The sequence below is a fragment of the Scardinius erythrophthalmus genome, assembly GCF_964197995.2.
Source record: "Scardinius erythrophthalmus genome assembly, chromosome: 8".
Lineage (NCBI taxonomy): Eukaryota > Metazoa > Chordata > Actinopteri > Cypriniformes > Leuciscidae > Scardinius > Scardinius erythrophthalmus.
In genome coordinates, this window is record NC_138228.1 from 44,711,268 (window position 1) to 44,967,833 (window position 256,566).

The window sequence follows — 256,566 nt, forward strand, 5'->3', positions numbered from 1 at the left end:
CACGTGGTGCAAGTCAGCGCTCTGGAAATTGTTTATGTTCATTATTATTGTAATGTTAATGAGGTAATTTAACGCCATCTCTCATTATGCTTTGCAGACTCTGCTGTGAGAGATCATGTGGTTTGGAGGAGGAGTGGCTTTGGAGACGCTCTGAAGGGAGGATGGGATCTAATGCTTTCAAAGCTAGCTTGCTATTGCTAGCCTCTGTGAAATTGCTTACCCTGCCCTTAAGAATGAAAAAAAAAAAAATACTTCTAAAGCATTTAGTGATATGTGACTTAATGTTAATTTCAACTTTTGATTTTAATTTCATTAATAAAATCAAAAATATTAATATCATTTAATGGACCCAAGTTAACTTGAGCTAAAAATGAACAGTTGTGATGCAGGCTGATTGATGCTATGTCCTGACTGGTGCACGGTACTTTAAAAAGCACGTCATCTCTTCCTCTTGTCTAGAGAGATCTTGTGTTCTGAGCAGAGAGTTTTAGATTATATAGTGCAGAGAGAGAGAGAGAGAGAGAGAGAGAGAGAGGGAGGGGGAGGGGGGGTTAGGAGAGTTTGAATGAGGTAATAGTGTTAGAGAATGAGTATTGCTTGTTTGAATTGAATATTGTTTGTATCTGAGGCACTTTTGTTTATTGTAAACTGGTTGATCTCTGTTTTTGGTTCGGGAGTAAGGTTTGTACATTGTATTTTTCTTTTCTTTTTTTGGCTTAGGGTTAAGGACAGAGGTTTTAAAATAAAGTTTTGATTGTTATTTCAGTTTCTGAATCAAGAGTCCCAAATTAAGACAATAAATTCATCATTGTTCCAAATTCATTCATGTTACACCCTTTTCCCTAGACCGGGTGTAACAGTTAACAAAGATTAATAAAGTACAGTAACAAATGTATTGCTCATTGTTAGTCGACTTTAATGCATTAAATAATGCTATTTAATGGGACCTTATTCTGAAGTGTTACCATTTTTCCTAAATAAATGAAACTTAAAATCAATTGTTTAAATTTAGTCATTACGAAAAATGGATATTAGTTTTGAGATTTGCTAAGAATAACATTAAACAGTGTTATTAAATTATTAGTGGTTTTGAAGATTAATTTAAGGTGAGTGTTAGACAACTGCTAATCTAAAATGTTAAAATAGACTAAAAATGAGCAAGTACAATTAAATATTCAATTTTGATTGAATGTTATTTTAGTGTCATTAGTATTTCTATAAGTATTTTGAAAGTTTTTTTTTTAATTGTAATATTAGTTTAATATTCAGTAATTGTGTTATTGTAACGGATTGACTCAGATGGAATATAATCAAGAAAGAGTTTATTGCAGTATAGCGAAATCAATGGAAACAGATGGGGGATGTCAATGGAGATAAACACTGAAGAGAATGGTTTGGGAACTTTACTGTATATGGCCGATGCAGAGTAGATGCAGGGTTCGAGACTACAGAGCGGGATGAGGAGCACACACCTCGCGAGGATCCCCGAAGAGGAGGCAGGTATAGGGGGAACACAGAGAAGTACACACGGGGCGAGGAGCGGTGAGACGAACACGGGATCGTAGAATATACAGAGAATAACGTTGCAGGAACGAGGAGTACAGGTAATCAGTCTTAACAACTAGGCTCGAGGTAGCGTGGTGATGATCTTGAGGTATATCAGGTGTGCGTGATTAATACTCCGGGGGTGGTGCGCTCTGTGATTGGCTGGTGACAGAGCCATATATATACACACACACACACACACACACACACATATTATATTTTTTACAAAGTTTTATGTTAGATGCAATTAATCGTGATTAAAGGCATACTATGCAGTTTCTGTTTTTGTCAAACAGTGACCCCTAGAGAGTCGCTGTGGAGTACTTAACGTAAGTGTTTAACGTTACTGTTGTAAATACCACTCACGTGGTTTCTTTTCCTTGACTCTTCCGACCACGCTTTCTTCGTTTTCATCGTACTCTGCCATGATTCAAGTCTGAAATGCATGCTAGTGTCTTCCATAGAGGCTGCTTCATATGTTGTTGATGTATGTGACGTCGTGTCGTAAAGCAAGTTGTGATTCTCGCGACATTTAGCGGGGCACCACCAGGGGGGCAGCGTTTCATATTATGTTGAAGCTTCCCCGGGCGCCGCCATTGGCTAGCAGACCATCACCTGCTGTTAGCATCCCATTGACTCCCATTCATTTTGGCTTCACTTTAACAGCGAATAACTTTACATCTGAGGCGTTTAAAGACTCCATTTGTCCATTATTTATTTCTAAAGAAACACGAAAATGTATAAAAGGCTCCATTACCTTGTATCTTACGTTATGGCCCCGTAGAAGCAATTTTTGTAAAAATAGGCTAACGATTGCGTCATAACCACGCGACTCTCTGTCGCACAGTAGAGAAATTACCGTATAGACGGGAGGAGAAGCTCGTGCGCAATCGGGGGGACGTGAAGGCAAAATGGCAAAGTAATTAATCAGAATACTTAGCAAAAGTTTCTCCTGCTCCAGCTCATGGACACCTCCTACTCACACTCTCCATTTCTGCAAGTTTCGGAAGGGAATGATTGAGATTTCTCTTGGCACAGCTACTAGAAGACAGACGGGTTGCTCACGTCACATCTACGTCGTCAAGCTCAGTTTGAGTCTGCGCAGAACGCTCAGCCATCAGGAAGTGAGTGCTTCTAATTGACTTCACTTTCCTCCGTTGAATCCAATGGGGTCGCTGTGTCCAGTTTATATACTGTCTATGGGCGCCACCTCTCAAACTTGCATTGCTGGTTTTGCCTTCCATCTAATGTTAATATTTCATTTCAGCTTCATTTCAATAAACAAAAATGTTGTTTAAATGCTCAGAGATTACAGCTACTGATGAATCAGAAACATCTCTAATATCAAACACATGTGGTTTGTTGAGGAGAGGTGTGCCATTACACTATATTTGTAATTGATCAGACTTGGTTGAGTGCACAGTTTCCACCTGATGGATGTGAAAAGAATCCCACACATTCCTAATGAAAGAGCAACCAAAGCCATATATCTTGAGGTCAGGCTCTTTTGACACCCGGAAAACACTAGTATCGCAATTGCAGCGCACTAGAAATGATCTTGGCAAGGATCCATTTCTCGTTTCTATCAGTAGCCTAAGCAACTTAATTATAAGTCCTCAGCAGAAATGCACAGAGCATCCAATATATTCCTCAAGCAATCTATCGTCCATTTTCATCTTTGCCCTTTCAACAGTTCAATTACAGTGAATGTCAATTATGAGAATCATACATGAGACCGAAGGACCTTTCCAAACAGCATCCACAAAAGGATGAGCTGTGAGCGTTTAGTGTTTTTATGGCACAGCGCTTCTCCTCTTCAACTGCTCCTCCTGCTGGTTACCATGGCAACAACCACACAGCCAGTCCCAAAGCTGTAGCTGGAGACACACTGTACCGCACTTACCATCTCAGCAAACTCAGAAACGCCCTTTTACTTCTAAAGGGTATTGAGAGATATTTTGAGAAATGTCTCAGTGTTGTTGTTTTTTTCAATGGTTAACAAAATTGGTCAATAACATTCTTCAAGATATTTTGAAGAATGTTATTGACCAATTGGATTGACATGAGGGTGAGTAAATAATGACGGAATTTTCTTTATTGGCTGAACTAACCCTTTAGAGGACTTGTTCACTTCAGAATTAAAATTTCCTGATAATTTACGCCCCACGTCATCCAAGATGTTCTTATCTTTCTTTCTTCGGTCGAAAAGAAATTAAGGTTTTTGAGGAAAACATTCCAGGATTTTTCTCCATATAGTGGAATTCAACGGGAACCAATGGGTTGAAGGTCCAAATTGCAGTTTCGGTGCAGCTCCAAAGGCTCTACACGATCCCAACCGAGGAATAAGGGTCTTATTTAGCCAAACGATCTGTCTTTTTCACAAAAAAGAAAAAAAAAGAAAAAACATTATTGCATCACAATAAGTGTATTGTGATTGTCAAAACATTTTAGTAACTAAACTGAATTTATTAGGTTTAGCGACAACATGTTACAATGTTTACATGGTTCAATTTCTGGTAAGCTGCGCTTTTTTATTATTTCAATTCAATTATTGTGATTTGATTTAATATTGACTCATTTGGATAAATATATAGGCTACACAAGCTAGGCATTCATTTTTCTCAAGAAAAAAACAACTCACCTAATGCTGTAAACATACAGAGAGCCCTATCAGCTGGCAGTATTATTTAAGGTAAAAAAATAACACAAATTAAATATAATGCGTTTTTTTATTATACATTTTTTTATATATTTTATATATTTATATAAAAATATAATAAATATGCAATATAGTACACATATTTAGCAAAATACTCTCTATAGCTTTTTTTCTAGCCAACTAACGTGCTATAGCCTATATTATTATGGTCATTAAATGGCTTTCCTGAGGTAAATGTTATGTGAGATAATTGTTCTCCAGCTGTTTTATTGACCCCTTTGTTTGATTGATTGGTCGATATTATGTATGAGGAATATACATTTCGGTAAGTTGTACTGTATCTTTCAACAGTGTTCATTTGTGTTTTAATGTTATTTACTATCAGCTAGAGATGATCGGATTCGGATCACGTGCCGCTAGGGATCTGTCGCGTCACATTTACAAGCGCCAAAACGGTATTTATTGTCTGAATTTCGTAATGAAAGTGACAGAATCTGAGAGCTGCGATTTTTTTAAATATCATAAGTAACCTGCTCTGTCTAGTCTGTCGGTCTCCGTGTCCTCTTTGCTTCGCGATTTTTCTGTGCGTGAGAAAATGGATGTGTGGCGTGAGAGCGTGTGAAAAGTGTCAATTGCGTGTGTCTCACGGTGAATGCGTGAGAGTTGGCAGCTATGTCACTGTATTGTGCATCAGGTGGAAACGGTGCAACCCATTGGTCCCCATTGAAGTCCACTATAGAGAAAAATCCTGTAATGTTTTCCTCAAAAACCTACCTTTCTTCTTTCCGACTGAAGAAAGGAAGACATGAACATCTTGGATGGCATGGGGGTGAGTAAATTATCAGGAAATTCCTTTAAAGCTAGGGTAGGCAATCCTGTAGAGCTAGCCAGATTTGAAAGTGGCACCTCTTCTAAGCTCCGCCCCCTCCTGTCAGTGCTCCGTCCAAAGCCACGCCCCCCCCACAAACATGAACGCGCATCCACATTTGGAGTCAGCTGCACTTCACAGGAAAGCCGAGTACTTCAGCACATTATGGGCATCAACCAAACTACGTCATGTCTCATTCACCTGTAAGTAAACTATATTATTATTAAAATGAATGCAAAAAAAAAACAAAAAAAAACATGGCTATTGTTAGTAATGTTACTCGCAGTTTTCAGGCTAACGTTACACGTTTGGTGTTGTATGAACTCGGAAATGTAGCTACGTCTCTTTGGATAAAAGCGTCTGCTAAAGTAAATGTAAAAATTTAACGTTTTGTTTTGTTACTATCACTGGCAAACGTGAATTTTATGTTTTTATAAATCTTCGTTATTTTGGTTGTTAGAGCTTCCACGACGAGGGCATTGGATCTGATTGGGCTAATACAAGCTACAACAGTAACTACGTTGCCTAACATAACATATATCATGGAAATAACAAATCCCCCCGAAGCAAAACAAATAATTACCTGTCCAGCAGAAAGACCGCAACCTCGGCATCGCTTTTTAGGCCCTTCAGCTTCCTTAGTTGTCTCCAGCGTGCAGTGGGGCGCGGGCACGAGACATGAAGGCATCTGATTGGTTCTTTACATTCGCACCGAATGGCAGTGATTGGTCAGAGTTTTTACTGACCTGCAGCTGCTACAGAGGTCAGATTTTTTTAATTCCTTTTTCTGAACACATAATGTATTGACTACTATCAGAATGGAAGGACCATTTCACCCAGTATAAAAAAATGCTTCTGAACAGGATCGCCTACCCTAGCTTTAAGACATGTATTTTAACTTCTGTGCTGATTAAGTAGGAGAAACATACAGACAACGGCGCCGCCTCCTGGTCACAGATAGCAGCACACCATGATTTGTTCCCATTCAGAGAACATTATAAAAGTACATCATCCACTCCTTCCAACTGAATAGAGAAATGACACACATGAGCCAAGAGAGAGTGATTTACATGCTTCTACAACAGGCTTTAGGCTATTTTGGGAGAGATTGTGACCGATGGAAAGACAGATGGCCTTCAGATGCAGCAATCAGCTGGTTCTTGTGCAGAATATTTTCTTAACATCAGGAAAATGAGGTAATTTGACATCACTAATCATCCAATTTCTGTGTCCACTCAAATTTTTTTCCAAATAACGGCTGAAATGCCAATTATAAATGGCAGAATATGACACGAACCCACATCAAAACACACAACCTCTTTCAACAGTATAAAAATATTTCAAGTGTTTTTACAAAACCTGTGAGTCACCTTATGTGGCGATACTGTGCATGCGAATGCATTTGTGTAATTTTGTTAAATGCGTTTCCACATGCCTATCATGATATTATCATGATCATATCATAAATGACTTCTAAAAAATGAGTTTTACTTGTGTGTGGACAGACATGACAAGTGAACTGTTTTCACCAGGGGGCGATCTAACCTCATCTTGGTCCAGTGACACTCAATCACATTAAATGAAAGTATAGTAGATCCTGCATCCAATACAGCAATAGTGCATAACAAAAATGAGAACAGAAATGATTTTTTTTCTTCATAGTTTTGCTTGCCTGTTTGGCTTTTAAAAAATACACTTTATTTGGCAAACTGAAACAGATATATATATATATATATATTATATATATATATTATTTTGATAGAAATGAATACCTTTATTCAGCTATTTCTATTTCAATTTCAAATGCTGTTTCTTTGAACTTTCTATTCCTAAAGAATCATGAAAAACAATGCATCACGATTTCCACAAAAACGTGAAGCAGCACAACTGTTTTCAATTGATAATAATTGATAATGTTGATAATAATGTTTTTTTGAGCAGCAAATCAGCTTATCAGAATGATTTCTGAAGGGTCATGTGACACTGAAGACTGCAGTAATGATGCTGAAAATTCAGCTTTACATCATTTGATAAATTAGCCTACATTTTAAAAATGTATTCAAATGGAAAACAGTTATTTGAAATTGTAATAACATTTCATAATATTAGTGCTTTTCCTGTATTTTTGATTATATAAACACAGCCCTAAAGCATAAGAGACACTTTCAAAAGCATTTAGAAAAATATCTTGCCAACCCCAAATGTTTGAACACTGGTTCAAGAAATACAGCAACAAAACCAGCAAGTGATTCTTCACATACCATTTATAATTCAACTAGAGATAAAGCTCCAGAAAAAATAAGTATTATCATAATTCATGCTAGTGAGTCATGGTAATAATTAGTAATCCCGGAAAAACGCAAGTATTTAGTCTGCTGAATCTGCAATGACGATCCTCAGCACTCTCGAAACTATGTCACGCCTGTTTATGTCGAAACTATTCCGGTTTAGTTCTGCTGCTATTTTTGTGTTGTGCTGAATATTAAAAAAGCTATCGTAAATGAAGTGGCACAGCATTTCTGATCAAAAGCAAAGTTACTGCTAATACATCTCTTTAGTCTAATATCTGTTTGGTTCGGGAACCAGGTTTAGTCTGGGGGTCTTAAATGCTACCAGGCCAGTTAAGAAGTGTTTGTTTCGGATTAGTGCGCACTGGCACTCATCTAATCAGTGTAAGTGTAGGGACAAATGCCTGATCTCAAGCTATATATATCTAACCCCTCGCAACCTAAATGCAACTTAATACCCAGAACAGTCCAGATTTTGGTGAGCTGGATATTTTCATGTGATAAAATCGCACAGAGTGAAATGCGTGTTTAAGAAAGCCAATTCTGAAGTTATAGACCGACATAAGATGCACACTAGCTAGTGAGTGCACACCTGGAGCGTGTGCCAGGCCGGATCATGCCCTTACGTCACCGGCCCCGCCATACTAATCGACACAGACACTAATCCAGCTCTTCTATAAAGCCTTTCTCCTCTGCTCAGGAGGAGAGAGAGAGAGAGAGAGAGAGGACAGGAGAGGAGTTTAGGATAAAGACAGTAAGGCAATCATAGAGGGACATGACTGCTTGATGTGCTGTGGCATTTCAGTGCTCGATTGGAGTATCAGCTTGCAGTCTTTCTCCTATTGTGCCTGCCATTAAGCCTAGGGTTGCAGGCCTTCATTGTGCAGTGCGCTCTCAGGCTTCGCGCTGGAAGGACAGTGCCCCCCGATGGGGCCTGTGGAGGGGCAGTGCTTTGGGACCTGCCCCTCTCTGCCCCCTATCATCATCCCAGGCCTGGGCAGCGTGGAGCTCTGCAGCGCCCAAGAGGACGACTGCCTTCCCACAGACGGGTAGGACACCATACGTATTCTGTGTGTGTGTTTGTGCAAGACTGAACAGATGGCTTGTGCTGGAAATATGCAATAGGGGACAAACATTTATGATGTTAATGCCTTTTAGGCCTTAGATACGCTGGATTTATAGCTTAATGGCATGTTTGTAAACAGACAATGCTTTAGCTTTTCACTGCAAATTATGTCAACAATTTTCAAGGGAAAAAAAGCCACATTTAATTTGTAATTAAAATGAATATACAACCACGTATACATTTTTATAGTAAAAATGTAACGTAAACAACTGTAAAAAAAAAAACATCCATTATATATAAATTGTGATATCTCCGTGATATATTAAAAGCTTAATATATAGTACAACCTAGTTTACCTGCATTCTATACAGGAAATATTGGCGTGATTGTTTATATCATTGCAAACTGTATTATGGCACAGCTCTATATATAAAGTTGGATCAAATTAAATCCAACTTTATTTGCATATACAGTACACTTACGTAAACCTATAGCAAATCTCTACTGCCTAATTTTTTATTTCATCACAAAAAGTTACTATATTATCGCACAGCTCTTTATATTAAGTTGATTATAGTTTATAGGTATGTCCAACTTTATTCGGTATACTCACATAAAGCAATATATATAGCAACTGTTGATTGCTTGTATCATCACAAAATGTAAACTATATTATCACCCAGCTCTAACCTGCTAAATACGACTATAAGGCATGAAGATATTAAAATATTATAAACATGAAAAATCATGGTTTTCAGTGAAGCTGCTGATAGGTGGGTTTGGAAAACATTCCTGGTTCCTACATGATCACATTTTACATAATTTTTTCCACTTTTATTACACAAAACAACTTCAAAGTGCTTACAGTGCTTTTGTATTCCCTGAATATCAAATTGAGCTACAGAAACTTATGATAATTTTGGGGTGACAGTATGATTGTAGTGCTATTTTCTCAGTTTAATCAACCTGTGTTTACCATATTATCGGTTATAGTCGTAAGACTCTATGTGCTAGTTGCTCCAAATGGCCACAAAATGATGAGTGATCGTGTATGTTATGGGCGTACAGGGGTGGTAAAATCCAGCTGCTGAATAAGAGACGTGTGTCCTGAATCTGTGAGCTAACCTGTCGAGAGCATGCGCAGCTGCTGCCTCGTGCCGGAGAGAAATCTGTTCCGTTAGCTTGTTAATGACTTACCACAGACAGCAGGAGCAGGCAGGATTACATCGCTAACTGCTAGCCAGCTGTCGTCACACAGACATTAGCAGATAAGTGACCTCCAAAGGTTTGTGTGAAAAAAAAACGGTTGTTTCACAAACACTGAAAGCAGTGATGAAGTTCCTCTTTTGCTGACTGAAAGAAGACAGAATATAAAAAAGTATTGTCAGGATAATGTTCAGTCAGCTTGTCATTATAACAGAATGAATCCCTTTTAGCTACATTATCCCTATGTCATGTGATCTACTTCTGGCCTAGAAAGAAAGATGAAAATGTTAAGTAAAGTTAAGAACATTAGGCGACGTTACATTCTGATACTTTATCATTTTGATAGAGAGAAGTATGAACTGTAAACAGGTTGTGGCTTTTCAGAGAGAGCTGACCTGCATTTTACTACACTTTTCAGTCTCTGATGGCTTAAACTGACACACACACACACACACACACACACACACACACACACACACACACACACACACACACACATTTATGATACAGGTCTTCAGGCTTCCTTAATCCCTGTCAAGCCCCTCAGGGAGAAAATAAACAGATTTGGAGCATGAAGGACAAAATTAATTTAAAAATAACCTATCCTTTAAAGACACACAAATCTCATTTCTGTGAAGGATTAATAAAATATCTATCTATCTATCTATCTATCTATCTATCTATCTATCTATCTATCTATCTATCTTAATTTTGATAAACCAATATCGATTTTTAAATCTCAAGATCTTTATGCTATAAGCTTTCGTGGTTTTGCAAGTTTTGCACTTCGTTCCTTTTTTAAATATGAAACTAAGTCTCAGCCTTCGGTGAAAGCAGTGATGAACAGAGTAATAAAAAGTGATTTAAACCCAGAATCATTCTTTTACTTCCAAATGAATAAAACACTCACTGAACTAAAAACTAAACAAAAATTCACTGACCATTGTTTGTAGCGGGCCTCCCATCCAATAATCGCAATAATTGTGGTACTTTATAATTTTTTATATGAAACAAAGTTTCAGCTTTCAAAATGTTGTCAGTTATATGAGTCATGCAAACAATAAATACCGTTTTGACAGATCGCTGTCAAATGGCACGTGAACCATCATCACTTCCGCTTCACTAGTTAAATCCAAATCCTATGGTTAAATCACGAAGTAAACATGAATGAACGTTATAAAGTAGGCCTGTGTTGATAGAAAAAGTACAACTTACTGAAATGTATCGTGTCTCATGTAATTGCCCAATCAGTGTTTGAGCAGCGGAAAGACGTCAATAAATCAGCTCATGTCAAAACGTAACGTTACCTCAGGAAAAACTCGTCAATTCAACTAGAAAAAAAAAGAAAGAAAGGATTTTGCTAAATATATGCACTATATTACATTTTAATTAGCCTATATATTTATTTAAATAATGAAAGCATCACTAACATGTTAATTTGAATAAATCCGTCATGAAAACGTTTTAATGACAGCCACCACTTAAATGTTTATATTTCAACAAAAAATTTGAGTATAGACACAATTATAATGGGCTATTAAATGTTATATATAACACAATTATAATAGGCAATTAAAAAGTTGAAATAAAACGTGCAATTTAAATGTTTTAAGTTTAAATGTTAAAAGTTTTTATTTGAGTGCTCATTACCCTTAAAATAGATAGCAACTGAGTTTAATAATTTGGACTCCTTTGTTAATTTTTATCCTTTAATATTATGTCCCAACTGACAGAGTTCCTTTTATAGTTTTAGTTTATAGTTGAGAGTTTGTTTTCCTTAAGAAAAATTGACATGTAGGCCTACTTTCGAACCGAGGTCAAATCAAGAGTTTGTGAAACTCTTCTGTGGTGGAAATGTCACTTGTGTAATTACACAGCTGTAATTTATAAATATTTTTTTCTCAAAATAAATATTTCCTGTGAAATGAAGCACACAACAGGTGGATCCTTCGTGGCCTTGCCTACCCCAGAATTCAGTGATGACAGGACTTTTTGTTTTTGAGAAATTGCCGAATTAGACTTTTAAGTGCAAGTATTGGGTTTCAGCTTACTCAAATAGGCTATCTAACGACACGAATGTAGTGTGTTCACACTTGTAGTTCGGTTCGCTTGGTTTGTGTGGTCTGGGCCAAAAAACAAACAAAAAAACATTTTTATCACTGAACCAAAAGACACCGAACCTGAAGGCATTGGGATACGTTCACAACCGGATTAGTCAGCTTTTATGACGTAGGCCTATTGCCTATTTTGAGACAAAACTTACCGAACATCCAAAGCAATGCTGTGTGCTGGGATAAACGTGCTTGTTGTATGTGCGTAGATATTATGGTATTTTGACAGGTATTTTGCAGCAGGAATCCCTCCGTCACACACAAATGAAGATCTGCTGCGAGGAGACGCTTTTCTGACACTTGTACTGAACTGTGATGGGCAACATCGGGACTATGATTAGCAAAATAAAATTTGCGTGAGCATTCTGTCCTTTGAACCGCACTAACATTCGCAGCAGGGTTCGTTTTAATCCAGCCAAACATGCCAAGTGTGAAAGTGATTCAAATGTTGACTTATATCTCACTAAGATGCGATTAATATATAGTTTATACTCTTTATTATATACAGAAATGGACCATGGTGAACATATTTATGAACCCTGTTTTGTTAACAACGCTCAGTCCGACCTTTCGCGGCCTTCGAAGGATGCAGCCTCTGAATTGGGACACAGCCCTAGTGATTGACTCCCGCACAACTCTTGAAATTCAATTAGGCCTACATCAAGCCTTTAATGTGATTGGTTAACTAGGCGCACGTGATCCCTGCTATCTCCAAATAATAGCACCATCTCTACTAGAAAGTGTGTTGGAGCTGGTTAGAGTTAAAGGGTTTTAGTTCACCCAAAAATGAAAATTCTGTCAGTAATTACTCACCCTCATGTTGTTCCAACCCCGTAAGACCTTCGTTCATCTTCGGAACACAAATTAAGATATTTTTGATTAAATCTGAAAGCTGGATCACTCCTCCATAGGCTTCTAAGACACTATAACTTGCTGGCCCAGAAAATGTATTAAAGACATCGTTAATATAGTCCAAGTGACTCCAGTGGCTCAATCTTAAGTTTATAAAGCGACGAGAATACTTTTTGTGCGCAAAAACAAACAAAGTCTTTTTAGCCTCGAGTCTTTTCACGTAGTGTTTAAGCGTAGCGCGTGTGTGATACGTGGTGACGTGCAACACAGACGCGCTACGCTTAAACACTATGTGAAAAGACTCGAGGTCCAGAGAGAAGGAAATGAAAAGTGGAATAAAGTCGTTATTTTTGTTTGTTTTTGCGCACAAAAAGTATTCTCGTCGCTTTATAAACTTAAGATTGAACCACTGTAGTCACTTGGACTATATTAACAATGTCTTTAATACATTTTCTGGGCCAGCAAGTTATAGTGTCTTAGAAGCCTATGGAGGAGTGAGCCAGCACTCAGATTTAATCAAAAATATCTTAATTTGTGTTACGAAGATGAACGAAGGTCTTACGGGGTTGGAACAACATGAGGGTGAGTAATTACTGACAGAATTTTCATTTTTGGGTGAACTAACCCTTTAAACTCTGCAGGATTCTGACCCTCCAGAACCAGGATTTCCAAATTTGGCCTGGTTCACACTGATGAGCATGTAGTGATTATATGATTTTTATAGTCTATCATTAAATGTCTGGATCAGGGACAGGGGTAAAACATTAAAGCTACACTGTGTGATTTTTACCCCCATCTAGCGGTGAAATTGTATATGACTACCCAGTGAATATTAGTTTCTGTTCCTCTCAATTCCGAGGGCGTTTTAACTCCTACGGTGGCCGTATTATTCCAAGATTAACATGGCTTCCAGTTATCGACTTAGTCCATGACAATAATAAACAATAAGTCTAAAATGAATAAAACTACAGGACAGATGTCAGGAGGTAAACGTCACCCTTGGAATTGGCTATCCCAGCATAATCAGATTAGGCTAACGTTACAATATGTACAAAGTAAAAGCAATACAATAAAAATAACTAAAATTTACAGTGTCCTTTTTTATATATAGCTTAAAAAATTGCACCTTTAAAACTATTCATTACCTGTGATCCATCGCAGCACAGATTTATGTTACAAGGTAAACAATACTTTTTCACCATTGACGCAAGGATGAAGTTATACTAGAGGTCGTTCTGGCGTTATGCACAACCATGCTATAGAGAGCCTAAGTCCCTCCCCTTCCGGTCGACCACCATGGGACCTTATTTCGGAGAAATATTGTATGGTAGTCAATGGCGAGAGACAACAAATATTTTGATCTCGTTTGAATTGTGCCCTGATTTACACATATGATGTTTGTCAATTTAAAAGATACATTTTAAAGTCAAGAAAGTCGCAGCTTGATGTAAAACTGCTGAGGTATAAGACTGTGAAAATACGTAATTACAAAGACTACAAACCCAGAAGGCGCACATGCGACGTCATACCTTTTCTCTCAATGAATGAAGCTAACTTTACTGAAGCTAACGTCTGTCATTTTATTCTATAGTCTCTTACATTATAATCGTAACGTTACGCCGTCATGCCTGAGTGTTTTGAGCCAGAATACACACATACGAGCAACGGATCTTGTGACGTACATAGTGCGAGACGAGAGATGTAGTTCATTGAGCGATTTTCACATAAAACTAAACGTTACTCTTCTGTTTTATGACAAACTGCGACTTTCTTGACTTTCATAATTACCTTTTAAATTGACAAACATCATATGTGTAGTTCAGGGCACAGTTCAGACGGAATAAAAAGATAAGTTATCTCTCGCCATTGACTTCCATACATATTTTTTCCGAAGTAAGGTCCCATGAGCCGGTGTAGCAGTCGATTCTGTTCCCTATCGGAATTCCTGTTCCCTTAATGCAATCATACTACAAATCATGCGTAGTTGCCGAGTTACCATGCGTACCATTAGAACTGAATACGAGCAAGAAGCACAACTGGATGTACGGGAAGCCAAAGGTTAAAAAAGGATTGTATTTTTTCCCGAAATGTAAGCGTTTTTTTATTGTTTTTATTTTTTATTAGAAGCGAGTTTTCCCCCATCTGTCAATTCAATCCAGATTATTTATTTTCAAATTTAAAACGTTATTACAGATTTCAATGTAATGTTTATTAAGGTTTATTAAGGCTTTGGCGCATGCGCTGTCAGCAGACACGGCTCGTTCAGGGGGAACAGGAATTCCGGTAGGGAACAGAATCGACTGCTACACCGGAAGCGGAGGGGCGGGACTTAGGCTCTATGGTTAGACAAGCAACTATAAAACTTCGAATTTACACAAATGAATTACCTGTCGAGAAGAAAGCAGGCAACCTCGGCGTCCGTTTTAAAATCTTTTCTCCTCATGAGCTCTTTCCATCTGGGAAAAGTTACTCCAATATTGACTATGGTCTTGCTGATTTGTCTGTCGCGTTGACTTTTTAATTCTCTCTTTCAAATGTGAGTACGCACGCGCGCGCACACACACACACACACACACACACACACACACACACACCACACTATCTTTCAAATCTGCCGGCACTCGCGAGCTCGCGAGTAATCTCCCCCTCGCATTCGTCTCCGTGTCACTGAGTGAAAAACGCAAAAGGCGAAGCTTGAATTTACAGGCATGTCCCTCTTTGGCTAATGTAGTTTCAAGATGGAGGGGCAACATGGCGACCGGCATTCGAACCCCTCACCCGTATGTACTTTCAATGGCAGATTATAAACTTAAGAGAATACTTTATTACTTGAAAGAAGTAAATATACATTAATGAGCACATATATTTTTGAAAGAACTAAGTGTTTTTTGCTAAGAATCAACTAAAAAAGTTACACAGTGTAGCTTTAACGTCTTTACATAAAAGGCCCTTTAAAATAGCAACAATAAATGATGAAGGTATGGAAAATCTTTAAAAGAAATGATCAAATGTGTTCATAAAAATCAACCCCATAGAGGTTATGACAAGTCCACCAAAGTTGAAGAAACACCGACACATTTACTTGCATAACTGTTTAGAGAAGTTCACCTCTGCATTGCAAAATAAACTACAGATAACATTCCAATAGTCACTGAAAAAGTCTCATTTATCACTTCCTTCCTACTAACTGTTTAGAATTTGGCTGTTTAGAATAGCATACTATGTATTTATGCATGACATAGGTTAGAAATTATCTGTATGCACTGAATGCCCTTGACAGGTTTCAGCATGGTCTAGTTAGTCCCATAACCTCAACATCTGGCTGCAAAAGCATTTTTTTTTTTTTTTTTTTTTATGCAGTGGAAGACTTTTTGGATAAAAGCATTTGCCAGTTTTGCCTATTCTGCACATCAGAGTGTATTGGAAAAACAATATTTCAGCATGCCATTCATTTTTGATTGTGATTTAATACTCACTTCACAGAATATATATCCCACAATGCAATGCTCTCAACTTGACATTCCATTTCTAGTGTGACAAATGAACCAGAATTAATAACAGCCGTGATCTTTTCTTCATTTGTTTGAAATGCAGCAAGACATTTTTACACAAAATTGAATTTAAAAGCAAAATAACGGTATTTATTTCCAAGATTATAACTGGATGCCACTCACCATCAACATGATTAGCAGCAATATCACTGTTCTGAGTTGGTTTACAAACTATAAAAAAAAGTATAGTGCATAATGCACACTGTTCTGTAAGTAGTTTTCATATCTGCAGTGGTGATGTCCCACAATGCAATGCTCTTATCCAATCTGCTGCTAATGAAAAATGACTATATGAGAACATAATCCATTTGAAATAAACGGTCACTGGCTGTCTGTTATAAGCATTGTAATCCGGGTCGTTCAGCAGGGGTTTGAGAGTGGAACGATTAGTCACAGGTCACCTGGGAGCAACTGCGATTAGCAAATCCTACATAGGCCACACCAACAGACCGCCTTGTTTCTTAGAATTATTTTTTAATTCACGTGCCTCGTAATCTTTAATCAAAATATCCTCCCCTCCCTCTCGCAGCATCTCTTCTCTGATGATGAGGGCGGGGAAACCTGTCACTCACATAAGATCCACCAATAGCAAACCACAACCAGCCAATCAATTCCCCATGGACAAAATCAAGTCCCGCCCTCTATTTTTTATCGCTTGAGAAGCCGTTTCACTCGAATATACGTCACAATAGGGAGAAAAGACTATCGCAATTCTGTTGCATGCAAATATAACACAAGCAAGGGTGTTGTTCCGCAGCAAACATATTCATACAATAGTTGACAAACAAGATGTTTTTACATTTTAGACACAATTTTGCCATTTATTTTGTGTATTTCTGCTCCACCAAATAATTCCAAACGAAGTCAAAGCCATAATTTATGGAAGCTTGTTTCCGCCACAGAATAAAACATTTTAAAAGATAATTGCGACTTTTTATCTCACAATTGCGAGTTTATATCTCGCAATTCTGATTTTATTTCTCAGAATTGCGAGATATAAAGTCAGAATTGCGTGAAATAAAGTCGCAATTGCGTGTTATAAAGTCAGAATTGCGCGATATTAAGCCAGAATTGCGTGAAATAAAGTCGCAATTGCGTCTTATAAACTCAGAATTCTGACTTTTTTTCTCGCAATTGCGACTTTATATCACGCAATTCTGACTTTATATCTCGCAATTCTGACTTTATAAGCAATTGCGAGATATAAAGTCAGAATTGCATGATATAAAGTCGCAATTGCGTGTTATAAAGTCAGAATTGTGAGATATAAACTATTCTAAGGTAAAAAAAGAAAAAAAAGTCCGTCTTTTTCCCCCCCTTAGAATTGGACGTTATATCTCACAATTCTGAGAAAAGATGTCAGAATTGTGAGATATAAACTCGCAATTATGTGTTATAAAGTCAGAATTGTGTGATATAAAGTCGCAATTGCGAGAAAAAAGGTCAGAATTCTGACTTTATAAGACGCAATTGCGACTTTATTTCACGCAATTCTGACTTAATATCGCGCAATTCTGACTTTATAACACGCAATTGCGACTTTATTTCACGCAATTCTGACATTATATCTCGCAATTCTGAAAAATAAAGTCAGAATTGCGAGATGTAAACTCGCAATTGTGAGATAAAAAGTCGCAATTATCTTTTAAAATGTTTTATTCTGTGGCGGAAACAAGCTTCCATAATAATTAAACACTGGATCTCCAAGCTAAACAGACAGTGCTGGTGTTTCGTTCCTGAATGAATCTGCTTTATTGAATGAATCAGTTCAGTAAATCATGCATTCTCACTCATAAAGACTGTGGCTGAATTCGGAATAGCATACTACTCATACTATTTACACCAAATAAAGCTTAAGATATAGTGCTAGCAACTGTAAGAATTGCATGTTAGTATGCTATTCTGAATTCAGGGACTTAATTTCGTTCTCGAATGAATCAGTGTTTTGAAAGTATCCGTTGAATCAATCAGTTATAAAGACAGTCAGTTGCCGCCACCTACTGGTGTAATGATATAACCTACAGAAAGAGTCCAAACTTGCATACTTTTGTAGCAGCTATTCTACATTAGCCCATCATTAATGCACAAGCAGAGTCATTCAGACAGTTACAGTCCTAGTGGGTATAGTATACTAAAGAGCAATGAGAAGGAGCTGTTTCTGTTTAATTGCTTTTCCAAACTTACATTTATTTTATTTTTCCATATTCCGGGATGTCACTGTAACAGAGGGATGGGGTACCCAGAGGCCCAGGCCATGGATGAGTTTCCATTGCAGAGAAAAGGGGACAGACTGCCTTTTCAGGTATCAAACCCATCTGTCATCCTTTTATCTTTTCTATGAAGTTTGAATGTATATATTCAAATAATATTTTATTACAGCCAACATTTAAAGTATTTAATATTATATTTAATATAATATATACATTTTTTATATTTAAAGGCACACATGTTAAACACTTTAGGCCACAAATCACATAAAAAAAAAAAAGCCACCAAAGGGTGCACAAACTCTGCTGGACGACAAGTTTGCATACTAAAGTCACCTAGTCCTGGAAAACATATTTACATTTGGTGACACAGCCTAGGATTTTGCAATCTCTTTTTTGCTCTTCTATTTTTTTTACTTAAGTCTATGATGTAGCTATTCTAACGCTGGTGTGTGTCTTAAAATTCAGTCGAAAGTTCAATGGTCACTTCCACATGTGAACTGTCCAGTGGCAAATGGATTAAGAAATCCAATGGGTCAATTATTTTTAAGCCTGGTACGCAGTGTATGATTTTGGCAGTGAATTGGCTGTCTGAGATTAATTTAGCTAATCCTAAAAGAACCCTCTGATCCAGGGGCAAAATCTGTAATCTTTGATTGCTAGTTCGACAGGTTCACCAACAGCCGATTGATGACCATTGTGATTAAATTTAACTAAATTGAACAGAAGTTTTGAGATGCAGTGTGGCTCCTGCAACAACCGTCAAATCAAAAACCAATAGGTTTTGACTTTTATTCATTCCCAGGATCTTGATATCAACAATGACTTCATCACTTGCAGAAATACAAATTACATTTCAAATGGTAAAAACTACATTTCTTGATATCTGTAATTGTTTTTTCACTACTTTCACTAGTCACCATAGGCTGCCATTCAAATTCAATTGTTGATATCAGGAATTGATTTCTTACTAGTTGAAATTTCAATTTCACTTATTAGAAATACAATGATTACTAGTAAAAATCATAATTTTTGATGTCATTAATTACGTGGTTAGCATTATCAACATTGGCTCAGCCAATGACTATTTTTCAGTTCCATTTGGTAACACTAGTTATTCACATCAGCTTTAAATCTCATTTGGGGACTTAAAAGCCACAAATGAACCAAAATTTCACAATGGTGTTGAACTTTCATCAGTCACTTTGAGCCACACATGACCGACCTGAAGCAACCTCAAACAGGAACCCCTGCTGTGCAAACACAATTCAAGACGAAAGATTTCTCCTTCTTATATTATCCCCTCTCTTTCTCCTTTATTTTGCAGATCTTCCCAGATCCAGTAGAAGTAGTTTTGAGCACTGAAGGCACTCTGACCTGCGTGCCCGAGGGGAAGGAGCGCCTGCCGTCCATCGTGGTGGAGCCCACAGATGTCAGTGAGGTGGAGAGCGGGGAGCTGCGCTGGCCCCCGGAAGACATGGACTTCGATGAAGATGAAGATCTGTTCTTGGAGCAGTGCATCCCACCGGCTAACATCGCCGACTGGGGGGAGGATGAAGAAGAGAGCTCTGTCATTGAAAACCCCCAGCAGACCACTTCTCTGTTAGGTACTTACAACAGCTTTCACAACCATTCAGAACAAGAACTAGGCCAACATAAAATGTTTGAACATGGTAAAACTTGTTAAATGGAGCTGAGAATAAATAGCCTAGTACTATATTTACTTCTATACTACTACTACTACTACATTTGTAGGCCAACCCGGGAGATAGCATCACCCTGGTTCCTACGACAAAAACCCTATAGGAATTTCCCATTACGTTGTGGATTATTGAAAAAAAAAAATCTACTTTTTCAACGCAAGTTACTTTGTTTTCCCATTTGACTGGGAAATGACTGACACCTAATGATGACAATGTTAAACAACAGAGCGTAGGAGGTGCCTGTGTAACCGGTCCTTCCTGACCCGCTCCTAGTGCTAACAATGACGCTAAAGACCGCAGCCGCTAGTGTTAGCAGCTAGCGTGAAAATGGGTGTTTTGATGCAACACCAAGAGTTTTTGACTTCCTCAAGAACAGCACAATCACAGAGGGTTACTCATTGTGTATACATTACTAGTGCAATGCCCATTTTCAGTTCCTTTTACATTAGATAATTTGCTTGTTTATATTTGTTTTATAATGTTTCATAATCTCCGTCTGTCTGTAGATCTTCAAACGGATGACTTTAGGGACGACACCCCGACTCTTCCTCCAGAGAGTGCTTCAGCTCTGAACTGACGGACCCGTCCTGTTCTCAGGGTCACGACATGTTGGACCTGTGCTGCCACGTCTCATGTACATGAGTGTAGGACGCTTTCCTGAGCAGCAGCTTACAGAGGAACTAAGTGGACCATGCGACTCTGATTGTGGTCGCACATTAACACAAGATTCAATTGACACTTTTAGTATAGCAAAGAGAGCGACGGCAACTTGTGAAGACTGTAGGCATCATGCAAATATATATTGTAAATTAAATAGTAGCTCATTAAGGTTAATTCACTGCTTATCAGTTCTTTTCCCCATTACTTTAGGAACGTGTCTCCACAGTTGTGTCTTTTTAAATGCAAAAATTAGTTTCGGTATGTTTAAACCAGTCAGCATTTTGACATTCCCCTTTATCACGCGGATCTGGAAAAATACTGTGAAAGAGGAAGGAACATTTTTGTGACGTTACACACTCATATCATCTGTGGCGGATGTTATGGAGAAGTTGAAAAATGTTGTAACGGAATGTTTAAATATTTATTTTGTACCGTGTCTGCCCCCCTCTTCTTTTCCCCATGTCAGTTTTTGTGTTGGTGTATTTCAGTCATGTCTGTACTGTATAAAGCGCTAAATAAAGGGGACTTAAATGTCCAAACTACATTTTAACCATCAAGTGCACCTCTGAATAGAAAAGAAAAACTTCAAACAGTGTTTTATACCAAACTGAAAACACAACAGTTTGACTTTGTGTAATGTTTTCCAAAGCAACTTTGTGAAGCATTTCTCTTAATATGTATACAATGTTTTTCCTCAAATGGTAATTTACCAGTATAAAGCAATAAAATACATCAGTGCCACTACTGAAAATAATTTTGTAGTTGTCTCTAACAATTCTGTCCAATCGCAATACAATAATAATAATGACACAAAAAAACAAACACAATCTGCAGATTCATGTGACGTGATTGACAGCATCCCTCTCAGTTCCAGTTCTAAATGATTCCTCTATTAAACTTGTTAACCTCCGACTGCTTTAAACATCATGTAAAAAGTGCTTACACAACACCGCTAAGGAAAAGGCTTGGTTCACAGCAGCTTGCAATCATTTCCTGGCTATAAGGGACGCAAGAGACAACCTGAATCACATTTGCTGTCGCAGATCTGCACGACTTCACAGGTATCTTTTTTATTCATTTTGATAGTTTTTTTGAACATGATTAGAGCTGTACTAATAGCAAAGTGTTTAACTTTTTTTTTTATACAAAAAATACATGGGTTGTTGTGTGTGTATATATATATATATATATATATATATATATATATATATATATATATATATATATATATATATATATATATGGGTTGTTTTAACCCAAAAAATATATCGGTTGTTTTAACCCAATTTTGGGTAAAATATGGACTTTAACCTAACTAGTTGGGTTAAAAATGCAATTTAAAAAATGGACAAATTGCATTTTGAACAAAATCAAAAATGGACAAAAATCTAATTTAAAAATAGACAAATTGCATTGGTTACATTAAAAATGTAACCCAGCGGCTGGGTTTGTCCATTTTTAAATTGCATTTTTAACCCAACGTTGGGTTAGTCCATATTTGACCCAAAATTGGGTTAAAACAACCCAGCAACCCAGCATTTGTTAGTATACTATTGTAAGGTCTTCTTTTGTCTATAGACAAAAGAAGACCTTACAATAGTATACTAACAAAGTAATATTGCAATGTTTGTCTCTTGAAAATTAGATAGATTAAATATAGCATGATATGACTCTCAAATAACCACTAGATTCTGTTTGAGGATTTTTGCCTACTTTGCACATTTTCAGTTATTTCAGTTATTGCTTTTGCAATAACTGTGGAACAGCCTTCCTCCTTCTATGAGGCTCCATCTATCTGTGCTTTTAAATCTCAGCTCAAGAATAATTTATTCACCTTGGCTTTTAACACTCTGTGGTTTGTCTTCCTGGATTTTTCTTTTATTCTATTGAGTGCTTTTTGGCTTGTCTGGTATTTATGTATGTATATTTGTTTTATTTTTGTGTCTCTTTTATTCCTTGTAAAGCACTTTGGTCAACTTCTGTTGTGTCTTAAATGTGCTCTATAAATAAATGATTGATTGATTGATTGATTGATTCTCTCTTTCTCATTTCACAGCTGAAATGATGGAATATTTGGACAATTATTCCTTTTTTGATAATGTAAGTTTCCTTTGCGAGGGCAATGAAAACTGCACCGATTTTGTGTTCCCCTCTGAAGTGCCACTGTTCCCCTCTGAAGTGTCCGAGATAGGTCCCCGGCACTGGTTCGCTCTGGTCTGCTACAGCATGGTGTTCCTGTTGGGCGTCCCTGGGAACGGTCTGGTGGTGTGGGTGACCGCGTTCAGAATGCCGAACTCTGTGAACGCGCAGTGGTTTTTAAATCTGGCCATCGCGGATCTGCTGTGCTGCTTGTCGTTGCCGCTCCTCATGGTCCCGCTCGCCCAGGACCAACACTGGCCTTTTGGCAATTTTGCTTGCAAATTACTCAACGGTCTGTTCTACATGATGATGTTCTGCAGCGTTCTGCTCCTGGTTGTGATCAGCTTGGACCGTTTCCTTCTGGTGACAAAACCGGTGTGGTGCCAGAACCACAGGCATCCGAGGCAGGCCCGTGGCGTCTGTTTCGTCGTCTGGATTCTCGCTCTCCTTGGAGGTTCTCCTCAATTTGCTCTTATGGAGGCATATGAAGCGAGCGAGACTAAAATATTGTGCGATGGCTTCTACAGTAGCTTAGCTCACGCATGGGCCATAGTCCTTACACGCAGTTTTCTGTCTTTTCTGCTACCTTTCCTGATCATCTGCGCCAGCCACTGGAAGGTTTACCACATGACGAGCTCCGGGAGACAAAGAGGCAGCGACAAGTCGGCCCGGACGCTGCGTGTCATCCTGGCGGTGGTGCTCAGCTTCTTCCTATGCTGGATTCCCCTACAGATCGTGGAGGTTCTGCGGTTGGTGATGTACGGACAGTCACAACGCACTGAAGCCAACCTGCGTCTGGCCCATGTTCTGGCGGTCTGTTTGGGTTACGTGAACAGCTGCCTGAACCCGCTGCTCTACGTGTGCCTCGGCCGCGGTTTCAAGGCCAATCTCATTAGCTCTCTGAGGAGTGTGCTCCACTTCGCATCCGAGGCTCCGACCAATCGAGCCAGCACGACTGCAATCAGTAGGTCAACCACAGACGGGACGCTCAGAGAGAAGCCCCTATGAAATCAAAAGTGCATCTATAAACCCTAGTCTTCAAATACTGCCCTCCGGAATCATTTCTAGATTTATAAAACGTATTTATTTATATTTGTGTCACTAGACATGCTACACAACAAAGATGTACAACATTAGTAACCAATATCGGTCTATTATGTTAAAAAATAGTACTTTTAAACTTTAGTTTTAGTACTTTATCGCACAATTATTGCGGACATCAATTCATAACCATTGAAATGTTTATATGCACTAATTTTCAATTAAATGTCAATATTCAGTTTCAAACATATTTCAGATTCTGAAAGTTCTGTTTATATAAACCGCAAACAAAGAAGTCTGATTCACATATTCACATGTGCATCACATGTATAGCGAACAAAACCTCTTTATGCTGAACCGGAGAAAGCCACTGCAATAATGCCACTGCAAGTATAATTTACGGTTTTGCCTTGATGCCATGGCTATCAAAAAAAAAAAAAAAAAAAAAAAAAAAAACATTTTACATACTGTATATAGCCTATCAGAAGAGGTATTTAGTAAATAAGTATCAGTTTGCAAGACAGAGATTTAAATATACATCTGCACATTCTAAGATGTAAAATAGTAGTCCAATAAAAAACAATATAATTTGGGTGCATTATAATTTTGGTTGATCTCCTGACATTTCGTTAATCATTTATATTAATGTTTTCTTTATTTTATGTCACTTATAATATGTCACTGATTGGTTAACACCTGGATGGCATTTCTGTCTTGTGATTAAAGTCGGAATGAAACAAAAGTTGCGATCGACTTTTCTTCCCTATTGTGACGTATATTCGAGTTAACCGGCTTCTGGAAAGGGTGGGGGTTTGCTATTGGTGGATCTCATGTGAGTGACAGGTTGCCCCACCCTCACGCCAGTAAACACGTCATTAGACAAGATGGCGCTGTAAAAGGGAGGGGAAGTTATTATGAGTTAAGATTAAGTGGTTCATGAATTAAATAAATATTATAGTTATATATTATTATATTGTATATATTATATAATTGTTACACTGTAATATTAGCCTGACTACGTCAGACTTCGTACTTCCGCTCAATTTCATTTCCGTTTTCCTCCGGCCTGAAAACAGCCGGGCCAATCAACGAACAGAAGGCGGGCTGAGAGCCGTGACGTAGACGCTGATTGTACCGTGGATGCGTAGATTTACTTCACATAATCTGCGTTCACAGCCATGTTCACTCCGGTATTTCGCTCGATGGTTTTGTTTTCACATCATACATGTGTTTACAGTGGAAGTTAGATGCGGCTGAGCATGCGCATAACACACGCCATAACCAAACGTCATGTGATTGGCTTACGGGTAACCAATGATTTTAAGCTTCAGACTAGCGCCCCCAGGCGGTAAAGAAAACGTTTTTCTATTACGGAACTACCAGGTATTACCAGGCTACTGTAATATTAGCCTAAAAAAAAAAAAAAAAAAAAGAATTTTTGATTTCTTGGTGACTCATTTAAAACTTTTATAATGCCCTTGCATTCATCAAAACTATACCATGTAGCATATAAAAAGCCGTTTCACCAGACACAACTGAAATGCGGTGCTTTGTGTTAAATAAAAATGCAATTATTGAAATAATTTTTGTGTGTAAAATTTGTGTTTACATTTTGTCTGCTTTTAAGTTGTGAGGTGGATGTACCGCACTGAAATAAATGTTAAAAACATATCAAAGGTAGCCTACACCCATAACTTTGTACTTGTTTTATATATTAGCACAAGAAGCTGAACTTGCCAGGAGTGTTTTGTCCTTCACAGTTGTAAAATGCCTGCTGTTCATGAGCTTGACTAACCAGTAGAGGCCAGTAAAGAGCGACTGTTTAAAACTGATACCCAACCATGATTACAAACATTAGAGATTTGTGGCTTTTGGTCTATGTGTTTTAGCTTTGAGGCCACATGTTAGTGTACTACTTTTTTTTTTTTTTTTTTTTTTTTTTTACTTCTAGAAAATATAGGACAAAAATGGCAAATTCATACTCAACAAGGTAAAGCATATCATTATCCTGGGTTTTATCTAATAAAATGGAAGTTAAAACATCAATGCTATTTAGTGATGTGGGTGTACTTCTGGCAAAAAAGGTAGGAAAATCCTGTGATTTGGTAAAAGTGATTCTGAAAGCCTTTGTTAAAACATTTCAGAACCGATATTTTTTGTTTGTATTTGTGTTAGCAACGTTTCCGTTTCTAACTGCATGACAAGGCATGCTAAATATAACAGCACTCCATGGCAACTGAGAACAATACTGAATGTTAAGCAATGAACAGAATTCATATTTCTTATAACCTCTCCTGCTCTCCTGTTTGTTGTGTATTGTTTGAGGTGTATTGCATTTTGTTTGAGTTTTGTGTGACTGTAGTATATGTACATATGTATGTGACTGATTATCAGAAGTCATTTGTAGCCTACATATAATCTACTTTTTGCATCTTGTTTAACCATGTCTGTATACATATTGAAAATATGACATAAAGATAAAGTTTTGAACACCCATCTAAAGATGATTTTTTTATTTCTTCTGGTATGCATTTGTACAACTAGGCAGGGCCCTATGACTCTTGAGATAATTCACCTATCAAGTCCTATGTAGCTGACGTAAAAATACTTTGAATCTATTATTTCAAATCATACCCATGGACGAATCTGAGACAATGGCTGATAACTAAATAAAAGTTTATTAACAACATGCAATGAGCAAGAACATTTTCAAAGACTACATGAAAATCTTGAAAATACACTGCAGGCTATGAGATCAATAATGCATGGTGAACTATTATGTTTAGGCAAGGCATACTTTAGTACACTCCACACTGGAGTGCATTTCCACTGTACAGCACAGGTAAAGGGAGTTTGGCTGTGTAGCAGCAAGAAAATGAAATATTCCAGTCCTCCAATGCACTAGGTGGCGCCAATAAAGAAGCTATGTGTTATCAAACTTCATAAAGTATAAATACTAATTAGTTACTATAAATGTCGAAAAATATGTATCAAGTAAACTTCATTCTCATGGTTAACATACTGTGCAAACTAGACACAACACCTGGGACATGGCAGGCAAAGTGGTACGCAGTACTGATAATGTTGCCTCCGTAACCCCAAGGCACATCATGTCATGTGTGTGAGATGGGCTGTGGAAATTGCCCTCTTTAAAATGCTAAGCTAATGAGAATCAGTTCCAGGTGAGGGAATATCTCTCTTCATCCTGCAGTTTGCTCTTTGAGTATTTAGTAATTCCTGTTTGCTTGTTAAAATATATCCAGGACAAATATTTCCATTCTGCATTACACAATGAAGAATGTGACATCATGATCAGCAATGCAGGTTCAAATGGCTTTAAGTCATAATTCTGGACTTCTGGCCCGTACTCTTCAGTTTGAGACTTCGATCCTGTTTAATTCTCTCATCTCACATGGTCACCTGCCTCTATTTCACTGTCTTGTCATTAATCAAGAACAAAATAACTTAAAATGGCTTATTAAGTGGTGGAGGAAAGCTAAAATATATAGCTATAGTAATGAAAGAAAGAGATTTAGGGGCATGCCAGACGACTTGAAGCTGAGGAAAGTGATTTTTAAAGGGATAGTTGACCACAACATTAAAATGATGTCATTATTTACTCTCTTGTCGAGAGTCTTGTCGACAAGATGCCTCTTGTCATTTCAAACCTGTATGACTGTCTTTCTCATGTGGAAGAAATATTTTGAAGAAGTCAAACATTGTCATGGTCACCAACATTCTTCAAAATATTTATTCCACATGAGAAAGAAAGTCATACAGGTTTGAACACAGTTGATACAGTTTTGTTGTCCATTCAATTCCATTATGTGGACAAAATACAATATGTTCTTTTTGTGTTCGACAGGAAAATGAAAGTCATACAGGTTTGGAATAACATGAGGGTGATTATGACAGAATTTGTTCCTTTAACACATCTGATATGATCCCTTAATGGGTTTGGTGTGCTTTGTGGGTTTGCTTTGTATCTTGTGGTTGCGTCTCATCAAATCTTTAATTTACCAGAAGAAAGATACAAGAATCCCAGAAGTGAAAATCAAAAAAACAAGACACAACAATAAACAAAGATGGGACGGACTTATAAACAAATCTGAATCCGGTTTAGTCTGGTGGCACGTCACAGCTTCTGAGCCCAAACGCTCTGTTGGATCTCAAAACCTTATCACCTTCTGAATCGTTCAAATATTGACACCATGAGCACCGTGCGTTTTTAAAAGTTTGAATGAAGAGTGCTCATAAACGTCTGTTGGGTCGGTATTCTCACTTGAAACCGAGTAGAAGCTTGGACCCGGAAACAGTATTCAATATGTCACGACTTAACAAGCAGATTAAGTGAAGATTTCAAATGAATTTACTGGAGAAATAGGTAGAGATGTTCATACAGTGGTCATTAGTTTGAGGGAGCCTGAACGAAAACGCATGATCTTCTTTTTGAGCGCATGTGAGGCTTTAATCTTGACCACATCATTGGAGGGATTCTGTGAGGACGAGGAGGAGGAAGGGGGCAAACGTGGAGGAAGTTGTTGAGGCCAGACCAGCCCTCCGCTCTCATCTGAGTCACTGGACACTGAACTGGTCCCTGGAGAGAAAGTCTCACTCAGACTGGAGTCGGAACCATTGGGCGGTGCAGGAGTGGCCTCTGACCGCTCTTGCAACCTCTTGTTCTGCTCCACAAACTGAACACTACTGTGTTTGACCGGTAAATGATTTCCGCTGAGTTCATGCACATCCTCTCTGAATATCCCCTCATCCTCTTCTTGACTGAGATCTGCAGTGGAGCACCAGAGTCGCTGATTGGATGGGTAAAATTCATCACTATGATGCTTGCCGATGTCCCGTCCCACAGTATGATATTTGGGCTCCGTTTGGGCGGCCCATCCTTGAGAGACGCAACTGTCCTCAGACCGAGAGCGGCAGGTCGACTTGGTTTGTCTCTCTCCTAGAGTTGTCCACCTTTCCTCTGGAACCCTTCTGGTTAGGGACCGAAGAAGAGCCCACTTTTGAGATGGAATGGGCTGGTGTTGTTCACGGGACGGTACGCAGGTGTGATTGCAGCAGGTGTGAATGTGTGGTTTCACGGTATCTGACATCGTGGGACGACGTTTGTTGTAAACCGGTTGATGACGAGGCGAGTCGTTGCTACTGTCGTAAACTTCTTTAACTCCATACTGATCAATTTCTAAGGAGGATTCTGGCTCATCACTGCTTAGGGAAGTTGGTCCAATCTGAGCATTGGAAAGGTTCATGTAATATCTGTCTTGGGTCTCGCCCTCATTCACTTCCTCTGAGAGCGGTGCCCATTCCTGCCATTCCGACTGGTCAAGTGAAAGCTGTGGGTAACCAGGAGGGTAATTGTGTAAGCCTTGCCACCGATCGGGCTCAGGGTCGAGTCCTGCTGTAGATCTGAAGTGTCGCCGCTGCAGGAGTCTCAGGATGTACGTCTCCACACGCATAGCCTGCTGGATGTCCTCTTCGGTTGGGCCGTCATCTATCTTCACTGTAGGATCAGCCTGAGCATCAGAAGTGAGGCTCATCTCAGCTGTAAGGCTTTCATTCCCATCAGCCATCTGATCTGTAACCCACTGAGGGCTTTCTTCATCTTCTTCTTCATCCTCTATTCCCTCTGCAATACCCTCCAATGGGGGGTATGGGGCAGAAAATGAGCGGGGAAGGCTGGCATGTACTGCGGGCTCCATATGACCCTCCCAGTCCAGCATGTAGGCATCTGTCAGCATGTGAAAAAATTAATGGTTTTATGAGAAATAAAACTAGTTCTAAACACCAGGGGTTTTCAAACTTTCTGATGCCAAGGACCTCAAGTATGATGATCCCCTTGCAAACGACTCCCTTCTTCAAAAGCAGCTAGGCCTAAGTTTTATTGTAGACACTTTTATACTGTGTGGGTAAAATGTAATAATTATATTATCAAGACCAAATTAAATATTAAGTTTTAATTTAATTTAATTTTGTTTTAATACGTTTCCCCCTAAATGCACCCACCTTGCAGGGTCTATGGGCATCAATTTGAAACCCCCTAGTTTAAATCACAAAATACTCATAGGTCCACGGGGTAATTCATAGTACTGAGAGTACAAATTAATGCTCTGATATAGAATAAGCAAAAACACGGGATTTAAAGAAACACTCACCCATAGATCTGGGCCTGTGACAGGAGGCAGTGAGTTTTGGAGAGGAGCAGGAACGCAGTGGAGGAGACAGACTTTCACTTTGCTCATAAAACCCTGAGGGGTCAAGATAAGTTGAAATCTTATTTTCAATGTTATCAGCTTTCATTCTATTATTCACAACATCTGAGTGTAAGTTTTTCACATGTGTAACCAATACGCCTCACTATTAAAAATGACTTTACATGGCAACACATTTCATAACACAAAACCAGCTCATTGCATACTGTAACTAGGTGTGCGCAATACTGTATATCTGTGACCATATCGGAAGTGGGAAATGGTTGGTGTCAGAATGGTTAGGTTGATGTTAGAAGCAGAAGCTTGGATTACTCTTTTTCTGTTTGAGGTTACACAAGTATTCAAGAAGTTCCAAGCTACAAACTATTCTACTGTTCTTCTTCTGAAATACAGTATGTAAACTCAAGATCAGAGCTTTAGGAACACAAAACAAAATATAGCAGCCTATATATTTAACATTGTCCATCTCATCTGTTATAACACCAACTATACCAAATATAGGGTTTTGACCAACATTTTTGTGCATCTGTACATAGTAAAATATATCCATAACAAGTGTGCAATTTTGCAGAACACTATCTGGAATAAATGATTCTTAGAGTCATGGAGTACCTGAGCTTGATGTGCTGGGACTGTCCAAATCCTCCTCTGTATTCTGCTCACATATGAGTCCTGTCTCCATCCTCAACTCACTGAGCTGCTGTTGCAGTGCCAGCATCAGCAGACTGGGGGCACCCTGGAGCCGGTTCTGCAGGGTACAACAGAAAGGTCAATAGTGAGGGCAAGTAAAAATGAATGCATTTGGCAGACACTTTTATTCAAAGTGACTTACACTGCATTCAAGCTTTATCTTTGATTAGTTCATGCATTTCCTTAGAATCAAACCCATAACCTTGACATTGGGAGCGCTCATGCGTTAACGTTTGAGCTACAGGAATGCAGTAACCCAATACAAACACAATAACAGACAGATGTTGCTTTTCCACTGTGTGGTAAGACTCGGGTCGGCACGAGTCGGCTCGGCTCGCTTTACTTTGGCTCGGTTTAGTACCCCTTCAAAGTGGATTATAGACTGATCATTATGGTTGCGCCACCACCTCGTCTACTGACCCCAATACAGTAATTTCTTTTTTCAAGTTGCATGTGACGGTCGTTTAAAGCAAGTAGTTTAAAAAAGTTGTGCGAACAAATGATACTGCGGTAGCTGTTGCTGACTATTCAAATCTAGAGGGTTTGGAGTCTCGTATCACAAATCCAATGACACTGGTAGTGACGATTCTCAGCGATCTGCAGTGTTTACACGTCACATTTTAGTATCGGTACGGCTCGCTTAGAACCTCAACCGAGGTGGTACTAAAAAAAGAACCAGGTACTAGGTACTGTACATAGTGGAAACCCCCCAAAAGTGAGTGGTACCGAGCCACACCATGCAGTGGAAAAGCGCCAATACAAGCACATAGCTGAGAGGACAGTTGTAGGGTGCAATGCATCAGCATAATATAGTTAATATATAGTTAATCTTTCCCCATATTAACCTAATGTATGCCCTAGATTGCCATTACTCGCCCTCACGCTCACTGCATAAAACACTGTTAAATCTTAAATCATTTAAAAGGTCCGTTATATTACAGCCCTAAAAACTGGTCTCTTGAATAAATGAAAATGGTAATGATGTATTGTGCATCTGCATTAGAATAATCTACGATTATTTGTGTGACAGATGGATGTAGGATGGTTTGGATAGAAAGCTTCAAGCATTCAAGCACAGGTGTGTGTGTGCATGTCACCAGTGTAGTGTGTGCACCACTGACAGCAGTATATGCATATGCACCAATCCCAGAACATCAATAATTTACCAAAGATAGGACAGATACTGTTGAGTATGCTATTTTTTAATCCCGTTCTGGTTTTGTTTCAGGACCTAGTTTCATTCTCCCGACAGCTAGATCAAAACACATTGTGGTTGGCACCACGTTGCAAGTGAACCTGTGTTTAATGCAGTCTGGGTCTGGGTTTTATTTAAGTTTTGTTCATGGTTTAGTTTGTCCAGATTTTGTCCATGCATCACAGTATGTTCCACACCTGGCCTGAATCACCGCTCAGTGAGTATTTTTGGTTTCTTGTTATATTTCGCTGGTCTATGACGCAAAGGTGGTTTAACTTGGGTCATTATTTTAACCACTTTCAGTTCAGTGTTCTCTCAGTTCTCTCCCCCCCATAATAAAGGGTATAATGATGACAACCAATGTTTGGGTGTAGAGATCCAAGACAGATGTGAGAAATAGACTGGAGAGATTTTTCAAAAGCTAATAAAACTAATTTTTCAGTGGACTTTCAACAATTTAGGTTGAGACAGGCTGATGCACAAGGTTAAGATATGTTTGGAATAACTTTGTTTTATATAACATGGAGGCTTGCCACAGTAATACCGGTTACACTCGTATGACGGACAATCACGGTATGAAATTTTATTTTAAAGAGGAGACATGAGAATGAGTGAAACCTAATTGACATCAGTCAATATCTTGATGTATAGAAGAGCCTGTTAGGCAAACACTTTTTGTTTTTCTGGTTAAAACTCTTATCACATCTCTTCACATTGCGCAAGTTACTTCACTTAAATAGTCCATGAATGAGTAAATGAAAACGAGTGAGTGAATTCGAACACCGATTGCACTGGAAGTGCTCACAGTGAATGGGTATTTTCTAGCACAAGACTGGTCAACTCTGGCTCTTCAAGATCCACTTTCCTGCAGCATTCAGCTCAAACCCTGATTAAAATTACATGTATCTTTCTATTAATCCTCAAGACATTGATTAGCTTGTTCAGGTCTGTTTGATGGAGTAAGAGCTAAACTCTGCAGGAAAGCCAGAGTTGCCCACACCTTCTCTAGCAGCGAGCCGTTGAGTGTACATCAGTGTACACTTGTTATTGAGGTGCATTATGGGACTGAATGAGTGTACTGTATGAGTGTTCAGCCAGCAGCTATCACCCTTACCCCTTTTCCACCAAGACAGTTTGAGTGCTGGTTCAGAGCCAGAGCCTAGTTTCAAACCGGTTCTTTGTCTTTTGACACCCAAAGCACCAGCTCTGAACCAGGAAAAGTGGTTTGTAATTAGCACCAATACATTGCTGGTCTAGAAGTAAGAATAGCTTGTGTCAGGGGCTGGGGGCGGGGTTACCGTGACCAACAAGACAAACAGAAACTTGTAACCCCCATTTTTTAAATAGCAGCTAATCGAGCTAATAGCAGCTCAACTGTATTCTCAGTCTATGCGAATCACGGCGAGCTGCACGAACGTGTTGGATTCGCCGCGTTTGGATGCCGATGTAGGTTCGCAAAGCCATGAGCATCAATAATAAAGCAACGACTGCCATTGTTGATGGAAGGCTTGTTTGAGATGCATTGCTGGGTAACATGAGATGTATACAGTGACCTAAGACCTGGATCTGTGGTGGCTCTCTGGCTTGTGGAAAGGCAAACTTGTTCTTAGAAGGCTCGTCAGTCGAACCAACTCCGAACCGACAATAGCTCTGGCTCTGAACTAGCACCCGGTTCATGCTGGTGGAAAAGGGTCAAGACTGGTTGCCCACTGAAGCTAAGGAGGGTTGAGTCTGGTTAGTACCTGGACTGCTGTTGGAGGAGGTGTTAGTGAGGCCAGCAGGGGGCGCTCATCCTGTGGTCTGGGTCTGTGTAGGTCCTAACGCCCCAGTAAAGTGACGGGGACACTCACCGTCCATCAGATGAGACGTTAAACCGAGGTCCTCACTCTCTGTGATCCTAAAAAATCCCAGGATGTCCTTCAAAAAAGTGTAGAGGTGTAACCCCGGCATCCTGGCAAAATTTGCCCATTGGCCTCTGTCTATCATGGCCTCCTAATCGTCCCCATATACTGATTGGCTTCATCAACCTGTCTCTAAATCAATAAGTTGGTGTGTGCTGGGCGTTCTGGCGCAAAATGGCTGCCGTCGAATCATCCAGGTGGATGCTGAACATTGGTGGTGGTTGAGGGAGATTCCCCTCTTCCATATGTAAAAGCGCTTTGAGTACCCAGAAAAGAGCTATATAAATCTAACAAATTATTACTCAATGTTGTTGACACCAAAACAAATGGCCGTCGAGTCAAATAGTATATAATGGTATTGGGGAGCGATTTAGGACACAGCATGCTAATGTCTCAGACACATGTGTCCTTAATCTTTGGTTCAACTAATCCTTTAATTGTGTAAATTAATCATTTATTTTCACTTTATTTTTTCAGCTTAATATTCTTTTTAGAAATACCAGTATAATCAGGACTGTGAAAATTATGATATCATGGCAAATTTTAATGTTTTATTCTCTACATTATCCAGTTTTTCATCTATTAGTAGGCCCATAAGGGAACCTACACACTGGAGAACGCAGAGAGTTTGGTGGCTGAGACTGCGTTAGATCCATTTTAAGGGTTTGGAAAGATATAATCAGTTTGAAATCAAGTGGAAATACAGCAAATTGGATTTCAAAAAGCACAACCAGACCTGCCTCTCTGAAATTCTCATTGGACAATTGCATCAGATAACTGCATCAGAGATAAGTTAAAATGTTCTGATATTTGAGTCAAATGATGGAACACTGCTTTCTTCTATGTTCTTGCAATACACCATTTCCATTGAAATCAGCAGGTTTGCATCACCGCTTGAATTCACCTGGCCATTCTACATGACAAAAATAAGACTTAAGAATGTGTTCTTAGAATTGAATCGCTCATAAAACCATGGCAACATGGTTTAGCGGTCGAGGTCAAAGCTCAAGCGCATGAGAGAAAATGACAAGTATAGAAAGGAAAAACAGAGGACAAAGAGAGAGAGAGAGAGAGAGAGAGAGAGAGAGAGAGAGAGAGAGAGAGAGAGAGAGAGAGAGAGAGAGAGAGAGAGAGAGAGAGAGAGGGGACCAGAAATACATTCAATACAATCAATGTGTCAGGGGGGTGTGTGCCCCCCCCCCCATACACACACACACCCCCCCTGAAAACAGTTTAGATGATTTCAGAGCTAAAATCAGCTATTCTCTCTGAAGTCTGACTCCACCTCGTCTTGTGTTCCCTTGGAGATCTTTGATTCTGCTTCATGATTAACTGTCGTGCGACGGATCAGCTGGTTCGGTGTCTCGCCCTCAGAGGCCTCACGCACAAAAGCATGCAGAAGGCAGCAGTCTATTTGATTATCACAGAAACAGACAGGACCTGAGGGAGATCAGGCTGCATGTGTATTCTCATTATCCGGATGCCGTGAGCGCCTTGCCTTTAATGTGCCAAAATGGGACACACAACCAGCATCCTACTTCTACACACACACACACACACACACACACACACACACACACACACACACACACACACACGCACACACACACACACACACACACACACACACACACACACACACACACACACATACCACCCTGCCCCCACTATATCAGCTTACACACACATCAACATAACAGTCCTGAAGTCCAAAATACATCACTGCACTAATCCACACATCCACAGCAACTACAGCAGGAAAACTTTGGCCTTGAATCGTGGTTGATGTGTGTTTAAACAGACGTTGTATGTACTGTACAAACTAGCTACTGTAATGCAAACACTGCTGGGTTCTCAACTACAAAGCTGAACTACAAATAAACTGGTTTATTCGTAAACTTTGTTTGTTAGCTGGTTTAAAGCGCCGAGATTAACATGAAAAAACTGGGATGAGTTATAAGAATTTTTCACAGTTACATTGCTAATTATATAATTAGAGGGTGCATGTGTAATTACATGTTACCCACAGGGCTGTGAGTGTGAGTGTGTGTGAGTGTGTGTGTGAGCACTCCATCCTCACTGTAGTTGCCTGAGGACTAGGAGATCAAATTGGATTCATTCTAATTGGTTAATTAACAGCTGAATTTTGAATCAGTCAGGAAAACAAAACAGATAGATAGATAGATAGATAGATAGATAGATAGATAGATAGATAGATAGATAGATAGATAGATAGATAGATAGATAGATAGATAGATAGATAGACTCTTGCTGACTGAACTGAAGGATGTTTCCGGTGGTCGCTGAAGCGGAGCGCGTGGCCGCTGACAGCTCATTTGGGTGATGCGTCTCGAGCGCACGCGCCCGTCCCGCGAGAATCTGCCTTATTAATATTCCGCTCCATGCGCCTTTTGTCTGAACCATCTATGGGGATGAACTCTGAGGAAAAGAGAGACCACAGCTAATTTGATTTCTCTCACCGCCTTATCACCGGCCTTTTATTGAAAACGGAGTTAGAGTGAGGTCCGAATCCCTGCAGGCAGACATTCTGATGGACAGGTAATGAAAGGACAGGAGGGACTATGCGCTCTGTTAGTTTATGAATATCACTTTGATAAACACTGCTTCCACTTATGTAGACGAAATACGGAGTTTAAAATAATAATAATTAAAATATAAATATTTACCCAAACTGTTTCGTCAACGAAATTTAAGACTTTATTTTTTTAAGTCATATAACTCTTAATGATAATTAGACAACAACATAACATTTAATATAATATATGTTTAAAACAAGAAATTCATAGCTTAATATTTCTAGGGGTAGAAACTGATAAATCCATACGAAACGAACAATGGATAGTTAAAGGACCACACGCCCCGCCCTCTTTCCATTTGCACATCAATCACAGCTGTCAAAAACATTCACGTGCTGTGAAAAGAAATTGTTTTTATTTATACAGCACAACTGCTGCTAAATGGTATCATAGCGGCATATTAGTGTTATAAAACCCACACACGGCAGTTTTCACGTGCCAATTACATAACACCAAAAAGTAGATATTTTAAACAAGCCTCTTGTTTTCTACACTCATACACACTAATAAAGGCCCTTTATTGGTAGGCTATCTATGGTTTCATTAAGAACCTTTAACATCCATGGATCCCTTTCATTCCACAAATGGTTCTTTAAATATTCTTTAGGCTACATTAATGAAAAACATGATTATTTTAAGAGCGAAAAGGATCCTTGGTGGACCAAAAATGCAACAAAAAAAGCAAAAAAAAAAAAAAAAGCAAAAAAAGAAACAACAACAATATATATATGTATATATATATATATATATATATATATATATATATATATATATTTTTTTTTTTTTTTTTTTTTTTTTTTAAGTGCACTTGGCTAGAATAATAATGGCAAGACTGCCTGGCACTATACATCAGCATCACTCGTCTTTTTAAAAAACTTTTCCCAATACTTTGCGAATATCCACATCTCCATAAAGCGCCAGTGACCCGCTGGAGGGAATTCCTGGTTTTCATCACCTACCAGCTGAAGTCTTAAAGTGAGCTGCTCCTGTTCTCTGCTGCTGCGAGCCGGACCCACATCACCCCAGACCGGGCATCCCGACACCGAGTCCCCGAGCGACAGGGCTCCGAGAACCAGACTCTCCTGCCGCTGCTTCAGGATCTCCAGTTCACACAGCCACGCGAAACTGGCCTCCAGACGCTGTTTAATCCTCCTGTGCTCTTCCATCATCTTCAGAGGAACCCCGAGGTCCACCAGGAGCCTCCTCGCTCTTCCCAGCAGAACAAAAGCAATCAATCTTTCAATATGATCTGCGTCAGCCTGCTTCTGCTACAATGTGCACGTTTATCACGTTACAAAGAGACACATATCCATTGGGTTTGAGTGTTTTACCCTAACACGAGCCTCGGTTGCTCATATCCCTGCCGTCGGACGGACAATATTTGGGAATATCAGTTTTGAATTTTTTCCTCTCACATTGCTGTACATTGAGGTGTTCCCTGCTCATTAGAATATTCCGCCCTTTCCGCTGTGATTGGTTGTAAGCTCTCTGACACCGCCCTCCTGAGGATCTCCCACACTCCTATTGGTCACTCCTCTGTAGATTCATTTGCATGCAGACCGTGGCGGTCTTCGTGAGCTCAAGCATGGGCGGGATGAATGGATGAACGAATGAATGAATGAATGGACGCCGAGAATATTAATTTGTCTGGTGCGTGTGATCGACCCCAGACGACAGGAAAATTCATGCGCTGACTTAATAAGGATAATTAATGAATACTAGGTTATTACATGGGATATTGTCATTTGCAGGGAACTGGAGCAAGCCGTCATTCATTTCGACCTGGATGATTTTAGATATTGGCATTTACTTCGATTAAATGAATGTTTATTTTTTGGAATTATAATATATGTGTGTATATATATACACATATACATACAAAAAAATAAACATTCGTTATAGCCTATATATTTAATATTTAAAAATATTTTATATATTTATATATATATATATATATATATATATATATATATATATATATATATATATATATATATATATATATATACATTTAAAAATATGTAGGCATATACGATTTATTTGAACAAAATAAAAATCTAGTAGGCTATGCGTCTGGCTATTACGTAATGAAAGGATTGGGTTATGTCTCCATCGCGTGGCTCTCTCTTGTGTGGGAAATAGTAAGTTTCCATTTTAATGAGGTGTTAAAAGCTTTGACTAAGCTTCAGGCACACTTCCAAAAGCATGATGCCATTTTGATATTAGCATACTTGTAACACTGCATTTGAGAAAACAAGTACAATTTAGTAGTAACATTTCTGTGGGGCATCTAACGTGAAGCATTCTAGAAACTTCAAGGGGAAAAGGGGCATTCAGAATAAAACTCGTAAGGTATTTTCCCAGTGTTGTTTTATTATTATTATTTGTTGCTCTCTGTCTACTTCACATAGATCAGAGAGCCACTGAATCAGAGCTTCTATTAGACAAAAGTTGTTGGAAGAATGGAAAACTGTGCACAGCACAGTTCTGCTTCCTATATCAGTGAACACTGCACGTATTGTCATATACATACAGTGCGTATGGAAACATGTACAAACCAGCCTGGTCTAGAGATAAAAATAGATCTAAAAAAAGGAACAAAAAAAAAATAAAAAATACAGCAAGTCATTGCTACAGCAGTTAAGTTATGGGATGCCACAGATGGACATCTACAGAAATCAATCAGAACACTTTCAAGAAAATAAAACAGTTGATTTGTAAGACAGTTTGTTGCCTGGACACAGTTGTCCTGTCATTCAAGGAACTACAGCAACGGTACAGTGGAAATGACATCAGTGGAACGGGTCTAATGCACCGAGTATGATATGAAAACTCTAAATATAATTTAGGACAATCTTTCTTTAGCCTAAATACTTCATCACAAATGCTCAATGTAATTTAATTCTCTAATAGTGACGACACATTTTTCAGTTGCAAAATGCGAACTCAAATCTTTGGTCAGATACATCATGAGAAGTCGCTGCATACGAGCAAAAAGATCAGGCTGAAAGTTAATCGTCGTGTTTTTGCTCTGGTGGAGTCAGTAATGTTTTACTCTTGGAGCTTTTAACAAAGTGAACGGGTGCTTCACAAAGAACTTCACACACACTTACACACATACAGTACAGTGAACTTGATTGTGACAGTCATTCATTTGATTTTCACTCAGTTCCAAAATACCAAACCATGCGCAAACAAACGATTCATCGTTTCTCTAAAAACGCAAGTAAAAAAAAGAGAAATCAGAACACACACCCAACAACCTATACAGATGCACTCTAATGCCAAAATAAAAGCTCTTAAGATTTATAACTGAGAGACGATTTTAACAGTAAATAAACCAGAAGGAGAAACTGTCCAAACTGTAATGATCTCAAACCGCAACAAGCGTACGCTCTGGAATAAGACGCCGCACAGAGCAACACTAAAGATGCACAGCAAACACTCGATCAGATCCCAAAGCGCTGGACTGTGGAGAACATGATTCAAATGCTTTTCTGGGAAAACAAAACCAGATCTTACATTCATTCATCAATACAATACCATGTAGCTGAAATATTATCATATGTCCCACCGGCAATGTGCCAGCAAACATATATTTACTGTATATCAGGCTTTCTGTCCCACAACGCGCCTTGACGTAAAGTGCCACATCTCTTCATGCCGTCTAAAATTTTTGTCTGCATAAAAAGGGAATTGTTGCATTTCATATTGTAATATATAAATAAATTCTACCATCTATAAATACTATATTTGGTTTAGGCCAGAGCACTTGTGCTCTATAAAAATAGCATAACCACCTCCCCATAACTTTTCTTTTATTTGACTGATTTAAAATGACAAAATATGGGCTACGGCGGGCTAAATGAATAACTGTGGTTTCCCGCGGTGCTTCCTGGTCCAGACTCTCACCTCACAGCAGGGAATATGTGGAGGTTTGGGGCTTTCTGAAGCCGGGCGGATGTGTAAACAGACGCCCAGTGGATTGAGCTGCTGGGCAAGAACAAGGCAGTCTGGCTTCATGTGCCGGGAGGAAGTGGAATGATTTCAAACGTCACACAAACACACTTACATTCACCAAAATAGACACCGATTCGAATTACGATACACGTCTCAAACGTGCTTGTGCGTGTTGCTGATGAAAACGCGGTTTAATAATTATAAACGCTTTCCGTCTAGAGCTTTGATAAGTGTCCTATGTACACAAGTGAACAATAAATATCTGCAATGACCTCTACGTATATTGAAATATATATTAAATCTGGAATAAAGTATATATTTCAAACATATATTTTTCCTACATCTTCAAATAAATCAGGAGATATCACAGTTTAGTAATCAAAAACTAACAACGTTTTATCCATCTTCCCGTCTGCGGTGTCCCTTTTCACAGTCTTTCTCTGGTGCAAATACACATTAGCATAATGGTTAACGCTTCACGGAAATGGAAGGTCTCCGTTTTTAGCGCAAATGGCCCTTTTTGCAGAAACTAAGCAGTGAATGAAACCTTCCAGCACAGGATCATCAAGGGAACCAGCCCTGATGTTATAGTACGAGTGAACTAGATTTCATAATGCTCAGTGATCTCGTTCATCACAGCTCTCACTAATGGAAAAGGGACAGGGCAGCTGTGGCGTTACTGGTCAAAATCAAGCTAAAAAGATCATTCTTGGTACCAATGAACCAATAAAAACACTTCAAAAGAAAGGAGGGCTAAAAATAAAAAGCATGCTCTTCATTTTCCTGACACCCTTCCTCGTGTCCATTCTGTTCCTCTGACAGGAGTGTAGAGTAACATCCTCAGAAAGAGAACCTGAAAGAAAGCTGGAACAGTGATGGGTCCGCTCGGACCGTAACCGTCCCACAATTCCATGGGACAGATACGGCCCCGCTTCCCGCGGGTTGACTTGGATCCACTTGGATCGTCCGATGGCATCGTCTGGTCCATCTCTTCTTCTTCTGGTATCTATCAAGTGTCTCTTTTGTTTGGTATGCATAGTCAGACACGCACAGATGGGCCCTTTGTTTTTTGCCTTTCGCTCTTATACGTGGCTCTACATTGCACAGCGCTCCCTGGTGGCCTGGAGGGTGACTGTCAGTGATATCGACTCCTCTTCTCGTCCGAGTCCGAGTTGTAATCTCGCAGTCCCACACCTTTCTGTAGGTTCAGTAAGGAATCCTTCATCTGTGTGGAGACACGTATGCATGCTATTATAATAATCACGTTCAATAAAATCACGTCAGCGTGTATGCAGACATATTACCTGATCCAATAACAGTACTGAAGATTTGATGATCTCTCTCCATTTCTGCAGCTCAGCATCATGGTACCTCTGCTGGGACTCCAGAAGCTGTGCCCATTCCATCTGTGTCTGCGGCAGTTTACTGCTAAAACACAAGATACACACACATGGTGACAAGAACACCACAGGCCCTATTTTAACAATCTGAAACGCAGGTAACTTTGTGGGCGGGTCTTGGGCGCTGTTGCTATTATACTGGCGGGATAAATGACTCTTGCGCCCGACGCAAATCTAAAATGGGTTGGTCTGAAGTAGCTTCATTACTCATAGGTGTGGTTTGGGCGTAACGTGAAATAAACCAATCAGAGCGTCATCTCACATTCCCTTTAAGAGCAGGGGCGCTTGTTCCATGGCGGATTGCTATTATAACGACGGATTTGCCAGGCGCACGCCAGGAGCGGTTCACAGCCGAGGAGAACGACGTTCTCGTCAGGGCCGTAAAACACAGAGAAGTGACATTGGGGATGGAGAAACCCACCCAAATTAGCTTCGGTTAAACAAGCGTATGATAATTTTGGTAAATGTGTAAGCTAGATTTATGCCTATTTATTCACATCTTCATGGACACCACAATGATTTCCCTCATGTGTTAATATCTTTCCCTGTCATAATGTAGCCTATGATTTGCAAAAATGGCAACTGCTGCATCTGTGTGTAGATGAGAGAAGCAAAGTGTATGCGCGTTGTGCACACGCTACATTGATTATGGCCAAGCATGCGCCCTTAAAATAGCCTCTGAATAACGCGCCACTGACTTTAGACGAGGTTTTTCCTTGTCAGTGGCGGAATTGTTTTCTAAACCTGCAAAATAGCACCAGGGAACATTTGCGCCGGAACACGCCTCCTCTTTCCGCTGAACCGCCCCCGGGAGCGCAAATTCATTCTCTAATTTACCGACGTGCGCCTGTGGAGGGAAAAGTGCGCTTTGCACGGGTGCAAAATAGGAATGAGACATGCGTCGGTGTGCAAAGTCAATTGCGCTGGGTGCAAGATAGGGCCCCACAACTCAGTGATCTTCATGGGTCTGTTGAGTGAGTTTAAAGGGATAGTTCACCCAAAAATGAGCATTACCCCATGATTTACTCACCCTGAAGCCACCCTAGGTGTATATGACATTCTTCTTTCAGACGAATACAATTGGGAGTTATATTAAAAAATGTCTTCTGAATTGAAGCGATTGCTTTCGTGTAAGAAAAATATCCATATTTAAAACTTCATCGACTAAAATAACTAGCTTTCGGTAGACGGCTTTACGCAAGTCAACTTGCGCCAAAAGAGTAACACTTGAACTTGACGCTAATTCAGAAATTATTCTTGAACAGCAAATCAGCATATTATAATGATTTCTGAAGGATCATGTGACACTGAAGACGAGTACAATTCAGCTTTGCATCAATCAGGAATAAATTACATTTTAAAATATATTCAAATAGAAAACAGTTAGTTTCAATTGTATTAATATTTGACAGTATTACTGTATTTTTATCAAATAATTTCGTAATCACAAGACACTTTCAAAAACATTACAAATAATTACTGACTGTAAACTTTTGAATTGTAGTGTAGAAATTGATAATAATGACTTTGCTGATGCAAAGCTCCATCAGAGTGAAGCAGTTTTGGTGTGTATGTGTGTGTGTGTGTGTGTGTGTTGTACCTCTCATGTAGGCGTAAGCCCTGCCAGCTGGTGAGGCTCTGTGCAGAATACTCCAGCATCCAGAGTTTATAGAACAGCATCACATTCAGAAACACCAGTAGCACCAGACTGCAGAGAGACAACAAACAACTGAGCACTCCTTCAAGAAGACCATGGACACATTCAGTGAGGAAAACAAAGACAAACGCTGGCGTGTGATAGTAAGAGTGGGGGAAGTCGAGGAAGTCTATGAAATGTGCCACATACGGCCATACATTTTTGCTGCATTCAATTCAAAGTCAAACGTGAGATATTCCTACTATTGTCCACAGAAACAAAATGGTAATGTTGTTAAATTGTCCATTGCTTTCTATGTTCTAAATTCTAAATTCTGACTTGTTGTGTTGACTTGAGCGCAGCATAAAACTGATAGAGGGGAACCAAGAAAATGGACTAGAATTATTGATATTATTGTGGGCGGAGTTATATTTTGTTATGGGTGGGGCTTAATTTAGTTGTGGGTGGGGCTCAATGTTGTTGAGGGTGGAGCTTAATTGTGTTGTGGGTGGTGCTCAATATTGCTGTGGGTGTATGTGATTTTTTTAACAGAAAGGATAAATATTTGACAACAGTAAGGGAATGTACCTTATACAGATCCTAAGGCCAACCACAAGAGGCAAAACCAAAAAATAAGAAAAGAAAAAAGTTTCACCAAGTCAGATTTATAAAAACAAACATAAAAATGAATAAACTCATGTCAGTACTAGTATTATGCAAAATTAGCACTACTTACACAAAGCTGATGATGAGTAATGGTTTGGAGAGGTTGCTGAAAATCCCGGCCCCTGGTGTGTGCTCAGGAGTGTGTCTTGTCTGAGTGGAACCTGTGGGCGGAGCCGATGCAAATGCAAATGTCATATAAATTTAAACCTAAAATATGTAGTGTTTGTGAATATTTGGATGTGCATGAGCTCACCTGCCACGTGTTTGATGCGGTGGATGACCTCCTCATCTGTTGGTGTGGTAACAGGGCTGAGAGTCTCATCTAGATGGGCTGTGCGGAGGTGAGCGAGACCCCTTTTTCTCCGCCTCAGGGTGGAGTTCTTCACTGCTTTAGGCGACAGTCTGTGGCTTTCCATTACAGCGTCCTCCATCTTTGCTAACTCCAGCTCTGACAAATCAACAGCACTTATTTACTGGTATTAATTACTGGTACAGATTTATTTTGGTATTAATTATTTATTTTTAGCCATGACAAACCACCATTAAAAAGTGGGACTTGATTTTATTGTGGGCGGAGTTCAATTTTGTTATGGGTGGAGCTTAATTTTGTTGTGGGTGGTGCTCAATATTGCTGTGGGTGGAGCTAAATGTTGCTGTGGGTGGTGCTCAATATTGCTGTGGGTGGAGCTAAATGTTGCTGTGGGTGGTGCTCAATATTGCTGTGGGTGGAGCTAAATGTTGCTGTGGGTGGGGCTCAATGTTGTTGAGGGTGGAGCATAATTTAGTTGTGGGTGGTGCTAAATATTGCTGTGGGTGGAGCTAAATGTTGCTGTGGGTGGAGCTCAATATTGCTGTGGGTGGAGCTAAATGTTGCTGTGGGTGGGGCTCAATGTTGTTGAGGGTGGAGCATAATTTAGTTATGGGTGGTGCTCAATATTGCTGTGGGTGGAGCTAAATGTTGCTGTGGATGGCGCTCAATATTGCTGTGGGTGGAGCTAAACGTTGCTGTGGGTGGGGCTCAATGTTGTTGAGGGTGGAGCTTAATTTTGTTGTGGTGGTGCTCAATATTGCTGTGGGTCAAGCTAAATGTTGCTGTGGGTGGCGCTCAATATTGCTGTGGGTGGATCTAAATGTTGCTGTGGGTGGAGCTCAATGTTGCTGAGGGTGGAGCTTAATTTTGTTGTGGGTGGTGCTCAATATTGCTGTGGGTGGAGCTAAATGTTGTGGGTGGTGCTCAATATTGCTGTGGGTGGAGCTAAATGTTGCTGTGGGTGGTGCTCAATATTGCTGTGGGTGGAGCTAAATGTTGCTGTGGGTGGTGCTTAATATTGCGGTGGGTGGAGCTAAATGTTGCTGTGGGTGGGGCTCAATGTTGTTGAGGGTGGAGCATAATTTAGTTATGGGTGGTGCTCAATGTTGTTGAGGGTGGAGCTTAAAATCGTGCTTGATATTGTAGTGGATTGGACAATGTTGTCAGGGTTCTAAATTAACACCCGCCAACCCGCCAAATGCGGGTTAAAATTCATTTTGGCGGGTGTTAATAAAAACTTACTAGCCAGTTTGGCCGGTGATGCATGAGGCGCTACATGCAGGGATGTAGTGGAGGCTAAACGCACGTAAACGCCGTTTATGCACCTCACAAAATTCGGAAATAGCGTTAACCCACCTCCTAAGTGTGTTTATCCACCTCTAAATTTCACGCTTTTCAAGTGCGTGATCGCCGATCGGTACATGATTCGAGCATTTGGGCCGTTAACGACAGAGCAGAACATTGAGCAGAGAGCGCAGCGCGCCGACACACACACACACACGGAAGAGAACGGCGCGGAAAAGACACGCTCGTGAAGTTACTAGCTGCGAGAGAATGAAACCTGGTCGCCGAACACGGAGGCGAGACGGAACATTTTTGGTTTTATTTTTTTATTTTTTGCAAAATCGTCTGTTAATGTAGGCAGCCATTACACTTGTGGAAACTACAGTGCAACTTATATTGTCTTTCTTCTGTTAATTACAGAAACTTTTTTCTGAGTTTTCTTTAGCCTAAAGTTTGCGAGAAACCATGGAAACGAATGGACACAGAAAACACAAGAAATAAGACAAACGGAGTTGGCTAGTAAAGTATTAAACGAAATGCGGCAGTGGTACTTGGGACAGACTTCTGGGGGCGAGAAGAGGAACGAGGCAGGGGATGAGGAGGATATCGACAGAGAAACTAAGAAAAGAAAATGCCAAATGGCTGACGGGTCGTGAATGGCTAGTGTTTGATCACAATAATGTCATCATGTATTGTCAGGATTGCCACATGTAGCCTACTCAAAAAAAAAAAAAAAAAAAAAAAAAAATTTGGCTAGTGGATATTCTGATTGGCTGGTAACTTTAGAAAGTTACCAGCCACATTGGCTGGTGATCAAAAAAGTTAATTTAGAACCCTGAATGTTGTGGGCAAAGTTTAATTTAGTTATAGCTGGAGCTCAATTTTGTTGATGATGGGACTCTATATTGTGGGTGGAGCTCAATGTTGTGCATTGGGGATTGATATTGTTTATTCTTTTAAAATAAATTAATATTTTTATTAAGCAAGGACACATTAAAATGATCAAACATGACATTTCAAATCATTTCAAATCAATCCTGTTCTTTTTTCTTCTAAACATTAAATTAATCAAAGAATCCTGGAAAAAAATATATCACTGTTTCCACAAATATATGAAGCAGCACAGCTGTTTTAACATCGATAATAATAAGAAATGTTGTAGAAGGAGCTCAAGTTTGTAATGGGTTGAGCACTTGGTTCACACACTTGTTGCGTGTGAAGTTCTATTGTTGTAGGTGGAGCTCAAGAAGGTTGTGGTTAGGGCTCAAGATAGTTGTAAGTGGAGATCATTATGGCTGTAGGAGGTTCATAATGGGTGAAATCGAGTCTTACCAAGGCTTTTAAAGTTCTCATCTAGCCCACTCCAGAAGTTCTTCTCGATGAAGCCCTTCACCAGCCCCCACGGCTGCTTCCTGTACCTCAGCTCTGTAGAAACCCTGAAGACAGATGAAGCACATTATTGTCATCACACACCTGTAGTAGTGACTTTTATAATCCCCATGGAGAAAATTTTGTTTCAGTAAGTTTCTACATGCATTCATACAGAAAATTAACAATGTAAATTGTTGGGGACATTACATTTAACATTTATTTTAATATTCAACAATAATATTGATCTGCCTGCATTGACACCATTATATGAGTACTGAACTGAGCAGGACGATGACATCACGGTTTTCTCCAAAGCAGCTATACATATATATTATATTACATATTAATTGTCATTTAAGTGAAATTACCGAACTTAAATATACAAGCTTGATAAAAATGATCATTCTAGAAGAAAATTTCAGATGGCACTTAGAGGCTTTTGCATCTGAACTCTTCATATATATAAATCAATGACAGCTTTAAGTTGTAAATGCTGTCTAAAGACCGTGGTATAAGGGGAATAATCTACGGCTAGCTGTGCATTAAGTAATGGATAATGTACATCCAGCTAGTTGTTATCTCAGAATAAACCCAGACAGGGTGATCAGGACTTGATCAGGTCTTTCATCAGCCTGAAGGGGTTTATTCTGAGATAACAACCGGCTGGATGTACATTATCCCGCTTATTAAACGACTACTTGCCACAAGTAAAACATTAGACACGAAATATTCATCTAAGACTAAATATTTTATTAGCTCTTTAAACAAGTTTACTGCCTGTGGCAAGAAGGATCCTTCTTCTTTTCTTTTTTTTTAACACTGGTATCCTAAATCTCCGAGCCGAAGGTAATAGCGATGATGCCTTTCTCTGTTTGACTTTGGCCATAAAACCACCATCCTGTTCATCCGTACCTCAGCCGACACTTGTTCTTGGCCACACGTGTTAGCATGTAGCGGTTTAGAGTGTAAAAGTAGTCATGGTACGGCACGTCATGAGTGATGACCTCCGCATCAATGATGTAGCACTCACTCTCCTGGCTGGCCTTATACAGGGTCTAATTCAGAGACAAGTTGCATTTCAAACATATTCAACAAAACACACAAATTGCTAAAACAAACAATCCAAAGAACAGAACTGAGGAGAAGTGCGGTCCAGATGAACGTCTCACCTGAGTCTCAGTGACGGTGGCTGTTTTAGGAGCCAGTGGGTTGGTCAGGGAGATTGTGTACATGATATCTCTCGTCTGATTTCCCGTATCCTCCTTCTTCCAAGGGTGATACACCACATCTATGAATGAATGTGTGAAAATTGAATGTAGAACCAATACAAGCATTTCGGAAGCAGGGTTATTTTAGTTACCTAATATATATATAAATATATATATATATATATATATATATATATATATATATATATATATATATATATATATTGCTCAAAAATCATATTCGACATTTGTTTGTTTATTAATATTCGAATATATTTGAATATTTATTATTAATATTTTGACCATTAAAATGCCTTCTGTAAGACCTATATTGGTATCAAACTTAAGTTGCATATGTTCTGTCCACCAGAGGGCAGTGTATCAGTCAATGTCAATAGGCAGGCAATGATGTTTTCAGAAGAAAAACACACCATCACGACTGTTTTTTTTTTTTTATAAAAAAATGGACTGTCCTTACTCGTGATTTCTTTGGTAACCCAAAGTAGCGCCACACGTTGCTTTTCAAATTGTCAGGAGTGTAGATTTCGAACTCCTGGTCACACGTGGTTGTTGTAGGCGTTGGCGCGGCTGTATGCAAAATAGGCGCTAACCAGGACGCTAACGTCACCTACAGGAGCCGCCTACATGTATATATATATATATTGATATTATGCTTTGTCACTTTTTCAACTTTAGTTAGTGTGTAATGTTGCTTTTTGAGCATAAAAATATCTCAAAGTTCACTCCAAAGGGAGATATTCTCTTTAACAGAAAACACTTTAAGAACTGCAACAAACGGCTTGTTTTTGACAACAATGCACTTCTTCCAGATTTGGTGTCACAATGTCACTCATTTAAATAATCCCTGGTGATGTCTGGTTGAGCTGCACTAGAGAGGAGATAGAAGGTCCTTCTGGATCGCTTTCTGAAACACCAATATGCTATTATTATGGATCCTATACCAGCTTTTCCCTCTAAAAGCAGAAGCAGCAGTCAGTGGTTTGACTGAGAAAATTCCAAACCTTCGTTTGTTGTTCTTATACTGTTTTCATTGGTTGTTTTTATTCATAAATGGATTTTGTTGTTTTCATGAAACTGGCTGATAATAAATGGCATTTTAAAGGGCTGGTTGATTATGAATTCAGTTTTCTAACTTTAGTTAGTGTGTAATGTTGCTGTTTGAGCATAAACAACATCTGCAAAGTTACAACGCTCAAAGTTCAAAGCAAAGGGAGATATTTTCTTTTAAAGAAGTTGCTTTTTAAGGACTACAACAAACGGCTGGTAGAGACTACACCACATTAGTTAGCACTGCCGGGTTAGTGACATCACTAACCCTAAAATTTACATAAACCACGCCCCCAGGAAAGCGATTTATAGATTATCAAGACAGAATATGCCAGAATATTGTCTGCATGTTGTCACTTCTTCTTGAGTCTCTCCATCTTTCTACCTTCGGTTTGAACATAAAAGGCTAAACGTTTTTACATACACACATACTCTATTCACACATACACAGATTTATTTTACATCTTGTGAAAAGGGCATTATACCACCCCTTTAACTAATCTTAATTGTCAAATTATTTTTATCCCATGCAGGCCTTTTGTAAAATGATGTAATTTAAGAGTAGGCATTGAGGTCCACTCACTGGCCTCGCCACTGATAAAAACTATAATAGTGTCTCAATGATGCTAATATAACACTGATCAGAATTATTCTAGACGTGTCGTTAAGTATTGAAACAGGAAATAAATAATACATTTATTAAATCTCAAACTCAAATATTTAATTATTTGGCAAGTAGCCAAGTAATAATCAGGATAATATACAGTGAGCCGGACTTTATTGATGAATAAACCTCCTCGTGGTCTTGATCGCTCTATCAGAGTTTATTTTGGATCATCTATCAGTTCAGTGAGATGAGATGTTTATGAGGGTTCTGACCTGTGAATCTCCTCTGGTCCATAAAGTCAGTCATGAACTGGGACTCTGTGAAGAGGATGCCGTACAGCTTATCAACACTGAATTTATACACCTCGTTAATGTAGTGACGGCCATTCAGATCCTCGTGGAACGCTTGAACCTCATCTCCTGAACACACATTCAAGAAACACATCAAGATGAACTGTACTGCACTGCTCAAGTATTGCCATCAAATTATGTGTAGAGTCTCACTCTGGTCGCAATTCAAATGGCATTTCCATAGTAAGACAGAATATGTATTTATGACTTCTGAATATGTATCTACATGTATTAATGAATTGATAAAATTAATACAAATTTACAACATTTTTGTGTTGCTTCCAAACTATGGAAACATTTTGATATTTGATTTGAAAATGTGAAAGAGTGCAGTTCATATTGTAATGTTTATATTTTAAATTTTTTTACATACATATATATACTAGAACATATTCACCCTCTATTCAAATATTATATATATATATATATATATATATATATATATATATTTTTTTTTTTTTTTTTTTTTAAAAGATTTTGTAAGCACGCTGTGTAGTTGTAAGCACATTGCTTGAAGTCAATTATTTTATGAAACATGCCAAATTGTGCAGGCATAATTTATGACTGTCATACAAAGTTTATGTCATGCAAAAACCAGATATAGCCAACAAAATACTAATAACAGTTTCTAATCAAATAGTAGCAGGCCCTGGTATTTCTGATTTCAGCTATTGACTGTATGTACTGCATTAACTGTGTGTCTGTGAGATGACAAACCTTACATTTTATTTTATTCACTTATTTATATTTACTTATTTATTCACGCTTTCACTCAAAGTGACTTACAAAAGAGGAACAGAACAAGCGATTCATCTTAAAGAGGCAGTAACTCACGAAGTGCTAGAAATATAGTTTCACACAAGCTAGAACAGGGAGGAATGTAAGAAAGCATTTTTTCCAACCTTCATCATGCGTCTCTGAGGAATCACTGAGATCAGTGGGTATATCCTCGTTGTCGTTGAAGTCGAGTGAAGGAGAAGGCACTGGGCCCAGAGGACTCGGCGGTTCGCTGTTCCTCTTCTCCGCCAGCAGAGGGAGTGTCAGCAGATCTCCATCAGCGAGGCAGTCTGTGTACTCCTCAGCTGCAATGTCAAACTGAGACCAGCAGAAGGCACACTTTAACTGTAGTGTCGTACCACGGCATCTGTGCAGTGCGCTGGAGCTGGTATACTCACAGACAGTGGTGTATCAGTGCTGCTGGGAGGTGTGGTGGAGGTGATGGTGGATTGAGTGATGGATCTCTTGTGTGTCAGAGGTGAACTGTTGTCTTGTTTGTTCTCACTGCTGCTCTTGGATGAGTTATCATTACTGACCTCGTTCTCCTCGGCTGGGATCTCCTCACAGTATCTGAACATGCGTAAAGAAGCACACACAGAAGGAATGTGGCTACCTATGTGCTATATTTGTCCAACATTCATGTCTGTTAAACACCAAATTTGAATAATGTGGGGTGCAAGTTGTGAAAGCTTGAGGGATGCCCCCTAATAGTCCACTAAACCCTACAAAGCACGCACGTTTAACTCACCCCATTGTGTTGAAATCATCATCAGGCGGCACGTAGTCTTCATCGTCGCTAGTGAGTCCCAGCTCATTGCCGTAGCACTGATGTACAAAGTGCCAGAGCTCTTTAGGGCAGAGTGGCTGAACACAGAGACAGCCGTCATTATGAGCTCAGATATAACAAATCGTATGTTGTCAATCCAGACATTTTGCCGTGTGTACTTGGCAGCATGAAAAAGCAAAGTGCGCTCTTCTAATAATTACTGAAGCCGTCAAACAATTCAGTTCAGCGCAAACTCACTGACTGCACTGCAAAATTTCACTCTCTGTGCTCTCTTGCAAAAAATCCCATTATAATAATAATAAAAAGCTGGCTACGCTGAACAATGAATCTCTTATTTACACCACATTTACATGTTGTTGGTTATAATTAAAGGAGTCGCAAGCGTGCAAAACTTGTGCTTAATAAAAACACATTTTGAGCGGTGTTAAGTGGATTAACTATTATTATTATTATACATTTTATTTATAGGTGCCTTACATGACACTCAAAGACACCTTACAAACACAATAAAACGATCACCATTAAACAGATAATCAACATTACAGTCTGGACAGACTGGATAAAAACATAAAAGCCTGCCTAGAAAGATGGGTTTTGAGGTGAGATTTAAAGGGATAGTTCACTTTGAAATTAAATTTTGGTATGTTTTAGCGTACCTCAAGGGCATCCAAGATGTATGTGTCTTTTTTTCCGCAGTAGTTTCAATTTTGATATTTTTAGGTCAAACCGTTCTTGTCTGACAGTCATATAATGCAGGTCTATGGTCACTGTCTCAAAGAGCATGCACAGAGTCCAAATTAAAACAATTCCCCATCGTCCAAATTAAACAATTCCCCATTGTAAGTACACATTGATGGCCTAAGACACGAAACGAGCGGTTTGTGTGAGAAAACGAACAGTATTTATATCGTTTTTACCTCTTATAACACAGCCACGTCCAAGTGATCTGAGGGCGCGAGCGCATCCTGGTGTGTGACGTGTACACAGACTGGTGCATAGACATATATACACTAGATGTCGCCTTGTCTACGGCAGTTCATTGGAACGAATGTCTTTAATGCGACATCTAGTGTGTATATATCTATGCACCAGTCTGCGCACACGTCACACACCAGGATGCGCTCGCGCCCACAGATCACTTGGACGTGGCTGTGTTATAAGAGGTAAAAACGATATAAATACTGTTCGTTTTCTCACACAAACCGCTCGTTTCGTGTCTTAGGCCGTCAATGTGTACTTACGATGGGGAATTGTTTAATTTGGACGATGGGGAATTGTTTTAATTTGGACTCTGTGCATGCTCTTTGAGACAGTGACCATAGACCTGCATTATATGACTGTCAGACAAGAACGGTTTGACCTAAAAATATAAAAATTGAAACTACTGCGGAAAAAAAGACACCTACATCTTGGATGCCCTTGAGGTACGCTAAAACATACCAAAATTTAATTTCAAAGTGAACTATCCCTTTAAAAACACCAAGACTTTCAATGTTTCATACATCCAGTACAACTAAGTTCCAAAAATAAGGAGCTGCACGACTAAAGGCTCGGAGTCGGGACCCCATAGAAGTTGTACGAGTTCGATGGAGAACAAGAGTGAGTGCGGAAGATGATCTTAAAGTACGAGTAGGAGTGTAAATATGATTATGAAGAAGGTCAGATACGTATGAAGGGGCAAGATTATTGAGTGCCAGGTTGGTTTTTGAGCCGACAAAAGAATTTCTGTTTTACAGCTATGAAGTTTAAGACGACTTGATGTAAACCACTCTTTAAACAATCTGAGAGGACAGATGGAGGAAAAGTAGAGGTAGGTTTGGAAGATAAAGGGTAAAGTTGCAATGGAATTTAATACCAAATTTCCTAAAAATATTACCAAGGGGTAAAAGATAAGTAATAAATAAGAGAGGACCCAAAACTGAGCCCTGCAGAACACCCGTATTGACGTACGAAGGCTCTGATCTAAACTGCTACAGCTGTACAAACTGAGTACGACCCGTAAAGTGGATACCAATGATTCCAATAGACTGTCTGTCTAACAGAATGCAGTGCGAGATAGTATCGAATGCTGCACTCAAATCGAGCAGAATAAGTATGGATAAAAGTCCCGAGTCAGCAGCTAACAGTGAGTCATTAGAGATCTTAACTAATGCACTCTCAACACTATGATAAGGACAGAAACTGGATTGAAATTGCTCGAACAAACTATTATCAGAAAGATGATCCCGGACCTGGGCTGCAACAATCCTTTCCAGTATTTTAGAAAGAAACGGTAGATTTGAAATGGGGCAAAAATGATCAGCCCTCGGTTTCTACTTATTCTGGCACAGATATTTCTGAGACTTTCCACTTCTCATTATATAATTTCACTAAACCCCCACGAGGCACGGGGTTTGCAGGTGTACAGTAAACATAGAATGATTGAGTTGAGAGAAGTCATTACTTTGTTGCCATGTCTTTAACCACTGATTGGACTTTTTTTTTCTTTTTTTTCTCACTATCAGTATTTACCGTGTTTATATTCTCACCTTGTCCAGCAGTGCGTTCTGCCAAAGTCTGAACATCATCATGTAAGTCCTGTCTCTCGCACCAAACGATGTGAAAAAGTGCTGAAGGGAAGATGGAGAACAACTTAACTGAATGTGTTAATGTGTGCAGTCGTATCTGAGTGCGGTTGTGTGTCTCTCACCTTGTCCGTGTCCGTGCACACCTGAATGGCATTGGGAATCAGACGCGCTGTTTTCTCTTTCGTCATGGAGCAGATGTCTTTCAGCCGTACTGTAAGCTGTTCACACATGCGACAGAACAATAAAACACAACATGACTCTTCCCGGATCTCTCAGGCTGTAGCTCCAAAAGTTTTAGTAAAAGTGCCCGTATTGTGCTATATTTTGATTTAGAGGTCTCCTACAATAGGTTTTCATGCATCCAAGGTCAAAAAACACTTGAATTTTCTCATAATATACATTGCAGCATCAGCTCTATTCTCACAGTGTCTGAAATGGTTCGATAAAGGCCTCCTTTCTGAGAGCCTTCTCTGCTCTGATTGGTCAAATGGCCCAGTGTGTTGTGATTGGTCAGAGACCAAACTCCATTACCATATCTGATCTTCCACAGCTCTTGATACACAGTGATACAAACAGTAACAATGGCGTCGGTTTTACCGTATCAATGCGAGTGCGAGTCCTCATTATTTGGAAGTACACACAAAATGGATTTGCTTTCACAGCGCAGACAAGAGTGTCTTCTCAACATGTCGACAACACAGACCAAACTCTTCCAGTCTCAGCTACAACTACAGTGTTTGAGGGTCGAAGTAGACGCTGTTCACGAGCGGCCGATGAAGACCATAGGCTGGCATTATGCAAACTTGTTACAAAGCAGGATGTAAGACGTGGACTCGTTCAGAATCGCTTCTTTCTTTTGGGAGACAATAACTCCATTTATCATTTACTTTGATCTGAGAAACTTTGCAGACCTTTTACATTCACAAACAGCTGTATTACACACTACAGGACTGGTATATCAAAAAAAAAGCATAATAGGGGAACTTTAAAGTATACCATACCAGTGTCTCCCAGCGAAAGATGTTGCTATAAAAACAGATCCAGTTTTCGGAGAGGTAGAGGCGGCCCTGCAGGAGGATGTCCCGCTGGAGAGCGCAGGAGTAGTCTGCCGATGAGAGGACAAGGTCATTCATCATTCAATTCTATATATTTTCCTCTTTTATTTCAGTTTTGTATCCATCAAGTTCCAAATAAAAGAATAAAATAATAAAATAAATTAAGAACCTTTAAACTGTAATTGAACCTTAAATTATAAATGAACTATTAATTATACATTTAATAGTTATAGTTTTATAATTAAATAATATTTATTATTAATTATAAATTGACACTCTTTAAAGTTAAATGGAATTTTTATCTAAAATTTGATCATTTTAATAAAACATTTTAATGAAAATATATTATTATTAAATATCTACTTGCACAGAAAAACAATTATACTTTGGATCAACTTAAAAAAATTACTTAAATTTGGATTTAATGTTAATCAAAAATATTTATTGTCCCAAAGACAAATACATTAATACAAAGTAGACCGTATACTTAATAAATATATTTTCTTTAAACATAAGCTAAATATATGTATTACGCAATGATTGTCAATGTGACATACAGTATATATTTACATGCACACACACACACACACACGCACGCACGCATACACGGCTTAATTTCACCACAAACAAAACTATTAGCTTTAATATTAAAGTAGAATTTTCACTTAAGATAAAAATAATAACATTTAGTAAGTCAATATTTAATTTAGTTTACTTACTATAAATAAAAAAGACCTTAATGTTTATTGTGATGTCTTTTAAAAATATGCATTTTATTTTCTGTACTAAAAAAACAAAAACAATCATAAAGCCATAAAGCCAGCCAGTGTGTGTTCGGCACATCGACACTCTGATGCCAAGAGAAAATATTATTTAAACAAAATTGTTTCTATTAATTTTTTTTCTATGTGGAGTTTTATTTGCTTTTAGACAAACTGAACAAAACTGAAATGATTTTGATGAAATGATGTAAATGCACTTAAATAAATGGCACTGCTTTTTCGCTATTTCCAGTGTATAATACAAAAATCAATTAGGTGAGCAAAACTTTTTAAATATTGTTCACAGTTATTTACTTTATCTCTCCCTTATCATGAATACTATGTCCAAATGCTAATTTGATTGCATATAAGCAAGTCTTTAATTTGTTAATGATCACACTCTTACCCACAATGAGACGCTCTGTGTCCGGCAACTGCTTGAAGAGCTTCCTGAAGTCTTCATTACGCTGCTTATATGTGGGACTGAGGACCTACAACACAGATAAAGCAGTAGATGAGGAACACACACACACACACTCTCAGTAAGAAACAGCCGTTCCGCTCTTTCACACAGCTGATCATCAGTCAAATGCTGGTTTAGTTTTGCCATGCAGCAGCGTGAGATGAACCACGATGAGTTCATTCCCACTGTGGCGCGACAGAAGACACGAGTAAACGACGACTTCTCGTTCACAATCTTCACTCCTGCTAATGAGCCGAAGTACACCGTGCATCATTAACAGCAGAGCAAAGATAGACAAATGCTCTAAGAAAAGACAAGACAATCACTTTAGATTTTGATAAAGAGTCTTGAAATCAACAGTGTAAAATGGTGATCCTCACACGCAATATTGAATGTGACACTCGGAAGTAAAAACAACAACAACAACAACAATAATCTTATGAGAAGTACCTTTAAAATATCAACAATACCTTTAGAATTAAACAGAAGTTAAGGCAACTGTATTTATATATTATTATTATATAGGAATAAGTCGTTTGGAGAATTAATGAATGGAAGTATGTACAGTACATGTATATATTATATTAATTTATTTGCTGAATTCTATTTCAAAAACATGAAATTAATATTAAATATATAGACAGTACTGACACTGTTAACATTTAATCCTTATTTTTAAATTGTAATTTCTCTATATTACAATAAGTAAACGAGTAAGTATATATATTTATTTATTCCTAAATGTATATTAACATATAGAGAGAACTGACACTTAAGTGCTAACATTTTAATTTAATGTTTTTCTACCTTATACCAAGTTAATGAGTAATTAATTAAAATATATTAAATATTTGTGTTATCGTTTTTTATTATTTTCATTTATATTATATAAATATTTATCTTATAAGAATACAAATGTAATTTATGTATGTACAATATTGTACAGGGCTCGATCAATCGGTCAAATCGGTCATTCACTTGTCCAAAAAAAAAACAGAATTTTGGTGGTGTAAATAAAAATTATTCTGAAGTATTATTCTCATCAGTGTTCTTTCAGCTTTTACATACTCAAATCTGCAGATTTTTTTATATTTACCCCAGGGTGTTTTTAAAGGCTTTAAAAAAAAAACAACCTTATCAAATGTATGCGTCATCTTTCATGTCAAATTCTTACATTTGATCAATAAATTCAATTATAATAAAAAATAATACACTATAGGGCTGTTACCAATCAAACATCAAACTGCAATAAGTTTAATGTTTCATTGAGTAACAAAACAGCGCTGTTGCTTTGAGAATGCGCAATAGTTCTGATGCAATCTTTGTGTGGAACTATTTTCGTTGGTGAAACAGAACAAAAAAAAAAAGTTAATATTGTGTCTAAAATATAAATGATAATATTAAATACTTGTTCATTGAACTATAAAATCAATACATCTGCAGTCGTTATAATATTCAGCAAAATAGCTCCCTTGGTCGAGTTGCAAAACTATATCATGTGTTAAAAAATAAAAAAAAATCTACTTTTTGAATCTTTACCACAGTTTGTTTCTTCTGTGAGTTTTTTATACTGTTACGCTCATTTGTTCTGATTTCTCAGTTGTCGTTTTACACGGAATGTAATAAAATTAGAATCATTCTCGCGTTCCGATGCTTCCCAAGTTTTTTGTCTGAAGTTTTAATCAGACTGCTTCTGCGCTCGGAGATTCTCTTTCAATTGCCCCTTCAAAAAAAAAAAAAAAAATTCACTTGTCCCAAGCGTTAATGTCAAGCCCTGCTGTATACACTGTACATATACAGTACACAATCCTTTTTATTATATATTTAAATAACTTTCATGTTGTACACTGCCCTATTACTATCAACAGCGGACCGTAAACTAGTCTTTTGTTGAATCTTTATGGAGACTCACGGCTGGTATTTCCTCGTCCTCGTACGGGTCGTCCCTCGGGCCCCAGTGCCGGTCCGGCTCCCAGTCTGAACCCTGAACTAACCATCCCGCCAAAGCCTCCTCCAGCTCCATTAGTGTCTCCCAGTCCTCCTGAGAGTCCAGTGATGAATCCATGTTTCTGTTTCCCTCTCGCACCACGGCCAACGGATCGATCAGTTCATCAATGACAAGATCCTGATAATATTTTGGATTCGGATGGGTCTGTAAATAAGTATCCCAGATTCAGTCACTCCTCCAAGGTTTGTCTATGCTATCGCAGATGTTCATCAGGGTGTAACGTTCTCTATCAGGGTGTGTGTGAGTGTCTGGCTCTTCTGACTAACGCCACATGATTCAATTGTGGCTCGCAAAAACACTCACACGCAAGTGGCCTTTAGTAACCTTGGCAGACAGATGCTTTATTATGCTGCCGTTTGTTCCAGTTTGCTGCTGGGAAAGCGCCTGTAAACATGTCCGTCTTGATTCTTCATCCTTTTTCGAGCTGTAAACGCTGTGACTAAAGGGTTGATAAAGGAGGAACATCAAATTACTTCCGCAAGCGATCATTAATCGTTACCTGAGTGTGCAATGGCTACTAATATCTCCATTGCAAATTGGTTGTTGGCTCTCAGAGAATGTTCTTCTTGGAGTTCAGTCCATCAGTCCTCAGAGTTTGCGCTTGTTTTTTGCATTCACCAGTTGTTGCTAGACTTCAAATGGTCTTCTACAGGTTTAAAAGAGACCACGGCGACAAATAAAGACCATCTGGAAACTCTCTGTGCCAATTCCTTGGGTTATCATGTCCTTTTTTTTTTATCATTTACGTGTTCTAATGTACAATTCACTCCTCCATCTCTCAACCCCAACCTCTACTCACTTGTGCATTCTCATTTGTGCTGTCAAAAACCTAAAGATAACCAAGAACAAAGACTGACACATGATCTGCCGCAGTCATGGAATTCTGCGTGTGTGAGCGACAACTTTAATCTCCGTCCCAAAAGTATTCTCTCTTCAGCGGTTATACATTAATAACCATAAAGGCGAATGGATAGTTTCTGCCAATGGAGAAGCAGATATCCAATAACACTCCGGTGGAGATCCAGAGCAGCAGAAGCCTCAGAAGATACTTTGGAGCACAACAGCGCTATCTGATTTATGTAGAGCTGGATGTGTCTGAGTGTGTTTACTCCTGGCGATGAGCATGTAAAGTTGGTTATATATTAACTGAAAGAGTAAATAATGAGAGCCGCCGGTGGCTGGTACCAAGACTGGGTGTGACGACTCCAATAATGTCATCAGGGGATCAGTTTGTTTTCTTACGTGTCCTTGGCACGTGAGACCATGTCTAGTGTGCAAACTTTCGGGGTGCGATCTATTATGGTTAGTCTTTCGCAGCTCAAATGGTCTTTTAATATCAACTTTAAAGGGGATAGCTCACCTAAAATGATGTCATCCTTTACTCACCAGACTTACTTTCTTCTGTGGAAGATACTTTAAAGAGTGTTGGTGACCAAAACATTTTGGTGACCATTGATTTTCATTGTATGAAAAAAGTTTTTTTGGTGAACTATCCCTTTAAAACACACTAAAGTGGTAATGTTATATACAGTATGTGTGATCTATATTTATAATAAAGCCATATATAATACCAGTACAGATGTTTTGTTAGTAACTAATTAATAATAATAACTGTTTTCTATGGTTGCCACCTCGTGTAAACACAACTTCAGTTCACACGCATCTATTAGACTTTCCGGTGAAAGTACTGAATGTATTCTGAGTAACTTTGAAATATTGAACTTTTGAAATGTTCCTTAAAACGTAGAATTATGGGCCAGATTTACTAACAGCTTAGGTCAGCGCAAACCCTCTTTTGGCGTTATAAAGCTACTGTCAGCATTTACCCAAGAGACGCGCTGAAAAGGCGTGGACAGGGTTATTTTTAACGGCTGACCTTATTATTAGCATTTGTAGGATTTCCATTTCAGGCGCAAAATTTATGCAAGGAGAGTATTTAAATGAAACATGCAAGGTGATTTATTATGTTTTGTGCTAGTCAGGTATTTGCGCCATTATTTAACGCTTATTAAAAAGCATGTCTTAAACCAGATGGTAATTTGCGCTGCTCTTGGTAGATTGCATTGGTCATTATGGAAATGATCCGGCTGCATATCTGTATTATTTAATTTGCATGTCGTCAGTAGATCACCCACAGCACTTTCCACTCCCATCTGCACTTTTTTTGGGATTGAGCTCTCTTTGCCCTTTGCTAATTTGCCCTGTTTAGTAAATCTGAAAAACTCTTTATCATGTGTACTATTTGTCTCATGTACGATTATTGTTTTAGCATACATATGAGATTCCCCAACCAAGACTTCCAATGCCGGAGTTCAAACCTTAAAGTTTGATTGATCAGACAAAAATGAACATTTTAAAGAATGTTGGTGACCAAACAGTGTTGGTGACCATTGACTTCCATTGAATACAGGAAAAAAAAAACACTTGAGACAATTCTCAAAATATCCTCTTATATGTTCCACAGAAGAAAGAATGTAATACAGATTTGGAACAACATGGAAATGTGTAAATAATAGATGTTTTCCGGGTGAACTATCCCTTTAAGGATAGAACTCCACCGAAGGAAGTCAATTCAAGGTTGAAGTTTTATACGTTAAAACAATACATTGCACAGTATAATGTATATAGTAAAATGTTTTCAACCTATATTCAAACTGTCCAAACATGTTACATAAAAACTACTGAAGGAATCGAGTTGATCTCAGCAGGAAATCTCTTTGAATCATTTAGATGCAGCGCAAACATGTGTGATGATCACAGCCATACAATGAAAAGGCCTTTGTGTGACGCGTCTGCTCTGGGATAATGTTACACAACCTCTTTCGATTCACACTCCCTGTTTATGACTTTCCCAATTCTACCTTGAAAGTAGCGAGAACAAACGTGTCATGAAACTGCCGCCTTAAAATAAACTACATACAACCTTTGCTTCTGTACAGTGTCAGATGGCATTGAGCTGTCTCTTATAAACCAAACATAATCTGCAATACAACAATGAAGTCGCCAACATTCACTTTGGTGGTCACTAGGGCTCAGAACTCACATGGAAACGGTTGAGATGTAATCACAGAGCTCTCAGGGCCATGGGAGATCATCACTGCCCATATGAACACACAGACGCACATACACACTCCACAGACAACGCATCAAAAATGTACAACACTCTTTAAATAAGACGCCAATGCCACCGCATGAGATCCTGCTGCTGAACTGGCCAGTGTGCATTTAGTATGCATCAAACAACACACATCCATGCATGTGCAGTGTTATCAACCAATCACATCACACCGCTGAGAACCAGAGCCAATCAGAGAGATGCACAGTCTATTTATTGCGACTCTCTAACGCTGCCACCATGCAGGTTCTTGTGAAAAAGAAGTGTGCTTAATCTGCTCTTGTAGTGTACTTTAAATCTTAAAAGCTTATTTTTAAAAGACTGTGCTTGCAGATAATATAATATTAATGAAAGAAAAGGCCATTTAAATACACTTAAAGAGAGTACACCTACATGATTGCTTCTTAACACACTTAAGTGCAAGTGTGTTTTGCATTAATGCCAAATTAAACGTTGTACTTTAAAGTACATTTTAAATCATTATGGTTTAATAATCTTTTGTCGTGCTTTAATGAAGTACACTTATTTTGATGTGTTACATGTTAAGTACTTCATTATAATTTTAACTGTATAAAACGTTTTAAAAGTGTGGTAAAGTGTACTTCTTTTTCACAAGAGGGTATTAATGCCGTGCGTTGTGTTTTAGCCTTTGGTTTAATAAAGTTCATAAAGGAAGATGCTATGATTAGGTCATTAAAGGAGCACACGCATGCCAAAGCCACTGTTAGAGAAGCCTTACAGACTCAGTTCAGTCCTCGGTGTGACAGGAAACAGGAAGTGGAGTGTAAAATCATGCTTACTCTGAGAATGTGCTGTCTCTCATGCTGAAGAGAAAAAGTCAACGAAAGAGAGAGAGAAGAGAGGAGCAGACGAAAAGAACCACAGACAGAAAAAGAAAGCAAAGATAAAGGATTGAAGAAAAAAGGAAGATATTGTGGAATGAAAAGTGATTGAAAGTTTATGATACAACTCCGCTCTCTTGTGGCTAATGGTCTAAAAAAATAAAATAACTTGATATTTGTATTATGCAGATCCCGGGATCATTTTAATTTTTTGTATACTGGCCACGAATTAAGGATTCGTCGTCTCGTTTTAGAAAATCATGGCTATAATTTCCTAATTTGTTCCCTAGTTTTCAGTAAACCATACACACAATATAATAATTTGTTCCCTGTGCTTTAGCTAAAACAAGGGAATGAATTAAAACAACATGGCCACAATTTAGTTAACCAAGAAAAAAATTATTATATCGTGCACACAGTTTAAAAGGGAACAAATTAGTAAAACGTGATGACGTATTAATAAGTCGTGGGAACGACATGCATGTTTTTCCCGCATGTCATGTGTGGGGATCCGTACTATAATGATAATTAATGATATGACATAAAAAGTATTCAAAGTTATTGTAATTGCTATAATAAGTACATAGTATGTACATGGACTGTAAAATAAGTGCTATAATTGTTCCTCGTAGTACCATGTAAATACTAAGGTGTGTTGCTGTGAATTTCTGACACACTACAGTATGTGTGATACACAACAATGTTGACCCAAAACTTGAAGAGGCGGATGGTTGTAATCAGTCACGTTGACACACAGATGTAAATAATGAGGAAATTGATAACAAGATCGTGAGTCCGATAATATTTGCAGCTGAACCGCTGAATGACAGAGGAAAGAGCAACACATCTGTAAATCATTATTAAAACAACACCATAATTCTTGTTTGATCACGTCAATCTTCATATCTGACACACGCAAAGTCAATTTGAAAATAATTCTCTTAAATAATCCCTATTATAAAACAATAATTAAATGATAAATAAAATAAAAGTAATTAAATTATCCTGCTCCCTTGCCCAAACAATGTCATGTTACTGTAACACAAAGAACGCACTGTATAGTAACATTTATGGCTGTTTATATTTCAAAGTAGGTGGACACACAATCAATAGTACAAGTATTACACACACACGCATGCACAAACGCACACACACAATTAATAGGAAGTGTGACTTACGTTGTACCAGCTCTGGCTTTTCTGAAAGAGAAGGAGAAGAATATTATTATTATATTACGGAGAGCAAAAGAGAGCTTTATTTGCAAACGCCCCCTCACACAGAGTGTGTGTGTTCACAGACTGAGGGTTGGCCGAGGGCCTGTCATGTGACAGCTGCTAAAGTCTGTTAGTCTGACATTTCCCTTCACTGCATAATTACACGTATTCATCATTTGGCCTTTCCACAAATAGAGAGATACAAAGATAGATGGCTAAATGAGCAGTTTCAAAGGTGAAATGTCATGGGAATAAGACAAATTCACACCCGGATGAACCAAAATAGAAACTTAAAGAGACTTTTCAGGGGGTGTTTGTGTACAGGCGTGACATCACTACCGCTCTATTTATAACTCAACACAGTCCAGCTCAGTAGATGATCCTGAGTGTTGTTTCACTCAGGCCAAAACATCTATTTAAATGTCTGTAGGTTCATATAGAAAAATTGGACCAAAAATCGAATAGCGACTTTATATTTCGCAATTGCAAATTTACATCTCATACTTTTGACTTCATATTTTGTAATTTGACTTTAAATTGCAATGACATTATGATATTTCTTGATTGTATCATTATTACTTTTTTTGTAATTATGACTTTATATCTTGCAAATTGACTTCATTAGTCGTAATTATGACTTTATGGGCCCTATCTTGCAGCCAGCGTAATTGACTTTGTACACCGACGCATGTATCATTCATATTTTGCACTCGACGCACAGCGGACTTTTCCCTCCACAGACGCACATCGGTAAATTAGGGAATGAACTTGCGCTCCCGGGGCGGTTCAGCGAAAAGAGGCGGCGTGTTCCGGCGCAAACGTTCCCTGGTGCTATTTTGCAGTTTCAGAAATCAATTCAGTCACTGACCAGGAGAAACCTAGTCTAAAGTCAGTGGCGCGTTATTCATATGCTATTTTAAGGGTGCATGCTTGGCCATAATGTAGCGTGTGCACAACGCGCATACACTTTGCTTCTCTCATCTACACAGACGCAGCAGTTTTCATTTTTGCAAATCATACATAATTACAAGGAAAAATATTACGACACAAGGGAATTAATTGACGTGGCCATGAAGATGTGAAAAAATAGGCATAAATCTAGCTTACACATTTACCCAAATTATTATACGCCTGTTTAACTGAAGCTAATTTGGCTGGGTTTCTCCATCCCCAATGTCACTTCTCTGTGTTTTACAGCCCTGACGAGAACGTCGGTCTCCTCGGCTGTGAACCGCTCCTGGCAAATCCGCCGTTATAATAGCAATCCGCCCTGGAACAAGCGCGCCTGCTCTTAAAGGGAAAGTGAGATATCGCTCTGATTGGTTTATTTCACATTACGCCCAAACCACACCTATGAGTAATGAAGCTACTTCAGACCAACACATTTTAGATTTGCGAGATCCGCCCACAAAGGTACTTGCGTTTCGCGATCGTTAAAAGATCGTTAAAACAAGGCCCTATATCTCACAATGTGACTATTTCTCATAATTATGACGTTACATCTCACAATTATGACATTGTCTCAAAATGTGACTATTTTTCGTAATTATGACTTTATATCTTGACTATTTCTTGTAATTATGCATGTGTCTCACAATGAGACTATTTATCATAATTTGATGTTATATCTCATAATGTGACTATTTCTTGTAATTTTGACATTATGTCTTGCAATGTGCCTTTTTTTGTAATTATGACTACATCTGGAAAAGTCCATTTATTAGTTGTAGTTATTACTTTGTATCTATTCACTACATTATTCACTTTTTGTAATTATGACATTATATATAACAATGTCACTTTTTTTCACATAATTGGCTATATCTTATAAAAGTGATCATTTCTCATAATTATTACATTGTATCTCAAAATGTGACTTTATTTCTCATAATTATATTATATCTTACATTATATTACAGAAATTGTCACGGAATGTGATCATTTCTTTTAATTATGAATTTACTCGCCAGGCTGTGACATTAACTAAAAGATCAAACCGTTTGATACATCCGACCCCAACTTGTTTCAAAAGGATCAACACAGGACATAAATTTGCACTCGTCAAAAACATTTCATGGGGTCTTTAAGGGCATGATTACCGGCCTAGCCAACAACTCATGGAAAAAATAAATGTTCTTGCCAACAGAAACGGTAGTATGACTTACATGTCTTTCCAAAAACAGTCTGAATTTTGGAGATAAACTAGCTTTACAGATCTTCTGAAGCTGAAGGGAAGCTGAAGATAAATTCTCACGCTTTATTAGTTTGAAAAGCTATGACACATAATGGGCTCACTTGTTTTATAGTCTTGGTTAAAGTGAGCAGACAAAACAACAAGAAGTGTGTGTCAGCCGATAAGCCATTCAATTAGCCTACTGCTCCAAAAAGAAGGACACCTGTGTGTGTGTGTGTGTGTGTTACTGTGAAAGATTAGCCTGACCTGCAACACACAGCTCAAGCTGTGTCTCATCCATGACCCTTTAAACCTATAGATAAACTCACACAGACCTGCTAACACACATGCTGGTCTATTCCGTCAAGGCTCAGGGATTGGCCGGTTTAATGTGGGCTAATCTGATCTAAACTCAAGAGAGGTGTGAGACGGGTCTTTCGTGTGTACATATGGACAGAGAGAGAGAGAGAGAGAGAGAGAGAGAGAGAGAGAGAGAGAGAGAGAGAGAGAGAGAGAGAGAGAGAGAGAGAGAGAGAGAGAGAGAGAGAGAGAGAGAGAGTGTGGAAGAATAGTTCAGGAGTGCTAACACGGATGAACTAACACTTAAGCTAGTGTTAGTTCAAGGGTCAATCGAAGAACAACATGAAATGCTTACTTTAATCAGGTTTAATCTGTCATACTGTAAAACAATGAAAACAGAATGAAAAAGAAAAACAGAGAAACTGGAAGCTCATTTTATGCATTCGGCACATGCCGTTATCCAAAGTGTGTTCCCTAGGAATCGAACCCATGACCTAGGCGTAGCTTGCGTCAGTCGGCTGACTACCTAACAGCATCATAGTAACACACTCACAAAATAAAAGACTCCAAAAGAGAGGACGGAGTAGCAATGTCTATTAAAATAATACCAAACAAATCTATAAAAGTACCATTACTAAATCCAACCTACATGCAATTTTATTTGTTTCTTGTCTTATTAATTAGATTATCGAGTCATTAACATAGCATCATACTAACTGTTGGAATCACATGTGCTTCACAAAGAAAGAAAGAAAGAAAGAAAGAAAGAAAGAAAGAAAGAAAGAAAGAAAGAAAGAAAGAAAGAAAGAAAGAAAGAAAGAAAGAAAGAAAGAAAGAAAGAAAGAAAAGAAAAAAGAAAGAAAGAAAGAAAGATAGATACTGTAGATAGGTAGATTTATGGTCTGTTTTACATGTGATTGATTAATAATTCAAAGATTTACACTCTTTTACTAAATGATCGATCAGAAAACAGTCAGGAAGTCCTGGGTCGGGAATTCCCTCAATCTACTACATAAATCATTACCTGTCTGAAAACACAGACACATACAGTAGAGCTGATTATTCAATGATTTCATCACACAGCATTCTGAAGTCATATAGATTAAAACTGCTCAAAGTTTCATGTCAAAGTTTTACCCACAATTTAAATGAATGCATAATCTCTGTGATATAGGCGTACATAAAGGCGGTCCTCTCATGATGAGATCACACAGTGTTTTCCTCAATCTTCCCAACATGGCAACCATGCACACATGCTTTCTCTGGGATGCAAAAAATGCACTGATGATCTGAAAACACAGGCAAACATGTACGTCGGAGTCTAGCAATCTCCAGTGCGATATTTTGCTCAAATGAGCGTGATCCAGCCAGTCTGTGTTTCTTCACGAGACGGCTTGTGCTGTTTACGAACAAATCTACAATCAAATATTCTCAGTGACGAACTGTAATAAATCAGCCTGGTCTCATTCTTAATACATGGGTATTAATACGTAACATTTACAGGTACAAAGCGTTCAAAGCACACAGATTTTTAATGCTGAAACGTACAATTTGGACGTATTAACAACAATCAAACATAAACATTATTATGTATTTACCACTAAAAAAACTAAAAATCATAAAGATATTTGTATAATTGCCCTTTTACCATTTTATAGATACATTTTTAGATCCCTTAAACCTACCCCTAAACAACAAAACAATTGTACAGATGATATAAAAATAATACATAAAACATAATATGAAGAAATAAAGAAATGTGTAGGAAAATTAAGATTTTAGTAACACTATATGTATATATAACAAGTATAGTCAGATTTGTTTTTTACACATTTTACTGGCTGTGTCTAAATCGCCCCCTATACTCTTAAATAGGGCAGTATTTGAGGGGACAGCCATTTGTAGTGGTGTCCGAAACCATAGTGGACGTTATCGAGTGCACTCATTCAATCCCACAATGCACCGCAATGACGAGTGTACAACCGATGTACGCTCAACGTCTAGAGAATACCCATAATGCACTGTGAGGGTCATGCCGAATGAATTCCTGTGTCTCGCCAGAAGATGGCGCCGAAACTGAATCATCCATCCATTCAAACCGCTGGTCCAATGTGGCTACAGCGTAATATCATACAGGTATAAATTCCTTTAATGTATTATTAAATAGTTTAATTAAGGTTTATACATGCTAGTTTCCACGACAGATAATAAACAGTTAATAAACAGCAAGCACATGGAAAGCTATGGAAAAGCGGCAGGACTTCCAGCGCGCTCAGTGTCCGCATTCACTCACTCGATTTCATTCACTCCCTCAAGTGAACTATATTAGTGGACTAATGTAGGGAATAGTGAATAAGGGGGCGATTTCGAACACAGCCATTGTGTTCTGTTCCTGTTTTGCCTTCCTGGTTAGTTTCCTTGGTTGTTAATTCGTCCCACGCACCTGTTTCTGTTCAGTTCATTATGTCTCCTTCTGTATTTAAGCTCTTAGTGTCTTCGTTGGGTCTCGTTCGTGAGATTTGTGCTCTCCTGAGTGCTATTAGTTTAAGTTTTAATAAAAGTTTTCTGTTTAATTCTCCTTCGCCGTGCGATCACTGCAGCCACTCGTGACACGCTATAGCATTATTTTAAGATGCTAATCCCAGTCTTATCTGTAAACCTACACATAACCATTTCTTTAAAAATATGTAGAGTTATAAAGAAAAACATAACAGGCAGACAAATGTAATCACAATTTATTTACTGCAAACATTTCAAAAGCGGTACCAAAAGTATTTCAGATGACGATGTGTTGGCGGGATATGATCATTTTGTGTGAGGAACAGAGCAGAATTGTAGATATTAAAGTCCGCGTGAACCGGAAGTTGCAAACGACTTTTCTCCAGTGTTGTGACGCATTTCCCAGTGAAACGGAATATTGAACAGAGGGCAGGGTTTTACTCTAGCGCTCCTCCTCTCCATCTCTGCTCATAGCAGACTAACGGTTTGAGGGGAGTGGTTAAGCGTTTCCCAAACCAAGCCGTCAAACCTACGTCATCAGGGAAGGTCCTCCAATGCAGAGGGGAGGGGCATTTTCAGATTTTGATTAAAGATTACGAAGCCAAAAATTGTTTTTGTGTGGATTGACTTGCATGGATGAATTGTTCACCACAAAACGATCAATTTAGGCAAACAAAGTAAATATGGTCAATTTTGATTTCATGTGGACTGAGAATGAGGGCGTTTTCACACCTGAGAGTCCGCACCAAGGTCCGAACCAAAGTTCATGTTTTGATAAATTGTATACATTCGGTTAGTTTTGGTTTGGTCTCTCATTGCAATTATGCGAGCGCACTAAAGACGTTACATGACATACTTGCGTCCTGTCGTCATCATCAATGTGGGCTGCATCTTAACATTGATTGGTTTGTAAACGGACGTGCGTCTGACGTCAGCGTGTTGTCAATTCGGTGGGTTACTTTGACAAGAATGAATGAACAGATGCATATCGTTGCCACTATACTTTTTTATGGCATTACTCCCTGCAGCGCCAACTATACCCGAGGCTAGTTCAAATTCGCCAAATGAACGTCCTTGTTGTGCGAACATTTTATCGTCGCTGACAGGATGCAGGATAAATGTGTGTGTGTGTGCGCGGGGTGTGAATCAGCTGGAAGAAACGCGGTGGGCAGGACTGACAGATCTGCACATAAATATTCTTCTTCAGTTGTTTAGGCTACACGGGAACCACCGGAACTTCCTGTAAATGGTCTGAAAGTCCGAACCATACAGAAAATGCTTTCACACTAGAAACGAACCAAACCTTTGTTCAGTTTGATCCGGACCGAGACTACCTCTTTTCGTCTGACCAAATTTCGTCTGTTTGGTCCGGACCGTTGTCCGGGGGAGGTTTCACACCTGTAATTTTGATTCGGATCAAACTGAAATGTCCGAAAATCCGGACCAAACAAGGTAGGTGTGAAAGGGCCTTTAATTGCACTCCGTGAAGCGAAACTCGGCATGTCACGATCTGTGACGAAGCACTGAGCATTTGATATCACTGATGGAAAACGTGTCGGAAAGCTTCTTGAGGCGCCAATTTTTGAATTGATTACGAATGCGGGATTTGATAGATCTGGTCACTGCTGAGAATGGAGATGAAGATCACTGAATAAAAGCTTGAATTTGGGTCTGTTCTTCACGATCACATGGATTCTAAAGATTTGGATTACAGCGCACAAATATAGTTGACTACTTTTGTCAATTTATGTAGCCTTTTTGGCATATTTTATGGTTCTGATGTCAGTCACACCTTAAGACAATAATGACAAAATGCCATCTGTGTTCCACAGCAAACTAAATAAATAATGGTTAAACGATTACAGAAATGTTATTCATTTAAATGTTTTAAAGTGTAGTCTTGTTTAACATTTTGTAATCCTTGTTGTGTCATTGATATGACAATTGAATACAATAAAATCAATATATTAATGTCACAATTTAAATTTTTATAAACAGGGATTTATACACATTTGTACATCTGTAAAGTTGTTCATACATATATAAATTACGTTTTAGTGCTGTCGATATGCCAATATTGTGCGTTTCATTGTCTATAGAAACGTAAGTAAATGTACCTATGAATACTAATGAGCTCACGTTGAATAAATCCATACATGAATCTTGATTATTTGTGACCCTGGACCACAAAACCAGTCACATGGGTCAATTTTTTTAAATTGAGATTTATACATCAACTGAAAGCTGAATAAATAAGCTTTCCATTGATATATAGTTTGTTAGTATAGGACAATACACTGAAAAAATAATTGGTTGAAATTTATATTTTTTTTTTATAGTAAGTGGTTGCATTCAATTGATTTTACCTACATTTAAACAAATGCATTAAGTTGAACTTAATCAATTTTAGTTCAACTTAATGCATTTGTTTAAATGTAGGTAAAATCAATTGAATGCAACCACTTACTATACATTTTTTATTAATTTCAATGAATCATTTTTTTTTTCAGTGTATTTGTCCAATATACAACTATTTGAAAATCTGGAAACTAAGGGTGCAAAAAAAATCTAAACATTGAGAAAATCGCCTTTAAAGTTCTACATTTATGTTCGCGATTGTGCTGCATTCACTCACAATTTTTTTTATATATATATTTACGGTAGGAAATTTACAAAATATCTTCATGGAACATGATTTTTACTTAATATCCTAATGATTTTTGGCATAAAAGAAAAATCTATATTTTTGACCCACACAATGTATTGTTGGCTATTGCCACAAATATACCCGTGCGACATGTGACTGGATTTGTGATCCAGGGTCACATTTTGTTTGAGACTGTGGTTGTGGAATGAATACACTTATGCAACATCTGTGCATTTTTGTTGTTTTATTAGAAAAATGTTAACATAATCTGGAATTATTGGAATTAATGTTAGGAATTTCACAGTTTCAGTGTTTTTTTGTGAGAACACTCTTAAGGGTTTACCAGTTTTCAAAACGTACATAATGTATTAATGTACATGATAAATAAACTAGATGAGGTGAAGTAAACCATGCGTATGATTTGGCGTTCTTTTGATTTGTGCTTATGTTAAATTGCATTAATTCTGATGAAATGTAAAATGAAATGGGAACACCAAATTTTAAGGTGACATAGTTACACATCTTACTTCCTATAGCAATAACAGTAAATGTTGCATAATTACAAGTAACTAACCCTAAACCAAACCCTGCACATGTACTTAATTAAAATTACACTGTAACAACGCCACCTTAAAATAAAGTGAAACCAAATACATTTATCAAATGAGAACAATTAAACAATAACAATATTTGAACCATTATTGTGCAGGCCTGAGTCAAATACTTTGTCTCTTAAACCGATTATCGAACTATAATGCAGAATAAAAGAATCACGGGTGACACATACGACTACCAACAGGAAAGCGGATGGTATTTGTTTAAACAAACACTTGGACACACACTTGCATTCACACAAACAAGCAGAGTCAGACAAGACAAATCAATAACAGAGAAACAGATCACTGGAGGAGGTATGCAGACACAGCGGGTGTAAACAAGGGCGAGAGACTGAGTGAATACAGAACAGAAGAGAGAAATGCTTACTTTGGAAAGTCGCTTGTGAGACTAGCATGCATCGAGGAGAAAAACAGAAATCAGAAAACGGAACACAAATCAGAACAACCACAAACAGCGAGAAGAACATGATAGTCAAGTTTAGATCTAAGACATTTTATATGACATCAGCAAAAGTATTGAACTCTAGAAAAAAGAAATAAAATGGCAGAGTGAGTGACAAAATCAAAGAAATCAGGAAGAACAAGCGACTGTAACAGCTGAAATGAGACAGAATGATGATGTGAGTTACTCTGCATTTTACAAATCATTTCACATAATCATCTCTCCATTCATGCATCCATTCATTCCCACATGTGAATGTGATTTTGGAGATGTTTTGCATAGGAACATAGACAGAAAGAGCTGGATAAACAAATCATCGGTTGTTTGGCCCAGTCTATTAGCGGTTCTTAAAAATATATTAACAAATATCTCCGGGTCATTCTCAGAAAAAGATGTCAATTGACAGTGTTGTGTGCGTCTCCATCAAGGAGGTTTATAATGTAAATCTATCCATAAGCTTTCAGGAAAGAAAACAGAACAGTTTGAGAAAGATGCTTTGTGGAAACATATGGTGTAGTTACACATATCCACCAGCAGGGGCATAACTAGAGAATGCTTGTTTAACTTAGTCACATTATTTGATAAGATTTTACAATATTTAATTTACATGCCAAATTATTTTTTTAATGTTTTTGTTTTTTTTTGTTTAGTATTTTCTATATAACAATAATGTAATATATATATTTTGAATATTTTTCAGTTGAGACACTTTGCTTTTATACATTTATTTATATATATATATATATATATATATATATATATATATATATATATATATATATATATATATATATATATATATAAAGAGAGATTAGTATTTGTATACAGCAAGGATGCATTAAAGTAATCAAAAGTGACAGTAAAGACATTTATAAAGTTACAAAAAATTTGTATTACAAATAAATGCAGTTGTTTTTAACTTTTTAATAATCAATGAGTCCTGAATTTTTTTAATTATTTTTTTATCATGGTTTGCAAAACAATATGAAGCTGCACAACTGATTTCAAAATAAAAAGAGATGTTTCTTGAGCAGCAAATTATCATATTAGAATGATTTCTGAAGGATCATGTGACACTGAAGACTGGAGTAATGATGCTGAAAATTCAGCTTTGATCACAGGAATACATTACATTTGAAAATATATTACAAAAGAAAACAGCTATTTTAAAAAGTAATAATATTTCACAATATTACTGTTTTTAATGACCAAATACATGCAGTCTTGGTGAGCAGAAGAGACTTCTTTCAAAAGTGTTTTTCAAAAGAAATGACAAAACATAATATTTTCCTGCTATTTTCTATTATAAATGGCACAGTTTCCTGAGAATGAGCCTTCGGATTGGGATTTGAGGTTCTGTATTTGTGTGCGTGGGTGATACTCGGTTTGGTGTTGATTGAACATGTTTTCATTTATACTTCACCCTTTCCTGACTTCATATGTTCACAGAACACAGGCGGAGTGCTTTCCTGTCTGAGATAGACTCGTTTAAACTAAAGTCACCTTTGAACACAACAATTGCAATGTGAAAATAAATATGTAAAATAATTTACAGCAATTCAGTATACCTGCATAGCACACTTTGTTGTAAAATTATGAAAAAAGTATGGGTTGGGTAATAAAAGACTGTAAGGCCGTGTGTCCACCAAAGCGTTTTTAGCCAGCTGAAAACACTAGTCTCTGCTATACTCTGTTACTAGTATCTCATTTCACACATATTTTGTTTCTGTGTTGATTCTATATTAAAATGCTGATACAATGTAACATATTTTCTCTGGCTCTTGTTTTAAATGATTTTGCTCCATTATTATGCTAGTTGTTGTCGTCTGTTGACGTTGTACAAGCAGAATGTGGCGGTTGGTCGGTGTGGTATTAGTCCCGCCCCTCCCCCACTCTGATTGGACGGTTGGGTTGACAGTGATGAGCGCTGCGTTTTACCCAAAGTTGAACATTCTTCAACTCTCGGCGACCTGTAAAAAACACTGAACACTCAGCGCTTCAGCGTGAAAAAGACGTTCACCGCCTCATTACGCTCATGGCGTCTTAAAAACGCGGCGCTCCCATTGAAAACAACTGTAAAAACACGCCAGCCGCGAGAAAAAACGCTTTGGTGGACACACGACCTAAAAGCAGTGGTGCTTTATCAATGGCCAAAAGATGCTTAGGAATAGAAAATCTGCCAAATCAGAGTCTATGCGCCTGACACATGCTATGATTGGACAGCAAGAGGTAATGTAGCGGGTGGGACCCCGCATCTCAGACAAGGCCGTTCAACATCTTCATAAGCGCCTCAGATTCACGATACAACAGGCTTCCACTGGAGGTGATGTTGTAGAGTGAGAAGGTCTTACCTTGGAGTTCTTGGTCCCGCTGCGAGTGGACTGTCCCGAGAGGGTGCGCGTGACCAGTTGCTCAGGGGTGGACGGGGACCTGGAGGTGTCGGACTGCTCAGAGCCTTTCTCCACCATGTTATCCGTCTCGATGTTCTGCAGAGTGGGAGAGCGGCAGCGCTTCCGCAGAACCGGAGAGCAAGCAGGGGAACTCCGGTTAGAGTTACTGGCAGTGCTGGAGAGAACGAGACACAGAACACCACAATGGACACTTTTCACAGACTGTCATGACACATTTACACAGTTATTAACAATGTAAATCTAGCTAGCAAGTCTATAAAAAAACAAACAAAAAAAAAACATTTATAATACTGTACTTTGTGTGGAATTTCCTAGGCATTAAATTATAGAAAACTACTTCAAGTCGGCATGAAATGGAAGTTGCGATAGACTTTTCTTCCCTATTGTGAAGAGTGAAATGGCTTCTCGAACAAGAAAAAAAGCAGGGCGGGACTACATTTCTTTGGGGATTGATTGGATGGTTGTGGATTGTCCCGCCAGAGAAGAGATGTGTCAGGGTTCTGTCACTTCTGTGTGGTTTACTCTTGTTTGTGTGCTTCTGTGTGGTTTACTCAGCGTTAGTGATCCAACGCTGGATACTCTTATAGGTTACTCCCGGGGATTACGGCTGAACGCGTCTTCTCAACACTCACTTACAAACATTTTTCACCTATCGTGCGTCTACTCTACACCCGTACCACTAGAAAGACGGATTATATTTAAGACGTTTGTCAGAAATTAGTATTAATTGATAGCATCACTAGTAGTGTCGTTGCTAACTTACTGTCCATCTGTTAAAATGGCGAATATATCAGATGTATGTAGTCTACCTTTTGGTGCAGGTGAGGACAAATTTGAGTTACACGCTTTGCAGTCTGAGCTGGAAGCTGTTGAGAAACAGATCCACGACCTTTTAGTGAGACAGGCCGAGCTGAGAGACCGGCGTTTGGCTCTTGAAACATCACGCGCCGATGCTCACAAATCAGAGATTAATGTTACTAACCGGCTGACTCCGACCTCGTCTACCGTGCGTTACTCGGCATCGGTCCCAAGCGCCAAGGTCGCGATCAGCCATGGTCTCGTTCACTCCGGCTCCAACACGTCACCACGAAGCCTGGATATTTCCGCAGCGGAAGACGCGAGTCAAGTCTAGACCAAGACCCTCTCCGACCCTCCCGGTTTTCGAGTTATCCACACAAAACTGCTTCTCCCCTCTTCGCGAAACAGAACGCGATGCTGTGATCATCGGTGATTCCATTGTTACATTGAACATTGCTAAGTTACGTAATATGCTATCAGTTTCTGATGCAGAAAAGTTAGTTCATGCATTCATGACCTCGAGACTAGATTACTGTAATGCGTTATTAGCTGGTTGTCCTGCATCCTCAATAAACAAGCTACAGTTAGTCCAAAATGCCGCCGCTAGAGTTCTTACTAGATCAAGAAAGTTTGACCATATAACACCAATTTTATCATCACTACATTACTTACCTATAAAGTCCCGTATTTATTACAAGGTATTGCTACTGACTTATAAAGCCCTAAACGGCTTAGCTCCAGTCTATTTAACGGATCTTCTATCGCCCTATAATCCATCGCGCTCTTTAAGGTCACTAAATTCAAGGCTTTTGGTCATACCTAGGATATCCAGATCCACCAAAGGAGGGAGAGCATTTTCACATTTAGCACCAAAACTCTGGAATAGCCTTCCTGATACTGTTCGTTGCTCAGACTCACTCTCCCAGTTTAAAACTAGATTAAAGACGCATCTCTTCAGCCAGGTATTCATATAATATTTTAATCTTACAGTTAAATCCGGTCTCTACTTCATAAACGCCAGAGGAGAACTGGCCCCCGACTGAGCCTGGGTTCTCCCAAGGTTTTTTTTTTTTCTCCATTAGGTCACCTGATGGAGTTTTTCGGTTCCTTGCCACTGTTGCCTTTGGCTTGCTCAGTTGGGGATACTTAATTTGATTAATCGATTCAACAGTGCTATTGATCAGCATTACCAAACGTGGATGTTTTACACCAGAAACAAACACTGATGTACTATTTTATTTAATACTGTGAAGCTGCTTTGATACAATCTGTATTGTGAAAAGCGCTATATAAATAAAGTTGACTTGACTTGTTTGGTGACAGAGCCCTGACACTCAGACTTTCTCGTCATTATGAGCGTGTGTGTTTACGAGTTTGCTCGGGCCGTACACTCTCCTGTTTTTTTTTTTGTGTGTGTGTGTGCAGGGCTCCAGACTGCGACCAATTGGTCGCATTTTGCGACCATTTTTTCTGCCGGTGCGACCAAATATTTATTTAGGTTGCGCTGGCGCGACCATAACGTTGACAAGCAGCGAATGCAAACAAAATGAAAGCAGAATGAAAATGCGCAACTTATTTATGCTTCACGGACCGTTTATAGTTCGGACCAACAACAGACAGAGCAGCGCAACACATTATGAATGATAATAATTAGAGTTAATTTCATCTACACCCTAAATTAAGCTTAGTGCTTTATTGTCAGCCCCAGTGCTACCAGATTTTTTTGTAGAGCTCAGTGGCTCCGGTGCCGCTGCCCTCAGATATTAGTCTGGAGCCCTGTGAACTTAAATGAAAACCGCATATTGTAATATCTGTACGTTAAGTCTATTTATTATTAAAGAATTTGATTTGAAGCTGATTTGAGGTGTGCCCCTAAATTTTCTGCTTGCGCTCGTAAAATTTTCAGTCAGGGGCTACAGTGCTCCTAGTAAAAAAAAGTTAGTCTGGAGCCCTGGTGTGTGTGTGTGTGTGTGTGTGTGTGTGTGTGTGTGTGTGTGTGTGTGTGTGTGTGTGTGTGTGTGTGTGTGTGTGTGTGTGTGTGTGTGTGTGTGTGTGGAGAATGGTGTTCAGATCCCGTCACTTCGGTCTAGTTTAGTTTCGGTTCTGTGTCGGGACTCAGGCATTCATGCTCTGTGTGTTTGAGCGAATGAGCATCGTTCTGGTCTCGTTGTGTGAGCGTGTGTTTTTAAGCTCGGGCCGCGTGGGTTGTTGTGTTCTGTGTAACACGCGGTTTGTGTTTTTCTTCGGTCACGTGTTTTGTCATGTTGTCATGTTTTGTTTCTATGCGCTCTCCTGTCTATTGTCTTAACCCCGCTCTTCTTGTTACCTGATTATACGTTCATTTGTCCTACTTGTCCTCCCTCGTTCCCTGCTTAGTTTGCTCTCCCTTTTCATTCTCTCAGTGTTTGCAGTCCTGGGGCGGATGGTTGTCGTATGTGCGTATCATGTTTACCTGCTCCCTGTTGTTTCCTGCCTTGTCCTGCCTAGTCCAGCCAGTCATGCTTTCCCCCATGCGGTAGTTTTTGTTTTATTTTTTTTATTTTTTTTTATTAATAAAAAGCCCATATCTGCATTCTTGAGTCCTCGCCTCATCCCTTCACCCATCCCTGACAAGATGTCGCTGCAAGAGGGAGGAGAAGTTATTTTGATTAAAGATTACGAGGCACATGAATAAAAAAATAAATAATGATGTGCACGGATAAATCATTTATAATAAATGCAATATTCCATAAAAAAATAAGAAGTGTTCATTTTATGAACATACGGCTGGGGAAAGACGGCATTTTTGACATTTTGTTTTTTCCTATTTTGGAAAGTCATGGAAACACTATGATGGATTTATTGTTATTTGAGCAAATGGCAGCACAATTATATCTGTTGTAGTTTCCGTTCAAGTTTCCAAGTTTACCCAACTATGATGAATCAACTATGAGAACACTGGAAATGAGAAAAGGAGCAAATATCAAGAACTTAAAGCTCTAGAAAGATTATGTTGTCACTTGATTTCTTGGAAAGACAACCTCCAAACGCCATCAAAAACACCAATGAAAACCACATGAACATTTTAGGCTTATCCTAGCATGTCACATGTCAAACATGCACTCTTTGGCTTGCTTGTGAAAAAGAAGCAGGATTATTGTAATTATTATGAGGTCATTTCTCTCCAAATAAAGATTATGTCCAGTGCACGGTTACAGTACAACATGACATTGACACCTTTACTGATCAGCAGGTTCAGTGTGCTTAGGGTTAGGGTTAGGGTTGGATGGAGGGGGGGTCTGGGGGGGGGGGCTTTAGGCATAGGGACAAGTCTCAATACGGCAACATCCATTTATAAATAAATGGAGCAAAAAAACAAACAATAAATATAACCATACACACTGAATATGTGATTGCTGCATACTGTTTTATAATTTACTACAATATACTCATGTGCATATAGTACACCACTATTGCACGAAGTATAAATAGCATCTAAGTACTGTTTACACTTTTTGCAAAGAAAATACTGCTTATTTTAGTAGCATTGATATACTGCTATGGTTTTGTTAATATTTTGAATTAGATTTTATTTTTCTATCTTCATTTTAGTTTGTTACTTTTTTTGTTGTTACTATTTATTTTTTAAATAAAAGTTGGTAACATTTTCATTTTTTTATATTTTTAAGTGTCTTCTGCTCACCAATGCTGCATTTATTCAACTAAAAATACAGTAAAAATAGTAATATTAGTACAATTTAAAATAAATGTTTTCTATTTTAATAAATGTAAAAATGTAATTTATTCCTGTTACATAAAGCTGCATTTTTAGCATCATTACTCCAGACTTCACTTTATTTATTTATTTTTTTCTTTAGTTTATCTATTTTGTACTTCAGTTTAAATTAAATAAAATGTTGCCTTGTCAACTAGCTGAAATTAAAGAAGTTTAAGTTCCCTTTCAAGGGAACTCGCGTTGCGTCGAGAATGACGCTATGGGGAACGATGACGTCTTGAAGCACATGTAAAATCAGTCCAATGGTGTGGCGGAACGTCAGAGGCGGGTGACGTCACATACCAGGAAACTATAAAAGCCGGCCCGAAACAGAAAACGAAAGCTTTCTGAGTCTTCAGTTGCGCTCTGTGTTGAAATCTGTCCTTGTTATTTGGTGTTGTCTGTCTATATATATATATATTCAGTTATGGCGAGCAAGCAGCAGTTTAGAGTGTGTGTCCATCCCTGCCCGCGTTATTTAACGGGAGGTGACACACACACTCTTTGTGTTGTTTGTTTGGGAGAGGAGCATGCCCAGTCAGCACTCGAGGGTGGTGACTGTGTGCATTGCTGTGCGCTTCCATTGCGGACGCTCCGATCCCGTTTGGCTCGGTTCAATCCCGACCACGTTCCCCAGGGCTCTGGTCCCGCTGTTGCCGAGGCACAGCGGCGATCTCAGACCTGGGGTTCGCAAATGGATCTATCAGTGGATGTTGAGACGGGCTCTGCCTTATCTCAGCAACCGTCTGATAGATCCAGTGCCTCTTATCAGGGTGTGGAAGCACACGCTGCGGTTTCTTCCCCCCCGATGGAGGCACCAATGCTGCAATTGTCCAGCTCTGAGGAGGTGGACGTTGTTAGTGTTGACGCTGGGTCTGAGGATTCGCCACCTCAGTCCCATGCATTTGAGGAACTGCTCGAAGTAGTTACAAGAGCGGTCGACAGATTATCTATTGAGTGGCCAGAAGATAGGCAGGACGTTCGCTCGAAAAGTAAGCTCGACGAACGCTTCCTGCCATCTCGTGCACAGCCTCAGCGCAGAAGCCTTCCGTTTTTCCCCGATCTCCACACCGAGGTGTCGAGATCGTGGGGGAAACCCATGTCATACAGAGTTTATAGTGCACAAACATCACACTATTCATCCATCTCAAACTATAAGCAGCATGGTTACGGGGAGATGCCGAAGGTGGAAGAGACGCTCGCGAGCTATCTCTCTCCAGCAACGGCATCCTCCCTGAAGGCATCTGTATTACCCACCAAACCAGTTAGAATGACTTCATCCCTGGTTAATAAAGCTTATTCCGCCGCTGGCCAAGCTGCAGCATGTTTACACACTATGTCCTTGATGCAAGCATACCAGGCAGAATTATTGGGTGATTTAGATGAGGGCGGGGGAATTGGTCCTGATACAGTCTCTGAACTGCGTAGAGCCACAGATTTGTCTCTCAGGGCCACCAAGGAGACGGCTAAATCCATCGGCCGCTCTATGGCAGCCCTGGTGGCCACTGAGAGGCATCTGTGGCTCAATTTGAGTGAAATTAAGGACAAAGAAAAACATTTTCTTCTTGATGCTCCGGTTTCTACATCAGGTCTATTTGGTGATGCTGTAAATAGTGCTGTTATTAAGTCACAAGAAGCTTCTAAGCAGGCAGCCACACTTCAAAAGCTTCTCCCCCGCCGTTCTTTCTATGAGGCTGCTGAGCGGGAGCAGCCTCACTCATCTAAAAAGAGTGCTGAACACCGTGCCACTCAAAAACAGAGTGTGTCCTCCCGTGCTCCCCCACAAAAATCACGGGGACACGGAGGGCGCGCTCAAACCCAGCAGTCTTCGAGGGGTAAGACGGATCTGCGGACCGTCATTATCGCCAAGAAGGCTGCTGGGAAAAAGTCCTGACGTCCGAGGGCTCAGGACAAATGAGGGTAGTCCCCCCCGAAGCAGAGCGGTTAACACCTCTTTTTACGGTGCCCGTCTCTCTTCGGTACCCTCAGGGGACCGTTCTGCCAACCCTGCCACCTCCGGTGTTACAGGGCGCAGCGGTCTCCGGCGAGCACATATCTCAAGGACCACCCGGAAACGTAGTGGCCTCGGGATGCCCGCCCCCTCTGAGGAGGGTGTTAGAGCAGTCTGTTCAGTCGTTCCCTGCCGGTGCGCCGTTACAGGGCGACGAATTGACTACTCAACAACAACAAAATCCAGAAACCAGTCTCGAGAGGCTGGTACCTCTAGTAGAATCTTTGACAGCGTGGAAGCTACTGTTAAATGTTTCTCGTTGGGTCCTGCAGACCGTAGAAAAAGGGTATCAGATTCAATTCAAAAGACGCCCACCTCGGTTTATGGGGGTCCTGCCCACAGTGGTGGGCCCCGAGCAGGTTCTGGTTATGGAACAGGAAGTGAACACTCTGTTAGGGAAAGGGGCCATAGAATATGTACCTCCCTCCAACAGGGAAACCGGGTTTTACAGCCGGTATTTCATAGTTCCGAAAAAGGACGGGGGATTGCGTCCCATTTTAGATCTTCGAGTTCTGAACGAATCAGTCATGCAGCTCAAGTTCAAAATGTTAACATTGAGACAGATCGTGCCACAGATCAGGTCCGAGGACTGGTTTGTCACGATAGACCTCAAGGACGCGTATTTCCATATTTCCATCCGTCCGTGTCATTGGAAGTTCCTGAGGTTTGCTTTCGGGGGCAAAGCATACCAATATCGTGTTCTTCCATTCGGCCTAGCTTTATCACCCCGCACTTTCACCAAATGCATGGATGCAGCTCTGGCGCCGCTGCGCCTCCAAGGTATTCGCATCATGAACTACATCGACGATTGGTTGATTTTAGCTCAGTCGCATCAGTTGGCGGTTCAACATCGAGATGTTGTTCTCGCCCACATGAAAGAGTTGGGGTTACGGCTGAACGCCAAGAAGAGTGTGCTTTCTCCACTCCAGAGGACCACTTTTTTAGGCGTAGTTTGGGATTCAGTGTCGATGCAGGCGCGCCTGTCACCGCCACGTATAGAGTCCATCCTTGCAGCTGTGAAAAGTGTAAAGCTAGGCCAGCTACTCACTGTCAAACAGTTCCAGAGACTGTTGGGTCTCATGGCAGCAGCTTCCAACGTGATACCTTTTGGACTGCTGCACATGAGGCCCCTGCAGTGGTGGCTCAGGACCAGGGGGTTTTCCCCGAGGGGCAACCCATTTCGCACAATCAGGGTCACGCGGCGATGCTTACGTGCCCTGGTTATGTGGAAGAAACCTTGGTTCCTGTCCCAGGGCCCAGTGTTGGGAGCTCCTTGTCGTCGCAAACTGCTAACGACGGATGCTTCCCTCACGGGTTGGGGAGCGATCCTGGAGGGTCGTTCAGCTCAAGGTCTGTGGGAAGACCATCATCGTTCCTGGCATATCAATCGCCTAGAGATGTTAGCTGTCTTCCGGGCTCTGAGGAGCTTTATCTCAGATCTCAGGGGACACCATGTGTTAGTACATACGGACAACACGTCGGTAGTCGCCTATATCAACCACCAAGGGGGTTTGCGCTCGCGCCCGTTATCCAACTTGGCACGCCATATCCTCTTGTGGTCCCAGGGGAAGTTGCTGTCACTCAGGGCAGCTTACATCCCCGGGGTCCAGAATATAGGAGCAGACACTCTGTCGAGACAGGGGCCGAGGCCCGGGGAATGGAGGCTCCACCCCGAGGTGGTGGAACTGATATGGAGGGAGTTCGGCCAAGCACAAGTGGATCTGTTTGCGTCTCGAGAGACTTCTCACTGTCCACTTTGGTTCTCCCTCACGCATCCAGCTCCTCTGGGAATGGATGCTATGGTTCAGACGTGGCCGAGGCTACGTCTGTACGCCTTTCCCCCAGTTGCTCTGCTCCCGGGAGTTCTGGAGAGAGTTCGCAGGGACCGGGTTTGCCTGCTTCTTATAGCCCCGCGTTGGCCGGGCAGAGTATGGTTTCCCGATCTGGTCTCCCTCCTCGACGGGCATCCTCTGGAGTTACCCGTCAGGAGAGACCTTCTGTCCCAGGCAGGGGGCTCAATATTTCACCCCCGCCCAGAACTGTGGAACCTGTGGGCTTGGCCTCTGAGGGGGCCCAGCTCATAGAGTCAGGTCTCTCAACTGAGGTTGTTGAGACCATTCTACAGTCCAGAGCTCCCTCCACGAGGAAACTTTATGCCCTGAAGTGGAGAGTCTTCACTTCTTGGTGTAGTGACCGTCGGTTGGACCCAGTTAACTGCCCAATTGGTACAGTGCTGGAGTTCCTGCAGGACCGGTTCACAGCAGGTCTAACCCCGTCCACTTTAAAGGTTTATGTGGCGGCCATTGGTGCTTACCACATTCCTTTGGGTGGAATGTCTGTGGGTAAAGACCCTTTAATATCCCGTTTCCTTCGTGGCACTTGGAGGCTGAGGCCTGCAGTTCGCTCTAGGGTTCCGCCATGGGACCTGTCCATTGCATTACAAGGCTTGTCCCTGGCCCCCTTTGAGCCCATTGAGGAGGTTCCTGAGAAGTTTTTAACGCTGAAAGCTCTTTTTCTTCTTGCTATTTCTTCTCTCAAGAGAATAGGGGATCTCCAAGCGTTGTCGGTGGCTCCGTCATGCTTGGAGTTTGCTCCGGGTATGGTTAAAGCGTTTCTTCATCCAAGACCGGGTTATATTCCCAAGGTCCCCACTAATGTGGCTAGACCTATTGTTCTGCAGGCCTTCTGTCCTCCTCCCTTTCAAAATGCTGACCAGGAGGCTAATAATTTGCTTTGCCCTGTGCGGGCGTTAGACGCGTATGTCCACAGAGCTGCCCTGTGGCGAAAAAGTGATCAATTGTTTGTGTGCTTTGGGTCCCCTAACAAGGGAGGTCCAGTGTCTAAGCAAAGGATGAGCAAGTGGGTGGTCGAGGCTATCTCACTTGCTTATGAGGCGGCCGGGCAGCCTTCTCCTTTGGTTGTCCGGTCACACTCTACTAGGAGTATGGCGGCCTCTAAGGCTCTTATATCAGGAGTGTCTTTACAGGACGTCTGTGATGCGGCAGGCTGGTCCTCACCGCACACTTTCGTCAGGTTTTACTCTCTGGATCTAGACTCTGCTCCAGGGTCTCATGTTTTGTCTTCCTAGTGCTGCTCTACAAGATTTCACACAGTACAGACATTTGTAGCTATGGAGGCGTTGGTATAGACGTTCGCCATAGCGTCATTCTCGACGCAACGCGAGTTCCCTTGAAAGGGAACGCCTCGGTTACGACTGTAACCTCGGTTCCCTGAAGAGGGAACGAGCGTTGCGTCGCCTTGCCATATCTCCTTCATGCCTGTCAGCTCGACTTCAGACTCTTACGAAGCTTTCGTTTTCTGTTTCGGGCCGGCTTTTATAGTTTCCTGGTATGTGACGTCACCCGCCTCTGACGTTCCGCCACACCATTGGACTGATTTTACATGTGCTTCAAGACGTCATCACGCAAAGCGTTCCCCATAGCGTCATTCTCGCCGCAACGCTCGTTCCCTCTTCAGGGAACCGAGGTTACAGTCGTAACCGAGGCGTTTTATATATTTTAGTTTATTTTATTTGTATTTATTTTTGTTTATTTTATTTCAAGTAATGGAAATGTTTTTATGGTTTTAGCTTTAGTTAACGATAATAACCCTAATTCAAATACAAACATACAGAGAAAAATACAATAATTACATATCTTAACTAAAACAGATTGATTTTTATTAAAAATAAATAAATAAATAATATTAAATAAATAAATAATGAATAAAATATTATACTATTAATACATGTATTATCATATATATTAACACATTATTTTAATACAGTATATTATATTGTTATATAATATTATAAAATATTATACATTGTATTTGACCAAAACAAGTCAAATGACAGACCAAAATGAGCCTACTTTAAACACCACTAAACTTAAAATCCCCACACAAATGCCACTGACCAACATAAGTCCACCTACAGTATAAACACCACAGACGTAAAAAAGTCACTACAGATGCACACACTTATCAAATGAACACAAACACAACTCCACATGCACACACACTAGTTCAAACCCTTATGTAAATATAGCACAAAACTTGCTGGCTTGTCTCTGTGGATGCTCGACTCTCTCCAGCCTCGAACGGGAGCAACCTGGTCACATTATAGGGTCTTATGCAACATCTGACGTCACTACTAGCCAATCACGATTGTAAAACGAGGTCACTACGCTATTCTACAGTTTCAGCGAGGCCTTGAGAGAGTGTGCGGAGTGTGCCTGTGTGTGTGTGTGATCACAGTGATCAGCAGAGATATCCGTCAGGTGCTCTCCTAAAGACACATGCTAATCCTAGCGTCAGTCTAGCAATCTAGTGTAACACAGCTAATCACTGCTTTCAATGATTTCTCATGCCAGGAACCGCCTAGAGAGGAATAACTAATCTCCAGACTTTTAAAATTAATATATGAGCACAAAGGTTTTTCTTTTACCTTCCTTGTCAAATTATTACATTTGCAAGACTTAAAGGGTTAGTTCACCCAAAAATGAAAATTATGTCATTATTTACTCACCCTCATGTCGTTCCAAACCCTCAAGATATTTTATTCATTTTTATAACACAAATGAAGATCTTTTAAGGCGAGACACTACAGGTGAATAGGGCAAAAATTTTAAATAATAGATATCACCATGAAACTTCCTCAGTTGATTACTTACACAAGTATATCAAAAAATATATATTACAAGTTTTTGAAATTTGTATGTTTAATTATGCAAATTAGGCATTATCTCATTAAATATGCATGATTTTGCATATATTTTCGGTAGATAGATCTGAACATATGATAAAGCCAGGTGCAAAATTATTTTTTCCTTTTGTTTACACACAAGATGAAAAAAAAATTCAGAGGAATATCAGGATATATGCTTTCATTACAAATATACTGTCCATAGCCTTAACAAAATTGATTTTCGCCATATTTTTTTGATTAAAATGTCACATAAATCAGGCCATGAATGATTTATTAACAAATCCCTCTGAAAATATCTTCAGAATACTGCTAAGTGTATAACATCGGTGCTACATAGGCTGAGATGTTTGTACTGGAGAGTGACAAAAAACTAATTTTGAGAAAACGGCATTTAAAGATTTAAATATCTCTAAATGAGATTTCGTCGTTAGCTTTAAATCCCCCTTTGGACATTCACGACTGGTGATAGAAAGGAAATATTTGGGTTACACAGCGTTGTGCAGGAGACTCTGAGCTTTACAGCGAAACCGGTCATGACAGACTTCAGTAAACAGATGGATCTCGGCGTGTTGCGTTGGAATGCAAACTTCTTGGAAAATTCGGGAGAAACTTACTGCCGCTAGTAAACAAAATCCATATGAATTGAGCGATTTAGTCAAAATTTTCTGAAGAGACTCAATCGCTTTATGATGAACAGATTTCATTTAGGCTTTTATTCACATATAAACATTGATCAGTGAACGTAAACAGAAGCTCGACCGTACTTGCTTTACGCGTGAGAACAAACTTCTTGCGGAAACTCAAACGTGCTGCGTAACACGAGAATGAACCTCATTGGTATATAGTATAACAATATCTCAACTAACATGACACCGACAGCTAGTTACAACTATGACCAATTGCTTAACTCTATAAGAAAACTTTCTGCATTTTTGCGATTAAAAAATAATAATAATAATACCGGTTCAAACTTCACACCTCCTCCTTTTCTTTCTTGCATCTATTCACCGATCAGATCATTTCACAGTGGTTCGTTCTATCCCACATTAAAAGCTAAATGCGTGAAGGAGGATGAATTTGTGTTTGTGTGAGACGCAGTCAAGCGGAGAGGGCAGACCCTCCTAAATAATGGGAATGACATGCACGCACACACTCACTCACAGCACCAGCGCTTTTCCTTCACTGTAGCCTGCCACAAGTGACTATGTTTCCATGGAAACAGTCAGCGCAGGACTGGCCAAGTTTGGAAGTGGTTGCACTCCACAGGGAAGGAGAGAGGGATGAGGAGAAAGAGAGAGATGGCGGAATGTTAGATAACAAACGCAGGCGTGCAGCGTGGAAATGTGCTTTGATGATGTTATCAAAGATGTCAGGTCCGTGTCCGCTGGAAACATCCAAAAACAATCGGATTCACAGTTGCACAACAGTGCAAAATGTGGCTTACGTGTTTGTGCGAGCATGACATGACAGTTCTGCTGTGTTAATGTTGCTATGGCAACAGGGGCGTTTTGCAATATTCAGAGTACGGTGCTAAATTTTACACCTCACATTATCGTCTTTCCTGATACAACTTAACACACTCTCCAACAAAACATATCAATTAATTAATTAATTTACAAATGTTTAGAAAGCTAATATCATGGTAATGGTAATATCTTATTAAATGGTAAGTATCTTTTTACTTTGAAGCAGCAGTAGGACAGTTTTGTACAACTAAATCAGGCTACTTTTGACCAATTAAATTGCCATGCTTTTTTCAGTCTTTCTTGATTACTGGATAAGACTGTACTTACACATTTTTTTTTCACTATATAACTAGGCTATATCAATCATGACAACTCTTGGAATAGAATTAAATGGCATTTTATTGATAAGAATGGAATGTACATAGGCTTTTTCTTGCTGGACTAGGTCTGCTACATGGCTGAGAGTAAATGCTACTGCCGAAACATGAATACAGTGAATGCACGGAAAGTAGGGAGAACCTCCTTAGCAGATCTAGGCAGGGGGTGCTGGGGAAGGTGGAGGGCTAGGGAACATTCCCATAGTGTCCTGCACTGGGTTGAGCTGGTTCAGGGTGGGAATGAATAGAACAAAAAGACTGACTGGCCAAAGCAGCCGAATTTATGGGAACCAATCAGCAGCTCAGAAGAGTTTCATGACTAGGGTTGAGTCTCGTTTTGCATTTTAGTGATTACGATTTTAATTCTGATTATACTGTGTATCTCTCTCTCTCTCTCTCTCTGTCTCTCTCTCTCTCTCTCTCTCTCTCTATATATATATATATATATATATATATATATATATATATTGCTGGAAATTATGATGACTTGTATATATATACAAGTTAACAAAAATAAAGAAAAAAAAATTGAAATCCCACACAAACCTTCTACGGACAAAACAGGCACTCCTGAAAATGAATAATCCCACTTTCACTTTACTGCCAAAGGACCCCAAAACATCCACAGCCCCTCTCTGAACTGCAACGGGTCTAAACAAGAATGGCCCTGTCCAGTTTGCCATGGGAAGGACTCTGGGCTGTTCCGGAAGGCTCTGTTTTCTCTGCAGTACTGGCTGAGCGTGAATAATGACCAACTGCCAGGACACACACACACACACACACACACACACACACACACACACACACACACACACACACACACACACAGGAAACAGGCTACACTTCACACAAGCATTAGCAAATTGTTTTTGTTTTTTTGTAAAGTCCAACAAAAGTTTAAAACAATACATAAAAAATATATATTTTTATGTCAATAGGGTACAAAAATGATTCAAAACTTCAAGTATTCTATATTTTTTTCATGTAAATGCATCTTGTTTTAAGGATGTTTACATATTTTAACTGGAAAACAAGTCAAAATGTGTGTGATTGTGAGTGAGCATGTGTGCTCTTACCCTCAAAAACACAAGCTCAGGTTTAACCAAGAGAAAGATCAGACCTCTGTCACTCCACCTGTCTCTCTCTCTCTCTCTGTCTCTCTCTCTGTCTGTCTCTCTGTCTGTCTGTTTATTCCTCAACATAGAACTGTAAACAACACCTGATGAACACAACTAAAGTTATAGACCAAACAACTATTGTTTGGTTCACCATAACCAACTAAAACCCCAGATAGACAGATAGATAGAAAGATAGATAGATAAACAGATGTGAGTGTGTGTGTGTGTGTGTGTGTGTGTGTGTGTTCACCCTCCACAGACATACACACAGCGTGGGTGTGACAGAGACCATGTGCCGCACCCAATTCCTGCTGCCGAATCAAAACACACAGTCACACACTCCTCCTCACATTAGAACGACACACCAGACAGAGAGAGAGAGAGAGAGAGAGAGAGAGAGAGAGAGAGAGACACAGGCGGACAAGTGTCGGAAAGAAACCAATCTGCATTAAGAGGCTTAAACGAGAGCAGCGGTATGAAGCCGTTAGGTGATTATAATCCTCAAACAAACACAACACAACCAATGCACAACCTCATAACCTGAACACAACGACACAAACGTCTGCAAAATTCACACACGTCTGTCAGGACTAACCTGGCTGCCATGTATCACAGCTCCTTTGCGCTCTGCACCACTTGGAGCGAAGGAGAGATGGAGGGATGGAGACACAGAAGATGGGGAGGACATTCCCAAACGGATGAAGGATGAGTGAACGGCACTACAGCTCTTCCCGCAATAGTGTCTCTCCCTCTCTCTTCATGCTTGCAGCAGCGCTCTCTCTCTCTCACGTCTAAAAGATCAGCGCTCGGGAGACGCTACGTCTCGCACACCGTTTGGAGGCAGTGTTGGAGAACAACGAGAGAGAGAGAGAGAGAGAGAGACTGAGAGACAAGCTAGAGGAAGGGTAGGTGAGAAAATGATAGAGACAAAACCTAGTGTGCATGAGAGCCAGAGAGAGAGAGAGAGAGAGAGAGATGCATTCTGGTGGCTTGGCGCTGCAAGCCGTTGGCTTGTTAATTATTCAGTCTTGATGAAAGAAACAGATCTGACATCATTCGCTTTCAGTTTACTTTTACAGACCTCTCTCTCTCTCTCTCTCACACACACACACACACACACACACACACACACACACACACACACACACACACACACACACACACACAAAACCACTAATTCACAAGCAAGCTTAAAAACACACCGTGAATATTTAGAATCTCTCTTGCACTTGTTTCATATGAAATTAGAATGTCTAAAAGACAAAGAAAAGAAATATCTACGTTTGTACTATTATCAACAAATATTTTGACAAATTTAAGTTGAATTAAATTCTTACTCTTAATAAATATGAGTACACATGTTCAAACTAATTTTTCAAGGTAAAACGTATTAAAGGTATCATTCATATATATTTGTCAGGGGTCAAGGGTTTTACCACTTGACACATGGAACTGACTTAACATTACTTCATAAAAATGTTTTTTCTTTTTGCACATAAAAATGTTTTTTCTTTTTCTTTTTGCAGTGTTGATGTCACATGACATCAAAATGGCTTCATGCATGTTGGTTGCACTACACTGGCTTTTTTTGGTCATATACCAATACTTTAAAATTAAAATACTTTTTCTTTTTAAGAAAAGCAAGCATATGAAAAATGGGTAACGATAATAATAATGATTTTTTTTTAAATTAGAACAGGCAAAATAATATAGAAAATAAATTATAATCACCATCTGCTAATCCCTTTCTAAACATCAGCGGTTAGATCTGGGGCCATTTATGTTGATGCTCTGGCATAGTATGGTCCAGATCAGTGTACGATGAGGGCTGAACCCAAATAAACAGACCTGCCAGAACCAGGGAAGGGATTCTCATACTACACAACATCAACAGTGCTCGATTATTCCTCAAACTGAATGCCTCATGTAACGGTATATGAAATACTTTGCACAGACATACTAAAGGCAGTTTTTCCCCCATTCATTTACTTAATTCAAACAGCATTTGGCCTCTTTTCCAAGCTGCTAACTACACTGCAAGCACACAACACTTGAGCAGAAAAACATAGTAATCCAAAAACAGAGTGTGTTTGTGGATTTTCTTACAGTAAGTGTGTTGAATCTGAAGCATGGAAACCACTGTTTTGTCGCCAGCTACCTTTGTTCTGTTTACAGCGTTGTCATGGCAAACCGGACTTGGCAGGACCCAGCTGGGTCGGAAGTTCCCGGTGACGGCTGTTATCATGGAAGAGCCGTATCCATGGTGACAGCGGCAGCCGGTCACATACAGGAGGAATGCTGGACTTAAGCTTGATGAGGTGTGACACAAACACCAACAACCTCTAACACAAATGCAAGCAGCCCACACATGGATGCAGGGCCCCACACAAACACTCTGCTGGTCTCAGACTGACATAAATGAAGCCTCCCACAGGGGGCGCTCTTCTGAAACATCACACTCCCTGGAGAAAAGCCTCATATCAAACATGAAGGGATTTAGGTACAGATTTAAGATGTGATCAAAAAAAAAATGCAGCTTATTAGAATGATTTCTGATGGATCATGTGACACTGAAGACTGGAGTAATGATGCAGAAAATTCAGCTTTGATCACAAATTACAATTTAAAATATAGTAAAATAGGAAACTTCACTATATTACTGTTTTTACTGTATTTTGATCAAATATTCAGTCTTGTGGAGAGTGACTTCTAAGAGACTTAAAATTAAAACGCATATAATTTGAACAATAGTGTTGGTGTGTGTGTGTGTGTGTGTGTGTGTGTACACTGAAAAAATGAAAACCTAAAATTTATTACATCAGAAAAAATAAATCCTCAACCATTTGAATAAGTGATAGAATCATTTCAGTGTGAGCAATGGCCAAGTTGCTGGAAAGATCAAACCATGGAGGTCAACCCACATCATTTTAATTAGGCTAACTGCCCTAATATAGTATAATTACCTGTCTAACATCTCATAAAACAAGAGAGAATCAGTGTGGTTCTGAGGAGTCAATGTGTGTGTCCATATGTCCAAACAGGGACATGCGCGGGATGTTTCAGAAGCCTTGTGCTACTGCCTTTTATGAGCAAGGTCACTTCCATGGGATACAATGGATACATCAGCAATGCCAAGAAAAGTGTGTCCTCCAATGGCAACATCATGCAATCTCATTGGCTGGAGCAACGGAGGAGTGATCTACCTCAGCACTGATGATGTCACACAATGCAATTCAATTCAATCAAATAGCGGCCAAATTAACGGCACAGAGGAAACCAAATCTATCTTTGTGACAACTTGGGGCCATTTTAGCTCATTGGAGCTGGCCAACTGGGTTCAGTTACTGGTACAACAGGAAACAAGTTCAGTAACTGGTGGAAAACAGCCTCTGTTCATTATACTAGAGTGCTGTACAGAACATATCTATCTATAGCACTGATTGAAAAGCATCTCTACCTTGTAAAAAAAAAAAGAAGTGTGCCTAATTGTATTGAATGTGCACTTGTAGTGTACTTCAAATCTTAAGATAATGATCACGTTTGTTCGGTTTAGTTCTGTTCTTAGTCATTGTCATTACCGGAGTCTAGTTTGTTTCAATGGTTTTTAATTAGTCCTCACCTGTTCCCAATCAGATAATCTTCTCCCTCTGTGTATTTATACCATCAGTTCTGTTTGATCGGTGTCCCGTGTCGTCTTTTTATGGTTATGTAACTCCCTATGATCTCAAGTGATTTTCTGTGTTGTATTAATGTAATAAAGACTTTCTTTGATTTCCTTGTCTAGGTGCTCTTACTATTGCAGTCATCGGTGACAGAACACAGAACCTAATCTGAAGATATTTCTGAAGAGTTTTTCTCCCTTTTTTTGCCCGCCGTCAGGAGGACCATGTAGGACCATACCCAGGACTTTATCGATCTGGCTTGCCTGACTCACTATCTGGACCGCTCACTCTGTGTCTTTTTCTAAATCAGCCTTAGCGAGCGGGCCAAGGCACGCCTTCCAGTGGACGGTCCAAGGGAAGATTTTGCAGCATTTTTTTGGAGTGTGTGCTGGTGAGCAATGGATTTTCCTTGCTTTACCCCGGAATTAAAGTAAAAATATGACTGTGAAAAAATTTGTTTTTAATTAAAAACATTTATGGTGAGATTACTACATTTTCAAGTCAATCTGTGTTCATTTTGACCACGAAACATGCGCTGTCACTTTAATTCAGCGTTTGCAGCACAGCAAAAATAGACTCGGTGCGGAAACGATCGCTGCACTGCTGTATACACACCGCAACTGGAACGGATCGATGGACTGCAACCGCGTGCAGTGTGAAAGCTCTAGCCTGTTAACATGGGTACGGAAAAAAATACGCACCGCATACGCACTGCAAACAGAGTATGTGTGAAACAGGCGTGAGCCTCGTGAAACGTCTGACCAGGTGCATGAGCCGGCTACATCATCTGTCCCTGTGGGGCTGCTTGTGGAGTTCGAGGGCATGGAGGGAACCCGGTGTCGATGTGTTGTGCCTGGCCACTGGGAACTATTTTGATTTGGAAGAGGATCATTTTCTTTTCTCTCCTTCCTGCTGGCCCCGTCCAAGCGTGCCGCACAAGCCCTGAAAAGTGAAGCCAAAGTGTCTCGATCGCCCCCCGGTGGCTGGTCCCAGTATAGGTTATAAACCCCGCCTCCCCATTAAGTCTAATGAACGGAAACTAAACAATCAAATTACACTTCAAATTAATTTTTTCCAAATATATTTTCTGTCATTTTAGGTAGGTTTTTTTTTTTACGCTGATGCAAATTTAAGTGTTCGTTTTTTAAAATAATTTTGGTCTTAGTTAGTTATTTGATGCAATAAAAATGGGAATATGACATCATAATTGACAGCTGTGATTGACAGCTTCTCTAAACGAAATAGTCACTGAGGCACCAACAGACTTTTTGGGGGATTTTCGTAAGGAGATTGGAGCTTCAGCTTTAATTTCTACATGTCCATAACCGTTCATTTCACACTGACATAGAGTTGTTCTGCAGTCAACTGTACTTTCTGCGAGAGTGAGGGCAGGACCTTGATATCGCGGCTTTACTTCCTGCTCACTACTGCACAAACTCGGGTCCCAAATCTGCGCAAGATGTCAGCGCCATATTAAGACTTTGGCGGCTTCAGTTTTCACCAATAGAAGAGAGTGAAGGGCCGTCGTCCATCTTTTTTTACAGTCTATGGTCCAGTCCAGCACAAACTCTCATTTCCCCCCTGTTAGTCCTGTCCAGCACAAAGTCTCCTTTTCCCCCTGTTAGTCCTGTCCAGCACAAACTCTCCTTTTCCCCCTGTTAGTCCTGTCCAGCACAAAGTCTCATGTGTCACCTGAGCTCCAACCCAGCTTCCCTCTACTGCCTCCTCTTCCTAACCGAGTCAGTCCATCAGCCCAGCCTCCACTGGTTCACTTCAGACCCTCGACTCCTCCTCTGACACCATTCGCCTAATTTGTCTCGAGTCCTCAGTTCTCCAGCGTCGCCCAGGCAAGTGGATCTTCTGGCTCTGCCTCCAGCCGCTGATCCAGTCCCTCCACCTCGGTCTGCAACCTGTCGGCCCTGCCTTGGCTCCTTTCTCACTCGGCTCCACCAGATACCACCTTCCTTTCGGCTCCACCAGGCTCCCTCATCCCTCTGGCTCTGCCTTGCTCCTCCCTCCCTCGGCTCCACCAGATACCATCGTCCTTACGGCTCCACCAGGCTCCCTCGTCCCTCTGGCTCTACCTTGCTCCTCCCTCCCTCGGCTCCACCAGATACCATCGTCCTTACGGCTCCACCAGGCTCCCTCGTCCCTCTGGCTCTGCCCTGGTCAGACGTCATCCTGCCTGCACCACAAACTTACGAATCATCCGCTGCGCTCCATCTCTGCACCCCTTTGGCTGCGTCTGGCTCTGCCTTTAGCTTCAGTCCAACCAGCTACACCTCAGTCTTCAGGCACCCTGGCTCCACCTCGGACACTCGTCACTGTGACTCTGCCTCAGCCTCCAGGACCATCAATGTTGCCCTTTCCCATCTGCTCTCCATCTGCACCCAGGGCTCCATCTCCATCGACTTCACCTACGTCAGTCAAACCCCGGGTGTCGACAACCAAAATTCCATCATGGCTCCTCCCTCCATCGACACCGTGGTCTTTTGTTCTGGCTGGACTCTGGGTCCCTGCCTGGCTACTCCTGCTTCTCCCTCCACCCACCCACTCCCCCACGGACTGTTCTGCCTGTCCATGACTGGTTATGTCCCTCTCCTGTTCTATGTCCTCCGGCTGAGCCCCAGTCCTCCCTCCTTAGTCGGACCTTTTACAGCTCTAGGCCACGCTCATTATTATGAATCTGAAAATGCTCCTCACAGGTTTAACAGTCCTGACTGTGACAAAGGCTTTTGTGATGATATTAGGTAAAACTATCAATACAATGCAGGCTTCATTCATAAAAAAAGCTCAATCTGTGCAGGTGAAAGGTTTTTTTTTTTTTTTTTTTGCATAAGCGCGAGTTATAAATAGCACCCTGAGTCAATGGAAACCATGACTCATCCTATAAAAATATGAACAAAAGGTGAAAAAAGCAAATATATTTGAACAATATTTTACGACACAACATAACATTTTCTTTTTAATTATTGTTTGGTACCTGGAATGGAAAAATAATAAAAAGAATGATCTGTTTGGACACAAAAAGAAGCATGCCACGTTTAAACTTCTGAACCCTGTAAATAAACACTCTAATGCTTTTACTAATGCTCACTCAAGAGAGACGGCATATGACAAAACAATGACCAAAAGAGGAAAAGAGTCAAAGAAAACATGAAAGAAAGGAGGTGACAGAGTAAGCAGCAACGCCAGGTCTTGTTCTGCATCACTATAGATATTGATATTACGGACTGATTCCTGATCGACCACATGGCAGTGCTGTAAACAACACAGTGACCTCATTAGTGCGCTAGAAGGCTTGTGTGATCTAACCTGTCCCATGGTGGAAGATTAGGAAGTGTTAAAGCATTTCCTGACACATTAATACCCCAAAAAACAACACAAGCACGCAATGGTTCAAAGTTCAGAACAGAATGCAAAAGTAAATACAAATTGAATCTTGACCATTTTGTATTTAGCATATTTATCATCTCAGTGCATTACTTTTTTTAATCTTGTAAAGGCCCATTAAACAGATCTGTCAACATTATCATTTTAATACAAACGTATGGCAAAGTTTTATATAATGGCACTTTTTTCATTTATTAATTTTTTTAACATCAAATGCATTAGGGGTTTAATGTTCGGTTCGATACAACACAGTGGTGTCATGTTTCGGTACATTTTCCAGACAGCAAAAAGAAAGTAATGCCAGAGAATTTTCAAAGATTAAAAAAAAATATTTTTGGTCGCATCGGCAGGAAAAATGGTCCAACGAATCATTCGGTTTGTAATGCGTACCAAACCGAAAGCCTCGTACCAAACGGTTCAATACGAATACGTGTATTGTTACTCTCCTAATAAACATATGTTTAACATAAATATTATATAGGTTGATTTCATTTGATATTCATTTTAGACTAACTCTGTTAACATTTGGGACATGTGATTTTGTTATTTTCTAGTACTAAAAAATAATAATAATTAAATAAACAAAAAGTATAAACATGATTTAACTCTTTTTGTTGTTGCATTTTTATTAATTTTCACTTCTTTAAAAAAAACTTATATTCTATCTTCATGCATTCTTTTTCTATCAACACTTGATACGCAGTGCTTTTGTTGCTTGTTTCTGCTTCTTCTTCGCCTGTGTTTTGATCCGGAGATTCTGTACTCTTTCAGAAGATGTGTAATAGCGCCCCCTAACACTTAACATTGAAAACATGGATAGCAGGAAAATTCTGCCAATGGCAGAGAAAGAGTTAATATTAAATTAATAAAAAAATAAATAAATTAGGCCAGCATGGATAACAAAGTTGCACATAACAGGGCTCCAAAAAGACAAAACAGCATACTATACATGCTAGGCTAGCCTGTTTATGACTAATTGTCAGTTTGTTAAAGTGAATATAAAGAGTTATCTACTCATCTACTTTACTAATAACAAATGGTTGTAGAATCTCTTTATCTACTTCATCAGTGATGCGGTATCATAGAAAACTAAAGTATGGTTTAAGATGCATGTTTGTGCGTTTACATAAAGTAAATTAGTCTTTAAGAATCCCTGTCCATCATTCTATAATAATTATAGAGCACACAGAGCTGTGTTTGTATCAGAATAGATCCTAACTCCACGGTGTGCTGCCCTATTTAAGAGCATGACTGAGCTGTCATTTACACAGGAAGAATAGGGAAGAGAGCAAGAGCATCCCTAGGGAAATCAGAGTGATATAAAAGTATTCCAGTGCAGGTGACAGAGAGAGAACAAGAGAAAGAGACTAATCACACGGCTTCAGTCAGAACCTGGGTTTTTGGAGTCACAAGTCTGTGTTGTTTCCTAAAGAGCAAGAGATCTTCGGACAGAACAGAACCCGATAGAGTTAACAAATTAGTTTCAGTCCATCATCCCAATTTTTTTGATGGGGATTGCCTGAGAAAACACCGAATATGCTCTACTTATTCCCACAAGGAGCTCTGGAGCTGACAAACGGCCATTTTCAAGTTTTCCTATAAATTAGCTTAAGATATGTTTCCAGTTCCTGTGTGAACGAGCAGCAGGTGCTCCGGTTAAATCTGACAGCTCCACTTGAGAAATCAGCCTTCCATCTCAGAGGACTCGTATAAAAAGCACACTATCACACACCTGACACACTTCTAACCCGCTGGACGGATGATAATCAAAGTAACACTGCAACCCTCTGCAAACTGAGCCGAAGTCAAATCAAGCCTTGAAGCAATGACAGAGTTTAGTGATGTGAGTGTTTTACTGTTCAGAGAGTGATTGTTCATAGCTCAGGAGAGGTAATGCGAGTTTTTAGGGAGTTTGTCTCAAAATCACGCAAGAGACACATCACTAGACATACAGTAAATGAGACAATTGTTGAGAAAGAGTATTGCGCTGTAAAATGAATGTGGATAACAATCCACGAGAGGCCGTCAGTTACAGTGATTTTATTATGGATAAAGTGTGTTTTTGACTAGTAAAATGTATTAACTCATAATTTATTTGTTAATAAAATGAGCATGTTATTAAACAATTTAATTCCATACACAATTATACAACTTGATATATTTATTAGACAAAGTGCACAGTTACATTTATCATTTAGAATGCATTTCTTATCAATTAATATACATTTACATTATAATAATTATTCTTAAATATTTTAATACTTTATTAATAATAATACATATCTGCTTTTTATAATAATTCTAACAAATATAACACACATAATATATAGTTAAATGTATTATTATTATTAATAATAATAATAATAAAACACATTTATTTAATAAAAACATTAATTATTAATTAATAAATACATTTCTCATGAGGTGTTTTAAAATAATACTAAAATATCTGAAAAAGTCACCCGGCAAGCAACATCTGTCTAACTGTAGGCTGTTTACGGTTGAATGCAACGTCACAACAATCTGCATTTTACAGTGGTTTCAATTGTAGCTCATTAAATCCAAATATCATATCAGAAGATGCACAACTCGCAATCTGATTTTGAATGAATCTTGTAAGAAACGTTGGAGATGATATTGCAATTTACGACTTCTGAATGCAGATTTTGGTAAACAGCGTGGGAAATAGTTGAGATGGAGACTAGGTTGTTTTTCTCACAATAAAACTCTGATGTTTTTGCCAATTTTAATTTGTTCTCAGTTTGATCTGATTAAATCCAAAAAGTAATCAAATAAGAAGTTTTACAACAGCTAATCTAGACTTGAAAGAATTTTATGAGAGATGTTTGTGGTGAAATTGTAATGCATGATACATTTTTTCTCAGGATCCAAATCTGATATTTTGCCTCTATGTTTCTCAATTTGCTCTCCATTCAATATCGCTGCTGTCTGGGAGAATCTGATAATGTGATATCTTTTCTTATGGGACAAAGAGTGGGGAAAAACAAAAGGGAATGAGCGAGAGAGAGAGGAAAACTGTGAAAAGCACATCCAGCAATGCGAGAGGAAGCTGGCTGCACGTTGCCGCTTGTTTCTCCTCAGCGCTTCACGCTGTGATTTGTGGCTAAAAATATCCGGCACATGACTGAGGCGCATTCACAAACACATGCACAGGACGGGAGGGGAGAGGGGAAAACAGACAGACGCAGAGAGGGAGTTTAGGAACAGGGGCACAGGTGCATAAAAGAACAAAAGATGGGGGGAAAAAGGAAAGGGAGTTTGGAGGAGCAGCGGAAGAATATAAAAAGGAGGGCGGCACTGCAGTTGTCCACGACACGTGACGGTGTCCACCGAGAGACGCAAGGAGACTTTATAAAATATCAGGCCCAGACGCACCGAGACACAAAGCATCATCCAGTGTTCCTCAGTCAGAAAACACAGTAGTTTCGAAGGATTGGTGCTTACCAGGCGAGTTTGAAGCCTCTCATTGGTGCGGTGCTGGTAGCGTGTTGGGTACGGCGTCAGGAGGCTGCATGATGAGCGTGTCCCGCTGTGCCGTCCCATTCAGAGAGATGATGGTCTACGTACTCACCTCAACTAACTCTAATACTAACGGGATGTCCAACCATCCAGATGGTCCCATATAAAGCTGCAGGACCGATCCTCTCGCGGTCACCAAACCTGTGCGGAAACAAACTCGCGCGGCGTCTTGAAGTTGCGGTGCGCGTGTGTGCGTGTATAAGCTCACTCGTGTGCTCTCTCTCTCTCTCTGCAGTTAAAAGCTGCAGTCGCTGAGCCGAGTGTTACTGAGCATGCTCATCGCTCTCCCTCCCTCGCTGGTCTGCTTCTCTCAGACGTACGTGGTTGTTTGGTTAGCTGTGACTGTCCCCTCTGGCGAGCGAGCGGAGGTCAGGTGATGTGGGTTTGGGTCGTTCACTGGGGTGTCTTCTGGTCTTGGTCTGGGAGATTATGAAGACTTGTTGCCCTCCCGTCAGCCACAATTAAGTCTTGAATAGTAGCTGGGATACTAATCTGCTAATGCACACATACTGTGGCTTTGTTCCAAAAGCTAGCAAGCTTTGTTTGTCTACTACCTACATATGCATCTTTTTCTCTCTGTTTTAGCCTTCCGTCCACATTAAGCTAAGATTTTTGAAGAAGCTCTCCCAAGTGGATACATTTGAAAACGCTCTTTTCACATTGTACACATAAAAATAATGGTTCCAAAAGGGGGTTCCACAAAAGCACTATTTTTGGTTCCCCAAAGAACCTTTCAGTGAACAGTTCTTCATTAGATCTGCGCCTTCCCTTCCTGTTTTAAATCCCGCCTGAAAAATTATTCGTATTCCTTTGCTTTTGGATGAACTGCATGTTGTGTATTTTAATGTGTGTGTTTTTTTCACACACACAAAGCTTCAGATCTCCAGTGATAGACTTGTGCGCGCTGTTATAATTAGGATAAATATATTTTAAGTCATTTGTTTCTCGCACTTCCCACGCACATATCAGTATCTCAGCAATTCAAAGCCTGTCCCGCGCCGCACTGTTATGTCAGGTCCCATGGATTGCAGACCTCTAGAACATTCCCTTAGTCACAGTCTAGAGGCCTGCATAAGTGACTTAAAGTGCCCCTATTATGAAAAGGCTTCTAATTGTGTTTTGGAGGTCTCCTACAACAGGTTTACATGCATTGAAGGTCAAAAAACACTTTCATTTTCTCATAATATACATTGCACATTTTTTAATGATTCTCAAACGACTCGATGGATGAATCAGGGGCCGTTCACATATCGCGTCTAAAGCCGTCCACATATCGCGTCTCCTTTCCAAAGCACTTGCGCTCCCGTGGCGCTTGTCGTGGAAAAAACGTGCGCGTGAGGACCTTCCATAATGAACGCACTTGTCGCACGCCTACATTTGAAATAACGAACTTGAGCGAGCAAAAGACACAATATGTGAATAGCCCCTCAGTCTCTTTAAACCCTCATTTCTGCGAGCTACTCTGCTCTGATTGGTCAGATGGCCCAGTCTGTTGTGATTGGTCTACTCTGCTCTGATTGGTCAGATGGCCCAGTCTGTTGTGATTGGTCTACTCTGCTCTGATTGGTCAGATGGCCCAGTCTGTTGTGATTGGTCTACTCTGCTCTGATTGGTCAGATGGCCCAGTCTGTTGTGATTGGTCTACTCTGCTCTGATTGGTCAGATGGCCCAGTTTGTTGTGATTAGTCTACTCTGCTCTTATTGGTCAGATGGCCCAGTCTGTTGTGATTGGTCTACTCTGCTCTGATTGGTCAGATGGCCCAGTTTGTTGTGATTGGTCTACTCAGCTCTGATTGGTCAGATGGCCCAGTCTGTTGTGATTGGTCTACTCAGCTCTGATTGGTCAGATGGCCCAGTCTGTTGTGATTGGTCTACTCAGCTCTGATTGGTCAGATGGCCCAGTCTGTTGTGATTGGTCTACTCAGCTCTGATTGGTCAGATGGCCCAGTCTGTTGTGATTGGTCTACTCAGCTCTGATTGGTCAGATGGCCCAGTCTGTTGTGATTGGTCTACTCTAGCAAGTGTATGTCCATCAACAAACCCATGTGTATATTTCTAAGTTATTGCGGTGGACATGAGGGAACTGTATCATTAACTGTATCAATAACGGTGCATACGTTAGCCGAACACTAACTTGAATGACTGATGTATCATTAAAGTTTGCAAAACAAAACTTGCTCCATTCTTTATCTTTACTCAAAGTAGTAAAAACGACAGACAATCTGCATTAATAGACACAGTTTTAGGTAATAGTGGCCCACAGCTGATTAGCAGAACTATTTCAGTAAGACAGTAATAAAGTGAGTTAGCCGGAAACTTAAACAATATAAAAAAAAAACTATGTATTTTGAACACCCAGTAGAAAATATATACATCAATAATTAGAGGAAGCGTTTTGCGAATCACGCGTTGAACTTGAGAAGCAGTCGTCAGTAAAATGACGTGTTTGTGGACGGGTCAAGGTATTCGCAGATGGACAACGTACAACATAGGTGGGCATTATGCAAATGTATTAACAGTGGGATTCGAAATACAAACGACTCGTTTAGGTGATTCAGAGTCGATTCTTTCTTTTGGGAGACAATAACTTCACTTATCGTCAGGGTTGGGGAGTAACGGAATACATGTAACGCCGTTATGTAATCAGGATACAAAAATCCAGTAACTGTAATCCGTTACAGTTACGTCAAAAACGTAGTAATCAGATTATAGTTACATTTTGAAAAAAGGGGGAATACTTTCAGGATTACAATGGTTTCGTTTAAAACTAAATAAATAAGTATTTTGGCATAATAACACTATATTAAGCGCTGCTGGACTATACAGTAGGCCTACGTCCTGGTTCTGTTGCCAGTAATGACTCACGTGTGCCACGCGCTGGTGCATGCGCAAATAACAGCTGTCTACAATCTCCTAAGACGCAGATTGAATCACTGCTGCTAGTAGAAACGACGCTGCCTGCGGGTAAAATCGCTTTTAATTCATGTAAATTGGGCTGCTATTTTGTAGAAATTAGGAGAGTAGCTTTTTTAGTACTCAAAATGTCCTTTCTTAATCTTTTCTCGCGTGACGGGATGTTCGCTGTCTAGTAGGGGAACTCCCACTGCCAACGCCCCAAGTTCAGTCAGGCAAATTAAGAAAGATCACGGCTTTAGTCAACATGTAGGCCTATTTTAAATAAACTAAATAAACTAATATGTAGATTGTGTAAAAATTTTAAATGTTGTGTTTTTATTTTTTAGTTAAAAATGAGTTACAAATAAAACAAAATAATCTGTAATACCATACATTAGCCACTAGATGTCTGTATAGCCCTTTACATAAATATATATTAAGGCCTGTGTGTATGTTTGGAAAATATTGTACACTGGACCAAATTCTTAATAAATAAAAGTTTTTATTTATTTAAAAAAAAAATTTCTTCTTGCTTGACTTTATTTATATACGTGACCTTGAAGTAATCCAAAAGTAATCAGTTACATTACTTTCATATTATAGTACTTGGATTACGTTACTGAATACTTTTTTAATGAAGTAATTTGTAACTGTAACGGAATACATTTTTAAAGTAACCCTCCCAAGCCTGCTTATCGTGCACTTTCAAATTTACAACTTTGCAGAACGTTTACAATCACAAACAGCTATATAACACACTGCAGCAAGAAAGGGAATATTAGAAAAAAAAAAAGAAAAAAAAACATAATAGGTGCATTTTAAGTCCACTCAGCCTTGTCTTTTATAGGTGAGAAATCTAATGCAAGAGCGCAAACAAAAGAGATGCGCATTACAGAGTTTGATAGAGACCCACACGACTGACACACACGCTCTGACCTATCACGCACACCGCAGCTGTTCATGCCCTGCGGTGCTTCTAGGGATATGCAAAAACACACATTTTCAAGATACACTAGTCATGATGTTGTCTGCACAACCAATTAGTCTTAAGAGAACGCTGTATAGTTAGGCTGTCATGTCCACCTGACAGTGATCAGACACATTTTTAAGAAACGTAATGACACTAAACGCAGTTCCACTGGCTAATGAGTGAATAAATCAACACAAAATAGGCTAAATAATATATAACATTAAACTGCACAAACTATCTTAGCCATCATAAGCATCAGACTAAGCTGTAAATATGGTTTACAGCAGCAATTTGAAGTCTGACAGTAATTGTCTTGGAATTTATTGTGGAAGACAGTGAATGTGTTGCTTTAATGGCTGTAGCGGCGATGCTATAAAGACAATGCATTTAGAGACTTAATCTTTGTAATGTTGCAAATATAACAAGATTTTGTTTTTCATGACATCTCCAGAGAAGGTTTTAGCACACTGAAGGCATTGAGCTAATAAAACTTATTTTAAGGAGCTGATGAAAAATATTTTAAGGAGCTAATACAACTTTATTAACTATTAATAATTTTATTAACAAAATAATATTTAAAATAACACTGGTTTACGTCAATGATATTCAGATATTTTCTGTGTGGAGTGTTTGTCAGATTCAGACTGTTGATGTTCAGATGCACAGCTTGAGAGTTCTGTTTGATACACACTTAGCACATAACGAAGAAGTCACACACTTTCCTGGAAAATACCCACAATTCTTGCACAAAACCCACACGCTCCCATAAACACACTTGGACACTAATAAACACACTTACAATGGCATATCATAGACACCAACAGTAACATGAGGCATCTGACATGCGTCACTGCAGTGTGGCTGCAACACCGATCCAAGCCAAAACTGAGAATTCTGGGAAACTGGGTGGCTCTGAGGAGAAACGTGGCTCTAAAGGTGCGTCCCAATTCACATACTCGTGCACTATTCTATGCCTATACAATTTAATATTCCAGTGCGAGTAGTGTGTTCACTTTATATATGAGTTTGGAGCAGGAATCCTTTCCTGGACAACTGGTCAGTCACCCATGTGAAAAAGACGTACTATTAAATGTATTACAAATGTACTTGAGTATGTTTTTAGTACAATACAAATATACTATAATGCATTTTTAATACATTTAACAGTACGTCTTTTGGCTCGCAAAATTTCTAATTCGCTGGTAGCCCTTCGGACAGGCACTGGTTTCAATCTTTTTGGGAAATCGCTTCTCAGAGATCTCAGATGCCTGAAATATTAGACTTTATTGTACAACAAAGCCGAGCATCTCCTGCAGGAGATCACTCCAGCTCAGTGGCCAGCTTCTCACATGTATACCTGCATACCTTCCAAAGATGGTAATACATCCTATAGATATTTTGAGAAATATTTTGTACCATGTGACATACTGAAACAGAATTCTTTGTTGCATCAGCATTCCAACCTTTCTTTAAGCCCCCAAAAGTCAAACCAAAGAGGAAATAATAGTGTACAAATATATAGCTAAAATACTTATTTTATAAATAATAAAATCTTCTACAGTAGCCCGAAATGAATTTTACTAGCACAAATAAAAAAAACAATTTTTAATGCAGAAAACTGGTTAGGAGTCAAGACATCAATAAAAAACTTTTTTCAAAACACAAATATCAACAAGTGGATTTAAAATAATCAAATTAGAATCATCTATACAAATATGCATCTGGTTCTAACTGAACTGAAATGTGTGTGTGATCAGTGCGGATCATGAGTCTTTGTCAGATTCTGAATCGGAGATATCAACTGAAGTGCGCAGCTCCGTTGTTTTAAAGTCTGACAGCGTTAAAAGTGTTAATTTTCTGATGGAATAATTCACATATTGAAGTGTAGCAAAAAATTATAATAATAACCATATCAGACGTTTTTTGAGGCAAATAAATGGTGCTGTAATTATTTTATGCTGTTTATATAGCAGAATATATGGTGGTCAAGTCACCTTTATTCATGTACTGTAGCGCTTGTTACCATACAGATTTGTTTGTTTCAAAGCAGCTTTACAGTGATAGTGTGTTAGCACATGGATTCAAACATTCTGACACGCAAAGTAAAGCATTCATGTGAAAGTGGAGCTTTCATTTTTATTGATCATTCATGTGTTTCTCCTAAAACAGGCACGCAGATTCATGAGAAATTGCGCTGCGGATAAATCAGCAAGATCAAAAACTTGCGCGGTCATATTTTTCATTAAAATAACTAGTCAATAATGTGAATAAAGGGAGGAATTTGATTACACTATTTCAGATAGCCGGTCATGCATTTTGGAAGCCTGACTGGAAAACACAATAGCCCCGGGACGTAGGGCTAGTGATTTTGCGAGCCCTGGTAGTGTTTAGGTGTGTATATTAGTGCCACTAAAATGAATCCCTACAGCCTTAAAGAGGCGAAAAACAGTCCAATCGGAAGACGACAGCACATCGCCGTCCTCAGTCACAGATGTGGAGATAATGTAATGTGTGGCTCACAGTGGAGTGGTGCTGACTGGACAGCTCCTCACAGCACACAGTAATACAGTGAATACACATCACAGCTTACACTGAGACTCACTGTATTATACGTGCGTGTGTATCAGAGATATAAGCAGTATAACAGGCCATATTTACTTCTTGTAGATAAAAAAAAAAAAAAAAAAAAATCCATGAAATGTTTGTATAACAAATGCTGTTTCAGAACCCAGTGAGCCGTCTATACAGCTGTTTGCCAAGGTGGCATCCTAACTGAAGTGGAGCCTTATAAGTGTCTGCATGCTACTCACTGTATATTATCTTAGAGATGCATAAAAATAGTGATAGACCAATTCATATTTTGCCGTTCATTGAATCAGTTCACAGTTGCTTTCACTGACATTATTGGCCACCAGATATCTATAATGGAATTGGCCATTGAAAAACTTACACTATCGTTCAAATGTTTAGGGTTAGTACGTTTTATTCAGCAAGGATGTATTAAATTGACCGAAAATAACAGTAAAGACATTCATAATGTTAAAAAGATTTTATTTTCAAATGCATGCTGTTCTTTTGAACTTTCTATTCATCAAAGAATGATCAAGCTTCCACTAAAATATCAAGCAGCATCTGTTTTCAACACTGATAATAATAATAAATGTTTTTTTTTGAGCAGTAAATTATCATATTAGAATGATTTCTGAAGGATCATGTGACACTGAAGACTGGAGTAATGATCACAGGAATAAATTACAGTTTAATACTGTATATATTACAGTAACAGCTTTTTAAACTGTAATAATAGTTCACAATATTCGTTTTTGCTGCACTCTTTTTGGTGAACATAAGGGACTTTCAATAACATATAAAATCTTACTGACTTCAAACTTTAAATACACAGCACACAAAAATTGGGTGAAATATTTCATTTTTAATTAGACTAAAATTAAATTTAAAAAAGTATTTGGCTGCGGTCTCCTCGTATTTAATTCAGTGCTGTGTTAATGCAGTTCCAGGTCATGCAGCTTAACGCCATTGACATATTGATTTGTTCACAACATGTTTCATGCATGTGACTCAGGTGATCAATAACTCAACATATGCTGCAGTCCAGGAGTGACCGCCTCCACTGTGATGTGGAACATCCAACAAAACAGTGGTCATTTTTTGAAAACATGTACATTTCTGCAACTTTGACTCCCTCCCTCTCTCTGTCTGGGTCTCTCGTCCCATCTCTCTCTCTCTCTTTTGGACACACCCTGCGTGAGGGACCATTGTGGATTATTTTTAGAGCTGCATAGGTTGATCAATGGCAGCCAATGGGAGGTGAGCATTCGCTGTCAGCTGACCGGGTGACTGTCACACCAGTTCAGTGTCATAGTGAGGATATGTGGTGGTATGCGGTAATCCCGCCTCCTATAACACACACACACACACACACACACACACACACACACACACTATTTCTCTCTCTCTCGCTCACTAATCCGTATGGAAAATCCCCATGTGGAAGTGTACACACAGCTGAGTGGGGTAAAGGTGAATTAAGAACGAGAATATTTATTATTCTGATAAACGGCCAATCAGTGGCAGCCCTCATTAGCATATTCTGACCACATAAGGCAAACTTGATGTCGAAGCTCAGAAACAGGTTTGTGAGAAAGCGATGGTAGGACGGATGAAAGTTTAGGCTTGTGAAGTTTCTCTGGCCTTTAAAGCAGCTGTAACTGGCATTTCCACATCTGTACGAGCTCCAGAGACACTACAACCAGATCTCAGTCGACACCTGAAGTCACTGTAGCTCAGACTGCTGTTAGTATTGCACATATTCAGGGTTTTGAACTTACACTTCATGAATGATGCCTCAAACTAAGTCGTTTTTGCCTGGCAGATGATAAAACAGCTGAAAGAATCCCACAGAAGACATAAGTACATCAGCTCTTATGACTTGCGCTAGCACAATATATTGGTATATCATACTGATCACATATTTGAACTACTGTTCAAAGGTTTGAGGTTTAAAGATGTTTTTTTAATAGAGTCTCTTATGCTCACCATTGGTGCATTCATTTTTCAGATCTCTTTGATGAGAGGAAAGTCCAAAACGGCATTTGAAATAGAAATCTATTATAACATTTATTTAGGGTGACTTTTGATCAATTTAAAGGGATAGTTCACTTTGAAATTAATTTTTGATATGTTTTAGCTTGCCTCAAGGGCATCCAAGATGCAGGTGTCTTTGTTTCCGCAGTAGTTTCAATTTTGATATTTTTAGGTCAAACCGTTCTTGTCTGACAGTCATATAATGCAGGTCGATGGTCACTGTATCAAAACACAAGCACAGAGTCCAAATTAAAACAATTCCCCATCGTCCAAATTAAACAATTCCCCATCATAAGTACACATTGATGGCCTAAGACACGAAACGAGCGGTTTGTGTGAGAAAACGAACAATATTTATATTGTTGTTATCTCTTGAAAACAGCACACGTCTAAATGATCTGACGGCCAGGGCGGGTATAGATGTATACATAGATGTCGCCTTGGCTACTGCAGTTCATTGGAACGAAACCGTAGCCAAGGCGACATCTATTTATACATCTATACCCGCCCGCGCCGTCAGATCACTTGGACGTGGCTGTGTTACAAGAGGTAAAAACGATATAAATACTGTTCATTTTCTCACACAAACCGCTCGTTTCGTGTCTTAGGCCATCAATGTGTACTTACGATGGGGAATTGTTTTAATTTGGACTCTGTGCTTGTGTTTTGATACAGTGACCATAGACCTGCATTATATGACTGACAGACAAGAACGGTTTGACCTAAAAATATCAAAATTGAAACTACTGCGGAAAAAAAGACACCTACATCTTGGATGCCCTTGAGGTAAGCTAAAACATATCAAAATTTATTTTCAAAGTGAACTATCCCTTTAATATGTCTTTGCTAAATAAAAGTACTTCTAAATAATATATATCATATATATATATATATATATATATATATATATATATATATATATATATATATGATATATATGATATATATACTGTATATCATACTGACCCAAACTCAAAACGAATCTCAAAATTACTGATTTTAGTTTTTAGTATTTTTATTATTATTTTTTTTTATCTTGATGAATCCCTATATAAAAGGAATTAAGTAACCGACTCTCATTGTTTCTTCCCAGCTTCATTTGCCATTTGTTTCTCGATATACTGCATTTTAAATCTCAGTGGCGTGTCATTGTGGCGTCTCCCCACGCTCAGTGTGTGAATCAGCCCTCCTCCTCTTCATCGCCTCCTCAGTGTCATTGTGCTTCCCTTCTCTCATCACTGTCTATGTAAAGGGTTGAATATGCTTACATTCACAAGGGTGTATAGAAACATGAACTTGTGAAAGAGGCAGTGCTGCGTCTAATACACAAACAGATGCTCTTTTACACACACACACACACACACACACACACACACACACACACGCACACACACACACACACACACACACACACACACACACACACACACACACACACACACACACACACACAATCCAATTACATCATCCACATCCAGTATAAAAGCTAGAAACTCATAAACCAAAATAACAACTCAATTAACACTCGTCTCTCAAAAATTGTAATAAAATAAATTGTAACATCTTTAAAAATCCCCAAATTATCCACAAGAAACCTTATTTTATCAGTAAGAATATCCCAAACGGATAAGGCATTCAAAAAAGTGACAGATGTGAATATGTTTCTTGACAAGATGGTCAGTTTCCATAGAGACTAATGGGCCCCGAAACACTGGAGCACGGTCCCATGACAGACACTTCAGGGCCGCATGCAGGGGCCGATTATACCGTGACAACAAGTGCCGGTGTGTGCTGACGGGTTATTCTGAGCTGATTTTTGTCACTCTCTCAACAGTGATAATGAACACACACACACACACAGAGAGAGAGAGAGAGAGAGAGAGAGAGAGAGAGAGAGAGAGAGAGAGAGAGAGAGAGAGAGAGAGAGAGAGAGAGAGAGAGAGAGAGAGAGAGAGAGAGAGAGAGAGAGAGAGAGACTGTGAGTGTGACGTTGTGTTTCCTGTGATCATTTAATATGCCACAGGTACACCATGTTCCCAGATCTGTGTACCACAAGTGTGTGTGTGTGTGTGTGTGTGTGTGTGTGTGTGTGTGGCCTGGTAATCCCTACATTATGCCAGAAAGATGGCAATATCCAAAATCCTCAACATTTTCGGTTCCCCATGAGGAGAACAGCTTATAACTTGTACTATGTGATGTTTTTTAAAATGTAAAAATGCAGAAAGTGACGGGGATAGAATATACAGTTTGTACAGTATAAAAACCATAATGTCTATGGAGATTCTCCACAAAGATAGTAAACCAGACGCGCGTGTGTATGTGTGTGTGTGTGTGTGTGTGTGTGTGTGTGTGTGTGTGTGTGTGTGTGTGTGTGTGTGTGTGTGTGTGTGTGTGAAATTGGCCGAACTGCACTGAATGTGAGAGGTGAAAAGGTGCAGATTGTGCCCTCTGGTGGCAAAAAACCCAAAACAAATACACAAACAGTTATGTGGGTTTTCAAAGCTTGAAACAGAACAGGATGGCTGATGGCTATTTCGTTTATATTTACTCTATTGTATATTTTCTTTAATAGCACCAGTTTGACCTACAGGAAACAGAGTTAACATTTAGACTTTAGCAAATACCCTTACAATACATTTATTATTAATGGTCCCTGTACAAATATAAAAAAGACATAAATAAATAAGATGAGATAAAAAAAAAAAAGAAGCACAAGTTTTTTAGAAGCACAAGTTGGGAACAATTAAAGTGGATAAACTGAAGTATACATTTTTTGGTGATTAAATAATTAGTTAATTTAATGATTTTATGTTTTATTCATTATTTTATTATGTATTAAATGTTTTATTTAAATATATATATATATATATATATATATATATATATATATATATATATATATATATATATATATATATATATTCTGAGTAATTTGTCCCTCCATATATTGTAAATTGTCCCTGAATAAATAAATAAATAAAATGAGACAAATTATACAGTGCTAAATTATTTAATATTAAATATTTAAATTACACTTTTTACGTATTCAATCAAAATTCACTCGAATTTTCAAAAGAGAAAATGTTATCTGACTGTCATAAAGGGGGAATCATGGAAATGCTATATATGAGGCCGATTGCAACATCAGGAGGAGGAGGTTTGAAACACATACAAGACCACATACGTGAACACATATCGTTCAGTCCACATATAATGTTCACAGGACTACGCCAGCACCACAATCCACACAGCGAATGAGCAATCACACGGAGGGAGAAACTGCAAAACTTCCTGCCATACGGGGGAAGATACTGAAGGAAAGACGTCTTTCCTTATCGCCCACCAATTCTGTCTGCCTCAGAGAATATTGCATATAGAGGTTTAATACACACAGGTAGACAAGGCATGGCAGTAACACACACTCACTGACCTCACTGACAATGAATCACAGGAACACAGCTACGGTAGCACCCACATGCCCCTCGAGGACATGCTCACATTCAGTGTCCTCTCTCTCCGTACACACACACACACACACACACACACACACACACACTCGCTCTGACTCATGGCACTGTACTGCTCTCAAGAGGCTTCCATCTTTTCCATTCACAACAGTGCTCTCGCTCCCTCTAATGCTGGCTGATCGGAGAGGGACTGAGTCAAGCTGCTTTCAGTGTGTGTACGAGCGAGCCCCTCATTCGGCTCTCAGCTTGAGGGGTTTGTGGAAGGGTCGAGATGTTCCTGCCTCAGACAAACTCTGCACAAAACTGATGGATAAATAACATGATGCAGTATTGCCGAGGGAAAGAGAGAGAGAGCTTGAATTTTTCTCTCTGATCCTTAAGATTTTGCGCTTGTAGGCAGCAAGTTTATAGTTTGAAAAACAGCCTCTAAACTGTAAAAAAAAGTCATGGCGACTCTTTAACTCATCAAAATAATTTAAAGGGGTGGTATAATGACCTTTTCACAAGATGTAAAATAAGTCTCTGATGTCCCCAGAGTGTGTATGTGAAGTTTCAGCTCAAAATACCCCACAGATATTTGTATATAGCATGTTAAAGTTGTCACTTTTTGAGGGTGAGCAAATAAGGACCGTTTTTGTGTCTGTCCCTTTAAATGAAAATGAGCCACTGCTCCCCGGCACAGGGGGCGGAGCTTCATCAGCCTGTTCTTTTACCTCACAAAGGCGTGCACTGAAAATTTCAAAAACTTTTAGCCTTTTATGTTCAAACCGAAGTCAGAAAGATGGAGAGACTCAAGAAGAAGTGACGACATGTAGACAACATTTCTGAATGGTTAGTTGGTGAATTTATGCAGATTATGTGTAGTTATCTTCTAGTCATTGATTAGCATATTCTGTCTTGATAATCTATAAATCGTGTTCAGGGGGCGGGGTTTATGTAAATTTTAAGGTTGGTGATGTCACTAACCCGGGAGGAATGTCGTGTAGTCTCTACCAGCCATTTGTTGAAGTCCTTAAAAAGCTATTTCTTTAAAAGAAAATATCTCCCTTTGCTTTGAACTTTGAGCGTCGTAACGTTGTGCAGATGTTGTTTATGCTCAAACAGCAACATTACACACTAACTAAAGTTAGAAAAGTGAAATCATGTTCAACCACCCCTTTAAGTAATTTCATCTTTTTTTATAAATTATAGGAGAATCAACTCAATTAATATTATTGAGCAATTGTCACAATTACTTTCAGTTTAGTCTGTCTAATGCCCCCTACAGAGCATTACAGATCTGTACGACATGGATCTAATACATTTGGGTACAACATGTATGTAGACTGTACGATGATGACACCCATTGAATCGAAGGCTATGATGCAAGATATATAAAACGTTGTTAGCGTGCGCTAGTAAACAAATAGAGCAAGATGAATCGCACTTTGGCAATTGTGTTTTTTGTGTGGGTTGAAAAAAAGATGAGGAAGCAAAGAATAAGCGGTCATGGCTAGTGAATAGATGCCAACTTGGCATGCCAATTTTGCAAATGGAGCTTGAGGTAATTAAGTTTTAGCGTCATGTTGTGTTAATCAATACACCATTTCATGTGGCATTTTTATTGGCTAGTCAGTAGACGTATAGCTCGTAGCAGCAAACACACTGTGAGACGATCATGCTGAATTTCCGAACCTGTCAGAACATTATCACAGACTGTCTTTAGTCTCAAGACTTTGAACCTCTCTCACTGTAAGACATATGACCACCGTTTAGGAGCCACAACCACAGAAATCGCCACGATTGGTCATCTTTCGTCTGGGACAGCCCAAAATCGTACAGTGTGTCTATCTACTGATCAATGTAAATGAGCTGCAAACACACCACCTATAAAGAAGCAGAAGCATCCCTTACATGACAAAGATATATGGGAATATACTGCAAAATATAATGTGATATATTACATAATACATTTCCATAGATGGAAAACTACTGCTTATATTTTTCAATATATTGCAAATGACCATGTAAGGCTATATATTGATCCATATAAAACTATTTAGAAATGAAGACAAATATAAGTCAAATGTAATACTCATAAAGTGTTAGACTTTATTGTGTACATATATTGCACATACATGTTCCCATATAAATGTGAATGTATTGTACACACATGTACAGGATTCACAGAATGAGTTCTGAGTAAATGTTAAAATTAAGTGTTATTTCTAGTGTTTTGCTCAATACTAATATAGGGGGAGATCTGTTAGTGTTTTAAGTTGTAGGCTATTATTTTGGAATAATTTTGGACAACATGGTAAATCATTTATAAACAAACTAAAAAGGACCTAAGACTGAGCCTTGAGGTAAGCCCATTTTGTTTCTCATAAACAATGATTTTCTATCCTCAATTTTAACACACTGATCTCTTAGATTTAAATATGAGGTAAACCACTCAATTGAACGTTTACTAAAATTAAATGCGCTTAATTAAGATAAAAGAATTGTGTGGTTAACTGTATCAACAGTATTTTTTAGTTCAATGAACACATGCTCCCATCACATGTCCCTGATCCAAAGAATGCTTAGCTTTTTCCAAGAAATAATAAATTGCCGTTTCTTGGGAATGCTGTGGTCTAAAACCAAATTGATGTTGGTGAAGGAGGTTATTACTCTCTAGATAGTTTATTAATTGTTCAGCTACAACCTTCTATAAAAACTTTGACATAACCGGCAATAAATTGTAATATATTTACACAATATATTATTCTGTATATATTCAAATACACCGTTAAAGCATTTAATATATTGATCATTCATTTATTAGGAAATATGTTTTTTTTTTGCGGGAGGGATGAACTCTCAAAGACAGTGAAACCAGTGGTGATTTTATACCAGTTACACAACCCTCTACTGTATTAATATTAGCTCTATTAGACATAATGATCCTCTGTGGGACCCTCAAATCACCGGTGTCAAATCCACTTACTTCAACTCTGAGTTCTGTTCCCTACTGAAATTGGATTTTATTACCAACACACAGCGTCTCAGACTGACGTGACAGAAATTGAGCTGTGATAATGGGCAAAAGTGCAGACCACAGCAAAACTGATTATGAAAATGAGAGGGTAAGATGTGTGCCTCATCAGAACACGGCTGACAAATAACATCATTCTATACGTTTTCATGATTTTAAAACCAAGGTTCGGATGGCAGCGTTCACACTTATTCAAATGAACCACACTAAAAGAATTGCATGTGTTAATCAAAGCAAACCTGCAGTGTGAACACACCCCTAAAGGCTTTTTACTTCCTTTTTACTTCCTAAAATTAAACTATCAATCAACAAAAGGCATGTAGTAGATAGTGAACAACAGGTTTTTCAAGTTTTGATAATGTTGATGATTTAAAGGCCTTAGGAACTCATGCATCATATATGATATAGTAGGCTTTATAGGGTTAAAAGTGGTATGAGTGGTTCATAAATCTCCCACAGTCCTCAGCTCTGAGCTACTGAAGGACATCACAGGGACTGTGAGTAATAGGCAGGGGCGAGCAACCTTCACCAGAGAGAGGGAGACCGACTTCAGCTCCAACAAATAACCCAATTGAAAACCACAAAGTCTTGGAAATCCCTCAATGACAGCAAACATAAATCTACCCAGAGAGAAGCACAGAACGCACACGCGCACACATGCATAACCACACACACACACACACACACACACACACACACACACACACACACACACACACACACACACACACACACACACACACACACACACACACACACACACACACACACACACACACACACACACACACACACACACACACACACACACACACACACACACACACACACACGTTGGATTTTAATATTTTACCTCAAATAATGTCCCCACAAGGGCAAGGATGTTGGACACACACACACACACACCTCTTCACAACACCTGTTGTATTGCTACAAAAACCTTTAATCCATGTCTGTTAGATTCAGATCATTTATGTACAAGTGTAAACCTAAATCATGACTACATAAAATGTATATGCATTTAACATGTACAGTCCTTCTGATCTGGGAAAACGAACCAAAGACATTTTTTTGGTACAATAAATTATACAACAACCTGCTACCAACTAGTAGGGATGCAAGTCAATCCATGGTTCGATGCCATTTCAATACACCAGGGAGAACACATAATCTAATAAACTATTTATTTTATAAGCATAAAAAAGTGACAATACAAAACTACAGAAAAATATATTTGCACATTGTATATGGGTACATCATTTAAAATAAGGCAGTATCCTAATAGTTAGCAGAGAGACATTAGCAGTACAATATCTATTTCAATGTGGCTCAAGCATTTTGAGCAGATGCCTAAATCTAGTGTTCTCTACAAATGAGAATGCTTGCATGCTGTATCTAGATTGAACAGTTTTACTTTAAAAAGTAAACAAAGGAAACAAACTGATGCTTCAAAGAGTAGAGCTTCCAGGTGTGTTCACACTTGTAGTTTGGTTTTCTTGGTTCTTTTGGTCCAAAAAAGAAAATTATACATTTAGTCTTGGTTCGCTTCGTGTTCACACTGTCATTTTTAATATCAAACCTAAAGAACTCTAGCCTAGAAATCTAGACGATGTGATTATGGGGCGTGTTTCAACCGAACCAGGAAAGAAAATGCCTCTGCACTCAATTAGATAGACCTACAACCAATCAGAGCAACGGAGTAAGAGACGTATGTTCTTCATTCATCTTTCAGATCGACAAATGCCTTGATCGCGGTTCTCTGTTCCTCTTTTAAAATTAATGTGCTGTTGATATCTTCTATAACAGACGTGATGGCGAAATCTATACATCTCAATTCTCCAGCGGCAGTCATCTTTGTTGTAAACAAATTCAACCCAAGCGCTCTTTGGTGACGTGGATGATTAAGTTACTGTTGATCATCTGTCCATCATCGTATAAAGCCCACCCTGACAATTTGATTGGTCCGAACAGCTCTGGTTCGATTATAGAGCTGGTAAGTCCCGCCCATCCGTAAAACCCCAACTGGACCTCTAGGTTGAAAAATCGTCAATGCAAGTGAATGGGAGAAAATAATTATTTTCTGGTCCCGTTTGAATTGTGCCATGAATGTGAACATATGTTGTCTGTGAATTTTTTGTATAATTTTTCATGTTACGAGCTTGACAGTATATTGTATGATTCTTCGGCTAGCAGTTGTGGAAAAGACATAACGAGAAAGACTACATGTTGCCTATGTGACGTCACCCCATAAAGTTGACTTACCCGTGGTTTTCGCCAACCTCAACGATTTTGTCCTCTCCCTGAAAGACGGCGGTGAAGTGCACCAAAGACACAGCCATGTTTAGCGGGATCCGTGAGCTAGTGTCCGTGTGCGAGTGGTGTTGACGTTTCAAACGCGTCGAAAGCAGCGAAGAGTTGTAGTCCACAAAGTGCTCTCACACAAAGTCTAACCGTATCAAACTTCTACCAGCTAAATTGTAGCATTCTTTACACGGAAAATTATATTAAAAATTCACAGACAACATATGTTCACATTCATGGCAAAATTCAAATAATTATTTTCTCCCATTCACTTGCATTGACGATTTTTCAACCTAGAGGTCCAGTGGGGTTAGCGGAAGGGGCGGGACTTACCAGCTCTATAGTTGCTCCACAACGGATCAAGTCCAGACCGAACTTCCCGACCTCAAATGTTGTGGGCGGGGCTAAGTTCGGCTCGCATCCAGGCTAGTGTCGTCTAGCAACTCTCCGTTGGCTTGCGAGCTGGAAAAACCAAACTCTAGTCAGGCCAATCACATCGTGTATAGAGTCGGTGGGCAGGCTTTACATAATGATGGCAGAGTTGTGACGGTTCCGCGAGAATTCCCTGCTACTTGAAAACAAAGAAGATGGGTCTTTCGAATCGCCTTTGCCGTGACTTGGAGTTGAGCTTTTCTTTGAGAAAAGAAGAAAGAAAGTCACTGAAGTCATTCTTAAAAAAGGAAGATGTGTTTTTTGCCGACCGGATAGGGCAAAAGTTTAATCTATCAACTAGCTCCGCTGGTGGGAAAACGCTCTGGTTGGTTGTAGCGCTATCCTATTGCGTGCAGAGGGAATTTGAAAGACAACTGTTTATCCCGCCCCTCAGATTGAGCCTTGCCAATGGTGTGTTCCCAGTCCCAACATCTTGATGTGGGTCTGGCTTGTCAGGCTAACCGAACTCATGAAGAGCTTAGAAAATGAGTAAAGTAGTCAGAAGAGTACTAGGATTTCCTCTGCACACAAGAAGATCTTATGCAAGGATACGGCCTGTACTGAACAGTGATGGGCAACATCAACCAAGTATGCTTAAGCAGTCTGTCCTTTTTAGGGTCACATCTTGTGACATCACTTCCTGTTTTTGGTTCGTTTAGATGTCTTTGGTCTGTGCAGCGTTCATATTTCAGTCAAACCCACTGGAAGCGGCCTGAGATCCATGTTCATTTGTTTGGTGCACACCAGGGTTCAGATGTCAGCGTTCACACTTATTCAAATGAACCGCACTAACAGAGCAATCACACCAGAGATTGTGTTAAAGAAACCAAACCTGACTAGTGTGAACACACTAGTTTTCCTCTGTTTTCAGATGAGATTAACGCGCTGATCTGAAGAACCTACAATCCATCTGAGTTCTTTGAGGTCGTTCTCCTCACATGTAGTAGGTTTACCATCATAAATAAATACATTTTGTTTCAAATTTATGCTCTCATAAAGAGAGGATCTCTCTCTGATATCTTAAAATAGTCTTGATAATTAACGACACATTATAATCTTTCCAAACACCAACCCAACAGTCAGCATAGGACGATCATGCAATGGAATCTACAGGACAGACCAAATTCAATGCAAACATTTACAAATGAAAGAAGAGCCTGTTTCTACCAACTATTTACTCACTACTTGTAAAATAAAGCATTAAAAAACAGGTCATTTTAACACAGAACCTTCAAGCTTCTAGATAGGAAGACTTATTTACTAAACCTGCAGAGAACCACTGAAGAATAGAATAGTATATCTCTCACCTTCTCTCTCTCTCAGGTTAGGATCCCCGTTCTTGTTATGTGAGGAAACTGAGTTTCTCTAGATCAACAGCCATGCTGTAGCGTGCTGGCTTCAGTTGTGAGGAGGAGGCATGGAGAGAGAGTGAGGGGACAGAGTTATGTAAATGGCAGAACCGCTGTGGCTGTGAGTAATCTGAGGCTAATTCTGGACACCATGATGGAGGGATCTGCACTCCTCCCTTCAGCTACAGAGGGAATGAGAGAGCCTGTGGCTGACGTCCTCATCCGGAGTCACACACTTCACCTGGACTGACCCTCCTCAGCTCACAACACACATATCCCTTCACACACAGATCACTGGACGCATACAATATTCATTTATCTTCAAGAGACAGAGCATTCTGCTCTCTGTCTGTATATACGGGACTACAGATGAAAATGAGCATTTATGCTATAGTCTGGCTCATTTACAATCTGTACAGAAGTGTAGATTGTTCATTAATGTGCAAAAAAATAAATACATAAAAAATAATATTATATGTGAGTGAACTCATGAATACACAAAAAAAATCAAGGTCGAGAACAGTCGCAACTCTGTCGTCAATATGTTAAGCCCGCCCCGCCTACTCTATACACGACGTGATTGGCCTGACCCAATTTAGGTTTTTACAGCTCCGAAAGTCAACAGAGAGTTGCTAGACTACCCTGGCTGCAAAATAAATTTTGCTGCCGCTAGGCTGCGTCTAGATTTCTAGGCTAGCGGTTGATGAATTCATTACACAAATGTTATTTGTGCTTCACAAAGAGAATCACACGGACTGCAAATACATTAGCAACCAAACAAAAATACATGAGTGTTTTTGTAAGTTGCTCTCTCGCTGATATACCTGATCATTTTTTAGTTAATTACTTAAAATGCAATTTATCATCATGTAAAAACAGAAATCATGTTTTTTTTTTAAATCAGGTGTGCATTACGACCCGCCGGGATCCGATGCGACTGTTAAAATGAAATCTCTTATTTTTCTGTGGGTGCTCGGTTCAGATATAAACACCAGTGTCTACGGTAGTGATTGAAATAGACCCTAACCCTAATAGACTAAATCACCTTTTTAAAGTAACTTGACGCTTTAAATAAAGATCGTATCGATTACATCGTTACACCAGTAGGTGGCGACAAGTGACTTTTTATTTGTCACAAAAATGTATTTGTCATCGAATCATTCATTCAAGAGAGGAATCCAAAATCACTGATTCATCCAGTAATGAAACAAGTGAAGTCTTCATGAGCGAGTCATTGAATCATTCATTCAAACCGAAAATATTAAATTATTTTAAAATCTTATTTATGCATTTTTTTTTTTTTTGGATTCTCCATGAAGAAAATAGCAATGCAAACTGAAGTGAGACTGAAATTCCAAACTCTCTTCTCTTCCACAGTAAATTCCAAGATGTCCGCAGCTTTTTGAAGTCAAGCTCTGAAGATCATTATCTGCTCCTGAAGAGCTCTCTGAACGCTCGGCTCTCACACGTCTTATGGGAGTGAGGTGAGGACACAGAGCTGTGAAACAGATATGTCTTTATCCAAATTAGCACTTTATCAGCCTGCATTGCAAGGCAAAAATAAAAGAAACACAAAACAGGGTTTGTTCTTTTAGAGCGATAGTTCACCCAAATTGTTTTATTCTGTCATCTTTAACTCGCCCTCCTGCTATTCTGTCTCTTCAGAAGACTTGGATTAAACAGCTAGATTAATATGGATCACTTTTACTGTGCATTTTTGTACTTTTTGAAGCATGAAACTTTTGGTTGTATGCACTTAATTTGTGTATTTGAGTATTGGAATTGAACTTCAACGGTTGATGATGACGTAATACGAGAACACAAGGACGCAAGATCGCTTAAGAGCACATATTGAGGAACAGCCATTATTTCAACCACATTTCAATGTTAAAGGGGTGGTATAATGCCCTTTTCACAAGATGTAAAATAAGTCTCTGATGTTCCCAGAGTGTGTATGTGAAGTTTTAGCTCAAAATACCCCACAGATATTTGTATATAGCATGTTAAAGTTGTCACTTTTTGAGGGTGAGCAAAAACGCACCATTTGTGTGTCCCTTTAAATGCAAATGAGCTGCTGCTCCCCGGCACAGAGGGCGGAGCTTCAACAGCTTGTGTCCTCTCACCTCACACAGACGTGCACTGAAAATTTAAACAACTTTTAGCCTTTTATGTTCAAACCGAAGTCAGAAAGATGGAGAGACTCAAGAAGAAGTGACAACATGAAGACAACATTTCTGAATGGTTAGTTGGTGAATTTATGTAGCCTATGTGTAGTTATCTTCTAGTCATTGATTAGCATATTCTGCCTTGATAATAAATCGTGTTCAGGGGGAGGGGTTTATGTAAATTTTAGGGTTGGTGATGTCACTAACCCGGGAGGAATGCCGTGTAGTCTCTACCAGCCGTTTGTTGTAGTCCTTAAAAAGCTATTTCTTTAAAAGAAAATATCTCCCTTTGCTTTGAACTTTGAGCGTCGTAATGTTGTGCAGATGTTGTTTATGCGCAAACAGCAACATTACACACTAACTAAAGTTAGAAAAGTGAAATCATATTCAACCACCCCTTTAAAGTCACCATGAAATCAAAATTGACAGCTTTTTTGATGGAATATTGCAGTATTATAAATTATTTATTCATGCACATTTTTATTTGTATTTTATTTTATTTTAATTCATGTGCCTCGTGATTTTTAATCAAAGCAAACCACAACCATCCAATCAGGACAAAATCAAGTCCCACCCAAATTCTTTTTTTCTTCCAGAAGCCGTTTCACTCAAATATACGTCACTATAAAAGGAAGAAAAGGCTAATTAATATCATTACGGTCTAGGTAAAACAATCGTGATATTAAAGAGATACAGTATGCTCTTTCTCTTTTACTATGGATCTACACTATATGTACAAAAAGAAGCCAAAAATGAGGAGGTCAGCACTTTTAAAAAAACAATGCGAGACACAAGAGAGCCGTCCTTTGCAGAGAGTTAAATCTTGTATTGACATGAGACAATGCGTTAAAGCCACACTTTTACACAGCTCCCATTGTGGTAGGTTGTATACGCTTTTCTAAATCCACGAGCAGCCAATGACATGAAACAAAAGAGATGGGCTGTGCCTCTTGCCACTGGTTAAACTGGCATGTGGTGGTGGTCAGACAACAGTCTTGACCACTCAGAACACAGCAACACATCAGGACCGATGATTTGACCTCCTAGTACAGATCGGTCACAGCACTAACCCAACACTGCGTTGTATCTCATGCTGTTGTTTTAAGCGGCCCGTCACGAGCGGTGCCTTTTCAAGAGCGTGTCAACCAAAAATAAAACTCTACAAAGAGCATCTAATGTGTACACCATAACCATTACTTCTTGATGGCTTTGACGTTGTGCCGTACAACTTGATGCATCACAGTCTTCCCAACTAACAAATATACATTCTAAGAACATTTTGCTAACGTTCACATTAGGTTATGAAAACGTCATTTCTGAACGTTCAAAAAGTCCAGTGTCTTACATGTTTTAAAAATGTTTTTTGGTTATGCGAACGTTAAAGGAACATTCCATTTTAGAATTTTGCAAACATTATGGGAATGTTCTTTGAACATTCTGAAACATTCCAACTAAAATATTTCAGAAAAAAACAACAAAAAAACACTTCATGAACGAAGAATAAATAACGTTTTAGTGCTAACGCTTTGAGAACGTTTTTAAAGACCTGATCACTCACGAACATTCTGTTAATGAAGAACGTTTGTTCACAACTTTGAGCAAACCTTTTCAAAACATTCTAATAATGTTCCCTGTGAGCTGAGTTATCACTGTGAAAGGGCCTTTAGAGCTGCTATAAGTTTCAAAGACTTCAGTTTAAGTCCTACTTTATTCCTCAGGCATGTTCTTCAAAAAAAGTTTTTTTTGAAGTACTTCTAATGCATCTTTATATGCAGCCGCAGAGAGATACATGAAAGCACACAGTGTCACGCAGCACTCCTCTACAGGAGTTCATGTGGAAAAACTTCAGTAAGAAAACTTTATTCGGAAACTATTTTAGAAGTGATTTACAGAGAGGATTTGAACTTGCACAAAACACACCATTAGCGCAACAGATGCAACTGTACTGATTTAAACACATCTCTGCTGACAGATTCATTACAAGACCTAATCTGTGCTTGGCCTTCACTTACCTTCTGTTCCTGGACAACTATGGATTGTTATCTCTTATCCCACAACTACAGGTCAGATGTCTGGCCTTCGATATATTTCTTATTCGCAGGTCAAATGCAGAAATCAAGAGAAAGCGGAACGGCTGAAGCCCCAGACAGCCCGGTTTGAGCACGGCAGTGTGTTTGTTCCCTGGCATTGTGATCGGAGCTGTTTGTCCAATAAAAAAGGCAAACAATGACATTCCGTAGCTTGCAACTGTATTCAGGGCTCAACTTCACAAAAGTACAGCGGGGCTCTGAGATATCTCACCTCAAACAAAACAGCTGTCGCACTGAGCTTTGCAGAGATATGTAGATCAAGATTGCTATATCTACCACACACATACACACACACACTCGTTCAAGAACAGAAGGATGTCTGGTACTGATGTGGTCTTGATTCTTACCTACACTTGTCTGCTCCACCGTCAGCCCTGTGAGAAAATCAACAGTGTTAGTCAGTTTAAGATGCATGTAAAGGCTGGAATACACAACACAACATGTGACCAGTTTCTGTCCCAAATTGCAGTCCACTAGTTAGTCAGTCTGCATACTGTCGAAGTTGAAAGATTTCCCAGAAAATCACATGATGCATGACGTCAAAAGACTCACAGACCCGCAGTTTTTTTTTTTTTTTTTTGCTTCAGACTATGATTCCATGTCAGGACCTCGGCCTGAGTGTATATAATGAAAGTTGTGAAATAATTGCCTAATATTAACTGTAATTTGATGCTGCAATGATTCGCCCATCGCCACGATAACTGACCCTCTCATCTGAACTCAGCACCGCTCGTCAATGTCAAAATGTTTGAGACCAATCAAAGCAAGCGGGATTTATGTTCACAGAAGCGCGAATCCCAACGCGACGCTTCAGTTAACGATCATACAGTGCGAGATAAGATGCAAGTCGCTAAACTAAACAGTTTTAAATGGCCGACAGAAATAATCAGTTTGATCAAAGACAGTGGAAACTATAAGCTCAATCTAACAACACAAGCACCCTATTAAGTATATTGCCATTATTATTGTATGAATGAAGAGTTCAGATGCAAAAGCCTCTAAGTGCCATTTGTAATTTTCTTCTAGAATGATCATTTTTATCAAGCTTGTATATTTAAGTTCAATAATTTCACTTAAATGGCACTATGATTAACAATAACAATGATTTATGATTAGAAAAATGATTTAGAAAAATTCTAGAAGAAAATTTCAGATGGCACTTAAAGGCTTTTGCATCTGAACTCTTCAAATATATTTGTATAACCTTACCTTGAATGTGTTTGAATATTTCCCCAGTTTCAGAACTGGGACTTTTTCACTGTCTGTATCACTCCGCTTGTCTGTGCTTGCACCATTAAGCCAGTAGGTGGCGACAAGTGACTGTCTTTATGAATGAGCAATTGAACCATTGATTAAATGAACAGATTAGTCATAAACATTCTGCATTTCCATTTTGTAGTGTGGATGATACTTCATGCTGCTGCCCACTAACATGCTTTTAAAAGCTACTGTTGTCCATTTTGGTCTTCAAAACACCTTAAAATGCACATGTCGAGATCAGGAAATTTCCTCCATTTTTGGGACTTTGGTATTTATAAGACCCTGCGTATGGCCCTGATTCAGTGTATGATGTCCAGTTTTTCTCTGTAACCATTTATATAGTTGGCAAGTGTACGATGAATGTTCAGGTTTTAAAAGTGTCCCCAAAAAGTATTTCTACACTTAAAAAGGCAAAAGCATATGTTTCAAATTTTTAAGGAAATTATTATTATTTACAATAAGGTTTGATTTGTTCCCATTAGATAATGCATTAGGAATCGTGAACTAAAAATGAATGAAAACTATGCTTTTATTATCATCAGATCAAGCCTGGCGGTTGAATCCATGTTTATGCCTTTCATGCTTGTTAAAGCCGCTGAGTTGAGCATCAGTGGAAAGCATTATGTAACAATTCCTCTTTGTCCCTGAGCTCTTGGGAGTTCTGATTGGCTGAGAACCTCCGCACAAATCAATTCATTTATTAAAACTGACCTTAATTATTGATGTTTCTGACATGCAGAGACACAGGACACGCGGTGCACGTACCTGTCCTCGCGGATGGAGGGAGTCAGGAATCGGCTGGAGTCGTCGTCATGGCTACTCTGCTGGCTGCTCTGCTGGCTGCTGGGAAAGAGTCATGTTGAGAAGTGTCAATCATCCTGCCGTGACCACATGAAACGTCTAACTACACCGTTCTACATTTTGCGTTTGAAAGAAGTCTCGTATGTTTACCAAGGCTGCATTTATTTGACAAATAATAATAAATACAATACAATACAAATTGAGAAATATTATTACAATTTAAAATAATTGTTTTCCTGTTTAATTTATTTTAAAATGTAATTGGTTCCTGTGTTAATAAAGATGAATTTTCAGCATCATTACTCCAGTCTTCAGTGTCACACAGGCCCGGGGTGGGTAATCGGAAGAATCCCCGGTGGGCCGCTTCACTTTTGGGCCGGTCGAGGATTTTTTTTTATTTATTTTTTTCCACATTTGTCACATTAGTTACATTAGGCTACACACGTTCCGCATTCTGACACCGCAGCGCGCAGCCTCTGCATGGGTTGTACCATGCGAGGGAGTTCTCCCCTCCCCTCCTATAGAGTTGGTTGGGTCCATAGTCCGTCTTTTCCAAAACGTTTTCTCAGGTAGGCTACCGTGGCACCGCCAGCGCCTACCGATAGCTGGGCCGGCCCTGCAGTAACGGTACGTGTCAGGGAGGATGGATGGGAGGAAGAGGCCAGGAGGTATGGAAGCTTTTTTTAAGCCACAGAATAAAACATTTTAAGAGATAATTGCGACTTTTTATCTCACAATTGCGAGTTTAATTCTGACTTTATTTCTCAGAATTGCGTGAAATAATGTCGTAATTGCGAGATATAAAGTCAGAATTGTGAGATATAAAGTCAGAATTGTGAGATATAAAGTCAGAATTGTGTGAAATTAAGTCACAATTGCTTCTTATAAAGTCTAAGTGAATTATTATTTAACCTTTACATTATTTGTTGAACCATGGTATTAATACAAACTACACAATAGTAAGAGCTGAACTGTTGCTTCATTTATCCAATTTGGAAAAAGTGCTAATTTGGAATTCCACCATTGAAAAAGTGGGCCGGTCTTGGGCCTGAAACTCCCGGGCTGAAAAGTGGCCCCACTCCGGCCCTGGTGTCACATGATCATTCAGTAAAAAAAAAATAAATAATAATATGCTGATTTGATGCTCAAGAAACATTTCTTATTATCAGTGTTGCTGCTTAATATTTTTGTGGAAACCATGATTCAATTATTATTTTTTTCTTTTTTTGGATTCTTTGATGAATAGAAAGTTTAAAAGAACAGCATTTAGCATATAACATTATAAATGTCTTGACTGTCACTTTTGATCAAGTCAATGTGTCCTTGCTGAATAATAATACAAAATCTTACTGACCCCAAACTTTAAATACTTTACAACAGCAAAAAAAAAAATAAAAAAAAAAAATAAATAAATAAATAAATCATGGCTAAACTTTCAAATAAAATTATAATAATTTGGAATATGTGCTATGAAATGACTTTAAAATGTAAGTTGACTGTTGTTTTATTGAGTAATGGTCAGTTGCATCGTGCATGTGGCATTTTCTCTTTGAATAATGTATGGTGTGATTTCACCACAAGAGGGAGCAGTCAGTCTCACTCAGACTCCATGTACAGCACAACATCTAAATGAACAGTTTCATGTGGAGTTTAACAAGTGTTGACTCACAGCCTTTATTATGCTTGGTCAAGGCTTCTGAAACTACTTAAACACTACAGAAAGGGGCATTTCATTTCAATTTCAAGCTATTTAGATTAAATATGTCCAGGCAATATTTGTAATAAATAATCATCCTCATTATCTGTGCTTTACTCATTCGCTAGAGAACACATCCGCTCACCTGTTCTTCAGTCATTATTTGCCAATATATTCATATTGTTCCCTCTTCTTTGATTTGAAATAAAAAAGACCACTTTACATTACCCATTTCCATTAAATGTAATTAAACCAGTATCAGTTCACATGGTTTTTCCATATCAATTCCAGAGCGAGTCCTTTGGAAATGCATGCAAAGTGGATTTGCAAAACAACGTCCTCTTAATATGTCGACATCACGAACCGAATGCTTCCAGTCTCAGCTACAACAGTGTTTGAGGGTCAAAGTAGATATTGTTCACGGACAGCCAATGAAGACCAAAGGCTGGCATTATGCAAATTTGTTACAAACCTATAGGTTCATGCTGGAAGTAAGACTGGAATAGGAATTACTGTCGACTCGTTTCAGTTAGTTCAGAATCAGTCTTTCCTTTAGGAGACTCTAACTCCATTTATCTGCACTTTAATTTTTTAAACTTCGCAGACCTTTTACATTCACAAACATATTACTCACTAAATGAAAGGTCACAAGTGGAAAAAAACAACAACTTTAATTTTAACTTGGATACATTGACTACTAAAGAAAACCTTGCATGTATAATATGTGGATATTGTGGTGGAATATCCAGTATAAAGCACACACAAAAAAAATCCCATTCGGCATGCTGGATCTCCTCATTCCATCAGCTCCAGGGATTTATCGCTGTGCGATACGCTCAGGTGCGTGCAGGTATTTGCCTGTGGTGACTACGGGCTACGCACACCGACAGGAAAGCTCATATCTGCAATTCAAACTATGCAGGCAAATCTCTCATTTATGGTCAGTTGTTCTGTCAGCTCCTCTTGTTTGCTTAACACACTTTTGCAGATTTAGCCAGAGTGCGAGTTTATGCACACATGCCTGAGGGTCCAGACTTTCCTCTGAATGAGCCCTCACGTACAACTGCTAAGTAGAGTGGATTGAAGCTCGACATGGCCTAGAACACTCCTGAATCATTCATGACAGCTGCCTGTCGGACTCTTTGTGTGTGTTTTAACTGCTGCTGAAACAAAACCCCAGCGCTTTCAGACTGACGTCAGACTAGCAACACGCTCGTTTAAACTGCCGGCCCTAGAACCAAATTCAGCCCGTTTGAAATCTGAAGTAGTCTGATGAAGAATATGTCATTTTTTATACATATAAACTTGCAAAAAATATATAAATCCTGCACACTTGAAGAGGCACTATGTCAATGAAAAGCTCCCGGGTCCAAAATGTTTGCGATTGGATTTGTCAGTCAGAAACACACTATATTTGGCATTCGTAGTGTAAACACCAATCGGTCCATTTGTGTCCTGGGAAAGATCAAAGCTTCGCCTATACTCCCGTCAATCATCCCCAGTTCAAAAACAAGAGTTTTAAGCTTTGCCGGAGCTTTAATAGAAAATATATACATTTTGGAGAAGAGCATATAAAAAAGAGCACATAACCCAAACTCACAAACCCTTACCCAGTAATGATGATGATGAATGCGTGTTACTGCAACTGGAAGTGAAATAGCCAAGACAGTGAATTTTTCTGTGATAACACAACAATGTGATTTCCTGTTAAATGGAAGCCGTCTCTCCATCACAGCTTCCCGTCAGCATTGCTGAATCAGTTACAGCAAACCTGCAGCAAACACACACTGGAGCTTTTTCCTTAATCACAAAGCCCTCCTTTAGAGACTTGCCAAAGCGAGTCTGCAATCACATAAAAATATGTACAAACACGCTCGCCTAATCACATGACCAACCGCAAGGATTTAGATTCATAAAAAAAAAAAAGTTTAATTCATTTATAGATATAAAGGAGTTATATAAATATATATAATTACTACATATTATGTAGTCAATAATGCTTTTGTTCAGCAAGGATGCATTGCATTGATCAAAAGTGACAGTAAAGATATTTATAATGTAATAGAAAGTTTAAAAGAACAGCATTAATTTGACAGAAATCTTCTATCATTAAAGAATCCTGAAAAAAAATCTGACTGCAGCACAATTGTTTTCAACATTGATAAGAAATATTTCTTGAGCAGCTTGTCATTTCTGAAGAATCATGTGACACTGAAGACTGGAGAAATTATGCTCATATGAAATTATGATTATTATAAAATCAAGGGAATAAATTACATTTTAAAATATTTTACAAAAGAAAACCTTTTGTTCTTTACTATATTTTGAACAAATAAATGCAGTCTTGGCGAGCACATGATTTCTTTCAAAAATAGTAAAAAATCGTATTGATCTCAAACTTTCTAAGTAAGTTCAAACTCCATCATCCAGATAATCTAATCAAATGACTGGTAAAAGAGTAGACCAAGCATGTTAGGGCTTTCCCCGTAGACTTTAAGCTTGCATTATGAGAACAACTTTACACCTACTGTGCTCCTCTACAGCTGAGAAAAAAACAACTCTTAAATCTGAAATATTAACAACATGGACAGAGTCTCTCAGCTGGAAAGTGCACACTTACAAGTTCCCCATGTCTTAAAATAGCAGCAGAAGCTCTTATCAGAGCAAGGCAGACTGGGAAAGCTCTGGATACATCTCAGCAGAGGGAGAAAACCCCACGAGAAGAGACATCGCAAACACAAGCCCAGATAAGAGACCTTCCTGAACCCAGACTCTCAGAGAGAATATCTACACTGAATGAGGAGAGCAAGTGAGATAAGAGAAGGAAAACCTTTCACTACTGCACCGATATTGGCTGTGAACTAAATTGAGCAATGAGCATGGATTCTCTCGAGACCGCAAATAATAAATGTATTGCAGAATCTCAATTTAAAAGGCTATATTTTGCAAAATGGATCTAAACTACCAAATACTAAACATCAAGCCTCAGTCACTAACAAACAAAATCTCAGGACACCTCAAAAACCCAAAATTCAGCTTTCGTTCCCACCTTTCTGCTGGATGGATTGAATAATTGCGGTCTTGTTTGGGATCGGGGCAGCTTCTGAGTTTCTTCACTGCTGACACTTCACAGGAAAGTGTCAGAATACACGGCTAACTGTTTAACTATTAATCTGCCTTCTGTGTTCAACATTAAGCTACATAATAAATTCACCACGTTCTGTTTTAAAAAGCAAAGGAATCTTGACACATGAGACATTTTGGGACTGTTAGGGAATTGCTTTATTCTGCTGCTGATTTATTCTCTATGCAAGTGTCAAAAATATAGATTTTTCAATATGTATTGATAATGAAATATCTGAAACGGTTCCAAACTTCCAATACTCACACCGATGCCTGCTGCAGTCGAATAGTGTTGGTGTTACAGGGCCTGAATTTCAGCATGATTTTACCCATTCCCGCAGGTTTCATGCGAACACCCAAAGTGAGCACCCATGTGAGTCGGAGTTCTGTTTTTGAGGCTAATTTCGGCCTATTAATGGTTAAAAAAGACACAAAATTATGTCAAAATGGCAAGAATTCACATAAACATAGTCGGTTATGTCTTAAAAAGGGCATAATAGGTCCCCTTTAATTGCTATGGCTAAACATCCAGAGAGAATTTACAGATGCTTTCAGCATGGCTGCATCAAACGAAGCAGACTGTACAAATATATACTGTATGCAGACCTGTAGCTTCACCGTGAAACATGGTGAGGGAAATGATGCATGCATGTACAAAAATGAAAATGCTGTGTTCAAATGCATGAGAGCAGATTTAATAAACACATGAAAATTAAACACTAATGCTGATCAAAAGAATTATGAATAATAGCATATTTGCTAAAAACAACAGCAGCCCACCATACGGACAGAGGAACAACTGACATAAACAGAACAGACCTGTTATATGAACTGTTATTTATATAACACTTTGTTGGAAGAGTGTGATTTTCTCAGATCATGTCAGAGGCAATGATCAATGACGAAGTGCGATTGCATTTTCATTATCTCTGTGCATTTGACAGGCACTTTATTCTGAAGAGGCACATTTGAGCACTTCATGCATTTCCTGGGACCTGCGTTGTGCTTCAGGAACACTCAATTCAACAAATACACTCAACCCATCAAATCAGTCTTAAAACCTCCTATATTATTAATATCTTTAATTTTGCTTGATTGATAATTGAGAGTAGATATTACAAATGAGCATGCATTATATGACTGTAGCCTACAGCTGTGCATCTGCCATTCAGTCCCTTTCAAATCACGTGTCTATGTACCATCTCTCAAAATGGAATAAAACATGATTCTGTTAAATAACTACTTCAAAGCTAAAGACTGAATCATCAAAGCATCTAAAGGATGTATTAACAATGGGTGCTGAAAAGTGCTGAATGTTTCGGTCATCTATCTATACTGTATCCTTTATACAGTAAATACAGTTTTGCCATATAAGCAAAACTAGCTGGCAGGATGCTGGGAAAAAATAATATATTTTTTTAGAAAAAAATAATCTGTTTAGTTTTGTTTCACAAGAAATAACACCATCAATTGCATTTTTAAATTAAAAAAATTTCAATAAAACAGTTTTACTGAACAAAAAATATTAAATTGGTATAAGAATAATGGTTTTATTGATGTAGTTTGCTTCTGGCTTTACGGTCTAAAGGTCAGTAAGCACAGTGCTGAGTCTTGTGTTTCCAGTTCGTTTCCACAATATTAACACGATCTGATCTGACATCATCTGGTTAATATGAAACTGTGAGGGTTTGTCTAGAGGTCTTGACTTGAACTTTGTACAAATCTGCTATAATGAACAAAGACAACACAACAAATGTACAGAACCAATAAACTAAATAAAACAGCAAATCATCATTGGCTGCCGAGTGGGTGACACTAAAATATACTAAATGAATATAGTCGGGGGTGCACAGAACTGGTCAAAATAAACGATGCCACCAGAAAACATTGAGTGAAGTGCTATTGAGTGCCAAAATTTTTGGGGACAGGGACACGTTTACTTACTGGAGTAGGACTTTTCTCCATCTCTGGTAAGACCGCAATCATGGCGATAAGTGTGTTCATTAATTATAAGGAGTGCAACGGATCGCAGTTGATCTGTACAGACCAGGCCCATGGTTCGGCACGCATGTGATTCGCGGATTAACTGCTAAGTTTAACCATCATCGAGTGAATGCTTATCATTTGGACGTGTTTTGTCTTGCCAATTTACACATTCAAAAGATTTTAAACGTGGAAGAAGATGCAAACATTGGGACTGTTATCTGTGTGCACAGCCACACACACACAGAGAGAGAGAGAGAGAGAGAGAGAGAGAGAGAGAGAGAGAGAGAGAGAGAGAGAGAGAGAGAGAGAGAGAGAGAGAGAGAGAGAGAGAGAGAGAGAGAGAGAGAGAGAGAGAGAGAGAGAGAGGCGTGTTTCAGATAGCGCTCGAACACTGAACTGATTCCTCTTTTGAGTTTACTTGCGCTTGAACAGACACATATGCATAAAGTTGTGTCAAAAAAAAAACAATTTCAATCCTCCTGATGTTCTCTTGTAGCCTATACTTTCTTTATGTGGGCTTCTAGGTCGCTAGCACCTTTATTCGACATTGACACGTACAGTACGTGCCAGCTTTGCAGTTCATGCATTCTGCTTTACACGGATTCCGACCGAAACGAAAACACAGTAATTTTCTCTGTAAATCGTCTGTGAATTTACATTTGGGCTTTTTTTACGCTGTTAGCAACTGTTGTAAACTCCGAATCGAAGACCAGGAGACTTTGGAAGAACTGTAGCCACATCAACTTGCATCTTATCTCACACTTGACCGTAAACTGAAGCGTCGAGTCACGCTGCTAAAATTCTGTGAACGTAAAGTCCGCCTACTTTGATTTGATTGGTCATTTCAAATATTCTGACATTGACGAGCAGTGACAGACCAATGAGGCTGAGATGAACACACACACACACCTCTGTACTCTGACGTGCTCTCTGCTTGCCGCTGCGTATTGAGGAACGCGCTGATTATAACAAGACGGGGCGAAGCCGAAGCCGGTTTCATATGTTTTGTGTGCAAAGGCAAGCGTGTATTTAAAGTACATGCTTAATGGCCCAATGACAAATAATGAAAACCAGGACATTTTCATCACTTTATAAAAAAAGCCAGGACGGCCAGGACAGGACGTGAACACAGAACATGTCCTGGGAAAACAGGACGTTTGGTCACCCTATCTGAATCATCATCCGACTGTGACACTGTAGACTCTGGCACTGGCACACTAGTCACAGGTCGGAAGAATGAGTCAATAGTTCGCTTGCTCATTGCTCAGACGCACATAGCAGGTTGTGATATTTGTCTCCGTCTCCTTCCCACAGACGTTTATGCGTGCTCGGTTATCTCTAGGACCCTCCCCTTTCACACATTAGCCACTTACAGAGGCCATTCCCTATTCTTCTCACACTCATTGGCCTGCCACACATTCCGGATTCATTGACGCGCCGATTCCACGTTTAAACGTGTAAAAAAAAAAAAAAAAAGGGGGGCAAATTTACTAGTCGCACACTCTCAAATTTTGGTCGCAAAATGCCATTTGGTCTCAGTCTGGAGCCCTGCTTAAGTTGAATTCTATATTAAATGCGCCAAGTTACACCGTACATACACTGCACGCATGACACACCAAAACGAAATTGCTCCTATTATAATCACCGAAGCTGTCTGCACTGAAATCAGCCATCTGCAACACACCTCGTCTCCTCTCTACACCACACCTTCTCTGGCTCTCTTCTGTCACATTTTCTCCTACACTCAAGAAAACCTGGTTTGAATGAAATCATATTAGCTTTAAAAGGGACATCTCCTTCACACAGGCAACACAGACTTTGTAATCCAATTTATTTTCCTCTCAATGTTTTAAATGAGCCACAAAATTACATTTCAAACCACTAAATTACATTATGGGCTCTTCTCTAAAGAAACATTTATTTGTTTCCGTTTAGCAGCCCTATTTAGTTCAAAGAAACCAGCACTGAGTGCCGGAGATCCCGGGATAGACGAGCATTGCTCAAGGATATACTTTCTGCCAAGGACTGAACCTACAATATTTAGCTCTGGCTGGAACCTGATGCAAAATTAGGCAAATCAACTGTGGCAAACAAAAATGTTTTTTAATATCACAGCCGAACGAGTTTTTGTGGCTTTTCAACCTCCTACTGCAAATTACTGTCAAATAGCAAGCAAGGCAGTGACTCTGCCAAGTCTTCCGTGTTTCTTTTCCCAGCTGATGAGTTACATATCTCTGTCAGTGAACCCTACCCAAGACTGTTAAAGATTGCTTCCCTGTACCTAGTGCTCAATCCTGCCTCCTTCTCCTCCAAATTAGACTGTCTCATTTGGGCAGGAATCATGGTTTATTAACTCATTTTTTTAGTAAGCAGCCATGTAATAAGAGGGATAATCTATTGTGAGTTGGTCATTGTCATCAATAAACCACAATAAGGTGATCTTGAACTGCCATTGGCCAAGATTTTATTGCATTCAGCAAGTTAAACTTTCAATTCTCTGTGCAGCAACTTAACAAGATTCAAGCCTAAACCATAAAACCACAAAGCTGCATGCTACAAACAGATTTATAATAAACTACACATGATAATGGTTTCTGGTTTAAACCAGTTTTGTTCAGTTTGTTATAAAGTATATAATAATACCCCTCATAGAAAAATGAAAATTATGTCATTAATTACTCACCCTTATGTCGTTCCAAACCCGTAAGACTTTCGTTCATCTTCGGAACACAAATTAAGATATTTTTGATGAAATCTGAGAGCTTTCTGTCCCTCCATATAGAATGCAACGTTATTACCACTTCCAAGGCCCAGAAAGTTTGTAAAGATATTGTTATAATAGTCCATGTGACTACAGTGATTCAGCCTTAATGTTATGAAGTGACGAGAATATTTATTGAGTGCAAAACAACCCCAAAAATATATATTTTCAACAATCTCTTCCATGTCAGTCTCCTAGGCGGATCACGTAGTAAACAGGTTCTACGTCAGAACGCAGGCTCATTATTGGCCGACGCGGTTCACGTGAGCTCACATATGTGATATGCTAGCCAATGATGAGTGAGCGTTCTGACGTAGAACCTGGAAGCGCTCCACTGGGTTTACTACGCATTTAGCGAACGAAGGTCTTAAGGTGATGATACACAGGGCAACTTTTTGAGCAATGTTGGTGGGCAATGTTGCCGTCAACGGGCAACCAGATGAGACACAGGGCCCAAGACCAATAAAAATTATCCAGATAGAAATGTATTGCCCATTTTCAATGGGAAAGTGCCCAAGTAACAATCTCTCCGCAAGATTGCACAGCAACATTGCTCAAAAAGTTGCCCTGTGTATCATCACCTTTACAGGTTTGGAACGACATGATGGTGAGCAATTAATGACAGAATTTTCATTTCTGAGTGAACTAACCCTTTAAGTTAAAAAAATATTTCTTGTGTTTTTAAAAATATATTGATTATGTATGGTGGCATTTATAATAAATAATCATTTTACTTTGTATGGTAGTTTTTGTTTTTGCAAAAAGAACCAAACCATAAATATAATTTGAGAAACACTAATAGAATTAGTGGAGGAACAAGAGTAACTCCTGCTATAAATCATCAACTGAGAGGTGTATGTTTATATCTCACAGTCACGTCTGAAACACCAACCTGCTCTCACTGCCTTGCTCCTTCTTCTCTCGCACCTTGAGCCACTTGCGCAGCAGGAAGCGTTTGCGCCGGGGCGAGGCGCTTGGGGTGGAGCTGTTGGACCAGGCCGCGTCCTCGTCGCTGGACGGTGTGATTTCGATGGAGGGCAGCTGAAGGTACTCTTTCGAGGCTGAGCGTGATCCTGGCTGCCACAGTAGCCCGTTCTCAAGACGTTCCCGCTCACTGGGCAGCTTTTTCATCCGTCTCATCTTAAACCGTCGGCGCCGTAGGGTGGGTGTGGACGAGCTGGACCAGACGAGGCTGTCATGGCCGCCTCCGCCCTCCTCCTCTCCAGTGCCGGGATCGTCCTGGGGGACGTGCACCTGGAGGGATGGCGGTCGAAGGGTGTCCGTCATGCTCCAAACTCACCACCCCTGCCGCTGTGATCACCGCTAAGATGCTAAATTGAGATGTAGCCCGATCCCGGGGAAGGCGAGAGGCTATCTGCCAAACCGACCGAGTTAAAGATTTAAGAGGAAGCGGAGGTGTTAAGTTGATCCTGAGCGTCTGTAAAGAGCCTGAGCACAAAATGTACTTTGGTCAAAAGTCAAACATCCAGTCCTGTGCTGAATTTCCTTACAGAATCCTTTCTTGATGATTGCTTGAGAATCCGGGGCTCTTTCCTTCTCGTTTTAGCTACACTTTGAACTGACAAAGGGCACCTGATGGTGTTTGGGTGGACGAACTGGTGGAGGTGGGTAAAACTGCTGGGAGTGGTTGAGGCCTACAGCTGGTGGATTGGACGTATTAGATGACAAAGGAAGGCTCTGTTCTCCTCCCAGCAAATGAAACATGCATAAGGGGTGGTTATTGGTGTAACAGTACTCCAGGACTCCCCACAGGTCCGAGACGGTATCACACACACAAACACGAGCATAAAAAGACTATTGAAATGATCTCAATTGCCTTTAACAGTTGTGTAAAAAGACTCTCTCCTCCTGAATTGTACACGCCGGTTGTCCAGCAAACGCCTGAAGACGGTTGGGAATGTCTGGAGTAGGAATTGTGGGTTGGTCACGTTCCTGAGGTTGCTGTTCCCACAATGCCCTGCATCTCAATCTTCCGACACATAAAGCGGCCACAGCCTAAAGATTAGAGTAAGGTGATAGGATGCCAGGTAACTAGGACGCCGGTGACTAAGTTTTTGGCACAAAGATATTGTTAAAAATACATACAAAGACACAAACAGTCACATGGATAAGATGCATCACCAAACACAGAGATAAATCAGCAAATCAAAAATGAAGAACAATAATTGTGAGAGCGCACATGCATACATACTCAGTACTCATACATACTCTGAAAGCACTACAGTTTGAATTTACTCTGTCTACTAGTTTCAATATTGTCTTGCAAAGCATGATAGGTTGGTTGAAAGAACTGCTCATTCAGGTTTGGAATGACTTGAGGGTGACAGTAATTGATGACAGAATTTTCATTGTGATTTGAAAAAGTACTTTTGGGAATAACCTCAAACTGAACAATAAAGTTCAAGTAACCAGATTTGAAGCACAGCACTGTGGTGTTACTATAAATCACACTACTATACTACTGGGGGGAGGGGGGTGTAGTGTTCAGTTGACTGAGAATAGAGACGAAAGTGATAAAGGACCAGATAGAGCAAACAAAAGCATGACTAGAGTAAACAGCCCAATGAGAGACGTTTAAAGAGCCCGCAGGCCAAACACCCCGACCGCTGACCCAGTACTGAGAAACACAAATACAATCCAGCTGACATCCAATATTTAAACAATCACTTCCACTGAACAGCTCAGGCCTACGGCACACAAATCACAACCAATATCAGCATCTGATTATTTTAAAATGAAGCAACTAGACCAATATGCAAATTGCAAATCAGAGGAGAAAATGTATAATGTTTAGCGATGCCGTTTCACGTTTCTCTGCGGAACAGCAGGACGGCGCCAAAGAGTATAGAAGTAACAAGAGGCGAAACTCAATAGAACGTTCCATTGCAACAAACTCACCCATGCGCAGAGCTGCAGCTCCGCCATCTTGGACTGAACGCAACACCGCTGTCATAGGATTGAACTATACCGGTTCAAATTCAAAAGCGGTTAAATTAACTAAAAAGTAGTTTCTAGTTTTTAATATCTCTAGAGCAGACATCCCATGTCTCCCGGAAGATCCGGGAGTCTCCTGCATATTTATAGCGGCTCCCTGATGCCCGCAAATTAGCTAAAATCACCCGGAATCTAGAGCGAGCGAGCAAGAGCGCGCAGCTCCAAACCGTGTAACGTTAGAGCACACGGCAGAAAGGGTGAGGGAGCGAGATATCAACATATCAACCTAAAATGTGGAACACAACTTGTTCAGATTTTTTGCTTTCATTTTCTTGCAGTTCTAGAGTAAAATATATTTTGTAATATATATATATATATATATATTTTTTTTTTTTATATAAAATATAAATAATTATATTTTAAAATTTGTACATTTTAATAAACTCAAACTTATATAACTTTTTTCTGTTTCACTTTCATAATTTATTTCACTTCAACAATAATCTGACAAATTAAAACAAGACCAACCATAGTATTAACGTTACAACCATACTAACGTTACAACCATTTAAGTTTGGATAGTGATTTTCATGTTTAAGCGAAAAAAAAGGTGACAGTTAAAGGGTTAATTTAGTGATAACAATGAATTAATAAAGCGGTCATTTGCCAGGTTAGGTGTTCATATATCTCTGAAAGTATGCGATTTAAAAAGCCCATTTCGAGTCTTGACAATTTCGACCAAATACATAACGTTAGCAAACTGTTACTGCGGTTATGGGATAGCTTACATTAACGTTACAGCACCTGTTATCGTTGACGTTAGCTCACTTTAAAGTTAATAAAACCTTTTCTACTTTACCTCTCTGGATCTTTGGGGAATCTATGAAATGCTAGTTGATTGGTTGTACACTGGTAGTTGTTGCAGTTGATGGCAGAACACTGTTTTCTTTGTTTGCAATTATTTTCAGACATAATGTTAATGCTGTACAGTAGTTGTGCTACCAGTAAAGCCGTTGGTTCAGTCCAAAATGGCGGCCGCGCTACCGAAGCGCCACCTAGTGGCTGTTGTCAAAACTGCAACGGAGTTTCGCCTCTTGTTACTTCTATACTCTTTGACGGCGCTGTCAGGTTGCGAGCGAACTGTTGACAGATTGTGACAGGATTGGGTTTCTTCGAGATGAGAGGCTGTGTCATTGTGTCAAGACAGACACTCAAGGCTATCGCTGCTACATAACCTCACTTCTCTTCCTCCCTCTCATTAACTGAATCACACGTGAAATTATTATTCTTACAATATGTGTAAACTAGGTGCGGGGGTGCTACCGGGAAAATGTATACTGGAAAATTTTAAAAATAAAATAAATAAATCACATATTATTAGCAACTATAACAGTATCTCAATGATACTAAAATAACACTGATTCGCATTCTTAATGAGCATTACAGAACATTCAACTGGGAAGAATAAATTACCCTTTCCTTTTGCCTAAAAAAGATGCAAATATGTTTGCTACAAGCAAAATGAATACGGGTGCTGGTAAGTGAACAAAATAGACATGCAAATGCAATCAGAAAATATGTTTGTGACAGTTGTCTCAAAATAATTCAGATCAATTACATCACAGACTTGAAGAACAGGTGTGGAACACTTTTTTTGTAACAAAACTTCTAAACCTACAAAACAAAATCCATAATTAAGGAAGTGCCTGGGTTAAATACAAGCTGAAGTGCACACAATTACTGTTTATTTTTGATCAAATAAATGCAGCTTAGGTGAGCATAAGAGACTTAAAAATTAAAGCATAAAAATCGGTCAGACCCTAAACTTTTTGAACGGGATTCTATATACACAAGCAGTCTAATGACCGACCAATCAGAATCAAGTATTCCAGAGAACTGTACAGTTTAGTCCATTTATAGAGTTTATTATACCATGTAGAACTGGATAAACCTGTGTAATTATCCAGATTTAAATGTGTTCTAAATGCATATTAAACAAATAGTTTAGCATGCTAATATGGAAGTTTAAAAAGTAACAGTTGAAGGACTTGTAAAGAGACCTACTGAAATTCTTTTAATTGAAACATCATATAAATAAATAATTTACTGTGAAAGAGGAGAAGACCCTCCTGCTGGGATCTGAGATATATCAAGAGTGCGGTTCATTACAATATGAAGACACCAACTCACATTACAGTCATCCTTCATCAAAATCTAATAACTTGGAACAACTTTATATAACCAAGGTCATGTGAATGAGGAAAAATAATATTAATTCCCCATTAATTAAATAGATAACCTGATGGATGAAGTTCTGCCCTATATTATATTAAGAATTCAGGAGCAAACGTTTAATGCAAAATCAGAAATGTTGCATTACATTAAATTAAATGCTTTGCAAATATGTTTTTGTTTTTTTTGTGGTGTAACAGTTCAACACATAATGCAGTTTCTGCCGCTACTTGCTATATTGTGATATATTTGACCCCTGTGATGTATTTTTCTCTGGCAGAAGAATTGATCTCATCAAGCCTTTGAATGTTGTACACAGATCAGCTGACAGTTCATTCTTCATTTTCATTATATCATGTACTAGATTCTAGTAATGATTAGAGTGTATTCAGATGAAATACCTGAAGCATTTAAGCTCTATTAATGCATTGGTCTAGATTGTGAAGGATTGGTCCGAGCACAGACGAGCTGTGTTTCATAAGCAGCGCGCGTGTCTCTGTGGAGACTCACAGCAGGAGTTTCCCTCTGATTGCTAAGGTCATGTGATGAAAGGCTGGGAGAGAAACCACATTCTGCTTGATGTACTGTAACCCCTAATCTAGATCCCAACACATCCACACGAGTGCTTGCGGATCCACCAGACCGAGTTACTGCAGAGGGCAACTGCTGTATAATGTCGAAGGCTAATCATCTTTACTAATTTGACAGGCTATAATTAGAGAGTATTTGATGTAAGATGAGAGATAAAGTACAAAGACACAAGGGACTTGTGCCAGAACCTGGAGGAGGCGAATATGAACCATGCAGAAAGTGTAAAACTAATAGAAAATGATTAAAGTAAAATCCAGACCAACCACTCGAGGATAAACTGTAAGCAGACGAGATGATGAAGAAACTGATAAAAGAGAGGAAATACTTACATAATCAATACCTCACTCATTGAGCCTTGGATTAACTGTTATATATCTGGAAATTACACTTTTGGGGGAATCTCACAAAATATGTCAAGATCATATACAGGTGTTTAAATGCAGTATGTCCTTAGAAAAAAACAACTATATTTAGCATTGTATAATCATTTTCATAACTCTTAATCACAATCTCATTACTGTAATGTAAAAAACGGTACTGTAATTATAATGCAAAAAAAATAATTTAATATAGTATAATATAGTAATATAATAGAATTTCTACATTATAATTTTGTAAGTGTAATGTAAAAAATGGGACTGTCATAACTGTAATGCAAAAATAATATAATATAATATAATATAATATAATATAATATAATATAATATAATATAATATAATATAATATAATATAATATAATATAATATAACATGGCTACCTACCAAATAAATCAATAATTTGACACAAAATATTGATTTAAAAAGGAGTTTATTGATTTAAAAACGATTGTATTGCTTCCGCTAAAGAAAATAGTCCGTTCCGTCTCTATGGTTAGAATCCTGCGTCCATAGCAACGCTCTGTTTTTCATTGCAACGGTGTGTTATACTTAGCAGCGGTCTGTTGTCAAGAAATAACGCATTCTACATTAGAATTCAACCAAGCCATGTAATAATATAATATAATATACTGACTCAGACAAAAATAATTAGCAAAGATTGCCTGTTAGATTTACCAAAGGTAAATTATGTTTAACCACGATGGAGCAATCAGAGCAAGTGGCAAGTGTCAGAAAGACATGCTGAGGTCAAGCTGTTCTCGCCAGGGTACATGAACGCTGACTCCCTGATGATCATCTTGATCTCACAACTCAGAAAACGTTGTAGCATCACATTTTTAAATATCTTTATGGATAAACGAAAGATTTGAGGTTTAAACAACTACATTCTCGTCTGAAAAACTCTAAAAACTACATTACGTGAAACAACAACAGTAGCATTTTGAAAATTATCGTGTGTTTTTTCCTCCATTGCCGCTTGCTGGGAGAAATGCTGCAGAGTCTAAAACATGCAGAGACAAACGGAGTGATCCTGTTCACGGTATGTCGTATTACCGTAAATAAAGCTCTCGCGGTACTTTGATGTAATACACCAATAGGTCTGTACAGCGCTGCTTCAAGTCAAACACATCTGCAGTGGTCAAAGTTGTAGCTCTCAGAAAATCACAAGTAGTAATTAAGTTCTAAAAGCACGTGAAGGCTTTTTATAGTTCAGAATCGTTATGGTAATTACAACATGGCATGATACAAACACGTCTTTATACAAATGGTGAACAGTCCCAGGCAAATACTGTAGGAATATCACACTCATGGAAGGCCTCTAAGCAAAATCAGATTCAAATATATATATATATATATATATTTGCATTGGCCAGTATATATAAATATACATTAGAACATTTCATTAAAGTACTTAACAAAAAAAGGCGTTTAAAAGGGCGTTTAAACTCAAGCTTTTGTTCATGTTCCCTTGTCAGATTTATATCGCTTGTTTCTCACAAGTCACATACTGTAGCCTATATCTTTTCTATAATGTCTACAGGAAATAGGTTACCAGATACAAAGGTTCATTCCTCCACACCCTCCACGCTAGTTTTATTCCTGTTTTTATGTAATGTTATGTAACTTGCCATGTGTAGAAATTTCAACAAGTTGGCCTGGAAAACATCCCAGCAGGACAGTCGCTGGGACGAACTGCAAAGACAACACAAGCCAGCGTTCCACTCGCTCCTCTTTCAGATCAGCATTGTGTGTGAGGTGTGAGCTTCCCACTGCCAGCGGATGTGCAGAACACACACTCCCTCTCTGCCCACCATACACACCAACCTCCAAAACTGAATCATCAGCAATCAAGATTTAAAATAAAAGATTCATTTGGCAACATGTTCCATGTAAAGTATTTAAATCCAGAATTCTGTACAGTTTATCATGAGTGGAAACTATTGTAATCATATTTTCCATTAATGTCTGTACAGTAATCCAGTGCATTAACACCCATGTGGTCTGTGCAGTTTCTTATGTTACATGTTCACTGTCACTTATAAACCAAGCCAGGCCACACTCTTAATGGATAGCACACCTCTTACCAACATACATTTTCCACTCTATACGGCAGTGCTGCGTGACCTTTGACCTTTGGCATGATAGTGAAGAGATCCTGTCAGCTAGAGAGATTGATTTCATCCTCTTACTCTCTTCAAAACAATAACCAAAACAATAGCATATTTATACACTGTACTGGTGCCTTCAAGTCCACCCGGGAAGCTCCTTTTTACAAGATAAGAAGCTGATATATTAAAGTATCATGTGTTTGATTCTAAATCTTTTCATTTCACTCATCTTTAAATACAGCTTCTGCTGGGTTTTGATTGACACACAAATCACTCCACAGAAATCACCTGTGGTTCCAACTGTAGAAAGACTGTATTAGAAAACAGATTGAATTAGGGCTGGACGATATGGCCAAAAAAAATATCACAATATTTTTTTTTTATATCAGTCGATATCGATAATTATCACGATAAAAGTCTAATCTTTATTTATTTTAAGTTTAAAGGCAGATTTCTGCTCCTAAGTGAAAGTTGTAGAAATCAGAGCGTTAACTGTGGTTTTAAACTACCCTTTATTGTCAGAACATATCATGACAAACACTTGCCAACCAGGTGAACATTTCACAAATCTGAGGTGGAACATTCAAACATTTGTCATTTTTCCTTAACAAAATAAATATATTTATTGGACAATTTCTTAGTTTCTGCATGTGCTAATTTTTTTTTTTTTTTTTTTTTTTTTTTTTTTTGGTAAAATGTAATATTCTGACTGTTTGAGTTTTATTCAACTTAACCATTGGTCATCCAGTATCATGCATTTAGATCATGACAACCACAGATGAAACCAGGCATACCCTGTAGCACCTCACTATCATGGCAAAATGTAACTTTATGGTTTATATGGTATTTGTATGAAAAACAGTAGCCTAAATACATTATTAAATACTGTAATTATATTCCATTAGTCCTTTAATACATTGTCTACATTAATAATATAATACAATTCAATATGTATATCCCACATTTCATGGTGCAGTTAATATTACTAGGCAAACGTTACAGTAAATCCATGGTAAATGATGGGAATTTGTAGACGGAAAAGCCTTCAGACTGTATCGTTGCGCACAGTGTTTCTCCTGTTAGTCAGCACTGTTTCATCTGCCTTTAAACTGGTTTAAATCACTACACTGAGACATTGCGTTCTTCGCTGAATTCAAGCGCTTCTCACTGGATTTCTGGACCGAGACCGATCAGAGTAAACGCATCGGCTCTAGAGAGCTCGCGCTGCGCTGCCGTTTGGACTTTGAGTCGAGCGGAAATCTTTATATTAGAATGGACACCTGTTCACACACAAACACATGCTTACTGACATTCACACACAGCTTTGCTCTTTAACTTTGAGTGAAACACACAGAGAGATTACCGTGAGCCAGTTGACAGCTGGGAAGAGCTAGTGTTACAAAAGCAACAATAGTCTGAGTGTGTGAGTGAGAGAAGAAGGCCGATATGAGATTGAGACATTCTGATACACAATCTCTGCCGTATTCCAAAAGCAAAATAAAATGTCTTCATCCACAACATGGATAATGAAATTCTCAGTAGAGAGCGGAGATGAGGGAACAAACACACACACAGAGAGAGAGAGAGATAGAGAGTGTGAGAGAGAAAGAGAGAGAGAGAGAGAGAGAAGGCCTCATTTCAGATATTTCTAACAGAAAATGCAATTTTGAGCAAAAGTAGGCTCTATACCGGCTCCTTAAACCTTCCAGTCTTAAACCAGAAAGCACTAACGTCAAAGTCTGGGTGCTGAAATAGGATGCTTTCACACTTGGTTCGATTGTCTGTTCCGAACCCGAGTTCGATTGCTCCCCCCTCCCCCTGCCCCCGATGGACTGTGTTCACATTATATTATTTGTATCCGAACCGCAGTACACTTGCGTTATCAAGCTGCAGCTGGCGCGTACTCGTGTTGCTTGGTAACCGCTATGAAAAGGCGTCAAAATGGATAGAATTGCTCATTTCACATTTGTTCTTCTTTTTTTGAACCTTTGGTTTTGTTTTCAAAGAAAAGATACAGAAACACACTTGCGTCTGTCTGCCACAAAAGTATTAAAACCATTCCAAAGACAGTGGGATGTCTGCCCGCCCGCCAAAGACAATTTTTGTGGAGGCAAGCAGAAATCATCTCTCTGCTTGCAGTGCGTCAATCCCGCTTTTCGTCAAGGTAAGTGTATATAGACCCTTTTACAATTGTTAAACACTCACGCACGCAGGCACGCACCACATTATATGTCATCAATAGCGGTTCACTTCCGCGATTTGGTACGATTGCGTTCATATCAGCAGCGAACCGTACCCGAGTTCACACGAACCGTACCCCAGACCACCTTTTTAAGCGGACTCGAGTACGGTTCGCGGGTGCGCACCCGAGTTCGGAAAACTGCGGTCACATCATCCAAACGAACCGAACTCTGACGTCATTCAAACCCGGGTGCACACCAAAAGTGCTAGTGTGAAAGCGCCCATAATGTCCACACCATGAAAAAGCTTCGAGAACAACACTGACAATCAGCCTGTGCTGAACAACACTGCTTCAAAACAAATCAGACTGCACAAAACGTAATCGGTTACCTAACGTAACCTCTGTTCTCTCTAGAAGAGGGAACGAGTTTTGCGTAAGTAGCTTACGCTGCGGAAAAGTAATCTTTTCTCGAGATATGAAGCCAAAAATTATCCTAAAATTATCTAATTTTTTATAATCTTGTCAACGCAGTGCGGCAGCCTGCAGACCTAGGGCAAGCTTACTAGCGCGCCCATTGGCTGCCCTGCGGCAACTGCAGCAGCCTATCGCTGAGCGTCACAGCCCGCGAAAGGGGGTGTGGCTTAGCGTATATAAGCAGGGCTCAGAGGCTGCTTTAGCTGGTTTCTGTCGCTGAAGCGAGTGAGCTCGTGGCGCGAGCACGGCAGGTTACGCAATACTCGTTCCCTCTTCTAGAGAGAACAGAGGTTACGTTAGGTAACCGATTACGTTCTCTTACGAGAGGTTCTCTCGTATTGCGTAAGTAGCCCAGCATCCGCTAAATGAGTCCCAGGGAAAGCCCGGGGAACGCGCTGAGTGGGAGCCGGGCGGCCAAAAGAAGGCTAGCGCAGTACACAAGCACACATTAGGGAGCTCAGAGCAGCACCGCCGGTCTGAACTGACAATCCCTGTATAGTGCAGCTCAACCAGCAGAGCTAAATCAACCACAGTAGCCCGCGCACAGATAGTGGGCCGGTCTACGCATGACTTAGACTGACAAAACCTTCGCCTGCTAGGCGGGAACTTCCAGGTTGTAAAACCTAACGAATGTCGAGGGGGAGGCCCAGGGACCACGCCCACGACGAGGCCATGCCTCTGGTGGAGTGAGCTCTAATGCCCAGAGGGCACTGCAGGTCTTTAGACGCATAAGCAGCCGCGATAGCGTCCACTATCCATTTGGATAGACTGTGTTTCGAGGCGGCGAGACCCTTGGTGCGCCCACCAAATGAAACAAACAGCTGCTCCGAGCGCCTGAAGGCGGTGGAGCGTGTGATATAGTTTCTCAGCGCTCTGACTGGGCAGAGGAGATTGCCATCGACCTCGCTGCCAGTAGTCGGCAGGGCTGAGAGAGAAATGACCTGCGCTCTGAAGGGAGTGCCCAATATCTTTGGGACATAACCATGCCTCGGTTTGAGAATGACTTGAGTCATTAGGTCCGAACTCAAGGCACGCGGCGTTAACATAACGCGTGAAGGTCTCCCACACGTTTGACTGAAGACAGAGCTATCAGAAAAACGGTTTTGAGTGTCCCCAACCTTGGTTGGAAGCGTCTGTCGAGACAACTTTCCAGTGCGAGAGCGCTCCCATCATCACTCCTGTGTGATACCATTCGGCTGCCAGCCAGGGCTGCAGGGCTGAGATGCAGCCCTGATTCACTCTGACTCGCAAGCCGCTGGCCGCCCAGGCTCGGTGGGGCACGCGCGCTTTCAGCCAGCGTTGAAGCGGGTGCATGCGCAGAAGGCCCAGCTGAAGCACTGCTGCAGCTGAGGCCATATGTCCCAGGATACGCTGGAATGCCCTCAGCGGAGCCTGGCTGCCCTCTTGGAAGGATGAGGCGAGATGGCGAATGCGGCGCGCGCGCTGCTCTGACAATCTGGCCGTCATAGCCACCGAGTCCAGTTCTATCCCCAGAAAGGAAATTGACTGGTGGGGCGATAATGAGCTCTTGGTCCAGTTGACCGAGAGACCCAGACCTTCCAGGTGGCTGAGAAGCGCTGTTCTGTGAGACACAAGCTCTGTCTCTGACCGCGCTAGAATCAGCCAATCGTCCAGATAGTTCAGTATCCGCATTCCCCGTCTTCTCAGGGGAGCGAGAGCCGTGTCCATGCACTTCGTAAATGTACGGGGTGCCAAAGACAGACCGAACGGCATTGTGTATTGTGTATTGATATACCCGACCGTCGAAGGCGAATCTCATTTGCGCGAGGATTTGTCTGGTTGTGATCATTTTGAACGGCCGTCTCATGAGGGCTTTGTTCAAATGTCTCAGATCTAAAATAGGTCTTAGCGCTCCGTCCTTCTTGGGTACGATGAAATAACGGCTGTAAAAGCCCGACTCGCTCAGAGAAGGATGAACCTGTTCTATAGCCCCCTTGCGCAGCAGCTTTGCTATTTCTGCTTGAAGCAGGTGCGCTACTTCTGAATTCACTTTCGTCTCCCTCTGCGGTAAAAAACGCGGGGGACGGCGAGCGAATTGAAGCGAATAGCCGTGTTTTATGGTATTCAGCACCCATTCTGACGCGCCCTGAATAGCTTCCCATGCTTTCGCACACATAGCTAGGTGTCGAATGGTCTCTGGGTTCAGATCGCCGCACTGCGCGGGATGGGGAACCTGTATCAGAGAAGATGGGGCGGCGCTCGAATACGGGGGCTGGCAGGCAGTAGTGACTGGCTGTACAGCATCGATCCCCATGGATGGAGCACATTTCGCTGTTAAAAACCCGTGGCGCGAAAGCGGCGCGGGGGGTAACGTGTTTGACAGTGAGCGCGCGTGCTCGAGAGCGGGCGCAGCGTTTACACTTATAACACGGCCAGTGTTTGGGAGCTTTAGAGGGTCTGTAACCCGAGGTAACTGTGTGGCTGAGCGGGCAGTGGGTAGGTGTGGGCACAGAGTTGTGGGCACATTCTCTACGCATAGCACTCGAGCGGCGCGTGCCCGCTTTATGAGAGTGCGCTCTGGGAGCGTTACCAGGGGGACCGTGTTTTTGTGTATCAGTGAGCACATGGGAGTGGGCACATTTTCTACACTTATGACACCTTCGGCGTGAGCCGGGAAACCCGAATTTACACTCTTTCTGAGATTTATCTGGGCCGCCGTAAAAACAGCGTTTGTGTGCAGGCGAGCGAGTTGCGTTACTGGCTCGTTGGCTGCGGTGTGAGCTGCTGCAGTAGCCTGCATTGAGGGGACTGACAGAGCTGGGCGCTTTGATGGCGGTCCGGCCGGGGCGGGACTCAGCCATCTCTTCCTCCTTACTGTTGCTAGGAGGATTTCGCAGGCTCTGGCTTCAGTGCTATCTTAGGTCGCGGTCCCCGGGGGCGAGGCGGCCTGTGGAGGCTGGTCGAGCGCGATCTAGGGCGGCCGCCCTGACGATGCTGCGAGGATGGTGGCCGAGACGATCGCTGTGTCGAGCTGCGTGCAGGAGGCTGATTTTGAGAGTGGCCTGCAGCTGGACTCGAGCGGCGGGGCAGGAAGAGGCTCATAGCCTGCGACGCCTTTTGCACTTCCGAGAAGCGATCCACAATCCCGCTGACCACAGGGCCGAAGAGGCCGGTGGGGCGAGAGTGGGGCATTGAGGAAGACAGCGCGCTCCGTATCGTTCATGTCCGCCAGCGTCAGCCATAGGTGTCTATCGTGACGGTGAGTGCGGCCATAGATCTCCCGATGGCTTGTGCAGCAGTTTTAGTCGCGCGGAGCGAGAGGTCCGTCGCGCTTCTCAGATCCGTGAGAACAGCTTGATCTGGGCCCTTCTCATCCAGTTCGCGGAGGAGATCGGCTTGCAGGATCTGAAGCACAGCCATCGAATGCAGGCCGGAAGCAGCCTGGCCGGAGGCAGCGAAAGCGCGGCCGGCGAGGGCTGAAGTGGTCCTGCAGGCTTTGGACGGCAAGGCAGACTTTGAGCGCCATCTGGCGGATGGCAGGCAAAGGTGCGTCGCCACAGCTTCCTCTACGGGCGGAATGCCGGCATACCCCTTCTCAGCGGCCCCGTCCACCTGGGAGAGGGTCGAGGAGGTCGAGGTGCGGAGTCTCGCGGAGAAAGGCGCGCCCCAAGACTTTGAAAGCTCCGCGTGGAGCTCAGGCAGGAAGGGTGCTGGCCTAGAGGCGGGCGCTTGGCGGCGGCTAGGCAGGAAGCACCCGTCGAGTCGGTTGGGCGCAGGCTCTTTCGGTGGGGACCATTCTAGTCCCAGGCGATCGACCGCTTTGGTGAGGAGGCGGAGGAGTTCCGCGTCGACACCAGTACGGGACCGGCCAGACTCAGGCGTAGAGGAGGCGGAGTGGTGAGAACCCGACCCCTCCTCGCTGTCCGAGGCCAGCAGAGAGCAGCTGTCGTTGACAGCGGCGTCATCTGCTTCATCCCCTGAGGCGACGGCAGTGCGGGCGGAAGCCGGCAGCTGCGCGTCGGTGAAAGGCGGGGGAGAAGGAGAGAGCGAGGCTCGCGGGAGGGGCTCCGGCGAGCGCTCAGCTGGTGTATTCGGCTCAGGCGGCCTTTGAGAGCGGCGTTTCTTCTTTCGCGGGCTGTGACGCATGAAGCACGCCAAGCGCGCTCATTGGACGTGACGTCACGCCAAGGGCTCAGCGATAGGCTGCTGCAGTTGCCGCAAGGCAGCCAATGGGCGCGCTAGTAAGCTTGCCCTAGGTCTGCAGGCTGCCGCACTGCGTTGACAAGATTATTAAAAATTAGGATAATTTTTGGCTTCATATCTCGAGAAAAGATGACTTTTCCGCAGCGTAAGCTACTTACGCAATACGAGAGAACCTCTTGTAAGAGAACTACAGTTAATCCACTTTAGGCCTAGTGAAAAAGAAGTGTGCTTAATTGTATTGAAGGTGCACTTGTAGTGTACTTAAAATCTTGAAGGGATGGTTTGGAGTAAAATCAACCTAGGGTCCTTTGCACCATGACCTCGAGCCGAACACCCCCACCCAGAAGCTTTTTTTCCCTTGGTTGAACATTATTAAAGTTAGAGCTTATTTAGAGATATCAGCCGAATGGCTTATTGCAGGCGCTAATGGATCCAAGGCTGTATCTCATAAATTACCCCACTAATAATGCCCAGAATGGCACCAAACATCTACAGTAGTACAGGTTCTGTACTCATAAAACGAGGCATTGGAAAGTTTGTAAGTACATCAGGAGTTTATTTAAATATCTCTAAATAAGCTCTAACTTTAATAATGTTCAACCGAGGGAAAAAAAGGCTTCTCGGGGGGCTTCTGTTTGGCTCGAAGTCATGGTGCAAAGGACCCTAGGACCCTAGGTTGATTTTACTCCGAACCATCCCTTTAAATATATATATATATATATATATATATATATATATATATAAACTGTCCTTGCAGATAATATAATATTAATTAAATAAATGGCCACTGAAATGTACTCAAAGAGAATAAACTTTTTTTGATTATGCAAACATTCCATTTAATTATGAAGACATTTTGGGATCATTTTTTTTTTTACTTTGCTCTGAACAAGCAGTAACATTTGAAAAATATTATTACCCAAACATCCAACTAAAATGTTTCAAAAAAACAAAATGTTTTGTGCTTAACATTTTGAGAACATTAGACCTGAACTCTGACCTGAAATCTGAATAGAATGTTCTATGATTGCTTGTAACTTTGTGATAACCATGGCAGAACATTACCCAAAGTTCTGAGAACATTCCTTGTTAGCTGGGGAAACTGTTGCCTTTGCTATGACGAGCAACAGTCATTATTCAGAAATATTTAACTGACGAATGACAGACCAATCAGAATAAAGTATTCCAGAGAACTGCCTAATGCACAACTGTATACAAATACAATTATTTCTTCTACAACCTTAATAATTTTTTTAGTTATGTTTGAATAACAACAATTAGGAAAAGAACATTACCAAGGGATTGATAAATTCAACACAAACACACACAATACAACAATTTGAGAACAGTTATAATATAATATAATATAATATAATATAATATAATATAATATAATATAATATAATATACAGTCTGCAGCCAGACTCTGGCCCCATCTAACTTTTGTTATCACTGTTACCATCCGTTTAATTCACTCCCGTGTAAACCATTGGTAACTGAAACTTTCACAGACACCAATATCTTATGAATTTCCACATATCATCACAGTAACTCGTTGCATCTAACATAGTTGTGTGTTTTAAATCTCGCGAACTCAAGTCAAGTGTGGACTAAGAGCTAGTGTATTCCTCCTAATAAACATCATGAAAAATGACAACAAAAAAATCTGCAAACCCGCAATATCATGAAGAAAATAAACTGCATCTAACTCACCGTCACCGGCCGCGATGTCCAGCGCGCGCACTTTCCACAAATTATGATTGACATCTCGCGTGGTAAAAGAAGTCGCAACATATTAAAACTCACTAAAAGTCCGTTTCTTCATGTCAAACCGACCTAGGCAGCAACCTAGGCAAAATTAAACTCTGCGGCTTCTATCTGCGCCCGTTTTAAAGCTTTTAGTGAAGTCCGCAACTTTATACACAACACCGCGCATTCATTTCATCACTGACTCCCGTTAGACCGTCACGGCGGCGGAGGAGGGGAGTCGGGAGGGCGAGCAATCACTGCTTCTCGGAGGAGGAGTTCGGTCGAGCCGGTCCTCTGGAAGTGGAGCAGACCACCACACACTGACCTATCAGTACCGAGCGCGTGCTGAGCACAACACCGCTGACGCTGCGCTCCGTTAACCCTTACCGATACCGAGAGAGACATGGTGTGTTCGAGTCATGTCGAAAAGATCGTAGCTGAACGCACATGAACGACACCACAAAGTCGTACAGTAAATAGTGGGAAGCTCGGAATTTTCTTTAAGCCCCATGTTTGCGAGATGGGGGCGCATGTCAGTCAGAAACGTGGCGGAATACCACAATATTTGTAGTAAAATTGCCAGGCTTTTTTATTTCCAACAAAATAAGCTAATTCCTAATAAAACAAATGGCATTGTAATATTACAATATAATAGCCTGCAATAAAGTTTAGAGTGACTTCATAAATTAATTAAAAACATTAGAAAGCAACACACACACACACACACACACACACACACACACACACACCTGATGCACATTCTTTTGAAATAGAGTTTAAAAACTTGCTGTATTTTTGTGTAGTTAATTAAGAGACGTACACCTTACTTATTTTAAATAGGTAATTACTTCACGACCGCTAAAAACTATGTTCTATATAGTATGAATGTGTGTAGTATGAATGAAATTCGGATGTTACATCGCCATGTTGACCTTATCATGTGACCTACGACGCTTCACTGTCATTCACAAATCTTCTCCTGTGGCTTCATGGGATAGTAAAGTGTCCATCATATAGGCTAGCCTACACACTTCAGAATCTCACTGAAAAAAAGTAGGTCATCTGGGTACTTTTTGCTTACTCTTTTATGAGTATTGTGAATTCAGACATCTTTTGTTACTGTTTTTCGCTATCCTAGTAGGCAAGTATGCAATTTCAGATGCAGCGTAACTTGAACGCACCTGACGTCGTAAACATGACTTCCCAACTCGTAAATGCGAACTTCTCATGAGGACTTGAACCCACTATAACATTAAACTGTCAGCTTGATGCTTTATGAGTTTAACCAACTTTATGAGAGCTGAAAATAAACCAGACCAAAAGTCAAAGTAAAGACGTTATATGATCTTTGAGGTTGTGAATTTGGTTTTGTTCCTATTTTTTCAAAAATGTTTTATTGCTTGAATCAAATGATTGCCCCATGCAGAAACCATGCAACCAACCTTTTGATATTTTATTTTAAAAAATGTGCAAAAATCTAACCTTTCATTGAAGTAAAATAATTGAATGTGGGGGAAAAATCACATTATGAAATAAATGTTGGGAACAATTGTTTGCCCCCTTTTATTAAATACTTTTTGCAACCTCTTTTTTCCAAGATAACAGCTCTGAGTTTTCTCCTATAATGCCTGATGAGTTTGGAGAACACCTGACAAGAGATCAGAGACCATTCCTCCATACAGAATCTCTCCATCCTGTTCTCCGTTATAGATGTCTAGAACAGGCTGTCAGGTTTAGATTTTTTATCGGTTGGTATTTGATCCAATCCGTGATGCCATGTATCTGAACAAGATGTCCAGGACCTCTGGCAGAAAATTAGGCCCACAACATTAAAGATACAGCAGAGTATTTCATTTTACACATGGGGTACTTTTTTTTTATCCCTGTGTGCACCAAACCCATCTTAAGTGTTTGCTGCCAAAAAAGCTAATGTTTTTGTTTCATCTGACCATATTATTTTTAAGTATACCTACCAAATACCCCAAATGCACATTTGATCATTTTTGTGCATTTTACACATTCCAGTTGGCTCTTGAAAAGTAAGCTGTCTTTAATTGTTGCCTGCTTTAATTAAAGTTTGATTTAATTGTTGTAACTTCATAAGCCTGACACCATTTGAAAAAAAAATTATGTGGTGAATTCTAGGCATGAATTTATGCAAATAATCAGCTATATGTTGGGTCTTTTGATTCATAGCTTAGCAATCACTGTACTTAATCACTGTAATTATCTACACATATTTAAAAAAAAAATCTGCTGCTTAGCAACAGGCATATAATACGTGTTTTGCCAGTACACTTGCTATTATAGGTTGTTTTTATGAAAAAGGCAAAAAGGCCAAGATTTAATTTCTTATTTGTTATTGTACATTAATGATAATGCCATATTGATTTATGTCCTAATTAGAACGAAAAAATATACTCATTATGCAAGGAAAATAGAGAAGAGTGATCAAATGTAAGATTTTGTGGAAATTATGGACATGTCCTTATAGAAAGTTTAAAAATGCACTTTTTTGGTTATCCAAACATTAATTTTAACTTCATAAATAACGTGTTAAGGACATACATTAATGCATTCACACATAGTAAAGTGTAGGAGATATATACACTCACCTAAAGGATTATTAGGAACACCATACTAATACTGTGTTTGACCCCCTTTCGCCTTCAGAACTGCCTTAATTCTACGTGGCATTGATTCAACAAGGTGCTGAAAGCATTCTTTAGAAATGTTGGCCCATATTGATAGGATAGCATCTTGCAGTTGATGGAGATTTGTGGGATGCACATCCAGGGCACGAAGCTCCCGTTCCACCACATCCCAAAGATGCTCTATTGGGTTGAGATCTGGTGACTGTGGGGGCCATTTTAGTACAGTGAACTCATTGTCATGTTTAAGAAACCAATTTGAAATGATTCGAGCTTTGTGACATGGTGCATTATCCTGCTGGAAGTAGCCATCAGAGGATGGGTACATGGTGGTCATAAAGGGATGGACATGGTCAGAAACAATGCTCAGGTAGGCCGTGGCATTTAAACAATGCCCAATTGGCACTAAGGGGCCTAAAGTGTGCCAAGAAAACATCCCCCACACCATTACACCACCACCACCAGCCTGCACAGTGGTAACAAGGCATGATGGATCCATGTTCTCATTCTGTCTACGCCAAATTCTGACTCTAACATCTGAATGTCTCAACAGAAATCGAGACTCATCAGACCAGGCAACATTTTTCCAGTCTTCAACTGTCCAATTTTGGTGAGCTCGTGCAAATTGTAGCCTCTTTTTCCTATTTGCAGTGGAGATGAGTTGTACCCGGTGGGGTCTTCTGCTGTTGTAGCCCATCCGCCTCAAGGTTGTGCGTGTTGTGGCTTCACAAATGCTTTGCTGCATACCTCGGTTGTAACGAGTGGTTATTTCAGTCAAAGTTGCTCTTCTATCAGCTTGAATCAGTCGGCCCATTCTCCTCTGACCTCTACCATCAACAAGGCATTTTCGCCCACAGGACTGCCGCATACTGGATGTTTTTCTCTTTTCACACCATTCTTTGTAAACCCTAGAAATGGTTGTGCGTGAAAATCCCAGTAACTGAGCAGATTGTGAAATACTCAGTCCGGCCCGTCTGGCACCAACAACCATGCCACGCTCAAAATTGCTTAAATCACCTTTCTTTCCCATTCTGACATTCAGTTTGGAGTTCAGGAGATTGTCTTGACCAGGACCACACCCCTAAATGCATTGAAGCAACTGCCATGTGATTGGTTGATTAGATAATTGCATTAATGAGAAATTGAACAGGTGTTCCTAATAATCCTTTAGGTGAGTGTATATAGGGTAGGGTAACTAAAGGCACCGGGGTGGCGGTGCCACCGGCTTGGGCCCGTCATCGCTGCTCACAGCCATATTATATAACTTATAACTTGTATAACGTATAACTTACAACGTATAACTTTTTGGTCCAACACATCCCACAGGACTGGATTGATATCTGGGGGAATTTGGAGGCCAGGGCTTAAACTCTTCATTATGAGGGTGTATTATCCTGCTGAAAGAGGTCACTGCACTCAGGGAACACCATTGTCATGAAGGGGTGGACCTGGTCTGCAGCAATGTTTAGGTAAGTGGCAAGTGTCAAATACATGAACGTGTCACATGAACAGCCGGATTCAGGGTTTCCCAGCAGAACATTATCAAACTCCCTACACCGGCTTGTCGTCCCACAGTGATCCTGGTGCATCACTTCTCCGGGTAAACAGCGCATACGGCCGTCCACTTTATGCAAAAGAAAATGAGACTGTGTGTGTTGTGACACATTCCTCCCATAACCATCATAAAAAAAATGTATGACTTGTGCCACAGTAGAGCTCAGACCAGACGGGATAGCCTTTGTTTCCCTCATGCATCGATGAGCTCTGGGAGCCCAACACCCTGTCACTGGTTTGTTGTTTGTCCCTCCTCAGACACTGTAAATCCTCACCACTGCTGACCGGGAGCAACACACAAGCCTTGCCGTTTCAGAGATAATCTGACCCAGTCGCCTTGCCATAACAATCTGGGCCTTGTCAAAGACACTCAGATCTTTATTCCTGAATTCAACACGTTGATTACGAGAACTGATTGTTTGTTCACCATCTAATCAACCCAGACATTAATATGTGGCCTTGTTATGAGATGATCAATGATATTCGCTTCACCTGTGACTGGCCATAATGTTTTTGCTCATCAGTGTATATTTACAATTCAATATTCCTACTATTTACTATCAATTAAGATTATTTTTATGCTCTTATATTCCTTGCTGTAGGTAAAAATAAAAATGGATTTTATTTTTAGCTTATTTCAGCTGCATGAAATAAACATTAGCAAATGCAACATTAATGTTAACCTTAAAAATAACAGAGTCTGACTGTACTGCACTATATGAGTGTCCTTAACACACTGTTCATCATTGATCTTCAGCTGCCTCCTCGTCTCCTCGCACCGATGTATTGATCACATTGACTGGTGCTGCAAAGGCTTTCTATTTAAAGCTTTCACAGACACCACAGCCAGTGACAGCCGCCGAACCCATGAAAAATGGGATTCAACTGAAGTTCAAACTTGTAATTGTTTAAAAAGGAACATCAATCTTTTTTAATCAGATATATTTAACCGGTAAGAGCCAATTAAAGTGGACTGATGCAAAGAGAAAAGATACATTTATATGAGCACAAAGATTTAAAGATTAGGCATTACATTCTGAAGAAAAGCCACATCTGGGACAATACACACAAATTAAACTTGAAGATCAGTCTTGTTGACATCTCTTGAAATGCCAGCAGAACCTTTAAAGGTTCAATATAAAATCTTTCTTCAAAGATTGCATAATAATCTTAGAATGCAGCTACCGTTCATATTCTTTCTTATTTGACTTACTGTAAATCAAAATATCAAGATGCTCATGAATTCTGTTTAGAGCTCATTTCTCATTTTAACATTTATTTCCTTGGTTCCTTCTAAATTTATTGATATACCAAATCTGTGAATATTAAGCAAGCATCTGTTTCTCTTGCCAAAAAGCTATTTTGCTGAGAGAAATAGATAAAACCATAATAACAGCCTAATCACACATTTCCTGTACATATCCAGATGAGCTGATTAACTGAAATGAATACAAGCGAACATGATTAAATTAAATAGTAATTATAAACAGATCAATGAGCCATCAAAACAGTCAAAGACTAATTATTGTCAATCAAAATGATTCAGTAGATTGGTTGGCTCTTATTAATTGACTGTCATGATTGTAATAGCAACATCAATTTTAAATACAAAGTATAACAAATCTCATAATTAATCCCAAATTAGACGTTGTTCATTCAAACAGATTTTTAAAGATAAATCAATTTCTCTTTGCAGTCCTGCTGCTGACAGCGTGATCTATGACTTGACTGTGATGAAAGTACGGCAAAAAATATTGTGCTGCCATAGCAACTAAATTCTCTCCAATAATCCACAACAAAACAGTCAACTTTTGTTGCACTGCATTAACAGGGTAAGAATTAACCTTAAAGTTACTATGAAATCAAAATGGACAATTCTTATTTTTATGGAAAATTAGTTTCTATTATTAATAATTTTATTTTAAATTCATATTCCTCGTAATATTTAATCAAAATAACTTCCCCTACCTAAAGCGACATCTCTTCTCTTCTCTGATGACGAGGGCGGGACAACCTGTCACTCACCTGAGATCCACCAATAGCAAACCACAACTATCCAATCAATTCCCCATGGACTAAATCAAGCCCCGCCCACATTTGTTCTTGTTTGAGAAGCCGTTTCACTCACATATACATCACAATAGGGAAGAAAAGACTATCACAACTACCATTTCATGCAGACTTTAAGATTGACTTTGCACATTATTTACAACAAAATTTTACAAAAGCACTAAAACAAATTTCATGTTAAATAAGAAAATATCATTCTAAGTAACCAGTCATGACTAATTATAATAGTGCTGCTAGTGGCAATAATGAGTAGGAGTGATTATTCTTCCATAAGTCTGAACATCAAACTCAGTATGATCAACAGCCTGGCATTGTCACAAAGTTTCCATTTATCTAAATTTCAATCAGATTATTTTTATGGATAAGATCCATAGACAAATTGATATTGATGGAGTGTCTCAGCTGTCATGTCGAGTGTTTTCACACATGGATATTAGACTGAGGTGAGAAGCATCATTCACCCAAATAAAGACTGTGATAGTGCTATTCACATAGTGATGGGAAAATTACGAGTGAATTCAATTTTGTCAAGCTATTGTACAGATTCAGAAAACTTATCACAAATGGACTACTTTAATTGTGCCACTTTTTAAAATTAAAAACAAATTTGTATATGACATAAAAGACTTGTATGCTGTTTTGTGCTCGACAGAAGACAGAAAATCATGAAATATTGTGATCCTTTAAAACGAGCTTAACAGCACCAGAATACATTTAACATGAAGGTAGACAAATGATAGAATAGACATAAGATGTGTCTTCAGAAGTCAGTATATTGTTTATCTTTTTGATTGTGATAATTATTAGGTACTGTTCTATATGTAAACACACATACAATACTTTTATTCAGCAAGCATTGTTGCAATACAGCACGCATTAAATTGATCAAAAGTGACAGTAAATACATTTATAATGTTACAAAAGATTTCAATTTCAAATAAATGCTGTTCTTTTGAACTGTCTATTCATTAAAGAACCTCCAAAAAGTATCACAAAAAATAAACAGCAAAACCGTTTTCAACATTGATAATAATCAGAAATGTTTCTTAAGCAGCAAATCAGCATACTATAATGATTTGTGAAGGATCATGCGACACTGAAGACTGGAGTAATTATGCAAAATTCAGCTTTGATCAGAGGAATAAAATACATTTTAAAATAGACAAGAGTTTAAATTTTAATATTTCGATTAAATGAATGCAGCGTTATTGAGCGTAAGAGACTAATGTAAAAAAAAAAAAAAAAAAAAAACTTACCAACCCAAACCTAGTAGTGTTCATCCATATTATATCTGTATATAATTAATGAACTAAATTAAGTTAATTTGACAGATCTATATTTTATTTATTATTTTACTAATGTGTATAATGAGATGTTTTCTCACACAGGCTCCAGTGACTGAATGACCTTGTTGTTGCTAAAGCTGGATGGTGTGCTTTCACAGGACGAACACAGAGCGTGGGTTCTGCTGTAACAGTAAAGCTGGGTAATTATAGCATGTGTCTTACACGCAGTCATATCGAGAGACGGCAGCGGGGGGTTCTCTGAATAGACTCTTTCACACTCTGCATGTTTGGAGGGTGACTCTGTGCTGAATAAATACACAAAACACGTGCGGGGAGGGAAACTGACAAGCCAACTCAGTTTCCAAGGAAACGACAGAAGTTCACAGCGCTCCGAGTACCAGATTCCTCTGAGTCTAAAGAGTCTATTTTAGGTCATTTCAGAACAACTAGCAATAGCAAGCTAGCTTTGAAAGCATGGGATCCCACCCTCCCTTCAGAGTTCCTCCAAAGCCACTCCTCCTCCAAAACACATGATCTCTCACAGCAGAGTCTGCAAAGCGTAATGAGAGACGGCGTTAAATTACATCACGTCTCAAAGCACATAACATCAGGGCCGGATTATCCATAGACGGTAGGGGTGTAACGATTCATCAACTACATCGATGTATCGATTTATATTCCTATGATCCAACTACATCGATCTGTGCTCGGCAAGTTGGCCTTCCGGACGACATATATCGATCTAACATCGCTTTAAAAGGTAATGAATCGATTGTATCGATACTAGGAAATAACGCATTGGATTTAAGCACGTCAGACTTTATATGGATGTTTTATCTTAGCACTTTTAATGATAAAGGCGTTAAACGTTACTCGATTCAGTCTGCCTATCTGTGACGTCATCGCCATGCGTGACGCCCCAACAGCAGCGCAAAGACAACAAGCAGCGCAAAGTCTCTCACCTCAGAAAAACTGACTTTCCTGTCCTCTCAGCCGCTGTACTGCAGGAGCGCGCACTCTTCAATTGCACGCGCAAATGCGGCGGAGCGCGCTGTAGGCCTATATCGCTTCACTATATATAAAGCCCAAAATAAACTACAAGCATGCAACGTCGTTATGTTTGTGTTGTCCAGATTCAGTATCTGTGGTCAGATGATGTTGTCAGGCTAAAAGTCCGTGTCATTATTCTATCATTATTTTCATAACTTGTAACAAAATAAAGTCTCTCACCTCAGAAAAACGAAATTTCATGTCCTGTCATCGTGCACTCTTTAATTGCACGTGCAAATGCGCCGGCGCGCGCTGTAACACTTCACTAAAGCGCAAAAGAAATACGAGTATGCAACGTCGTAAATTAGTAAGTTACGAAATAAAAGTAAAATACCAATAAATTACATTATTGGTACGTCATGTGTATTGCTATTTATCTTCTAAGTATTGTGTATCACCATGGTAGCCTAATTGTTGTTTGTTTCCATAACAAAATGCCACTTACTGGTTATTTTGTATATTTTTATATGACTGTGATGGCTCATACCAAGATTGTAATAACAAAAACTAGTTTGGGACTGCTATTTAATAGCTTAACCTCGCAGTGCCTACTGTTTATCAGTATTTGTCATATTCTTACAATTTTTTTTGTATGTTAAGTAAAGGGGGACAGAACTTGTGTGTCAACAATTTTTGTGAGTAAACAAATGTATTATAATAGGCCTATAAAATTCCAAAAAAGGTGGGTCGCGGCTTGATGACCATGGGGGAAATGTGGGTCCCATGACCAAACTTTTCAAATCATCATTCAATGTTGTGATAATCGTAATTAATAATCACAATTACAATTTCAAGGGAATAATCGACAATTATGATTTTTGTCATAATCGTGCAGCCCTACTTTATTCAAATAAAATGTGAATGCATTTAACATTAATTGTTGTTTACTTGTTTGTTTATATCCATAATTAATTGATACCTGATTCTCTTACAAGAATTTTTGGCTAAAAAGTCGCTGAAACGATTTCAAGTCACTGAATCGTTTCGGATCGTATCGTTCTAAATGAACCAATATCGTCCTTGAATCATATCGACAACCACGAATCGCGATACGAATCGAATCGTTGTTAAAACGAATCGTTACACCCCTAATAGACGGGATTGGGTGAGTGCCCTGGGGCACCAGCCAATGGGGGGCACCAAATTTAGAGAATGACTAAATCTTTAAAATAGTTGTTTTGTATATATATATTATTTTGCTGGAAGAGATGCAGATACAAAATGAACAGTTGATGATACAATATATACAGAGAGAATATAAAATATATGCATATAAAGAATTGTGATTGGGTCAGGTCACAGTGGATTTGCCCCCTCCCCCCAGTCAGAGTGGAGCCCGCCGAAGCGCCGATTTATAAATTAAATTCAAAATAGATGCAGCATCAGATTAGCGGTTGTGTGAAACGTAAATTAAAAAAGAAAAAATATCACGACCCATACCCACCCTTCAAAAAGAACCAGCAATATCAAGTTTTTTCTCCGAAATGAAGAAAAGACAGAGACATTGATCGGCATCACCAGCAGAAGGCAATAGCAGCAAAAAAAATGCCTCAAACAATACGACTGAAGCAGCAGCTAATGTTCTGCTAAAGGTAAGGATTATTTACCATTATTTCTGGGCAAATATGTGGCACTGTTGTCGATTTGAAATTTGTGGAATGGTTTTCTCTTTTAGTTTGCTTAGTTTGAGATGCTTATTACATGCTTTTGTTTCAATCGGACTGAATCCATTCCGATTGATGAATCTGAATGTAGTGTTTACATGAACACTAAACATGTGATCAGGTTGATGTGCGCGTTTATACGCAAGCTTAAAATCGGAATAGGTATACTGCACAAATATAAAGAGTTTCCTGCTGTTTGCGCATAATACCCATCTTCTACATTGGTTTTTATTTGTTTTAAACAGTAGGCTTAATATTTATCCATTTCTGGTCATAATTTGGGGACAGTGAGCATATGACCGTTGTTGTAGCCTGTTTTATCACGCAGTAAAAATGCCCCTCTCTCCTCGCGCCCAAAACCAGTCGTCTGTGGATGAGAATCCGAAACAAGGACTGGTGGGACATTGTCCTGCTCCACTTCACAGACACTGAGTGAAAGGGGAATTATAGAATGACGGGACACTCATTTATATGACACTTTATTCAGCAGGAATACTTACAATTAAGTATTAATTATTTATTCAGCGGGGCACTTACAATGTAGTCACCCTAGGGCACTACACTGTGTTAATCCGGGCCTGCATAACATTACAATTATAATTAAAGCTGCAAGCAGCGATGAAAGGGCCCTCGCACCCATGCCATCAACACTCGGTGGCTTTAGGAAGACAGAGCATGGTTGGGAAATGTACATTTAAGGAGGTATATATAGTAAGAGTATGTCAAAGTCAGTTACAAAATGTTTTGTATAATGGTGATAATAGCATGCTTCATGACTCAGCTAAGTGTTGCTAGCATGTTTAGTCTGTTTCTAGCATGCTTAGTACACTATTATTATGTGGTTAGTACTGCATTACTGTGTTAACCATGTCAGTTTCTGTTGCCAGTAGGTTGCGTTATGACTATAACTGAATATGAGCATGGATGTGTGTTCAGGACAGAACTCTTATCAAACGTGTGAAGTTTGGTGCAAATTGGACATTGCCTTCTTGAGTAACAACAAAGTCATGTTTCATTGAATTAGCATTCTTTAGCACGTACCTAAGCATTGTTAGCATGTTTTAACATGTTTCTAGCATGTTTAGAACTCAATGGCATTTTTAACATGTTGCTAGAACGGCATCAACGTGTTAAACATGTCACTTCCTGTTGCCAGTAGGTGGCGCTATTACTATAACTGAACATTCTCATGTAGATGTGTTCAGGCCATGACTCTTATCAAAAGTGTGAAGTTTGGGGCAGATTGGACATTCCATGCCTGAGTTACAGCAAATTCCTATTTAATTGCAATAATAGCATGCGTTAGCACTTAGCTAAGAGTTTGCTAGCATGTTTTAGCATGTTTCTAGTATGTTGTTAGCATGTTTAACACTTGCTGGCACTTTTTTATATGTTATTAGGAGTCCATAACAGTGTTAAACATGTCACTTCCTGTTGCCAGCAGGTGGCGCTATGACTGTAACTGAATATAAGCATGGTCATGTGTTCAGGACAGAACGCTTATCAAAAGTGTGAAGTTTGGGGCAGATTGGACATTCCATGCCTGAGTTACAGCAAATTCATATTTAATTGCAGTAATATCATTCTTTAGCACTTAGCTAAGTGTTTGCTAGTATGTTTCAGCATGTCTCTAGTATGTTGGTAGGATGTTTAGCACCTACTGGCATTTTTTTATATGTTATTAGGAGTCCAGAATAGTGTTAAACGTCACTTCCTGTTGCCAGCAGGCGGCGCTATGACTATATCTGAATATGAGCATGGACTTGTGTTCAGGAGATAACTATTATCAAACGTGTGAAGTTTGGGGTAGATTGGACATTGTATGCCTAAGTTACAACAACTTCCTTTAGCATTTCTAGCATGCTTTAGAACTTAGCTATGTGTTGCTAGCATGTTTCTTGCATGTTACATATTAAGTTTGGGGCAGATTGGACATTCCATGCCTGTGTTACAGCAAATTCATATTTAATTGCAGCAATAGCATGCTTTAGCACTTAGCTAAGTGTTTGCTAATATGTTTCTAGCATGTTGTTAGCATGTTTAGCACTTGCTGGCACTTTTTTATATGTTATCAGGAGTCCATAACAGTGTTAAACATGTCACTTCCTGTTGCCAGCAGGTGGCGCTATGACTGTAACTGAATATAAGCATGGTCATGTGTTCAGGACAGAACGCTTATCAAAAGTGTGAAGTTTGGTGCAGATTGGACATTGCCTTCTTGAGTAACAACAACATCCTGTTTCATTGAATTAGCATGCTTTAGCACTTAGCTAAGTATTGCTAGCATGTTTTAACATGTTTCTAGCATGTTTAGAAGTCAATGGCATTTTTAACATGTTGCTAGAATGGCATCAACGTGTTAAACATGACACTTCCTGTTACCAGTAGGTGGCGCTATTACTATAACTGAATATTCTCATGTAGATGTGTTCAGGACAGAACGCTTATCAAAAGTGTGAAGTTTGGGGCAGATTGGACATTCCATGCCTGAGTTACAGCAAATTCCTATTTAATTGCAATAATAGCATGCTTTAGCACTTAGCTAAGAGTTTGCTAGCATGTTTTAGCATGCTTCTAGTATGTTGTTAGCATGTTTAGCACTTGCTGGCACTTTTTTATATGTTATTAGGAGTCCATAACAGTGTTAAACATGTCACTTCCTGTTGCCAGCAGGTGGCGCTATGACTATAACTGAATATGAGCATGGTCATGTGTTCAGGACAGAACTCTTATCAAAAGTGTGAAGTTTGGGGCAGATTGGACATTCCATGCCTGAGTTACAGCAACTTCCTGTTTCATGGCGAAACATCGAAATTTGTCAGGCCGCCGAGGACCCGCACTTCGACGAAAACTCAAGATCTTCGCAATTTAACGTCGCAAAGGCCTGAAGATTACACTCACCAAATTTGAAGATGATCAGATTAAAACTGTAGGAGGAGTTCGTTAAAGTACGAGGCCTGAAAATGGCAAAAACTGCACAAAAATCTGAGAGGAAGTTCAAAATGGCTGACTTCCTGTTGTGTTTAGGGCTACGCTCCAAGAGACTTTTTTGTAGGTATTAGGTAATTACATGTATGTACCGAATTTCGTGCACGTACGTGGAACGATGCGGGAGGCGCACTCCGTTGAACTTTTATAGGTGGCGCTATCGAGCCATTTTGCCCCGTCCAATTCTGAAACCTATATCAGATGTAAATTTTCGCCAGTTCTGACGCGTGTGCAAAGTTTCGTGAGTTTTCGAGCATGTTTAGGCCCTCAAAAATGCAATTCAATGCGGAGAAGAATAATAATAATAATAATAATAATAAATATAGCTGCAAGCAGCAATTACCGGGGCCAAGCAGAATAAGACGACAAGACATGCCAACATGTCTGAAAGTGTCAGACCAACTGCAACAATGAGCAATTAAAGACATTTAAAGAGGATTTTAGGCGAAATGGCTGAAAAATCATGTAAAAAGTGATTCAAAATATGATTTAATGGATTGTCACTTTTGACCAAAAGGTGGCGCTGTTACGAAATTGATGTGGTGTGGTCAGAGTAAGGAGACAGTGACACATACAAAGTTTTGTGTCAATATGTCGAGGCATTGCAGATATAAAGCCTGAATAGTCATTTTGGCATCATGCCTCAACTTTGCTGCTGTGCTATACGAAAACGGTTTCATCAATCGACACGAAATCCATAACTTTTTGTCGGCACAGTCTGGAGATGATACGATTCGATTTTGGTGAAAATCGGACAAACGGTCTAGGAGGAGTTCGAAAAAGTAGGTTTTGAATGAAAATCAAGATGACGGACAGGAAGTTTGGCCAAATAAGGAAAACTTGGTATCTATGTTCTCGGCTTGACCCAAGGAATCTATTAAGACCCGTGGCATTTCAATAGCCAGATTTATTCAAAAGTTATTAGCCTTTTTGGAAATTTTGTTATAACTTTTGACCACTAGGTGGCGCTGTCTTGAAATATTTTGGTTGCCTTCAGGGGATGGTGCTGATGACACAATCTGAGTTTCGTAATATTACACCAATGCATTTGTTTAGTATAGCATTTTATTTCACAAAACTGTATTGAAGTCAATGGGAATTTCATATTTTGTTCAATTATAGCGCCACCAAGAGGCTCAGTCCCACAATTTTTTTTACGTGTCCTCAGAGTGAGCCCATACATATGTGTGTCAATTTTGGTGAAAATATCTCAATTCGCTTCGGAGTTATAGACATTTATATGAAAAAACACGAAAAAAATGACTGACACATGACTTTGATTGGAAATTAGTACCCCTAAACATCAATATTTTCGCATTTGGGCATTGGCGTATAGCTATCGACCTATGTTTCCAAACTTCTGACGGTGGTTTCGTCTCGATCGGACTAGCGGTTTCAAAGATATAGCCAAATGTTTTTTAAGCGCTAAATCACAACGTTACACAAACCGTAAGGCAAAACCTAGCATGTTTGGTATCGTAGGACTCGGCAACGATTCAGGAGTCTAAAAAGATGAGTTTCGTGAAAATATGTCGACCACACCCAAAGTTATAAGCATTTGAAAAAAAAAATTCACCACTAGGTGGCGCTGTTTCGAAACTTCTCAGGCTCATTCAGGGCATTGTGCTGATGACCCATACCACGTTTCGTAACAATCCGTTCATGCGTTCATAAAATACAGAATTTTAGCACAAAATTCAAAATGGCCGACAGCCAAAATGACCGATATGGTCAAATTGGATATCAGTCGACTCGGCATGTTGCCCTGAATCTAACGAGACCAATTGTATGATTTTTGGACAAACTGTTCAGAAGTTATAAGCAAAAATAGCCATTTTTCATATCTCCGGACCAGTAGGTGGCGCTGCGCCGAAACACAGCATGTAGCCTCAGGTCATGCTTGTGAGTACAAGTACCAAGTTTGGTCTGAATACGATAAACCGTTGCGGAGATACGGCCTTACGACTGTTTTTGCTAGCGCTACGTAAAATGTATTTGTGCGTTTATCGAAAACGGTTTGACGAATCCATTTGAATTCCATAACTTTTTGTCAGCACTACCTGAAGATGATCTAGTTCAATTTTCGTGCAAATCGGACAAACCGTCTAGGACGAGTTCGAAAAAGTAGCTTTTTTTGAAAATTCAAGATGGCGGCCATATTTTTATGACGGAAAATGACGTCATAGGGTGCAATCGAATCGCCATGAGCTCAGGAATCAGAGAAAAAAAGAATTTCGCTGATTGGCCTTACGGTTCAAAAGTTATTAGCAAAGTAAAAGTGAAACTTTGGACAGGTGGTGGCGCTAGAGGGAATGACTTAGAAACACCAAAATTGGTGTATTTAATGTTGAGACGGTCCTCTATCAGAATGTCAAACCAAAACAACTTTCCCGCAATCGGTTCTATGGGCTGCCATAGACTCCCATGGCGGAAGAATAATAATAATAATAATAATAATAATAATAATAAGAAACGGAACAGATACAATAGGTGCCTCCGCACCTTCGGTGCTTGGCCCCTAATAATAAACAGAGCAATTCCAAGAGGGTCCTCACACCATCGGTGCTCGGGCCCTAATGAACATAAACAACTTCCAGAGCGCTGACTTACACCACCTGACTGCTGCAGATTCATTTCAGCGTTGATAGTGCTGACATAGAAATGCATAAACTCATAATTACGGTTATGACATGGTATGAACGCAGTATATCCTTGTTGTTTTGGTTCAGGAGGAACTGTAAAAGTTGACTTCTGTTTGTTTGCAGCACTCAGTGACTGTCTGTCTACAACTCTGTATAGCCTCATTGAACCCGCTGATTTAAAATTGATTAATTTAATTTTTAATTTTTAATTTGATGCTGTTCCTAATGATTCGTGGGATTGTAGTTCTTTCCCTCAATAAGGCTGTCAAGTACACATTCTTGTACCTTTGTCTTTTTGTCAGATTTTCAAAAACTTCTTTGGTTCAAATCAAAGTTTGTAATAATGTGATTAATCTCGTAGATGATTGGCATGGTTCAAGGCTTGTAACTCTTCAACAAAGACTTTTTAAAAATCTCTATGGGAAAAATGAATGGAAAAAATACTTCCGGAACCAGCGCCGGTGAAAAAGGGCACTGTATAGGTAAGTTTAGGATTAGGAGTGGGGTTTGGATTAAGCAATCGGCCTCAACGAGGAGGGTAATAATGTGTCCAAGAGTCAAAAATGCAACACCTGCACAGTATTTGCTCTGCTGACGCGTCTCTGCTCTCCTCTTCGTGTCCATATTCAGCATGTCCCACCGCTAGCCTTTGTTAAAGTCCTGTTTACAGACTTTGTAATATTTCCACACAAATTACATTTTGCGAAGAGTCTGCAATGCAGTTTGTGTGGAAATCCAGAAGAGATATCGGCCAAAATAAAACAAGAAGCAAAAACCGTCCGGTTCCCGATTGATGGACAGTGGATCGATGCATTTCTAGTCAAGGACTGCCTCTATACAAGAGTTAGAGGAGTCAGAGGGATCAGACTGTAGCTGTTGAATGAAGTGTGCGCTCTGAAACCCAGTGTCATGCTGTAGTGTAGACAGAGCCAGTAAAGCCTGTCATGGATGTGGACAGGTTCATGGATTTGTAATTCTAGCAGTGTCTCCAGTGCTTAGATAATAGATTATCCTTTTAATTATGTTTTATTAACAAAGTTCGGAAGGAGCACGTTAAGATAATTAAACCTAATTAAACACATGTGGAGCACATTCAGATAATCAAACCTAATTAGACACGAGTGGAGCACTCTCTGTTAATCAACCCAATCAACGAGTTAAGAGGTGTATATATACAGCAAACTTGCCTCCGTTCGTTGACAGTTTAACAGCATCCCTCCACCACCCCATCTCCTCACTTCTAGTCCTAAATACTCTTACAACAACGGGGGGAGTACTCTGGGTTCGGGCAAAAATTCTGAGTTCGGAGCCCTCCCCCCGGACAGCACGCCAAATATGCAAAATCTTTACTCTGTTTAATTGATGTAAGTGTGAACTCGTGAAACTTCAGTGAACTTCCTCTGGAGCTTCAGAGGACACCGCGGATTTGCAGTTTATTCACACCGACCGGCAATGTCCGGCGTAGGCGTCGAGACCGTAAACAAAAGCGGGGAAAGCGTGGAGGGCTGCATGCTAAGCTAAGGTTCTGGCTGGAGGGTGCTGACTCCATACTTCAGCATCAATTTAGGCACACAGACTCTGGAGTACATCAACAGGTGTGTGGGCAAAGTAACCACACACAAAAAAATAGAAACTTTCCCCAATCAGAAGCCCTGGATGAACAGAGAGGTTCGCCTCCTATTCAAAGTAAGAGATGCAGCCATCAGGTCTGGAGACCGGGAGGCTTACAGCTCAGCCAGAACCAACCTGAGGAGGGGTATCTGCCATGCTAAATACACTTACAAACAGAGGATTGAAGAGCACTTCAACTCCTCTGACCCCCGGCGTATGTGGCAAGGCATACAGACCATAACAGATTATAAGCCATCCAGCACTGTGCCTCTATCCAGTTCTGGCTCCTTCCCTGACGAGCTTAACCCTTTTTTATGCTCGCTTTGACTGAGGTAACATGGAGGTCTCCCTTAAAGGAGATCTTCCACCTGGGAAACTGCCTCTCACACTCTCTATCTCAGATGTTAAATATGATGCTCAGATGCTCTCTACTCTGAGCAAGGTGAATGCATGGAAGGCAGCTGGTCCTGATGGAATACCGGGGCGTGTGCTTAGAGCCTGTGCGGAGCAGCTGGCCGTGGTCTTTACAAACATCTTCAATCTGTCTTTGGGCCAGGCAGCTGTCCCCAATAGTTTCAAGACCACCACTATTGTGCCAGCCCTTAATGACTTTTGTCCTGTCGCACTCACCCCCATCATTGCCAAGTGTTTCGAGAGATTGTTTCTCTCTCACCTCAAATCCACTCTGCCCTAACCCACCTGAACAGCCAAAACTCACATGTCAGAATGCTGTTCATTGATTGCAGTTCAGCATTTAACACTGTGATACCCCCCAAGCTGATTTCCAAGCTCAGAAAACTTAGAATAAGCACTTCCCTCTGTAACTGGATTCTGGATTATCTGACTAACAGACCGCAATCTGTTAAGTTAGATAACCTCTCCTCCTCCATTATTACTTTGAACACCGGCGTGCCACAGGGCTGCGTGCTGAGCCCTCTTTTGTGTTCCCTATTCACCCACGATTGCATTCCTGTTTATGGTTCCAACACCATAATCAAGTTCGCAGATGACATCACAGTGATAGGTCTGATCAAAGATGACGATGAGTCAGCCTACAGGGATGAAGTAGAGCACCTGGCAGTGTGGTGTGCCGCCAACAACCTGGAACTAAACACCCAGAAGACCAAGGAGATCATCGTAGACTTCAGGCGGGCTAGGAGCCATGCACACACCCCAATCTACATCAATGGAGCTGTGGTAGAGGGCATGGCTGGTATCAAATTCCTTGGCATCCACATTTCTGAAGATCTCACCTGGTCTCTGAACACCTCCAACCTTGTAAAAAAGGCGCAGGAGCACCTTTACTTCTGACGGAGCCTTAAGAAAGCTCACCTGTGTCCCAGGATCCTTGTGGACTTCTATCGCTGTACCATTGAGAGCATATTAACAAACTGTATCTCAGTGTGGTACGGCAACTGCTCCGTATCTGACCGTAAGGCACTCCAGCGGGTGGTGAAAACTGCCCAATGGATCACCGGCACTCAGTTATACTATTGAGATAATCTAGTACAAACGCTGTTTGGGAAGGGCAAGGAATATCAAGGATGCCTCCCACCCTAACTATGGACTTTTCACCCTCCTTCCATCGGGCAGGCGTTACAGGAGCCTTCGCTCTCGCACCAGTAGGCTTAGGAAGAGCTTCTTCCCAGCAGCTGTGATTCTACTGTTTTCCACACCACTTCTCTAATTGCACCTTGCACTCATACCGCACTGTTCATAGTACCTTTTTTGGACAAGAATTGCTGCTTGCACTTATACTGCACTGTTCACAGTACTGATGGACATGTTATTTTTTTACTATTTATATTTTGCACAGATTGAACATTGTTTAACTGCTCTGTAACAAATTATATTTTAACTGTAATACGTTGTTGCTGCTCATACTGTACATAACTTGTACATTCTGCCCATTTTCTTCTATACTATACGGTTTTAGTATATTCATATATTCTGTACATATTGTAAGCTATAGCTCCACTTACGCTGTGGACTTGTTTCTGCACTTATCTGTATATTAAACACTATATTTCTGCACTTCTAGTTAGATGCTAACTGCATTTCATTAGCTCTGTACTTGTACCTTGCATAAAGTTGAATCTAATCTAATCCAGTGCTGTGCACCAAACAGATCACCGCTGTAACAGCAAAGGTCCATTCCCTGCCTCACTTTCCTAAACAATCCACACACACACTCGCAGACTTAAAATGATAAAAAAAGAATATGAAATCTGACAACAACAATGTGATATCATGAAGATAATATCTAATCACTGATCTCTATGAGGGTAATGAACTGGGCCGGGATGACAAATTGGAGGTAAAATGCTCTCCACAATCTGCCATGATTACAGGTTACTAATCAGGTACTAATGTTACTAATGCTGGACAATTACATTGCTCAGATGTTGCTTTCTAATAATTCAGGAGACTCAGTGGAGTTATGTTTCTAAAATGCCTGGGGAGAAATAAAAATAAAGACAAGTGTTGACAGTTCATATTGAGATCACTGTGAATTTTATAGTCAATATATTTCGCCATCTAATGCGATCACATTCATAGTGTACAAAAAGCGATCATTTCTGCTTTCTACCATACTGTACACACATAAAGAGTGCATTGGCCACATTAACCCCGCTGGTTTGTCTCTGTTGTTGTCTGTGGAGCTAATCGCTCCTGACAGCTATCTGCACTCTATACAACACAACACAAACCCTGAGGGACCAGGAAAACACAACTACTGTACTGTACACTGTATACAACACAAAGCAATAGAGATTAGTTTAAAAATCGAAAAAGAAAAACTAAATGCTCCCATATGAATTTTCAATATTCATACTGCTCATTTACATCTACAAATCAAACATTTCCTAAATATTCCGTGCAAATAATTATTATTACTATTTTTTTTTTTACTAAATTAACTAAATTAAATCAAGGGAACAAATTAGTACAACATGGTCACATTTATTTAAAAAACAACTGAACAAATTAATAAAATGTGGTCACAAATCAGTCAGACTTTATATGCCCAGCACAGATAAAAAAAAATATATATATATATATATTATTGTTATTTATTTAATATACATCAATGGGGGGCATTTAAAATGCCACGTATAACATGGTCACGTTCTGTTAAAAGGAATGATTTTTTTCCCATGTGATAAAAGATGGCATTAAATTTCTGTATCATAAAGTATTAATTCCATAATTCATAATTGCAGTATTAATTCCAGTGTTAATTCCAATATTCCAGTAACAATACTACAAGTCTTCTGTTATGTTAAAGTGCCCCTATAATATATATATATATATATATATATATATATATATATATATTTTTTTTTTTTTTTTTTCAGATATTACCTTTAATGTAGTATGAAATATGGCTTTTTGTAAATGTGAAAGGTTTGCAACGTTTCAAAAATTAAAATAAGCAATAAATTGAGTTATTGTCTCCTAAAAGAAAGAACCGATTCTGAACATGCCTTGAACGAGTCGTCTCTAATTTCAGTCTTCCTGCATGAACCTGCGTAGATTTGTAACATATCTGCATAATGCCAGCCTATATATGGTCTTCATCGTCTGCTCGTGAACAGCGTCCCTCAAACACTGTAGTTGTAGTAGCTGAGACTGGAAGAATATGGTCTGTGTTGTCGACATGTTTCTGTGCTGTGAAAGCAAATCCACTTTGCGTGTACTTCCAAAGAATGAGGACTCGCACACTCCAGGGCTCCAGACTGCGACCAAATGGTCGCATTTTGCGACCAAAATTTGAGAGTGTGCGACTGAATTTTACACCCAGTCGCACATGTGCGACCAGTAATTTATTTTTTAATTTTTTCACGTTAAACGTGGAAGGGGCGCGAATGTGTGGCAGGCCAATGAGTGTGAGAAGAAAAGGGAATGGCCACTGTAACTGGCTAATGTGTGGAGGGGGAGGGTCCTAGAGATAATCGAGCGCGCGTAAACGTCAGTGGGAAGGAGACGGAGACAAATATCAATGTCACGGACAGACACAGTCGGATGATGATGATTCAGAGTCAGAGGTTTGTAAGGTGATAAAGGCCTGAACCCACTATTTTCGGGAAGACTGGCTCCGAGAATTCAGCTGGTGGAGGTACTGTAAGGAGATGAACTCCATGAGCTGCGAATGTGGCAGTCGCTACCCCAGAACTGCGGGGAAAACGAAGTTTGCAGACAGTGCAGGCACTTCGCAGTTTAAACACTCAATCTCAGCCTCAAGCATAGAGTGTGCCGTGACATGTTAATAAATAAAAACAAAATGAAAGTGGAAAAAAAACTGCGCTACTCAGCACTCATTCTGCTTCACAGACCGTTTAATAGTTCGAACCAATAATAGACAGCGCAGAGCTCCTCTCGCCAGTCGCGGGCCGATCGCGATCACCCGAAACAGTTACATCGTGGAGATCCAGTGAAGAAATCCATTGAGTTCGCGACAGAATTAATAACATTGCTTCGAGATCAAGTGAGAAACATTCAGATTTGACGCAGAATTCTCTGTTATAAACCATATAAGATCAAACAGCGCTGACGTGGAAACCAGGAGAAACATGTGCAATGAGCGAACAAGTTATAGAAGGATTTAGGTCCACAGATTAGCAACATTCATCTTGGATTTAATGTAATAACAACTGTAACTATGGTATACTGTGGTTATAACACTTCAAAACTATATTATCATATTTAAATGTTATTTTTTAATGTGTTGACCAAAACATTTTTTGTTCTTCCTTTAAAGATTGTACCTATTTATAAAACTAAAAGTTTCAAGAAGTAGGAAAACTCACACTTATTTAAAAAAAAAAGATAAAGATTAAATTACTATTGTAAACATAGCTGCAGAGGACGCTTACTGGCTATTTTCACTCCCTAATGTCTATTTTGTCACTCATTTTGCTTTTGAATTAATATTAAGACATTATGAATGATAATAATTAAAGTTAACTTTATCTATACACCTCAAATTAAGCTCAGTGCTTTGTCATCCCACAGTGCTACCAAATACGTTCTGTAGAACTTAGTGCCGCTGCCCTCAAATGTTAGTCTGGAGCCCTGTGAACTTAAAATAAAACTGCACATTGTAATTTCTGTACGTTAAGGCTATTTATTATCAAAGCATTTGTCAGTAATAGTTATTTTGGGGGAAAATGTGAATAATTGCATTGCAAGGTGATTTAAGGTGTGCCCCTAAATTTTCTGCTTGCGCTCCTAAAATTTTAAGTCAGGGGCTACAGCGCTCCTAATAAAAAAAGTTAGTCTGGAGCCCTGTACTCGCATTGATACGGTAAAACCGAGGCCATTGTTACTGTTCTTGTTTTTCTTCAGAGCAGAGAAGGCTCACGGATTTAGAGGGATTTAGAGAGACTGAATTCCTGATCGAACTGATGCTGCAATGTATTATGAGAACATTAAAGTGCTTTTGACCTTGGATGCATGTAAACCTATTGTAAGAGACCTCTAAAACAAAATTAGGAACCTTTATAATAGCATAATAGGGGCACTTTAAATTCAGGAACTGGTGGCTTGGTGCTTCATACTAATCAGAGATGGTGGCAGTGTCTACCTCAAAAAAATGAAATGGAAATAGAATTGCACATGGTAGCAGGAGCTAAATGCTCTGTGCTGCGAGTTGGCACTCAATTTTCCTTAAACAGACCACTTCAAAAGTGATAGATGAACAAAGATGACCAAACAGTCCAGGAGCGCGTGATAATGTGTGGTTGTGTCAGGGCTGCTACAAGGATACAAGCATGATGAATGAACACAAAACCATTCAGCCTGAGTCTGAAATTACTGCAGCGTTAACATCACAACCTGACCGTACATTAGCCTTATTCCTCAACAGCTCAAGGTCAACACAGTGTGACAGCGTAGAGAGGAGAAGTCAATGGGAGGAGCAGGGACCATTCAGGAAAGGGTGAGGGAATGAGAGGAGGGAAAAAAGCAGAAAAAGGAAGAGAGAAAGTCAGGGTTATTTGAGGTTTAATCAATGGAAAGGGGTTAAATGAGAGGAGCTACTGACATCACCTGGATTTTAGAGCATCTACTGATAATAACAGCGTCCTTTCACCTTTGTAACCTCCATTATACAGCATTGCTGAACTGAGAATGCAGTTATTACATTAAGCATTTTCCATTAACGTCATCATGCACAGTTACAGTTACAGAAATATATCATAATATTAGTTTTTCTCGATTACCCACACATTAAATTAATTTTTACAAGCTGCAAATCCAAAATACGGTATCACTCAAAAGAAAATCACATTATTTATCTCTCAACACATTCCAATTTTCTAAATATTTTCTTCACAACCATGACTAATTACCACATGAAGCATACTTTTTTGCACAATACACTCAATCATAAGGCACTCCTCAATATGATTCACTCAGCTCATCATTACATAAACTGATATAACGTACTTCTCTATACTGTAAGTGGAAACACTAATCTAAAATTGACCACACACACCAATCAGCATCTCAGAATAAAAAGATACAAATAAGATAAGATAAAATGTATCACGGTTTCCACTGAAATATGAAGCAACATAACCATTTTCAACTTTGATAATAATAATAAATGTTAATCAGCAGTAAATCATCAGTGATTGCTGAAGGATCATGTGACACTGAAGACTGGAGTAATGATGCGGAAAATGCAGCTTTGATCACATGGAATAAATTACATTTTACTATATATTAAAATAGATTTAAAATTTAAATAATTTTTCACTGTTTTTACAGTATTTTTGATCAAACATTTACATATATTACTATGCAAGAATAAATATATATATTGTATATATATATTATTACTATGCAAGAATAAATATATAAATTGTAATGTTTCATGCTTTTTCATAAACATATTAGGAAACTATAGGAATATATATATATATATATATATATATATATATATTCCTATAGTTTCCTAATATGTTTATGAAAAAGCATGAAACATTACAATTTATTTACCTATTCTGTCTCAAAATCAAAGATTTACCTGGAAAAGCTTTTACTGTCACTTTATACAAAGTCACACCTGGTTAAAACACTGTTTTCAGAGTATTTTCAGACATACTGCTCAATTTCAACACTTGTTCCTAACGCCTGCCAGTTCTCTCTTTCACCTGTTCCCATGCTCCTTTGGGGAAGTATTTTACAGTCATTGCCTATTTTAAGACGATCTCCATATGGTGGGTGATTTTTTTTTACACTGCAGTGTGAAGCTTTGAACAGATTTGTGAATAATACTCCAAATTATTGTTTGTACTACTAGACATGTAATAAATAAGGAGTACGGGTATGTGAATAAAAAAAATCAGCACGACATCTTTCTGGCAAAGAATAGAACATACTCTGTGTGGAATAATTCCTCATGAAATGGCAGAATGAGGTGCTGTGCAAAAAACAGGAAAAATATTCAGTGTCATCATTTTCAACCACCCAAACTAGAGCAGCACGGATGCGTGACTTACACTTGTAATGTGATCTCAGTGATATCATATTTAGCAGTAATAGAATAAGTAAATGTACATGTTACAGATATCCGTGGTTCTCAGCTAGGACCCTTATTTTATCGGGCACCAAGTGGTGACCCAACATGATGACAAAATTATGTATTGTACACAAGTAAATAAGAAATATTTGCTTGAAATGAAACCGGGAAATGTTTTAATATTAAAATGCACATGGCCAACAATACACAGAATTGTTGAGTCTTCTGTTTTTGGATATCTCTACAATGAAAGATATAGGATGCATTGTCCTGCTCTTTTAAAAGTTTATGTTTGTATTGCTGTTCTAATGCAAGACTATAAGATCATATATGATATGATTATATATAATAATACGTTTATCATTTGTCGGTCTTTTCCCCCTGCACTCCACAGCTCAGAACCGATGATATAAGCCTTTCCACGTAAGCCTTTTTAGATTCCATTAAATTGTATGTGAGATTGAAATCATCCATCTTAGCAGTGAGAAATTCAGGGCTTTAATGACAGGGAATTTAAATTCTATTAACTCACAGATAAAAGCCTGACACAAAATTGCATCTATATTTCATGAGGGAACAAGTAGCTTAACGTGCAATTAACACCTACTGCCTTCAGCCACTTCAAAGATGCTGAAGTGATAAAACCATCATGCTTTAAAATATGCGTTTTAGCTGGCAGATGTTATAATTATGGTGGAATAGATTTGACCTATAATATGTGACCTCATAAAATGAGTAATATGGGTTGAACATGGGAAACTTGTTGCTTCATTGTGGTTTACTTTTACAGGAGACTCGCAAAAATAGAGACTTTAACCCTTTAAATGTAAGGGATCGTCTAGGTTTGTTTCTGTGTCCTAGCTTTCAGTTCATTGCCATGGTTTCTCATTGATCTGGTCATGTTTCACACCTGTTGTCAATTTCGTTGAATCGTTCACCTGTGTATTTAAGCCCTGTGTTTCATTGAATTCATTGCCAGTTCTTATTGCATCATACTTGTTTTAGTTTTTTTTCTGTTTCTAGTCTTGAGTTTCTTTGTAAAATAATTTTTGCATTTAGATCAGTTCTATTCTCATTATTTGCAACCATCCGAGACAGAAGAACTGGATCTAACGGAGGTTCGGATCCTCCTCTCCCAGTGGGACAGCTCCCTCGAGAGACACATGCAGGCTTTCCTGGGATTATGCCACCTTGTCCACTACAACAACGATAGCCTTTTTCATGTTGTGGCTTAAACACTGAGACGAGAGCACGCTTGTCTGGAGACGGACCTCGAGGAAGCTTTCAAGAGTTTGTGGACTGGGTCTTATTCCACTGCGAGTCCCCCTTTACCATCAGCGAGATGGAGGAGGATCAACCCACCACAGTCCACACCACGCACGCCATCACCGTCCCAATGGATGACACACCTGGGGCCTCATTTATAACTGTTGCGTTGCACAAAACAGGCCCTGAAAGAGGCGTACGCCACTTCCGACGCATAAGCTGTGATTGATAAAATAAACTTGAACCTGCACGCAAACTATGACCCATGCGTACGAACATGGCGACACTGATGGTGAGCTGAGGGACTGACGGCAGATGAAGGACAACCACCTAATCATAAACACAGTGCATGGTCACAATAACAGTTTAAATAAATAAAATAAACTATGTTTTACAGATTAAATATGCCACTCTCATTAATGGAATTAAGCACTTAAAATTACATGAAATCATTACCGAGAAGTTACAACATTTTTTATAATTTAATAAATAGAAATATTTGTAGTGGATGTGATGCTTTTGAACACTTTTCCTGTGGCATGTTGTGTTTTAATGTTTTAACTACAGCGAGGATTGCTTAGCGCATGCTAATAGCAGAACTCATGGTCTGAAACTACTTTTGCACAAATAATGATCAATTATGCCTATCTGTTTACATTAAATATATAAAGCAGTTAAAAATACTACTTGGCAAGTGGAAAAGATTGAGAAAAACTTTCTCTAAAATATATTTTATACAATTTTATTTATTTATTCAAAAACAAGGCAAGGATAGGCTATTGAATGATTTTTAGAAATGTAATGTTACGGCACATCCGTATCTCATATTTTCCTAATGTCTTGTACCGTTAAACATGGTGTGGTTCATACCGAATTCCGGTGTTTATTTTTGTTATGATATGAATTTTTAATATACTGCAATACCGGTGTATGTCGCTTTAAACAACGTTGGGAACACGGCGCGACACTGTTTGAGAGGGTCTCTTTTCTCGGTTGCACTGTGGTGACGCACAGCTGTATGTGTTACTAAGCGTGACGGTGAAGATGGAAAGGTTAAATTATAATTGATAGCTCTCAAATTATATTACAGTGTTTCCTATACATTGATTCACAATATAAACACTGCCCGCCACAAATAGATTTTTCAAAAGGGCTTTGACATTGAATAAACATGAGCACTGCACGTTTCAAAGTCAAAACGCGGTGCGGGTGTTTTTATATGAATGCATCTTTGAAGGGAACTGACTGTCTTTAGAAAAGTTTCAATGTTATTTTCATTGAATCTTTCTTTATCTTTCCTGATAAAGCAGCGTTTATGAGCGCTGCTTTGTGTTCAGCCTGTATTAACACTAGTGTGGATTTTTCTACAATATTCACTCATGACAGTAAAATAGGGAATTCTAAGTCAATGCAGAATTTCCTCTCTCAATCAGTGGAAAATGTGGTTAAAAATATACCATCATATACTGTGAAACCGGTATAATTTTTTAAAATACTGTGATATAAATTTTTGGTCATACCGCCCAGCACTAGTGGAGCCCGTTCCATCGACTAAGGTGAGTGTGGATGAGCTGAACTCTGACCTCCTGATTGTGTTTTTAAGAGATGGAGGATCATAGCACCAAGCCTGTTTCGTCACCCTGCACCGAGTTGTTGATGCCTGTATTCTTGCCACTCCCACTCCCACTTCTTCTGCCTGTTCCGAGTCGGCCAAGAGGGTCGTTCCTAAAAAGTCTGCCTGTTCCGTGTTGGCCAAAGAGGCCATTCCCGAGATTCCCATCAGTCCTGAATCATCAAGGAAAGCTTTTTGTGAAACCCAATCCTTCTCTCCTGTCTGCACTGCCTCTCACTAGTCCTTCTTCTCCTACTTGGTGATTAATAATTCCGCCTCTGGCTGGTTGTTCGCCAGCTCAGCCCTGGAACATAGACCATTTTCTTTGCCCAGAACCTCCGTGTCCATCACTCCACCTCGGCCAGTCTAGCAGTCGGCTCCACCGTGGCTCCTCGCCCCCTCAGCTCCACCTGGGACTGTCGTGCCTATGGTTCCACCGGGCTACCTTGTCCAGTGAAGGACAAGAGAGGACCAGGCCTGGATTTATGTTATGTTTTGTTTATGTGTGTGCGTCAGTATTACATGAGGGGCAGCCATTTTACTTTCGTTTTGTTGTTGATTTGTTTTATGGAATTAAAAGTGTTTGAACGTTTGCCGGTTCCCGCCTCCTTCTTCCCTGAATTACTAACTTTGCTACATTGATAAGGGAAGAAAGAGGCGGTAACCGGTGAACGTTCAAACACTTAAATCCAAAATAAACACACACACACAAAAAAAAGTAAAAAATGTTCACAAACATAAACAAAACATAACATAAATAGTCCAGGGGGCTGTTCCATAAACCAAGATTAGAGTATAAGCCAGGCTTATTTCGGTTAGTCAGGCTTATTTTTGGTAGATTCGGTTTCATAAAGCAAACTTAAAATAGTTCAAACTCAGTTACCCTGGCAACTTATGCTGGGAAACTAGCCTGGTCCAGGGCAGGCTAACTGTCAGGCTAAGCCTCAGTTGTTACACAGATCCTCTAACACTGACCAATAGGAACACAATGATATTACCACTGACACTCTCTCATACCATTATTGGACTTTATTAACCACTATTAGTCCAAAAATAAATACACAGTATACAGAAAATCAACTTAAATAAGGCTACAATGATAAATTAGACAATATAGACCTATATATATATATATATAGATAGATAGATAGATAGGCCTAAATACAATATATGTACTACAGTTTTTTTTTACTGGCTGAATGTTTTGTGCGCAAGATTTAATTAGATTGTTTTAAAGATTTATGAATACATTTCTCTCTGGTTTTGTTTGGCAGCTGTAGTACATGTTTATGATTAGAAGAACATTAGAACACAATCTGAAAAAAGCTTTGTAAAGCAGAAGTTAAAATCACAAAATTAAAAATAAATAATTACAAAAGCAGAGTATAAATTTTAACTGGTAAGATGAATCTGAGCTTAGTAATTGACAGTATATTAGCCTACATTTGATTTACAATAGTTATTACCCCTTTACAGTTATTGCTATCATAAAAATACACACAGGTTTAAAATTCTAAATAAGGCACATCTAATGTCCAAATAACAAATATAATGTACTTTATTATGTCTTTCAATTCAAACACATTTAACTCAATTATACAAATGGACAGTTCCTTTAAAGACATCATATTTTCCCCCAATAAATATTCCTTATTTTTCCTTCTAATATTTTTCTTTTGTGATAATACCCACCAACACATGGCCTAAAAAACACATGATTAGAACAATAACCAAAAAGTACATAGACACTTTTACATATGATTTAAGGGGGAAAAGACAAAAAAACAATAAATAAATAGTAATAAAAATTTAACATTAACATATTTATATCAAACTCTTATAATGACACATCATTCCTAATAGTTATTCAAGTAATATTATTTGAATATCAAATATTCAATATTAAATAAGTAAATAAATAAAATAACAAATAACTAGAAATAAAAGGGAGGGAGGGTTATATAAAAATGTAGTTAATGTAGGCTAATATATATTCCTTTATTTTATGGAATATTCTTTGATTTTAGAGTTGCACATATCTTTTCAAAATGTATACATTTGCTCTTAATTTAATGTTATCCTCTTCATAATGTACTTTAAAACTAAATCTACTCATTTAAAACAGGGGATTCTTGCTTTCTCCAAAAAAAATGATTGCATTAAAAGCTGTAATTCTCAGCATTCTAAATAAGTATACATCATCTTTGTTAATAGGTCCTATACCCAAAACTATATTTTGTATCTTTATATATTTAGTTTCTTAAAAAAAAATCTTCCCTGAATTAGGCTACTTCACTGAAGTACTTCTGTTCGCTAGAAGTTCACTGCAACTTATCCAACATCCTAAAGATAAATTATTATAATTAGAAGATATTTCTAGTGTTATAAAATATCGCATATTAATTTTCCAAGCAAAATGTATATTTTAGTCAGAATTATTGCGCTGCTATTTGGCGCGCATGCGCGCAGCAGCGCTCGTTCAATATGAAGATTAGCAGCAAAATGGATACATTTGCATGACTTTCGAACATTTACAGATGGAGAATATAACTGTAAAATGAAAAAAAACATGTCACAAACGCATAAAACAGCACAAAATATACGCTGTTTGATGGTGGATCGATTTGATCCACGATCGACCTCTAGGGCTGCTTAAGAAACGCGTGCACACGCAGTTATCTAGACTGGATAAACCTGGATCAAATTAGTGAGATTGCGTGAGCTTCAATTACCTTTTATGGAACCACTTTAGCCCAAACTCATTTGTTAGGCTCATTCCAGTCCGGTTTTGGAGTTTAATCACCGCTTTTATAAGCGGCTTTTATGGAACAGCCCCCTGGCCTGGTACTCTCTCGTCCTACACTGTTGTCGCTCCTCCTTTCATGCTTCCGAAGCTCCTCCGTGAGAAACTCGAGACTGGTGCGGCACACAGCTGATGCTTATTATCAGTCAAAGTAGGATGTCCAGCTTTTAATATATCACTGGGTGATGTAAGCAACTTGTAACTCGCAACACATACAATCAGTCCCCAGCATACTATAATAGGATTGAATTCATTATTTCTACGTTGATAGCGCATTGCAATTATCAATGGACTGATACACACCGGTTCCAAATCAAACTGAAAATAATAACTAAAATGGGATAGTAAGATACTGATTTATAGTTCGTCCTGTAGTTTTCTGGTTGAGTTGGAGAGATCAGATTCAGTGAATCAGCAGCACAGGACTGATGGACGCCTGATGAGCACTCAACAAGCCTGATATCTGTGTGACAGGCCTCCAGAAATATAAGACAGACAGGAGACAGGAGAATACATCATCATTACTACATCATCAGCCCCACAAAACCCTACTATTTTTTGCATAATTTAAAATAAATATCACACAAAAATGTAAATAATTACTATTTAGCAGAATCTATTAAAGTCCCCCTGTGGTGAAAACCAAGCCTTTAATGTTGTTTATATGTCTATGTGGTGTTTTTAATATGCTTTAAGACAAGCCATGTGCAAGTTCATTAGTCAACGCCATCGCTGAATATTTTCTCCTTAAAACTGCAGTGAACCAAAGACAGTCTCAAAAACACGCTTTGAAATCGCTGGTGTTTCTGACGTCACAAACTACCTTGTAACCAATCATGTCAACATGTGATCATCAACGAGGGGATCTCAGATCTGGTGTGAGTGAGTGGAGGCAGGGATAATTTGCATATTCATAGAACTGTGTATACTAAATGAGGCAAGGGTGTAGAGTTACATTCAAGCTATTTTAAAGCATGAAGACATTTTTTTCCAAGGAAAAAACTTTTAAATATGTAATTTTGATGATCAAAGACGAGTTTTAAGGGATACAATTATAGATTACAGGGGGACTTTAACAACAGACTTCATTATTTGAAATAGCCTCTTTATAAATACTACGATGAGCTGATGTGATGGGTTGAAATGAATGCAAAAGGCTATTCAAATATGTTTTAAAAAGAAGCGCTTCCAGAATATTATATGTGTTTCCAGGGAATTGAGCTTATATGGTGCTAAATGCCATCATAAATGCCAGAATCAATCCATTCAAAAGACATAAATTGATGAAAAAAAAGAGATACTCCTCGCCTGCATTGAGTCAGGTTCCAAAATCAGATACTAAAATCTCTGCCAATTATCATAAAAATAAGAGAAGAAATAGCAAACACACACACACACACACACACACACTTGCCCAAACGTGCATTACCTCAGTGTGAGCCAGTTCACTGAATAACAGGTTATTCCCATATTTGAAACATCCTCCATCAAATCTCTCATTGAACATTGTACAACCATTAAGGGCAATTGGAAAATTGATTGTATCCTATTTATTTATTTCTATAAAAGGCAACATTATATGAGGTTTGCCAGATCTGGTACAATTACTTCTAAATTGGTCTTTCTTCAGATGCCTTGCTGCATTTCTGTTAGTCATTAGAATGGTGGTTTCATTTAGGTTTAAGCGACTGCAGACAGATCGGAATAAAATACAGAATTCAATTTCACCGAGAAATAACATTTCTGAATGCTATTTTTTATGGTTGTTGGTCTGTAAAATACATGATGAGAGAAGAGGTTTAAATATTGGGGTTTGTGATTGGGCTGTAAAAGAATGCAAATATTTGATTAATACAGTAACTGTTTGACTTACTGAACCTTGGACTATTAATTTTTTGATGAATATCAAACGCTAAATGTTCAACATTACCATTACATTGTCAGAAACCCTATAGCGTTCAATGCAACTAACAAGCTCCACCGCTGTTGCTAAGCTAGGACTACAGTTACAGTTTTTTTTCTGCAGCAGCAATAAAATTAAGAATGATCTAGTCATTTATTTGCCATAAGCCATTGTCCTACAGTAAATCACTAGAATCTCCCTCACATGGTACACTGTAAAAAGTGATTCTTCGCAGTTGTAGATAATTCAAAGATGATTGGAGTACGGTTTACAAGAATATGTTTTTCAGTGTTCTTTCTAATCAATGTTCTTTCTGAGGGAATTCTCAGACAAAAAGAAAAGCATATTGACACCCGTAATGAATCTGGAATGATTTCTGTGAGCCATACAGTCCTGACTTACTGCTCCGTAATGAGAAGAACCTGACTGGCAGCCTATAAGTGGAGGAAATTGAAGAGGCGACATCATTAAATGAAGAAATAGTCAGGTGTATATTGTTCACTTGTAAAACGCTAGCTAGGGAAATGTAAGCTATTTTTAGATGAGACTATTTATTTCCCCTATAGCTGAGCAGGTTGATACAGTAGTGCTCATTAAACCCTTCAGTCTTTCAGCTGAGTTCATCTTCATTACCTGCTGAAACTCACTGCTGTGTGATGGGCATTTTCCAGAAGTTTCCCAGATGTTACCTGTGTTCAGCAAAGCATGAAGATTACCTATCTGTGCTCTATGACAAACACCACTGTCAAGCCATAGTCAGTATATTCATTAGCCTGGCAAGCCAGACCTACATCAAGATGTTAGGTCTGGCAACTCACCATAGACACGGCTCAATCTGAGGGGGCGGGATAAACTGCTGTCTTTCAAATTCCCTCTGCACACAATAGGACAGAGCTACAATCAACCAGAGCGTTTTCCCAACAGCGGAGCTAGTTGATAGATTCAACTTTTGCCATTTCTGGCCGGCAAAACTACGAACACATCTTCCTTTTTTTAAGAATGACTTAAGTGCCGTTCTATGCTCTTTTCTCAAAGAAAAACTTAACTCCAAGTCCTCCAGAGTCGCGGACAAAGCTGATTCGAAAGACTGTTCTCCAGCAGCAGCAACTCTTCTTTGTTTTCAAGTAGCAGGAAACCGTCACAACTCTGTCGTCATTATGTTTAGCCCGCCCCGCCTACTCTTTACACGACGTGATTGGCCTGACCCAATTTAGGTTTTTGCAGCTTGAAAGTCAATGGAGAGTTGCTAGACTGCCCTAGCTGCAAAATACATTTTGCTGCCGCTAGGGTGCGTCTAGATTTCTAGGCTATATATTCATGCCTTCAGGACAGGTTCTGCTTCCATTTCATGTCATTCAGCTTCAACTTCTCTAGTTAGTTGTATAGATGGCAAAAATTAACATTCTGCCATTATTTAATCACTCTTGTGTTGTTCCAAAGCTGTAATTTTTTTTTTTTATTGAACACAAAAGGAGAACTTCTTAAGTACAGCCATTTTCTATAGAACAGTTCATAATGACCATGGCTGTTGAACTCAAAATGACCATTAAAAAAAAAAAAAAAAAAAAAAAACAGCTTATACTAGTAGTTAACTATATTTTAAGCTTTGTGAGAGAAACAGACCTAAGATTATTAATTGATGATGTTTCTCTGGAATTAAATTAATTTTCTTCAAAAGAATCATTGAGGTTTTGCACCCCCAATGGCTGAAGTTGGCACTGCATGCAATTTTTTATGCGTTGCAAGAATCAGAGTGGCACAAAAATGTGTAGAACATTTATAAAAAAAGTTTTTGCAGAAACCAAGCCCTTTCATGGATTCGTAAGACCCAAACGTGATGCCTATTCTAACATACGGAACAGAGAACAAGTGTTGACAGCTGACCGAGGGGAAGATTATCAGTGAAAACTGAATGAAATTTTGGTATTTTCTCACACAATTGCATAGTTTTTGAAGACTTGAAATATAGAAAATATTTGTCAGATTAACCACTTTAAGTTCCCTTTTTTTTGGCGTCCCATCCTATAAACAATCATGATATGAGAACTAGGATTCTTAAAATATTTTTAACGTAGTCATTATTTCTTAAAATAACCACATTAAACTGAGAAAGACGTCAAGGAAGTCTGCACTTTTAGGACCATTGTAAAAAAAGAAGAAAAAAAGTCAAAGACACATTAAGAACATTAAAGCAATCTTTGCTGGATACCAGGTTTTTTTTAATGGTTTAGTAAGGGTTTAGGAAGCACAGTGCTGGTCAACTCTTGTGAGTGAGTGAGTGAGTGAGTGAGTGAGTGAGTGAGTGAGTGAGTGAGTGAGTGAGTGAGTGAGTGAGTGAGTGAGTGAGTGAGTGAGTGAGTGAGTGAGTGAGTGAGTGAGTGAGTGAGTGAGTGAGTGAGTGAGTGAGTGAGTGAGTGAGTGAGTGAGTGAGTGAGTGAGTGAGTGAGTGAGTGAGTGAGTGAGTGAGTGAGTGAGTGAGTGAGTGAGTGAGTGAGTGAGTGAGTGAGTGAGTGAGTGAGAGAGAGAGAGAGAGAGAGAGAGAGAGAGAGAGAGAGAGAGAGAGAGAGAGAGAGAGAGAGAGAGAGAGAGAGAGAGAGAGAGAGAGAGAGAGAGAGAGAGAGAGAGAGAGAGAGAGAGAGAGAGAGAGAGAGAGAGAGAGAGAGAGAGAGAGAGAGAGAGAGAGAGAGAGAGAGAGAGAGAGGGATAATAGGTAGGAAAATACCAGGTATGCCTGTCTTTGGGGACTCGTTGCCATAACAACCTAAGGTTTCCACACAGCCAAATTGGAATGGTACTCATGACCTTGTCTTGGAAACTCAAATAAGACACTACACTATCTTAAGCTCTCAGATCTCTCCTGAAGATGCTCATGTTGAGTCAGGCTTTAAATGTTCATACCAATCATACAGTGCACAAGAAAAAATGACATTCTGGTGCAGTTCAGTTAAATAGAAGTGCAAATTCTTTGGACATTGTGCTTTACGGCAAAATACATGGCCACTATATCCACATGGCCTTGATGAGCATCTACAAACTGGAATAGTCAAATCTGTAGGGACCTATGAAATATGCTTTATGTTTTTACATATTCCATGTTGTCTATAATATATGTCTGTCATAATTTCTTCAAGTTAAACCAAACTTTAATTTAGGGATGTAGTGAAGAGATTTAAATTTCTGTGAGTATCTGACAACAGTTTTATCAAATGAAATGGTGAAATGTGATGCAGAATTCATATTTAGATAACAGTCTTTTTGCTCTTTAATATTCACAGACACCAGTCCATATCACAATTTAAGTGTACAACTGTTACGTGCCTCCCAGTCTAGGGGGTCAGGGAGGCAGTAACAAGGAAATAACTAAAGAGTAGGCAACCAAGAACTCTCATCTCCTGTCCCACCTCTCTACAAAGAAAAATCACACTGTTTTTGTAACACTCAAGAATGACTTTATTTGGTACAAAAAAAAGGGAAAGCATCAATAGGCTTCAGGAGGGGACAAGGCCAAAACAACAAACACAAAGTTCTAACCTTTTAGGGGGTATACTTTCTAAACCTTTCAAAGCAAGATTCAAAACAAATGACAAAATTCTTACCTTACTCCCTCTCTAACCAAACACAGGAGAAAACATGGACGTGAACAAAAATGGCATCCACCTCCCTACGGCTTCCCAAATTAACTAAACCAAAATTTAATAATCAAAGTCAAAATTGTTAATGTTTTAAACAAGGCTCTTACAGTAATCAAATGAAATTAAGAAAACTTAGCTCAACTGCAGTCCAAGTCTGCTTAGGTCAACAACAACAAGCAACCAACAAGTTACAATCAACAATGAGAACTTTAGCACACATGCTACAACTGTGAGGCAGGAGAAGACAGTCTTGGCAGCCTGGAGTCAAAAAGGAGCTCAGCAAACTGGGTTTTCCTCTCCAGCTTTATCCCCAAGCCTTCTCAATCAAGAGCCAATCACTGACAACCAGGAGATGATGGTAATTGGTGTCAGCTGGTCTTCATTTGCACTCAGGAGGGGGAAAGAGAGAGAGCACAACAACAACAAAAAAACACCAAAACACTGTACACACAACAATTACGCCCTGGGACGTAACAACAACTCTGCTTTAGATTTATGCATCTGTGGATTCTGTGATTCAGTCCACGTTTTCCTCATCTCGGAGAGCATAGGGCCCTAAGTCTGTCGATTATAAAGAGGTGTCCATATACGTTTGGTCATGGACTGTAAGTCACAAATTGTGTTTTGGAAATATTTCATTATTCCTATCTAGCTAATTGTTGTAGAACAGATCCCACTTGGCTGTTGCTAAAGCAACCGATGTTCACTCTAGAATGCACACAAGTCCAATTACACACAGACAAAGACTCACAAAATGAAAATGCTGCACTGTTCTGCTAAACATATAATGTGTGAATACATTTTCCTTTGAGAGTGCACGGATATCTACTCTTGACCAGACTTCTACATTTAAAGGACTCTTAATTATCCCTTTACAGGCATTGACGTCATTCAGTCAGGTGTAGCATCACATCTAAGTGGCTCTTTGATTGATAAGACAAAAATGATTGCTGAACTGTTAACTTTATTTCAACAGGATATGAGGGACAACGGTATTTGATGCTAAAGAATTTCCAAGAAAGCTATTTTAAAAGAAACATTACAGTGAAGATCTCAATAGACTCCAATGATCTGATAAATGCACAGCAGTAGACTGAGTTGTGAGTGGACTGGTGAGTGAGTTGGCAGGGAGGGTTGATGGAAAAAACAACAACTTTAAAGCATTTTGGCCAATAATCTATTAGCAAGAAAACATGTTGACATTTAATAAGTGAACAGGATTGCTCAGCATGCCTCCCTTAATACTAATCTCTCATCTGATCACAGCAAAGCCTGACAAATATGTTCCCCATATTCCACAAACCAGTAGATCATGTGGACCATGCAATAATATCTGAATATTATATATATTTCGTGATGTGATGTACTGATATAAAAAGTCTGACTCGTACCGATAAACCAATTATTTTGATGTTATGGTTGATAAAAAATATTCAAATTCTACAGTATTTAGTCTAAATAAATGAAAAATATTGAAAAATATAATTTTATTTTAAAGATAATTTTAAATACTACAAGTGAATTTAGGCATCACAACATTAGAGATACAGCGATACTTTCCGATTTCTCCGCTGATTATTCAGAATGATATCTGACGACACCGATAATTTTTTTGAGGAAAAAATATCTTTCCCAACTAATGCTGTAAACTATTATAGTATAAGAAAAAGGAAATAAATCTATAAAGCAAAGCAATTAGCATGTAATCTATATTATTAGCCAAATCAATAAATAAAATAAGAAAATCCTAATATTAAACTATAACCAATATGGTACCATTATAGCATGAATTCCAAGCATGAATCCCAAGTAGATCAGATGTATATAGTAGTTTTCAAAAATATGTGTAAAATAAGTCATGTACAGTCATGTCTACATGAGATGAAGACTCAACTAATATTAGTAGTCGTTAATAATAAAAGTCGATTTGTTTTACTGTACATCGAGAGGGTCCTCATGGAGGCCGCCATGTTGCGGTCACATGACCAGCTGAATTCTACTTCCTTTATCTTCCAGACATTATTAATCACGTCTGACAGAAAACAGAACAATGGCAGCTGTAACTGAAAAATGTTGCATTAGCAAGTCCAAGATGAATGCTACATCAACAAAACAGCGAGTGAACCTTAATAATCTCTGATCTCTGTACGCTTTTCTTATTATCTAGACGCCAGCTGTTTATTATGCAGTCCATTGTGCTACAGAAGGCCATGTGACATTATTTAATAAGTCGTCATAAACTGAACACAGAATCAATTACTGCTCCCTTGGCTAATGGCGATGTTGGCATTCCCTTCCTATTAATATGTCTGGCACTAACCGTACTCTGAATGCTAACAGGGAATGGTCACTCCAGTGGCAATCAGTACAAAAAAATGTAGCAAATGTTATTATTTAATTAACAATTTTAAGAGGACATCTTGTTCTGAATAAATTATGTTTTCTTGCACAGCGAGTAGTGGGCACTCGAAATCCATTGTCAGAACAGACATTGTCAATCCTGGGATTCTGTGGGTCAGTGGATATATGCTGGGATCAGATAATAATGGCAATAATGGCCTGCTGGTCAAGCATTGTATTTGAGGAGTTTCCGTTCAAAGGCCAAATAAAGGCCATTCTCCCTCCTTTTCAGCAAAAGAAAGCCTTAACCCCTTAACGCCTGAATTTATAAAGCTGTATAAAAAAAAAAAAAAAATTCTGTGTGTTTTTGACTTTAAGTAGATGGTAAATAATGTTGAGATTATCAATTTCACTTTTGCACAACAAATAAATAGAAATTTTGGTATGTTGCAAATTTGCGACAACAGGCATTTAGGGTAATTTTGGTATGTTGCAAATTTGCGACAGTGGGCATTTAGGGTATTTTTTTACAAAATGGAAAAATTAATAAAACACATTTTCCCATCTCAGGAATGTAGATTTTATTCATGGCACAAAGTTGTTAGAACTTATAAACTTTATACTTATAAACTTTGACAAATTAATGAATCTTGACAACAGCAAGAAACAAAACACTCTCCTACTCCCTAACATTGACAGTAGTTTTTATACATTCCATGTTACACTCTGTTTAACTCTTTCCTTGTTTCTCCAGTGCATACATTATATATTCTTATAGTGTTATATCCTAACATGCTATTTTTTGTGAAAAAAAAAATAAAAATTTTTTTTTGTCTGAAACCATCTAAATACAGCATTATTATAATATGTAGCCATTAGCCCAATCCAGCCGTTATGGCCCAATGTCGCAAATTTGCTACAAACAGAAATCTACAAAGTACGTAAAAAATATTCGTCACATGAAGTCTATATGAATAACATAGCTATAGAAGCAATCAATAAGCTGGTACATATTTTTATCTTAGCACAACTTAACTCATTTTGGGAAATTTCTCCACATTTGCGCACTTGATATGCGGATTTTGCAAAACAAAATATTAGCTTCGGTGAACCGGATGTAGTTCCCACTCCGACCGCTCCTACGATAAACCAGTGCGTGCAAAATGTTCCTAGGTATGTATCGAATGTGCACAAACAGGCATTGGGGGAAAACACACGCTATCTCGCCTGCAGTCTGAATGGAAGGGGTTTGTTGCAAATTCGCGACAATGGGCGTTTGGATAAAAGCAGCAACTGAATGACAACTTGATTATTTTCAGTCTATTCTGTTATTCAAGTCTATTCTGAATTATTGAAATACAGTTTTTATGAGACGGTCTTGTTGCTCTTACCAAATATATATATTTTTTGTTGTTGCTCTGACTGTATTTCTTGTGTTTGCGAATGAAGCATTGTCAGTAACTCAGGGGTCACATTATCCACCCAAGTAATGAAAGGGGAAATCTTTAAACTTTTGATTCAGTTTCCCTTTTTTTTATATATATTTCTGTCACTGAACCAAAAAGGTGAGGAGGATAAATAAGGAGAGAGGAGGAAGGAGACGAGTAACAGGAACACCATCTATCTCTGTCTCTGGTTTGCAGAAGATGTTCTTTCTATCTTTGTCAGTTCTCTACATTTTTTTTTTTTTTTTGAGGGGGCAACCAGATTTAATTCGCATCCGAAATTTTCACACGTTAAAAAATAAATGCGACAACACGTTATGTCAATCACACTTGCACACAGCCTCCGAAACTTTCATCCGTCATGAACAAATTCGGATCAGGTTTGATTTTCTGTGTTTTCGCATCCGAAGCAAGCATTTTAAATGGCGTTTTGACAATTCAGAGATACCGAATCACGAATACGAAAAAACGCACATGAAAATTTCTAACTCAGTGTGCAAGGACCTTTACACATGAGATTTGACTACCCTTTTCCATGAGGAACGCAATTATTGCAAAATCTGGGCTGTATGACTTTCTCTGTTACTAAATATAGGTAAAGAAAGAGGTGGCAATCGTGCATTAGAGCGGCATGGTTTGACCTCTGTAACCTCTGTCTGTCTTAGTTATGTCATTCAGATTCACATCCTATAGATGCAGTAAACAAATCAATAAGCCAAAGTCACACTCTCTTTGCCCTGTTAAGTGAACAATTTCACAGGTTATGTTTTTTTAAAAATCTGCCATATAGTTACAGGGACAAGAAGCAGACCCCATAATGCACCCGAGACTCTCTAGTTTAAAAGAGAGAGACAGAGAGAGACAGAGAGAGAGAGCAAAAAGATGGGCAAGTAGATGGCTGAAAAAGATCATGAAAGAGATGAAGAGATGTTGCTGGGGGAAGGAAAATGGCAGAGGAAGTGAGAAAACACGAGGGAACAGAGAACCATCACACACCAGATTCATGTCCATTGAACACATAGTTGCAGAATCTCCCTAGAAACATTATAGAGTGACATTACAAAGAGATAAACAACAAAGAACAGATTTTCTTCAGAAAACTTGAAGAAAATCAAAAAAATGTAACAACCTCCTCCGCCTATAGTGTGACTGTTCTGCCCTTACTAAAATTTAGGTAGGACTTCTAGCTTGACAGACAGCTAACAGGTTCTTCAATAAACACCCAGGAAGCAGTAGGACGTTTAGGATGTTTTATCAGAAACACTGTGAAACTGCAATACAGAAATACAAATGTACATATTAATAAATTTGAATAGGTTAAATTTTTATTAACACAGGATTAAATACTACTTTGAAAAGCACAAAACACAGTAACACACTAAATTTACCCATTAATCACACATGGTTATAGAGCGATTAGCATGAATGCTAACTTAACATGGAAAACGCCATAGACAGGCTAACGCGATTAGCATCTTTACCATTTTTAACACTTTTCACACAAATATGTAATTCAAACGGTCTTTACTTAAGGTTGTCATGAAAATACAACTTTAACAATCACTTACAGACATAAGTTCTTCAGAATTATGGAGACAAAAACGTGTAAAAGATGATGAAAAGTGCTCAGCTGTGCTTCAGGGTTGTTGCATGCATTGAGAACTACGGCAAGTCTAAAGAGACAAACAGCACGGAGTTGTAATTCTTCTACCTGCTTTCTTAAAGGAGCAGCACACTTTCTTAAAGGAGCAGCACACTTTCTTAAAGGAGCAGCACACTCCCCGCCTGGTATAATATAGTATACCACTATGTCTCCCTGAATAAAAGAACAACTTCTGAGATGGGTCTTGAATAAATTCTAGCAGAACCTCCTTGAACTACCCTAACCTCCACTTGGCGAACTCTACCATCTCGGCCAGGAAACGTATTGACTATCAGTCCCATAGGCCATTCATTCCGCCTGGCTCCCTTGTCTTTAAGAAGCACGACATCTCCAAATTTTAAGTTGGGTTGACTTGTCTGCCATTTCCGTCTTGGTTGTAGTGTGGCAAGGTATTCCTGACGCCATTGTTTCCAGAAGTGATCCGCAAGGTTTTGGACCTGCTTCCATTGACTCCGGTAAAGATCCTTTAAGTCAAAGTATCCCAAAGGAGCGGTCAGTGAATCTGTTTTCTGTGTCAAAAGCATGGCAGGCGTGAGGACAGCAGGACTGTGTGGATCTGATGACACTGGGACTATTGGCCTTGCGTTCATTATAGCAACAACTTCGGCCAATAGCGTGACTAAGACCTCATGTGAGAGTTTGGGGGAGTGCACCTTGAGTAGCATGGCATCCAGAATGCGGCGAGCAACACCTATCATTCTTTCCCATGCCCCACCCATGTGAGAAGAGTGGGGTACATTGAAGTCCCAAGTACAGCCTTGTTCCTTGAGATAAGACTGAAGCTCTGCCTCTTGTGGTGTTATTCCTAGTTCTCTACAGGCACCGACAAAGTTTGTTCCGCGATCGGAACGAAAGAGCTTTGCTGGCCCTCTGATAGCGGTGAATCTCCTTAGAGCATTTATGAAGCTCGATGTTGATAGAGACTCCACTACCTCTATGTGCACTGCTCTTGTGACTAGACAAGTAAACAACACTGCCCAGCGTTTTCCTTCAGAAAGACCTCCTCTGGTGCGACGAGCACAAACTGTCCACGGGCCAAACACGTCCATCCCGACATGAGTAAATGGAGGAACTTGGGTAACTCGATCGACAGGTAGGTTGGACATTTTTTGCGTTTCTGTCTCGCCTCTTAACTTCAAACAAGTAACACATTTGTGTAGGACACTTGAAACCAGTCTCTTTCCTCCCAATATCCATAAACCGGCAGACCGAATGGCGCCTTCGGTGATGTGTCTGCCTTGGTGTGCGACTCGTTCATGGTAATAACGCACCAACAGTGTTGCAATGTGATGGAGTTTAGGGATGATTATTGGATGTTTCTCTTCCCAAGAAATTGCGGCAGAGGACAGGCGACCACCTATTCTCAACAAACCGTCAGTGTCCATGATGGGATCAAGTTTTCTCAGATGGCTGTGTTTTGACACACTCTCTCCTTTGGACAAATTTTTAATTTCCTCTTTGAAGATTTCGTGTTGTACACAACGGATTATTACAGTCCTTGCCTGTGAGAGATTGTCCATCTTTGTTTCGTCCAAAGTCTTAAAGCAAGATCTGACTTTCTGAATAAGTCTAGCTACTCCAAGGGTCAGTTGCTTCCAGCTGGAAAAGCGCTCGAATCTGTGCGAGCCAAGGTGAGCTTTGGAAACATTAGTAGCCAGGGTTGTAATCAAGGGACGCACATCTGCGTCCAAGTCTGGTTCCACAAGCTCGAAGACTTCCTGCTGAGACAAAGCAGCGTTATCTTTCTTTTTGAGAAAGGGGGGTCCACAAAACCAGTTGGTTTCCTTCAAGAGAGTAGCTGGTATGTCTCGTGTGCCGTGATCTGCAGGATTGTGTCCCGTGTTGATAAAATGCCATTGTTCGGAGCGTGTTGACTTTCGGATGCGTGCTACTCTGTTGGCAACATATACGTAAAACCTTCTGTTAGTGTTGTATATATAACCAAGCACTACTCTACTATCTGTGTAGAACTTAACTGTGTGCACCTTCATGTCCAACTCTTCCACCAACGTGTCTGCAAGCTCTACCGCGAGTACGGCTGCACAAAGCTCCAGACGTGGTACAGTGTGGCACTGTTTTGGAGCCAATTTGGACTTCCCCATGCAGAATCCAACCTGAATGTTTCCCTGATTGTCAACTGTTCTGATGTAAGCAACTGCAGAGATAGCTGTAGTAGAGGCGTCAGAAAAGACACAAAGTTCCCTGGATTGTGTAGAGACCAAAGAAACGGGTAAGTATGACCGTGGAATCTGAAGCTGCTCGAGTGCAATGAGCGATTCTTTCCAGGTCTTCCACCTTGTCTTTTTTTCGGCAGGCAATGGGGCATCCCATTCACAATACTCTGATGAAAGTTCTCTGACAAGTGACTTCCCTTGTATTGTTATTGGAGCCACAAAACCAAGTGGGTCGAACAGACTGTTGACTGTTGAGAGAACACCCCTGCGCGTAAATGGTTTCTCTTCTCTGGAGACGAAGAAAGTGAAGCTGTCACTCTGAAGGTTCCAGTTGAGCCCTAAGCTTCTCTGCACAGGTAGAGGGTCTACCCCCAGTGCTAAACCCTTTAGCTCTTTAGCCCGTTCTTCAGGTGGGAATGCCTCCATCACAGCCTTGTGATTGGATGCTATTTTGTGTAGTCGAATGTTTGAAACTGCTAACATTTCTTTAGTCTGTTTTAGTACATGAATGGCGAGGTCACTGGTAGGAAATGAGGCCAAACCGTCATCCACATAAAAATCTCTCAAGACAAACTGTTTTGCCTCCAGGCCATATTCGTCTTCCTCTTGTAGAGCAGCTCTTCTTAAACCATATATGGCAACGGCTGGAGAGGGGCTATTTCCAAATACATGGACAGTCATGCGGTACTCTGCAACCTCTCTGGCAGGGTCGTTGTTCTGAAACCAGAGGAACCGCAGGAAATCACGATGCTCCTCGCAGACCCTGAAGCAGTAGAACATCTGCTCTATGTCTGCTACTACCGCAACCGGTTCTTTGCGGAAGCGAGTAAGTACCCCAAGGAGCGAGTTGTTTAAATCAGGGCCGCTCAAAAGGATGTCATTCAGGGAAATACCATCATGCTTAGCACTGGAGTCAAATACAGCTCGAATCTGACCTGGCTTGCGTGGATGGTAAACCCCAAAAATTGGCAAATACCAGCGTTCTTGGTCTCGGGGGAGCAGGGGAGCTGGTTCTGCATGTCCTGATTCAAAGATTCTCTGCATGAATGCAAGCATATGTTCTCTCATTTCCTGACTTCTTTCCATCCTACGGCGTAGTGTCTTGAAACGGTTTTCTGCTTGTACTCTATTGTTGGGAAGTTTGCGCCTTGGTTCTCTGAAGGGCAATGGAGCCACCCAACTGTTTGAGTCGTCCATAAACATCTTTTTGTCCATGATTTCCAGAAAGATCTTATCTTCCACAGACATAGCAGGCTTGTCATCCTGGGCCGTTTGCTGGAAGACTCCTTTACCAAGACAATCCGTTTCACTAAACAGGTTGTCAACATCTGCGAGATGTGCAACTCCAGGTTGAAGTACTTGAACATCCACCTTCTCTTTGATGTGAAGCTTACTTGGACAAGGATCAAAAAGAGATGGACGGCCGTTACTCAGTATGTTAGTCTTGTAGACACTGATGGAATCTGGTTTGTGAGCTGACCCCAAACACACTTCTCCTATGATAACCCAGCCCAGATCGAGTCGTTGGGCATAGGGTGCGTTATGAGGTCCGTTGCACTGCTCTCGGACTTTATGCACTCTTGGTACATCACGTCCGAGTAGGATAAGGATGGCTGCTGTGGGATCGAGTGGAGGGATCTTGCCCACAACGCTTTTGAGATGAGAATAGTGTTTGGCGATCTCTGGCGTGGGAATTTCCGACCTATCATCCGGCAACATATCACATTCAATCAGAGATGGGAGTGGGATCTGAGTCTTACCATCTAAAGACTCCATGACGAAGTTGTTAGCTCGTCGCCCTATGGTATCAATGACTCCTGAGCATGTCTTCAATGTGTATGAAGCTGAACCTTCCTTGATGTCAAAGAGCTCAAAAAACTCACTTCTTGCCAAAGATCTGTTACTCTGTTCGTCGACAACAGCGTAGGTTCTCACAGCTCTTTCTCTGTGGCCTACTGGGTAAACACTGACAAGACAGATTTTTGCACATGACCTTGACCTGGAAGCAGTCCCACATATGTCTGTGCATTTGGATGTGATAGCTAAAGAGGCTCCTTCTCTTTGCTCCCCGCCTTGATCTTTCACCATTACAGGGGCTCCAAAAGTCCACGGAGCTGGTCCCGGATGAAGTGCTGTTGGGTGACTATCACTATTGCACTCTCTGCATTGAATGTTTTTGTCGCAGTTCTTGGCTAGGTGACTGGATGAAGCACAACACCTGTAACAGATGTTCTTGTCCCTAAGGTAGGTTTTTCTCTCATCCAAAGGTTTGCTTCGGAAACCACGACACTTCCTCAGGGGATGTGGTTTGAGGTGTAGGGGACACTGCTTGTCTAGGTCGATCGGTGCTTTTTCTCCCGAGTCGTCTTGATGGTTGTCAGTGTCTACTGAGACGTCCGTCCTCCTGACAGAAACAGGTGTTTTTAAGTTTTGTTTAAAGGGTCTTTCAGTTTTGTTCATGCTTGGACCAGTAAGTAGTGCGAAACTCGGGTCGTTCAGAATCTTGGCTTGGTCACAGACAAACTTTGCAAATATAGAAAATGGTGGGTATGGAGCTCTGTAGGCTTCTTTGTAACGCGATGCTAGAGAGACCCACTTGTCATGCAGGGAGTATGGCAGTTTCTGAACAATTGGAGTGATGCCACGAGATGTATCCAAGTAACTGAGCCCAGTTAAGAAGCCATCTGCTCTGGCGGCCTCTAGCTCCAAAAGAATGTCTCCAAATTCTCTCAGCTTTTGATTGTCTCTGTTGCTTATTTTTGGAAAATCCTCTATTTTCCTGAAGAGAGCATTTTCTATGGCTTCCGGCGATCCAAAGCAGTCCTCCAGCCTTTGCCACACCATATTCACACCCGCTGCTGCATCATGGATATGAACCGCTCTTATCCTCCTTGCCTGCTCGGAAGATTTTGGTCCCAGCCATTTGCAAAGGAGATCCAACTCCTCTCTTGGTGCTAGGTGTAGGCTCTCTATAGAGCTGTAGAAGGATGCCTTCCAGGCCCTATAGTTCTCTGGTTGGTCGTCGTACTTTAGTAGCCCTGAGCTCACCATTTCGCGGCGTACCAAATACTTGGCTAAATCTGACATAGCTGCTGAACCAGACTCGGGCTCTCTGGAAGCAAAGGTTGAATAAGGCTGAGAAGGTTGGCCATGGTTGCCTGATAGTGTAGCCATGTGTGAGTGATCTCTGTGGCTAGAACTTCCTCGTAGTGCAGATGAATGATATGGATGCTCAAAGTCGTACAGAGCGGACTTATATGGACTTTGATGGTGGCAACTCGATGGAGCTTGTCCTTGAATGAATGTGTATGGAGTGGGTAATTCCTGAAACTCGTGGTCGCTGATTTCATTTGACTGCGTGGTACCCTTCTCCATGCTTCTTTTAACTGGCTCACCAACTTCCATTGCTAGCTGGCGTGTTGGTGTTGGCACCGATTCTTGGGGTTGCGAGTCATGGTGAGAGTGGTCAGATTTTGGATTCGTTGCAAAACACTGCTCAACGCATTCACTCTTTAAGCTTATGCGATCAGGATCCCCTACTTCGTTCTCAGCGGCTGCCTCTAAAACTTCAGCTTCAGCATTGGCAGCTGCAGCAGCACTCTCTAGTCGCAGAGTGTGGAGATTTGCTTCAAGCTCTGCTTTTTTCCTAGCAGCCACAGCTGCAGCTTTCTGTTGTTCTTCCTCGATATATGCTTGTGCTTTAAGCATGTCTGCTTCTTTTTGAGCGAATGATGCTTGAGTGCGAGCAGCCTCTGCCTTCGCACGTGCTCTGGCTGCTATAACACTTGCTGAAGAAGACCGGCTGCTACGTGAAGTGTTAGAGCATTGGGATCGTATCTCGAGATCTTCCATAGTGAAGGCAGCTTTATTGAAGATTGCTGTGCATTTCCACGTGGCAACACGTTCCAGATGTAACCCGTCGAATTAGTGTCTTTTCACTGTTCTGCCCTTACTAAAATTTAGGTAGGACTTCTAGCTTGACAGACAGCTAACAGGTTCTTCAATAAACACCCAGGAAGCAGTAGGACGTTTAGGATGTTTTATCAGAAACACTGTGAAACTGCAATACAGAAATACAAATGTACATATTAATAAATTTGAATAGGTTAAATTCTTATTAACACAGGATTAAATACTACTTTGAAAAGCACAAAACACAGTAACACACTAAATTTACCCATTAATCACACATGGTTATAGAGCGATTAGCATGAATGCTAACTTAACATGGAAAACGCCATAGACAGGCTAACGCGATTAGCATCTTTACCATTTTTAACACTTTTCACACAAATATGTAATTCAAACGGTCTTTACTTAAGGTTGTCATGAAAATACAACTTTAACAATCACTTACAGACATAAGTTCTTCAGAATTATGGAGACAAAAACGTGTAAAAGATGATGAAAAGTGCTCAGCTGTGCTTCAGGGTTGTTGCATGCATTGAGAACTACGGCAAGTCTAAAGAGACAAACAGCACGGAGTTGTAATTCTTCTACCTGCTTTCTTAAAGGAGCAGCACACTTTCTTAAAGGAGCAGCACACTTTCTTAAAGGAGCAGCACAGTGACATTTCCCTTTTGAACCTCTCTCTCCCTTCAAACACTTACATTTTTCATGACAAATAAACTCCCAGTTTCACCCTATTCTGTCTCATTGAATTCCCTGTTTCACCCAGAAATACAACCAAATACAAAACTAAAGAGGTTGTGAATGCCGTTTCACATGGACTCCTTGGAGGAGAATCCTTTCTCATCCTGAGCTATTCAAAAACTCTCTCTGGTACGAGACCTGTGCGTTTCAAGCAGGTTTCTCACAGTTTCCAGTTGCTTTAAACAACAGAAGAAATTAGAGTGTTTCCATGTACTGTACAACACAAAAAATAAGGTAATTAATAAAAATTCCAGTTTACATAGCACTAATTTTTGACCAGTATCAAAATGAAAATGTAAACAAAACATGCAGATTTGCAAGTACAATTGATATATCGTATTTTCCAATATACTTAATAAACGTTTTTTTAATCATCTGAAACATGCTGTGACTTATATTCCAAAGCGACCTATATACTGCAATTAAAGGTGCAGTAAGCGATTTCAGAGAAACACTGTTGAAAGTGGATCAGACCGAGCAGCACAACACACTTATAGCCAATCAGCAGGAGGGGGGGCGTGTCCACTCATGAGGGGGGAGGAGAGAGAGTGAAGAAAGACTGTAGAAAGAGAGATGGCTGAGAGACATTACAAAAGGAAAGAGGAATATCACTGGAAAAAGAAGGGTTACGCGCGTGGAGAGACTTGGACAAGCGAGAGGTCTGAAAACGGATGCAGAGGTTGCGTTATTTTTACTCCATACATTGTCACATTGCTTTTGCTATGTGTCACAGAACCAAGAAATGCTGTTGTTGTAAAGTTAGCTATATCAGAAACATTTTGAGTGCCGTTGTCTGATTGGAGCTGCTGGTGACCAACAACCAACTCTTGCGTTAATTTTTTTGTTATTCCTTGTCTTTCGTTCGTCATCTTGGTTTCATTTTTCACGAAGCATTATTTTGCTTCACTTCAGCTATGATAAAGAGACATTACTCTTGCATTGCGGATTCGTGCATTTTTAGGGCGGAGTAATGAAGGGAAGGGTGAGTTTGTTTGGGTTGATATAAAAAAAATCAACAGTGTTTCTCAGAACATCAAACATGCAAAACATTTGTGGACTCGCGCCAAATGAGAGAGGTGTGTATTTACGTATACAATTTTATATTTATAGCACATTTAGTTTCAGTTTCGCTTTAAATAATTTAATTTAGGCTTGGCGTTTATCATACATGTTGTTAATAATGAATGCCACTATAATTTATGTTTGTTTTATACTTGTTTGTTTCATTCCTGCTCTGTTCATACACATAAATTTAAAGGATTTGTTACGGATTGAGGGGAAATACATGTCTATAGTGTGTATAATGTTTGTAAATGTTTTGTTTTATTTACCAGTACTTTACGTTCTTTCTGAAAGTAATAATAATGCAATTTTGACCTGGTGCGACTTACAGTCAGGTGCGAATTATTGGTGCGAGTGTTTATGACCTTATTAAGTGTAACGAGTAAAATTGTGCATGTAAACATAGTGTCTCAAAACAAGATTAACATTAATATTTTATATTTTGAATATTCTGATGCAAAAGTCTACAACACTAATCAGCATCATAATGACTCAAGTATTTTGAAGTGCTTTGAAAGACCTACAATACTCAAACGCTTATGAGTTTCCTTTTGTTGTTTTATCATAATACAAACACTGTTTTGTAAGCAATTGCAATATGTCAGAAACGTACAAAAGCGCTCCTAATCCTAACAGCATCTTCCTTATTTCTGACTGGATGCAGCTTAGAAATTACAGACAGACACCATTTTCCATCACTGTAAATTATGAATGAAGCTTTAGACGGCTGTTCCTGTTGTGGAAAGAAACCATCCCAGCAGTGCATATCTCTGTGGATGAATGCTAGCATTAATGTGTGAAAAAAATAAGACTATTCATTGATCTCATGGAATAATCAGTGCACACAAATTACAGACCACTGTTCTTGTATTTAACAGCACACAGAAAGACGAGTCGCTGGGGAAGAGGGCGCACTTTCACGGATACTTAAGACTTGCTAATGGCTGGTCGGTCTCAGGGGGAGGATTTCTTCCAGCTGCTCCAGGTCTTTATAAGTGCGAACAGAACTTTTCCCATGTGAAATTACTGATTAAGGGACAACCACCATCCCAAATTAATTAGCACAGCATGAGCTAGCATGCTAAACAAAATGAACCGTTTACTTCCATTATACAGGTTTCTGATCTCATTGTGAACAACTCTATATATACCATAAATAAACACACATACATAATAAAAAACACAAATAAATAAATACATTTTTGGTCACACTTTATTTCGATAGTCCACTTTAGACATTCTAGTAACTTTGCAGCTACATGTCAACTAACTCTCATTGACTGTCTGTTTAATATCTGCTAACTCTTTATTCTGATGATCCTCAACAGATATTCTGACTATAAGTAACTTTGCAAGTATGTCAACTTATTCTACTAACCATAACCCCAACCTAAGAGTCTGAGAGTTAGTTGACAGGTAGTTGCAAATTAATGAGAGTTAATTGACATCTAGTTGCAAAGTTACTTTCAGTTAGTAGAATGTCTAAAGTGGACTATTGAAATAAAGTGTAACCTATTTTTCTTTCTTCAATTGGCAACAACTTGCTTGGCTTCAGAAACCCTTTTCCTTTATGCATGATTTCATCAAGCTCTCTTATTTTACAGTAGAACCCCTGCAATAACGTCAAAGATCACTTCACGATCCAATGCCATCTGAATTTTTCTTCTAGAATGATCATTTTTATAAAGCTTGTATATTTAAGTTCAGTAATTTCACTTAAATGACAATTAATAGGTAATTTGCATTGCCATTTAAGTGAAATTATTGAACTTAAATACACAAGCTTGATGAAAAATGATAATTCTAGAAGAAAATTTCAGATGGCACTTAGAGGCTTTTGCATCTGAACTCTATACAGTATATATATGTAATTTTTTTTTAATCTCATTGAATATCCTGTTTTGGTCTGAAAAACATCACATTACTCAAGTTAATTTGGTTGAAAATGTCATTTCATAAAGACTGAATTAGCTCTTTCCCAGATTGTCTACACTGAAAGAAATGGAAAACAATTTTCATTCAGAAATTGCTACTTTTCACAATTGAAATGCCACAATTTCAATTACAAAGAAACAGCAAGCAACACATTACATTAAACGCAAAATTTTGAAGTAGAGGAACTTAAATAGTATTTACTCCAATAATCCTTGTTTAATTTACAACTTTGTAGATTTTTTTTTGCAGTAGTCAGTATCGAGTGGCTTTAGAAAAATGTCACTAAAGTGCCCACCCACATTCTTTCCATGATTATAATGTTGGGGTGGATTATTTCTTAATAATGACTCGTGTCTGACATGACATTCCACATCCGAAGCTGAAAAAAAGATCCCAAAGGTGTACAATCTGAGGTGCTTAGTTCAGTTTGAGGGTAGAATATCTCATCATCTTCCGTCTCCTCAGGCGAACTGCCAGTGTGTGTTTTGCTGCAACTGAACGGAAATCGTAATGCGTTTTAGAATCACAGCCAGTTCTGCCTATGGGGAATAACCTGCATTTAATACTTCTGTCCTCATCTGTTGAATTGGTGCATAGGTTTTTGTTTCTGAAGGCATTTCTGCTGACCCATTTCACACTACAATAAGTCATTCATTTATTCATTTTATTAGGACCGCTCCGGAGCATTTCCATTGTGCCCTGAACTCAGGTCATTTTCCACAGAGTTTATTTACACAGAAGCGGTGTTTAACACAGTTGAGTTATGATTTCTCTGGGGTGAAAAGTGAAGGATGATGACTCCAAGCCTGTCCCCGCAGCAGACTTAACCCTAATGGATTTTCCTCTCTACATCTCTCCCGTCCTCCATCTATTATCCCCATCAGTGCTCGTTACAGCTCTGCTCATTACACATGAGGAGTATAAGAGATAGATGCATTCAGTATTACTAATGTCTCACACATGTGTCTTCCTTTCCTTTCAAACTATTAACAATACAAGCAAACCACCTCAGATCCAATCGATTCTTAACAAAACAAGCAAACCACCTCAGACCCAGGAATGAATTGATAAATAATCAAGATGTAGGGCTGTCAAATTCTTTTAGATTATTAAAATGTAATGAAACCATTAAAAACAGAATCCAGATTGGAATGGAAATGGAATATTGATATGGAATGTGATAAAAAAAAAGCCAATTCAAGAGCCCTATACAGCAATAAAAATAAATATAGTAGAGCCCAACCTATTTATCGGTCTGCCGATTTATCGGCCCATATGAGCCTGTCGCAGACATATCGGTATCGCGTTTATGACGCAGATATGCAGCGATATGAACTTTTACAGAACATATAACGCGGAAAAAATGCTGTAAATTGTGTAACTACGTAGTTTGTCCAGCAGAGCGCGCTCATTGTTTGCTAATGGCGACCCAGGTTACTGTAGTGACACCAGCCAACCCTTTCACTTCAGTAAAGGCTGATTTATACTTCTGCGTTGGACCTACTCCGGAGACTCTACGCTGTAGGCAATGCGTTGATTTTCATTTATACTTCTGCGTCATTGTCCGGTGTAAGATGCGCATATATTAGCTTCCACTCCACTGACAAGGTATGAAACATGGCTAGCTAGCTAATAGGGGTGTAACGATACCCTAATTTCACGATTCGATACATATCACGATACTGAACTCACGATACGATTTTATTGCGATTAATTTATTTTATTAAAGACGTCCATCTAGCAGCTGTTTACGTTGAAAAACAATGGGAAAGTAGCGCGGTGGAATGGGAAAGTGCGTTCTGTGTGAATGGCCCCAAACACTCTACACCACGTTTTATCTGCTAATTAAGTGCATCATCTGGATATTTAAACTGCAGTTTATTTTTGTGAACACACTATACTCTATTTATAGTACAAAATGTCACAGCATTGTGCATGCTGTAAGTGTATGTGATTTGGGGTCTGATATAGAGGCAGAACCACTGAAGAACCTTTAGTTTTAAGTGTGAATGAATTAAAACTTTCAATCAAGATAAACCATTCAATACGGCTCTGTAAATACGGAATCTGGCTCAGATGTCAAATAGTTGACTGTAGGCTGCTCAAAGACATGGAAATAAAACACAGATATTCATTTCTAACATCACTTTTTGTCTGTTCAGTAATTTACTCGTCCTTTGCAACAATCTCTGATTTATTATTTTAAGGGTCTATTCTAAGCAAATATTGGTGTGTGAATTACATACTATATAATTTGCACTTGTTACTATGCACTTCTGGTTAAATGCATTTCATTGCTTCTACTATTACGCTACACAATGCCGATCAAGTGGAGTCAAATATAAATCAAACTGCTTTTGAAACTGAAATACTAATGGGAAGTTGACAAGTTCTGCTGTGTAAATGCTGTACTCCATCTAAATCTACTTTAAACAGCACTTATGCACAGTGGTAAAGGGGTTTTATTACTATGCATGCAGCTTTTATGAGCTTGAATTATTTGGAATAACAACTTTAAAAGATCCATTCGTCACACAGCAAGACCAGTGGAATTAACTACTGAAGGCAAATAAGTGATTCAAATACTGAAAAAACCCTTTCTCTACATTCAAATACAACTGAATCTGTATCTCATGGACATGTTCTGCATCACACAGCCAGCAGACGTAATATAAGATTTAATGGTTATTTAATAAGGGAGCCTTTACAGTCAGACGGCTGTTTCTCACTGTTATGTATGCATGTGTACACACACACACACGCCACAATAATACACATCCACACACAGCATGCAGCAAGTAAAAACAGCGCAAAATAAGAGCAGAAGAATGGCAAACACACACAAAGCAAGCTTTATCCACACATTGACTCAGTGATGCTCCGTTACCTTACAGCAGCTGAAGACAACACACTACGAGAGCGCTTCACTTTGCCATGCCATCTGCTCCGAGCACAGGGTGCAAAGACCGGGAACAACTCTGTCTTCCAACTCTGACGTTCCCGTGCTCTCTCTCTCTCTCACACACTTTCGGCAGACAGACTGCTCCTGTATGGAGCTGCATGTACACCTCTCTCTCCCTCCCCTTCCCCCTCTCCCACTCTCTCCCTCCCACTCTCTCCCTCTCCCTCTCTCTCACCCTCTTTCCTGCCCTCATTAGATCACTGAATTGACTACTTCTCACATGCATGTTTGTTTATGGAGGAATTAGTGATTGTGAACACGTGTGTATTACTGGTTTTCCATATTAACCCTATGATGCATTAATTGTTCATCACAATGGAAAAAATACTGTGTCTTCATTTGTTTTTCAAAATAAGAAAATAAGCATCAGCTGGTCATTAACTGAAAAAAAAAAAACTGTACACCTTAAAATGTTCGCCAACCAATCAGAACGAAGCATTCACCAGCTCCGTAGTATTCCCCTTTTTCCTAATGAGCAGCATTTGAATATGTGAGGCACTTCCGGTTTGAGGAAGTTCCACTCAAAAAGACTGAAACAAATCATTTCAAATCATAAAGTTGTACAACAAATAATCTTTATCCGTCAATTTGAATGAATGAGCTGTAAAATTTCCTTCATGTTCTCATGTTCAGACTTCAAGAGAATATTGTAACGCTTGGTATTTTAATGTGAAGTGGTATAACAAGAATATTTATAAGAGCTATTTTCAGTCACTACATTCTTTTTTTCCTGATTATTTTCTTTTTTTCCCCTTTGTATTCTGCAGATAGAGTGAAAAATGATACTGCGCATTTGTGGTCTGCTCTTCTGGTTTAATTTATGATATGTTCCATTAATAATTCACTGGAATGCACGAAGAACCTCTCTTATGTTCTATGCAAATCCTCATGTCCAGTTTTTTTTTTTTTACACAGATGCTTTAAAATGTAATTGTCTCCCCTTTTACTATTAAATCCCTATTATCAGTACTTACTGGAATGTTTCTAAAGCAGGTAAATACAATATTTATTGTCTGTCAAAATGTGTGTGTATGTGTGCACGTGTGTGTGTGTGCGTGTGTGTGTGTAAACCTCAAGTTGTTACGTCAACAGAACTCATCAAAATAATGTTTGCAACTTAAATATCTTGCAACCATGCATTTAATTAATAAGTGGTAATAGGCCCCTTGAGAGTGTATAAAGATAACAGATAGAAAATTAATCTAAAAAGGTAGCAGTTTGGAAGTTAGTTAGCATTACAAACCCCCTTTAAATATAAAAATAGCAATACAAATCGTAAAACAATTAGTATGATCAAAGACACCTTAATTGAAGAATTCTTGGAATGTCAAATGAAAAGAGTTCTTTATGTAAAAGATATACCAAAAACAATCACATAATATACGTAATCATAAGCAATACAAGATTATGTATTTATATCCCCGCAGGAAAGATGCTGTTCTGGGGATTAACATTTTTTCAGTGTCTGTGATCATTTCATGCACACATCCTTATTCGTGTCTTATCATCCGGCACTCACTGCAGTGGAGCACTATGCCCATGTTTCATTATGAATACATGCTGCACAATGAGAGAACTATGAGATTTGTGATGAATTTTTGCTCTCGAGTGAGGGAAGTAGAACGAGGTCTGTTTTATATTAACCTTTTCTTAGATTAGTTTTGAAAGGCTATTATTGATACGCAATGACTGAATAGGGCATCTCAAAATCATAACTGAATTTACATGAAAAAAATTCCCTTCATATAGACTATAAAGTTTCAATTGATCAGCCGCATTCAAAAGTATTGTACAATGCCCAATAATACCTGATAAACGTTGTCTCAGTGTGAGGCAGTGCATTGTGAAGGCTGATAAACTGAGAGCTTATATGTCTGATAAAATACCCTGCAGTCTCCTGTAATTCAAACATTTTCCTATCATAGACAAATTCTGACACATTTATGCATTTTAAGGGAATTAAACTCCCATTAAGGTGCAAAATCGTCTGTCGATCTCTCATAGAAAAATGTGCATGAATCGTGCAATGCACAATTTGCAGGATTGCAAATCCTGGTTAATTATACTAAAAACCTGGTTGTCACTTTGATGCTGGTGTTAATTAGTTGCATGACGCAGAATATATCAGACACTTTTAACAAACACTCTGAGAAAATACACAAGAGAATACACATGTTTCTAACAGACAATTCTAACATTAACAACCATGAATACAAAGATGAGAACCGACAACGAAAAGCAGCAAACAAGGGAACTAAACCAGTTGTAACTAATAAGTAGCCATGTTAACAGATGAGGAGTAATAAGTAACTAAGGGAACTAACTAGGAAACAATAAACAAAGGATCAACAGTGTAAAAATTATTTTCATGATTTATTACAACTTTTTTACTTCTGTCAAATCAACTTAAGCTGGGGCCACGCTAAAAGGTTTTTAAAATCTTATAAGGTTTTCAAAATGTGAGAGACCACAAACATGACCATAAGAAATCATAGATTTAACCGTTTTGTTCCTCTAGTGTGTGGAGTGCCGCAACGTGACCAGGAAAACACGCCACTAACAGATTCAATTCACAAACAACCAGAGTCCCACCTGTGAACACAGGAAATCTTGCATAATCTCTTGCATTAAACGTTACTTTAAAGTAAACAAACATGGCGGACGAACGGCAAGAAGAAATGATGCTATTAGTGAATGGACTATACTTTTTACAAAAAAATTGCAGGGGGGAAAAAAGAAAAATGTTGGTAGTGGGTAGTTAAAATATTTTGATTTTCTGTTGATTAAACCAATCTCGTTCTTTGTGTTAACTCATATTTTTAATTTCAGTGAACACAGCCCGGTTACTTACTTTAAGTTAAACCAACAATTATTTTTTACAGTGTACTTGAAACATGAACAAAAACACAACTGAACTAGACATAACCCTGGAGGGAGGAAGGGGGTTTCAGAGGAGGACAAGGGACAGGCAAAGGGCAGGAAACAAGAGAAGCAAAAAGAGGCGAACACCAAGGCGGCGCTGACAGAGGGAGAACCCAAGGTGGAGCCCTGATGAGTTTCTTGACCGGAGCCTGGGGGCCAATTGATGGAGGTAGAGCTATCGACAGTGGAGACCCCGACAAAACCTTGAGGACAACAGACCATGGCGAAGTCCCAGGGCCCGGAAGTTCGAAGAGACACTGTTGACTTGGGTAACCGAGGCAAAGACGGGGGCCTGGCAGAGCAAGTAAAAAACATAGGGAGTGAGGACCAAGGCAGACCAGGAGGGAAGGAGGAACCTGGTGGAGCCGAAAGGGTGGTGGGCTGAGGTGCAGCCAGAGGCCCGGAAGTCTAATGTGGAACCAGGAAGACAAGTGACCAAGTCCGAGCCCGATGGGGCCTGAGTGATGTAGGACAATGGCGGAGCTGAGGGAGTGCAGAGCCAAGGTGGAGCCAATGGGCTGACAGGCCAAGGTGGAGTCATGGGCCTGGAGGCCTGAGGTGAAGCCAGGAGATCAGAGCTTGGCGGGTGGAGACGAGACAAGAGGGGGAGCCAGAGAATTGGTGGGAGTCTGCGCTAGAGGCAGAGCCAAGGAGCTGCATGACATCAGCAGAGCCAGTGAGCCCTGGGGAATGGATGGAGCCAGAAGTGATGACGGGGACTACGGAGTGGGCAGGTAACAAGGAGGGACTGGGTCATCTACAGGATTCCCTGGAGTGAGTGCTGGGGCGGGAACAAGGGTGGGAGCTGGCTCCGCTGTGAGTTGGATGAGCCAGAGCTCCTTGACTGGCTTACGAGAGGATTGCCACCACAGTGTGGACTTTGAGATGGATTTGGCAGTGGGCTCGGGTCTCGGGACGGAGGTGGCTTCCAGTTCTAGCTCCGGGACGGACAAGTTGGCAGGCTCTGGCTCTGAGGGTGTAGGCATCTATCGCACATGGTTTGTGGCGGGCTAAGGCATCAAGGTTAGGTCCACAGCAGAATATTTCTCTTCTCTCCAGGACACTCTGGGGCTGGAACGATGGATCCTGTCTGGAGCGGACAGGAAGGTGGATGCTGGAGATGATGGATATCTCAGGGAGTTGAAGTTGGTGACGCTGTCCTCGACAACTCCTGTGGTGAGGAAGGACCCGAACAGCCACAAGGTGTAATCCACAAACTTGGCGAAACAGCAGTTATCCTCCCCCATCAGCAGCATTTAGCCAAGGATATCCATCCTGCTTCAGAAAAGATGCTTGAACGTGTCATTGTCCCAGCGCACCTCACTGAAGATGTTTCTACAATGAGTTGCATGTAAGGTCTCACATAATCCTCTAGTGTTTGAAAACAGTCCTCTTTATCAGTTAAGATCAGTTCTTGCGTCACATTGATGCTGGTGTTAATTGCATGGCAGAATATGTGTCTTGGTGAGCCTTGATTAAAATAAAATTCTGGCACACAAATAAAGCAAACTATTGAATCTAAAAACACAACTTGTGCATTGGGACAGATCTTGTTAGTAGAGGTCAGGAAATCTCTAAATGTAATTGCTATGGATATCGCTAGAAATGGGCCCATGCATCTCACTGGAGCACTCTTATAATAATGACCATGTCATGGACAAGCACCAGCAGGTCAAAGGTTATCACTAAGCAGGTTTACATGCACATGAAATCTATTAAAAATCAGCTTATTAATGTATTCCGTTTTACCGATTTACATGCAAACTAATGACCTAGATATGCAAGAAAAACTTACGGATACAGCATTTTGACTTTACCACTTTCTGAAAACACATTTTTCATTCTTGGGTCAAAAAAGAGTCTTTCTTGATTTTTTCCTCCCCTACCGCAAAACACTCACTCTGGCATGATGTGCTTAAATCTGCAGTGAGGATGCTATCCTGTCACATATCAGGCATATTTTAATAAGCCGACAAACAAAGGTTAAGCTGTTTACATACCGGGCAAAATCAGCGTCAATGGGTTTATGCTTAAGGAAAATGGGTTAACGTGTTTACATGACCACACACATTGTAGGCTTATTAATCATAATTGGGTTAAGAACATACATGTAAACATGCTAACATGTTGCATGCACACAGACAGGTCTTCTCAGGAACAAGAAAGCAAGAACATGAAAACATTGCATTCTGCAGTGACTTGCACACACTGTAATTGTGGTTGGATTCGGTACAGTCTGACTTCTGCAAGTAAGATTCAGAGGTCAAAGTCATCTTCACCCCGTTTTATATACATTTATCCAAATGGGGACACTCACACATTCTTCTATGTGAAAAAGTAATGCATGGGATATAAAAAGATTGACTTTTCTTTCTGTCAGTTGCTTAGTTATCCATGATGGTGAAATTGGATCTTCCAGTAACCTTTATTACACAGAAAGCTCATGATGATCACCCAGTGTTAAAATATAATGAATAAAAGAGCATGGAGCCTAAAAAAAAGGAAAAAAAAAAAGTAATACAATTATTTCTATCTATCTATATCAAACATGTATATGAGTGACACATATATATACACACACACACACACACACACACACACACACACACACACACACAAGAAGTGCAATAGTTCACCTAAAGGTGAGAGCTCTCATGGCAATCACCTCTGATTCTGACTGGTAGATGGTCTCTTGCTACTGATGTACATTCCTGTGGGCTGTTTGATGACAAAGCAGTCTGTGAAGGAATCCACAGTGACCATTTAACAGCCATCGTCAATAATTCCTGATTTCTGTTGGGTTTGAAACACCAGTAATGTTTAACTATAGCTTACATCTTTGCAATCTTTAAGTAGGAGTGCTATGAATTCATGAAAAGTTCTATGCAAAAGCCCTTTTTATATAGAGAAAGTGCAAATCCAGGCTTCTTTGAGCTATAGCTCAGTTAGACCATTTCCTACTGTAAATACATCTAGTGAAAGGAAGGATAAAGAGCATATTCTCTACTTTCTGTCAGAAAAGCATGTTTTAGAAAAAGAAATCAGCCTGGATGATAAGAAAGTTAATTCAGTTATTTCAGAAGCCTTTAACATTTCTTTCATTCCCCTTTTGAAATGATACACTTACTCCTGTGATCTGACTGAACAATTGACATCATGCAGTACAGGAATATCTAAAGAAATCTGGCAGGGTGATAGAAAAGTTTTCACACATACACAGCACAGGAACATGATGTTTTGCAGAAAGACTTAAAATCTTCACTTGCATTCACTTCCACTGAAATAAATTTACAGCAGATGCAATTCAAACACGTTGTTATCCATGTTGACTTTCAAGGTGAGTGTGAATAATGGTTTTAAAATAAATGCCAAATAGCACAGCATACCACAGTGACAAACACGCTTTGTACGATTAAATAAGTTTGAAACTGTTTAAATGCTTTGCTCATGGAGTGAGCTGCATAAGCCAGCAAGAGCATATCAGGAATAGGGATGGTGAAAACTAAAAAAAAATTTGACAGACCACCAAGCCTCATTAGCCGGTTGAAACCGGTTAACCGATTAGTTTAAAATATACTACGTTATTTAAAATAACAGCCATTTGAGCCGCGCCTGCAATTTCGCAACTCTGTCTCATCTCTCTGCCGCTCTGCAGCCCGCTCACACACACACTGCCCAGGCGCCGCCCTTCCACTCACGGCACTTTTTTAAAATCCCCTACAGCGCGAAATATGAGTCCCGCAAACGCGGCGCCGAGGAGCTTGTATGTAATCGGAGGACAAATGGCTCCTTAGTTTCGAAATGGTTTGGGTACAAGGTGATCGCGTTGAAAATAAAGGCGTTTGTCTAGCGTTAGAAGCTCATTTGAAACATTGCCGCGGCTCATTTAAGAAAATGACAGCTCCGAAGAGACGCCGCTTTAGTATGAGGTAGTGCTAACAATAATAAAGAAAGATGATGATCATCATCACCTTATCTGTTACCACTGAAAATGTAGATGTAATATATTTCCAAATCTAAGCCCATCTTATGCGGAATGTTGCCTAATAGACTGCAACACGATAAAACCAATGGATAAAACAGGCACCTTCAAAAATCACTTTTTAAAAAAAAAAAAATCACCGACAACTTTGATCGATTAACGTTGATACGGTCAACCATCAGTCAAACGGTCATCGGTTAACATCCCTAATCAGGAATAATGCTATTCATTAAAGGGGCTATATGCTTTTTTCTGAAATTTAAACTCGCGACTGACACCTGTGGCCAAAAAACAGAACGGCTCTTCCTTTCTGCTCGCTCTCGTAAGTGCACACTTCACAAGTCATCCGCTGCAAAGAAGTCAACATTATGTTTACAGAGGTAAGAACAGTCAAATACATTTATTGTTTGAGAAACTAAGTTTGTTTGCTGACTAGCGGTGGTGGCAGAGTGATCTGAAACGTTTAACATGAACGCGCTTGACGTCACATCCGCAGACAGCGCGCGAAAAATCCGACCCGACAGAAAATAGGAAAAATAGGATACAGGCTTATAGGTGCACCCACTGTGAGCTGACAAGGTGTCAGTATGCTCATCAGGAGATGTTTGAGTCATACATGGTCAAATAAAAAGGCTATTGTTACGTTTATTTTGGGGAAACAGTTGCATATAGCCCCTTTAAGAATGCAGGAAAAAAAATATGAGTGAAACGTCAAAGCGCAATGTAGTTACTAAGAGTAAAATCATGCAAGGTCATTATGCGTTTTATTAGGGTGTTCATGAAGGTTGCTACATGTAACCGCTCCAACTCGATCCGCTCTGAACGGGTTTTGAAACGGGAGTCTCTGGTGTGGAAGTCTGCGTGCTAACAAGGACGTTAAAAACCTGAAGCTGAGATCAAGGGAGTGAGGTTTACACGCACAGCTCTTACTGGCCTTCGTCCCTTACATATATTTTGATGCTTACTGGCTCAAGTAAAGTTAAAGAGCCTAAGTTAAAGACTATGGCTGCATCCGAGTGGGTACTGGCTCTTGAGTAGGTACTTCTTTTGATTGAGTACTAGTGTTGTCACGATACCAAAATTATTGTTTCGATACCGATACCAAGTCAAGTATTGCGATTTCGATACTTTTTCGATACTTTTCCTGAAAAGGGAGAAACACTCTCAAATATCATTGCTGTGCTTTATTTTAAAACCGGGACAACATTTAATCATATAACACACTAATTAATGAACATATGAACAGCAGATATATTAAACATTTGAACAAAATATGAAATATCAAAATATAAAAAATAAATTAGAGCAATGACATTCAAGGTAAAAAAATATATACATTTAGCAGCATTATCTCATTTATCATAAGAAACACAAGAGCTTTATCTTGATTCTGAACTTTGAATAAAAATATGAACAGCGATTATATTAAACAATGTTTAATATTGGTATGATAAGCCTTATTGGTGATATATTTGACGTGGGGAGAGAGTTGTGGAAGGCCTATACTTCATGTTAAACATAAATATATATAGCAGCAAAGACAACGTCGGCAGTGTTGACTGCAAAATAGGCTACAGAATAATTCGTTCAGTATTGAGAGGTGCAATATTTGAAAATCGATCATATGTTTTAAATTACATTTTATATTGTATTTGTCAAATCTTTCAAACATCAAAATGTCATTGATTAATATGTATTCGTGTCAAAATGACATAGAAACATCTTTTCCTATTCTATTTTGCCTGGAAACGCTTCCAACACGTGTGCGTGTCGCGTGAAAAATAGATTTCTAGAATGCACGCGTTTTCCGCGCGTCTCGAGCTGCACCCAGACGCGTGTGTCACGCAGGCAGTTAACATCATGGGAGCCGAAATAAAAACGGACACGACACGCAGCCAGTGTGTGTCAGGCCTTTACAAATCTGGAACGCGGTCATTCTTAGAAGCGATAGCCTACTAATAAATTAAGGAATCGTAAAGTATTTCATTTCCGGTTTTCTTTTGAAGTATCGGTGCACCGTGCAACAGAGCAAGGTAGGCAACTTACTTCCATATGTCACTCCTCCTCGCGTCATCTTTTTCTACGAGTCGTGGACCACTTGTGCTCATAGACAGTATATAAACGATTATGCTCGCACATGCAGCCATCTCTGTAGTGTTTTGTCACATGACACTGACAGCAGCAGGTTCTTTGCTGCGTGCGTCAGGAAAAAAAACACAGACGTCCATAGGGAGGCTTTTTTTTTTAAGTATCGATACTGATAAATTTAGGTATCGTGACGTTTTTAATTTCCGAGTATCGCGATACTTTTGAAGTATCGATACATCGTGCAACACTATTGAGTACAGTAATTACTTTGTGACCACTAAAAAAGGTATGTTATATAGCATAAATGTGTGTAGTATAAAAGTAATCCAGATGTAATGCATTTATCATGTGACCTACTGTACCAGCTTCACTTTCACTAATCTTCTCCCGTGGCATCATGGGATGGTAAAGTTTCCATCGTATCCGAACTTCAGAATCTCGCATAAAGTAATAGGTTAACTAGGTACTTTTTGCCTACTCTTTTATGAGCTCTGTGAATTCGAGCATGCTTCTTTTTTCACATAATGTTTAATATAGTAGGGAAGGGAAGTATGCGACATTCTGGAAACCTCAATTTAAGTTTATGACAATCTTTTGATGAACTTGTATGTTTGTTTAAAAAAGCAAGCGCACACCTCTTCTCAATGATTCGCAGGATTTGAGGCATCATACATGTCTGTAGCAAAAATGCTGTAGGAAGAGTTGCATGCTAACATTTAGACAAAACAGGATGCCTACATGAACCTCATACAATACATTTAAAAGGGCATGCTAAACATGTTTTTCAGATGTGGTGATGAACATAATGCCTTTCATTTGCTGTTGGCTATTACAGGATTGTTATTTTTAGCATTGGTCTGTTGTTTTGCACTCATATTGTTGTCAAACAGGAGAATGGTAATAGATTTGCATATCAAATGAAATATCCACAATTTGGCATGAATGTGATTTGTGGGTGGCTAATACTGAGAGACAATAATTAATCTACTTTAGTCCTGTTTTCCATCTCAGTCTTTGAGCAATTGTGTTGTACATCACCTTATTCAACATGTCCAATGCAGTTCCAGTAGGTGGGTGTGTTTTCTCATCACATTAGCCATAAAGTTGTTTTAAATCCATTTTTACCAAAGAGTTGTGCATTAAATATGAATATAGATATCAATATGGATTTTCTGATTGATTTTTAGATTTTCCAAAAATGTTTTTTCTCGCCATCCAGCTTTGACTTCACCCTTGGATTGGTCAAGGCTATTTTGCACCCAGACTTTCTTCCTAAAGTTCCATTCTAGACCATGCATCTGGTCATTCTTGAAGCCTTCTGTCCACTGCCATTCAATACTCTCTCTTACTGTGTCCAGTTTGTGCTCTTCGGACTTACTTCCACCACACCAGCCAGTGGCATAAATTGCTATGGAGGGCCGCAACCGGGGGGCGGCCACCACCAGACAAAAGGTCACATTTGGTGAGGAATGCCATTGCTCTAGCCCAGTGTTACTCATTGCGCGGCTCGCCAAGCTTTAATTTGTGGCTCGCATGGCGGTAAATATAATACGTTGATATGATAATGCATTCACTAGAGATATTTCATAAAACCATTAATAACAAGTAGGGCTTTAACATAACCCTTTAAAAACTAAAAGTGTCAGCTCTATTACAAATAATTTCGATCGGATTGAAAGGGGTGGTTTATCGAGAGAACGTGAAAAAACTTGATCGACTGAAAAGCGAAACTGAAAGGACGACTTATGACACGCTGAACAAGCTGTTCTCCCGATGAATAAAGTGTCATATAAATGAGTGTCCTGTCATTCTATAATTCTCCTTTCACTCAGCATCTGTGAAGTGAATCAGGACAACGGCTCACCAGTCCTCGTTTCAGATTATCATACAGACGATTTGGGCATTTTTACTGCGTGATAAATAGCCTACAAACAGCACGGCACAACGGTTCATATGTTCATATTCCGATTTGAATCTTTTGACTTATAAACACGCACATCAACCCGATCATGTATCACATCACGATGTTTAGCGTTCATGTAAACTACAATACATTCAGATTCATCAATCGGAATGAATTCAGTCCGACTGAAACAAAAGTTGTGCATGTAAATATCCACTCTCTGCAGAGATGCCAGTTATATGGCGGTCTTTCCAGCTCTTAACGCTGCATGTGCTCTTGGTTGGTTAAATAGGCCTACAAGATGGGCTAATGTAGAAAAAAAATAACTTAAGGTCATTCTGGGATGAATATTTTCTGGAAATCCCTTTTTTGTTTTCTTTTTTCATTAAAGGAAATCATCTTGTCTCAGTTACAAATTTGACTGATAAATCATAAATAATGTTTTTTTTTTCACCCTTTTGTATTTATTGCATTGCATATTGTATTGTTCAGGGGTGACAGCTTGATAAGCAGACATGGTATTTATGACTGGATGTAACTTTTTATACTTTGCGGTAAAATGGCTCTCCTACTGACTTTGTCCTATCAGTGCGGCTCGCATGAAAAAAATAGTGAAGACCACTGCTCTAGCCCATGAGGTGCAGGATCAAGCTTCGCCTCTAGCTTCATCACTCGCATGTCCTTGAGTCAACCTCCCAAGGTCATGTCTGAGACTTCTCCAACATTTGTGCACACACACTACACAACCTTGAGGGGTCCAGACACTTTCCAGTGTGGCAGTGTTGGTATTCTCGTTCCCATTAGCTCTATAAAATGCAGCAGGGAAAGTTTTATAGGAAACATCTAGGGTTACTTGACTGTAACCTTGTTCCCTGAAACAGCAAGAACAAGATTCTGCGCCTCATTGACACATTTTTCAGACTAAGTTATAACCTGAATACGCGTCCGTTTCACGTTAATTTATAGCCTCTCACGAGCGAGCATTCCAATGAAGTCATCGTCAGAAGTTATTTAAGCCAAGTTCTTGGCGTGTTTGCCACACATGCTTCACAACCAGTCGAACAAAGAACGTTCTCGTTAGCGTTATGAAATGCAGCATCTCATTCCCGCTTTTTCAGGGAACAGGGTTACAGACAAGTACCAGATACATTCACTCAAGCATGTAAAATGTTTATTTTAAAATTACATTCACAATTTAAGTAATCAAACTTAAAGTAATTTGATTAGGTTTAGATAAAAAGTATTCAAACTTAAAACTAGCCTGTACTGAGATGACTTCTGTAAAATAAATCTATCAGACTTCGCATCCCTCTTTCAAAATGCTGACACATTGTTAGTGTAGATCACATAATTATGGAGCGTGATGCTGATTTAAGGGAATTTTCTGGCATTAGGGAAGACTTATAGAAAATAATCTTATTCATTATTTAAGCTGGCTGTCATGGCAATAAAAAAAGAAATCATGCAAAATGACTTAATTATGAATATGATCTGAGTTCACATCATCTGTGTAATAAATAATAATACATTTTATTGATAATGATGATAATTGATAACTTTTCTAAAACCCTAAGCGCTACAGACAGTAAAAGCAAATAAAATACAGAAGTACAAGAGTAATACAAAAATAATCATTACAGTACAACACAGTAAAATACTAATCATGACAGTCTATATAAGCAAATTTAAAAAGATGAGTTTTTAACAACTTCTTGAAACTGGCTAATGTTGGAGCCTGGCTAATGTTAGATCTCTAACAATAAGAGGAAGTACATTCCATAACCTGGGTGCAGCAACAGAGAAAGCTCTCTCTCCCATAGATTTTAATCTACAGGGAGGCTGCTGAAGAGTAAGTGAATCAGTAGACCGAAGGGAACGGAAAGGTGCGTACAGGCTGACTAAGTCACAGGAAGCCAATGCAAGCTATGCGTCAAAGATCACACGAAGCTTACAAGCATAAGAAGATGGAAAAAAACACTATCATCCGACCATAATCAAATTAAAATTTCTCCCTTTGTGAGTAGCCGCAGGTGTGCTAATAAGTAGAATCTGTCTTGAAAGAATTCAATTTTAAAAAATGAATGGTGCACCCACGATTTTATTTCCTGCATACACTCCGAGAGAATTTTAGAGGTGACAGTAGGATCAGATTTGGAGCTGATGTAAATTTGAGTATCATCAGCATAAAAGTGATACCCCAAACCATATTTCCTAATTATTTGCCCCAAAGGAAGCAAATAAACACTAAACAATATGGGACCCAGGACAGATCCCTGAGGAACACCATGGCAGACTTGTCCAGTTTCAGATGTGTTGTTTCCCAAGACAACAAACTGGAAACGATCAGTGAGGTAAGATTTGAACCAGTTAAGCACAGTACCAGTGATACCAAGCCAGCTCACCAGCCTATTTAGCAGGATAGAATGGCGCACTGTAGGCCTGGGCGAAAAATCGATTGAATGAATTAATTCGAATTTTATAAAACCTTAGACCCCAGATATGAGCTACCCAGCCGCAAGTACTTCAGTGAAGTCGCCTTGACCCAGCTGTACAACAGCACACGAGAGAAAGTCAGCAGAGAACTGGAGGAGCTGTCCTTTTATTCGGCAACAACCGACATGTGGTCCAGTCGGACTATGCAACCTTATATGGGTTTAACGGTGCATTTCATTAACAATGCGTGGGATTTGCGGAGTATTTCCCTCCAAACTTCAAACTTTCCCGAGGACCACACCGGTGAACTTGTTGCCAAGGGACTGAGAGACGCTCGCGACTGCTGGAAGCTGTCTGAAAATCGTCTATGCTGCATGACAACTGACAGCGGCACCATGATGATTAAAGCCCTGAGAGTGAACGGATGGCCAAACCTCCAGTGCTTTGGACACAAACTACACAAAGCTATTGGTAAGTCTAACAATAAGTAAAGTAAAATATTCAATTTTGACAAGCACAATATTATCCTCATCCAAACCGCAGTCATGCTAGATGACGCTCGTCTTTTCGTAATACTAATACTACTACTACTGTCATTTAGCAGACGCTTTTTTCCAAAAAAAAAAAATCCTATCCTTTTTTTTCTTCTTCTTTTTTTTCAGTCAGCCAACCCAACATTTATTCAAGCTGACTCGACTACGAAAAGACGAGTGTCTGACTACTTGACTGCGGTTAATCCACCGTTTAAAAAGTTCAAGTGCTGTACGTGATTTATTAAAAAAATAAAAAAATTAATTAGGCCTAGCCAAAAAAAAAACAAACAAAAAAAACAAATCGGCAAGAATGTTTCAATATGGCATGTCCATTTGATCTCTATTTGATTCATAAAGACAGTCGAATGGATTGTTTTATAAAATGGATTCAAATTTCTCCACAAACTGCACATAATGCTATAGTAAACAAAAATTCTATTTGTGAATCTGTCTGCAGTGTCTGAGTTTTGGAATGACAAAGTTTTGAAATACAGAAGAAAAGAAATTATTTTTTGATGGATGTAGACTGATATTTTAAGTCCCCAATAGTGATGTATGTCTTTGTATTTTATTCTTTATCATACAGAGAATGGTGTTAAGGATCCCCGCATAGATCGTGCCACTGGAGTTTGCAAGAAGATAGTCGCTGCTTTTTCCTACAGCTGGAAGAAAAGAAGAGAGCTGGGTGTAGCTCAGTCAGAGCTTGGCCTTCCCCCTCATCAGCTAACAACAGAATCCCCAACCAGATGGGGCTCCCGCCAAAAGATGATCGAGCGATTCCTCGAACAGGAGAAGGCTATAGCCCGTGTCCTAAGGTCTGATGTTAAAAGCCGCCATCTTGTGCCCTCTTGGCAAGACATCGAGGTTTTGGAGTCAGTAAACAAGGCGTTTAAAGCACTCCAAGACTTTACGGATGCGCTATCAGGGGAAATGTATGTCAGTGTCTCATACATCAAGCCTGTTATCCATCTGTTCAAAACAAGTCTTTTGCAACCTGAGGACAACGACACGGAGCTTACCAAAACAATAAAAAGGAACATACTGGGATACCTTGTTGACAAATACAGTGATCCTGTCAAGGATGAGCTCTTGGACATGGCCTCTCTGATGGATCCAAGGTTCCGGACATCCTGCATTGACCCAGACAATGTGGAGAAAGTCGAAAGAAGAGCTGTCAGTGAACTTCTGTCTTTCCCCACTGACAAAAGCACACCACAGCCTGGTCCAGTTGTGCAGGTGGACCATGAAGAGGCAAGGCCTCAGCCAGACCCCAAGAAGAGGAAAAAGAGACCTTAGCAACCTTCTTCAAAAAGAGTGTTGTGCCAACCTCTGACCAGTCAGAAGAATAGAGACTGAACTGGCAACCTATCTGCTCTTGCCAGAGGCAGACCCTGACACTGATCCACTGCAGTGGTGGAAGAGCAACGAATCCAACTTCTCAAGGCTCAGTCACCTGGCCAAGAAATACCTCAGTATCCCTGCAACAAGTGCCCCATCTGAGAGGCTTTTCAGTGTGGGGGGAGGAGTTGTCACATGCAGCAGAGCTTGCCTCAAGCCAGAGGCAGTGGACAGGCTGATTTTCCTTGCCAAAAATGTTTAAATGTTATTGACAGTAACTTTATATCTCATCCTCTGCACCTCAACCAAAATGTGATTTTTCTTTCCTGTTTATACATTCAGGGACACAAATGGCACGGTTTATTTTTTTAAAGCAAAGTTTGCACTTTATCAATTTCAGTTGGAGTTGATGCATTATTTATTTTGCACATTTTGTACTCTGCTAAATTTTTGTTTACATTAGTATTTTACCCAAGACAGAGGTGTTGCCTCTTTATGTTGTTATTTAAAATTCTATGCAAAGTGCAATTAAAGACAGAGTATTTTTTTCTGTTTTTGGTTTGAAAAATGTAATTCTGCTAAGATGCAGTGCATGTTCATGCCATGTATCCCTGTATGTCGTTGCATTGTTTGGGCTAGATACAGTGAAAAATGTCACTGTCTAGTTTTCCTCAGATTTGAATGTATTGTTAATGCTTTAGAAAATGGTGCTACTCTCAAGGTGAATGTTTCCCTCCTTTAAGTCGAGACTACAAAGTGTGACTTAAAGCTGGGACTTTGATTCCAAGAGGGTGTTCATTTATTTATGATTCAGCCCATAAATGGGGGTTACATTTGTCTTGCTTTTGATTAAATAAAAGCAAAATTTGCTTTAAGTTGTCTGCCGTTTGTACTTATTGCTTTCCTTAATAAGTAGGGGGGGAAATCGGAAAAAAATCGTAAATCGAATAAAAAAAAAAAAAATCTGATTTTATTTTTAGGCCATATCGCCCAGCCCTAGCGCACTGTGTTAAAAGCTGCACTGAGATCTAACAAGACCAAGATGGTAGAGGCTCCAGAGTCAGCTGAGACAAGCAGGTCATTCATAACACGAACCAAGGCTGTCTCTGTACTGTGTTCCTTTCTAAACCCAGACTGAAAAGGTTAGAAAAGCTTGTTGGATGACAAGTGTGAGTGGAGCTGTGCCACAACAACATGTTCCAAAACCTTAGCAAGACAGGACAGATTTGAGATAGGCCTATAATTTGATAGGTCTGACTTATCACACCCAGGCTTTTAAGGACTGGTGTAATAGCTGCAACCTTAAGGGCTTTTGGAACAATACCAGTTGTAAGAGAGGTGTTCACAATGCTACAAATGAGGGGACTAATTGAAGAGAGACACCCCTTAAGAACAGATGTTGGGATTGGGTCGAGGGTACTTATAGTTGTAGGCCTATTCATTGCCATCACTAATTTTGAAATACAATCACCAGTGACTATGTTAAAACTGGAGAATGCAGTTCTAGGAAGACTAACTGGATAGGTCTCAGGAAGGTACCAAACTGATAGACTTATAGATGCTTCAAATTTAATCCATAAAAAACTAAGAAATTGTCTTAAAAATCTTGTTGGGATTTGCAGCACCATCACTAATGATAGACGAGTAGTACTTTGTTCTTGCTGTCTTAAGTGCTTCAGCGTATTGACTCAAAAGGTCATCTTACATTAGCTTATGGACAGTTAAACCTGATTTCTTATATTGGCGTTCAAGCTGTCTGCTTTTCACCTTAAGAGCCCTAAGCTCAGTGGTATACCAAGGAGATGATTTAACAAATTAAACAACACATTCTCTCCTAGGGGCTAGCATATTCAAAGCAGATGACAAAATAAAATTATAGTGATCAACCGTTACCATAACCATAACAAATAAGTCATCTGGAATCTTTTGTGAAATCAAGCGTGAAATTCATACAGTTGGAAGTATGAACTGACAGATTTTCAAATGGCTCAAGATGGCAGCAAATCTATTTTAATTTGTTGTTTTTTTAAGAAAAAAAGGTATGGTGGTGCACAGAGGTGATACACTACAGTATGCATGAAATCAATAGGATATAAGATCTTGGTTGCTGTTAAAGTCAACAGAAAAATGATGAGAATAAAGTGAACATAAGAGCTGATTTTTATTTTTTGTGAAGAATGAAATCATATTGCATTGTCAGCTGCTGACATCATCAAAAAGTCACACAAGAGCTTATAAACACTGTGACTGTGAATCAACCTCTTGTGGCCTTTCAATATAATGGGCGGGTAATTCTGGCAATAAAGAATGGCCTCTTATGAAAGAATGACATTTTTGGCCATAAAGAGAATGTTATGAATCATTCTCAGCGTGACGTTCCGTTCCGTCTGTGTTGATCAGGAAGACATTTGGAGATGAGGGGGCATTTGTCATCAATGTTTCAAAGCAGCCATCAGCTGCACTGCTCACGTGCAAAGTGCCTGTGCAAATAAATCAGAGGATGTATGTGCACAATTCAAAGCTGCTTCATCCCAGAATAACAGTACTTAACTGTTACAACCATGAGCAAGAATATATCTTCTGCATATTCAATTCAGCCACAGAAAGAACAATCTGAACATCCAAAACATCCAAAAACCTGTGCTAAAAAAATTATTTTAAACCTTCCACTTTATATGTATTTCCATAACAGAAAGAATAGGAACAAGACTTAATTATTGCACTTTTACAGTGTGCAGAGTTCACAATCAATTCACAATCTTCTGTCACAATGCCAAATGAACCCAATTATACTTTCCCAGACAAATCCTTAGAAACAAGCAAAGTCGCTGGATCAAAGAGGCACTGACCCTTCCTTATTTAAACCCAGCAGGACCCAGTGGCTCAATGCCCACTAAACCAGACACAGTAGCCTACACTCCATACTATATGCATTCAATCAGAAAAAATAACAATGTGTGTTTGTGTGTATTACTGCTACAAAGTTTAATATGTGATATAATGGATAGAAAATGTATTTGAACACTACAAAAAATATGAAAGTCAAATTTCAAAAGTTGATTTACAAGTAGTACAAGCACACTTTTCAAGCAAAACATTTCACACAAGAAGTTTGCCGTTCAACAGTTTGGGGTCAGTAAGATTTCTTTTTAAATAAATTAATATTTTTATTCAGCAAGGAAAAAATTGACAGTAAAGACATTTACATTGATACAAAATATTTTATGTAAAAAAAATGCTGTTCTTTTGAACTTTTTATTCATCAAAGAATCCAGAAAAAAATTCAATCAATTCAAATTCAACATTGATAATAATCAGAAATGTTTCTTGAGCAGCAAATCAGCATATTATAATGATTTCTGAAAGATCATGTGACACTGAAGACTGGAGAAATTATGCTGAAAATTCTGATTTGCATCACAGGAATAAATTACATTTTAAAATATATTCAAATAGAAAAAAGTTATTTAAATTGTAAAAATATTTCACAATACAGGTTTTACTGTATTTATGCTTCTTTTTTAAACGGTAGTGGGCTATTTAAAATTAGTATAAAATCTGGATCATGTTGACAGTTAATATAATTAAATACACCTGCACATCGGTTACTTTAATAGGACATCAGTGTGAACTTAAGGAGAACTGACTGTTTAATCTTACCACTAACAGTTCTCCTAAATATCAGTATAGAGAGAAGTCTTAAGCTAAGAGAAATAGTGGGGTTGACCTTGTTGCTATGGATAATGTCATCACACTTACTATATCTAATATTGTAGAACAAGGTATCATATTGACATATATAAATAAAGGTTTAAAAATAAAAATGTTGCCATATTCAAATAAAGATTTTAAAAGTGACAAATTAGGTTTTATAAACAAAGTTAGGGAAGATCACTATCTAATCAGCTCGAGTAAATTACCCCACTAATAATGCCCAGAATGGTACCAAACTTCTACAGTAGCACAAATAGGTTCTATACTCATAAAACGAGGCATTGGAAAGTTTGCAAGTACATCAGGAGTTTATTTAAATAACACTGATGGCTCATGCTACCGTTAACCCGGATGTCGAGGTCACTACCGTGATTTGGGAAAAGCCCGTAAAAGTCCTTTGCAAAACTCACAGGTATAAGGAAAAAGCTAGTGAATGTGTGGGAACTGGGAACTCGCGGGATCACCCGGTGTTGCTGAAAACGTTTTTTTGGTATATCCAAATGAAGTATTTTTTTCTGAAGTGTTGACAACTTAGTGTTAACTAATAATTGTTGCAAACTGGTACTACCAACAAAATATTAGTGCATTCCTGGAACTGCGCATCATTACACTACATCCTTATGATCGCTTTCTGCCAGGACTTTTACGGGCTTTTCCCAAATCACGGAAGTGACCTCGACGGTAGCATGAGCCATCAGGCAAGTGTTATTTAAATAAACTCCTGATGTACTTACAAACTTTCCAATGCCTCGTTTTATGAGTACAGAACCTATTTGTACTTCTGTAGACGTTTGGTGCCATTCTGGGCATCATTAGTGGGGTAATTTACGAGATACAACCTTGGATCCATTAGCGCCTGCACTAAGCCATTCGGCTGATATCCCTAAATAAGCTCTAACTTTAATCAAATTCAACCAAGGGAAAAAAAGCTTCTGGGGGGTGTTCGGCTTGATGTCATGGTGCAAAGGACCCTAGGTTGAAATTACTCCGAACCATCCCTTTAATTGGCAAGATGTTTTGTGAATACGGCCCTGATGTTTAAAAGTAATTCCCTCACCAAAAGTTACTGTATAAAAAAAGGCTCAGAAAAATGATGTTAGTTCTGAGAAAAGCTGTTTTGTTTCCAGATGCTGCTTTGTTAAGTTGGTTTGATATTTGAATGCAATGAACATGTTTACTAGCCCTGTCCCATTTTTCTGCATTTCTTCATTTCTTCTTTGTGCAAGTATGACACCAAGTGGCTAAAAGGCTTTGTTGCAGAACGGCCAAGTGCACTTTCTGCACCACCTATCACAGAGACAGATTAAAAATGCTTCTCCTGCAGTTGCTGCTTCACTTATAAGTCATAAAGCCATTAAAGTGACAGTAGAGAGAAAGAGAGATGATAGATAAAAACAGAGAGGAAAACTAAAAGAATGAGACTGAGGCACCAAAGGTTTTTTATTTTCATTTAATCTCTTACTGTCCAATAAATCATTGAATGCTGTGAACCCCATATAACCATTTGCTCCAGCCCACGAGACCATCACCAGCCCAGACAGAAGATCTAAGTCACTGGCCTCCTCTCATCTTTTGCTCACTCTCTCTCTCCCTCCCTCTCTCCCTTAAGTCGTCATGAAAAAGGTAATCCTGTAGTTCACAGAGCTGTTGCACCGAAAGGACCTCAGAGAAAGAGTTGAAAATTTAAAATTCACAGTCGTGTTGCTTTGAAGTCGGCACAGCCAAAAGCTAATCAGAGAAAGCTGGCATGCTAGATTTGGCAGGATAAAGGTTTGTGATTATGTTTACTGAAACCCAGCGCTGGGTCTCGTACCTCTAGGGCTTTAATTGAGTTCTCACAGCAGGCTGTCAACAGCAGAAGATATGAAACACAGAAAAATGAGGCCTACAGTAGAGATCTGTTTTGGTAGAATATGCCTCCTGAGGTAAACAGGCATATTAGCGCCTCGTGACTCTTCTCTTGTTACCACATCCATGCCTTCTTGTTTGACTGCTCAAAGACTTTGTATATAACTCCCGATGAGCATTACACAAGTCTGTTTGTACAGTTCTGTTATTTTTCTAAAATGAAGTCACTTATTTTTAAAATGGAATTTTTATTGTAACTGTAACCTACTAAACCAGTCTGAGGCCCTGTTTACACTAGTGCGTTTTCATTTTTTAACACGGCATTTTAAAATGAAAACGACCCTCGTCCATACTGGCGTTTCAGAAACGATCTCCGTCCACACTACATGTGAACAGATTGAATTTAGGCTTTTATGCACATATAATCATTCATCAATGCACACATCAGATCTGGTAAACAGATACAATAATTTATGTATACAATTTAATAATATATAATAAAGTTTTGTTTCAAATGGAAACAAAGAGGAAAATATAGCGGCTTGAAAATCTCTGCAGCTCGTCAAAATTAAAAAATGGGACATCTGTCAAAAGAAGGAAGGCTGTTGGAGTTTCCAAAGCAGACAAAAATAAAGGTAAAATACACAACATATTACTACTGTTTCTGAATAAATAAATGAATGTCATAAAATCATGATTTTTTGGTCTGAAGTTGGCTGAACAAATGAAAATCACACTTGTTAATAAAACTATTTTATAAATACAATTTATTACTATGCAGTATAATTTTAAATCAATAAAGTGGGTTGAATCCAAAAAGCTCTAAACGAATTTTAGAATTAAGATGGCATCAGTTAAGCAATAGACCATTTCAAAAGCTTAAATATAGGCCCACACAAATAAAAGCTCTGCATCATATTGCTGCTGAAAACATCAGCAGCAATATGATGTTTTTGATCGATTTGATGTTACTGAACTCTGAAACCATAACGAATAACTTTTTTGGTTTGAATGATCCGAATATGTTCTCGGTCACGTCAAACCGTGACTGGCTTGACTGCATGTTCAAGGCTTATGTTAAAGATTGTTGCTATATGACCAAACATGTTACTGTACTAATCTTTTTTATTGATCCTAAAATTGTGCATATACAGGACAAATGAGCTGCCCTGTGTCCAAACCCATGGGGTTCGTCAAATAAAGGCTGTTACATGCAGTCCTGTCAGACAAGCTGTCCCACTACGCCGTGATTTTCGATTTCCTAATATTTCATAATTTAGTATATGCTTATTATTTGTGAAAATAGTAAGCAGTAAACTGGCGAATTCCAATTGACCCTTCACAGGGAGTTTGACTGACAGGCGATCTGACCCATCATAATCCGCCATCCGCCCGAATCCGCCATTTTTGTCCGACAAAGCAGTCAGGAGAGTTAATAAATTAACGTTGGAGGATTTGAACTTGAAAAACAAAGTGTACTGACGTCTTTCCGCGGTTAAAACAACATTCCTTCTTATGTTGATTCATGTTTATTTGATGCTGTAAATGAACTAGAAGGAAGAGATGATCGGTTTACGAGCAGCTTTAACTGAGCGATCTGTCAGACACATTAAAGAGCCACAAAACTGTATTTACTGTTGAAATTTCTTTAAAAAATTATCAAATTTGAAAGTTGAGACTTCTCCTCTCTGCTCCGTGATGTATTTTTTACTGCGAGAGAACATGGTGGGCATGAGAGCGGCGTGGCTTGTCGGACTTAGCAACAGTAACTAAAGGGGGCGGGTCTTTGTGAACGGTCAATTGTCTCATTGTTCTCTGATTTATTTACCGATACAACAAAACGCATGTGACAATGCAGGTTTTTTTAGGGATGGTGTCATCAGGCACACCATTTTATCGGTAAAAGGCCAACTGGATGGAAACAGGCTGGAGACAACAAATTACGCAATCTTTTTTTAACGCATATTCACTTTGTCGATAACAAAACAGCGCAAAAAGTGGATGGAAACTTGGCTATTGTTGCAGTAAACTTGCACGACATTCTTGAATGAATTGTACACCGGTCTGTGGGGACATCGACTTTACATATTTACGCGCCTAATGCTGAACAAAACAAACTGTGACTGGTAGCTTTGCACGTCGGTCAGAAATGTCTTCTTGGTTCTTGGCCAATGAAAGCTACTATGGAGTCCAGACCTTCTGCGATCAGTCTGAAGGTGTGGATAAGCGAGACTAGCAAGGAAAGGGCGTAAAAAACGTGGACTTAAATGCAACAGAAGTTAGCTCATTTGTGCCACCTTTACTTAAAATGGTAGTACAACGACAACTGATTCCAGTAAAAATGGCCTTTTAGTAGCCCAAAATCTTATTTATTAAATGCATTTTCCAACTTTGAAGCTTGTCACAAACATAATAACAACATGGACATAATACAATAGAAATATTAGGGGTAAAAGTAATAATTGTTTATAAGTCTCCTCTGGATTATTATTAATACTGTATAAATTATTAGAGTTTGACTGGCTTGAGCAGGCTTGTAAAATGATTCCACAAAGAACATATTTTTTCCTTCTTCCATAATCTGTGTTTTTATTTTTTGCCCTTGGAACTGAATGAAATTTTAATAAGCCGCTTGATTGGTCAATTTAAACAACCAGCTTTAAAAAGATAAAAAGAAGAACTTTAGACTCAATGATTGTGTTGCAAGAGGGAAAAAAGATTAAAAGATAACCAAAATCCACCCACTGAATATTATCTCTCCCTCAAGTCTCAAATCAAATCAATCAAAGCATATATCAATGAGAGCTGAGCTAACGTTATTTTACCCTGGCGCTTGCTGGAGGAGAGCAGTTCTCTCTCATAAGCTCATTTATTCTGGAGGGAAGACAGCTTGCACTGTTACAGGCTTTCCAGAGTGACTGATGAGTTCAGCTGAAAACAACCATAAATCTGCTTGTATAGAAATGTGTAGTTATGGCATCATGAGAGCCAGATGTGTGTTTGGAAAACTGTGGAGTTCTTGTGATCATTATGCATTCAAACTGAACTTTCAAGGCAAATTTAGTTTGCAAAAGCAGCCTAATATGAGCATATCTTATTTATATGCATATAGGGAGTTTAAAAATTAATAATCTGGTTCTCATTAACAATTCTTTTAGTACATTTGAGGAATACATAAAAAAAATCATTAAGATCCATTGAAAGAATTGCTGTAGTCTGATTCCCGAACTAACAACTCTTATGGGTAGAAGAGTCATTCATTCAAGAATCAGACTAAAGGTCATACTATAGTACAATATGTTTTTGGTTCACTAAAAAAAAAAAAAACAGCTCATAAGTAATTTGTTTGGGGATCAAACCACACTGGTTGAGCTGTATGATTTTGATGAAGTAAAAGTCTCATAAGAGTCATTTTTTCAGGAATTGGATTACACTGGTCGCACTGTATGTTTTTGACTCAAACTCATCGTCTCTTTGTTCAACCGGCCTGGAAAAGTTGGCAAATCCAGTTACTACTTCATATTCAAAAGTGTTCATTACGCCAAATCAACACCTCAAAACCATGCTTTATTTCCAGGCCAGCCAATCAGATTGGAATTTGTCCTTTCTGTTAGCGCTAGACATTTGTATGTGCAAAATGCATCAGTTAAACAAGAATAGACTGTGGGCAAGCCATCTGAGACCAGCAAATCAGTAACCCAGTAATGAACGCTCTCTTCATAAGGTTCGCCTAGAGCTTTTACTTTACAATTAAAACCAATTACTGTGAGGCAGAACAAATCAAATGCAAAATGTCCCAATAAAGCAAAACAACTTAGCATGAGTGAAGAGTAGGGGAGGCGTTTCAGGCTCAGAAGGATCTGGAATAGAAATGAGAATAAACTAAGGGCACTGATGAGCTAAAGTGTCTCTGAAGAATTCTCTTCTCTATTGCGGGAATCGCGATGGCAAAGAGGCTTAACAATATTGGTTACGGGATTTGAAAAGATCTAGGGACAGGCTTCTTTTATTAAGCATGAGGAGGGAGTTATTAGTCTCTTATCTCTCTTCTCTGCGCTTGAAGAAAGGTGCCCTTCAAAGTCCTCAGCCCTCAGCTAAGAAATCTATTTCTGTACAAGTCTAGCTATACTTGTTCACATGGAATTTACATCCTGATACAAATTAAGAAGTGCCTGTGCAATCTCTGTACTATCCTTAGTGGAAAGACACACTCATCTTGGTTTCTCTCAACCGGCCGCCAGCATTTTATTCAAGGCCCTGATGCTATACAGGACCACCTAAACACTCTCCTTCAACTCCCAAATTTCACACAAACACATTCATTCGGCACTGTAATCTCGAACTGAGACTTAGAGTGGATAATTATAGAGCCCTGCAGCAGATGACAGGAATTATGTATCATTATTAGGGATTCAAAAAGTATAATGCTGCAACCAACAAATCATACAACCAAAACAACATAATTATAGCAGCACTGATTTTGGAATAACTGAATCTGATATCTTATAACACTAACAATAATTTCCATTAAGGAGGGAATAGGCAAGATGGACATATGAAAACACACAGAGTGCTGCCCAAAAAAAATAAAATTGTCATAATTTACCTAAAAATCATTAATATATTGAAATATGCTATGTGAAGATGACAAATGCCACAGGTTATCGTGTCATATGACATGCTTTATGAAAGTTACGCCATTATTATGCATTTATTAAACAATGACTTAAATTGGCCTATAGAGCAAAACAAATAACCTGCAAAACTTTATCAAACAAAATATTTTGATCAAAGTATTTCACCTTTTCAAAAGACTGTTCCTCACACAAAGCTATGGTATGGCTTCAGAAGACGTATAAACAACTTTTATGGCGTTATTTTACCATTTTGAGCTTGACAGCCTCTCTGTTGTATGGAAAAGAGCTGCATCATCATTCTGCTAGACATCTAGAAGTGTGACATTTCACAGGCAAAGAAGATCTACTGTCAAAACAGAGTAGTGATGTATGAAGCACAGCTCACACAGATGTCACTTTCAAACAAGCAGCTTTCTGTTGGTCAACACAGTAAATAAATACACATGTCCAACTTGAACCAGTTGCGAAATCTGAGCTGGGAAATATTCCGCTCTCACACGTAATTGGATTCCTATTGTAATGGCTGGATTTCACCCACAGGTCATAAAAGAAGGTCAAACAGAGTTTGACGTCATCAGAATGAGTACATGATAACAGAATTTTCATTTTTGGCTACACAATCCCTCTAATGTATGAAATGCATGATTATGGATATATGAAGAAGAAGTAGTAATATAGCTTTTTAATGATATGATATGTCAGCATCTGAGGCAATCTTCACGGCAAAAACAAAAAATACAAGAGTTGCATTAATACAATAAAAATAACAAATAAATAAAAAGATTCTGGATATGACTCTACAATGTTACTTCATTAAAACCCATCAAAGACCTGCAAGTGTCTGCCCTTCAGCTCGGCCTTTGATATTCTTTCATTTTTGGTACCTCAAAAGCAAGAAATCCCAGTGGGAGTTTTGTGCGGGTGGAAAAAAACAAAGTCCGAGAGAGACAGACATCAGTCCAGCATGATGGATTGGAACAGCAGGTGTGCAAAGTGGAACATACAATGAGCCACAGCTTTCAAGCCACAGAGAAAAGACAAATGGCAGGACATCAAGGGCCGAGAAGAAATACATAAAAGCTTCCGTTCAAGACCAAGCTAGCGGCAGACCGGTCACGGTGCAATGCACTATGAACATTTATAGTGACTGAATCCAAAAATGCACATTTTATGGATATGTATAATATGAGTCAGATGTAGAACTATGAACCACAAAACTAAAAGATAAAAAAACAGTTACTAAACATTAGGGATGCAACAATACAGTTAGCCCACGGTTCAATACATACCTCGGTTTTTAACCACAGTTTTCGGTTCGGTTCGGTTCTGATGGCTTGACACATAAGAGTGTTTTTTTTTGTTATTCTATGCTTAGGCAATAGGAACAGTAAGAGGTTAAGGAGAAAAAAATAAAAATGATTTATTGCAATACTCCTTTATTTTACTTAAAAGCTAAGAAAAGTCCATTAGTTCCTAGTGTATTGTATAATATAAAATTAACACTGACATCTCACAGCTGCTGGTAGCCCATGTACAAACTGGGGAACACATAAATGCCTAAATTTTGAAAATAAACATTCATGTGAAGTTAGTAAACATAAATTGACCATTTCAAATAAACATATTTGTGCCTTCAGACAGTGATATTGCTGAGTGATGGCGCCGCATATGTGCAGTCATGTTGGAAGTGTTTCCGTTTGAGTAGGCTACACGTCTAAAACAATGCTTGCACACAGTCATTTTTTTGTTTAGCGTTTTTTCTTCCTCGGCATTACACTCAACGGCAAAACCGAAATGTCCCCTCACCACGGATTTGAAAGACGCCGGCGCTTCCTCGTACTGTAGACTCACTTCGCCGCTCGCCATGTTAAAGTGTGGAATGATGAAGCGCCCTCTAACTTTATAGCATAGTGATTGAATATTTACTCGCGGGGAGGAGTTTCCTCATCTCAGCTCGTAGACTTACAGGCACACACAAACAGTCAATTCGGTGAGAAATAAAACGCACATAAATTATTCAAACGTAAAACCGAAAAAAAACGCAATTCACAAGCGCGTATTGAGCCGTGGATGCATCTCTTCTCTTCTCTAGGCGCGTTTCCATTACAGATTTGCGCAAAACTCGATGGATATGTATATCCATAAAAAATATCGACAATATCGACAAAAAAACTATTGCGAAATGACGACGTTTCCATTAACCAATGTTATGCGACTAAAATTTAATTTTTTCCTCTCGCGATAAGTCATTCCAAAAATCATAGCAACGGACGTTGGTAGGTAGATGTATCTCAACCACCACACTGGCCATTATTATTAATCAAAGAAGACGTATGTGTGTTCTCTTTCATCATCTCGTTTCGAGATCAACCTATGGGAAGGGCATCCGTACCTGACCTCTGCAGAAGCATCCAATTGCACCAAGTCTGGCTAGACAGACAGAAGCGCGCAGCCAATGCCAAGTAAGGCCACACCCCTTACCCAGGCATATATAACTTCTCCGCGCGCTGCTATTCCTCAGTTGACATTCGCTTCTCGCGATCTCTGCGTCTCACAGCTCGGTTGTTTTTTTCACTGCTCACCTCGTGTCTTCAGGAGGAAATATCAGCCAGATCAGCCTCCGCCAGACGTGACAGTTGTCTTTTCAATCACTGCTGTTTTTTGCATCGGAGCCGCCCACGCTCTTGCTATTCACCGTTCCTCCGCTCACTGAAACTGCCCGCCACGGATTTCTCCGACTTCTTCTCCGGTATGTCGCTATCTAAGCCTACCGCCTCTCTAGGGGACAACCTATCACGGGCCTGCCCGGCCCCGTGTGGTGCACTTATTGCCGCTAAGGACCTTCACAAGTTCTGCGTGGTCTGCTTGGGTCTCAAGCATGCTAAGGAAGCCCTGGAGAACCCGGAGAACTGCAGCTTCTGTCTCATGCTGCCTAAGAAGTTGCTAAAACGCCGTCTTAAGGTGGCAGTCACTCAGTGCACCGAGCTCAGCCCTTCTGACTCGGACGGTGGACACGGTGATGACGACGACGCGCTACCGGGGGCCTCCTGGGGCGCCACCTCTCTTATTTGGACTGACCAGCCCAATCCCGCTTTCCCCGAAGAGGACATCTTCGCGGGTAACCTCGCTCTCGCCCTCGAACTGCCCGTTTCGGTGGAAGAGGAGGATGCGGCCATTCTCGGGGTCTCAGAGGACGAGGAGGCCATCCCGCCCTCTGGTGTTCCCCAGGCTAGCGCCCACGCGGCGCTGCCTCAAACCATCCTCCTGGAAGTGTTTGAGCGAGCGGCCGTTCGTCTCAACATTGATTGGCCGGCACCTCAGAGTGCCACCGACCAGGAAAGAGATATTTATGATGGGAAAGTGCTGGGACCCCCTCCCGGCCCAAGGAGACAACTCTTCCCCATCCTTCCGCTCGACTTCAGACACGGCCTCACGGGACTCGAAGTTAAGGATATGGCAGTTCACGGTATGGGTGACCCCCCCGCTGTTGAACCTTCCATCGCCAGGCACCTTAACCCCGCTCAGGGTGGGCTGCTCGCTCCCCCGAAGCCGGTCTTGCCTAACAAAATGGACCGTTTTGCTGCTTCCGTTCACCAGGCAGCATACAAGTCCTCGGCTTTGGCCGTCAGAGCCCTAAACGTCTCTTCTCTCCTCTCCGCCTCTCCTTGCCCTATCCTGGACGAATTAGGGCAACAGCTAGAGAAGGGAAATCCTTCCGAAGTGCTGTGGAAGGAGATCCTCACGGTGAACGACCTCGTCCTCCGTAACGCTCGGCAGGCCGTCCAAGCTTGCGGGCGCTCTATGGTGCTCTCCGTGGTGGGAGAGCGCATGCTTTGGCTTAACCTGTCGGGACTCCCTGACAGTGAGAAGCGGCGCATCGCGGGCGCGCCGGTAGAGCCCGGCCAGGCTCTCTTTGGTCCCGCTGTCGCACTGATGCAACAAAAATGTGACGACAAGAAAAAGGAGGATGAGGCTTTCAAGCTGTGCCTTCCTTGGAAGGCGGCCCCACGCCAGGCAGCCCCTGCGCGTTTGCCTAACCCACCTGCCATGGGACGACAGTTTCGTCAGGGCAAAGAAAGGCCCCGCAACAAACCCCCCCCCCCCACGGCACAACAGCCCAGTGCCTACTAACAAGCACTGGGGGAAATCCACTCCCGCCGCGGCCGCGACCGGGAGACCAGCTAATCCCACCCCCACCGACGCGAAACGAAAGCGGCCTGCCTGATGTTCAGCTGATGGGGGCATTGAGTCCATGTTCACGGGCCACGAGCCCCTCGGACTCCCCTCCTCGCCCAGGACCCCCGTCCAAAAGACTCAGGGGCTCCCGCGGCTGGGTCAGCTCACCGCCTCGCGAGACTGCGGAGTTTATGTGTTCAAGAAATGTGTTTTTCCCCCCATGTTCAGGGGACCCGTTGTGAGGGAATGTTTAAGTACAGTGGCACCACACTTGTAACGGTGGCTGCCCCAAATCAAATTTGACTTAATAAATTTAAATTTAAATTGTTCGGGCGCCAGACAAGTAAAACTTGTCAAGTAAAAAAAAATATATATATATGTAATGAAGTTCAATTTCCCCGAAGATAACTCAAACCACTGTTACACAAAAAACGAAAATAAATTCCTTCAAATACCCACAATAATGTAGAATAGGGCTTAAAATGATACACAGTCAGAAATGGAAGGGTTTGTTCAAAAAATATATATTTTAAGAAAACATTTTGCAAAAAATAAATAAAATAAAAAACTACACAAAGTTAAATTTTCACAGAGTTTGTATTTTTTCTTTACCTCACATGACAAATAACAAAAGATTTAAGGCAAACAGACAATAAGTAGGTTGCTGTTCAAGTTGTTCAGGATTTCACAAACAACAACAAAATCACGATAGTGCTTGATTCACCATCATGTCTTTAAAGTTCGTTCTTTTTTTCAAACTCAGTTTGTGTTCAATTTTCAGCCAAAATAAAGAAATGAAAGAGAAAAAAAAACACACACACAAAAAAAATACTTCAAACGAGTGTTTGTGTATGGGTGTGTGCGTGTACAATGAGCGTGTATGTGTGTGTGTGGTGGGGGCTGCGTGAAGCAGTCTGTGTAGCGGCCGCAAATCCTGGGCCGGAGAAAGAGTTTGGAGACTTGGCGAGAGTTTGGCGTGAGTTTGGAAACTCTTGGCGTGAGGTTAAAAGATGATGGACATCACCACTAGTACCTGAGGCAGGCGAACGAACCAGGCTGGATTATGTTGCACCAGGCAGGCGAACGAACCATGCAGACGCAGTAGAGCAATTTCTCCGTCACTTTGGCGATCGCACCCAGTCAGCGCATGCACAGAGATTCCAGCAAAGAATAGTACGACCTTCAGCTTCAGGTAGCGTGTGTCCCACTCCAATAATAACCTACAGGTGTGTTTTGTTTTTTTACTCGCGCACCAACTTCCGTTTCTAGCGCTCTTTTATTCTAAATTTCCTCATTGGTTTCCGCCCATCAGAAAAAATGAAAAGCTGATATGGATTTCTTCCATATCGCTACACTCTCCCTCCCTGGAGAAGACAACCTATGGTTGTGGAAATGTGAATCATAATTAAAATCCAATGAATTCCTCTTCATCAGAAGATTCATTGAATATCTGGCAGAGCCTTTTCTTCTCCTGGCATTCCAGCTCTTCAGCCGTGGGAAAGCATGGTTTCAGGTTGCACACATGCACTATGCGAACATCTTCGCCAGTGGACTCTAGCGCTATTCGATAGTTCAATGGACCCACCTGTTTTATGACACGGTAAGGGCCTTTCCATTTTTGAGCCAATTTTGCAGTGAAGTGATGTTGTGCACTAGACTGGGGAAAGGTTCTCATCCACACACGATCATTTTCCTTGTATGTGACATCTCGTCTTCTTTTATTATAATTCCGAAGCTGTCTCTTTTGTGCTTTTTTACAGCATTCCATGGCCTTGGTCTGAAGCTCAGTTAGGTGGTGGACTGTATCGTAAGATGTGCAGTCTGGAGTTAGATTCTTGCCATGTAACACCTTGTCCATGGGACTTTGCAGTTTCCTCCCCAAATGAAGCTCTGCAGGGGTCATCCCAATCGTTTCCTGGACAGCTGAATTAATAGCGAAACGGAGTTCCGGTAAGTATTGGTCCCATTTTCTGTGATTGTTGTCCACATAGGCAGAAATCATGCATTTGAGCGTACGGTTAACCCTCTCGGTCATATTTGTTTGTGGATGGTATGATGTTGTCAATTTAGGTTTGATACTCCACTTTTGACAGAGTTCTCTGAACAGTGATGACACAAATTGTGTACCTCTATCCGACAGAATGAAGTCTGGCACCCCCCAACGGGTTAGAATTTCCTTCCGAAGAAGTAATGCAACAGTCTCAGCTTTAGCATTGCGCATGGGGAAAAATTCCACCCACCGGGAGTAGTAATCTACAAAGACTAAGAGGTACTCATTTTGCTGTGTGCTGCGTGGCATTGGCCCCATAATGTCCACTCCAAGCATCTCATTGGGACGGGTGGTGGTGACTTGCTGTAGTTTGCCCACAGGTTTCTGATTTTCCCCCTTAAGAGTCTGGCATTTGACACATTTTTTAACGTGGTGTTTTATGTCAGTCCACATTCCAGGCCAGAATGCAACATCATGGATACGCTTGTAGGTCTTATAAATACCTACATGACCGCTCCAGGGATTAGAGTGGTAGTGGTGTAGAATGGACGACACAAGGCTGGTAGGAATGTAGACTCTGTAATGAACTTGATTGTTCGGCAGGTGAGTTTTGTGATAGAGTTTATCTTCCACTATCTCATACTGATCTTTTAGAGAGGAATCATTTTCTGCAAGTGCTTGAAGTGTGTTGGTGATGACAGGGTCTTTGTGCTGTTCTTCCCAGATTGTGGCTGGAGACATCGGAAACTCAGCATTCTCCTGTTGATGTTGGTTGGTGTACAGGTTACAACTGGTGTGAATCCGAGACAGAGCATCAGGTGCCATATTTAGTTTTCCTTTGCGATATTCAATGATAAAATCAAATCTCTGTAGTCGCAAGGCCCACCGGATGAGGCGACTCGTGGTTTTTGTGGAAGACATTACCTATTGTAACGCTGAGTGGTCTGTGATGACAGTGAACAGTTTGTGCTCTAGGTAGTGCTGCCATTTTTCCAGGGCCCAAATTACAGCCAAACACTCTTTTTCAGTGGCTGTGTAATTGGTCTCTGCTTTGTTCAGGGTTCTGCTGGCATAAGCAATAACTTGTTCCAATCCCTGTTCCTTGCGCTGGGTCAGCACAGCACCCAGACCAGTGTTACTGGCATCCGTATAGACAGTAAAAGGCAGTTGAAGGTCAGGATGGCCAAGAATGGGAGGAGAGGTAAGACAGCATTTTAAATGTTCAAAGGCTTGTTGACATTGTTGTGACCAGAGGAATGAACATCCTTTTTTTTTCAGTGCATTGATGGGTTCAGCGATCCTGGAGAAGTTTGGTACAAACCGGTGGTACCACCCGGCTAACCCCAGGAAGCGCTGGACCTCCTTGATGTTGGTGGGCACAGGGTATTCACGTATAGCCTCCACTTTACTTGGGTCTGCAGCTATGCCTTGGACGCTGACAACATGTCCCAGAAAAGTTATTTTCTGAAGACAGAACTTGCTCTTTTTTAAATTAATGGTGAGGCCAGCCATTTGCAGTTTATAAAGAACAGCTTGGAGGTCGGAGAAGTGCTGGGCTACAGATGGTGAGTAAATAATGATGTCGTCAATGTAGACAAAGCAGATGTTTCCACGCAATTCTCCTAGAACGTTCTCCAGTAGTCTTTGGAAGGTTGCTGGGGCATTTTTTAACCCAAATGGCATAACATTAAACTGAAACAGTCCTGATGAAGTTGTGAAAGCTGTCTTTGGTTTACTTTCTTGATCCATGTTTACCTGCCAGTAGCCACTGTTAAGGTCAATGGTGGAAAAGATGGCCGCTCCAGATAGTGACTCCAAGATCTCAGTGATGTTGGGTAATGGGTAAGCATCATTCTCTGTAATGGCATTAACTTTTCTGTAGTCCACACAAAACCTAAGGCTTCCGTCTTTTTTAGGGACCAAGACGACAGGTGAGGCCCATCCAGAGTGTGATGGTTCTACGATGCCGGCAGTCAACATCTCTTCCAGTTGCTCTGTAATGACAGCTTGTTTGGCAGGTGTTGTGCGGTACGGTCTTTGTTTTATAGGTACTTGGTGGGTAGTATATATGTGATGCTGTGTAACTTCAGTACGTCCTGGACGAAGGGTACAAACTTGAGGGTTTGACTCGAGGATCTGCCGTAGCTGTTGCTTGCCTTCCGGAGGTAAGTGGGCATCCTGTACAGCAGTGTTAATTAGTGTCTTCTCATCCAGGCAGGCTGGTTGAAACATGTTAAGTTGAGGAGGAGGAACAGAAGATAGTAAGGAGAGGCTGTTGGGATTTTTATTTCCCATCTTTCCCCTTGGATGTTGGGAACTGATAACTGGTACACTGGCATTTGTTGGCTGGAAAGGATAATACTCTTTAGGATTGGACTGAAATGAATACTTTTGATCTGCCACATTGATCTGCAGCCCACTGGAGAAGATGAAGTCCAGTCCTAATACGACTGCATAGGCCAGGGCTTTGGCTGATAGAACAACAGCAGGTATGGTGAATACTTTTTGATGTAGGGTGATTGGCATGTTTATCCAACCTAAAGGAATTTCTGCTTCCCCATTTGCTAGGTAGAGCGGACCCTGGGTCCATGGATGGAGTTTTTGTGAAGTGAGCTCCTTCCAGAGATTCTCATGTAGAAGGGTGTAGCTAGCCCCAGTATCAACAATGGCTTTTCCCTTCCAGGTACCAATGCAAAGTGGTATCACTAATTGTTGTGGAACAATTGCAGCAGGTGGTGGTTTCTTACCAGTTGTTGATGAATTGTGGGGAAAGGTGGCAGACACAGAGCGATTGCCAGATGGACCAGTACCTTTAGAAGATGGAAATGTTGTCCGCTTGTTATTGGAGGAAGGGTGTTGGCTGGTGGACTGAGGTGACTGGGACTGAGAAGAGACAAAGTGAGGACAGCTGCCAGGTGAGTGATGGCCTTTACATCGCCAGCATTGCACTAAAGGCTTCTCTGCCGGGCGGTTGGGAATAGGTCTTTGAGGCATGGATAGGGGTTGCTTAGAACTCACACGTTTTTCATATTGCAGTTGTTGTTCGTAGTCTTTTTCCAGCTGTTGGCCCAATTTCACAAGCTCATCGACTGTGTTCACCCGACTGCGAATCTGGCTTGCAAGGTAGGGATTCATATTTTTCAAAATCATTTTCACCAACTCACTGTCGGTCAAGGTGGGCTTCCACCTTTTGCAGAGAGCTCTGTATGTAAATGCAAAGTCTCTAATGCTCTCTCTTTCTCCCTGTGTTCTTGTCCTTACCCTTTCAGCCAGCTCGTCTTCATAATCCTCTGAGAGGAAAGCAGAGAGGAAAGCAGCTTCAAACTCATCCCACGTGGTTATTGAGGATCGTGCAACTTCCCACCAGTCCCGGGCAGTACCATAAAGGACAGTGCGGAAAGTGGCCAGGATGTCAGCATTAGTAAGAGGATGTAACGCCAAGAAATCCTGACATCGAGTTAGATAGAGCAAGGGGTCCAAGTCATCTGACTGTCTCCCAAAAGTAGGAAATGTAATCTTAAGATGATCACTCTTTACAACAGGAGTAGGAAACATTGGAGGTGTCACTGGTGATGTAGGTGAAACTGCAGTGGTCAGAGGCAAGGGTGAGTAATCTCTTGTCTGCAGGTCAATCATTTGTTTCTCTTGCTTTTCGAGTCTTTTCTCAAGTTCAGTTTGTAAGCTTTTTACAGTTGCACACAGGGTGTTGGTGGTTTGGGTGCACTGGGTGAGTTCTGTTGACAACTGGTCATAATTTTTTTGATGGGTTACCAGGTAGGTTTTGATGTCCTGCTGAAGCTCCACTTGAAGTTGGTCAATCATGAACCGCACTTCAGACACATATGTAGTCTTAGCTTTGTGAAGTTCATCAGACATCATGACTTTAAGTGACTTAGTGAGTTGATCAGTCTCTTCCTTCACATGCTTCTTACTTTCAGAAATGTGGGTGAGCATTTCTTGTTGGTTTTGCTTGAGTTTATCAGCAAGGTTAGAAATCAGGCTGTCGTGATGTGCAGTCATGGTTTTAAGTTCTTTGGCAAGTTCACCAATGTTTTTTTCATGGGTTTGCATATGCTGTGTCAACGTGTCCCAGTTTCCTTTAACTTGAGTGAGTTGATGCATTCCTTTTCCAGGAGTTGACAGGATGCCAGGCAAGCCCTGCTGTGCCACTGAAGATAAAGATGAAGGCCCAGGTGATGTACATATCTGCATGGAGTCGCCATTCGGTTCCTGCTCCCAGGTGAAGGGTTGAACAGGAGTACTGCCAGCTAGTGGTGAAGTTGCAAACCGCACATGGGTTCCTGGGAAGTCAGTGGTGCTGGCTTGAGTAGGAGTGAAGTGGAAAGGAGCACGAAGAGGTCCAGTTGAAGAAAGTAGAGGACGGGGTGCTGGAGGCCAGACTGGGGTAGCAACATCTGGTGCTGGTGGTTCCATCTCCACAAAAGTGGATGGAGACAGAGGAGTGGCAGCCATGTTTGATTGTCAGTGTATGTATAGTCAGTCAGTGTAAAAATGTAGTGAAATGCAAGTTGAGTGGAAAAAAAAACAATGTATAAATGTTTGAAAAAATAAATTGCAGCAGAATACTCTTAACAGTTCAGTGTGAAATGTCTGTCCAATTGTCCAATTCACACTACAATTCACTTAACTTCACAAATCAATAATTAGATTTCAATAACACAAATGGTTGTTTCCACAACTTTCACATAATTGGGTCAGTTTGGCAGCAAGACAACTAAGGGGTAACACAATTATATATTTAACAACGTGCAAGTTCACAAACAAAAAGTATCTTCCCACAAAACCATTAAGTAAAGGAAAAAAACTGTTTCAATTCAGTATGTATATACACCACAATTTCACAAACACAAAAAAATATAGGCAGTGACAGCCAACCTTTAAGTAATCCTTTAGGGAAACTCAAATTCAAAGCTCAAATGACCAGTTTAAGTGGTCATGGTTTACGTGCTTAAATGTTTAAGTTTCAAGTCATCAAGGTTTAAGTGTTTAAGTTTCAAGTTTCATGTCTCAAGTTTCAAGTTTCAGGTCCCTGTTCGGGCGCCACTTATGTAACGGTGGCTGCCCCAAATCAAATTTGACTTAATAAATTTAAATTTAAATTGTTCGGGCGCCAGACAAGTAAAACTTGTCAAGTAAAAAAAAATATATATATATGTAATGAAGTTCAATTTCCCCGAAGATAACTCAAACCACTGTTACACAAAAAACGAAAATAAATTCCTTCAAATACCCACAATAATGTAGAATAGGGCTTAAAATGATACACAGTCAGAAATGGAAGGGTTTGTTCAAAAAATATATATTTTAAGAAAACATTTTGCAAAAAATAAATAAAATAAAAAACTACACAAAGTTAAATTTTCACAGAGTTTGTATTTTTTCTTTACCTCACATGACAAATAACAAAAGATTTAAGGCAAACAGACAATAAGTAGGTTGCTGTTCAAGTTGTTCAGGATTTCACAAACAACAACAAAATCACGATAGTCCTTGATTCACCATCATGTCTTTAAAGTTCGTTCTTTTTTTCAAACTCAGTTTGTGTTCAATTTTCAGCCAAAATAAAGAAATGAAAGAGAAAAAAAAACACACACACAAAAAAAATACTTCAAACGAGTGTTTGTGTATGGGTGTGTGCGTGTACAATGAGCGTGTATGTGTGTGTGTGGTGGGGGCTGCGTGAAGCAGTCTGTGTAGCGGCCGCAAATCCTGGGCCGGAGAAAGAGTTTGGAGACTTGGCGAGAGTTTGGCGTGAGTTTGGAAACTCTTGGCGTGAGGTTAAAAGATGATGGACATCACCACTAGTACCTGAGGCAGGCGAACGAACCAGGCTGGATTATGTTGCACCAGGCAGGCGAACGAACCATGCAGACGCAGTAGAGCAATTTCTCCGTCACTTTGGCGATCGCACCCAGTCAGCGCATGCACAGAGATTCCAGCAAAGAATAGTACGACCTTCAGCTTCAGGTAGCGTGTGTCCCACTCCAATAATAACCTACAGGTGTGTTTTGTTTTTTACTCGCGCACCAACTTCCGTTTCTAGCGCTCTTTTATTCTAAATTTCCTCATTGGTTTCCGCCCATCAGAAAAAATGAAAAGCTGATATGGATTTCTTCCATATCGCTACACACTGCTCTCATTCTGTTCCCCTCACTCTGTCTATAAAGGCTTCGGCCCCAGTGTTCGCACAAAAACAAAAAACACACAAAACACACAAAAATACGAATCAAATGAATTCGTTTCGGAGAGAAGCCCTCTCTCCGCAAAGAGATCTCATCTCATTGCAGAGAGCGTAAATCTCTCCGAACTAGGGCTGCACGATTTGGGGAAAATGTCATATTGCGATAATTGAGGTCAATATTGTGATTACGATTGCAAAATGCGATATAATAAACAAATGGTTTCATGAGTCAACTTGCTTGGTTCTCAAGGAAAATAAATGCACACACAGATTAGTGATAATCAGCCTAAAGAAAAAAGTTCTTTTTCATAGTTCATCATAAGACTACTCTTATGTTATGAAGACACTCGACAAAAAGACATTTTGTCATAATTGTGTGTGTTATTGTTCGTTCAAGCTCGAAAGAGAACTGTATTCTGTCATGCTGTTTTGTGCGCACGCACGATATTAGCGCGAGTCTTTCTGTCTGTCACAGTCAGACATTCACAGGCAGCGCGTTCATTTTGGCATACATGTGTGTTGTTCGTTCTACCGCGAAAGAGAACTTGATACTGGCGCGTGTCTATCTGTGTGTGTGTGTGTGTGGAGGACATTCACAGGCAGCTCGTTCTTTTATGTAGGCTATTATCGCGCATGAACGGTTTAAAAGCATTTGCATTAATAAGTGCGTTAACAGCGCTAATTTGTTTATTTAATATAAAAATCGCAACATTTTGCGTCATATAATCGCGTAGGCTTGACATCGCGACTGCGATACGATTAATCGTGCAGCACTACTCCGAACCCATGCATGCCGCCCCTAGTGTGTCCACTAGATGGCGCCATGGCATCACTAATAAACCAGCTAGGTCCACACAGCTCCGCTCCGGCCCGAGCAGGGGCAACATTGGCAAACCGTTTCAGCTCCCGAGTGGGTGATGCGTACCGTAACCAAGGGTTACAGGCTGCATTTTGCAATGAAACCCCCGCTTTTCAATGGCGTTCTCTTTTCTCACACGGAAGAGAACGCCTCACACATTCTGAAAGAGGAGATATCCTCTCTCCTAAACAAGGGAGCGATTCAGGTGGTGCCCCCCAATCTGATGAATCAGGGTTTTTATTCCCGTTATTTCCTAGTCCCAAAGAAATGCGGCTCACTCCGCCCTATCATGGACCTTCGAGTGTTGAACAAACATTTGAGGAAATACAATTTCAGAATGCTGACACAGGGCTCACTCGCCCGTGCCATAAAACAGAACGACTGGTTCACATCAGTCGATCTGAAAGATGCTTTCTTTCACATAAGTATCTATCTTCCACACAGGAAATATCTTCGTTTTGCCTACCAAGGCATATGTTACGAATTCACAGTTCTTCCGTTTGGGCTCAGTCTAAGCCCCCAGTCCTTCTGTCTGTGTGTGGAGGCGGGCTTGGCACCGCTGCGAATATCAGGTCTGAGAATTCTGACGTACATAGACGATTGGCTTATCATAGCAGAATCGAAGGAGAAGGTGTTGCAGGACACCGGTCGTGTGCTCGCGCACATCACATCCCTTGTGAAGGGAGTGAATGTGAGCAAGAGCAATCTTACGCCCAGTCAAAATGTCATTTTCCTGGGCTTGGAGCTGAACTCAGTCTCCATGCGAGCGCGTCTCTCTCAAGAGCGCATTCGCTCTCTGATGAACTGCCTGTCGCAGTTCAGAGAAGGGGCGAAAGTTCAATATCGCACATGCCTCAGGTTGCAGGGTCTCATGGCTTCATCCATCCAAGTTGTGCCATTGGGACTCCTAAGAATGAGAGCGTTCATGAAATGGGTTTTGTCACTACATTTCAGCCCGATTCGCGATCTTTGCCGCTTTGTAATAGTGACACACGCCTGCATGGCAGCTGTGCGTTACTGGGAGAGCGAAGACTTTTACGCACGGTGAACCCCTCTGGGGGCGGTTACGATGCAGAAAGTGGTGACGACGGATGCATCCTTAACAGGCTGGGGTGCCACCCAGGAGGGCAGAACGGTGAACGGTCTGTGGCCAAGCAGACTGCGTTCAGCACACATAAATTATTTAGAGCTTTTGACCATCTGGAAAGCTCTGAATCATTTTCTGCCTCGCCTGCAGGAACATCACGTTCTCGTACGGTGCGACAATACCATGGCTGTGGCTTATATCGACCGTCAGGGCGGTTTACGCTCGTCGAAACTTCACGCTCTAGCCTACAAGCTTTTGGTGTGGAGCAGGCGAGTTTTCCTGTCGTTACGCGCAACTCATGTTCCGGGCATTCTGAACAGAGGTGCGGATCTTCTATCGAGGGGAAACCCAATCTACGGAGATTGGCGTCTTCACCCGCAGATAGTGGAGATGCTATGGATAAGATTCGGACGGGCGACCGTAGATCTATTCGCCTCGCGCGAAAACTACCAGTGTCCTATGTTCTTCTCGCTAAGGGACGTGGACGCGCCCCTCGGGATAGATGCACTGGCCCACCCATGGCCCAAAGTGCTCCTGTATGCCTTTCCTCCCCTGTGCCTGATAATGCCTACACTGGCCAGGGTGAGAGAGCAGTGCCTGTCTCAAATTCTGATAGCACCCAGGTGGCCCAAAGCTCCATGGCTGGCGGAGATAATTACTCTGTTACACGCCGAGCCGTGGCGCCTCCCCCCTCGCACGGACCTACTGTCCCAAGCCAACGGGGAGATTTTCCACCCCCACCCGGACAGGGTGGCTCTCTGGGCCTGGTCCGTGAGAGGACGAACTTGAATGCACTGGGGCTTTCGCTGAGTGTCATTGCCACTATTCAGAATGCTAGGGCCGTTTCTACACGGTCCTTATATGGCTGTAAGTGGCAAGTGTTCGAAGGGTGGTGCGATGGGCATGGTCTCACATCTTATCAGTGTTCTGTGCCTGATATTTTGTGTTTCCTTCAAGGCCTTATGGAAAAAGGGAGGTCTTTTTCCACTATTAAGGTCTACCTAGCTGCTATTTCAGCCTGTCATGTGGGTTTTGAGGGCTCTACTGTCGGGTAGCACCCTCTAATCCGCAGATTTATGAAGGGTGCGCGCCGCTCTCTGCCAGTCATCAGGAGAACTGTTCCGGAGTGGGGCCTCTCCATGGTGCTGGAGGATCTGTCTCAACATCCTTTTAAACTCTGGGGAGTATTTCCCTTAAGCTGCTGTCCTTCAAGACAGCTTTGCTCTTGGCATCTGCTAAACGGGTCAGTGAGCTACATGCACTCTCGGTTCATCCCTCGTGCACTAAATTCTCCCTCAGTGGAGATAAGGTTTCCCTTAAGCCTAACCCGGCCTTCATGCCGAAGTGCTTCCCTGCGTTCACTTCGGAGGTGTTGGAGCTGTCCGCTTTTCACCCTCCACCCTTTGCCTCCTCGGAGGATCAGAGGCTGAATGCTCTGTGTCCAGTCCGTGCTTTACAGACATATGTGACCAGGACCGGCGCTTTCCGGAAGAGCGACCAGCTCTTTGTTTCATGGGCCCCCCCGCACAGAGGAAGTCCCATATCGAAGCAACGCCTCTCACATTGGCTTGTGGGCGCTATAACTATGGCTTATGAAGCAAAGGGAGTGCAGCCCCCTAGGGGCATCAGGGCGCATTCCACAAGGGGCTTAGCCGCCTCTTGGGCCTTGTTTAGGGGAGTGTCACTGCAGGACATCTGCTCCGCTGCTAGTTGGGCCTCCCCTCATACCTTTGTGCATTACTACCGGCTGGATGTCACCAGAACCTCGGTAGCACATTTGGTTTTAGGTGTGGGGTCTTCTTAACCCTTTCCTGTAACCTCGTTGGGTAAAACCAATAAGGAATAAATGGGCTGGTTGGCCATGCTCATTCCTGTCACCAAGCATTTTTTATTCATTCATGGGTGTAATTATATGCATTGGTGTTGCTGGGGTTATCATGTATGTGTCACATGCATGTTTCATGTCCTGCTTGTCCACAGCAGTTAGGTGTGGAGTCACCTTTTGCAGGTTCATGATTATGGGACGTGTCAGGCACCGCCTCTCTGAGGTGACCGTCCTTCTCTGGCTTCGGAACCTCACTGTGAGTGTATTGGGCAATCGGGGAGCTGTCCATGTCTCTCCCATAGGTGGATCTCGAAACGAGATGATGGAAGAGAACAATAGGTTACTGTCGTAACCCCGGTTCTCTGAAACATCGAGTGGAGAGATCCACCAGCGTTGCCCCGCTTGCCGCACGAGAAGCGAATATACTTACTGAGGAATAGCAGCGCGCGGAGAAGGTATATATGCCTGGGTAAGGGGTGTGGCCTTACTTGGCATTGGCTGCTTCTGCAGAGGTCAGGTACGGATGCCCTTCCCATAGGTGGATCTCTCCACTCGATGTTTCAGAGAACCGGGGTTACGACAGTAACCTATTGTTATCCAAGCATTAATGGCAAGGAAAGACCCTTATAGGCTACTTGAGAGCGGCACATATGAGGTGTTTCTCCCTCATTTCTGCTTTGAGGTCTTGATTGTGGCATTTCTTTGAGGTTTAGAATCCAGTATTCCTGAAATTCTTCTGTCTTTTATGAGTTTAATAAAGAAACACACCGCGTCATCTACGTCAGGTGACCTGTAAATGTGCAAAAACTGTTTCCATTGCAGTTTTGCAAAATATTTCTTTTTCGAATTGCCTGAAAATCCACCGAGCGTAAAAACTTTTTTGCGAGAAATGGGAGTTTTTGCGAAATTGACATGTTTCCATTTGGCGTATTTTCAATTTGTGCAATTTGAAGGTTAATGGAAACGCGGCTTCAGATGATGATGTGAGGGCGGGGCAACCTGTCACTCACATACGATCCACCAATAGCAAACCACAACCATCCAGTCAATTCCCCACAGACAAAATCAAGCCCCTCCCTACATTTATTCTTGTTCGAAAAGCCGTTTCACTCGAATATACATCAGGAGAAAAGATTATGACAACTTTCATTTCATGCTGACTTTAAATTTCAATGATAAAAACACAAAAGAATATTTCTTCAAATCTTTCTTGTTTTACTATTGGCTTCCTGCTCTGGAAAATATGTGAGATGTTTTGTGGTTTTTGAGGATCTGGTTTTTTTTTTTTCAAACTGTACTGTACAAAGTACAGTTAATGATAAGTACGACCACCATATTACTACAAAAGATTAAAGAAAAGGCCTAAAGCAGAGAGTGAGTGAGTGAGTGAGCGAGCGAGAGAGAGAGAGAGAGAGAGAGAAAGAAAGAGAGATTGCATGGGCAGCGAACTAAACTTACAATGGAAGCACTTTGGCCTTAAGTAATTAGATAGTTCAATCAAAAACAGCAAAGTACTCGTCTGTGTTTGTTAACCCCATTTTCAAAACTGCATTAATCCACAAAGTGCTGTTCCTGTAAACGTTGGCATGAAACCTGGCAGGCCGGCACTAAAGATCAGTCAATAACTATAAGTAATGTATATAACAATTACAAATAAAATCATTGTGTAGCTTATTAATGTGCAAGGATGTATTAATGTAGACTCTCTTCTAGGGGTGTGCGATATGTAACATCTACAATAATATCGTAGTTGTTGTTTTAAAGATGTGGAAGACGACATTATCGAGTATCGAGTAAAAAACACTTCAAACATACTTCAAAATATATTTTTTTGTGTTCCAGAGAAGAAATAAAGTCATACAGGTTTGGCTTGACACGAGGATGAGTAAATGATGACAGAATTTTCATGTTTGCATGAATCCCTTAAAGTCCAGTTGTATGAGTCTCTGGATTTTGCTGTCACAATGGCTTTGGTCACCAGTATAAAAATCCATGAGGTGACCTTTGCTTTTACAGTCCATATACGTTATTTTGAAGCACAAGACCCATGGAAAAACTTTAGATAAACAGAAAAGCCAGGTATGAAATTGCCATTAGTCCCTGAAAGAGCAGATTGAGTCCTAGTTATTGCTTTTCTGTTGGCAAACATATAAAATGTCCTAAAGAGGCCTAAAAGCTGTGCTCTATTAAATTGGAATGGATGATCATTGGATGTATCTAATGGTACAGTCTCTCGAAGCATCGATACCATAGGGTGTAAGTCTCTAAAAGGCATTTTTAAGCGTGTCTCACACGAGTGCTGCTCTTCAGGATCAATGGCACGGCTCAAAGTGTAATTTGTAATCCCCAACACGGACAAGATGAGATTATCAGGGCAAATTGATTTTCTTGTTGGACATGTCTCTGCTGGGAAGAGTTTCAAGAAATGTGATGAAATTTTCAGACAGCTTTCCCTAATCTGAGCACATTCTCGAGGTGCACATGGAACAAGAATATAAACTTTTCTCCAGCATACTGGTTTATTGACTAGGCTACCATAATTTGCAGGCCTGAGCAGGGGAGTAATAAAGCTATTATTATTATCACCACTTACAATATTTTATGTTATTTACTTGTTATTTTGATTTAATATTAGGCTAAGTTATATTTGCTGAAGTGATGTAAAACATGTTTTTCTGGGTATCCGGACGTTATATGACAATCCTGCAGCAGTGCGAGTGTACCTTGTGTCTTACCTGTGCTGTTTTCTGCTCTTCCCAGGTGAGCTGCCGTGTTTCTGCACATGTGCGAAGGGTCTCAGAGTGTTCTTCAGCAAACTGTCCTCCTCCAGCCTCAGCTGCGGTATAAGGTTTCCAAACGCCATCTATCCCAAACTCCAGTCGTTCCGTGCCAGCCTCTCCTTAAGTCCTCAGTTCAGGGATAAAGTGAGCAGAAAACAGGGTTGGTTTCGGGTAGTGCAGCTGTCATTCAGACCTGTAGATTAGAGCTCGCGCTGCAGAGGAAACAACACATGTTCTCCGTGCATGGCGGGACAGTAAGTGATGAAACGGAGAGGTGTGATGCTGACTCCTTCATCGGGTCTTCATCGACGTTAATAGGAGAGCACTCTATCCATCGGCCGCTCTCGGGATTACCGGGAAAATTAAAGGAGAGTCATGCGCATGCGCGTCTGCATCAGGTGCAGCGAACTTCAAGGCTGTGAAATCAAAGGCCATTTGTCTAGAAACCGTATTGTATTAGTTGTAATGTTGTTGGATGACACAAAAACACTAATGCTGTTTCTGGGTAAATCCGTTTGCCGTAAAAGTAAGTGTAGAAAGAAAAATAATGTTTACATGTTTCTGCATGTAAAAAGAAAAGTTTTTTTTTTTTTTTAAATAGCCTAGTTTACGTAATCGAAATATAAGAGGTGAAAACAGGCCTGGAAATTTGCTGGGATGATAAGAGACTTTAATTTACTGACAAATGAATGAAACAAAGACGCTTCTTTTTCCATTATATTTTATTTTCCTAATTTTGTGCCTTGCTTTTTATTTATTTCGACTTTTAAATGTATTATTTATTTATTTACACTTTTGCATTATAAATGTATCTTTTTATACGAAAAATAAGAAGAAAAAGAAAAGAAAGGCCATGAAAGCAAATCTTGAAAAATTAATGAAAAAATTCTAAACAAATTTTAAGTTTAAGGTATGTATATATCCTAGTGTACAACTAAAAAAAAAAAAACTTTTAAAGTTTACAGGCTTTCTTTTTCACGAAAATAGCTAAAAATATTCAGTAGCCCAGTCTTCCTGCATATATGCAGATATTTGTCAAATATTTTCTAGAATCCTAAGTTTAAGTAATTTCTACATTATTGCATTTATTCCCACGCACCAACAATTAAGAATAGCCTAATTTGTGCAAATGTAAATTGTTTTTTAAACATTAGGAGCATGAGTTGTCATTTGACACGAAAACCATGCAAAAGGAAGTCATAGCCTGTAAATCCTACCAAAAAGCAAGATTGGAAGTCTTTAAACCTTTATTATCGCAGGTTGTCAAATGATAAAACAAACCCCATGAACTTGATGATACTTTTTTCTACAAAAAAATAAAAAAATAAAAAAATACTTGAAATATTACTTTGTAAAATAAATATAAGGTGTGTACACTCACATCATGTATTCAGGGTTTCAGGAATTATTATTTATTTTATTTAAAAAAAAAAAACAAAGTAATCAAAATTTTGTAGAAACTTTTTTTTTTTGCAAAGTTTTCTGTAATGCAGATTTCCTTCCACATCCTTTCCTCTCCCACCAGTCACTAACCTCAAAAAGTATAATTAGGGTGACAATTTCAATGTACTTTCCACAAATGGGCCACAGGTCTCTAGTGACAGCTCACTCTAACTGAGCCATTAATCTTTAGAAACGTAAGACTTGACCCAATGAGCAACTGTATTTCCCTCACCTGACAGAGTTGCATTCATTTACACTCGAGAAGCCACGAACGCACGCATCTGAGAAGTGAGCGGGCAGAGCGTCGTCTCAGAGCTTTGTTGGTGTGTAGGTTTTTAAAAGGAAGATCATGCAGAAAGGCTGTTAAATATAACATCCCATTAACTTCTCCATTTGACTTTATAGCTGTTGCATAATAAGGGGGCTCTACAGACGGTGAAATGTGTTTTAATTTGGGTCACAAAATGTGATCTTCATCATCCGAAGTGTCACAAGAGACAAGAGAAATGAGATTGGAAGAAGGAAGTGTGCAAAAATACATACAGGCTATGTGAATATGAATGACAAACAGAAAGGAGACAAATACAGTGTATAGTTGTATCAATATAATGTTTCATAATTCTTACATGGTTTACATGAGAATGTCTTAGTCAGTTGATGTTTTTGTTTTTTCTCTGTGCTAGAACAGACGAACTAAAAGGAGCTTTGCTGTTTCTTTACTTAGCCTATATATTATATGTTATGTTCTTTAGATACACATAGCCTGTGTGTATTTTTGCACACTTCTTATATATATATATAGGCTTAAGCACAACAAAACATATTAAAAGGGTGATTTATGTGATTGTTGTTCATCATCAGTACTCATAGCCTGCAGTATCCCACAGAACTGGGAAAACATCCTAGAATTATAAATCATTTGAGATGCAGTTATGCAAGTCAGCCTCCACAATAGATACACAATGGTTTATTAATTATCTTAAATATCTGTTGGTTGGTTTATTGTTTGGCATTTTGGTAAAAAAAAAAAAGAAAAAAAAAAAAGATTTTTGTCAAAAAGATTTTTTGTCCAAATAAATTTGGACCCACTTTGACATTTCAAACACTAGGGAGCAGAGTTTTACAACAAATGTACCAGCTGAGCTAACTGTAGGCTATATGGTGACCAAAGGTCATTTTAATAGCTTATACACGTGAAGAGTAGTATATCTATATCCATTAAACAGTATGGGTGAAAAGTACCTAGATGAACTACTACTTCCGCAGAGATTTTGAAGTGTTCATCTAATAGACACTTTACTATCCCATGAGGCCACAGGAGAATTGTGAATCCCAGTCAAGCGACTCGACTGATGCCGTAAATCACATGAAAATGACAACATGACCAGATTTCATTACACACATTCATACTATATAGAATGTACTTTTTTTTATACAGTAGTGGCCAAAAGTGATGTCAGGAGAGGATATCTGACCCTCGGGTTTGATTGAACCATCAAAATATGAGGAAAATATTTGATGGTTTTTAAATATTTTAAATATGAGGAAAGAACAAATCTAAACGTGGATAAGGTATTTATCTGACAAAATTATTTGGCAAAAAAAGGCATTTTGTTGGTTCTCTCTTGTTTTTGCATGTGTTCATAATTCATTTGTGTGATTGCATGGCCAAAAATGAAAACAAATCCTTAATAATATTTCAATAAAGGGTGAAGATTTTCATAGGCTGGACATCACTTTTGGCCACTACTGTACACATTAACAAGCAAATCAAGGCCTTTGGCTGATGGTTTAAAAAGTTCCACATCAAAAAATGGTGTGCAGGAAAAGTCACATCAACAATGCAAATGTCATCTTCATTTAAATGATAATTTGCTGAATCAAGGATGCATGAAAATGGAGTGTGGGAACATTATCAGTGTCTAATGACATCAACTGTTTCACTCATTTCACTTTGTCTACATAATAGCTCAAATCAAATTATAATATTTTTGAATAATATTTGAATTATGCCTCTTTTGTTTCCAGCATCATTTCCACATGATTGCTTATGATAAAGGTAAATTCCATCACACATATTCTCTCTCTCTTCATATTTGTTTTAACAAATGCATGTTGTTTGGACTAATCGAATAACGGGCTGCCAAATTGAATATGTCATTGAATATTTTATTTGCAAATGAAGTATTAATAACTCAGAGTCCGTAAAAATATACATTTTTTTACTTGTAGAGGGACATATTTACAAGAATGGATCTTCTTCAAAATGAACAAACTGGTTTACAAAACTCAAAAGGTGTGCAAGCACAAAGAGAAAGAAAGATCATGAGCATTTTTCCCTTCATTCTCAGCAGACAGGGACTCTCGGGCAAATACAGGCCCAAGTTCCCACATTTACAACGATAAAATGATAACAAAAAACACTCAAGATAACAAAGGAAAGGACAGTATATGTTAAAAAAGGCAAAGTGAACAAGAAAGAAAGAAAGAAAGAAAGAAAGAAAGAAAGAAAGAAAGAAAGAAAGAAAGAAAGAAAGAAAGAAAGAAAGAAAGAAAGAAAGAAAGAAAGAAAGAAAGAAAGAAAGAAAGAAAGAAAGAAAGGAGACAAACTCACAGAGAAGATGTTGGTCATATTTACACTTACATATTCAGCCGAATACAGGTATGAACACAGAAGCAAAGCATTCCCAATATCTGACCTGTAGACCTTAACATGCAATCCCTTTGCTTTTCCAATGGAAAAGAATTCCCTTTTTCCACCCCTCATAGTAACACATACTGCTACAGTTTCTAAGAGGAGTCGAAGGAGCCTTTTTCTAGACATCCAACATTATTTTAATAACAACCATGTTGGGTAACAATGATCAGGCTACATAGATAGTCAAGTACGTCTTTTAAATAAGAGTGTTATGTCAAAAAACTCCTCACAGATGGACCTCGACAGTTTTCCTGGCCGGAGCTCCCATTCAAAACTGAATGCCCTCATGCAATGTGAGCAACACTAGAATGCATTGGCGGCTCTGAGATGGTTTCTAAATACTACATTTAGCAGTGTTGAAATAAAAGCCACTAAAGATTAATTGTCTGAGGAAATAGACCAGTTCTTCTTGTTGGGAGGAGAGGAGGCCCTCAGGAGGGCCCATAAAGGAATACAAATAACCTTAAGTGCCAAAACATAGGAACGGAACTGCTGGAAGGCAGCTTTCCATCAGGTTTCCCGGTAATATAGTGGTCTGATCTTGGCTAGTTTTGGTGCTGTAAAAAAAAAGGACCAAAATGAACATAAAACAATGGCTCTGTTCCAAAACCTAGAGAGCTGCCCATGTAGGCAGCATTTTAAAGCATTTAAGGCTGTTCCAAAGGTTCTGAGATACCCTTTTTTGGACCAATTATAAGACAACATCACCTGAATCCTTATAATGCATTTCAATAAGAAATAGATTGATTAATAACTGAAATCTAACTTCTAACTGAGCTTCAGTTTCAGTTAGGATGCTGCTTTAAAGGCCCGTTACCTATGTAGGCAGTAGACAGCAAGGCAGCATTTCATGTATACTTATATTACAATCACCTTGATGCATTGCAAGAACCAGAGTGAAAAAATCCATACAAGATGGCAGACAAAGAGTGAAAAATTACTATTAGTAATTAATTTAATACCAAAAATGTATCGATAAAAAGTTCTAATTAAAAACTATTTGTGTGTGCTATCTATTTTTACACGAAGAGTATTGTGTTTTTAGCTTAGCAAAATGCTAACGCCAAACTCTATTGAAATAAAAACATTGTAAATGACTTGTTACCGCTCTAGACTGTTCCACATGAGTCTTGTGAGGTTGCATTTTAATAAAGTGCAACAGTTGGGTTCTGGAAGTAAAAATCCCATTCATTTTCTCCAAAGGGAAATTTAAATGTAATGCTAACTTTTTTTTTTTCAAGGGATAGTTCACCCAAAAATTCAAATTCTGTCATCATTTACTCACTTTCATGTTGTTCCAAACCTGTATGACTTTCTGTGAGAAAGGCTGTGTTTTTATTATTTTATCAATACAATTGAAGTCAACGGGAACCAAGGCATTTGGTTTCTGACACGAATCAAAATATGTTCCTTTATGTCCCACACAAGAAAGAAAGTCATACAGTTTGGAACGATAAGTGAATGATGACAGATTTTTCTTTTTTGATTGATCTATACCTTTAACAGGGGAATTTGTCTTGAAAAACTACATTACCCATGATTCTGTCAAGAAAGCTCCACCAGTCAGAGAATCGCTACAAGCAAATTGCACCAAACAAAAGGTGTGTTCGACTTGAAGCGGCCGATTATACAGACCGATTGGTATGGAAGCTTGTTTCCGCCACTGAATAAAACATTTTAAAAGATAATTGTGACTTTTTATCTCACAATTGCGAGTTTACATCTCGCAATTCTGACTTTATTTCTCAGAATTGCGAGATATAAAGTCAGAATTGCATGAAATAAAGTCAGAATTCTGAGATATAAAGTCAGAATTGCGAGATATAAAGTCAGAATTGCGTCTTATAAAGTCAGAATTCAGACTTTTTTTCCTCGCAATTGCGACTTTATATCTCGCAATTCTGACTTTAGAACACATAATTGCGAGTTTATATCTCGCAATTCTGACATCTTTTCTCAGAATTGTGAGATATAAAGTCCAATTCTAAGGGGAAAA

At 39.7% G+C, this 256,566-nt stretch overlaps 4 protein-coding genes across 16 annotated transcripts; 2 read left to right on the forward strand and 2 right to left on the reverse strand.

Moving 5' to 3' along the window:
* The first annotated feature begins 1,751 nt into the window (after positions 1-1,751).
* On the forward strand, positions 1,752-21,463 carry lbhl (LBH regulator of WNT signaling pathway, like). Of its 5 annotated transcripts, none has more exons than XM_081372200.1 (4): positions 1,752-1,874; positions 18,373-18,448; positions 19,681-19,960; positions 20,563-21,463. In XM_081372200.1, exons 2-4 carry the CDS (start codon positions 18,377-18,379, stop codon positions 20,631-20,633), a joined length of 423 nt encoding a protein of 140 aa, XP_081228326.1. In that variant the 5' UTR covers positions 1,752-1,874; positions 18,373-18,376; the 3' UTR covers positions 20,634-21,463. The 5 variants fall into 5 exon arrangements, with proteins under 5 accessions (XP_081228326.1, XP_081228323.1, XP_081228325.1 ...); XM_081372197.1 differs by lacking the exon at positions 1,752-1,874 and adding an exon at positions 8,066-8,409; XM_081372199.1 differs by lacking the exon at positions 1,752-1,874 and adding an exon at positions 14,881-14,936.
* Positions 21,464-21,701: 238 nt separating this feature from the next.
* Positions 21,702-24,628, forward strand: c5ar1 (complement C5a receptor 1). The gene is made up of 2 exons (XM_081372342.1): positions 21,702-21,777; positions 22,773-24,628. Exon 2 carries the CDS (start codon positions 22,778-22,780, stop codon positions 23,861-23,863), a length of 1,086 nt encoding a protein of 361 aa, XP_081228468.1. The 5' UTR covers positions 21,702-21,777; positions 22,773-22,777; the 3' UTR covers positions 23,864-24,628.
* Positions 24,629-27,891: 3,263 nt separating this feature from the next.
* dact3b (dishevelled-binding antagonist of beta-catenin 3b) lies at positions 27,892-37,928 on the reverse strand. The gene is made up of 4 exons (XM_081373113.1): positions 37,463-37,928; positions 30,733-30,868; positions 30,064-30,156; positions 27,892-29,639 (listed from the first exon to the last, which is right to left on the reverse strand). The coding sequence occupies exons 1-4, from the start codon at positions 37,670-37,672 to the stop codon at positions 28,291-28,293; spliced, it is 1,788 nt and encodes a 595-aa protein (XP_081229239.1). The 5' UTR covers positions 37,673-37,928; the 3' UTR covers positions 27,892-28,290.
* Positions 37,929-38,856: 928 nt separating this feature from the next.
* gramd1bb (GRAM domain containing 1Bb) lies at positions 38,857-151,824 on the reverse strand. Of its 9 annotated transcripts, none has more exons than XM_081373276.1 (23): positions 151,583-151,824; positions 125,184-125,261; positions 123,506-123,532; positions 74,982-75,195; positions 63,917-63,937; positions 62,697-62,720; positions 56,717-56,801; positions 55,496-55,599; positions 54,617-54,712; positions 54,456-54,536; positions 51,889-52,004; positions 51,539-51,710; positions 51,266-51,458; positions 50,286-50,432; positions 48,300-48,418; positions 48,043-48,185; positions 47,092-47,195; positions 44,419-44,613; positions 44,236-44,326; positions 44,088-44,099; positions 43,464-43,571; positions 41,768-41,891; positions 38,857-41,688 (listed from the first exon to the last, which is right to left on the reverse strand). In XM_081373276.1, the coding sequence occupies exons 4-23, from the start codon at positions 75,096-75,098 to the stop codon at positions 41,599-41,601; spliced, it is 2,142 nt and encodes a 713-aa protein (XP_081229402.1). In that variant the 5' UTR covers positions 75,099-75,195; positions 123,506-123,532; positions 125,184-125,261; positions 151,583-151,824; the 3' UTR covers positions 38,857-41,598. The 9 variants fall into 9 exon arrangements, with proteins under 9 accessions (XP_081229402.1, XP_081229403.1, XP_081229397.1 ...); XM_081373277.1 differs by having other exon boundaries at positions 125,184-125,258; positions 151,583-151,749; XM_081373271.1 differs by lacking the exons at positions 123,506-123,532; positions 125,184-125,261; positions 151,583-151,824 and adding an exon at positions 89,869-89,999.
* Positions 151,825-256,566: the final 104,742 nt, after the last annotated feature.

Bases quoted from the DNA above. Each gene is read 5' to 3' on its own strand.
- lbhl (XM_081372197.1), top strand. From the start codon at position 8,288: ATGGGGCCTGTGGAGGGGCAGTGCTTTGGGACCTGCCCCTCTCTGCCC. The intron at 8,410-18,372 runs GTAGGACACCAT...TCACTGTAACAG, and splicing joins GACTGCCTTCCCACAGACGG to AGGGATGGGGTACCCAGAGG. The intron at 19,961-20,562 runs GTACTTACAACA...GTCTGTCTGTAG, and splicing joins GCAGACCACTTCTCTGTTAG to ATCTTCAAACGGATGACTTT.
- c5ar1 (XM_081372342.1), top strand. From the start codon at position 22,778: ATGATGGAATATTTGGACAATTATTCCTTTTTTGATAATGTAAGTTTC.
- dact3b (XM_081373113.1), bottom strand. From the start codon at position 37,672: ATGATGGAAGAGCACAGGAGGATTAAACAGCGTCTGGAGGCCAGTTTC. The intron at 30,869-37,462 runs GTAGGTGATGAA...TGTACCCTGCAG, and splicing joins TCACTTTAAGACTTCAGCTG to AACCGGCTCCAGGGTGCCCC. The intron at 29,640-30,063 runs GTGAGTGTTTCT...ACATGCTGACAG, and splicing joins TCACAGGCCCAGATCTATGG to ATGCCTACATGCTGGACTGG.
- gramd1bb (XM_081373271.1), bottom strand. The intron at 54,713-55,495 runs GTATGGTATACT...ATGTGTGAACAG, and splicing joins TCTTTCGCTGGGAGACACTG to CTTACAGTACGGCTGAAAGA. The intron at 48,186-48,299 runs GTGAGACGTTCA...TCTCTGAATTAG, and splicing joins CCACCGTCACTGAGACTCAG to ACCCTGTATAAGGCCAGCCA.